The following is a 268362-nucleotide window of genomic DNA, read 5'->3' as shown; positions in this document are numbered from 1 at the left end:
CCTCAAAGCTGCAGAAAGAAAGAGAATTAAGATGGAAAAAAGTCTTCAAGATGGATTTAGAAAATATGAAGGCCCCTCTGGTTTAAAAGGCCCCTTTGATTTGAGGTTATTAGAAAATATAATGACTTATATGTAGACTTACATCAGACTTATGTAGCCAACGAGATCTCTTAAACATATATGCTTATATTTAAATGTATCTAAAAGAAATGCACTTACATGTGACATTATAGGTCCATGGATGGTCAAAAACCACCCATGGCATGGAAGGAAATGATGCAGAGTGCTATAAATGCAATAAGCTGTTTTCCATAATTGGCCAGAAATGGATCAGTTGTAATGGATGTGCAAAATGGGCTCATATTAACAGCTTCGATCAGAAGGGAGCTTCATTTGTGAAGAAAAATAGATTATGAACTGCTACAAAGTCATTCAATAATCAGAAAATTGGTGAACCATTTGCTGAAGTGGTTATTTAAAAAAAAAAGGGAATAAAAACTCTTTTGCTTCATATTCTATTGAGTCAGATTTTATTATTTTTATTCCTAAAAGAATCCTAGGGGGGAAATCATGGTTTCCATTAAAGTATAAAGCAGTATAACAGCACCTCTGATGAGCAAAAGAGACTTCCAGTAAAAACCAACCCCAAACTTTGAAGTTACATTGGTAACAAATAAATTCTGTGATTTTTGAGCATCTGAGCAATGAACTCCACAAACCGAACAGCAACTGAATCTTCATAGTAACTTGACAAACTGAAGAGTAATCAGACTTGTGAGATGCTTTGAATCACAGGTGTTACACAGTCCCAGAGCATGAGCATAGTCAGAACAGAGTTGATTCATGGTTGACTTCTTGGAGCATTAACCTTTGAAACAGATGGAAGAAATACCTGGAGGACTTTGAGGTGAGGTGAGATGAAGTAGAGAATGTTCTCCTGATCTGAGAACGACCCTGCAAGACTTCATCAGGTCCCTCGATATTTCACACAGTAGGAAGGCAGAGCACAAGTGTGAAAAAAATAAAGGATTTCAGGAAAGACATGTTAAGTATTTATGATCTTTTTCATTGTTTTCCTCCATTGTTGTTGCATTCATTAAGGGGAAAAAACTATTTACTGTGTTGTTTTTCTCTGAACCATAAATATCCAGCTAGTGTCATTCGTTCTAAAGAAAAATTATCATGAAAAAGTATTTAGACGCATCAGTCACACTGTTATTGCAATAAAATGTCAAACCCAGTGTCATTTATTTTAAAGAAATATTAAAACACTTTTTAAATAATACGTTATACAAAACATTTGTTAGGTTTAAAAACAATAAATGCTGAAAAGTAAAATTGCATTGTTATACATTCTGGCTGTCAAATGTCAGTGGAGCACATTAATGTGATGGGCCTGTGGTTATTCTGTTATGAGCACTTCTTCTTCTTTCGGCTTTTCCCTTCAGGGGTCACCACAGCGAATCATCTCTCTCCACCTATCCCTATCTTCTGCATCCTCAACACTTGCACCCACTAGCTTCATATCCTCATTAATTTCATCTATATTTGGTTTTCCTCTTTGCCTCCTGCCTGGCAGCTCCATGTCCAACATTCTCCTACCAATATACTCACTCTCCATCCATTCCAACCTGCCTGCACTCGCTTCTTTACCTCTTTTGCACACTCTCCATTACTCTGGACTGTTGACCCCAAGTACTTAAATTCCTGTACCTTCTTCACCTCTTCACCCTGTAACCTTACTGTTCCACTTCCCTTCCTTTCATTCACACACATGCACAGTACTCAGTCTTACTACGACTGACTTTCATTCCTCTTCTCTCCAGCGCAAACCTCCACCTCTCCAGGTTTTCCTCCACCTGCTCCCTGCTCTCCCTACAGATCACAATGTCATTGTCCAAGGAAACTCCTGTCTGACCTATTCTGTTATGCCGTCATCTTTACATATACACTAATCACTTCAAAACCATGCAAGGTAAAAGTCATAGCTAAATAAACAAATACATTTCTATATTTTTAAGCGTCCAAATATTTTGGGGCCACTGTACATCCTGAGCACTGAGAGCACAGGGTCTCAGCAGAACAGTACTTGTGGACAGGATGAGGTCAAAAGATTTGCCCGTGGCAATTCACAGGACAGGCTGTTTAAATTACACAACACACCTCTTTAACCTCAATGCGACTTCCCCCCACAAACATTAGAAACAATTACATATTCAGTTTTTCAAAAATGATTCATTCATTTATTTACTTCCCTCTTATGATTAGTGTTTTTCAAAGATAAGGCAAAATAGTCCTGAGGTACAGCAGTGGTGCATGAGGAATGATCTGCATTTGTAGAGCCGGCAGCTCTTTTCATTCCTGAAGGGGGAAAAACGCCTCACTGACAGCATGCAATTACTCTGAATATAGTGTGTCATTGTGTAAACGGTTTTAGATGCATGGATGGATTCTCGTGCATACTTCTGAAAAGATTATCGCTTATTTAAGTTCGTCTTCGGGGTTGTTCGTTCCCCTCTTTTCAGTCCATCTCCTCCCCGTTTTCCCTTTGTCCACCGTTGCTGTTTTTTAATCTGCTGTCCCTGCTTCTGACATCATATGCCACTTTTATATTCACTTAATAATAATAATATTAATAAACATATTAATAAATGAAGTACATATCAGTTATATACATATGTGTGTGTGTGTGTGTGTGTGCTATTGTATTAAATATTGTTACATATAATTTATTTGTATTATTCTGTTTTAATTATTCACAGACTTTGGATTGAGTGCACACAAAAGCATACACAATCCTTTACAAAGCATAAACAAGTTTAACAATGATGCAAGCAACTCTCACGGTTGAGCAAATACAGTTGATTTTATCTTGAATTAATTCAATTTGTTAATTCAATTTTAAGCCTTTCATGCCCTATTCATACTCATATATGTCTACTGAATAAAATCAAGCAATGAAAAAGTAAATGAAAGTAAACTTCCCTTTGGCTCTAGATGTATTTTCATGCTTCACCAATCGATTGGGTTCGCAGGGAGGCTGAGCGGCTGGAAATTCAGCACATAAATCAGTGCAGTTGTGTGCATGAGTGTGAGTGTTATTAAGACCAAACTCTCTCATTGATGTCTTCACCTCTGTTGGAGACGTTAGGGGCTCAGATGCCAACCACACTGTCAGCCACAGTGCATGCTAAAGGATGCATTTTCCAAACTGTTTCTCCCATGCACAAATATATAATATATCCACAATATCTGAAATTATGTATTGAGTTTAATAATATTCTGTGCAATTTTTTATGTCTTTGGAATGATTTGGCTGACTCACGTCTTGCCCTGTTCCAAATATGCCTACTTCTGCATTATAAAGTAGGTGAAAAACACTATGTGAGATGACTAATATGTCCAATTTCATAGTACTTAAAGGGTGACTTGAAATGTGCATCTGATGGACACTTTTCGGTAGCACTTTATTTTACAGCCCTGTTCCCCATGTACATACTATGTACTTATTATAGTAATTACAATAACTATGTAATAACTAGGTAATAACCCTAGCCCATGTAGTTACCTTGTATTACCAGAACTTATAAGTACACTATAAGTACATGGAAGTACACGTACTGTAAAATAAAGTGCAACCCACTTTTCTATCCCATGAGGCCATGGGAAAGGATTTGTCAATGGCAGTAAAGCAATTCCACTGGCACCCATGGGTCACTTGACCGTGATCACATGGCGGATGTTGAACATTTACATTTTATTCATGCTACACAAATTCATACTCCCATACTTTTTAATAGTCTCAAATCAAGCTTCAAGCCAAACGTAGTACTATTTGATTTCAGACACAGTGTTGCTAAAGCTAATTTCACAGCTATTTGTGTATCTTTAATACACACAAGTATTATTCTCACAATAAATAGGCTATCGAAATGGTTGTTTTTAATTGACACCGTTTTAGGTTATAACAATTTTAATAATAATAATGGAATATTCTCTTAATGGATTTTAAATGTAAAAGTCAGTTTTTGGGGCAAGGGTAAAATTTATGTAACACTTCTCATGATAATAAAAAAAAATCTACATCTTGGACTTAAAAAGGTTTCTGTCACTGAAACATTTAAAATCCATTTTATAAAACCCAATTTATGTTCAAAATATTCAACCACGCTGACAATCACTATAATTCATACACTGCACATATTCAGAACTGCAAGTGCTTGGCTAAATTCCTCAACACTGCTAAACCCATTTCACTCCTGCTCTTCATCTGATTTGTATTAGTTCCACATAGTTTGGATCCCCTATGGCAGCCCAGAGCTAAGACTGCAATTACACAATTATGGAAGGAGTCTTCTCAAAATCTTATAATTTGAGTTAAAACCAGAGGTGGGTAGAGTACCCAAAAACTTTACTCAAGTAAAAGTAAAAGTAATTCTAGAAATATTTACTCAAGTAAAAGTAAAAGTACTAGTCTTGAATAGTTACTTGAGTAAGAGTAAAAGAGTATCGGATAAAAAATCTACTGAAGTAGTTAGTTACTAGTTACTTTGGGTCATATATACGGAGTAGGGCTGGGCGATATGGAGCAAAAAATATATCTCGATATATTTTGCTATATCTTGATATACGATATATATCTCGATATCTTTACAGGAAAAATAACCCCCAAAAAACTACTGCAAAAACAAATATGGCAAATATTACATGTTATCGGGCCTATGAAACATTTTATTTTTTTCTTCACCATATGTTTTATTGTTACCTAATTCTGTGTTTTAGCATGTGCAATTATTTAAATGCATAAAAACAACTTAATTAGTTAAAAACAATTCTTAAAATAGCCTTATGTGAAATGTTTTTTCCCCTTCAGAAATTCTGTGTATTTACATTTTTTCTGATTATCAAATGAAGGCATAAAACATTCATTTAATTTATCTTTTAATTATTGAAAATTAAGCAAACTTTATTTTTTGGTAAACAAAGGGGATTTACTATTAAAAATAAAACATGGGAGAAATGTTGTGTGATTATTCCTTATAAAATTATGTTCGTTTCATTTTAATAGTAGTAGTAGTGGGCTATCTACATTCTGCTGTACAATAGTAATAGATTTCTGTCAAATACTTTTATTTTGATGGGTTTACCTTTACAGTTCTGTGTATGTGATACTACAGTCTATGCTGTGATATGAGCTAGTCTTACTCAAATCAAACGGTCAGATGCTCATGAAGTGACTCTCAGTGCAGTTCTGGAGATGTTCCTCATGTGTTCACGTCTTTATTTAGAGAGAGGAAAGACAATGAAATCAGCGCGAGCGTTGTGCGAGCTTCCGTGTTTAATGAATGAAGACGCGCTTCTGCTCCATTCGTTGACACAGACACGCAGAACATGCAGGATTCATATTTAAATAGACTTTTCCGGGTTAATATTTGCAGATATTAGTCCATTTCGCGATTTGATGTAAGTGCATGACCGACTTTTTTTTAATTCATTTAAAATTTGTCCAATTCCGTGACATTCCGCGTTAAACTGTAAATTCCATTTTTATGACTGGATTCCGCGATTCCGTCCGCGTTTCATTGGGCCCTACAGTAGACATCTGCCTGCCGTTCGCCCTACGCCTTAAAACTGAAGTATCTCCATATAATGGAGCCAGTTGTCTTTTTTTTTTTTTTTGACTAGTTCTCTACACGCGAGGTGAGAGGGGACAAAAGCAAGGAGGCGGGGGGCGAGCGAGCGGGGGCGAGCACAGCACAGGGAAGGCAAACAAGCAAAGTGGCGGAATCAGAATATAAACAATATATCGATATATACGATATGTCAAAATCCATATCGTGTTTAAAAAATATCTCGATATATTTTAAATATCGAGATATCGCCCACCCCTAATACGGAGCCTTTTTTTATATAGATATATAGACAAAAAATGTATGTAATGTATGTGTGTGTGTATAAATGTATATATTTCATCAGCCTTTAATCCAATTTATGTAATTTATTATAAAACCCTGTCTGTTTATTTAAGTAACAAATATAGGTGTCATGCCATAACATATTTTTAATATGACTGACTTTATTTTAAATGTGAATTTAACATTGAAAGTTAATGTGATATAAATATTGCTACTAATCTTTCATTGTTCAGAAAGAGAGCAAATAACATTTACATTATTAAACATAATTTTCACTGACAGTCTAGATTTCATTCACTCTCAGAAACTACCATTAAAATCACTGAAACTGTTAACACTGTGAAATCAATATCTTAATTATAGATTCGTACACACATCTGCACTTTGTTGTTTCTGACGAGAGAATTCGGCAGAAAGAGGTATTCAGTAAGTGAGCGAGTGAAGGAAGCACCGGCATTTCAGCGATGACTCATCGGAACACCTCTGATTGGCCATTGCATTCAAAAGCTCAACAGAACCGTGTGTGATTGGTTAATGCGCAGCGCTGTAAAAACGCGTCTGTCTCTGGCTCAGCGCCAGCAAGCGATCACAGATCTGAATTTAGCAGCTGATGATATGACTTGCTGAACGTACTCGCACTGGTGTGATTGTATTAAAATTAATAAAATCTTAATCGGCTATTCTTTGTCTTTTGGAAGCTGAATTCAACCTGTTATAAGCCACACACGTACAACAAACTAATGTCACAGTGGTATCGTGTACTGTAATCGAATGTAGCCCAAGTTATTACCTGTTAAACAGTAGACAGCACACGCGTTCATCTAATAAGGATCTCCATCGCAAGCAAAGAATAGCCTTTGCAGATTAGCTTTCAATTCAGTGTAGTTCCATAGCCCCGTTTTCAACGCTGCTAATATTCTTAAACGTTACAACTCTGAGTGAACCGCTTCAGAGCTCAGCGCGTGCAGCATGGAACTGAACGACTCAATCAAACTGATTCATGAACCAATTCACTCGTTTGCCAATTGGTTTGATCAAGCCTTTGAACAGAGTTGACTCAAAAGAATGAATCATTCGCGAATGGGCATCGCTCATTGTCCAGAGAAAAGTAGACGGCGCGTTTGGAATAAACTGAAGCATTTATTGCATTAAGATAAAGTAACGAGAGGGGCGTCGCCCACAGTAACGAAGTAAAAGTACAGATTTTTCCCAAAAAATGTACTCAAGTAAGAGTATAAAGTACCCATCTTTAAATATACTCCGAAAAGTATTCGTTACCCCGAAAAATTACTCAAGTAAATGTAACGAAGTAAATGTAACTCGTTACTACCCACCTCTGGTTAAAACAGAACAGAGGCAGCCATGAGCTCCTTCATCCCGCTAATGAGAAGTTGATTTCACAGTGCAGTTTTTGCAAAAGGTGGTTTAAGAGCTAGATTGCATTATAATCTCCAATTATCTATTACTATAATCACAGTCCAACCTATGATGCATAGGAAAATTTTTCCTGTAAAAGGTCATCATATTTAGCCTTTCATGCATTAATTATTAAATCACAATAATATTTTTTATTTATTTTTTAAACAACTGAAAAACCATGGCAATAATTTTTTTCAATATATTTTATTTTAAAGGAGTTGCATTTCTGTCCACTGCAGTGGACACCATGCAACAACAGTTTGAACTCATTTGGTCTTTCAGACTTTGGTCTGAAAAAAACAAACAAAAAACAATTGTGTAGGTTTCTAAGTACTGTACTTCTGAATGGGTTGAGACTGGGATTTAGCTGGTTTGAAGTTAACGTATTTGATGATCGTACACTATGTGTAGACAACATTCACTCAATATTATCTTATTTTTGACAGATGTGGCCTTCGCATATGAAGTCTTGGAACATTAAATAACAAAAACAATAAAAAGGACATTTGAAAAACATAACATTATATGTCTGAAAACTTAAGTTAATTTAATTAAAAATGGCCAGTTTCATACATGTGTACACACACACAAACAAGCACAGACACCCTCCCACCACACACTCGAATGCAATCATGCACACACATGTCCCTGCCCTTGTTTATGCCTGTAAAGTGAAAGTGACATTCAGCCAAGTATGGTGACCCATACTCAGAATTTGTGCTCTGCATTTAAACCATCCGAAATGCTGAAAACCGAAATGCCGAAAACACTGGAGCGGACAGACATATTTTCTATTAAAAAAAAAAATAGAAAACCAGAACAATATAGTTCAATCTAGATAAAAGTATTTCTGACATCATATTTAGCTGAAAAATATTTTTGACATATCTGGTTTTCTAAAATAATATGATTAAACACTTATTCCTGAGGCACTCGGTGCATTGCCTCTTCCCTCCGCCTTTTTAAATATATTATGCAATTCACAAAACTAAAAATAGATACTAAGACAATAATTAAATTGAATCCTAGACAGCACTTTGTGGGTTCACCACTTGCTGGCTGGGACATGGTACTACAACATCAATGGTTCAAAACAGCTTCCAAATATCTGTCTACTGTAGGGGACACTATGCGTGAAAAGGTTAACAATGGATGACTCCAGCTTCACACTTTCACACTTTGGTGACTCATTCCTATGATTAGTTTAGTAAATGGAAAAAAGAAGCCAATTCTGCTTGTTTTGTAAAATGGTAATATAACATTTTGTTTTAGATGTTCTCATTTAATCTGGCACACAAGTTCTTTCCACTGTGACACGGTCGATTTCTGCTTTTTGAGATGAGGTGAGGCGTAGGAAACCTGCAGAGGGCAGATTTAAATCGTTTAAATATGACCCTATGCCCTATTTTCCAGATTCCCTCCATCTATTGCGCCTCTATTTCCCCCCAGGCCCCACGTTAAGGAGACATTAATGTTTCAGTGTTAACTAACCTGTTGGAATAGCTGTGTAAATATTTAATTTTTTTCAGTTCACTGCAGACTGTCGAGGAAGGAAGACAGAAAAGAAGAAGAGTGCACTCAGCTCTGACTGTAACATGTTTAAAATATAATCCTGCTTCCTCTCTCACACACATGCACTCATACATTGGTTGTAAAACTGTACCACTTCATACCAGGACTGGACATAAAGGGATGGCCTTGAGCACTGTTACCTGTTTTACTCTGAATAGTAAACCAGGATCATGCAGAAAACGTCATATTTTCTGGTACATTCTCGTATCACATGCTCAGCCCAATTCTAATAGGGACTGAAACTGGCCTGGTCCACACATCACTCCTCTCTCAGTCCTTCTTTCCTGTCTGCACTTCATTGCCCTATAAATAAAACCCCAAAATTTAATGAATTAATGAATTAATGAATTAATGAATTAATGAATTAATGAATTAATGAACAAATGAACGTTCAAAGGTTTGTGATCGGTACGATTTTTTAAATGAAAAGATATGACAGTAAAGGCTTTTATCATATTAAAAAAGATTTTTATTTCAAATAAATGCTATTCTTCTGAACTTCTAATCATTAAAGAATCCTGAAATAATTGTCAAAATGTCATGGTGTCCACAAAAATATTAATCAAATATTAACTGTTTTCAACAATGCTAAAACTAATGTAATGATGCTAAATTCACAGCAATAAATTAAATTTTTAAACATATTCAAATAGAAAACTGTTATTGTAATTTGTCATAATATTTCACAATATTACTGTTTTTGCCACGTTTGATCAAATAAATGCAACTTTGTGAGACTTCAGCATACGAGACTTCTTTCAAAAAGATTTCAAAATCTTACCCAACACAAAATTATGAACAGTACATTATAAAGTGAATTGATGTGAAAAGACTTGTTTATAAATGCTATTCCTTAACCTGTTAACTGTCACTCACGTTTTTGAAGATAGACTTCAATATGCATGATACAAACCTATTTTTTTAATACATGACTGAAAACATTTTGTAACATGATTTTGATGTATCATTTACATGGTAATACAATGTCTGATTTTAAAATGGGTTTTGAAGGATGAATTTTGAAATTTTATGTTTTCAAGTGATATATAACTTCTGATGATTTCTAAAATGTGATAGAGAAAAAGACAACTAGGAACAAAAAATATTGGTAAAATATATATTTGGGAGTCTTAGACCTTTCCAACGATATATAGTTTGTCAAGATTAGATTCGATTTGATTGTAATATAGTATAGTCAATGTAGGCGTCCCGTATACGGGACGGGGTGACAGTTAGCAGGTTAAATATAACTTTGGGGGGTTACTTTTAAGGCAAACACATTCACAATATTCTGCATGAGCAGTTTATATAAAAATGCATCAAATTCAGGTCGAAATTTACCACGCTCCTACCTTAATTTTAACTTTACAACAGCCATTTAAGCACATCATGTTATTGAGCAGAATTACAGTTAAGAGAAACGATATTACTGAGATCAAATATTAAAAAAGAGATGAAAATAGGGATTAGGAAGAACAGAAATAAAAGATATAAGACAAACACTAAAAGATAATGGAATAAACGAGAACTTAGATGACAGAAATACTGGGTAATGGGCACAGATTGATATACAGTACATTCAAGGGGCACAGAATTCCCTGCTACATCCTGCTCTGCTGTCTTTCTCTCTTCCAGCACCACTCTGAAGGAAAGGAATGAGATCTCCAGTGGGAGCCCCGTTTCTTCCACAACCAGGCCTATGTTTAGATCCCAGGAGAAAAGAGAGGATGAGGATAATGAGTTAATATCAAAACAGAATGATTTTATTTAAAAAGATCAAACAGACAACTAACAAAGCTGCTTGATTCATCTGGGATCAGGGATCAAATGGAATTTCTGTGTTCCTTGCATGAACTTGGTCTCTTTCTGAGTCTGTTTGAAGTGAAAACGTGCCAAATGAATCCCTAGGAGTTGAACATGGTTAATCTAATAAACAATCAAACAAACTGGCTGTCGGTTGTGAAATGAACCATGAAAATGGGGCCTCTGATCAACTTCAGAAGTGTCTATGTCAATCCACCTCAAGATATGAACACCTTTAGTTCTGCGGTATTAGAAATCAGACAGCATGATTTACTAATTTCACTGTGAAAACATTTCTCTCAAAGGACTTCAAAAGGAACCAGTGCTGATCATTTTATATAGTTTACATGTTGCCAAGGTGCAAGTCCAACTGTAAGTTGACAGTAGACAGGAACCATGAACTAATCAAAAATAAAAGACTTGAACAATACTCAAAACAGACATGACACAAGTTATAAGAGACACTCAGAATAAACATAGTTTGCAAATTAAAGTAATTATATCCAAAATAATTATAACTTATAATTATAATAATTCTATACATGCTTATGGAAATCAGTGAAGTTCAGGGAAAAACTTAAAGAAAATATAAACACTGGTGTATTTTACACTCTTTAAAAAAAAAATGCCATGAAGAACCAAAAACAGTGTTTTTGGTGATGCCATAGAAGAATTTTTTTTTTTTTTTTTTGGTTTGCTGAAAAACCATTGTGCAAAAGGTTTTTTTATGAACCATTTTATTCTTGTGCCATGAAGAACCTTTTCTGGTACAAAGAAACCTTTTCTTCCAGATCAATATCCCAACATTTATCAAACTATAAATCTTCTTTAATAGGTTTGTTCATAAAATAATTTCAAAAAGATAAAGAAAATCAAGAATACAAAACTTGACAGCATCAGTGCTAGAGTACTCAGACTTGACAGCAATGATCAATCATACTTTTTAAAGTCACTGCAATCATCATTTTAATGATTGATCGTCACTGTCACGTCCGAATACTTTAAAATATGTAAATATATTTCTCTTTTTCTGATTGGTCATTGCGCCATTTTGGGAGGTACTTGAGCTCTGACTGGTTAGTGTTAGGACAGCATGCCATCTAGACGGTCAAAATAAAGACCTATAAAAATTGCCCATCCATTACAGTGGATATAGCAGGGTAATGTCAGTCAGTACCCCTATCATCCACTGCTACAGTATGTTCTTTTCATCCTGTGGTAACTGATACTGGTGCTGCGAATAGTTCCCACTTTCACAGTCTTTCTGATGAATGGTTGAGGCTTTGTACTTTGTACATCCTGCAACGAAAAAATAAAAAAAATAAAAATAAGACAATTTCATTAGTTTCTCAGTTTTCATAGTTTTAGCTCAGGTATAATGATGCAAAATGACAAACAAAGATAATGGAAAGGTACTTTCTGCTGAACAGCAGTAAGAAAAAAAATTCAAAGCAAGTAAAAGTTTTATCTTGCAATTTCATCCATCCATCTATTCACTCTCCTAAGCACGTATCCTCTGTAGGGTCATGGGAGCTGAAGCCTATCCCAGCACCTTGGGCCATAAATCCATCTAATTAATGTTTCTAATCAATGGCAATGTTATACAGTACCTGTCTGGAAACATTACAACCTTTTAATCTATTCTGCTTAACAAGTCTGCATTTATATCATCAATAGTACAGAGAAAACTAGAACACTGCATTTAGAAACTATTTAAAATCTCATTCAGTTATTATTAAACAGAAAATTTGAAACTCATTTTGTAGCTCTACGACCCATTCATATAAGTGCAAAATCCCACATGACCGTGGGACACTTTATGTTTTAAGATTTTGTAAGGTTTTTTAGAAACACTCAGCCTTTTTTATTTCATTTTAAATCATGATTGAACTATTTTTTAGTTAAATAAATAACTAATACATCAATCAGCGTTAGCCTAATAAGTGACATAAGTTACATTCATGTGAAATTAATATTTGTAAGGATTTTCAGAGATTTTTTAGTCATGGAAAACAACATTCAAATATATATAATATTAATAGATCTAACATAATTCAATACAGGGCTGATCTACTGTTTTTTCATCTCTGATGATGCTGTTTGTATTCAGGTCCTGCCAGCGTTCATTAGGTGAGCAGTGTGTGAGGAAGAGTAGGTTCTTCCCCCTAACCTGGACGCTGAAGGCAGAGGTCATCTCTAGAGCTGTCCGTTCCTCAGAGTAAACACAGGCCAGTGTTCACACAGAGCCACTGGAGAGAAGATGAGCTTAAATAAGAGCAAGAAGACTCACTGGACATGTTTAGGTGAGGAGACCTTTACTTAAAAGAAGCCTTTTTGCAAACAGAAAAAAACATTAGTCTAATGACAAAAGATTGGTGACAAAAAGGAAGAGAGGAAAGAAACAGAGACTAAGAGTTACATAATAAAGTTGGTAAGGTGTATACGGTTTTGAAAGAAGTCGCTTCTTTCCACTAAGACAGCAATATTGTGAAATACTATTCAAATTTTAAATATCTGACTTCTATTTTAACTATTTTGACATTTTTATTTAATTTTCAAATGTCATTACTCCAGTCTTGAGTACACTGATTGACACATTAAGATCACACATGGATTTTTACAGGGTGACAGAGAAGAAAACACACATATGAACCAACCCTCAGGAACTAGAAACAAACCAGATAACAGTAAATTCAATAACCAACCCTCATCTACATTCAACAGCCATCTCCCCATTCAGACCAGAGAGTGGGATGATGGGATGCGTATGTAGATTTTAAAATAAAGAGATAATACGAGTTCCTCAGGGAAGAGAGGGAAAGCAGAAGATGAGATGAAAAAGGGGATGAAAGATGTGACCATGGATCATGACAGAAGAGACTGAAGATAGAAAATGATGAAAGTGTTTCAGCGATGAGCTCTGCTGTCTGTGTCACTCTCTCCCAGCATCAATAACAACACTATGAACAGAATCTATTATTCAGAATTACTCTTAATTACACGTTCCAGAGGGACTTACAATGTTACTTTGCCATTCCCTCTGTTTCTTTATGCACTTCATTATCTGCACACACTACCCAGGACAGATGGAACAGATCTAAAAGCTTCAAGACCTCTTTGGCGCCACTGGAACCAAATGATGAAATTTTTAATATCACTGTCTGAAAGCCTTACTATGTTCAGAAACACAAATTCAAGTATAGAGATGTAAAGTTGACTTCAAATTGTGTCTGTTCAAGGCATGGGGAAGTTCTCAAGAGGTCAGATTAATTCTTGATGCCAGTTACATGATTATTTCAGTATTTAGATTAATGACAAAAAACATGTAGGTACTAAAACAATATACAACAGTTAGTTCTGTTCTTATCCCTGTAGGTGTCCTTATGAGTGAATCAATGAATCATTCACTCAACCGATTCGTTCAAACACACGGATTCATACAAATATAAATCTCATTTACTCAACTGATTTGTTTAATAATACTGATTCATTCAGGAATGAAACACCTCTACTGGGTTGTTTGAATAACGTGTCTGGCAATATATTACATCTAACACTGACTGAATATCAAAAATAATGATTTACCCAAAACATTTGGTTAAGCTACAGGTGTGACAATGCAATAGTGACATAATTGTTGTTTAATGTACAGAAATTAAATTCTCCTTTGATAAGTAATGGGCTTACTACAATTGATCCTGAAATATTTCAAGACTCAATAAGTGAACATATGGAAATATGTGCTGTGGAAAAGATTTTAATAAGAAGATTCGTGGGCCTGAAAGTTACTTGTTATCTCACACTTTGCCCGAAAATTGTTACACAGAAACATTTACATAAACCCTTCACTATCCATCTGCATAGACAAAAAAAAAAAAAAAACCTTGCTCAGACCTTAAGGTGGTTCAGCTGTTTAATAACTCATGTGCTACTGTACAAGCTTGTTTTCCCGGCAAAAAAGATCCTAAATTCATAATGCTTCTGAGATAGCCCTGTTTATTACTTTCCCTCTATCATCCTTTTGTTAGAGGTTGTATAAATTGGTCCTTTTGTGTTGCCTTCGGGCAAACAGGATTGTGCTCGAACTGCTAAGTGTTCAGCTGTCAAAGCTGGCAGAGAAGGGGTAGCATGAATATTCCTGCCCCACATTATTGCAGTCTACAAGATATGTCTCTGTGTGTAGCATACTTAAATCAAGCAACAGCTACTCCCTGCAATGATGCTCCCTGTAATGAGATTAATAATACTGTCCCAACAGTACTCATAATATTGCATAAATTATTTAATGATCTAATTACTGTTTCCCTAGGACAACTAAATATTTATGTATTTTGTGTGTGTGTGTGTGTATGTTTCAGAACAGAGACTTAAAATTATACAGTGCTATGAATTTTCATGTTAGTATTTTGTTTGCAGTGCATGATGATGAGGCACGCGTACAGTTGCTCATCCCTAAGTTTGTTCAAACATCTAACCATGATTGAATGTACATTAACCGTAAAGTGACCTTGAGCTCTTGGACACTTGTATATAAATAAAAAACAGTACAAGTAATATTAGTGTCACATTGGTTATCAGCAAAAATTAGATATTAGTTTCATAATGTTCATTTGCCATGCTATCACATACAGATTACATTTGCCATCATCTTATACTCACTGAAATGTAATCTATAAAAAAATACTAATAATTTATTGCTTAACAATTGTTAAAAGTAATCTTTAGCTCCATTTTACATGCAGTACATTAACATACAGTTTTGGAATTTAACAACTGATTCTAGTTTTCAATTTTAGTTAATTAGTATTATTATTATTATTTAAATCTCTCATCTGCCAATATGAAACTTTGTTTTCCTCTTTTGACTGTGCCAACCTTGAGTCAGTTCATTTAACAGGAGTTTTAATACTTGATATATGGCAGTCTTTCAAACAGAGACAGGATGTTTCTCTCCTTTATTTTTTTCAAGATTTTCTGAATTAAATAGAAGCCCTGGTCTAGAACTGAAGTGCTTACATTCACCACATGCAGCTTACCCTCTGATTTCTGCAGCTCGTAGAGGTCTTGAATATGTTCTTTGTATTCTGTGTTGTTTTGTGTTCTCTCAGAGAAAAAGACAGACAGAAGGTGAACGTGTTCCTCTAACAGACAGATTGAGATGAATATAGATCACTTGAAATACATTCACAGTTTTAAAGCAGTGTATTTATGAAGGAACTGATGCAGCATATGGTTGTTAAACGCTGCCTGGGAAGAAAGGCCCCTTAATCACTTGCGGATCACAAAGAGTGCTCATTATGGGTATAATTCACTCTAATGTCTTGAGGAAAAAGAGGTCACCGTCCTTTATGACTGTGCCAAGCTTCGGGATGATCATTTCAAAGATTTGAATAAGACTTCAAAGTGAGTGCCAGAGCCATTAATGTCATTTTTATAGCACTTACTGTGGCTGTGATATAGACATGACATGAGTGCTATACATTTAGAAGATTATATTTCAAAACAGACAAGACTTTCAGAAATTTGGCTTCATTAAAACAATAAAATTAAATCATTATTAGATTAAACTGTTTAATCATGAAATAGCTAGTGTCTTTTATAGTTGAGGATTCTGTAGCCATATATATCAACTTTTTAGCAACTTTTTAAAAACAACATGTCTTCTTTAGTATTCACATTTAAGGTATGACTGAATGTTTCCCTTTACAGTATGTTGAACAAAACATGTCTCCTCTGAAGCAATGTTAAACACAGACCAGATAAGATAATAAACAGCTGTAAAATCCCATAGTCACACAGACACTATCGGAAAAAAAACTGTCACTGGAGAGGTATCCTTGTACTGATTTGTACACTTTACATACTAATATGTACTTTGAAAGTACTAATATGATATGATACATATGATCCATATGTACCTTTTAGGGATAAATAATGTGTAAAGATGTACCTTTTAGCTTTTGTACCTTACGTTACTACCCCAGGGACAGCTTTGTACCCTTTACCTATTTGCCAACAAATTGATGTCACAACTGAAGACCTCTGTCAAAGAAAACAAGAATATTGAAGTAGAATATGTGCTAGGCTATGCTAAGTTACTTCTCATTTTAATGAAGATTCAAAAGATATTAAGGATGATGATTGGGAAGATGTTGGTTTGGACAGTCCATTTCAAAGGGGACAGCATTACAATCCAGACCTGATGTGTTTTATTGATATTTATATACAAATGCAGGAATGACAAACACCGGGTAGATGCAGACTCTTTAATGTGCACATGCTTTAAGGAGTAAATGTTGTATGTAGAATGTATTAAAAATGCATGTGATGAGAAGGTAACATCTTCAGATGCATATTAAGTGTGAAGAACTCTCTGGAGGCAGGAAGCCTTACTTCATGAACAGCAGCCACCTTATTATCAGTGGGAGTGTATGCTGAAAGAAGAAACTGAGATAATCAGAAAACAGGGTTTGCAAGAGGCATTAAACTTTTTTCAGAATATCTTCTGTATGTTCCACATAAGAAAAAAGTTAAAGAGGTTTGGGATGACATGAGGATGAGTAAATAATTGCAGTTTCTATTTTTGAGTAAACCTTCACTTTAAGGGCAGATGGAGAAAAAATAAAAACAGAAAAGACCTTGGGAGAAATTTTAAAACTGGAGCAATCATTTGCACGGGCTGAAGAGAGAGAGAGAGAGAGAGAGAGAGAGAGAGACATCAGTTGACAAGCCAAGAATTAAACTTTCTCCCAAGCATCAAGAGGAACCATTTAAAAAGTAAATCTCTGCAAAATGGTGCATGGATCTACCAGGTTGAACAAGGGAGTAATTGTTATGATATTGTGTGATTTCCTAAGAATTTTTATGAAAGCACTAGGAATAACTAAATGAATTGACACAAGTGTGCATCACTTCACTATTGCAAAAGCTTCCTACCTGAAGAATTCTGTTTCTAGGAAGCACTGACGACTGGTTTGTTGGTATTTCTGTCTTTATGGCCTTTTGGAGAATTCTGATTGTTTAATCAAATGATTAAATAAAAAAAAATAAAAAAAAAATAATAATAACTAGAATTAAAAGTTAGTGAACTAACTTTGATGTTGGCTTGGCCATCTTGGCCATGGAGCAAAAGAGCCAAAGTACTTGTGTGCCCAACATTGAGTTGCCCCGCTGCAAAATTAATACACATAATAATGCCATAAAAAAATACACCTGCAACAGTCTTTTTCCATGCTCCCTTGCTGTTTTCTTTTTTTAATAAAAAGCCTGGGCTATGATAACAGCTATGACAGGGTTGTCTAGCTGGATGTGAAATAAGTCATGCCTATTTTTCTCGTGTATGTATTTCACAGTCCTGCCACCGTCGCGTTGTGGGCAACGACACACAAGATTACTGAAACAATGCATTTTAAATCAAGGAGATCATAAGGGGTCCAAGCACAATGGTTTGTATAGATGATGCAGTTACACACTGTTTAAAATTGTTTAATTTGTACTGTATGTTCATTCTATTTATTTATTTGTGCTATTTACATAACATGTTTACTTTTTTTAAGTTTGTTTTTGTTAATGTAAAATAGCACTGCATAGTCTTCACTGTAAGATAAAATACACAATCAAACCAAAATGTATTCAGACACCTTCAACATTTCTCACATAATCACAGTTTATTTGCTGTAGTTTAGAAAGTGGTAATAATATATGACAATAACTCAGAACAAATTCATCTTGATAATTTCGGATAACTTTGATAAAAAGAATGGAATCAACCAAAACTTCAGACTGTCAGTATGACAATATTTACACAACTATCAATACTTTGTTGAACAGTTACCAAGCAAGAAATGCTTCATTTGGTTCAGTCTGTGGTGTGAAAAGGTTGCATTAACAATTAAAGAAAGAAACACTTAAGCAAAACATGGGCAGGTCCTTAATTATTATTTTTTTAAATAAATTTCACTGGTAGCCTACTGTATGAAGAATTAGTGGGTATAATATTTCACAGATCAATATTTTGCCATACTCACTTACATAAATGAACTAGTGGCCTGCACCCACTAGTAAAACAATTCTATCTGATTTTTGGATTGACTTTGGATAAATTCTTGTACTACAAGGTAATTAGTCAAGAGCAGTGAGTGATTTACTTTCATTTTCATACATTAAAGACTCTGACAGCAGAGCTAGTAAATTAGGCGCGGTCCCTTTAAGAGACAAACGCATCCATTATGATGATACACATCCGATTTTTTTTTTGCAAATCTTTACTTTCACTTAAGACATAACCACATATTTATTCGAACACACTTTCCAACACGGGTATTTCGACATATTTTGTATGTATTTGTTGTCGGTACAAAAGCAAGAAGACTTTGAGACGCGTCTCTGCTTGCTCCCTGAACACCAGAACACCGCGCTGCTGAATTGAGCTCTTTTGCTTTTCGCTCTTTTTTCTGTTTATTTAAACTGCGATTTGAATTTGTTCGTTCAGGTCCAGGAGGAAGTGAACGTCCTGAACGGCAGCTCTGTTCAGTGTTGCTGTCCCTGTCCGCGATACGCGCGGCTCTCTCTCGTGCACACGCGCCATCAGCTGCTCAGTTGTTTCCCGCAGCGCGGGGCTGAAGCGCGAGCTCACTGTGACGTTCCGCCTGATGATTCAGTTAGAAACCAGCTAAGACCAGCGTGACAGTGGCCAAAACTACTTTAAAACCATTTAATATATTATTCAAATTGTTTTGTGCCGTTTCGCTGCAGTGTTTTAATGTGAAAGGCTGTAAATGTGTACTTCAAGTGTTCAGAGAAATACATGGCGAGCTCGCTGTGATGTTCAGCCTGATGATTCAGTTAGAAACCAGCTAAGACCAGCGTGACAGTGGCCAAAACTACTTTAAAACCATTTAATATATTATTCTAATTGTTTTGTGCCGTTTCGCTGCAGTGTTTTAATGTGAAAGGCTGTAAATTCTCTGTGGACTTCAAGTGTTCAGAGAAATACATTGCCAGCTCGCGAGCAGTTGGCTGCCGCGAATATATAATGTTATTACTTTAAACAGTTCAGAAACATCTGAATTTAGCTCTTGGTGTGTTCTAACGTGTGGATTGCGTGTAATCGCGTTTTTAAAAGGTCTTAAATAAGAATGAATTCGCTAGGTCTCGGCTCCGTGTAGACAGCCTGGGCTGAGCAGCAGTATTTTTAACCAGTTTAAAAGTGAAACGAAACCCGACTCCGCCCCTAAATGTCATTGCAACTGTAGGGGCGCAATTTTTTTATTTTTTTTTTACATTTAAAAATTAATAAAAAAAAAACTTTAAGTCTGATCACTCTGAAAAGATATAGCACACACCACCCCTCTATCCCGCAGGTGTCTGCCGAGTTTGGGGCTTGTGGCTTTAAAGCCCTAGGAGGAGTAGCGTTCAGAATTTTTTTCTCAGAAGAATAATAATAACTAGAATTAAAAGTTAGTGAACTAACTTTGATGTTGGCTTGGCCATCTTGGCCATGGAGCAAAAGAGCCAAAGTACTTGTGTGCCCAACATTGAGTTGCCCCGCTGCAAAATTAATACAAATAATAATGCCATAAAAAAATACACCTGCAACAGTCTTTTTCCATGCTCCCTTGCTGTTTTATTTTTTTTATAAAAAGCCTGGGCTATGATAACAGCTATGACAGGGTTGTCTAGCTGGATGTGAAATAAGTCATGCCTATTTTTCTCGTGTATGTATTTCACAGTCCTGCCACCGTCGCGTTGTGGGCAACGACACACAAGATTACTGAAACAATGCATTTTAAATCAAGGAGATCATAAGGGGTCCAAGCACAATGGTTTGTATAGATGATGCAGTTACACACTGTTTAAAATTGTTTAATTTGTACTGTATGTTCATTCTATTTATTTATTTGTGCTATTTACATAATGTTTACTTTTTTAAGTTTGTTTTTGTTAATGTAAAATAGCACTGCATAGTCTTCACTGTAAGATAAAATACACAATCAAACCAAAATGTATTCAGACACCTTCAACATTTCTCACATAATCACAGTTTATTTGCTGTAGTTTAGAAAGTGGTAATAATATATGACAATAACTCAGAACAAATTCATCTTGATAATTTCGGATAACTTTGATAAAAAGATATGTAATGGAATCAACCAAAACTTCAGACTGTCAGTATGACAATATTTACACAACTATCAATACTTTGTTGAACAGTTACCAAGCAAGAAATGCTTCATTTGGTTCAGTCTGTGGTGTGAAAAGGTTGCATTAACAAGTAAAGAAAGAAACACTTAAGCAAAACATGGGCAGGTCCTTAATTATTATTTTTTTAAATAAATTTCACTGGTAGCCTACTGTATGAAGAATTAGTGGGTATAATATTTCACAGATCACTATTTTGCCATACTCACTTACATAAATGAACTAGTGGCCTGCACCCACTAGTAAAACAATTCTATCTGATTTTTGGATTGACTTTGGATAAATTCTTGTACTACAAGGTAATTCAGTCAAGAGCAGTGAGTGATTTACTTTCATTTTCATACATTAAAGACTCTGACAGCAGAGCTAGTAAATTAGGCGCGGTCCCTTTAAGAGACTAACGCATCCATTATGATGATACACATCCGATTTTTTTTTTTGCAAATCTTTACTTTCACTTAAGACATAACCACATATTTATTCGAACACACTTTCCAACACGGGTATTTCGACATATTTTGTATGTATTTGTTGTCGGTACAAAAGCAAGAAGACTTTGAGACGCGTCTCTGCTTGCTCCCTGAACACCAGAACACCGCGCTGCTGAATTGAGCTCTTTTGCTTTTCGCTCTTTTTTCTGTTTATTTAAACTGCGATTTGAATTTGTTCGTTCAGGTCCAGGAGGAAGTGAACGTCCTGAACGGCAGCTCTGTTCAGTGTTGCTGTCCCTGTCCGCGATACGCGCGGCTCTCTCTCGTGCACACGCGCCATCAGCTGCTCAGTTGTTTCCCGCAGCGCGGGGCTGAAGCGCGAGCTCACTGTGACGTTCCGCCTGATGATTCAGTTAGAAACCAGCTAAGACCAGCGTGACAGTGGCCAAAACTACTTTAAAACCATTTAATATATTATTCAAATTGTTTTGTGCCGTTTCGCTGCAGTGTTTTAATGTGAAAGGCTGTAAATTTGTACTTCAAGTGTTCAGAGAAATACATGGCGAGCTCGCTGTGATGTTCAGCCTGATGATTCAGTTAGAAACCAGCTAAGACCAGCGTGACAGTGGCCAAAACTACTTTAAAACCATTTAATATATTATTCTAATTGTTTTGTGCCGTTTCGCTGCAGTGTTTTAATGTGAAAGGCTGTAAATTCTCTGTGGACTTCAAGTGTTCAGAGAAATACATTGCCAGCTCGCGAGCAGTTGGCTGCCGCGAATATATAATGTTATTACTTTAAACAGTTCAGAAACATCTGAATTTAGCTCTTGGTGTGTTCTAACGTGTGGATTGCGTGTAATCGCGTTTTTAAAAGGTCTTAAATAAGAATGAATTCGCTAGTTCTCGGCTCCGTGTAGACAGCCTGGGCTGAGCAGCAGTATTTTTAACCAGTTTAAAAGTGAAACGAAACCCGACTCCGCCCCTAAATGTCATTGCAACTGTAGGGGCGCAATTTTTTTTATTTTTTTTTACATTTAAAAATTAATAAAAAAAAAACTTTAAGTCTGATCACTCTGAAAAGATATAGCACACACCACCCCTCTATCCCGCAGGTGTCTGCCGAGTTTGGGGCTTGTGGCTTTAAAGCCCTAGGAGGAGTAGCGTTCAGAATTTTTTTCTCAGAAGAATAATAATAATAAAAATAAAAACTAGAATTAAAAGTTAGTGAACTAACTTTGATGTTGGCTTGGCCATCTTGGCCATGGAGCAAAAGAGCCAAAGTACTTGTGTGCCCAACATTGAGTTGCCCCGCTGCAAAATTAATACAAATAATAATGCCATAAAAAAATACACCTGCAACAGTCTTTTCCATGCTCCCTTGCTGTTTTATTTTTTTTATAAAAAGCCTGGGCTATGATAACAGCTATGACAGGGTTGTCTAGCTGGATGTGAAATAAGTCATGCCTATTTTTCTCGTGTATGTATTTCACAGTCCTGCCACCGTCGCGTTGTGGGCAACGACACACAAGATTACTGAAACAATGCATTTTAAATCAAGGAGATCATAAGGGGTCCAAGCACAATGGTTTGTATAGATGATGCAGTTACACACTGTTTAAAATTGTTTAATTTGTACTGTATGTTCATTCTATTTATTTATTTGTGCTATTTACATAATGTTTACTTTTTTTAAGTTTGTTTTTGTTAATGTAAAATAGCACTGCATAGTCTTCACTGTAAGATAAAATACACAATCAAACCAAAATGTATTCAGACACCTTCAACATTTCTCACATAATCACAGTTTATTTGCTGTAGTTTAGAAACTGGTAATAATATATGACAATAACTCAGAACAAATTCATATTGATAATTTCGGATAACTTTGATAAAAAGATATGTAATGGAATCAACCAAAACTTCAGACTGTCAGTATGACAATATTTACACAACTATCAATACTTTGTTGAACAGTTACCAAGCAAGAAATGCTTAATTTGGTTCAGTCTGTGGTGTGAAAAGGTTGCATTAACAAGTAAAGAAAGAAACACTTAAGCAAAACATGGGCAGGTCCTTAATTATTATTTTTTTTAAATAAATTTCACTGGTAGCCTACTGTATGAAGAATTAGTGGGTATAATATTTCACAGATCACTATTTTGCCATACTCACTTACATAAATGAACTAGTGGCCTGCACCCACTAGTAAAACAATTCTATCTGATTTTTGGATTGACTTTGGATAAATTCTTGTACTACAAGGTAATTCAGTCAAGAGCAGTGAGTGATTTACTTTCATTTTCATACATTAAAGACTCTGACAGCAGAGCTAGTAAATTAGGCGCGGTCCCTTTAAGAGACAAACGCATCCATTATGATCATACACATCCGATTTTTTTTTTTTGCAAATCTTTACTTTCACTTAAGACATAACCACATATTTATTCGAACACACTTTCCAACACGGGTATTTCGACATATTTTGTATGTATTTGTTGTCGGTACAAAAGCAAGAAGACTTTGAGACGCGTCTCTGCTTGCTCCCTGAACACCAGAACACCGCGCTGCTGAATTGAGCTCTTTTGCTTTTCGCTCTTTTTTCTGTTTATTTAAACTGCGATTTGAATTTGTTCGTTCAGGTCCAGGAGGAAGTGAACGTCCTGAACGGCAGCTCTGTTCAGTGTTGCTGTCCCTGTCCGCGATACGCGCGGCTCTCTCTCGTGCACACGCGCCATCAGCTGCTCAGTTGTTTCCCGGAGCGCGGGGCTGACGCGCGAGCTCACTGTGACGTTCCGCCTGATGATTCAGTTAGAAACCAGCTAAGACCAGCGTGACAGTGGCCAAAACTACTTTAAAACCATTTAATATATTATTCAAATTGTTTTGTGCCGTTTCGCTGCAGTGTTTTAATGTGAAAGGCTGTAAATGTGTACTTCAAGTGTTCAGAGAAATACATGGCGAGCTCGCTGTGATGTTCAGCCTGATGATTCAGTTAGAAACCAGCTAAGACCAGCGTGACAGTGGCCAAAACTACTTTAAAACCATTTAATATATTATTCTAATTGTTTTGTGCCGTTTCGCTGCAGTGTTTTAATGTGAAAGGCTGTAAATTCTCTGTGGACTTCAAGTGTTCAGAGAAATACATTGCCAGCTCGCGAGCAGTTGGCTGCCGCGAATATATAATGTTATTACTTTAAACAGTTCAGAAACATCTGAATTTAGCTCTTGGTGTGTTCTAACGTGTGGATTGCGTGTAATCGCGTTTTTAAAAGGTCTTAAATAAGAATGAATTCGCTAGTTCTCGGCTCCGTGTAGACAGCCTGGGCTGAGCAGCAGTATTTTTAACCAGTTTAAAAGTGAAACGAAACCCGACTCCGCCCCTAAATGTCATTGCAACTGTAGGGGCGCAATTTTTTTTATTTTTTTTTACATTTAAAAATTAATTAAAAAAAAACTTTAAGTCTGATCACTCTGAAAAGATATAGCACACACCACCCCTCTATCCCGCAGGTGTCTGCCGAGTTTGGGGCTTGTGGCTTTAAAGCCCTAGGAGGAGTAGCGTTCAGAATTTTTTTCTCAGAAGAATAATAATAATAAAAATAAAAATAAGTTTAAATAGCATAACAGTATGTTGGCTTGTTGCCAAGCCAACATAATAAGTTTAAATAGCATAACAGTATGTTGGCTTGTTGCCAAGCCAACATAACTAGAATTAAAAGTTAGTGAACTAACTTTGATGTTGGCTTGGCCATCTTGGCCATGGGGCAAAAGAGCCACAGTACTTGTGTGCCCAACATTCTTGAGTTGCCCCGCTGCAAAAAAAAAAATAAAATAATAATACCATAAAAAATACACCTGCAACAGTCTTTTTCCATGGTCCCTTGCTGTTTTCTTTTGTAATAAAAAGCCTAGGCTATGATAACAGCTACGACAGGGTTGTCTAGCTGAATGCGAAATAAGTCATGCAAAAACCATAATCTCCTAAATACCATTCAATTTAATGTTATTTTAATAGTACTGACAACATATTTTAAGTTATCACACTACTGAAAAATTAAAGAAGGGACAGTATATATAGTATACTTCGGTGAGTCAAGAGCTAAACAAAAAGTCCTGTTTCATTACAAAATACTGTAACTTTTATAAACGTTATGCTATCACCACAAAATTTTAATTAATATTTATTAAAAAATAAATATTTCATAAAACTGAAACTTAAATATATTATTTCTATAGGCTATACAAAACAGAAAAGAAAAAAGACTAAATAATAAGGCTGAATAAGCTGATCTATAGCATGTTAAATGGTGGTTGCCTGTCTATGAATGGTACACCCCTCTAAGCACACAGAAGTGGTTTGACCCAAGTCCTCAGCAGCCAATGACACTGACCTGTTCAAACTGATTTTTAAGGCATACTTCACGTGTATTTCACGTGTATTTAACGTGTATTTAAAACGTGAAATATAGCTGATTTTTCATGAGTAAACAACGCGTATTTAACGTGTATTTGACCCTCTTGGCCTTCCATACACATTAGAAGGGAGACGTGAAAAAAGGACATCGCGTACTTTATCACAGAATATTTGTTCGGCAGCACTTGTTTAGTTTAAAAGTAGACATGTCAAACTTTCTATAGATATATCTCTCATGTCTCTTCGTTGAGTATTCATGGAGTTACAGTTCATTTTAATGACGTGTTTGTAAATGAAGATCAGCGCAGACAAGGTTGAAGACAGCACACCTTGTTTGTTATCTTTATTTTATAAGTGCACAAAGTTTTGTTGTTATTGTGTTTGTATCCAAAAAAAAGTAGACCCTTTACAGATTCGATTGATGTATTGCTCTTATCTGTACGTTTAAAACTGAAAATGTAATTTAAGTAATTGTCAGGGTTATCAGCAGAAAATGACTCAAAACGCGTATATGCGTTAATCGACTCCAGAGTTAAAAGGCTGTCGTGACTTTTTTCCTTCCAGTATTCATAAGCTGTATCGCGCTGTCAAATTATATGTCATTTTGCACACATAAACATCTCAAAAACACCTGAATTCTGCTCTTGTTGTGTTCTAATGGGTGGAATAGTGCTGTGATATTATTTTTGGAATCTCTTAAAAAATGCTGATGAAGTGCTCATTTCTCTCTCGTCTTTCTCTCTGTTCTTTGGTCAGAGACATAATTTATTAATGAGATATCTGACCCGGTAATAATAACATATGTTGATTTGGCTTGTCAGAGTGAATGAAATGTGTAGCCTATTTATTTGTCTGATCTCTCCCCAAACGCGGCTGTCATGTGACTTTTTTTTCCCTTCGCGATGTCAAATATTGCATTTTGCACACATACACGGCTCAAAAACCCCTGGATTTTTCTCTTAGTGTGTTCTAATTGGTGGATTGTGTGCATTCGCAGGAATATTTATTTTAAGAAGCTCTTAAAAAATATATATAAATGACTTTACCATGTTGTGACGATGGATAACAATTGATGTGAGGTTCAGCCTGACAGATAAAATCTCACAATCACATATAAACACTCATTTTCATGTGTATAATATATTGTTCTAATTGTTTTCTGCCGTTTCGCTGCAGTGTTTTAATGTGACAGGCTGTAAATTCTCTTCAAGTGTTCAGAGAAATACATGGCGAGCTCGCGGGCAGTCGCGCTGCTGCGAATATATCATGTTATTACTTTAAACAGTTCAGAAACATCTGAATTTAGCTCTTGGTGTGTTCTAACGTGTGGATTGCGTGCAGTCGCCGTTTTAAAAGGTCTTAAATAAGAATGAATTCGCTCGTTGTGAGCTCCGTGGAGACAGCAGCATTGATTCTTCTCTCGTCTTTCTAACTGCTCTCTGCCCAGAAATAAATTATTAATGAGCCCTGACCCCTGTAATAATCAGATATGTTGGTTTAGCTTGTCAGTTTGAGGGAAATTGTATTATTTCCTTGGTATTTTTAACCGGTTTAAAAGTGAAACGAAACCTGACTCCTCCCTTTAATCTCGGTTATTGCAACTAGGGGCGCAATTTTTCTCAGATAATGTAAGTCTATGGGTAATGTAATTTGACATTTAAAAATTAATAAAAAAAAAACTTTAAGTCTGATCAGTCTGAAAAGATATAGCAACCAGCACCGCTCTATCCCACAGGTTTCTGCCAAGTTTGGGGCTTGTGGCTTTAAAGCCCTAGGAGGAGTAGCGTTCAGAATTTCTGTCAGAAAAATAATAATAAGAAAAAAAAGAAGAAGTTTAAATAGCATAACAGTATGTTGGCTTGTTGCCAAGCCAACATAATAAAAATAAAAATAAGTTTAAATAGCATAACAGTATGTTGGCTTGTTGCCAAGCCAACATAATAATAAAAATATATATATATATATTAAAAAAAAAAAAAAAATATATATATATATATATATATATATATATATATATATATATATATATATATACATCTTACTCTGACCAGAATGTAGTTCTTCAGAACTCGTGTATAATCAGATTTAACTACCAAAAGCAAAAGAGAATTATACAGACTGCATCTACTTTTTTTTTCTTGTATGGTATATCTTATTAATCTAACCATGTATCTCTGAAATCAAATTGAATCTGACATGATGGAAATTTGGTTTTACATAAAAATACAGCTGAAGTTAAACCATACCTCCTCGGGTAGAGAGCTGAATTTTAGAGTCCTACCCGTCATCCACCTCAGACATCACGCATACTGCAGACTGACGAAAAGCCGCTTTCTTTCCGCTTCCTTTCTTTTTTGTGATATTACATAATTGAAGGGCGTGAATAATTTATAATTCCCAGATTATCTTTTGAATAGTGTCAGCCTCTGGAAGACAGAGAGGAAACTTTAATGACGTCCCAGGCTCAGCAAAGCCATCTTTCACAGTTTCGCCGCCTGAAAAACTCCATGCAGAATGTCACCCTCCAAGTCACCGGTCTTTGATAGACAACACGGCGAGGCACATGTGTCTGCATGAGGGGACAGAATCTACACAGAAAAGAGTCATAATCATGTATGTGGAGTTTGTGTACCCTACATGTTCGTTTCAGTTTTGACAGCAGCAATTACATAAAAATGTTTAATATCAATTTGAAAAAAAAATTGTTTCAAGACAAGCCTGTTTAATTAATGCTAGCTTTTAGACAATGATGTCACCTATGACAGAGACTGACAAAGCAGCACAGTGGAGTCCTGCGGTCAATTAAATATTTATAAAATTGCAAAATACAGTAAATATCTACAGTGAATAAATGTGGCTAGTTTTACTTTCCCTCGGTTTTCTCCACACTGAATGTTCAGAACCTTTCAGCTTCAAGTGAAGAAGGACAGAAAGAGTTAATGGTTTTGCTCTTGCCCTACTTGGCCTATCATAGTCTCAGTGTGCTCAGATGTGTCACTTCAAAGAGTTTCTATGACTTCCTGTGACATCTGGTCTCAGCAGTCATCCAGTCTGCTTTACTGAGCATTTTGTGTGAAGGTTACAATATATAAATTCTGTCTGTCTGTCTGTCTATCTATCCATCTATCCATAGTTCATAGATACTTCTTTTATGTTGACTTTTAGTTTGTAGTCTTGTGATTTCATTTCCTGTTCCGCTTTGTTTAATCTGATTGCTTTTAGCAGTGTTCCTGGCTGCATCCAAAATCATAAACTCTCTAAGTAGGTACTTTAATTGAATAAGTAATTACTTAGTGACCATTAACAAGTATGTTTTGCATATATGTGGCTATTGTGAATGTAATCCAGATGTACTACATTAATCATGTTGTCACTGTCATGTGATCTACCACAGATCCACTCCCGTGGTCTCATGGAATTGTTAACTGTCCATCTTATGAGCAAAAATAGTAAGTAATCCGGGGACTGTTTCCCTACTGTTTTATGAACACTGTGAATTCTGACTACTCTGTTCACACCCTTTTTCGCCAACTATATGTGACACTAGACCACAAAGTCATAAGTAATCATAGCACGGGTAAATTTGTAGCAATAGCCAAAAATACATTGTATGGGTCAAAATTATTGATTTTTTTTTTAATGCCACAAATCACTGGGATATTAAGTAAAGATCATGTTCCGTGAATATATTTTGTAAAGTTCCTACCACTAATATATCAAAAATGTATTTTCATTAGTAATATACATTGCTAAGGACATTCATTTGGACAACTTCAAAGGCGATTTTCTCAATATCTTGATTTTTTTGCTCCCTCAGATTCCAGATATTGAAATAGTTGTATCTAGAACAATATTGTCATGTCATAAAAAACCATACATCAATGGAAAGCTTTTTTATACAGCTTTCAGATTGTGTATAAATCTCAATTTAAAAAAAATTGACCCCTATGCCTGGTTTTGTGGTCCAGGGTCACATAAAGTATAAAGTATGCAAATTTGGATCTTTTTAAGCTCTGTGTATATAAGCCCATGTGTCTCCTGTGTTCATTTTTTCATGTTGTTAATTTATGGATGGTTCATTGACGTTTTCAGTTATGTTCCCTGTGCTCCTCGTTTTCTAGGTTTTGACTTGATTTGAATCTGTCTAAATAAGTCATATGTTCTGTCATATTTCTATTACAGCTTGTGAATATGAATTAAATAATCCATAATGCATATATTTATCTTTATCTAAACAATTTGATAACATTGTATACATTTCAGCAGTGCTATCTCCCCAAACATACTAAAATCTATTACCTTTTCTAAAGGTCATTAGTGTAACAGCATCATGATTAGATATGAGGTGCATAATTACAGTCCTCTCTCTAGTAACTATGAAATTCTATTAATATCTATCTTATCAATCAGTCTCTTATATGGTGTACAGGTTTTTATTATAACTCTCCTTTTTATTATTCAGTGCTGAGATATTTTTTCGGCCTGGACAAGGCACACATAGGCCACCGTGCAGGCAAGTTTAGGAAATATTGTGAGAAAATGTTAAATAATCCTCTTCTCTTAGAAGAGCCTGAAATTTTATAGCAAAAACAGGTCCGCAGTACTTCTCTATAATCCTAGAGATATTCTAGAGAGAGATCAGAGAAATATTTAATCAACAAATGCGTATTTATTTCAGTTCTCAAAAAGGAATTCCTCTTTAAATGTGTGTCCTCAGTTGATAAGAAAAAAAGAAGAGAGTCTCAAGAGAGAGGTTTATATGCAACTCAAACCTTCTCCAGAGCACCCGTTTCCAAAACATGAAGCCATGTGTGCTAATGCTGTTCCACTGATCCAGTATAAACATACAATTAAAATATAAAACCCAACTGGGGTGGTGATACAACCTCAATTTAAAGAGTCAGTAATACTTTAGGAATCACTGTATCATGAAATGATCCAGAACTAGTGTATAAACAATTAGAAATATTTTTCTTTAGTTTCGAATGTGATCATTCATATTTGATTTTGTAATTCTTAAGACCCTTATCATTCAATTTCCTGTTACAAGTTTTTTGTATTGCAATTGAATTAAACTGTGCGATCAAGAAGCACATTTTTTTTACCATGTCTCTGTGCATTGGTGTTTATGGAGCATTGTGTAATTGGATATTGGAGGACTGTGCTATGTGAACAGTGCTGTAACAATGTCACATTCAACACTGAATAAAATGATCACTCTCAAGTGTTTACAGACAGATTATTAGTTTTCCTTTTATTCCAATTAGAATATTACCGTAAATGGATTTATCTGTGCACTCAAGGTCTGTCTTTTCCCAGATAACTATAGCTACCCAGCGATCCATTCATTCAATTACTTTATATCCATATCGGTCAATCTCTACTGAGTTGGCATGAGTCCAACAGTAACTACATTGCAGCAGAGCAGCAAATGTCTGTCTCTTTCCTTATTATGAAACTATTTACAATGTTATGTTTCAGTATCTCTCATTCACAGAAAATACTCTACCTAGAGACATCTTCAAATGTCTAATGCATCATTCACCATCATTCATATAAACTTCATTTGTTACTAGCTATTGATTTGCTGTTCTGACATACACTGTTTACTTAATGTCCTTGATGACTCACTTGTCTCAAACGGGTCCTCTATTATTTTGTGAGAGGTTGTGAAAAAATTATCCATGTAAGCCAGGTGATTTAATGAAAGTCTCTGGGGGTTCTTGCATGTTACCAATGAGACTCAGTGTTATTGATGTATTAGCGATTTGATAGTGAATATTGCAGAAAACTTGATTCAAACTTGTTTTATGTCTATGCTATATTTTTGCATGTCCTTTTTGGATTTTGAAACTACCCCACTGAATTTCATTGTATGGACAAAACAGCTGAAAGATTCCTCAAATATTATCTTTCACGTTTCACAGGAGAGAGAAACTCATACAGGTAAGGAATGACATGAGGGTGAGTAAATTATGACATTTCCCTTTTTTTGGTGTAATAATCCATCAACAAGACTTTTAAATCATTGTCTTTTTCTACAGAGCTTCAGTTAACATATTATTCATGCTTTCTGGAATGCTTTCTAGAAACTCAAGGGTACATCTGCAAATGCCGTGCTTCTTTCTCATTGTCAGATTTCTGCTGTCATATTTGACCCAGCAAAGAATAACCAGTATTGTCATTTCAAGGCTGATTCACAGAGAATGAAATGGTGACATCAGCCTCTGTTTTATTTGGATAGTACGAAGGCGGCACAGACGCTGAACTCTTGACTTGCTCCTTAAGGAATAGAAATCCAGCTTTGCCTGCAGGACCCCAACAGATTTTTTTTAATTTGAATTCTTTGCATGTCATAATCAAACAGATGGAGTAGGGAAGAATGTAATCTGTTGAAGGATGACGGATTAAGGCTTGTCAAAGCCTTTCATATTTCTTCATTTGATGGTCAAGTACAAAGAACACCCACAGCCTCTGGGATTTTATTTACTGTTGTAATCCCGCACACTGTATACCTAAAGAGTATGACCAGTGCTTGGGTCTTACATCTTTAAACACACAAATAAACACACACACAAACACAAAGACAGCAGGGGCAGATTGCAAGGCTATAATGCAATCAACATGTTTCAGAGTATTAATCACTCACTCAAGCACACACTTAACATAGACAAAAACATAGTGATTTTCATAGGTATAAAAAAAGAGTTCATGGCAAGAGGTCATTGTATGCGCTGTCGATTCTATGGCATTGTTTTTTTCTTTCAAGCCCTTTAAATGCCTGAGCCCGACTGTCAGAGTGAATAGCAATGATTAGCATATGTGCAGAGACATACATACAGATCACTGAGCATATCAGCGCAGCTCTTTTATAGCATCCTTGCGATGTGACCTGAATTTGAAGAGATAGAGACAGCCTCAAAGTCTTAAAAATTGAAGGCTATGCATTATTGCTCATACTATATACTGCTCATAATTTATTTAAATGGTGTGTGTGTGTGTGCTCTTGTTTTTGTGACATATCTGGACACAACTCTGTTTAATGACATGGGTATGACACAGGTATTGGAAGGAGAGAGTGACTTATGAGGACATAACCCATATCCCCATTTTTCAAAACACTTATAAATGATAAAGAATGTTTAGAAGAAAGATTTTTTTTTTTTTTTTTTTTTTTTTTTGAGAAAGTAAAAATGCACAAAGTTTCCTGTGAGGGTTAGGGTTAGGTTTAGGGTTGGTGTAGGGCCATAGAATATACAGTTTGTACAGTATAAAAACCAAAACACCTATGGGATGTCCCCACTTTACACAAAAACAAACGTGTGTGTGTGTGTATGTGTGTGTTTCATAAAAATGTAAAATGAAAGATATTTTTTTCTATTTCTAAAACTGACAAATTAAACTGATCAAAATTTAACTTAATAGTCATCATATGAAACAAGTATAATGGTTTCCACAAAAATATTAAGCAGCTCAACTGTTTTTAACATAATTAGAAATGTTTCTTGAGCATGACTGGAATAATGACATGAAAATTCAGCATTCCCTCTCTTTTTTTTTTTTTTTTGCCAACACTTATTAAAAATGTTAATGATATTGTGCATTATTACTTTATATTTGATTAAATGTTAAATAAACACAGCTCTGTAAGTATAAGAGACTTCTTTAAAAAACATGAAAAAATCTTCCTAATTGTAAAAATAGATATAATAATATTTAAAATATTATTTTTTTAAATCCTTTAAAATATATATGTATATATAACATTGCTTGTGGTTTATTTATCCGTGCCGTTGGTCATGAAATTTTAATGCTTTGCATTGAGAGATAAAATATTCCATGCAGTCGGTTCTGGCTGTGCATTTTGATTAATTTAGCAGGTCATCTGTAAAGCTGAATTATGGACTAGGACAGTGCTTCGGGCCTCGGTCTGCCAGTGTCCTCCAAAGCCCCCGGGCCCCTTGGCACATACACTGTGAGGTGATGAGTAGGGCCACTGGACTCCTCAGAACATGCAGAATGGGTTGACCGCTAATGTCCCTTGGGCACTCGGCACATACAGTTCAAGCAGACCAATAAGGCCACTAAGCCCAGCAGCATATACACCATGAGCACAAGGGCCCCCAGGCCCATCGGCACACACAGCACAAGCGTAACACATTAGGGTCCCTGGCCCCATCAACATGTACAGCTAAGCCCCTATAGTTTGCAAATGATTTTGCACGTCCCCTCAACTCTTTTCAAATATTTTCCATTTCCACATATTATCATGCAAAAAGATCAATGTACACTTTAGTAAGGCAGTGGTTATTTTATTCAAAAAATATTTTAAAGCACGGCACCTAAAGTCTGCTTCTGTGGATTCTGTTTGCAGCAAACTGTTTACCTGGCGAATCATTGACATCATTGACAGATGTTAGTCATTACATTGACACATTGAAACAATGGCACATCTAATTAGAACTGTACATCCTTAAAATAAGTTTGGATGAATTAGAGGATTTTTTAAGGAAAGCAATTAAAAACAAAAACAGGGGCAGATCAGTTTTCAACTTTTACTAGTTTAATGAGACTTTACGGTTCCTGTCAAAACACTGCATTTAAAGATATGTGCCCAAGGAACCTCAGGAGACTATAATCTGGCCCAAGAACTCCACGTATTTAGAAGTGAGTATAAACAACTGAAAAGGAGTAGAAGGTTTGATACTCTGAAAATACCAATAGACAAGTGAGAATCACACGTGAGCCAATCAGTGTGACACAACCCCATGTGAGAGAAGTGCATCTGTGATTCTGCTGAAAGACACACATTCAGCCCAAGAGACTGCAAACTCACAAGCCAGATGATGCAATGGCAGCACTCATGTATCCTAGGTAATAACTTGTCTCCTGACACTCTCACGGTGACTAGTTTATGATGTTTAAGTGTCCCTAGAGCATAAATCTTCAGCCTAAAAGAGAAGCTGTTGACAGCACTGTGTCTGAAATGGACATTTAATCACACTTCCACACATCAGTGAAACTTCCACACAGAAAACATATATTTCCTTCAAGTAGATTATAGTAACATAAAAAAAATCTTAAAACGTAACATGTAATTCACAGTTCGCCTGTGCACAGAATATACTAATGTATATATTATTAATTGGCTGCTTGGCAAGTACACGTGTATACATTATACTTGCATTCCGCCTGTGTAGACATATGCAGAGTTATTGTGGAATGCAACAGCGCCATCTGTTGATCTGCATGAGTAGCTACAGTACTGCAGTGCATAGGGTGGGCAAATGAGGACCAGGATTTATTGAGGATCCAAAAATCCCTCTCCTTCTCAGCCAGCCCTTTCTTCCTCTCCTTCCATCTCCCTTAACGAGGCCTGCTGAGTCACACCCCATAAATATTAACACCATCGGCTGGGTCAATATTGCATGCTGATCCTGTAGCCACCTCACGTCCACATGGCCTAATACCATCGATTCAACAGGCACATGGAAGAAAGAAAAATGTGTGGAATCGGTCTTTAAATCACTTGCCATCTCTCTCTCTCTCTCTCTCTCTCTCTAACTCTTCCATTGACGTCACAGAGACTGCAGCTGTCTCAGCCACTAGTGCATATCCGACACACTGATGAGCCAGGAGCAGTGGGGATCAGGCAGAGATAAGAGAAACAGAATTTAAGACTGACAGAGAGAATGAAAAGAGATAGGCTGAGAGAGAGAGAGAGGAGGCAGAAGGAAAAGCTAACAACAAAACTGTTGAAGCAACAGGGTCAATGGAGGAACATGAGAAGGATAAGAATGAAAGGGGCACAAAGGGCACACAGATGGAGAAGAGAGAGAAAAGAGAGGGAGATGGATCGGGCTTTGTCCATCATACGCAGCAAAAGAAAAATACCTACTACATGCAGAATAAAACACAAGACTATATAATGAGTACATTGTCTATAATTATATACAGCTAGTTTCAGTCCTTCAATATGATTTGTCAAGTGTTGTTCCAAGAGTGCTTATATAAGTCAAACAGCACTAGGACTTTTCACTTGCTAAATTCAGAACAATGTACTACTCTTACTACTTAGTACATCTATTTCTATGGTAGAAATAGTAAGAGTAGTGTGCTAGTATGTGGTTCAAAATTCAGCAGCTGTTTCAATGACTCTTCTGCAGGTTACATTGTTTCACCAGTAGGCCACAAGTGAGTGTCTTACTGATTCAACTGATACATTCAGAACACTGATTCATTAGCAAGTAAATTCAAAATTCTGTCACAAAACTCTAGATCCGGCCTATAGATTCCAGTTCAATCTTATATAATCACGTCATTATTCACGTGGTGCAGATGATTTGTTTCTTTCACAACAGCAGCCGATGAGCTAGTGCTGGCTGTTGCAGTTGCACCATGCTTCAGAAACCCGCCACCTTCCCCAGCTCCACCTTGATAGACCTGCTACAGGGTTATTTCATTTATATGTGCAGCAGAAGTATTTCCCACATGTTCGCAGCAGCATGTTTGTATGCTGTGTATCCTGTGGCTCAGTGGTAGAGCATTGCAACAGTCCAAAAGGTTGTAGGTGTTCCCAGGGAACACACATATTGGTGTAAAAAAAACATAGAAATAAATATTGTCTGAATGTACTGTTAGTCACTTTGGATAAAAGTGTCTCCTAAATACATAAATGTATCCTCAAATGATTCATTCAAAACCCCATGCACAGCAATTAATTCAGGAATGCAACAAGTAAATGTTTTTATGAATACATCCTTAAATCATTAACCTAAATGATTTTTTTTTTTTTCAAAGATACTAATTCATTCATGAAGTAAACACTGCTGTGTTTGGCTCAGAAATGCAACAGATCATTTTGCTTAGAACTATTGGCAGAGCCAAAATAGACAAAGTAAATGTGCTGTCACATATGTGATCAAAAAATGTAGTGTAAGAAACATGTGGCATGAAATTTACAGCACACTTTTATAGAATCCAGTTCAAAATATTCTGCATTGCTTGTGTGCCTGCATTACGCATCATACCAAAACAAAAGGTATAAAATCAATATCACACACGCTGTGCTGTTGGTCAGAATATCAGCTGATAATCAAAAGAATAGCATCCATTGCTTGAGTGATATTGCTTAATACAGAGATTGGATTGATGTATAATACAGGCACAAACAGCAAGTTTATCAAGATTCTGTGACGTCTGCTACTGCTGCTGAATCACTGGTCTGAATAATACTGCTGCCTTCTTGATGAATAGCTACATCTAAAAGAGTTTTAGCTTGGGAATACATACAAGAACAATATACACATAACACACATGCACATTAAACAAAAATATTTCACTAACAAAGACTCATTACCATGCCTACCGGTCTCTGACCTGCAAAGAATACACACTATAAAACTGAAAGTCACTGCTGATGAAAAACCTCTTTGACGTCTTTACACACTGTACCTTTGCATACAGAAAACTATTTTGACTGGAGAGAACAATGTTCTAGAAATAATAATATCTGGAAATTAATTATATTTAATAGAAATTAAAATAAATAAATAAATAAATAAATTGTGGACATCAGTGACCAGCAATTTTCCTCAATATAGGAACTGACCATCTTCCATGTAGTCCAGATCACTCAGTAGTGTTTTTCTCTCTCTATGTTGCTCTGCACTCACTGATACACTATTTAAATCATATGTTCTATATGTTATTCTTATTTAAAAGGCATGAGCTATTATGAAATAACATGATCAGTTGTATTTTTATTAGCTAGTAGCTTTAGTAAGTCATGTTAAAAAAGATTAATAAATACTGTAACAAATGCATTGATCATTGTTAGTTTCGCATTAATGTTAAATAATTTTACCTTTTGGTAAAGTGTTACCGATAAATATTTTATTAGGCTACTGGTAAGAGTCTCATTATATCTTTATTTTAAACATACTTTTCCAAAATAATAATCATTTATTATTATTATTATTATTTTTACTTTTAAAAAAGAATAAACTACTAAGCAAACCATACCTTTAGTAAAAAAAACTTCTAAGTTTATCCAGAACCTTGGTTGATGATGGTGTTAACTGAGTGTTGAGCTATATTTGTCTCCACTTTTTAGAAAAGAAAAAAAAAAAAGCTAAAATTTAATCTCATCAGACTCCAATTTTCCTTCACAACATTTCAGGTCATCACATGGCTTAGAGGAAATTCCAGGAATGAATTATGCTGGCTCTTCTCATAAGTGGTTTCCTTCTAGCCGCTCTCCCAAAGAGGCTTGAATCTATATGAAGTGCTAAACAGATTGGTTATGTCTGAACAGTTTCTCATATTTCAGTCAAAGCTCTCAGCAGTGTTGTAGTCTTCCCTTTGGTTACTTCTCTGCTCTTCAAGTCCATTCGCTCAGTTTGGTTGGTCTTCACTGCTCTTCTAAAGGTTCCAAGGATTGTCTAATGTGTGTAAACATACAGCACAACTTTACTCACCTAACATCTTGCAGTTTTGTTATATTTATTGCAATTTAATAAGTAGGCTATTTTAGTAAATACTTGTGCAAGGATAGGATAATGTAAGTTAATTCAGAAGTGATGCAATAGTTTTTTCTCACTATTCATATCTTAACACATCATAGGAAAGACAGCTGATTTTCTTTGAGAAATGTATAGTAACATTGTGTGCCAAAAACTGTACAGGCTGTATTACATGACCAGTTTCTTAGCATGTACATCTAACTTTACTCCTGACTTTAGTGTTCTGCCCCTATGCACGTCCCTATTTCTTCTCTGTGTTTGGGTGAAGTAAGCCATAAATAAGATAGGCCTGAATCCAGTAATGAAATGTCAGAGCCGTGGGCTTGTTTGCCATCCACAAATATTGCAATATCCTGACACTATGTGGTCAAGATTGGTAGTGGCTCTTTTCATGTTATTTATATTATAGCTGAAGTGAGTAATGACAACCTTTATTTGTATTTATGTAAAAAATCATGTTTTCAATAGCCTACAGCAATTTATACTTTCAATTAATATTTGTATTTTAAAACTGTCTATACATTTGTTATTTAAAATATAAATAACAACATATACAGTACACTATGTAAGGTATACTGAATTTACAACACTTTCTTTTTAGTAAAAACTTATTTTTACCGTACTTTTCTTTATGACATTTTTTTTTTTAAAGATGAGGACATAAAATATTCAAACATAATACAAAAATAAGTAACTCTGTACCAAAACTAATTGTTCATGAATTTGTTCATGTTTGTCAGCATGTAAGCACACAGAATCGCTAAATATTGCATAAGCAGCAAAGAATAAGCTTTAAACCTTTTAAACCAAGCATCTGGAGATCGAGAGACTTTAGAAATTAATGAACTGATTAAAGAAAAAACACTTTAGAAAACTGAGTCGTTCTCAGTACCAAAACAAACTTGTAGCCAATCAGCAGTAAGGTGTAGGATAGGGGCTATACCACTTATATCAGGGAAAGGCAACTCCGGTCCTGGAGGGCCACTATCCTGCAGAGTTTAGCTTCAGTCCTCATAAAAACTCACCTGCCTGTATCTATCTAAGCCGCGTTTCCACCGCAGGAACTTTACCCAGGAACTAGGGACTTGGTCCGGTACTTGGTGTGTTTCCACCGCAGGAACCAGGAACTAAATAAAAGTTCCGGGAAAAAAAATGCCCCCCAGAAAGTCCCTGCTGGCGAAGTGGTACTTTTTTAAAGTTCCGGAACTTTCGGGGGCGGGACTTTGGCGCTAAACATGCTGATTGGTTGAGTTCACGCAGCATTGGTTGAGTTCAACCACCATTTATTCGGATCAACATTTTCAAAATATTACTGTTATTGTGTCATGAAATGAAATTTTAAAAGTATTTCAGGCGAGAATGTAGTTGTTTGAAACTCAAATATGTTGTTTATTTATAAAGACAGCGCCTATTTAAAAATGTGTTTCGCCGATCTCGTAGAGGACGAGCTCCACTCGATCAGCGGGAGCTCAGTCCTCATGTATCCGCAGAGAGCAGCCTCTCCTGGGATAGACCTTCTGATATGCCCCGCTGGCTCTGATGTGTCTTTAGTGGTTAAACATAACATATAATTCAGCTGCGGGGTAAATCTAACAGGTTTTCTTTGGTCTGTATTCAATTTATCTATATGTAAAAATGAAAATAAAAAGGCAAGTCTATATAATATTTCTTTCATTGTAATGGCTGTATATAACGTTACACTTATCCCTGAATTAAGTACATTTCTGCAGCTGTTATTATGTTTAAATGAAAATGAAAGGAGGCAGTGGTATTTTATATCCTATTTCGTTTTATTGTAAATATACTGAGGGGAAAATTGCAGTAGCCAAAGCGATCTGAGTTCATGCAGCATTGGTTGAGTTCAACCACCATTTATTCGGATAATTTTCAAATATTACTGTTATTGTGTCATGAAATGTAATTTTAAAAGTATTTCAGGCGAGAATGTAGTTGTCTAAAACTCAAATCTATGGTTTATTTATAAAGACAGCGCCTATTTAAAAATGTGTTTCGCCGATCTCGTAGACGGTGAGCTCCACTCAATCAGCGGGAGCTCAGTCCTCATGTATCCGCAGAGAACAGCCTCTCCTGGGATAGACCTTCTGATATGCCCCGCTGGCTCTGATGTGTCTTTAGTGGTTAAACATAAAATATAATTCAGCTGCGGGGTAAATCTAACAGGTTTTCTTTGGTCTGTATTCAATTTATCTATATGTTAAAATGAAAATAAAAAAGGCAAATTTATATAATATTTCGTTTCATTGTAATGGCTGCATATACACATTTCCCTGAACTAAGTACATTTCTGCAGTTGTTATTATGCTTAAATGAAAACGAAAGGAGGCAGTGGTATTTGATATCATATTTCGTTTTATTGTAAATATACAGTAGGGAAAATTGCAGTAGCCAAGACCAGCTGACTGAAGTTATCATATATATATATATATATATATATATATAGTATATAGTTACGCTGCTGTTTATAGATTTACCGGACTTGCGTCGTCGCGGACATCACACTCCCGAGAGGAATGCACAAAGTCTGAACCAACTACTGAGGATGCACGTCCAAAATCAGCGTACTTTTTTTTTTTTTTAATCAGTGGTACTTTGTATTGAGAAACGCGCGCAGACCTACGTCACCAGTCTATTTGCCTAATCTACCCGGTACTTTACACCGCGGTGGAAACGCAGAAAGCAACAGGTCTGGGGGGAAAAAAGTTCCTGGGAAAAAAAGTTCCTGGTACAAATGTTCCGGGTAATTTCGGTGGAAACGCGGCACTAGTAATCCCTAAAACACTGATTGCCTGGTTCAGGTGTGTTTAATTAGGGTTGGAGCTAAACTCTGCAGGATAGTGGCCCGTCAGGACTGGAGTTGCCTATCCCTGACTTATACTGTTTTCAATACAATACCGATATTTTTCAAGGCAGTATGGTCGATATTGATATCGATACGATACTTCTAAACTAAAATTTTAAATTATGAAATTTATAAGATTATTAAAATACTCAGAGTAAAATTGGTAATGATAACCACTTAACTTTCAATATGCCTTAATTGTACCTTATTAGGTTATATTTTTGTGTACACGTGAATCAAATATGTTTTTTTTTATTTACACATGATTGTAATCTACAAATAGGCTACTATGGTTGAACTACGGTCACTTTAGTAAAAACATGGTTCATTTTCATAAGGGACTGCCACTGACAGTCTGAAGCCTGAAGCGTCTAAACTTCCTCTACTGTCTGTTTCAAGCGTCAGTTCCCAAAGTATGTCCGAAAAGTAAGATAATATATTTAATACAGCAGATTCCGCCATAATCCTTGCCTGGGTTTCGTATGCGAGATCCTTTTGGTATAGGTGTGTTTGTTTTGGTGATTTTAAAGATAAGCATTGGCTACCAGAAATCACACCCCCTCTCAGAAATCACGTACCCCACCTTTAATCAACGCTATAAGGCTACGTCATGATGTTGGGTCAAGACGGCGGATGGATATGATGTTGTGCTGGCAGTCCGCTAGTTCCTGCTCTGCTACATGACTTCTCAGCATTGAGAAGTGTGCCACTGTTACAGAATTAATTTATTATACTATAATGGGCTACAAAGCGCAGTTGATGTAAAAAAAAAAAAAGACTCTCTTCAATAAAAACACGTTGGTTTAAATTGAAATCTCATATAAAGCGCAGTTAGGAGAAAATATGGTCTTATGCAGAGGTTGTTCAAAATACGGTTAACTTGCCTCCTGCATATATTCTATAAAGTATTTTGTTTCCAAAAGACAAAATACAAACAAAAACAGAAAAAAATAAATAAAAATAAAAAAACAGGATGGGAACTATTTCTTCAGGAAATCTCTTTAAGCGGAAGGATACCATCCTTCAATGAGAAAACACGAACAGGTGTATGAAGCAAAACAGTCGGTCAATGCATCCGTCCACCATCATCACAAAACGCCAGTTACAAGTAAACATCCCATACTAACACTGTATCTGTAAAACATATGTGTAATTTTACCACGAAGTACAGCTGTTCAGAAAGGAGATTCAACATGACGTAAGGTAAGAAGACAACATTTGTTGGCTCGCTAGCTCGGTGGCTAAACGTAGCGGCAAGTGCTTTGATAACTGACGCTCGAATGGTATTACCCAATAACTGTTAGTATCTCGGAACGCTTTTAGATATATTTAGCGTAACGGTACTGTGTTTATGTCAGATGTATTTTACTCAGTAAAGATATCGACATGAAAATGGCACACATATTTGAATGTCCTCTCAGCATTAGTTGTCACGTATTATTGTTCGTATTTAGAGAGCTTCGATGTCATTATTTGCATTTTAACGTTAGGTGTTATAATACTGTTTCAGCACGAAATAAGTACGTTAACGGATATGAACATTTCCTCTTCTGAGGTGTTCAGAAGTTTGCGTAGCTGGCAGCAGTATTTACTTGAAGCGCACTCTTGTTACGTCTAAATGCGGGTCTTATTATGCCGCGGTGATGATGAATGTCATGTTTTATTAGGTTCGGTAACTGTTTCGTACATCTCTGTTATTTTGATTCATTGTTAACTGCTCTAGTTCATTTCAGCTCATTTCAGCTGCCATATGGTAAATGACTCGCCCTGTCATTGATTATTTATTTAAAGATCTCAATCGACTGTAAATGAAGAATGCTGTCATTGTTTATTTTTTCCTGTAAGACACAAAATATGATGTACTGCCGGATTCAGTCACCATTCGCTTTCATTACACTTTTTTTTCCAGACAATGAAAGTGAATGGTGAACTGATTGGGGAACTGATTTTTAACTTATAAACCTCTAAAAAGAAACCTGCTGTAAACTGAGGTTTTTAAACAATGTTCAACTTAAGTTGTTTAGCAGCAGAATTCCAGGTGAAAAACAGCAGTTTCAGGAAGTTCAAAGGGAAAATAGGTTTTTAACAATTAACTTATAAACCTTTAAATACAGACTTCTCATGAGCTCTGAGATGAATAGATTTCATATGCTTTTGATGAACCCATCTCTTTACATTAATTCAACTTATTTTTTAGAATAATCGTGTTTAATAGTGGAATTCGTGGTGAAAAACTACGTTACCCATAATGCTGTTCAGAAGATTCCCCCAATTAGAGTGGTACAGTGAACAAAATATTCCAAAAGAGATCTTTAGGCCTGCCCACATCCCATGAATCAGCGCAAATAAGGTAATTTAGACAGTCTTTGAATAAAATAAATTAAAATTCTGGACCGAAACTTAAAATTAATACTTTTATTGAAAGTAACACAATAAAATTGGACAGAAAATATATTCATATTAAATATATAATTTGTATTTTGTTCTATGCAACAGAATCAGATATAACTCTTTTTTTTGTCTTTTTTTTGTCTTTTCTTTTTTATAATTATCCAAATAATGTATAGTCCTTCGAAGATATTATTATCAGAGTATTGGTGAGCACATCAGTGAACGAGAGGGTAGATACTATGGAATATGTTTTTCTGTGTAAGAAGCCACATCATCTCACTCAACTGTAATATAAAGAGAGTTTGGAGTAAAAACATGTTATTAAATGTGGTATTTTTACACGATTTCAGATGGAGCAGCATTTACTACACAGAGCCGTAGTTCACAGAAAAGCTACGCAATCACATTCGATTAATTGTTCAGCCCTAAATTTACGTCATTTTGAAATTTCATCCAGTTACCAAAATAGTGTGGTTGGGCCTCATTAGGGGACAGTCATGACAACACGGCAGACTGCCGTCCATCAGCTGCTGGCTGTCTGTGGGAGTTTCTATCATAAACAAGCACTTACTAACAATGACACTTTTCCTCACGCTGCGAACACCACTGCTAGCATCATCCCTATGGCAACAGACCCCACAGCAACCAAAAAGACAGAGGCATGCAGCCGAAGGCACCACATTAGCAATCAGTGAGTAAGAGGAGTCAGTGTTCCCCAAAGACACTCTTAAGAAATGCTGAAATCTTAGAATATCCTCTAATAGTAGGTTACAAATCCCAATACTCTCAGGAAATAGAGTCTTGACTGCTAGCTGCTAATGAAAGTAGACTGGATCACGTCAAGCTAGGTAGAATAATCACTGAAACATGTCATGTGAACTACACAAGGGTAAGGGTGATTTTGAGTCAGTTACTCCCTTTTTTATGACCGAATTGGCGTAGCAGGTGTATTTGTGTATGTCAGCTTATTATATTATATTAAAGGTTAAGCAAAAACAAAATATACAACATAATAATAATAAAAAAAAATCAAAAATCACTTAATTCGAAGCTAGTTGCAACTCAACGATATTAAAATAACATTTGTGTGTGTCAGACTGTGATTGAGAGAGACGCCTGCCAACTGAAGGCCATTCATGCCATGAGTTGGGTGAGGAGCACGTGGCAGCTCTTGACGACAGTGGGACGGGGAGAACAGAGGGAGGGATGGGGGCAGTGTGCTACATGACTCATTGTGTTGTGACTAGAAGAAGCTGGAGGAAGGAAAGACAGAGGTGGGCCTGATGACAGACAGTGGGAGCGTTATCGTTGAGGTCAGCAGTGCTCATTTTAGGGTACCTTTGTTTTCCATCACAGCTCAAAACATAATGCATTTCGAGGTCAATCCAGAGTCTTGGCACTGGGTGTCATAAGCTGGGGCTCTCTGTAGGATCTCCTGTCCTGCCCTCTGCTTGAGGAGGGCATGAACCACATTAAGGCTGGTTCACACGGCAGGATAATTGGGCCGATTTTAGCCCCGATTCAGCCCTTCCGACAATCTTAGGATGCTCCGATTATCGTAAAATAATCTGATCAAATATTCCTGCCGTGTGTGGTGTGTTAAGACTAATCTCCTCTGCTCGGAAGAATGTCGGGGATATCAAATCGGGGATATCCAACATGTTGGATTTATTTTGCCCGATTTCTTCTCGTGTGTGGTGTCCCCCGAGGACAAACAATCACGCAGCCTGTGGACTGTGGCGTGTAGCCAATCAGAAAGCGAGGTGACGAGGCAGTGATAGTACCGGGAAACAAAATCAAAACAGCCGGCGTATATAATATAACAAATACAAATAAAGTCGATGGGCATAACTACATCCACAACTGCAGTCCACCAGAGTACACGGAAACGAATATATGAACGTTTATTTCAACGGTTATTAATCTGTGTAGTACGTAACAACATTTATATGAGATAAAACAACAACTTATCTCCATATTATGATATAGCAAGTATAGTCCATGCTCGCGTTGTCTCCACCTCTTTGACCATCGCCTTTTCTTGTTTTTCTTATGTTTTTTTTCAGTTAAAAACCAAGAACAAACTATGGCCACTGCATCCTCTTCGTCCGCCATGATTGTTTACTCTAAAGTCACGTTTGATCTCGAGGGATTTTGCGAGATTTCCCGTCTGACCTGGGAATGCTCGGGAGTCAAATCGGTTCGTGTGTGATGTGTTGATATTGCCGTGTGGCTGCACACCACACACGGAACGACCAAAACTGTTAGACCCGTGATTTTTTATCGCTGTGTGTGGGGTCTCTCATATTTGGAAAATCGGCCGACAATTTTAAAATCGTCCCGTGTGAACCAGGCCTTAGATGAACAGAGCGGAACCTTACAGCCGCACTATACACATGTCAAGGGAGTGACCGATGTAAAGACGAATGTAAAACTTTAAACAGACGAAGGAATCTTTGTTAGCAAAGTTGTTGAAAGTCACGTGACATACAGCCAAGTATGGTGACCCATACTCTGAATTCGTGCTCTGCTTTTAACCCACCAAAGTGCACACACACAGCAGTGAAGACACACACACTGTGAACACACACCCGGAGCAGTGGGCAGCCATTTATGCTGCGGCGCCCGGGGAGCAGTTAGGGGTTCAGTGCCTTTCTCAAGGGCACCTCATTCGTGGTATTAAGGGTGGAGAGAGCACTGTACATGTACTCCCCCCACCTAAAATTCCTGCCGGCCCGAGACTCGAACTCACAACCCTTCGATTGCGAGTACGACTCTCTAACCATTAGGCCAAGACTTCCCTTTGACTACAAAAATGCATCATGCATTTTTCACTCTCCCTCTGGCAGTCGGAACTTTGCGTTGTGTTGCTCCACTCAATATTCTGCTCTCTGAATGTGCTTTCCATTAGGTTGTTCATGGCTAATGTGAATGCTCCACTCATGTGCCGCTCATGCTCTCCGCAAAGTATGCTAAATTAATTAAAATAAGCTAAAACAACAAAAAATCTAGATATTTCTTATTTTTAATTTACCCTCTCAACAACCAAAGATTCCCAACAGTTTGGGAAAACTGGGATGTATTAAACTTTATCATGTCATGAGATGTAAAATTCTTTCATTTTGAAAGAGTGTGATTTATAGACATGGAAATTCAAGTAATTTAATACAATTACATAACTCCATGGCCATATTTTATAATGCATGTACATTTTTCTAGTTATTCCAAGCTGTAAAATATTTAATGGGTAAAAATACTTCCTTATCCTTAATCGCCATTTACACCATGAAACAACTGGAAATGTCATGGGGTCTTTGAATGTTGTTGTAGGCAGTAGGGCGACTTGTCAAAAAGGTTGAGAATCACAGCAAACCTAGTGTTTAAGTTTGCAGGGAAAGGATGTACAAGATCAGTGTATGTTGCATTTTTGATGGCAGGGCTTTCTATTTGTTGAGCTCTATTCAAGGCTAGATTTTGCACCATTCATCAAGGCCCACATAAATCAATACACAACCACAGGAAGTTGGTGTCCAGCTCTTTTTCCTTTAGTGTGACTATGAGCCTCAGTTACTACAAGCTCAGTCCTTTAGGCCAAGTAATAATACCTGGCAGTGAAATCAGTGAAATGGAGCTCCCAGGAGGTCCTGTACTTGCATTAAGCATGTGCAGATAACATCTCAGTTTTTCCATCGCACTCTTACTGACGTGATGTTAAACACACACACACACACACACACTCACACAGGCAGAGAAGGAAGATCAGCTCTGGTGCATTTATAGAGCAGTCCTACACTCAAAGTTGGCATTCATTCAACAAGGAAGTGATTTATTTTAAGTAAATGAGGAAATTGAATGGTGCATTAGCATACCCTCTAAAAAGCCTCTAGCTGGTTCAGCAGCCATAAACTGTTGAGTTTCTTAAAACACTGGAGCAGAGACTTGGGGTAAACCGATATTGTTTTTGTTTTTTTGATGGCAGATTCTTTTGATTTCTTAGAGAGCAGGTTGTCTGATGGCCAATATAAAGCCAATTTATAGTATTTATGAAAGTATATAGTTTATCCTTATTTGAATAAACTAGAAATAGTTTGAAAATTCATGGAAAAATAAATCTTAAAATTTAACAAACTTACATTAGATGGCAACTCCTTGACTGTAATCGTTTTACTAGTTTTACACACAGCACACAGTGAATATGATGATGAGCAACTAAATACAGTGCAGCATAATTTAAAATCAAGGGTTTAAAGTTTGTCGATCGTGCATCTCCAGTAACAGCTAAACTGTCCTGTACACATTCAACTCACACGGACTGACCGTCACGCACAAAACACATTCAAGCTGGTTACTATTACTAATGTGCACTTCAGAATTTCTGACAGCTGGTTTCGATTAAGTCTGCAACGTTTGTGAAATTTAAAAGTTTATTAGATTTTTTTTTTTCATGGAAATTGTTTAAATATAAATATAAAAGCGTAGTTGCTGAATGCTGACGTTAAATGAGAACGTATTATAGTGTTTGTTTTTCTGTTACTAATAATATAAAAGCAAATGCTGTAATACTTTTTCGTATACGGTTTTCTTTAACAGTTCTCTCTAGTCAAGTCACCTTTATTTATATAGCACTTTTAACAATACAGATTGTGTCAAGGCAACTGAACAGAATTAAATAGGTGGCTACGGGTGACCTTGAAAAAAAAAGATAGAAACAGACTTATATTAGCATAGATGCCATTCTTCTTATGGTGTAGCAAGTACATCGGGTCTTATGAGAAGTGTTCCAGGTTCTGGTTTTCCTACTCAATGCAGCCTAAAAATCCTTTAATGAATTTTAATATTAGAAATGTGTTAGTGTGTAATGTGTAAGCCAGGTTAAAAAGATGGGTCTTTAACCTGACACAAGAGCCAGTGCAGTGTTGACAGAACCAGGCTAATATAACCAAACTTCCTGGTTCTAGTAAGAACTCTAGCTGCTGCATTTTGGACTAGCTGTTTGGACTATTAGTTTGTATATTAAGCATGCAAAACAACCACCCTATAAAGCATTACAAAATCTAACCTTGAGGTCATGAACACATGAATTAACGTTTCTGCATTTGACATAGTAATAATAGGTCATAATGTAGATATTTTTTGAGATGGAAAAAAGCCGTTTTACAACTGCTAGAAGTGTGGCTTTTAAAGGAAAGATTGTGATCAAATAGCACACCCAGGTTCCTAACTGATGACGAAGAATTGACAGAGCAGCCATCAAGTCTCAGACAGTGTTCTAGGTTACTACAAGCAGAGTTTTAGGTCCTATAATTAAGACCTGCTTTTTCATAATTTAGCAGTAAGAAATTACTCCTCATCCAGGTTTTTATATAGACTATGCATTCCGTAAATGTTTCAAACGTATTAGACAAAACTCTTAGCAACGTATTAGACAAAACTGTCAAACAGAGACTAATGAACTAATGAAGATACATAGATACTGTTCTCAGTGCAATCAAAATCAAAGTGTGGCACACTGTCAAAATAAAAGACCTGCTTCCAACGCATCGCCAAAACAAAAACAATTTTGCAGATGCTGATTTTTATAAAAATGTACAATATTACAGAAAGAACTTATAGGTTATCAGTTTTGCTCTCCTTCCTTTTGATGTGGGTGGGTCTAGTCTATAATCACATATCCCCCTCTCTCTCACATCCCTAATGGGTTTGTCATGAGTTTAGTGGAGAAACAAAGACTGCCTTATCCTGGGCTGTAAAAACAGCTGATGTTAGTGTCATGAAGAGAGAAGTCGTGTAAGGGACCCACTGGCATTATTCATTTATCTGAACATGCCGTGCTGCTGAAGATTTAGCTTGCCATCGTGTGTTTCTTTGATGATTTAGAGAACTGGAGCATGAAGGAGGACAGCATTAAGATGCATAAAGCTCAAGTTTAGCTTTAAAAAGCTTGTAGACGCTTCACTTCCTCATAGCAGACTTTTTTTTTTCTTTTAATTGCACTAAAGTAATGTTGTTATATGATATTCTGCCTTGTTCACTCTTTTAAATGCCTACTTTGAGGTGATTGTTTTCAGTGAATTGCAGAGATCACGCTCTCTATTTGGATTTATATTGTCTTAGGGGAATGTTTTTGGTTTGTTTTGGTCCCCTTATCTAGGGCCTGTGAACCTTCACCTGACCTGCTCTAGACGGACTCCTCTCTTTAGACGCTAAAGAAGCACTCTTCAGACTCCAGGACCATGTCAAGTAAGCTTACTGAATGAATACACAAAAATAATAATAAAAATATATGGAAGCATATTTGTATGTGTCTATTGTCAAACACAGTTCATCCCTTCATAAGGTCTTCTGACCTCTTTAGCAGGTAAATACACTCCAGCCCCAGGGGGCCCTTTTTCGGCCCTCACACCCAGCATGTGGCCCCAGGACATCCTGGCCAAGTACTGTCAGGTAGTTTACTTGTGTAATTTTATTGTTAGGGGCTTGTTTTATAATGCTCGAAGTGCCTGATAAAAGTTATGTTATTGTAACATCTTCATGGGAAGTGGCTCATCTGTCAGAGACGTTGTTCTGACTGTTGCAGAAAGACTCCAGTATGGAAGCAGAAGTGCAGTATGATGAATTCGGGTTCCGGATCGATAGTGAAGGTTAGTGTGGGAACATCAGCACTCATTAAAAGTTGAGCAGGGCCCAACTCTAACATTTATCTAGGACAACCACAGAGAGAGAAGAAAAAAAAAACTGGATTTGTCTTTACACTGCAATGAATCTATTCACTAGGCTGAATTTTGCATAATCTATTATTCTGCACCATCTCAGGCAGTTTTCATAATGCTCTATATACTGTACCATTCTAAACTTTGAGCTCAGAAAGTGTTTGTTTGCATACAAACAATATTTAATTGTTTTTTAATTTATCCAAAGCAACAGTGAGGACATTTATAATGTTACAAAAGATTTCTGTTTTAAATGCAGGCTGTTTTTTTTTACTTTGTCAACCAAAGAAGCCTGGAAAAAATGTATCATGGTTTCAACAACTGTTTTCTGCTGGTATTATAAAAAACAATCCTTCAATACACAATCAGCATATTTAGAATTATTTCAGAAGGATGGTGTGACACTGAAGACTGGAGTAATGGCTGCTATATATAGAGTTATTTAAAATTATTATAATATTTTACAATATTACAGTTTTTCTGTTTTTGTTCAAATAGATGCAGCCTTGGTGCGAAAAAGTAAATAAATAAATAAATAGTGGTAGAGAATGCTAGCATGTATAATTATTGCCAATAATATTTTATGTAGGAGCTTTGTTGTAGAAATGTTGTTTGTCACAAGTTAATTTTTGGAAAAGCAAGTGATCCGGTTTAAAAAGAAGGGTATCCCCCTGGAATTTTTATGTCAAGTGAAAAAGCAAGCCTCATCTAGTACTGTCTTTGACAAGTGTTAAGACTTTTTTTTATATCTCAGATGGGGTTGAGACAAGAAAATGTCAGCGTGGTGAGGGAGCCCCTCAGAGAGAAGACCCTCAGCAAAGACTTCGCTGGCAAGCCCACCTGGAGTTCACGCACAATCACACTGTAGGAGACCTGACATGGGACAAGATCTCCCCCACACTGGCTCGCTCTGATCGCCTTCGGACCCTGGTGCTGGGGGGCATACCGCACAGCATGAGACCACAGGTCAGCACTCAGAACCTGCACTTGTTTGTGTTTTTACCTCACAGCATATTACAGGCTGTCCTTGTGTTGTTACACACCATCAGGCGGCTAATCTGCTGATGTAATGTTCTCATGGCAACCGTGTTAATGCTTGAGGGATTCTTATTGTCACTGAAATAGGACATGATGTTTTGGTAATATCTTGTTTATGCTGTATTGCTACTTTCAGAGATTCCCATGAGAACAGCGGTGCGATTCAAATTTAAGATCTTCCAACCGCATCTCTACTGGATCTCGTGTGTTTATCTGTCTTGTTCCTCATTGTCTCTTTCATGCATTCCCTTAGTTGTGGATGCGTTTGTCAGGGGCCCTGCAGAAAAAGAGAACATCAGAAATCTGCTACAAGGAAATAGTCAAAAACAGCTCTAATGATGACACCACAGCAGCCAAACAGGTACATGTCATCTCTGCCACGGATCTGATGGAGTCAGAGCTTTATTTAAAATGGAAACTATTGAGCTGTCAGAGAAATTTGAAAAGATGCATCACGGTTTTCAAAAAAATATTAGACTACTCAACTGCTTTACACAGTAATAGCAATAAGAAATGTTTCTTGAAAACACCAAATCAGCATATTAAAAAAATCTCACTAAGGCTCACTGTAATGCCCATTAAGTTTAAATGATCTTAAAATAAATAAACACATAAAAAGGCATATATATATATATATATTTTTTAATTTGATACATCTGCTTGAATAACAGTTTTGAATTATTTTAATTTGGTAGTTTTTGCAGGTAACACTGATATGCATTTTATGTGTGATTCATTTGATTGCCGCCTTTTCAATTGAAAGCTCGAATTCATTCATGTATACACACTTACCCTCAGACTGTTCATAGTCATCTTCCAGTACTGATTTTATTATGGTTATCTCTCTGTCTGTGCTGCAGATAGAAAAGGATCTTTTGCGGACCATGCCCACTAATGCGTGCTTCAGCACCATGTCGAGTGTGGGGGTGCCCAAACTCAGGCGGGTCCTGAGAGGGCTGGCGTGGCTGTATCCAGACATCGGTTACTGTCAGGGCACAGGCATGGTGGGAAGCAACCTGATCACACTCTTTGTCTCTCTGTCACCTAACATTTGGGTCACCGGGGGTCAAACTCAGAGGTGTGTGTTTGTCTTTGATACAGGTGGTGTCCTGCCTGCTGCTGTTTCTGGAGGAGGAGGATGCACTGTGGATGATGTGTGCACTGATAGAGGACCTGCTGCCTCCCTCATACTTCTCCTCCACGCTGCTGGGAGTTCAGACTGACCAGCGTGTGCTCAGACAGCTCATAGTGCAGTATCTGCCGAGTCTAGACCAGCTGCTACAGGAGCATGACATTGGTGGGTCAACAGCCTCAAAAATATTTAATGCACGTTACTTTTTTAATTTGTTTTGCTCCAAAGAGTGTAGAAAATGTAAAAAAGCAATTCTAATGTTCATGTTTTCCCTCTAAGAGCTTTCTTTAATCACGCTGCACTGGTTCCTCACTGCCTTTGCCAGTGTGGTGGACATCCGCATCCTGGTGCGAATCTGGGACCTGCTCTTCTATGAGAGCTCAGTGGTGCTCTTCCAGGTTACACTGGGCATGCTGAAGATCAAGGTTGTTTAAGTTTTTTAATAAAAAATCATTCTATGAACTAAGTTTTCGTATGTTAAACAAGTGTTGAGATTTTGGTTTGCCACACAGTCAGTAACAATGGTTTGTTCTTGTATTGTAAAGGAGGAAGAACTGGTATCATCTGAGAACTCGGCATCCATCTTCAACACCCTCTCAGATCTGCCCAGTCAACTAGAGGACGGGGCGGCTGTGCTGGGCGAGGCTGTGCGTCTGGCTGGGTCTCTGTCTCAGGAAAACCTTGATGCACACAGACACAAGCATCTTGCCTACATCCTGGCAGAGCAGGCCCAGCTCAACTCCGGCAACTCCCATTCCCTCCACACCAACCTCAGCAAGGTTGAGAACATGAACAGCATCTCGGATCATCATCTGTGATGCCCACGTTTTGACACATTGTATTTGCAATATACAAAATGTGAAATCAGGCTCACTCATAGGTGTGTGTCATTGTGCAGGTGGTCCGCAGACAGAGCCTGCATAGGAAATCCACTCTGAGCTCGCTTCTCTGGGGGGAGGACGAGGTGGAGGCGCTGAAGGCCAAAAACATTAAACAGACGGAGCTGGTGGCAGCACTGAGAGAAGCCATCAGTCGGACCGCAGAGCACTTTCACTGCCTGGACCCCCGCAACGGCAGCACTGTAAGAGCCACACCATCACATGAATCACATTTTAGAATCTGTCGGGAATAATTCAATTCGAAACAGAACTCTGACTCATGTACCTGATGAGTCCAGCCAAGTCGTCTTTATTTATATAGCGCTTTATACACTGCAGATTGTGTCCAACAGGAAAATTGTTTTGTCAGTAATGCAAGAGGACAATAACAAAGAGATATTAATTGGTAATAATAATTGTAATTGTTTAAATATCTGCAAAAATAATAATTACAGTAAAATATTGTAATTATTAGAATAATGACTATTATTATTACCAAGAAATATATATCTGTCCAGCTTATTTGTCTCATTATTATTATTATTATTATTATTATTATTGTGTGTTCAAAATAGTACTAATATTTAGTATTAGCAATATTTTTGTTATTATAGCCCATACTGTTTTTAGATTTTGTTAACATAAGTTTGCACATTTGTCCTCTCTCTCGTTCTAGGATTTGACTCCGGACTATTCTATGGAGAGCCATCAAAGGGATCACGAGAACTTCCTGGTTGTGTCTCGGAATCGTCGGAGACGAGCCAAAGCCTTGCTGGACTTCGAGCGACACGACGATGATGAACTGGGTTTTCGAAAGAATGACATCATCACAGTGAGCCCCTGCTGTTCCTGTCATCTAAACATGTTCACTGATGCCTTGGCTTTGTTCCTTAACTGCGTTTATTCTTAGATCATCTCACAGAAAGATGAGCACTGCTGGGTTGGGGAGCTGAACGGCTTGAGAGGTGAGCTGAGATCTGCTTACATTACACATTGAGCTTGTCTTTGATTTTCAGAAATGGTTCCAAATACACTTAAAATCTACTTACAACTCATTAGAACAGTCAGTTACTTCCCATAAACCTTTTGTTCCGTTAGGCTGGTTTCCTGCTAAATTTGTGGATGTCTTGGATGAACGAAGTAAAGAGGTAATAGCTTTGCTTTTGAATTTGCATTGTGCCTGAATTCCTGTTTGTAAGGGAAAAACGTCCTAACCGTCTCATGCACATATGTTCTTGTCTTTCAGTACTCTCTGGCTGGAGATGACACCGTAACTGAGGCAGTGAATGACTTGGTCAGGGGCACACTGTGTCCTGCTCTCAAGGCCCTCTTTCAGCATGGCCTGAAGAAGCCCTCCATACTGGGAGGACCCTGTCACCCATGGCTCTTCATCGAGGAGGTAAGAGCAGGTTGTGTTTCCTTGATAAAGTATAGAACAATCTATAAATACTTAATAAAAAAACAATGCATTAATTTTGTGGAAAACACAGTGATCATCATGAAAGGTGATTACAACTAAAAGGCTTGTCAGTTGTCAGAAGTTAGAAGCTGATTGGGATATGCTTGCAGGGAAGGCACCACATGTTGCTGAAGGAGGTTCTGATAAATCTTTATAAATAATATCCGACTTCTCTTATACATGCCGAGACAGAATTGGCGAACAATTACAGCTGCAGTGTTGAACCGATTCCCCATTGAGAGTCTCCACATGATCCTGTCCTCTAGTGCATTTGTCTTATGTGGATGACCAGCCTTCATGAGGGACTTCAATATTCGAGCTGCAATATTCCAGAAATCAGAGATTTGGACTGACCAACTTCTCTTGCGATGGCTGAAAGGATCGTTTATTTGGCCTTCATCTGGACCGCCTCCTTTTGCAGGGTTTAGACACCTTAAACAGTGCTGCCAGTTAGAAGGAAATTAGCACTAGGTGCCAGATTAACACCAATAACTGGTTCTCATTTAGTGCTTCATAATACAATTAATTTATAAAATATGGTTTAAAACTGCCTTTTTACTCCTGTTAGTTTAACTTCAATAGGACTTAAGCAGTGACCTTGAACTTTTGATCTCCACTGTATTTGAAGTGAGTGAAAGAGGTTTGGTTGTGTGTGTGTTGATCACAGGCAGCCAGCAGAGAAGTGGAGAGAGACTTCAACTCTGTCTACTCCAGACTGGTGCTCTGCAAGACCTACAGGTGAGACATGTAGTTACATAAGATCCATCCTTCTCGAAATCATCATGATGTTTGCTGATGTGACGGCCGCTTCGTCTCTTTAGGTTAGATGAAGATGGGAAGGTGCTCACACCTGAGGAGCTTCTTTACAGGGTGAGTTTTACAAAAGAGATGTTGAGCACTGGTTTTACGTTTGTATATTGAGCGCTCTCTGTTTGTCATCTCAGGCAGTGCAGTCTGTCAACATGAGCCACGACGCTGCACACGTTCAGATGGACGTCAAGTTCCGCTCACTCATCTGTGTGGGCTTAAAGTAAGTCACCCTGCTGTTATGTTTTCTCTTCCCACAATGCATGTGCGCGGCCTATACTCTCTTTATCTGCATGTGTGTTATGTCAGCGAGCAGGTGCTGCACCTCTGGCTGGAGGTATTGTGTTCCAGTATGAGTGCCGTGGAGAAATGGTACCATCCCTGCTCTTTCCTGCGCAGCCCTGGCTGGGTTCAGATAAAGTGTGAACTCAGGTAAGACTGAGCCTCTGGCCTGAAAGTGAGCTCATAAATGGTTCAGAAAGAAGTGGAAACTGAAACATAATTGTACAATTTAAATCAGAAATTTTCAAATTTGTTTTTTTTTTTTTTAATTGTCAAGTCTAGTAATGGAAATAAAATTGATTGAATTAGTGAATTATTGGTTAATCTACATTTTTTATTTTATTATTATTTAAAAAAAAAAAAAAAAAAAACATTATATGTTCTGATAAGCCATAGTAATATTCTTTTTTAGCAAATTTAGTTTGCAGATTGGTCGAAATGATTCCTTTAGTTACATTTTTACCAGCGTTCCATTTTAATCATATGAATAGTAGATGATTTCGAGAATTAGGGGTTCGAGCGCATACCGCTGAAACCCTATTCCAGTTGTTAGAATGGCCAAGGATCAGCAATCTCCACCTAAAACTGATCAGGCAGACCAAACCGTAAGTCATAGACTCGTATAGAGCTAGAATTTTCCCCTTTGGACAGCTATAACAGGGTCATTTAGAAAAGGAGCGTGACCAGATATACCTAAAAGTCTATAAATACTGAACACGAACAGAAACTGGTGAGCACATGTGACACGTGATTCTAAACAAGCATCCAATGTTTCACGGAGATCAGACAAAAGGTGGCTATGACAGACATAAATGTTTCTAAATATAGCATTTCTAGGGTAAATAACCTGGAATAGCCAAAAAAGCTCTTTTTTTAAATCATTGAATGAGCTGCTTACAGGCGTTAAATAATACAGTGCATTTTTGCTTGTGCTTAAATGTCTTAGTGTTTACACCCCAGTAATCGCTACTTGCAGCTATATTTTTTTTTATATTTTTTAAAGTAATCTCTTACCAAGGCTGTATATATTTGATGAAAAATACCATTCAATAGTAAAATTGTGAATTATAAAATCTCACGTATTAGAATCTAAAAATGACTTTGAATTTTCCGGTTAATATATTTTCTGTGTAAACATTTTATCATAAGCCATTGTGATTATTTTTTGAGCAAATTAAGTCTTTAGTAATCTGTAATTTAAATTAATTGTAATATAATTCGTTAAAACCCCATCTGTGCACTAGAAATGACTGCCATAAATGTTATTTTGGTTTATTTTGAGTGCATTACTGACATGGGTTTGTCTGTGTTGCTTTCAGAGTTCTCTCAAAGTTTGCCTTCAGTCTCTCCCAAGACTGTGAGCTGCCTACCAAAAAAGAGGTGAGAGACTGGCACTTCCTCCACTCACATTCACTCAATGTCTCACATGTCCTCCCACACTCACACACACACACACAGACTAACATGCATCTGAGTATTTATCTGCCATTCCAGAAGTCTCCCGTTCTCAAATCAGAAGTGGTGGATGTCTTGGTCCAACATCACCTCTTTAGTTGGGACCTCTAGGTAATGCTGGCAACTAGTTACTAGCCTGCTGCTTGATGATTAGCTGCAGAAGCAGTCAGTGTTAGTAGTAGTAGTGTGTCACTGCTGTTAACATAGTGGCTTCACAGAATGTGAACTAAACCTTTAAAAACCAGTTCAGCAGCTTTTGTGTGGATTGCTAATGAAACTTTATAGCAAATACTGCTCTACACCATGTTTAGTTCAGACAGACGCTCGTAGATGGAGGCCTGCTCACACCAAGTCCTATGCAACTAAATGGCAAAAACTTTTTTTTAACTATACACGATGAAACTAATATATATTAATATATAATTTATAATATATATAAATTATAATATAATAAATAATAATAATATATAATTTTTTTTGTCTCTTAGCAAGGCTGCATGTATTTGATCAAATACAGTAAAACAATACTATTGTGAAATATTATTAAACGCTTTTTAAGAATTGTTTTTTATTTTAAAATATATTTATTCCTGTGACGCAAAGCTGAATTCTCAGCAATATTACTCCAGTCTTAAGTGTTACATGATTCTTCGGAAATCATTATAATGTGACTATTTAATGCACAGGGAAACATTTATTATCATAATCAATGCTGAAAACTGTTGTTTCTTTGATGAATAGAGTTCAAAAGAGCAATTATTTTCAAATGTCTTCAGTGTTGCTTTTGATCAATTGAAAGTGTCCTTGCTGAATAAAATTGTTTCTTTTCAAGTTGTCTGATTCTACTCTCAATTTTATTTATTTATTGTCATCTTATCATTTGAAAAGTCCTTTTGGCATGGGAATGTATTGTTTAATTTAAAATCTTGTCATGTGTAAGTTCAGACTGTGTTGAAAAAATTTAGGGGTGAGTATTCTGGGTGTCTTATATTGTGATTATGAATTATGCAATCCTGTTTTCAGTCTGGATTTAGACTTGATGCTGATAGGAGTCTTTCATGTTGTCTGTAAGTAGCATTGGGAGGCATTACCTGGTGTCAAGAGTTCCTCAGTGACTCCATGTTCACCTGAAACCTGAGGCCATTAGTGCTAATGTTAGCTTGTTGAGGAATGTACACTTTGACCTTTAGCTGTCATTAGTGTATCGTGGTTCTCGTGTCACCCATGACCTCATCTTGACTCGAGCTCTCAAGCACTTTAATTACAGTAAGATAGTCATGAAAATCAGCAGGAGTGCTGAGCACAGCCATTTCTTTTAATTAGTTCAGCCATTCAAGGCAATGGAGCGTTGTTTAATCAGTGCAGTGCATTACCGAATGACTCACATTACCCCACTCTTTTTTCAGGAGAAGGAGCAGAGGCCCCTGAAGGAGGGAGTTCAGGACATGTTGGTGAAACATCACCTCTTCAGCTGGGACATTGATGGCTAAACCATCACACACTTCCTGTGAGCTGCACACACAGACCAAATCACGCTCCATCTGCAGGAAAACAGGGATCACACCTGAAATTCATCTTCATTCGTTGTCCAGCTTTGTCACATGGTTGAAATGGTCAGTGTTTGTGTGTCTTGGCACAATAGTTACACTTTTTGTGACTCTTAAGAGTCTGTACAAAGGAGGAGTCCTTTGCCAAGACTTGACACGGAAGCAGACTATGGACTGCCTGCAAACACTTCCTCTCCTCCAAAGCTAAATAACTATTGCACCCTTTGGTCCATTTACTCTTAAGTATTCTTGACTGCCAGTGATCTCAGCATAAGATTGTCGGCCCAGCTGTTATACTCCTGAAGGATTGCTTTGAAAAGCTAATTCAGTCTGAATGATCAGGTTTGTGTGTATCAGGCTTGTACAATTAGAGATTAAATGCATTTTCAAAATCTTTGCAATGTCAAATAGCTGAATCAGATCTCTTAAAAAATGTCCTGTGGTGACCACCTCACATCCGCAACATCCAATTACATCTACAGCAAGCTACTGATGACTGATGACAGAACTTTTTTTGAGATGTGAAATAGATGAAGGTCCAGTGCAGCATTACAGTCCACATGGAGTCATGATGTACTGCTCTGAATTCTAGACAACTGTCAGTGTCTTCTCTGGAAGAGCCTGCAGTGGCACTATTCGATGTCCCTGTAAATGAAAGAAAAAGGGTCCATTTTATAGTTCTTGAAATTGGTAGACATGGTTGTTTTGAACCATACACTAGTCTGTACTGGTTGAGCATGGCCAAACACACAGGGCTTTAGATCATATCCACTATCACGGATCATGTGTACGTAAATAAAAATAAAATAAAAAAATCTCTATCTGTTAAGAGCTCTCTATCTGTTAAGAAAAATAAAGAAAGAAATAATCATTTGTATTGAAGTCACAAGGTCTTCAGTATTTTAGGGGTCTTCTGTATTGTGACGTATATTCAGTTAGTGAAATAATCAGGGAAACTGTTTATTGCAAACTAGTCCAAAAATACCCCAAATGATCAAAGGCACATAAAAAAAAAAAAAAAAAAAACAATTAAAGTCATTATTGAACTGGCTATTTCATACTATTTTATATATATCAGTTGCAAACCAAAGTTTCGGGCATAGATGCCTTCCTTCAACCTACAAACACATCTCAAGGAAAAAAGTTTTTTTCTACAAAGCAGCATAATTATACTGCTTATTGAATGAACTCCAAGAAGATGATGGTCAACAAAAACATTAGGTGAATTATCTCCTGGGCTGAACTGAAGAAAGACACCACTAGATGACGTAACATTAAATAAAATAAATAAAAAAGTTTATTGTAAGGATTTAAAATGCTAGACATAAGCCATGGAATATAACAGAGGTCCCTGCTCCATATTTAATCCTACAAAGGTGCATTTGTTCTGATCAAATTGGAAGACCCCTGGACTAGATAACCAAACTCTTGACCAGCAAAAAGAGAATCACACACACTGCTCAAATTGTCAACATCAGTTTATTTGTATATTGGTTGTGGAAAATGAGTTTCACAAAACGCAGAGAATGGTCCAGGTATCATATTGCCTAAAGGGTTTAAATACTAAAGCTCAGTAAACAATAAAATAATCTGAAAGAATTTACAGCAAGTGTTGTAGAGACCTGTCGATCACATCTGAGAAAAAAAATAATATTAAATCAACTTTTCTTAAGAACAACTGGCACTGGTTTGTAAAGTTTCCCAATGAGGAACTATTTGACACATTATAGAACCTTAAGATCTACATTCTGTTGTTCCGCTGACTACTCTGAAGTATCTTATTTGAAAATTGAAAAAGTTTCCGGAACCTGAGCTAAGCTAGTCAGGCCTGATAATGCTAGTGATTTGGGGAAGTGTAAACAGACTGTAATATGAGGTAATTAGCAATGAGTGTGATTAGATTTTAAAACTCACATTTCACACTAAACAAGCTGCCAGCAAACTCTGCAGTCACAATGTCTTCAGCCCCCAACACTGCCCGAAAGCATTCTAATCATCATGGTCCACAATAACAATGCCAATTCAAATTAAATGCAACTGTGTGACAGGTCTTGTTAATACTTCGCTACATAATGGAGAGGTCAGCCAGAGCGTTACATAATTTCCAATGGGATTATCCTAAAAACATGTTAAGAATGACAGCCATAGAGCAAGAACATGATGTCATGTTCCGCAAGAAGAAATGGATTTCAAATTTAGCTTTAAGTTGACATTTATAGTATGTGTCTCAGTATCTACGATCTGTACAGTCTACAAACACACGCATGTCTTATAATAAATTAAAGTTCACAAAACAATCTGGATGTTGGTTCTGTGAACTCTTAAGCCTGGTCATCAAAGTGGTCCGGTCCATGTGGGCAGGTAAAAGGTGTGACTCTTGGACTCTTGAAAGGAGGAGTTTAGCAGCCCCCGACCGCACCGGCGAGGGTCACTGTGGAGTTACTCTGAGGTTTGCCTTTGTGCCGCTGACCTCCTCGTCTTCTGCCTCCAGACTTTGGCTTCAAGAAGGAAGGAGAAGGAAGTTAGAAGATGACTGCTGACTTCAAAAACTTTACACTTGATCCTGCTGTGGCAACATTTACCACTTTATACCACAGCAGAATCACATGTAAAATAGTAATAATAAGCAGCTCCACTGAATAATTACACGGTAAGTACATGTAGTTTACAGGGTTAATATTAGTTAATGAAACCATTTACTGAAAACTTTTTTTCTTCAGTTAGTTGCCAAGACTTGTTGCCAATAACTTTATATTTTTATTTCAGCTTAACTTGTACTAAACGAACTTAAACTAAAATAAAAATTCTAAAAACTATATAGGCATATTATTAAACCCCCACCACCAATATTAATAAATGTTTGATTTGCAAATGTAACTACACACGTTTCAGTTTCAGAAAAAATTAAGAAAGATCTGAATTTTGTTCATTTGAATTCTAGATGGTTATTAATTGAAATGTTTCAACTGTTGAGAATGGTATTCAGAAATTCATTTAAAATCATACAGATAGACGAAATTTAAAATATGAAAAACATTAAAATAATTTTGGCTCTTCCAGAAAAAAAAAAAAAAAAAAAAATTTTTTTTTATTAATGAAACTCCTTAAAATACAACCCAAAATTTCAAAAGGTCACATGCAGAATTCAAATTCAAAAATATCAAATAAGCCCCCCCCATCCCCCCCCCCCCCAAATATTTTGGTTAAAGTCTAAAATTCAAATTGCAACAATTCTAATAAAAATTCACCTAACAAAATAGTAGGCACAATAACAGGAACAATAGGGTGTTCATTATCTTGTGTACAGAGACGACACCCTCTCGGTCACAAGCTTCACTCATTTCCAGGGCCACAGTATAATTTGGGTAAAAGATGCATCATGCACTGTTCTTTCAGGATGTTGAGACTCTATAAAGAGCACAGTTCCTGTGAGGGGAAAGAGTGAGTCACTCGCTGTCCCTCGTTTTACCTTGTTCTCTCTGTTTTGAGGGTCTTCCTCCATTTCTGTCTGAAGCAGTACGAAGTGTGAAACAAGGTGAGTGTAACGGAGAGTTTATGGGAAATGAGGGATGAAATGAACGCACAGGTGAAGAAAACAACAGAAGAGTGTGATGTAGGTGAAGAAATGTAAATGTTTCGTGTGAATCGAAAGGAAATTGAAAACAGGTGGAGTGAAGGGAAAAAGTGATAGAAAGCTATTAGATTGGACATATCAGACAAAACAGCAGGAAGACAAATTGCCTTTTAAATCCAAGCAGAACACAACTTCCATTTAGTATTCTTCCCCTCATCTGTTGTTATTACCTGCTGTGGTACACTTTGCTGAGCGGCTGGCGATCCTGTGCTAGCGTTCTCCTCACTGGACGGGGCCACTCCATCCTCTCTTCTAGTCGGGGCTTTCTTTGTTGACTGCATCTTGATTTGGGGAGGTTTAGAGTTTGGCGGCTGATTAGTTGTTGAAAGAAGCAACTACAAGCCAAAAGAACAAGTGATCATCTAAGTTTAAACTGTTTGGAAAAATTCTATTACATTACATTACATGCATGCGTGATTTACATAGTAAAAAATAATGTAAAATAAATAATAGCCAATACATTATGCAATAAATAAATGCATGTATAAATAAAAAAAATAGATAAGAATATTTACAAAATAAAAAAATTATTATGCCAATTTCCATTTCATGATCCTCATCTGCTAGACAAAAACGATTTTCGTATTCATATTTCTTCTGAGTCTTATGCTTCATGAAGCTGACCTTTGTGATGGTTCCCACAGCTTTAGTTCTTCCCTCTCTGAAGACGAGCCTCTGGTCTAGGTGAAGGTATTCTGGGGTTTTAATGAAGCGGAAGTGGACGGTAGCTTTGTCTCCTGTGCGTAAGCAGTCGCTGGTCATAGAGAGGATCGTGGCTGTTTGCCTGATGCTACCGCAGTGCACTGTGGGAAGGAAGAGACAGGTGAGAGAACTGGTACAAGATCAATCTCATATTTATATTTTAGAGCGAGCAAGGGCATGTATCTCACCCATTGCTTGATATCTAGGTGAGATGGTGGTTGGGTGATGTAAAACTAGTATCTCCGCCTCAAACTCCCAGTATGCCTGCGGGTTTAATCGTGGGGACACCATGACCATGCCCTTCCTTATTGATGAGCGCTTGATCTGAAGGAGAGAGAAATGAGAAGGAATATTGCAATGAACAGCAAGATGTATGCGAAGCGATTTTTAATGTGTCAGTGAAAAAGATTTACTGAAACTGATTCAGTGAGTGAATCTGATTCAGAGTAAATCGCCTGCAACTGATTCTCTTTCGGAATTGATTATTTGGTTATGTCTGATAATAATCAGTAAAATAATTAATAAAATAATTAATAAAAATAATCAGGAACTATTAGTTGGAATTAGTTGGCAGTGAGCCTTTAATTGTAATTCAAACCATATATTTAACTTTTTTGTTCTAAACGGGTAGAAATATTCTTATAAAACAGTTACATACATATACACACTAAAGAGACAACGTCAACTGGGAACTCCTGAAAAAACATTTTACGGAGCATTTCTGTAATTTATCAACTAAAATTATTTGGCTCCTCAATATTCAAAAGTTACTGTATGTACATTTTTGACTCTACTAAAGCATAAACATACCACGATATGTTTGCAGATATTTAAGAAACAGGCGAAGATAAAATACTTGTTTATCTGAAAAACAATGCTACAGTCAGTAATTCCTCTTTGAAAATGTGCGTTCCTGGCCGGAACTTTGTTTTGGTTTGTGAAACCCACCCACTGTCAGTTTACCCAATTGTATTTTGACACCCCGGGTTGCCAGTTGGTGGAAAATACAGCGAATTTAATTTCATTCATCATCAAGGGCCCTCGTTCCTGTTTGTGTCATCAATCTGGCAACCTGTGTGTGCAGTCAAGTCTGAGGAGGAGGAGGAGTCGGGTGAAAAAAAGCCCTCTCCAATATTTATAATCCTGACTGCAATACCTAGTTTAACCACTCGTTGTCAATCCTACACACAGCATCTTTAATGCCATTTAGTTTGGAAATCACACCACATACCTTTTTCAGAGCAAAAGAGGCCGTCTGTCCACCACGGACCTCTTTCACAGGCATCCTCTTGCGGTGAATGGATTTGACGGTGATGGGTAGAAAAGCACCCAAAGGGTCTGGTCCAAGAAGCAAAGTGTCATTGAGTCGGATCAGCCCTCGTAACGTGGTCCCAGACACCACTGTTCCTACACCCTGCCCAAAAATGATTGGACTGATGAGAGAGGGGAGACATATAAACATAGAAATGGCGACAGACATCGTGCTTACAGGCACTGAATAGGTGTCATCTATCTGGAACTCAGCAGGCTCGTGGTCTTTAAATGAGCTTCTGGAGGAGAGCAGGTTCAGGAACATCTTCAGCAGGTCCATGTTCTCCCCTGAGACGTTCGATATCTGGAAGATGGGACATATTCTACAAAACAAAACAAAAAATGTGGGAGTCTGGAGAATAACTGGAGCGACAAGTCAGCGATAAGCAAAAATGTGTATTGTGGGGCAGCATCACCTCTCAGAGCTGAAATTGGATGCAGTGACAATGACATCATCTTTGTTCTGGACTAGGACAGGGATCTTTCTGCAGCCTGGAGACTTTAAGATCTTCTGCAGGAGCTTCAAGGTCTCTGAAAAGACAATGTTCATTAGTATGGCCGTTCATGCAATATTCCACCATTTAGTTCATAGTAAGCGAATGGCATTATTTGTGGACTCATGGGTCACCTTGAAGAATATTTGCTGGACACATGTCAATCTTAGTAACCACCACAAAGACGGGAACATTGAGAGCTAATGCCAAACCCAGGTGCTCTTTGGTCATGCCAACAATTCCTGCATTACTTCCAATCTGTGCAAGAGAGACGGAGTCAATTTAGGGATATCAACAATCATCAACGCATTCTGTTCCAAACCCTAGTAAGCTGCTCACTTTGGCACCACTTTAAATGTACTCCCAAACATGAAGTTGGTCCAAAACATTCCTTACAAAAATATGCCACATTTTAGCACTAATTTTGAATGGCCAATACAGCTGAAATTTATTTTGGATTTTAAAGTCAAGTAAATTCAATTAAAATGCACTATTTTAACCAATATTTGTTGTGCTGGTTATAACATGCTAATGTCAGACTACTAAAAATGAGCAACAGTGAGTCTAGTCTTTTCTCATGTGCCTCACACATACAACAGAGAATGACTGTTTATGAAGTTTCATTTGGTTAGAATGCTGCCAATCAAAGGAATCAAAGCTTCATATGAAGAAATCAAGGTAGCTCACTGGGTTATGAAACAGAGCTTTATCCCCCTCCTTACCATCAGCATGCAGAAATCCGGCAGATGGCCAGTCATTCCAAACACAGTTGTCTTCAGGTACTTCTCATGGCCAGCAAGGTCAATAAAGGTAATGACTTTAGAAGACTTCTCACAGATCTTGGTCCAATCTAGACTGCCTCCGTGACTGTCAGGTTTGTTGACTACCTGGCCTTCTTGATCAAATCCCAGGATGTCGTTGCCCACGCTGCTGGTGCGGCCACTCTCCATTTCATGCTTGTGCCTGAAGAGCTTCTGTCGTGCAAAACCACGTCCATTATCCAACTCTCCATGAGTCAGCACACCCAGCAGAGTGCTCTTACCGGCGTCCACATTCCCCACTACAGCCACCCTGAGAAAAACACCATCATGACTTAGAGTTAAGCCCAAGCGACAACCTCCCGCTCGCTCTCATGAAGCCCATGCGGAAGTGACTTAAACTGTAATTCTTCAACTGGCCACTGGAGGCTGGCTGCAAAAGGGAGTCAATCCCGAAGACTCCCCATGTTAAATGCCCAACTTTACAGCAGAAAAAAAAAAACGTTTACAGCCTGGTTCAAAACATGATTTTGGTCTATATAGCTAATTTTGCCTTCATGACAACTGTTAGGGGGTAAATTTTTTTAATAGCTCATACATTTAAATTATATTAAGCCTTAAAGTTCTGCATAATTAAGGGGAGCAGCCAATTGAGTGATTGTGATTGTCGTCGCTGTCATCGCGATCGAGCTAGGTGCGGGTGCCCATTTGTGATTATCCGGGAGTGACGTGCTGCCAAGATTTTGGCTTCAAAAGCGCTCTCCGAAAACGGGTGATGTCACAGACACTAGGTCCATGTCTTTATACGGTCTATGGTTAAGCCTGGAATACACTACATTTTTTTTCCCCACCGATTTAAAGTCTGGAGATGTTGACGTCATTTCCCGAAAGTCAGAGCCAGTCTGCAGATTTGAGTTGACAGATTTCATAGAAAGTTGTGTAGTGCATAATGGTCACAGACATCAGATTATGATTCCATCCAGTAAGAGGAAATCAAACATGTTTGATATTTTCAGTCGATTTTAGAACACGTGTTGGATTCATTTGTCATGCATCTCCTAGCAACAATTTTTTTTTGTTATCTGAATAACTTCTGGTAGTGTGTGACCCACATTTGTCTAGCGCATGATGGACAGTTTTCCTTATTCACCATTTACAAAGTTATTAAGTGTATGATGCCTATTGCTTGTAAAATCGGTTCAGAGCCTACAATCAATAAGGAAAACGCTTCTTGGAACTAGGAAAACATATTAAAGATGCCCCTTAATAGAGCATGATTCATATGGATCTTTGACATGCCACACTATTGTTCAAAAGTTTGGTGATTTTAACATGTTTTTGAAAGAGGTCTCTTATTCTTACCAGTGTTTATTCCAACTGTAAAAATGTGAAATATCATTTACAATTTAAAATAAATGTGAATATATTTGAATATATCTCTGAATTAAATGTATTCTTGTCATGGCAAAGCAGTCATTACATTAATCATTCTAATGTTCAAGAAACATTTCTCATTATTATCAGTGCTGAAAACAGTTGTGCTGCTTAATATTGTGAAAACCGTGATAAAATTCCTTGATGAATAGAAAGTCAAAAGAACAGTTTATTTGAAATGGAAATCTTTAGTAACATTATAAATGTCTTTACGGTCACGTTCTAACAATTTAATGTCCCCTTCCTAAAAACAAGTTTTCATTAACTTTTGAAAGGTTATATGTACATTCTTGCTCTTTTGGATTAACTTTTCTTGCTCTTTTGCATTGTCAAAATTCATTGTATGGAAAATAGCAGCCTGGATATTCTCCATTAAACATTGGTCCACTAAAAAAAAAAAAAAAAGTATATGATGTTTGAGCAACCATAAGTGCATTAGACCAAGTGTTTATTTTTGGTTAAACTGAACTGTGACTTTAATTGCAGAAAACACCCATGTTCTCATCACTCACCTAACCTCCAGGAAGTCAGCTTCTCCCACCCGACGTCGAATAAGGTAATCTCTGACCTGGCCGCCAGCTTCAGCACGCTCTCTCAACAGGATGAGGTCTGCCTCGATCTGCTCACACATGGACCTTACTGTGGCCACAGACGCCTGCATATCACTCTCATTCAAACCATAGTCTCCTCCATCTGAAAGAGTGAGAGAAGAGCACTCTTGTGGGTACTCATTTAAAAATAATAATACATTTTAAAAAAACTAAAATCGAATCTTACTGCTCTCATCTCAGTTACTCACCTGAACCCACCCCCAAGACATAGATGGTCTCCCCGCAGCCTTCGTCCATCCTCTCACGCAGATGCCGTAGTAACAAGTCATACTGTTCTCCATTGGGACTGACCAGGGCTATCTAAGATACACAACAGAAAAGAATCTCATTAAGCACGGAATGACTGTGGAACAACATTCCTTTCTTTTGTTTTGTTAGCTCAGTCTGACTCAACCCCAGTGTAAAGTCATCAGTGGCATTGGAAAACAGAGTTGCCTGACTTTACTGCATGTTACATCAGTTCTTATGTGGAGTAATGTTACACAAGCCACGGTGATGAAGCTTCATGCAAAACACGTTTCAGCAAAACAGTGCTCATCTCCAACCATACAAAAACAGGCAGCTGCCACAACAGAAAACATGAGCAGTCATCTGCCCTGGTTCCCACATCCATCGAGGATGAGTGCTGGTGATTATATGTAGACCTAAATCACTTCATGAATTGCTGACGTGTCAAGTCAGGCCGTGCGATGACATGCTATACACCTTTTATTCAAGACAACATTTTTCTAATTCTTGTTTAATTATAATGCATTTACTTCTAGTACCTCATCATAATTGAAAGACTACATGGAATGTTTTAGTTTTTACTTTCGGTATTAGTGCTTTAGGTGCCAAAAAACAATCAAATTCATACTATTTGGAATAAATGGTGGATGTGTGAAATACAGAACCTAAATTTGTCGTTTATAACGTGATTATGTAGTAGTTACTTGAAATAATAATTAGCTACTAGTGATATTGAAATGGATGCTATATACAACTGTATTACTTTCTAGAAGGCTTATTAAAAAAAATGTAGACATTAAGATCGCTACTAGCATATTATACTTGGTGTTCATATTCATATTTATTATTATATTTCCAGTTTCTTTTTTATCTTAGTCACTTTTTTGTCATTTGTATTGGTCTTGTATTATTATTATTTTTTCATGTAGATTTAGTTAAGTTTTAGCTTTAGATATTTTAGCACATTAAGTCAAACCTAATGAATATGAGAAATGATGCCTTGGCAACTAGCTGATATAATAGGATATTTTATGTAATTTATCAAAAATTATCAGTTTATAAAATGAACTTCCTCATTCCCTGATCTATTGATCTCCCCTCTCCCTCCTTCTGAAGGGAAATCCCTCTGTGTTGAGCTGATGTTGTTGTGAGGCTGTCATTTCTTCACTAACCGTCCGTGTTTCATTCATTGGAAGTAATGCAGAGTTGCAGTCTATAATCAGCTTGCTTTATACAGTAAACCCCACACAGATGGATAAATCAGAAAACATTATTTTAATACTGTGCTACGACAGGTGCATATGATACAGACGTTAAGAAATATGTTTAAAATATCGCTAAGCAGCCGGGCTAGCTTAGGTTAGGTGTACAGTTTTAAACACTCAGTGGACAGCACGTAAAACAGTGGAAATCTCAAACAGAAATGAAAGTCAGACAACCTGATTAAAACCGTCAGTTCAAAAGTCCAAAGTGTAGTCATGTTACTAATAATATAATTTTTGTAAACGCATTAACACGTACTACAACTAGGCTAAGTTAACTCTGTTTGAGGCCTACCTTGCTGGAGAAGTCAATGCCGAGATCCACGGTCTCGCCGTTGAACATCTCCCCGTCTTCGAAGCACTCTGCCCCGTCATCATCGCCGCATCCCCGGCCTGGAGCAAACATGCTAGCGGGGACTAGAGACTCTTGTAACCCTATGGCTCCGGGATTAAAAACCGGATCAGTCGTCGTTGCTGATGCCATCTCTCGGGCAGCAGATTTTAAAATCAAGCTAAAACAACTTTAAAACGATTTGGGGGGAACAACTGTAAGCTGATGCAGCACAAACACATTCACTGCAACGCCGCTCACCACTAGGCTAAAACCTGCTGCGTCGAGAAGAGATAAACAAGTATCGCTACATGTTACCGGTATCACAACCACATTTTAAACTGCTAATAAAGTACACTAAAATCTGACTATTCCTTAATGGTTAAGTGTGTTTAAGTTTACAATTGTTTAAAAAAAAAATGAGAGACGTGTGTTTTTCTTCTCCTTATGAATTATTCATGAGACGTTCTGGCCAATTATTTTCTCCGGAACCCAAATCACGTGTGTTGTCTTCCAATGAAAGTTCACGGGAGGTACATGTCATTACTGATAAAATATAATTACATTACAAATGATGCAATATGTAGATAAAAAGTTGTAAGGTTCGTTTCGGTACACACATAGGTTGACATAACTAAATAATAATAATAATAATAAAATAATAATAAATAATTATTATAATAATTTTAAAAATAAGAGTCAGAGATTTCAAAACGAGCGAAAAGAACAACATTGTAATTACCCGTCTAACTTTGAAACCACGTTTAGAACAAAACGTGTGACAAGTATATTATATATAATATTAAACACTGAGTCACCAGATTATCTGGCTTGTGAAATCTAATTGAACTAAATTACTAACTGCATCAGCAAGAATCTGAGTGACGCTAACTTTGTAGAAACCAGAGCCATATAGAGATATGGCTCTGGTAGAAACGAAAGCAGGGCGACGCTATTTCACCCCTTTCAGGTAGTATTTAATTATCATTTGTTTATCTGATATAATTAGGTCTAAGTAGGCAAGATTGTTAAAATCACTTTGGCAAAAATAAATAATCTAACTACCTTTCTAATCTTTTTGAATTCAACTTTCTTTTAATTTATTATACAACTCTTTTAATTTTTTATACAACTATACATATATATATATATATATATATATATATATATATATATATATATAAGTATGTTTAATGATTAGATCTTGGCTTCATTGTAGGTCAGAAATGTGACACAAGTAAATTGAACAAAAGTAAAAATATAAAAATGTATTGAGCCTGAATTTAAAGTCAAGAATAGCAGCAATTGGACTGTAATCGAGAGGGTTCCGCTGAACCCATTTAAGCTAAAAAATGTTTGAAGCACCCCCTTATATTTAAAGTTATTACTAAGTGTTAGTCTTGGGATGTATTTTTTTATTATTGTTGTTTTTATTTTAATAAATTATTTATTCATTTTATTTTTACTGTTTTATATAATTTCATCATCTTTTCATAAACTCACAAACCCCCCTCTGTGAAAATGTATGGTGGCTCTCAAAAAAAGCAAGCAAGCAGACCAATGGACAGAACAATGTCACGACTGACACAGATAGTAAAGAGTGCTCTGTCAGCGTAGTTATTGGCCGTTACAGTGTAACTTTTTGATGGAGTTACTTTCCACTGTGAGCCAAGCAAGACATGGTTGTTTAAAATAATTCGATTCATTTCAGAAGTCAATAGCTCTCAGAATCAATGTAATTTCAGGTATAGATCACTAAATTGTGTGGTTGTAACTTGCAAGTCTTGGATAGTTTGTTTATTTTACATGTCTTAAAATACAAGCATGCCAAAGCTACATAAAATGTACAGATATGGAAATTGGATCATTATGATCCTTCAACTGTGCTGCATTTCAGTCATTTGACCAGCAGATGGCGAAAAAGGAGTAAAAGTTGTCTAATTTATTGATGAAAACAATCTTTCCTGGTAGATCTGCACGTTTCTGTGCAGCTCTACACTTATGTATCTCAGGCTAGGTGCATCCATGCTCCACTTCCATATTATTTTAAGGGAAAAGTCATTAGGAGTAGTTTTGAAAACGTTAAAAACATGTTAAAATATTTTTTAAAAGATTAGAATTGTTCTAAAAGTTTAACACAAGAACATGCTATTCCTAATGTAACAAGTAAATGCGAAGAAAACGTTTTCTTATTAAAGTCATTAACATAATACAGTTTGTTTGTACAGTACTGATGGTGACATTCAGAGGAGGGTCATTTTCTCTTGTCTATGTCATTGGGCAACATGGACATATGTTCATGCACTGCCCCACGCGCATGATGACAATCCAGACCACAACAAACTGCCGGTAAGGATGCGATCTCTCGTCCTTTGCATCTCATTTGCACTCCAGTGCTTCGTTCTGCAAAGCGCATCAGAGTATTCTTCAAAATCCGAGCTGGAATACGAATTCGGAGACTATCGTGGCAAGTTCTGTATCGACGATCAAGGTTTTGTCTATAGCATCGGAGAGGTTTATTATCCGAGCTCCACAGCGTGTCCCTGCACCTGCACAGAGGATGGACCCGTGTGTATCAGACCCAAATGCCCGCGTATACACCCGAGATGCACGCGCATCACATACAAGTCCTGCTGTCCCGTGTGTGAAGCGGTCAGTAAAGTTTGTGTGTACGGGGGCAAAACGTACAGAATGCTGGAGGAATTTAGGGTGAGTCTTCTGAAGTTCTTAGGCAAAAAAATAATATATTGGTCTGCATGGATATTAATGATGATAATAATGTTTCGTTTTGATTTGTTTTCCACTAACGTTAAGGTTTATTACGGAGATTCTAATAGGTAGGCCTAATGATGACCTTTTGCATTGTTTTCTTTTGTTTTACACAACACTGCTCACTTTTCAGGGAATGAAAGGTTTCAAATTGGGACATCATAAAATATGCATGATAAGTATCTAATATCTGTGTTTTGTTTAGCATTAGTCAATTAACTAATGTTTGTGGGATAACAATACAGAGTATGGCACAAAACAGGCTGCACTCTTCAGACACTAGAGAAATACCCTTTTTTTAAAAAAAAAAAATCTAAAAGGTCATTTTATTTACCCCTAAATAAGTACTTAATTTGTAACATATTAGTACTTTAAAAGTACATATTAGTACCTTTTGAAAGGATGCTGCCCCAGCTTTTTTCTGTACACAACCGGAAAAATATTTACACGGTATGAAGAAATTATTTCAGATTAATTTATTCAGAGTAGTTGATATGTTTGGGTGCAATTTCCTGTTACTATTATCTGACAGTATAGTAGTTTTCCCTGGACTATCAATCATCAATATGTCAGTAATAAATTGTATAATGAGTGATTCTTTGTTCCTGTTTTAAACAGTTGTCACCCTGTGAGCGTTGCCGGTGTGAAGTCAACCGAGAAGTTTACTGCACCATATCCGGCTGCCCTGCATTGCATTGTGTGAATCCTGTATACGAACCCAACCATTGCTGTCCTGTGTGCAAAAGTGGTGAGAGTTTTTACACATGCAACACTTCACATTCATGTCTGTCCCGTTCAATGTCATTACTACTGTATACGTAATGTTTTAACAAACACTTGCATCTGCATCACATGCATCTGTCAAGACCTATTTGTGTTTTGAGAGGCATGCATGTAAGGTTCTGTTTTGAGGATCAATGAGGAAGTTACATTCATGATGTGGACCTCTTGTTTTTGATTGATTTTTTTCTTGATTACTCCATGGTTCATGGTGATGTCATGGAAAAAGAATGATGCAATGGAATTGTTCGATGGATTGCTTACTACCATGCCGTCTATAAATAGGAACTAGTTCATGGCATGCTGAGATGGCACAGGCACCATGGGGCAATGGGCCATCCCTGACAACAGAAGGCTGGAGGTGGACAGATTGTGTGTGATAGTTTATGTATGTAATGTTTATATAAAAATTGGTAATCAATGTGTATAGATTTCAAAAAAAAAAATTAATATATATATATATATATATATATATATATATATATATATATATATATATATATATATATATATATATATATATATATATATATATATATATATATATATATATATATATATATATATATATATATAACAGTGAGTAGAGGCTTAATTCACCCAAAATAATGAATGTCATAATTTACTCACCCTTGTGTTGTTCCAAACCTGCATGACTTCATTTATTCTGGAGAACACAAAAGAAGATATTTGTAAAAAGTAATATTTTTTGGACCGCACTGACTTTTAATACATGAACAAAAACTTATTTTGTTTTCCTCAGAACATAGAAAGTCATACAGGTTTGGAATATCATTAGGGTGAGTAAATGATGACAGAATTTTCTTTTTTGGGAGGGCTAGAAGCTATGATTTTAACCAAATACTGAGCTTCGTGCTCTTGTTTCTTTTTCATAGGGCCCAACTGCTTTGCTGGCAATCGCGTGATCTCAGCTGGAGAACGTGTTGAGATTGATGAGCGGACGGTGTGTTTCTGCACCTACCAGGATGGAACGTGGCAGACGCACCCTCATGCTACCTGTGAGGAAAACCAACGAGCAGACAATGAAGCCACTGACTCCGACAACACATCCAAACAGATGGAGGAGCAGGAGAAAGAGAAGGAGAAGAGAGAGAGAGTGTTCTCGCCCAGGCTGGATGCCATCCCATGAAGGGAAGTATGCCTGGCACCAGCTCTCCTGACAGGCAGGAGGGGATGCAGAGCACCATGCAGGTGTCTGTTCCCAGGGTAAACACAACCTGCGCTGGGATAACTGCCAATGCTAACCTCTTTAGCCAACCTCACCAGCCCCTCCCTTCCTGACCCAGATCGGAAACCCACTGAGAAGCAACATGCACTACTGAAATCTTCCACTATTATACATGGTATACATGGTCAGAAATTAGGGGGCAGTAAGATATAAAATAAATACTTCTATGCAGTAAGGTCGCATTAAATTGACCAAAAGTGACATAAAAGACGTACTATGTAATAAAAAATAAAAAAAATCAAATAAAAAAAAATCAAATAGGCTAAACGTATCAGGATTTATTGAGCACCAAATCAGCAAAGAACAATTTCCAAAGTGACACTGAAGACTGGAGTAATGGCTGCTGAAAATTCAGCTTTGTGTCACAGGAATAAACTACTTTTTAAAATATGTTAAAATATAAAGCTAACTATTTTAAACTCACATTATTACTGCTTTGTGATCAAATGAATTCAGCCTAAAAAAATCTTACTGACCCCAAACTTTTGAATGGTATTGTAAATATGTGTATATTTCTGTATTACATGTTGTTTACTTCTTACTAAGATGCAGTTATACTGCATATTTAAATATGAAACATTGTATTTAAACAAAATGATTTCCCATTTTTCCATCTCATTCTTGTAGCATGTTGTTAATGGGCACATTGCATTTTTTGCAAGTATTGAATATTGTTTGATGTTTAAATTATTTATTCCATGTCCAATATTATGTGTTAATTAACAAGTTCAGTGTTAATTCCAACAAATAAATGTACACACTGTCATATTGTATTAGACATCAACAGTAAAATGTTGTTCCCCATAATGATGATTACATATTTGATTGTTTAGATGGGAAGTGGAGCATGCAATAAGAAACACTCATTTTCAAAGGGCTGGTCAAATGGAAACATATAACTGTATAGTATTAAAATCATCTCAGGTTTGAGTATTTTGTGCTTGTTTTATTATTTTATTATTTCAACAAGTGTTTCTTTGCATATGTTTTGTTGATTTTAACAATTACAAATTTTAACACAGCTCATTTACGAAATGCATGTAAATATTGCACACACACACACACACACACACACACACACACACACACACATATATATATATATATATATATATATGTACAAGATCCCGGGCCCTATGCATAGGCAGTCCTAATGGCCCCAGTTAAATTGCAGTATTTTGCAATTTAATACACCTTTTATGCGCAGATTAATCGTTGAATGAGCTGCACAAGTAGCAAAATCTGATGAACCTTCTCAATGTGTCAGACTCACACGTCACAGTATATCTGCAATGTATTTTCTACATTCTGGACGTTACATTTTAAACCTATAATTCTATTATTAGCGGTTATAATTCCCCACACGTGATTAAAATACATTAGCGAGGCATAAATATGCCGCACTGAGTGTAGGTGCCCGGATGATGGCGTTGAAGTATGCGCCGGATACTGCGAGAGCTGTGGTGCGCGCACGATTATTTCCCAGCATTCCTTTCGCTCTCGTCCTCTTTCCCTTTCGGTGACAATGTCTAAGAGAGGTAAGAGACCCATGTGAAAATCCTTAATCATCTTTAAAATGAGATCCACTGAAGCTCCGTAAAGGAATGCATGGGTTTAATTGATCATGGAGAACTTATATTATCAATATATTGACGCCAGTTGTCAAGAATATCTTGGATATTATTAGTTATTTGCCCCTAGCGAGAGAAGCCATGTTTACAAAGTCCGCAGACTCGGGCTCCTGGAGCCAGTAGTATGATGATTTAACACTGGATACTCAAAATGTGTTGTGCGGAAGCAGGTTTTGGAACACAGAATGGCTTTAACTGGCATGTATAACAAGCAATGTAACTTTTATAAGCGTTAGACGTGCGAGTTTTGGACTGACAACATGCAACGAAGCAGGTAAGTTAGACTGCTGGATTGTCGCGAGTAGTGATTTACCGGTGTAATGCACATATTTGAGTTTAATTTAGCTGGTATAGACCAGGCAAACAAACTGTTGGCCTAATAGATTCTGATGTATTATTTTCATCAGAAATACTGTAATCCCTGTATCGAGTGGAATCGGAGTGGTGGCGAGAAGCAAATGTCAGTTCACTAATTTACTGTAACTCTGAGGCAAATCGTTAGCGAGTAGACATTAGCCGACCTAAAGTAACCGTTCACCCTAAAATGAGCACTTTATTTATTTTTGTGGAAAATACTGGCTTTTATGCAGAATAACGACCTTGGCCACTACTATTGTTGGGTCTTTTTGATGGCAGTGAACGTGAACCGTAACTAATGTCTCTATCACTGAAGAAATATTTACCAAATATTTTCTTTGTGATATAATTTTTAAAATCGATTTAATGTAAGTGACTTGAGACTTTGCAGTGTTAATGACACAACGGTTGTTTGCTTATGTAACGTTAGACCGCTTGTCTTTTATTTTATTTAATTTATTTTATAGGTGGTATTTAAAGGGTTCATCTGATGCTAAATTCACTTTTACGTGTTTGAACAAATGTGTGTACAAATCTACCCTATGATAAAACTCCACCCAGCTGATTTAGACGAGGTAAAAAGGGTGTTTTTACACTACCACTGAGAAATTAACCAAAGTATGTTATATACTCTTCATGAAGACCTTAAAAGTATCATATGAACTTGTGGGAAATGGGCATCTGATGACAACTTGAAAGTCTCTGTTGTAGCCAGAGTCAATCAGTTACAAATGAATGGAGTCACTTACTGTCTAGCTAAGCAAACCGAAAATGTGACCAGTATCTTTTGGTTGTTTTACCCTACCATTATAAAAGCTTAATGCATTTGTCCTCCTGTTTAGGACGTGGTGGGTCATCGGGAGCCAAGTTCCGTATTTCCCTGGGTCTCCCAGTGGGAGCGGTCATCAACTGCGCTGACAACACAGGTATGAGATCTGCCAGTATTTGAGCTTGTTATCCTTCTAAAAAGCACTTGCTTTGTCTGCTCAGTGGCTGGGTGAGTCGTCAATGAAGGAATAATAAATCCCATTGCTTATGGGTGAGATGGCAGTCGCCATGTGCTGTTAAATCTCAATCAGTGATGGAACAAACTTAAGCTTGTTTTGATGACCCAGCTGAGGGTTAGCAGACTTGTATGTCAGTTGATCTAATTTTAAGCATACTTGGGACTTGACCAGAATATTCGTTCGGTGGGTTGGCATTAGGGACGCAACAACTAATCGATAAAATTGTATATTATCGAAAATGAAAATCATTGATGACAGTGAACGATGCCCAAAGTGAACTCAAACTGCTGGTTGCATCAAATTACAGCACTGAATAATGCATTCCTATGGACAAAATCTACAAATATTGGCAGAAACCGAATGTGCTCATGCAGGAAGTGTAATCCAAGCTGCCCAAAACATAAAACGTAATTTTAAGTTTCAAGCAGATGCATTGGCGTAATGGCTTGTCTTTCGGGCGCTTTTACAGATGTGTGTTTCCTCCATGCAAAAAATCTTTTAGTTGACACTTTTTTTTTTTTTTAAGCTTTCTGTATTGGTTAGACCTCCCAGTTTATGTAAGTGTTTAAGTAACTTTAAGCTATTTTTAATGCTGTAATATAATTGCGGTTATCTGTGAAAGGCAGAAAGAAAAATGGTCGTGCTTTATAGTGTGTTTTTTTTTTTTTTTTTTTTTTTTTTTTTTTTTAATTCAGATATCCAATTAGTCAAAGCAAAAATGCAACCTGCTGGAGATTGTGTGGCTCAAATCAAGCCAACCATAGCCATATATTCTGGGAATGCCCTAAAGTTCAGAAATATTGGCAGGAAATCCATAAGAGTATAGAGTATTTTCATGGAACCCATCCAATTTAGTTAATTTAACTCTATACTTTGGTCTTAAATCAGAAGACAAATCTGATGAATACTTAATGAGAATTATGTTGGTAGCTTGCAAAAAGGTTATAACCAGAAAATGGTTGCAACCTGAAACACCAGAAATTAATGATTGGCTGGGAACTGTGAAACGAAATTTTCACAATGGAGCGATTAACAATGAATCTTCAGCTACAGTCTGAGAAAATTCGTACACCAGCGGCTGTTTGCTTCCTGCTATCTGTAGCTCCGACATGTAGCTCTGCACTTCCAGTGCTGCCCGTGTCCTGTGCACAGATTTCACACAATGACATGATAGCAAATGATTACTATGTAGTCCCCAATTCTGGAAAAACCATGGCCGGTCAACCAGTGTGTCCCTAAAAAAAAACAAGCTGCTATCCACCATGTTAATCTGTAATTTTACACAAGATAAAAGTGCACTTAATTTGTCTATATTAAAAGGGTTTTTCTTACAGGCTCTTTTTTTTTTTTTTTTTTGTATCACTAGGGCAGTGTCCGTTCTTGGAGCATATAAGCCCTGCCCGCGTGAGGCACGCTGCTTCTGACTCGCACTTTTCTGTAGTTTATTCATTCTGAACATGTTGCGTGTCCATATTGCACCAAAATGAGACGCTGCACTCTTTTAGGTCCGCAGCAACACACCCGCCACTTGATGAACTGTTCTCGACAATAAAAATGCAAGCAGACAGACCGAGGTTCCTGCCTTTATTACATGGTGTCTACACCGGACACAACAGTTTTCATGTCATGCCACAACAGCTAAAGTCTGTCTACACTAGACGCGACAGAGCAACCGTTGATCATTTACAATTTGTCAGTATGTTGTAAATGGCATGCAGCAGCAGTTTACTGTGGGGAATTTGTCACCGCATCCAGTGTAGACCGCGTGATGGGTTATATTTTGTAGCGGCGCAGCGTCCGGTTTAGACGTGGTATTACAATATGTTCAGCCCCCTCCCTCCGAAGCTTTGAATATTCTGTGTTGATTACTACCAAAGCTTCGAAGCTCAAAAAATGGTATTTGGACCAGCCTTAAATGTACGGAGTTGGTCTTCGCTCAGTTATTGACTTCAACTGTGACACTTCTCTCACTTAGGTGCCAAGAACCTGTACATCATATCAGTCAAAGGCATCAAGGGTCGACTGAACAGGCTCCCTGCCGCTGGTGTGGGCGACATGGTCATGGCCACAGTGAAGAAAGGGAAGCCAGAGCTCAGGAAAAAGGGTAAGTGTTCGCAGAGCCTCAGTTATTCTTTCATCTTTACCCTGAGCTTTAAGCTGGTTTTGAATGCAAATAACAGGCTTTAGCATAGAGATGTCGGAGTATTGCTGATCCGACCTCAAGGTCAAGTGTATATATGCTTATACAACTTTTCCTTTTTAATCTAGTGCATCCTGCAGTGGTGATACGACAGCGGAAGTCGTATCGACGAAAAGATGGTGTTTTTCTATACTTTGAAGACAATGCTGGGGTCATAGTGAATAACAAAGGAGAAATGAAAGGTGAGTTATAAATCGAAGATCATCTTTGGTATCCTTCTTTAAGCACTTGCTTTGTCTGCTCAGTGGCTGGGTAAGTCGTCAATGAAGGAATAATAAATCCCATTGCTTATGGGTGAGATGGCAGTCGCCATGTGCTGTTAAGTCTCAATCAGTGATGGAACATTTTGCATCTCTTCTTGAAATTTGTCACTAACTTAATGATCTGAATTTTGCTCCGGCGCAGTGCTGAATTGTTTTTGTTTCCTTTCATAGGCTCAGGTATCACAGGCCCCGTCGCTAAGGAATGCGCAGACCTGTGGCCCAGGATAGCTTCCAATGCTGGTAGTATTGCCTGAGCTCAAATGTGGCTTGTTTTTCAATAAAATCCAGGAAAAAGTTTACATGCGTCACTGTCTGTTGATTTCCAGGGGATTTTGTCTTGACACTGGAAAGTTAAAACTGCAAAATTTTGAATGTGTATTCACATTTTAGAAGCAGTTTAAAGGGATACTCCACCCCAAAATGAAAATTGTCATTAATCCCATACCCCCATGTCATTCCAAACATCTTAAAGCTTCATTCATCATTGGAACACTGATATTTTGGATGACTTTTTTTTTTTTGAGAATTTTTTTTAAAGTTATTTTTGTTTTATGTGCATGCAAAGTATTGTCATCACTTCATAACGTTATGGTTGAATCACTGAGGGCAGACGGACTATTCTGATTATGCTTTTCATGCTTTTCTGGACCATGACTGTGTATTTTACTTGGCAGTCTTTGGGACGGTCACAAGCCCCTCGGTTTTCATCCAAAATATCTTTACTGTGTTCCAGAGTCAAAGCTTTTACGGGTTTGGAACGACGTGGGGGAGAAGTGATTCATGTGATTTTTAAGTTGCAGTAGGTGATTCTTCTGACACTTCAATGGGTTGTGAGGCCAGTCTGACACATGTGGAGGAGGATGAGACTGACATAACCGCAAAACTGAAAGCATTAATGGGAAAATATGGCATCCAAAAATAGTTCATATTAAAATAAAAGTAAAAATTCTATTGTTCTGGCCATTTTTGGGGGGGCCATCTGCCTGTTACCTTCATCCAATGAGAATCCAGAAGGTAAGGAGGACATCTTTGCTATGGCCTGTCCTACATTTCTTTAGACACTGCTATGACCATTGAACTCCCTTGTCACTGTAAACCAGAGCAGACTCTTTCAGTAATGTGGTACTATAAAAAGTAATTTGACTCCTTAAACCCCAAAGTTCTCACTAACTTTGAAGGCACTAAGGTGGAGGAATCATACAAAGTTGGGAGATGGTCGGATATGTGCAGTCGCTTTTTCCTCCGTTTATTTAGTCTTCTCATCTTCAGGGTGCAAAAAGTTGACTCTTGGCACTATATTTGTGGCAGAGCCTGTGGTGAATTCTTCTATGGCTATGATGTTGATGTCCAGGAGGTCCGTCAAGTTTTATTTCCCTGGAACATCAAACAGAGAACTCGTGTACAAGAAGCAGAACCCACCAGTATAAAAACTGAAAAGTTTCAGGTTTTCACCAGCTACAGTCTAAATGTGACCACTGTGATGCCCAGGAGGACGAGATGCATGGAGGATTTTGTTACGTCAAAAGCATTTCAGACACAGTGGCTCCCTGTGGTTCCTCAGCATTTCCCCAACAGTTTGTTCTTTCAGGTGGTAGCTATGGAGCCAAACTTGTGGTGAGGAAATGTCACAACCATTGTCCTCCAAAACTGACAACATCTCCAGAGAGACGAGCTTTGTTGAAGTTCCTTGAGTCTGATGATTGATCTTCAGGTGACACCATCCACTTCCACAATCACCCCACAGACTCTGATCTAGTCTTGACCTGTCCTTGCGCCAAACCGCAGTACACTGTGACCAGAGATGAAGGCTTAGTGCCGCCTTACCATTCTCCGTTTATGGAGGGTCCGGATAAGACGTCTTGTCTTCATTGACACTGGTCCCCACCAACACTTCAGACCTGTACGGCTGGAAGACAAAGGCTCCCATTTCTATTTCTCCTCTATTTTTTTTTTATTCCTATGAGGCGTTTGTGTCAAATTTTGGCACAGAGTGTCTATGAGCTGCAAATGATGCTTGCTATGCTGGCATTTATGCCATGTTCTCCTCCCTGTGGTAGTCAGATTTATTTGGCAGATAAGCAAGGAAGATGCATCTGCAGACATTCACAGAACTTGAATTTGCTGTACTTGTACTGATGCACATTTACTGTGAAGTGCAAGGTGAAATCGAATAAATATTCTGCTTAATTTTCTGAATTATAATTTTTTTAATCTTTAAAATGTTTTTGTTCTTTAACAGATAGAATGACAGTGGTAATCACAGTATTTTTCTTTTGTGAAAACATTTAAATGATCATGATGAAATACATTTTGAAGAAAAAAGAGAAGCATATAATATATTGTACAGTGAAGGTAAAGTATGCAATAAGCATTACAATAGAATAAGCATTACATATTATACAGTTTTTTTTTTATTGTATATGTTATGACATATATATATATATATATATATATAAATAACTGAACGAAATTATAAACGCGACACTTGTTTTTGCCCCCATTTTTCATGAGTTTAACTCAAAGATCTAAGACTTTCTAAGCACATTTTTTGAGTGGTCTTTTATTGTGGCCAGCCTAAGGCACAACTGTGCAATAATCCTGCTGTCTAATCAGCATCTTGATATGCCACAACTGTGAGATGGATGGATTATGCTGGCAAAAGAGAAGTGATCACTAACACAGATTTAGGCAGATTTGTGAAAAATATTTGAGAGAGGTAGACCTTTTGTGTACATAGATCTTTGTGTTCAGCTCATGAAAAATGGGGACAAAACAAAAGTGGTACGTTTATCATTTTGTTCATATAAAATGTATAGTCAGCACACCTACTTGAATAGGAATATTATTTTGCCCATTATTGTTTCCACAATAATGCTCTCTTCATTTTAATCTATGAGCATTCATCATTCATAGTTTCTGTATATTTAATGTTAGAATTCAAGAAGACTTAAAACCTGAATGTTATATTTTTAATAAAATCTTTTTGAATATTTTGAAATATTTTATAGAGCTTGGAATAACTAGAAACTTAATTATTTAAAGATTTAAATGTATTTGTTTGAAGATTTTATTCATTTATATAATTTTTTCCAAATGTAGAAATCACTCTTTTAAAATGTCATATATCCTGGGGAATCCTGGTTCTTCAAAGAAAAAAAAGTATTGTAATTGAAATAATAAACATCTTGATTTTTTTTTGTTGTTTTAGCTCATTTAATTGCTTGCTTCTGTTTATTTTCTGCCCTAAATAAAAGTCGCTTCACGTTTATAGACACTCGTTCACAATCGATCCAATCGCTAGAGGGCGTGGTTTCACCGCTTATCGGGACCAAGTGTTTTTAAAACAATTTAAGTATTATGTCTATTATTCTTTCATGTTTTAAAACTATTCAGTCTGGCTTCTTATTTAATGCAGGTTTAAATGTAAATGGGAATATGTTCTCGATTCCACATGATCAGATATGTGCTTGCAGCATCAAAACAGAACTTCAGTCTGCTGACAGAGGAAGGCAGTGGCGGATGGGATCTGAATCTGACTGACAGATATCAGTAGTCTGCTGTCGCACGGAGCTCTCCGGAGTTGATCTTGAACGGTCTGTCATTCCAGCGCGCAATGAAGGATCAAAACTACTCCGAAGAAGTTACTAAAATACTGGAGGAGGCTCCTTCTGCTCGCAACGTACTTTTAGAAAACTACAGCAATTTATACAAAGTAGCGGACTACTGCGAGAGCAACTACCTGCAGGTAAGACACTTACCACACGAGCTCGCGCAGCTTCACATCCCACACACAGATCCAGTCTGAGACCGGTAGGGCAATTATGAGACGTGTAATTTACTAAACAAAAACTGAGTTATGTAGTAGTATACTTGAGTGGTACGTCTGTGAATTGTAAAAAAAAATAAAAAAAAAATGCCTTTTTTGCATTTGCACTGCGCTGCTTTTCTATAGTTTTTCCACGTAAACAGGTCTATGCAGAAATCAGTTTTTACAGTCATTATGCAAACAGTAGCATACTCGTATATGTGTTATTAAAGGCACATGCCACACGGTTTAGGGGGTTTATTGTCCTTAGGGGTGTTTGGAGTCCCAGTAGCTGCACTCTTACTGACTTTGTAAAACTACAGATTAAACCGACTGTAACAGCGGAACTCACAGTTTAATCTCACCTCACACTCGTGCTGCTATGTTCAATACAGCATTCAGGAAGAAAGACACACAAGTGAGAAGATAAAGCAAGACTGTCTTCGTTACATTAAAGACAGTGTGTGACCCGAGCCTTGTGTGAGGTGAAGGTTTTTTTTTTTCTTTCTAACGTTGCATGCTCCCCAGAAAAACCGCTAAACCAGAAATCACCTGTCACCAGACTAAACAACAGAAATTGCTTAGTAAAGTTAATTGATGTCTTAATGAAAATTCTAAAAGGTTTGCTTGAGGAATAAATTTAAGCCTTAAAGTAGTTAATATCACTGGCACAGTATAAAAACAATAGAAGACGAATAACAAATGAAGATGACTGTCTGTAGCAACAAAAACGCTTGTGTACTTGTACACAAACAGTTTGTTCCCTTTTCCTCTTGCTGCAGGAAGTTAAGGGCATATATTAGGCCTACATGCAACACCATGACGGCTATTATTAATGTACATTACGATGAAGTTGGTTGAAACATGCTTTCATATGTCATCTGTGTTTAACGGTTTAATTAAAGAATTTTTTTAATTCTGCAGTCTGGAAATGACACCACCAAAGCCCTGGAGGAGACCAAGGCCTTCACTACTCAGTCTTTGGCTAGCGTGGCCTATCAGATTAGTTCTATGGCCACCAATGTGCTCAAGCTTCTGGATGCACAGACCCTGCAGCTCCACAAGATAGAGTCCTCCATCAACCAAATCGGACAGGTAACAGCCCCAATCCTCTTTGTCTTGAAGGGAAACTGGAATATGCAGTCAGATTTTTTTAGATACTTAAAATATCTTTGTTATTTCGATCATATAACCACAACACAGCCATTTTAATTAAAGTAGTTCAGTCTTATCATGTAGACTTGTGAAACTTTGCCGGCTCCACAATGTCGTCTTTCATTTCATGAAAAATGGGTGTTGCCCTTCAGATAAACTGAATTTAGCAGGTTTTTAATGTGCTGGTTCCTTATTTCCATTAGTAATTGAAGCAAAATTAATTAAAATTTTACTGTACATCACCACCAAATAAAAAAAAAGATTTCTTAAAGAAAAAAAAGAAAAAAACCTTAAACTTAACCCTTAAAAAACTTTTTTTTTAATTAATTCAAAAAAGCAAACTCTCTTATATTATAGATTCATTGCACACAAACTAAAGTATTACAATAGTTTCTTTTGCTATTGTTTTAATTCTGATGGTTATGACTTACAGCTAAGGCAAATAAAAAATTTACTATCTCAAAAAAATTAGAATATTCCATTTTGAGCTTGATTAGTTTGATTCATTTAGCGTATACATACTGGGTTCCTCCTGGGCTAGTTTAGAACATGCAACCACAATTATAAGAAAGACTACTGACTTAACAGTTGTCCAGAAGACAATCATCAACACCCTCCACAAGCCACAGAAGGTCATTGCTGAGTGCTGTATCAAAATATATTCATAGAAAGTTGACTGGAAGAATTAAGTGTTGTAGGATAAGTTGCACAAGCAACAGGGATGAGCACAGCCTTGAGAAGATTGTCAGGAAAAGCCGATTTAAGAACTTGGGAGAGCTTCACAAGAAGTGGACTGTAGCCAGAGTCAGGGCATCAAGAGTCACCACACTTTTCACGTCACACGTCTTCAGGAAAAGGGCTACAGCTGTCACATTCCTAGAACCAAACCACTCCTGAACCAGAAAGAAATGTCAGAATCATTTCACCTGGGGTAATGAGAAAAAGAACTGGACTGTTGCTCATTGGTCCACACATTACTCTTTTCAGATGAAAGTACATTTAGCATTTCATTTGAAAATCAAGGTCTGGAGTCTGGAGGAAGACTGAAGAGGCTGACCATGATATTACTGTGCTTGATTGGTCCGCAAACTCACCTGACCTGAACCTCACAGAGAAGAAGAGGAAGATAAGTAACATCTGACAAACAATGCAGAGGAGCTGAAGGCCACTATCAAAGCAACCTGGGCTTCAATAATGCCTCGGCAGTGCCACAGGCTGATCGACTCCATGCCACGCCACACTGAAGCAGTAATTCATACAAAAAGAGCCCCAACTAAGTATTGAGTGCATAATTAAACCTCCTGCATGCTCCGTGCCCAGCCTGCCTATAACCAGGTCACCTGAGGCAGGGCAAAAGCAGATCCCAAGAAGAACTGTAACAAGCAGGCTTGAAATAATAGTGATCCTTCTCACTGTATTGGAGGGCTCACAGAGGAACACCATACTGGCGTTTCAGGAAGTGTCTAATGTCTTAGCAAGGCTGAACAGCATCAGTTCCTCCTACATGACATACTCAACTTTTACAGAGGAAGTTGATTCCATTGGAACAACATAAACGGCTATGAGCTTTGTGTTGTGGTGGATTTAAATACCAGATTATGCTTGTGGTTGCTTTATAGCACTCTTGTTTTTAGAATGCATATTATTAGCTAACTTCATTGTGAACTAAAACATGGTTAATAAAATACATGTAAGCATTTTACATTTAATATTAGTTCAATTCAATTTTAAATATGTTTAATGTTAATCATTTATTAAAAACAATAACTTTTCAGTCATTGTTAAAAAAATAAATGACTACGTAGAACTACTTTAGCTCTGTGTTACCTGAAAAACAAATACAGCCCTGCAATATAATAAAACAAATATTTTACTATAGAATGTTGCAAAGACAGGAAGCAGGTTTATCATCTCTCTTTTATGAGTGCTGACAGTGTGGCATGTAGATTGGGAATATTTATAAATTTTAATATCAAAAATTGCTTTAGAGATTTGCAGGAGGCATTTTCCTCCCAATATCTGTACTTTTCTACAGACAGTGGACATGCACAGGGAGAAGGTGGCCCGCAGAGAGATCGGCGCTTTAACCATTGTCAAGAGGATTCCACGCAGTCATAAGATTGTCTTCCCAACAAAAAATAAAGAAGCCCCGCTCAAGTACTCCCGCACACCCATCTCTTTCTCTAGCCTGGACTCAGTTGGCCATGGCATGAAGGTGAGCACACATATAATTTCATGAAGTCGGTACAAAGCATGGTCCGTTCTCCAGATTGTGGTGCCAAAGGTATACAGTGAGGCGCTAGTCAACAGTGCTTTCCCAATTAAATACTCGTGCATTTTTGTATTATTCAAACATTCAGTCCAACTAGATTGGATTTATTTGCCATTGTTTTCACAGAAATTGCATGCCTGCTATACCTCTGGATTAACAATTCAAATTTTACAATTTTAAGAAATAACTTTTTAGCTTTCATCGTGTAACTTTTAATTTCTTCACTTCACAAAAAGTTTGAAATAAAAGGCAGAATGGTAAAAAGTATCATTCAATGTTTGTTTCTTTTGTTAGATCAATATCTTACTTGGCCGCATTATGTTATATAGCAGTTAGTCTGATATCAGTTAACAGTGCGCACACATTCAGATCACTGTCTTTTCCTGCCTCCTCTACACTCCTTTTCCCTCAAATACACACACACACACACACACACACACACACACACACACACACAAGCGCACACATTTGGCTGGCTACCAGCCACTAAGTAGTGTGGGAAAAGCAGCTACTCATTAAATGGTGTTACCCAAGTTTAGCAAGTTCATTGACACTCTGCTAGGTTCATATAGCAGTAAGCAGACAAATAAACACAAATCTTGAAGAATTTCACAGGAATGCACTTGCGGACAGATCAGCACAAAGCCACAGAAGACTGTTCAAGCACACATTTTATATTAAGTCTATCACGTAGCACACACACACCAAGACTTAACACATTGCACTTTATTTCCAGCGATATCGTCGACTTGACTGCACAGATCCTATTTAAACTGAACTGAGCTGGATGATGACATCATTGAATTCAATGATGAACTGCTTTGCATTATTTTGCCTTTTAATGCTTTTCAGTTTCTTTGTCACAATCTGTATTGTTAAAAGCGCGATATAAATAAAGGTGACTCGACTTGGCATTGCGTGTACTCGCAAGCGAACACATTTTTGATTGATATACTTGTAGAAGGTAGATTTTCATGTAAAATGTTGATTATATACACTACGCCAGTGTACGTTTTTAAGAAATGTATACTCTACACTCTTTTTAATTGATAATCTCTCACATAACTGATAATAGCTTTGATAATAATGAGGGATGTTTCTTGCATATCAGAATGATTTCTGAAGATCATGTGACACTGAAGACTGGAGTAATGATGCTGAAAATGCAGCTTTGCATCACGGGAATGAATTACATTTGAAAATATCTTAAAATAGAAAACAGTGATTTTAAATGTTAATAATATTTCACAATATTACAGTTTTTACTGTATTTTGCCCAAATAAATGCAGCCTTGATGAGCATAAAAGACTTCCTGCAAAAACATTAGAAAAATTCTGGTAATGTAAATATAAATTCATTCACTTTATGTTTGACTGTAAAGTGTGATTTCTGTGCTACCAGTTTCATTAAAAAGTATTAAAAATTAATGATGGAAAATGTTTTCAGACAGGTTACCCCACTCAGGGAGGTTACTCTTTAGTTTGTCTGTGGATTGTGTTGTTGTTTTTTTTTTTTGATATTATAATTTAGTTACTTGTATTTGGGAAACACTAACCTGCAATTGTGTGATGTTTTCAGGATTCTGACCAGGTGCAGTCAAAAACAGCTACCATGACACGGAGCGCCAGCATCCGGAGGTACGTCTAGAGCTGTTCACACAGGACCAGTGTTCTTTTCTATCATGATCAGATAATAAAGTATTTTTCATATTTTCAGTTTTTATTTCAGTCATTGTGAGTTTTTACAAATATTTTCATTGAGCTTTTATTTCTATTTCATTTTCATTTTTTTAGTTTTAGTCATTTTAGTACTATATGACTATAGTCATTTGGAGTTAGTTGTGAAGGCAACATTTTTAATATTTGTATTTTATTTCAGTTAATGAAAATGATTCTCAGTAGTTTTAGTTAAGAATAAAACAACATGTTTGATCTGTTTTAATGTGTGCTAATTTGTGAGCATTACACAGATTAGTGTCTAGCTATTTTTTTCAGCATCTTGTGCCATGAGTGCTGTGATGCTGATTACATTTAAAAACATATCTCGAGACATTTGCATGTTTTCATTCTGTTATGCAGTATCTAACTGTTTTTGATCACAAGTGTGCATCCTTTGTTTATTCATCACCTGCCACCCACATGACCACTGCCACCCTTTGATTCACTTTAATGAAGTCATCACATCTCTTTTTATCCTGGATTAGATCCTCCACCAAAAATGCCATGTTTGTTAAAAAAAAGCACGAATGAAATCAGATATAACTCATATAAGCCCCATGTCTCAGGCTTCTGTTCCTCTTCCCTCTGAACTAGAAGCCCTTTCTCCAGGAAGTGATTTTAGTTTGGTCCACCCACTTCCTCTTTACACTGTCTGAAAGCAACACAGTCTGCATTGAGATAACTTTAGTTAGTCTTTTTAGAGCAAAGTGTCCTAAGTGGCTTTCTGCATGAAATTCAGAAACCTCAGTATGTGTTTCTGTGTCTGTATGTTGATTAAGTCGAGGCAGCCGCCCACCTGAGCCTGTCCAGTGTCCTGTGGCACCCACTCTCTCTCATGGAGCGTCCCTTACCTCACTCAATGACAAGTCCATTGCGTAAGAGCACAGAAAGTGTTTTATCATTTCTGATCAGGATTCTAACATAACATGATATTTCTATCACTTGTCCTAACTGGATTTCTCCTGTGGCTGCAGTAAAGCCGTGCCGCCTCCTGTAGTGCCCAGCTGGCCCACCAGCCCTGATGTTGATATCTTCAGCTCGCTGCTGGAGGAAGGACCACCCCCTCCAATCCCACTGATGGAGGCAGAGGGCGAACAGGATCATGGACAGGAGACTGGTCTACCCCCACCTCCACCATCTCCTCCCCTTGATTGTATTAACCTCCCCCCGCCTCCTCCTATGGTGAATACACCTGAGCCCAGCAGCCCGATGACAACACCACCTCCATCACCACCTCCTCCTCTTGATTGTAGCAACCTCCCCCCGCCTCCTCCTATGGTGAATACACATGAGCTTAGCAGCCTGATGACAGAAGCACCTCCATCACCACCTCCTCCTTTCGAAACAGGTTAGTTTGTGCCGAATGACATTTCAGCATCATCCTATAACATGGCAAGTTATTGATTTGCAGCTCAAGAAACATTCGCTAGTATTATCAATATTAACAGTAGTGCATCTTAATATTTTTAATTTTTGTAGAAACCATGCTACGTTTTTTTTCTTCCCGGGATTCCTTGATTAATATAAAAAGAACAGCATTTATTTGAAATAAAAATCTTTTATAATATTATAGATGTCTTTACAGTCTTTTGTGATCAATTGAATACATCCTTGCTGAATAAAAGTATTAATTTATATACCGTATTTTTTAGACTATAAGTCGCATCAGTCCAAAAATACGTCATGACGAGGAAAAAAACATATATAAGTCGCACTGGACTATAAGTCGCATTTATTTAGAACCAAGAGAAAACATTACCGTCTACAGCCGCGAGAGGGCGCTCTATGTTTATTAGTGGTAGACTACAGGAGCACTGAGCAGCATAGAGCGCCCGCTCGCGGCTGTAGACGGTAATGTTTTCTCTTGATTCATTTTTAGTTAATTTCTCTTGGTTCATGTCAAATTAATTTTGATAAATAAGTCGCACCTTACTATAAGTCGCAGGACCAGCCAAACTATGAAAAAAAGTGCGACTTATAGTCCGGAAAATACGGTATATAGACCCCATACCCCAACTTGAATGCATTAAACAACTAAAAAAAGTTATGATGTATGAGACTAAAACAAGAAAATATTATAAACTATCCACAAAAATAAATATGTAATCAAATATATATGTTCTGTAGTATACATGCTTGTTGTAAGAATACAATCTAGTCAGTAAGCATATTTGTACTCTGAAGTGAAGTCAGAGAAAAAGAATCCACTGACAGTATAGTTTAAAATAGAAAATTCTACAGAGTAATAAAATTGAATAAGTATATATTTTTGTGTCTAGTGGCCGAGGAGAATGGGTTTCCTCTGCCAGAAGACATGCCTCCTCCACCAGTCCCTGATGGCCTTGATCTTCCAACCCCACCACCTCCGCCGTGTGATGAGAAGGTACAAGGTACAAAAATGCCAAAACAAAAGCACGTTTAAAGGTGGTATTTTGTTTTGTAGAATGCTTTGTGTCTTGTTTGAATGATTACATGTTTGCTTTGTTTTACAGCCAGTTTATCTATGCTCTTTATCTTGGTGATGCTGTAGATTATTTCTGTGAGCTTTTTTACTCTTTGCACTACATGTCACACTTGTCTTTCTCTTCTCACTCAGCCTCACACTCTCGCCGGTCACAAGTGCGATGTCATCCTCCAAGCTCTCGCTCGCTGTCTCTGAGGGTCCGCATGGGCCCCAGCGCTCGCTTGCGGTACATGCGCTCGCTTTTTCTGCCTTCTGCTCAATCACACAAGGCCCCACTCCTTCCTGAGACCTGATTGGTTAATGCCACCTTATCAAATATATTGATACCATTTACCAAAAATAGGTTCTTATTTAGCCATGCATACCGTTCCAAAGACCATTTAGTTTAGCAGTTGCATTTTTATTGTTTGGCCCTTAAAAAAAACTTAAATTGGTTCTCTCACACTTCTCTTGATAAACACCTGTCAGTCCGCCCCCTCCATACCCGCCCCCTCTGGCTCGGCCTGTTTCAGCCCATTGTGCAGGATCCCTGCTCGCCTGGAGCACCTGGGGAAGTGAGGCCTCTCTGTGAATTGCTGTCTGACGTTCTTCTCTTCCTTTATATTTGTCACTTCCCCATCAGCACATCACTTCTCATATCACGGCATCCTACACACAACAGGACACTCCATCTACATCCTCCACAAGTTCGATCTCTCTTTTGAAAACTCAAATGAGTCGAGTGATTTTAAAAGGACAGTTCTGCCAAAAAAGTCATGACTGTCATCATGACTCACCATCATGCCCATAAAAACATGTAAGCTGCAAAAAGGACAAAGAACAACCAAATAGGCATCATAAAAATAATCCTTGCAATTTATGCACTACAGCGTTGTTGTTGTAATTAACCAAAACTATTACCAAAATTGTAGAGCAGGTGCTCAACCAACTATAGAAAAGATTCAGCAAAAAAACAAACAAAAAACAAACAAATTTAAGACTGACCTATAAAATAGATCTAAAACAAGGAAAAATTATATACTGTACAAAAAAAAATTAAAATAGACATGTTTGGACGCTGTAGTGGAGTAGAGGAACATAAAATAGTTTTGATGCGTTATATTCCAAGTCTTCTGAAGCCATAATGATAAACTTTTGTTGACTTTGGTGAATCATCACTGTAAAGGTGAAGTGTGTCATTTCTAGTGTCAAAAAATGGAATCTCGAAATAACTGCAATAATAATTATTATTACTATTTTATAAAATGAGAAATATGTTGGTATAGTTTTTATTGTTTGATGATCAGTGTGGGCTTCCATATGTTTGAAATGGGGGGAAAAAAAATCACAATTTTATTTGATGTGGCACGGAAATTACCCACATTTCCTTCAAACACACTTATGATCATAATGGTGCATTTGAACTTTGCCAGTTTTGTCATTTATGTTAACTTTGTGTGTCAATGCACATTTAGACCTTGAGCTTCCAGCTCCGCCCCCATCGCCACCACTAGAAAGTTATGACAACTTTGAGGAATTGCCCCCTCTACCTCCCCCCATTGATTACGACATAACTGCACCAGCCGACTATTTGGAGAAAGGTAGGCTCATTTGTTAACTCATTCAGGTAAAGAATTTGCATTGTGAAAATTACTGTATTGACATTTTATTTATTTATTTATTCATAAAGGGACCATGCACAATTTTTAACATAAAATTTCTATTTCATGTATTGTACCGGATATAGCCAATTGTCATCCGTAGTCCCCCGCATCTAAGACTGATCATTTTGTAATGACACATTCAGAAAATGAGATATCAAAAATACCTTTGGGTACTGATTTTCCGTTGTAATTCTTTTTCCTACCAAGTGGTGGCACTATATAGCTACAACACAGGCAAGCCAGGTGACCTGGTGTTTCTGGAGGGCGATATCATCTACCTCACCAGCAGGAATGAGGATGGCTGGTGTGAGGGCTTTCTCAATGGAGTAAAGGGACATTTTCCTGGCAGCTATGTGGAATCCACTGCTTAACTTGCCATAAGAAGCCAGAACGTCAGTAAATAAATTATTGAGACTTAAGTTCAAATTCAAGTTTAGCTTTATTGTCGTTCCGCTGGACGTGGGGGCATACAGTGGAACGAAATGTCGTGCCTCACAGGACCACGTTGCTACATGAATATAGAGATACAACAATGAAGTTAAACAGTATAAACCTAAACACAACTACTAAGGCACCTTGTATTCGCATTTCTAAAGTGAAATCAACTGTATGATTGGAGCTGCTGAAATGCTTTTACACTATGTTTAAGTTTTAAAACATACCAAATATAATTAACATGACGACTGATTTCAGCCAAAATGAGTTTGTATTTGGGTTTAAATAACGATGGTGATAATTGATATCTCAGGACTTTAAGTTATCTTAAGTACAACATATTAATGTTTTTTTTTTCTTTTTTGTACATTTAGCGGTATTAGATAAGTTAAGTTCACAAAGTCATGGGTAGTCGATGGTTATTTGTTAATTCTGCAAACATTTTCAGTGTTTGTCTGAATAGGCAATTGTGTCGAGCAAATAATGAAATAATATACAGGTATAATATATTATAATGCAGTTTCCTAATTATAAACCTTTATTACTCATGGTACGTTACATTTAATCGATAACATTTAATTGATTCCCTTACAAATACTGTATTTCCAAAACATTTTATCCTTTAGTTTGTGAATTCAATGTTAATGTACACCACACTGGCACAATTTAGTCCAAGTTAGCATTTTTAATAAATAAACCGTTGACACTTTTATGTCACTTATAAACATCCACTCTTTGTGAACTTTATACAAAGCAAATTGACCTGTTTATTTGGCATTTTTGCATTTAGCAGACACTTGTATCCAAAGTGATTTACAAAAGAGAAAACAAAAGCAGTTTGTAAAGGAGCCAAGCAAACGTATAATATACAATGGCAGGTTTATTTGACTAGATTAGTTCATTCATTCATGTGGAACTGGCTCATCAGCGTCAGCAGCCTTATTTACTTTATATTTTTTTCTCCTTTAGACTGTTGTTTGCTTATTTCATGTTGATAAAATATATTAAACTTTACATTATTCTTAAACTTAAATGTGTTTCTCTTTATTTCACATAAATAAAAGGGAAACGTCTTGGGAGATATAATGTGTATTTGGAGTCAGCACAGTTGTTAAATAATAGTAAGACTTCCTTGATTAGCTGTCTTGGCCAGAAAGGTCATGTTGGTCCACCAAAAACAAAGCAACACAAACCAGCCTGGACTTTGCATCATGGAGAGGCAATATAATGATATAGGCAATACAATGCCTGTTCTTTAATTATAAGGCAACTGAGGAAAATAAAAAACAAATAATGAAGCACATCGTTGCTGGTGCACTCTTTTAGAAAAAAAAAAAAGCTGTGACTGGTTGGTACCTTTTTATACATTTTTTCCTAATTAACCCCCCCAACCCCTCCCCCCCAAAAGGTACATATTGCCTAATGTGAACATATCTGTACTTAAATCATACATATTACCGTAGTACCTTTTATAATACTACTGGCCCAGTGACAGCTTTTGTACCTTTTTCTGAGAGTGTGTAATAGCTGAAATTAATGAAGTGCTGCAAAAACAAAATGTCCTGGTACAGGAAACTCCTGGGATATAGGTACTATGTCTTTAAATAACCAGTCAGTCACCATAAAAGTGTTCAAACTTCACTATCAGCACTTTAAACCCTTCCTCAGATAAGGCTGAGTCTCAAATCAGAGCAGTGCAGTGCACCCAGCGTTTCTACTTTACTGCCGTAATCACCTGTGTTCTTCTGAGGTAAGACTTCTATTTGTTTTTCAGAGATGTGCTTGAATACTCGCTGGTTTTAAGAAATAATTTCACTGGCTACATAAAATGTGTTCGATGTTGATTTATGCTAGTAGAATATTACCAGCATGTGACTGGGCTTGTATAAATATACTGATCTGTAGGCTTTGTAATAGTGTTAAAGGCATGATTTGCTGATCTGCTCTAACATATAGGCCTACAGCAAGGTGTTCACTAAACTTTATAGAGCCTGGGACAACATTTTTAGCCCACTTGGGCCCATTGAGTAAGAACTCAAAAGGAAAACTTGGAAATATATATTTTGTTTCATAACTGTGATTTGTTGTCTTTTACATCTGTCCTCAATACAGCATTAGGACATTTCCTTTTTGAATCACTGTCTTGACTCATTAGGTTACAAAAGTTTAATATGGGGGTTAAATATGGTTAAATATCTACACACTGATTTTCAAAGGTCTATGAAAGGTCCATGTATGTTTTAGCATAAAGTCGGATTTGAACAAAGTACTGCCTCTTAAATGTTTCATGTATGAAGAGTTGGATGGACCTACTGAAAACCTAACAATAAATTCAATATCATATGTACATTAATAATAGACTAATTAAATATAATTTATTTATTTCCTGACAGAGTTGCTGCTGATTTGGGAATTTCTTCATTGCCATGGAGAGGAGTGATGATTCATATATTACAGTATTTAGGTATGTATACCTGCTCTCAGTGCTCTTTTGTGAAATTGAACACACACGAGCACAGTTCCCAAACCATCTGTTAGTATACTAAATGTATCTTATGTATCTGTAGTTTATTATTTATAACAATAAATAAATGATCAGTTTCTATCTTCTGTTTAGCTGTACGATATATGAATGATTGATGCTCTTTATCATCACTAACAACTAAAACTCACATCATCACACGTGCTCACACTCATGCAGTATCTTAACACTGCCCAACTGTTGTTCTTTCAGGATCATCGTACCTATTGTAACCTTTGGGTTTTTGACAATCTGCTGTGCTGGCTTCTGTAAAATATTCCAGCGGTTTCGTAAGGAGCGCGTGGAGCGTCTGCAGGCACAAGCTCGAGCCGTGGATCAGCGCTCTGTCTTCGTCATTCCAATCTCTCTGTCTGAGGATGAGCTTCACAGACCACCGCGCTACAGCACTGTACAGTTCTACGAGCCACCTCCTGCTTATCACGAGGTAACCCTGACGAAATTGTGCAACTCACTCTAAAAACATTTCAATGGCTTTGTAAATATCACGGTGATAACTTAATTCATTATTATTAATAAGTTCACCCCAGAAAATGTACAGTCTGTCATCATTTACTCACTCCAAACACCCCAAACCTTGAGCCTGATGATAAAGGGAAGTCGTGGGTTAGTGGTTAGAGAGTTTGACTCCTAATCCTAAGGTTGTGGGTTCGAGTCTCTGGCCGGAAAATACCACGACTGATGTGTCCTTGAGCAAGGCACTGAGCCCCCAACTGCTCCCAGGGTGCCACAGCATGAATGGCTGGCCACTGCTCCAGGTGTGTGTTCACGGTGTGTGTGCGTTCACTGCTCTGTGTGTGTGCACTTTGGATGGGTTAAATGCAGAGCACAAATTCTGAGTATGGGTCATCATACTTGCACGTCCTGATTTTGCCAAGTTCGATGTGTTCCTAGGTCAACATATTTTGTTGACCCTGGAACAACATTTTACTCCAAAAATATATTCTTAACCATATCCCTACACCTAAACCTAACCTTAACCATGAGTAATCCCTAAAATCAGAGGAAATGATAGATGAATGACACTGATGTACAAGCACCAAACACTGATTTTAAGCATAAACTTCACAAAATCTATAAACTGGTTCTTCAAATCTGATTGGATAATCACAATGTTGTTCCAGGGTCAACAACGATGTTGTCCCAGGAACATGTCGCACTTGGTAAAATCAGGTTAGGCCATCATACTTGGCTGTATGTCACATCGTCACTTTGTAGTGTCATTCTTCTGTTGAACACACACACAAAAGATGTTATGAAGAATATCTGTCTGACTTTCATAGTATGGAAAAAATACTATGAAAATCAGTTGGGACCATTTACAAAATATCTTCTTTTGTGCTCAACAGAATAAAGAAACTCTCAGGTCTGGAAGAGCTTGAGGGCGAGTAAATGATTACACAACTTTAGATCCTTGATTGTTTGAGTTGGAAATACCAAATACCAGTGCCTAAAATTTGTTTTTGACCAATTTTATATAAACAACTAAACTAACTAACTATACAACTAACTACAATATACAACTAAGTATATTTTTTAACTTTACAACATACTGATGTATTTGTGCAATTGCTTGCTAATAATTGCTACATTTTTGAACAGCTGTATTTTTAATGCATTCAAATTAAATAACTTTGCTTTACTCGTAAATATTGGTTTTAACTTGGCTTTCTCAAATGTGTGATTCAAATGTACTTTTTGGGTAAATTTTATCATCATTTATTGCATCCTGAAATGTTTAAATGAGCTTTTTGTCATCACTGTTAATGATCATTAATTCCTGCTTTTGCAGTTAAATCTGAAGCCAGAGGCCTGTCCTGTGGAACCCCCTCCTGCATATTCAGAATCTGTCTCTCCTTCACCCTCACATTCATGATCACACCAAACATAAGCGCATCTCAAGCACATGGACTGGTTAAAGGAAAAAATAGAAGGTAACGTCATATTTTCATGACTTTTCAAAGGACCACTACTCCTGCTACCAATGCAAAGGTTTAAAAGATGAGAAAGAAAATGTGACAGTTATAGTAATCTGTAATGCTGTTGGGATTCTGAACATGTCCTACAGGGTCACAAAGAAAGACCGTTTTGCACAATGAGCAGCAGAACTTTAAAGTATATATTTTTTTTTGTTTTGTGAATATTTATACATTTTGTACATGCTATAGCTTTTTTGTTAACTTGTGAAATGTGTCATTTACAATAAATGTTTTAGGTTGACCTGTTGTAAATCGTATGGCTGAAAATGTATGATTGAAAGAATGTATAAATCATGCCTTTTATTAATATCCTCAGCATATACCTGAGAGTATGTTAAAAGTTAATGAGAGATAATAAATGATATGTAGTATAAGACATCTTTGTTACTTTCTGGAAGTTCTCTTCATGGTCAACATGCCCCTGAGCTGCACCCTCAGAAGCCAAAGTCCAGCACTGCTACAACCTCCTGCTCCGCCTCCTGCATTACTGCTGCCACTGTCCTCGTGGTCCTACACACATATGAGCCAATGCATTTATTATTACTCATGAAATGTGATCCATATAGTTAATACATCACATTTAGAATTCACAGCCTTGGCTATTCAGAAGGTCCATTGACAGTTACACACAGTCACATAAGTGTGATTTTGTTAGTAAACACAATATGTAAAAAACAAAGTAAAAATAAAATCTACCTCTTCAAATGTTTTTATGTCAGCCAAGGTTACAGAATTGCATACAGTCACATTGCTAACAGTTTCTCTCTTTGTCTGTCCATTTATTGATTTGTTATTAATTTAATATTAAACATTTGTTCAATTGATTTATTATTAAACATTACCCACCAAATTAAATAATGTCAATTCATTCATTTACATTAGCTACTTTTAATTCAGAAAGATTGTCTTATGATTTAAAGAAAGACAGGATGATGAAAATCATTTCAGAACATTTCAGATTCTGACATGTTTTATGTCCAAGTTCAAGAGGCTTGAGAGTTCTAGATCAAAAAACATACTTAACCCATTTTTACTATCATCTTCATTTCTCATGCTTCATAATCTATGGAAAGACAGTGTAAAAAGTGTAAAAAAATAAGCTTTTACTGTATCTGGGTTGTAAGTGAAATGGAATTATGGTTGCAATGGAATGTTTACCGGTACAAAGGTCTACATTAGTATTGTCCTTGTACATCATGTCTTATGTGAAAAAAACCCATCCCCATGTCATCATATCATCACATGACTAAAATATTCTCAGAAATGACACCAATGGCCTGTCATAAAGTATGGAATCATCCACTTTCACTACATGACCTACAGAAAAATCAGAAGCTTCCCATTTACTTGTAGTCTACTGGACTCTCAACTATATTCTCAGAGCCACTGGGTTAATAAAAGTAAATGCCTGAAAATATCAAGGTCAACTCGACCTGCTGCAGAGAATGACTTGCTTTCAGAATATAAATTATTTCCTTTTAATAAATAGTTTGGCCATTTCTACAGATTACCTTCGAAGTTCCTTTACCATCCTGTATCCATAAATAACTGCTGGTAGCAGATAAGGAGGTGCACATATAATTTTCATAAGCAAGTTCAAGGGAGAATTTTTTTTTGTACAGGTTAGTTCACCCCAACTGTTTGAATACCAGCATTCTTCACAATATCTTATTTTGTGCTCAAGAGAAGAAAGAAACACATACAGGTTTTAAATGACATGAGAGTGATTAAATAATGACATTTCATTGTCCCTTTAGGTGAGAAGATTTAAAGGTGTTGTTTTTGTTTTAAATGTAATGCACATAACATGCAGTTTTGCAAAACAAATCCCTCAGAAAATCTCTAGAACCATCCCCAAAAGTCTAAATTTTTTACAAAAAGTCACACACACACACACACGCATACACGCATACACACACACAAACACTTTACAAATGATGACAGTATAAAAATATAACAAAATGGAAATGATGGAAAGACAAAAAAAAATTATGTTGGGAATTTGTTTTAGGTGTCACCAAAATGCATCCCTGTCCTGCTCAAATACAATAGATAAAAGATATTATGATTCTCCAAAAACTTCATTCATACAAACTTATTTCAGGCAACACAACTACTCAAAAAACACTGTTACAAAGTAAGTGCAAAATACTGCATCCCAGCACATGACAAGATGATGCACTGTGTATCTCAGTATCTGGTTGACATGAATTGTGGAAGAACTTTTGTGTCCGTGGTTAAAACAAAATGTTCATGCACTGAGTAGTTGGTCCCCTGACGTAAGTGTAATTTGGGTGTGCGTCACGGCAGATATGTGTCCAAATTCAGGGTCTACCCTTCAGAGGACGCATTTGAAGGATGTTACGTCACAGCGCCGCGACGAAGGCTGTCCAAATTCGTAGGATCCTTCCATAGACAGTAAAAGAAATGGACACAGCGACCCCATTGGAACTCAATTGAGACAAATGAAGCCCAGTTTTAGCGTTTTTTTAGCACTTCCGTTTCTGACGCGCAGACTTAAACGAAGCTTGACGACGTCAGCAACCTGTCTGACAGATGTAAATCGTCTAAGTGGCTGTGAGTGCAAACTGCCATCGTTAATTTTGCAGAGACGGCAAGCTTGAGCGGGGAGTTCTTTGTCGTGAGTGAGCAGGAGTAAGTATTCTGATTAATTATTTTGTATAGTATTTTAAAATGTAATGCCAGCACGTCATATTAAGTTAATTGCCTGCGAGCTTCTCCTCCTGTCTGTACGGTAATGCGACAGAGAGCCGAGTGGTTATGACGCAATCGTTAGCCTATTTTTTACAAAAACTATTTATACGGGGCCATAATGTAACATAGAAGGTAATGGAGCCCTTTATACATTGTCGTGTATCTTTAGAAATAAATAATGGACAAACAGAGTCTTTAAACGCCTCAGATGTAAAGTTATTCGCTGTCAAAGTGACGCCAAAATGAATGGGAGTCAATGGGAATGCTAACGCAAGTGAAGTTCTGCTAAAAGATGGCAGCCCCCACCCGACTTCAACTTTCGGTCGACTTCCTTGCCCCTTGGATCCTTCAAATGCGGCCCACAAATGCGTCCTCCTTTTCCCCGAATTGGAAGGATGGGTGTGGTGGATCCTTTCGCGTCCTACCTATCCCATAATTCTTTTCGGAAGGACGAAGCGAGCAGTAGCGGAGTGGGGGAGGAGTATTATTTTCGATGTTTTTTAAAAACTGGCTTTTCAAAAATATATATTTTCAGTGGTTTTCTAGTTAGGCATTTTGTTTTAGCAATAAGCATTTTTTTTTTACATTTGTACGTGTATATGTAAAAAAAAAAGTTTACTTTCGTAAACTAGCTTCTTCCTTACTGCCTGTGTGAATATCCCCTTACACACAGCTTATTTGTTAGTGATTGAAGCTGTTTTTAACGCTTCTAAGGACGAAAGAGCAGACAGAAGTGTTTATAAAGCTCCGGGGAGAGAACGATGAGCTCTTCACCCGCGTCTTGCATAGCGCTGTCACGGTTGCTAGGCGACAGGATATGAGCAACGGTTAAGGGAGGGAACTGAAAGAAGGGTAGGCCAAAGAGTATAGAAGTAACATCGCAGCTACAATGAGAAAGTAGCTAAATTTTATGACAAAATCCCTAAATTGACAACACTGATAACATACGGATTGCTCTGGTCCCGGTATCTGATTGGACAAGAAACACCTGTTTATCATATCACTGCGTATGTTGAGTATCATAGTGGCATGGCAACGCATTATATTTTAGCGGATGTAATTGAAATAATTTGGCTATTAAAATACGTTTAGATGAAAACTTGTGTACTTCGTATTTATTAATATTTAGTTTTAAAATGTTTTTAAAATGTTTAAAATTGCACTCTGCTGTATTATTACTATTATATTCATGGTTAAAGAAGTTGCAGCTACTTGGTCTCTCGTAACTTGTTTCTTTAATCAAATAGTAAAACATTCCGTTTCCTCCAAATAGACAAGCCTTTACTAAAGATCTCTACCTACCACACTCTCGACGACGGTCTGCAGTCTCTGAAGTTATGTATTATTATACATTTGGGACAAACTCTGCCCTCTAATGGTGAAACCGGTTGAACAATGTGCCCAGGAGAGAAGTAGACTGGATGACGTGACTGTTTGGACAATTTGTGAGCTCACCCGAATTGAAGCTGATAAATCAGTGCATATCTTTATGTTTCCCTTTCACAGACAGAAAAACACAACATATCATTGAACAATAGCACTTAATTATATGTTTACTTTATAATTTACTTCAGAAATTTCATATTAATATCTTAAATCTTAAAAATGACAGATTCATATGGATGTGTATGTGCTACTTTAGTTACATTCATAGTTAACAAAATTAGCAACCAGTGAAAACAACACAAATGTCACAATGTCACTAATTGAAAACAAAGCATTCTATATTCCTTGAATAGGTCACATTTAGGTTTTAAATAAATGATTTCCTCTGTAATTTGCTTAAGATATTGATCCCATTCAATGAGATTGAAATCTGGTTCTTTTCTGTGTGGATTCATTGTAAATCTGGACAGTAATTCATCATCCATACAGACACTGAAGCCAAAAGGTGTACAAAAGGCTGTCAGTATTTTTTCTGACTTTGATTATTACAGTCTTTCAATTAATGATTCATTTACTTCCCCAAACATTTTATTTCAGAAATCAGGCACTTTACAGGTTGTTCTTGTAAGCACACACTGATTTTGCACATGAAACATGACTACTATACAGTATCTGCCTCTAGCCGATTCCATTATCTGATACATAGGAAATGTAATACCAATATCAAAACTGAAATCATAACACCTTACACATAGATATAAATTATAAAAAAACAAAACAAATAAATAAACAATAGCTGCCATGAAAGATAATCAGTGACTATAAATTGGCACTTGAAGAATGTTTGAATAAAAAAGTAGAGAGGATTTGTCTTTAAGAAAAATAGATATTTTCATCCAATAAGCATTGCAGCATTAGAATAAATACATCATGATGTCTGCTGCAAATAAGATCAGATACACAACATTTTACACCAACAGCATCTTCATGGATATTTATATAAAGATCTTAATGTCATGCTCTAGCACTTCAATTTACAGGCTCTTTTCCAATTAAAAATGATGTTTGGGGCTTTAAAACTTGTTAAAAAAATGAATACATATTGGCACATGTTTGCATGTAGGATATGTAAATACAGTTCACAATGTTTGATATAGTGATCTTTCAAAAAGAACCATGTGAAATCAATATATAGTATATGCTGTATATATAGTATAGTGACAGCTTCTGCACAGTATATTGTGTGCAAAATATTATCTGCCTGCTGTTTCCGTTACTCATATGTCTTTCAGTTTGCTTTCTGTTTTAATATGATCAAGTTTCAATATGTTCTTGCGACACATGAATTAAAAAAAAAAAATAGTGATGTAATGTGGATGAAAAAAACTGAACAAAAGTCATGTGCCTGACACAACAACAGGAGCTGAGCAAAATAGAACCTCATAATAAAAATATAATTCAACGATGAAACACTGTCCAATCATATACCACCCATGAAAAACTGAATTAATGTAGGCCTGTACTAAACTGTGAATTCTAAATCAAAAATATATATTAAAAAAAACATAACTTAAATGCAAATCTGGATAAGAATTCATACTATAATTCAAAAGTTTGATGTCGATAGATCTTTGAAGACACTTATGTACATCAAGGCCGCCATTTTGTTTTTTTTTGATAAACAATACAGTAAAAGTTAGGAAATATTATTAGATTGCAAAATGTTTTTTAAAATGTTATTTTAAAATGTAAATTATTAATGTGATATTAAGGTTGAATTTTCAGCAATGTCACATGATCCTTAAGAAACATTTCTTATTATCATCAGTGTTGAAAACAGTTGTGCTGCTTAAATGTTTTTGTGGAAATTGTGATATATTTTTTTCAGAATTTAAAATTTATATTAAGAATTCTATTAAACGCTTTTAAAAATATTATATTCAAAGCATTTAATTAAAAAAGAACTATTTTGTAACATTATAAATATCCTGTATACTATCACTTTTTCAAGTATTACAATATTACTGATCCCAAACTTTTGAACAGTTAAGTATAGGCTATATTGACATTTAACTTTGGTAAATTGTTTTTCCGTTTGTTTTTAACCCTAAATATAACAACAGTTTGAAAAGCTTACATTTAAATAAACAACTACAAAAAACAATTTTCCAAAAGTCATTATTAATTCAAGATATATTCTACAAAATATAGTTTTGTTTTACAGTTTTGTAACTGAAATAAATGTATCTTTTTATTTTTATTATTATTTTTAACTTAAGGATGAGGTTCAGATTTTTCGCTAAATAAAAAAATAAAAAATAAATCTCAAATGTCAAAAATGCATCTAAACTGAAACTTGCCTACTTTAAACATATGCTTCCTGTAAATAAAAAGATGAGACTGTAGCTAAACTCTGACACAGGAGTTAGCCATAAGCTTGGTTCTGAAGTTTTTGAAAAGGATAGATGATGATTTCACACACACACATGCACACACATGCCCTCATATAAGCTCTCTTAACACTGGTATAAAGTGTAGCATGAAACATCCATTACTTGCCACACTGAGCTCTAAAAGACCCACCCAACGGGAACCCACTGCTGAGCTCCCTTTAACTTCTCTAGGGAGGATTTGAGGTTCCTGTACGCCTGTTCCAAATCGTCGTTTACTATGGTGAGGTCGAAGTAGTGTCCGTACACTCTCTGAATCTTGGCGCTCTCATCCACTGTCCTCTTCAGCTCTGTGTCCTGTCAAGAAGAGGCAGACTCAGATTTTTAGAATGGTCAAAACTAGAGTATCCTAGTACCGTATTTTTCGGACTATAAGTCGCACCTGAGTATAAGTCGCATCAGTCCAAAAATACGTCATGATGAAGAAGAAAAACATATATAAGTCGCACTTGCCTATAAGTCGCATTTATTAAGAACCAAGAACCAAGAGAAAACATTACCATCTACAGCCGCGAGAGGGCGCTCTATGTCTTCTGTGTAGACTACAGGAGCACTGAGCAGCATAGAGCGCCCTCTGGCGGCTGGAGACGGTAATGTTTTATCTTGGTTCATTTCTCTTGGTTCATGTCAAATTAATTTTGATAAATAAGTCGCACCTGACTATAAGTCGCAGGACCAGCCAAACTATGAAAAAAAGTCCTAATAGTCCAGAAAATACGGTATATAGCTACTGAGTGGGACTTAAACGTACTGTCTGCTGTGTGGTCACTCCTGCCTCCATCCCAGATCTGTTCATGGCCTTCAGCACCTCAAACTCAGGGGCTTTGATGAACACCACATTAGGCAAAAACTCTGATGTCCTGAGGACTTTTAGGGCCTATGGCAAAAAAAATCGGAATCAAATTGTTTTTATTTTATTTTTATGGAATACTAAAAAACAGCATCATATGATTATGAAATCTCATGGATGTTGATGTTATCCTCAGTTGTCCCAGTCCTTTACCTGTGGTTTGACGTCCAGGATACAGATGCGTCCAGCTTCCACTACTTCATGGATGGAGTCAATCTTGGTGCCATAGAGGTTACCGTCATATTCACCGTGTTCAAGATAGCAGCCAGCTTTTATATCAGCCTCCATCTTACTCCGGGATGTGAAGACATACGTCATATTCTCTCTATCTGCTGGTTTGGGTTTCCTAGAGGTGTCTGTGGACCATTACATAAGAACAGCTCAGCACTACATTTTTATTATGTCCTAAAAAATCTCTTACACTTAATGGAAGAAATATTTACATTAGGTCATGATCATGAATGAGTCTCGAGCTCTCGTAAGAGTGAAAACTGTGCTTGAAACAGCTAGAGAGGACTCACAGGGGATGGTGGTGCCGTAGTGCTGAGGGTCTGACACTAGCAACTTATTCTTCAGACTTCGTTTGCCTACTCCAGGTGCACCGATCAGAACAAGCGTCTTCCTGAGAAACGGTGGGAATTTTGCCACCTCCTCATAGATAAGTAATTCATGCCTGTCAAAATCTGACAAGGGAAAGAGAACGAAGATTGGAAAACAGAAAAGACATGACGTTTCAAAAGACAAGAACTGAATGGAAAAGAAAAACAAACCTGCATTTTTTGTAGTTAAATACATCATTTTCTTCTTCTTCTTGTCAGCCATTCCAGTGCAGAGATTGGCTGTAATACACAGTGATATTTTTTGACATATTAACATCATTACTGAACTTTTAACAAAGTATGCACCTTAACTGTTTGCGCTGCTTTATGATTAGACATAGTTCATGTTCATATTATATCCACCAGGGCGCGGTATGCACAAATTAACCATTCTATATGGGGCGGTCAAAAAAAAAAAATAATTGACAAAATAAAGGGGAATATTTTTATACATCAAGGATATGTTAAATTGATCAAAAATGATAGTAAAGACACTTATAATGTAAAAAAAAAAAATCTAATAAATGCTGTTAAACAAGCCCTGGAAAGATCAAATAAAACCGTTTCCACAATAATATTAGGCAGCACAACTGTTTTCATCATTAACAATGATTTCTTTCTTTGAATGAAATGTTTCTTGAGCAGGAAATCAATACAGAATGATTTCTGGAAGATCATGTGACACTGAAGACTGGATTAATGACACTGAACGTTCTTCTTTGGCGTCATAGGAATAAATTACATTTGAATATATTTAACATATATACATTTAAAACTGTAATAATAATAATAAGTACCTGCTGGTAAAAGGTCAACATCTTTCTTCACAAAAGCTTTCCTCTTCTCCTCCAGAAGTTGACTGGGAATCAGGCCCGCACTGCCTCCCTCTACATGATGTGCCTTCGGAGATATCATGTACAAACAAGTCCTTGAGCATATTTTTAGTTTTGTTATACAGTAATTTTACAAGCCAAAACAACTTTTATAAAGAGATCTTTACACTTTAACTAAAGAGCAAACGTGACTTCACATCCTCAAAAAAGGTAAATGAACAAGTCATTTTAGCACAAAGGCACTGTAGTGCTCCTGTGTTGACTGACTAACCTGCCACCAGTTCACATCGTCCTGGTTAACAATCTGCAGAATGTCTCCATTTGAGACCTTTAGTCCCGCCTCCTTGCAAGGGATGAGGTTGTCATTGGCCGGGTCGTAATCGAAATGGCACTTCACAAAAACCTGTAGAGCCAAGGATAATCGTGATCCTGACTGAAATACAGTTTAGGGTAAAGTTATTGATCTGAACTGTTTCCTGCGCTGGGTAGATTACTTAACAGATTGTAGTCTGTTTCTGATTACAAATTACATGACAGAAATTGCTAGAGTGTGCAGCTCAATAAAAAATTGAAGACTTTCCAAATGTATAGAAGCTGTAAAATGTTTTAAAAAGGGAAATTTAAGGGAGAAAAAAATGAATTAGGGAGAATCAATAAATGATGTATAATTTACTTCCATTATGTGAATAAGTAATCCAGATTAGATGTAATCGCTTACTACCCAGCACTGACTGTTTTCAATCATTCAAAATCTGAAAACGATTGAAAACAAATGTGAGAAATGAGTTAGAAGTTAATATTTTAACAGTCCATCTGATACACCACATCAAACAAATATATATATTTGTAGTCTGAAATAGTAAAATGCTAACAGTGTCTACTGAAACTGAAACAGTGTCTCACAGTGAACACATCTGGCTTTAACTGAGAGTGAGACTTCTGCGCTCACTCCTTACTCTGGTATCCATGACAACCAGGAAAGAGCAGCAGAGAAGAACCAGAGGAAAGTAGTGATGTGCATATGTGGAGCCACAAAACCTCTGGTTGCCTGAGACATAATACCAGGTGTAAACGGGGTCACTGATGCCCTGGGCATGCAAGTAACATGTCCCACTGTGTCTTTAGGGGGTGGAGATGGTACCTGTCTCGGGGGATGTGGCTCTTGGTAGCTGGGAAGGATTTTGAGCACCACATTGACACTGGCCTCCTGCAGCATCTCCTGCAGCACATGAGGGTCGTCCCCCACCTCTCGCCCGTTCACCTCTTTGATGATGTCACCCACGTGGAGCAGACCCTGCTGGTCGATCATCCCCCCGTGGAGAATGCGGGCGATCACCAGCTCTCCCTTCTCAATACGGAACGTCACACCCTGACAAAACAACAGGACAACGAGTCAGAAACAAGAAGTCCAAACACAAAACAATTCATGAATTAACTTTTTCCATGACATTTATATATTAATTGACTATTTTAGAGTAGAGCATACAAAAAATGTGTACTCTGTAAAATAAAATAATTATAGAATTTACTTGATATACAATGTATATGAACATTTTCATATTTTAGAGCAAAGCATAAATATAAAATGTATATTCTCTATACCGCCCCACCCCACCCCTTATTTCTATGAGTTATGCCAGGCATGAAAACATTTTTTTACATCTAGAGTATGAGAGATGAGCAAAACTGAAAGCCTGATCTGCACACAGAAACACTGTGAATGCCATCTTACCAAATGCTCTCCAGCCACTTTGCGGATGCCCACCATGCGGATGGCATCGGCTGGCACCCGTACACTGATGGGTGGCTCCATGAAAGCACAGGGGCTCGAGGGCGGAGTCTCACACGTCTGTGTGGCCACAGAGTCATGTGTCTCCAACAGAGACTGATCATCAAAAGCACAGCATGTCAGTTCTTAATCAGACTGTCTATTATTCCCATTTCATTTGACAGGTTTGTTGATCTACAGCTGTGTACCTGAAAGTGCGGCTGGTTGAGTATGCTTGACAGCTCTGCGGCGGTGTTGCTGCGGTGTGTAAAGGGGCTCAGCTCTCTCAGGATGTCCTGCACCAGCTCCACATTATTGTCCCTCACGGCCTTCAGTCGTGTCTCCTCCAGACTCTGAGCACTCTAAGAGATCAGGTTTGAAGCACCATATTCATCACCAGTTATTGGTTTGTCATGAGAGAATGCTTATTTTGCTACTGTTGCTAAGAACCATTATTAGAAGTTGATCATCAAAAATAATTGATTATAATCGAGTACAAAATTAGAATGATTTCTGAAGGATCATGTGACAATGAAGACTCAAGTAATGGCTGCTTTAAATTCAGCTTTGCGATCACAGGAATAAATTAAATTTCAAAACATATTCAAATAGAAAACTTTTAAATTACGTTTAAATTACAAAAACAATAACTGTTTTTACTGTATTTGTAGTTAAATAAATGAAGTCTTGGTGAGGAGAAGTGACTGAATTGTGAACTTAATTGACTTATTTTAAATTTATTTTAAATCAGAATTTCATAAATGTATTTAGCAATAGGTGGGGTAATCTGCAGTCATATACAGTAATGTACAGTCAAAAAAAGTTTTTTTCTTTTCTTTTTTTCTTTGGCAATAATGGCTTCAGTATGTTTGGGGCTGAAAACTGACCACTGGGCTCTCCATGATGCCCTTGAGGAAGATAAGATCCAGGTCATTGGCGGTGGCGGAGCTGGTGCTGTCACTCAGCGTGTCCAACACCTGCAGCACTGCTGGAGGGAAACGACAGAGACCTGATTATGCATCTTCTCTATTGTTTCTTCTGTGGATTTATGAAAGAACTGTTATTTGGGATTCTCTGTCATCTTGCTTTCCTTAGAGCACCAATACGTTACATGGACATTGTTATTGGATACATAAACATAGAGTGCAAAAAGTTGTTTTATGCATTAATTTCATAAAGTCTGCAGGGCCAAAAACTCTCTTATATATGATAATACTTACAATGCTCTGTGCTGGTGGCTGCCACAGGCATGATGTTTGAAATCTGCAACCAAAGCATTAAAGAGAGAGATCTAGCATTAATATTTAACATTGTCATTAGACTAGAGGATAAGTAAGAATAAGCAAAGGAAAGATGGGGAATGAGAGGGCATTGACTAGTAAGCTGTGGTTTCTATGACTATATGCAATAAAATGAGATATGCAGTCTATGTGTGTTAAAAGGTGGGAGGGAGGGAGGGAGACAATGAATGGTTTCCAGGGGGTTGCTTAGATTCAGCCCTGTCCTCCAAATGAAACCATGACAGGGAGCAGGTGCACTAGAGACACTAGTCGTAAGAAGAGGAAAGCGAGGGGAGATGGAGGGTGGGAGTGAAAGAAGTGCTAAGAGTAAGACAAAGGTTTTTATTATGTATTTATTACAGACATTCTGCAATATTTGATTCAGATTGGTCAACCACTTTATACTACAAAAGTATAGATAGATTTTGCTATCACTCCACAATCTCTTTATTCCAATGTAATAAGATAATTTCTAACAACTAAATCAGTGATTCGCGTCATAAGGTTATCATGTTCCATGTTATAATGTTCCATTTGTCGGTCAATATGATGAAATAATGCTGATACAGGATCCTGATTAGCTGCCATACTGATCACTGACTCTACAGTACATCATATAACAGACTGGCGGGCAGATGGACAGACAGACAGACATGGATAGGTGGATAAGATTCCAATTCATACCACACACAGTCCATAAGGTTTTCATTGCCATAAGTTCCTGCTCTGATGGTGTAAACAGTGTCCCAGTAAGCAGTAATCACTCAAAGACCTGAAGGATCAGAGGAGGTACCTGACACAACTTCTCTCTCTCTCATTTGTGTACGCGCACACACACACACACACACACAGAGAGAAATGGCTAATCCAACTATTAGGCAAACAATTATTTTCTAAGTCTGGACTTCTGTTGTGTTTTTGCGGTTTTTGCACTTTCTCACAAACAGGAGCTGCACTGTCAATCATATTACAAAACAAAATGTATTATGTAAGATACGTACAGATACAGCCCACATTGAGCAGTCAATTAGCCCTGTTTATGCTAGAGAAGATTACACTGCCTTCATTACTTAAGTTGAATGAGGAATCGTCCCATGGGAGCATTGAAAAAAAAAAAAAAAAAAAAAAAACATTCTACTGACATTATGAGGCTTTCAACACAAATAATAGGAACAACGTATTCTCAATAATCCTATGCAAGAATGAACCATTTTCAAATACACTGTATGACAGAGGTGGTTGCTATAGTGATTCTTTTTCTCCCACATGTTACGTAGGTTATGATCTAAGTGACTAGTAGCCTGCTTCCCTAAAGGGGAAAGTAGCTGCTATACATTCCAGCTGCCCGGATTTTAAGATGAATTCAAGAAACTTGGAATGTCTTACTTAAGAAACTGGAATATCACATATCTTTCCAAACGTATGACTTACTTTCTTTTTTTTTTTAAATCAAAAACATGTCACAGTGTGTCTGGTCTGTGTATCCCTGGGTGTTCACTAGAGGTCTCACTTCCCCTTCTCGTCACTGTTCATTGTATTCAGCTGTTCCCACTTACATCGTTTGCACCTGTCTATAAATACCTGGTTTGTTTCTGTCTTTGTTACGGAGTCCTTGTTTAATGTCAGAGTTATTTCATGTCCGTCATTCTTGCCTTGCCTTGCCTTGCCTTGCCTTGCCTTGCCTTGCCTTGCCTTGTGTTCGTGTCTTGTTTATGTTTTGTTTGGATTATCCCTTAATAAACGACTTACCTGCAATTGGTTCCTTCTCCTGTGTTTCCCATAACACTGAACGTGACAGAAGGACTCCGTCACACAAGGAACCAGCGGTATGTTGTTTTTCTGTTCCCCAGCCAAGATGGCGGAGAGGCGAGCCAAGTATCTGAGGTTAACCGCCCTCCGCCAAGAGGGCAATGAAGTGGGTGCCCTGGCTCAGGTGTTCTGGTCCATGGCAGAGGGCATGGGCTACAACGATACGGCCCTTAAGGATTATTTTAATGACGGTCTGGATGATCCAGTGTCTCTGGAAGAGATGGCGCAGTTAGAGACACTGGAATTCTGGGAATTTGTGCGCTACCTGCAGCATCGGTGTCGGTGGGATGCCCCAGCCACTCCTGTCTCTTCCGGCGGGGTGGTCGTCAGCCCAGCACCACTGCCCAGGATGGCCACCAGCCCAGGGCCACAGCACAAGATGGCCGCCAGCCCAGCGCCACAACACAAGATGGCCGCCAGCTTAGATCCACAGCACAAGATGGCCGACTCAACGTCTGAGTCGCCAGTCAAGGTGCCCGCGACTCCCCATCGTAGAGGGCGGAGGACGAGGAGACAGGCTTTTACCGTTCCTCAAAGCCTGGAGAACGTTCCTGAGCGGGCTACTGCCGTCCAGGGGGACGTTCCCGAGCGGGCCGCTGCCGTCCAGGAGGACATTCCCGAGCGGGCCGCTGCCATCCAGGAGGACGTTCCCGAGTGGGCCGCCACCGTCCCCGAGGGGGTGCCCGAGGCCGTGGTCGTTCCCGATGCGGTGCCCGATGCTGTTCCGGAGGTCGAAGTGGTGCCCGATGCCAAGGCGGTGCCCGATGCCGTTTCGGGGGCTGAGGCGGTGCTCAATGATGTTCCGAAGACCGAGGTGGTGGCCGATGCCGAGGCTTTGCCCAATGCTGTTCCGGAGGCCGAGGTGGTGCCCGATGCTGTTCCGGACGCCGAGGTGGTGCCAGATGCCGAGGCGGTGCCCGAGGTCGTTCCCGATGCGGTGCCCGATGCTGTTCCAGAGGCCGAGTTGGTGCCCGGTGCTGTTCCGGAGGTCGAGGTGGTGCCCAATGCCGAGGCGGTGCCCAATACTGTTCTGGAGGTCAAGGCGGTGCCCGATGCTGTTCCAGAGGCCGAGGCAGTGACTGATGCTGTTCCGGAGGCCGAGGCGGTGCCGATGCCAAGGCGATGCCCGAGGCCGAGGCGCCTCAGGTCCCCACAGACAGTTCAGAGTCAAGTCATGTTCCTGTGAACTCTCCAGAGTCGAGGCAGATTCACGTGGACTCTCCGGAGTTGAGTCAGGTTCCGGTGAACTCTCCAGAGTTGAGTCATGTTCCCGTGAACTCTCCGGAGTCGAGTCAGATTTCCGGTGGACTCTCCGGAGTTGAGTCAGGTTCCGGTGAACTCTCCAGAGTTGAGTCATGTTCCCGTGAACTCTCCGGAGTCGAGTCAGATTGCCGTGGACTCTCCGGAGTCGAGTCAGGTTCCGCTGGACTCTCTGGAGTTGAGTCAGGTTCCGGTGGACTATCCGGAGTCGAGTCAGGTTCCGGTGGACTCTCAGGAGTCGAGTCAGGTTACGGTGGACTCTCCGGAGTCGAGTCAGGTTCCGGTGGACTCTCCGGAGTCGAGTCAGGTTCCGGTGGACTCTCTGGAGTCGAGTCAGTTTCCGGTGGACTCTCCGGAGTCGAGTCAGGTTCCGGTGGACTCTCAGAAGTCGAGTCAGGTTCCAGTGGACCCTCCAGAGTCGAGTCAGGTGTTTGTGGACCCTCCAGAGCCAGGGCCAGTCACCGATTACCCTCCAGAGCCAAGTCAAGTCACTGGGTGGTCTGCTGCTCCGTTCTGGGGGACTCCAGCCTCAACCACGGGGACGTGTTGGTCATCTGCTCCGCCCTGGGGGACTCCGACGTCGACCACGAGGACGTGGTGGTCATCCGCTCCACCCTGGGGGACTCTGGCGGCAACCACGAGGACGTGGTGGTCATCCGATCAGCCCTGGGGGACTCGAGCGGCGACCTCGAGAACGTGGTGGTCTTCTGCTCCGCCCTGGGGGGCTTCCGCCCTGACCACACAGTTGTGGTGGTCTTCCGCTCCGCCCTGGAGGGCTCTGGCTTTGACCACATGGCTGTGGGGGTCGTCTGCTCCGTCCTGGGGAGCTTCCGCCCTGACCACACGGCTGTGGTGGTCCTCTGCTCCGCCCTGGTGGGCGCCTCAACATGCCCTTCATGGACTTCTGTTTGATGTTTATGTTTCTGTCTGTTCCCCTCAGTTAGTCTGGCCCTCCATCCCTCCCCCTGAACCTCCTCCGGTCCTCCTCCCTCCTGGTCTTCCTGTTTTGTGTTTCCACTTCTGGTGTCTTTTCCCCTAGTTTTCTTTTCCGGCCCTCCGTCCCTCCCCCTGAGCCTCCACCTGTCCGCCGCCCTCCTGGTCTTTTTGGTTTGTTGTTGTGTGTCTGAGGAGCACCTGGAAGCTGCTCCTTAGAGGGGGGGTAATGTCACAGTGTGTCTGGTCTGTGTATCCCTGGGTGTGAACTAGAGGTCTCACTTCCCCTTCTCGTCACTGTTCATTGTATTCAGCTGTTCCCACTTACATCGTTTGCACCTGTCTATAACTACCTGGTTTGTTTCTGTCTTTGTTACAGAGTCCTTGTTTAATGTCAGAGTTATTTCATGTCCGTCATTCTTGCCTTGCCTTGCCTTGCCTTGTGTTCGTGTCTTGTTTATGTTTTGTTTTGGATCTTCTGGTTTTGACCCTGCCTGGCTTGTTTACCCGTTTGGATTATCCCTTAATAAATGACTTACCTGCAATTGGTTCCTTCTCCTGTGTTTCCCATAACACTGAACGTGACAAAACATATGTTGAGAAGTGTCTCAGTGTTTGTTTTTGTTTTTGTTTTTTGTTTTCTTGTCCATACAATGTTAGTTTATGTGCACCAAAACTGTGACCAACATTCTTCAAAATATCTTCTTTTGTGTAATGCAGATTTGGAATGACATGAGGGTGAGTAAATTAAACATGAGCCAGTACTCAAAATATTTGAGGTAAAAGGGTTAAATAAGGTCAAATAAGCCTACTTTAGAGATATAATCTGCTTTTCGCGGGAAAAAATAGTAATAATAATAATTCTCTGTTAGCAATTCACCTTTGCTCTAGCTTTATAGCGTACCTTTCTAATAACTATGAATATTGTTATCTCTAGGAAAAATGACTTAGTGGCTTTGGGTGAAAGGATCTGCTAAATGCATAAATGTAAATTCCTGGAGTGCTAGTATGAATCACACACTCCTTATTCACAAGCATGACAGGGTTCAGAGTGATGCTGCTACACTGGGATGAAGTGTCAGTTTAGTTCAGCCAAAGATTTAAATGGAGTCTCATCTAGCTAAATGTCTCATCTAGCTCATTTCCAGCAACTCCTTTCCTACAGGTCTTTTATTAACGGGTGTTGGCTGTGCTTTCTTTGAATATATAGGTGTCGTGAATCCCTTAAGCATCTCAGATTTTTTTGTTGTTGCTCCATTCCACAATCTTTAATCACAGACCCCTAAAAGGCTCCATCTCCTTTGCTTTTATTAACCCACACAAAACAAGCAGACTGTATTGTTAACCTACAGGCACAATAACAGGACATAAATTGCTTCTCTGATCAAGGTGTTTGATTAAAACTTAAAAAATTAAACATCCCAGTTAGCACAATATTGGCATATTGATAATAATATTAGCAATGTCCCAGAAGAAAAAAAAAAGAAGAAATTCAAATTATAGTGTTACAATTTAAATTAAATACCAAATAAACATGGATCCCAAAAAGTAATTGAACCCCTAAAAATCAATTAAAATATCCAAATAATCTGCAGTTATGCTAATTATTTTAAAGTGTTCAAATCAGTGTTATTTTAGTATCGCTGAGATACAATTGTAGTTTGTGTTCATAATTTTATTTTAGATGAATTATTACGTTTTAATATTTTTTTATTATGGTTTTAGTTATTTTAGCACATATAAGAATTATAATTTTTTCCATGGCAACTGGCTGAAATAAATAAATAAATATTGGGGTGGAGATAGACCGATAGTTTGAGATATATATATATATATATATATAAGTTTAGTTAATAATTATTTTATTTCATTCAACTACATTTTTTATATAATAACTCTGGTCCAATTTTGGAGCCACTGTATTTACTATGTGTTGTTTCAAATAAATAAATAAATTTAAAACAGAATACACAAGAAAATTATTTTTCTTATTGCCTAGTTGAGCCAGGTAACATAATTTTTTAAATATATTTAAATGTTACAATTTTATATAAAATGTACATACTATAAATACATACTATACTATACAATAATTTGTTAACATAGCATTCTTTTATTATATTAGAAATAATGTATAGAATTTACAAATGATTAAAAATTATTATTTCATATTGGTGTCATATTCAACCCATTCTCACTAAAATTACTGTCAAGTTTATCAACTGCCTGAAACTCCAAAAAGAGTCCGGCTCTATCTGAAAGGATTACTAATGCTTGATCTCAGTTGACTTTGTAAGCTGTCAGCAAAGATATGAGAGATGCTCAAGCTCACATTTCAATCTCATTACCAACTTGCTCCATTGTTTTTTGGCCAGGTATAAATGCAAACTCAGCATCTGAGTGAGATCCCGAGAGAAAGTGTGAGGGGCGTCTTCCTCCAGCCTTTTAAAAAAGGAGGGATAGTGAATTTTTCATAGTTTAGCCACTCCTGAACCCCCTCTGCAGACCCCAGTGCTAATGACACCCTGGTCTGGCCCAGCCCACATCACAAGCATCCATACTCTTCATCTGCTCCCTCGAGCCAGAAAAAGGTATGTCCCATCTGTCACCAGCACACACAAATAGGTCTACGTCCCCTTTAAGGAACCATAATGAGAAGCTGAGACAATGCCAGATTATTCTTTGCATTTAATCACTTGGTTTTGACAGCACATAAATATTTATATGTATTAATGCTATAATCTCATATCATGAATGTGTTTTTATTGCACTCACCAAACACTCAACTAAAGCACAACCAACTATCATCTGTCGGATATTATTATTATTTAATTTTTTTTCTTTGTGCTTTTGTTGTTGTTGTTATTTAATGAGTACACTAAACAAACCACTTCACTGTGGTATTGAACACAGTTACAAAATGTCTAACACCTAAAATCAGGGAATAGAGGTAATTTCAGGCACAGCTAGAAAAGTGTCCCATTCCAGAGCTGTTATGGTAAAAATCAAACCTCTTGCAACTGAGCAATTTAAAGGACCAGAACTAACTGCTGTATAATAATGTCCCATAATCTTCATATTGATGCTTCAGCTTTGTAACATCCCAAAAATAGTATAGCTAAACTCACATACAAAAGCAGCACAATTACATTATATTTCTAAATTCTGATTAATGATTTTTTTATATATATATATATATAATCCTGAAGTGCTGATGTTAGAGATTTACCAGGAGGTTCACGCACCACCAAAAATATGGACGGAAGCGATGCCATGTGATGCAGCCTTTTTTCACACAAAATCAGCATTCGCATCTGACATCTGAACTTAAATATGATGAAATGAAAGCATTCGGATGAAAAAAATCAATAACCTCCAGACTCATTAAACAATGGATGAATTCATAATTTCACTTATTTCCTAACCACATAACAACAATATACTATATTATATCACAGCAGATGATATTTTATGGTTCGCATTGCTGAATGGAACACACGTTCAGAGGGATGCTTCCACACATAACATACATAACATAAAAAAATGTGTGTATCGTAAAAAGAGATACTAACCTTTCCCGTATCGTAGACGTTTCGTAACGTTGTTTTGATTACGTGAGACGTGTCTGAACCGCTATAAAAGCATCAAATCAGAGTCTAGCCATTGCGTAGACATAAAGGGGCAACGCTCACACGTCTCAGTAGGTGGGACCCACCAGCTGATGTTTGGCTACAGGGGCGTGTTAACAACAGAATGTTCTCGAGAGCCCTCTTTAAATGTTCTCTGCTAATTTACATAACGGTGCAAGGTATGCAATGAAAAGATGCAGTTGCAGGTTCAGCAGCAAAAATGAATATTACTTGTTTAATGTGTTATATAAATGTATAAAGAAACAATCGAAGCATTTAATAAATATTAGCTAATAATACAAGCGTTATGTGTTAACTGTTATTCCTATAAATTGCTGTTAAAAATTTAACAGTTTTTTGTAGAATGAGACGTTAGCTCTGACTTGTGGTAATAAAATAAAATAAAATAAAAATTGTACAAATAAATAAAATTTAAGTATTTTGCCGTTCATGCTATGCTCTTGACTTGTCTAACAGGGCTCTTTTTAATTTCACAGGAGGGACATCTGCTGGTCATTTAGAAATCTGCTTATTAAAAAGAAAACCAATTAAGTATTGAAAATGTACTAAGATATCATTTTTTAATGACTTGTTCTTTTTCTTTATGGCATACGGTAAAGCTTGTTCAAAAACCACCAGAGCAAAATCAATCTCCAGATTCAACCAATAAACTTTTAATCACATAATTGACATGGTACAAACAAAACTCATCATTTCTGCATGACACAATGAAGTTTACACACAGCCTATACATTTCCACTGATAGATCCTATTATAATATATTATGTACAGTTGTTAATGAGATTTGTTCTGTGCAGATGAAAGAAAATAGAGGATGTATTTAATAAAGAGGTGGATGAGGTTGATAGTAACTGGTTCACATATAGTTGTCTGGAGGTTTTCTGTGGGAGGCACAGGTGGGCTTATATCAAGACAGGTGACACGGGGGTCACTGGACTTCACCACATATAAGAGTCATCATATCTGAAAGAGATAAATATAATCAATAAGCAATCAATATTGCTTTTTTACTGACATCAATAAGACATTTTCCCTATTCACTGTTTTCACAGATACTATTTTCTTGGTGTAATGTCTGGTTCTTGTGAAACTACTATTTAACGGTGTAATGTCTGTCAGGGATTTACAGTTTTCAATTAGTAAGCACAGTGCGATTTCTTCCTTTTTAAGGCCTAATTAGGGCTGTTAAATGTCAAGGCCTTTCAAATATTCATTGTGCGTCATGTTCCCGAACCCACTCCCTTCCTGACGGACAGAGAGAAAAGAAGCCAGGGATCCCATCTGTCCCCTGATTCCTCAACAGGTGTGAAAAATTCATGAGTTGTTCCTCCTTGCTATTAACACACAACCCATCACCTTTCATGAGTGTGTTCCTCGAGGATTTAAAAAACTGCATTTGCCAAAATACTTTAAGAAGACCATTTAAATCAGGAAACAATCTTATAGTTGTAAAACAAGTCTGTTATTAGTTAACATTAAAATAGCAGTTAAAGTTAAAAGAAAGACTCTCACCTTGATCTCTGTTTGTGCTCTGTGTCATCTCCGAACAGCAACTCAGCCATCACATCCTCCGAGGTGGCCCGTTTTCCATACCTGGATGTAAGGAATATGACATTTTATTTCCTCATTACTTCATTCCATCCGTGTAGCTTCGCTGGGAACATTTCAGTATTGAAATAATGATCTCAAATTGCTCACAGAGTGTGCTCATTGTGGTGTGTGAAAGTGTCTGGAAGTGAAAAGAACTAGTCAGCCCACTTTATCTGTCAGACACCAATCACTGAATACAAACTGTCTTTTCACCCCAGATGTTATGAATCTAATTTAGCTGTTAAATGTTTTTTGACCACTTGACAGCTCAATGTGCTTGAGACACGTCACCTAGAAGATCTGACACTGATCACACAGACGAAAGGTACAAAGCCTCTATATCTTCAGACAAAACATGACTGTCAGTTCTGAAGAACATTCAGTAGTATTGGAGAAAAAAGTTTAAGTAGGGAGCTGAGACAAAATTACTAGTTCTTTTCTCTCAGAACAGCATCTTCAAGACGAATAGGCCTACACTGAAAAACATCTAAAGTGCTCCGGTTTTGGCACTCAAATCCACAAAGCAATTTCATGCTCAGATCCCTCTTCGATAGATGCCTACAAGCAACATAAATGAGTTTGAGACCAAGCTAATGTTTTAGCTATTTCTGAAACATGAGCTAAACAGACTCTCACTTGCTCTCCATTATGGATGTCAGCAATACTTTGTGAAGAGACCAACATTCATTAAACTCAGTCGTGACAGTCTTGAACCATCATGTCTGTTGGTTTTATCTTAGATATTCATCAGAGATTTTCATTTGGACTCTTACTGGTAAGATTTAAGGTTCTTTGGTGGACTTGCAGGGTATTGGAAAGAGACGATGCTGACATTAGGTACTCTCTTGGAATAGACTGGAATTAAAGTATATTGTGGGGTGAAAAAAATATTTACTGTTTTTTTTTTTTTTATATTGGAATGTCTCACTCATTGTATGAGTCCTAAATGTCAAAGGCCTGTTTAGAAGACTATAAATATGTAAATAAATGTAATCCTCTATAGAGCAGGGCTGAGAGAAACATATGACAGATGAGTAGCCTATTCAATCTCAGAGGTTTCTCTGAGGTGCATCTGTTTGGGTTTTATCACTCAAGATTGGTCATGCAAAGAGCCTCTAGCCACTAAAAAGTGGATCATAATGCAATTTCAGCAACCTACTACAGAACTTGGACATTTTTCTTGACATATTACTGAGAGATGGTGCAAAGAGGAAAATTGTTATCATGGTCACCTGTTCGAGGTCCGAAGTGTGGGGTGGTAAGAATAATTTAAGCAAACAGATGCATTTGTATGATACATAGCTTGACGTTCTCACCGTTGTCTCGTGATGAGGTTGATGTAGTGTCTCAGCGCGGTGTAATATTTGGCGAGTTCCTCCGGAGGAGCGTCATCTCCGGGATTCTCTGGTTTGGGCGGATAGGCGTCCACAAATGTCCCGAGACACAGGAGCACGCAGAAGAGGACAGTAGCGATTACGGTCCAGGGTTTCAGCATGATGGCCATCTGAAAAATAAAAATCGCATTTTTCCCCCTTCCATTAACTAATGTACATGAAGACTTATTGTGGTAGCTTTAAATTAAACGGCCTTTTATAAGAAGTCTGAGCAGATCAGAAAAGTGCTAGCGCAACAACAGGTTGAAGAGAAGTCACGACAAATACAGTTTTGTAATAGTTTTGCAAATGTAGCTGTGCACATTCACCTCGACGGCAAAAACTCAATCGAGATTCAAAAACACTAGATCAAGACTGAACTGCATTAAGGAACGAATCAGTTTAATTTGTCTTTAAAACCTTGATTTAAAAAAAAAACTTTTTATGAAATAGAATAATTATGGATTAATCAAATATATTTTTAATGTTAATCTAGACTCTCGAACTTCCTCCTCCTAGCAGCTAATTAAAAGTAGTATGCGCGTCTAAGTGATTGCTGTCCATGGTGCTGAACGTGTTCGTACTAATACAAACGACACACTGAAAACATCTTTTGTATCCGACTTATATTTTACAGCAATGACAAAGCCTAGATTTTCCAATAAAAGCCAAATTTAGCATCTTTCAAATGTTAAACACAATTTTCATTTTGCACCTCCACATGCAGAACGATAACCACAAGACAACTTACTTTCAGCAGCCAAAGAGTTTAGGAACAGTTATTTCTCTGGAGCGGAACCTTGAAGTTTCTTGTTTCAGTGTTCTTTTTTTCTTTTCTTTTTTTTTTGCGTCTCCCGATTCTTAGCGAGGTCTTTCAGAAATAAGAAGTTGTCCACTCACGGATCTTTCTATCTCGTCCGCTCCTCAAGCGGTTTATATACGGCGCTGCGCCTTGCGTAAACACGAGACGGGCGGTGGAAGTGACAGGAGCTCTGCCCCCAGCATCACATCCAACGTCAACCATGAACACATTCGTAATACACCTCACGAGACATTTTCATTAAGATCATTAGTGATGTTCAGCTGCAGATCAATTACCTGAAAGTGAGACGTAATTTGAAATGAATATCAAACATTCTTTAAGCTTACACTAGGCTACATTATTTTGCACATAGCATTATCAATAAAGTTTCTTATTATTAAAACCCCTGTCTTTATAAACAGATAGCAACAAGTGTCTGTCAAGTAGAACTTTCATCAAGTTCAGAGTGTCTTGTGTCAGAACGAAGTTTCTGATGAAAGGAATTGAGTTTGATTGGACTTCAATAGAAATAGTAGATGACGCTCCAGAGATTGATTGCAGCGGCTAATCAAAACTCAGACACTAATCGAGCAATCAAATATAATTCTTGCTTTTTCTACTTGACCCTTCATCAAATTAACAACTGATTCTGAGCGAACTGAACAATAAATATCTGTTTTAGGCTTAAAATCAAAGTTAGGTGCTTCTACAGTCTTGTTAATCAGCGATCATTTCCCAATGATTTTAAGAATAAATTATGGGTAGGGCTAGTTTCAGGGGTAGGAACTGTGTTAAGTCTATATTTTTGGGAAATATTGTTTATCCAGGATCATCAATGTTGATCCAGGAACATGTCTTACTTGGCATAATCACTGCGACCTCCATAAGATATTAATCTCAGTGTGGGAATTATACAATGACTTTTCTCATACAATGAGAAGGTGATGATGTTCATTGTCTCATACAATAATTTGACTTGTAAAACAAAACATTAAAGTTTTATATGAACAGAATTAAGTGACATATATTGACAGTAGTAGGCTACTTCATGATAGACTATGTGTCATCTTACCGACCTAAACTGATCGTGATTTAAAGCTCGACACGCTGTTGTTATGGTTACCACCTCTTCTGAACATTTGCGTCTATTTCACTACAAATGGAAATCCTCGCTTTGTAACCTAACTTTTAATCTTTTAGCATTTACACACACGTTTGACAATCCTGTTGAAATCTATAGGTATTTGTATGAAAACGTTCTTTAATCTTCCAGTTCAACAAGATACAAGATTATTTGCAGTGGCTGGAAGCCTGGATAAATGAAAACCGACTTCGGAAAAACTTAAATTAAATATGATCTTGCATAATGGCATGCTCATTTTACACAGGTGTCACTTTGCGTCATATTTGCATTTAGCTGCTTCTTATGTTCCATGCAGAAAATACACGTGCCAACATCATTTGTTACCGGAAATGAAGAATCTGTAATTTTCTAAAAGATACAGTGACATGTTTGCCTATGTTCAAAATTAAATCACTAAGAGCATATTGGTTAAAAGAAATGAAAGAGTTTCTGTGGCTCCTGGATCTATAATAATGCATCTGATTTCTTCTGGTCCCTTGAGGCATAAATAATAAAACTTGTTCCCAACAGACTGATTATGTTGCAGGAAGTTAATACTCCCAAGAAAGCTTTGTGAGAAATCAATTATGTCTTAACTTGATGTGTGGTTTAGTCACATTGCATGAGAAAAGAATGAAAAAACAAAGGAATGATTCATAAAATGAGACTCAAATGACTTTTAAATGACTTGAAGAGATGCAGGACAACAGCAACTAATGACTGAAATCATATGGTTTATTACTGTTATCTGGTACTTATTATGAATTGGGAAAAAAAGAAAAAGAAATTGCAATCATTAATCCTGGGTATTACGCTTTTTAAACAATTTTATATGACTATTTCTTATTAACTGAGCCTATACGTTTTTTGCTTAATTAATCTTGTATAAACTAATTGCTGTAATTATAAAACTTATAGCCTATTTTATGTCATTATATACCAATGAATCATTGCTTTAAACAGAGACAGTTAGTAAAGTTTAATAGTTGGCAATGGTGAATACATTTTAGTAGTGCTCCACACAGTCAGATAATTAACAATACGATACCAAAAAAAAAAAAGAATATTTGTATGCTACAGACTTTAACATGTTCTTGGTTTAAAACTTGTGAAATGTGGTTCTGAAACAGCCTTTGCAAAGTCCGGCTGTAGTTTCTCACTAAGAGTATCATTTATTTCATGCAATGAAACTGATATCATCATCCAAATAGTTCAGCTCTACATGTGTCATCATCTTTATTATCCAGAAGTACTAAAAAGGTCAACTAATATCTTACTCATTGTCACAACAGGCAGTGATGACTTCTTTCAGTCCTTTCAAGTTGTTGTTGGTTCATGTGCACAACGTCATGATACTGGATTTAGTCTTGGGGCGGCTGACGTGGGCTGCTGTCTTGTACATGAGCCCTTACAGGGAGGCCCACACCCATAAGCATCCAAATCACCCTATCACAGCGCAGGAGACGTCAATGGGGCTTGCTCATGCTATCTGCTCTTCCTCAGCTAGGTGATGCTGTTCATAAGCTCCTCATCAATCGTGGTTTGGAGGCATGTTCAACCCCCTCGAGGTGTTATCTAGTCACTCGAACTGATGTACCAACTCCGAGACCCCCCCCCCCCCTCCAAAAACTCACACTGACTCAAGAGGAGTCACCCACACAAAAGACTGAGTATATGCTGAATAGCAAAGGTTGTGTGTCATGAGAAGATATTTTTCAGATACACATATGTGGTGGTTTCTGTATAGTCCTAGCTTTTTTAATGCAGCTTTTGGATGTATTTGTTGCAGAGAGGTCCTTAATAATGATTTTTTATTATAAAATTTGCACTTTTTGTCAAAGCAAGTGCTTCGAAACATTTAGCTGCGGTGCTCATGTGGAAAGTACGATTCGAGTCTAGCTTATGACATTTTCTGATCAGCCTCCCCATTATTAGCTATGTTTTCTTCTGTTAAAATGTAGCAAAAAGTAAAATAAATGTATGCTTTTTATGTCTTACAGCCTACTACCAAGAAAAAAATAAACATAAACAATAAATAACTATAAAGATATCACATATATAATTAACAAGTATGGTCAAACGTCCCGACATTACCTTTACAAATTCAGAATTAGTATCTTAACAGTCTAACATTTTAAAATGTCACCCAGTATTTGAATGAATGTGACAGTATTTCATTTGCAAGTGCAAGAGACAATCAAATTGCTAACCTATTTCTTGCCTTGTGAGAAGAAAAAATGTCATCCTTCAACATTTAAAGCTTCCAGTTGTTAATCAAAAGATACTGCCAAACCTGCAATATCAAGCAATCTGACTGAAACATCCAGGTACAAATTGTATTTAATAGCATTCACATGTTGCGATGCCAGGATGTCACATATCCCATCTGGCTCTGAATCAGTTATACAGTACATATTGTATGTCAAAGCAGGAAGACATATTCCTTATAGGCAGTAAGAGATTAAAAAGGATATTAAAGTGTTAGTATTTTATTCATCCAGATGCTTTATTAACATTTAAGGATGGTTTGATATGCTGATAGGGCAATATAAATTTTTTCACTTCATTCATTATTCAGACTTTTGTGTTTCCAGAAGTTGATTTTTCTAAACACTTTTTCTAACCACAAGTGGCTACAAAATATGCATGAAAGAAAAGGTCACAAGCTAAATGAATGAATTATAACCTTGTTAACATTCTAGTAAACCAGTGTTCCCCTGGTTAAGGTCGATTATACTCTCTTAAAGTATAAAAGCTTCTTTTGGCAGCTCTTCTACCATAAAACTGTGCTTCATTTGGGGCCATCTCAATTCATTTAATTAAGTCTTTACAGTACATTAAGCATGTCACACGTTAGGTTACACATCTACATTTGCATTTCTTACAGTTAAGAGCTCTACTTTTTACAATGTGAGTGGCTCTAAAAATAACCTGAATAACATTTTGGAAAATTCTTGGAAAAGCCTATTTGGAAAGATACACACACAATCACGTCATAAATTCCTTTGACATGGCAATATAATGTTAAATCTAACCGGCTGAAAGAAAGACTTAGATAAACCCATGGCTCATGCGTCTAAAAGAAAACTCACTCTGCACTTGATGTATGATGTATTTGTCATTGAATGACATTGGAAATATTATAACAGCATTAAAGGAGGGTGAAGGAAATATAAAAGCATTAGTAATATACCTTACTATAGATTTGCATGTTTCGACAATAGCACATGACTCACAGATGACAGATATGACCATGAATTGTAAATAAATCCTTTCTTCGGTGCACTCATTTGCCAAATACAAACAAATCAGGCACCGCGACATCCCATGTATTACTGTATCATCTGGCTTTAGTATCAAGCTGTGGCTTATATAACTTCCTGGACAACTCGAAAAAGCGTGATTTCCCTCCCTGACAAAGAGACTCATCAGTTTGTTATCTAAAAGTAATCAGCGCTCTGACTGAATGCCACATACAAATATCTTTGTATGTTAAAACTGACAAAAGTGTTACAGAATGGGCTGCGGTGACTCAGTCTGTGCCTGTTTATTTCACTGTCCGCCTCTCAGGTTTGTGTCACATAATCGACTAGCCTTTTATTAGCGCAACAAAAACTTTGACGAACTGCCTACTAGCTATCTACACAAATCCCAAATGTCCTTTTGATTTGTTGAGGAATTGTCGGCGGGATTCAAACCCCTAAAAACTGCAGGTAAGAACCCTCTCAGACAGCTTACCCTCTTAAAAATGATCTTCTGCAACAGGAAGCATCGCTATGGAAGTATATGGTGGGTAAATATGTTATTTTATTTCTCAAAAGCATATTTTCACAGTAATAGATTTCAATCGGCCATAAATATTGCTTAACATTAATTGTGATTCACATGAAATGACAAATTAAATCAGTACTTATTAATATCATCATGATATAGAATCGTTCAATAGGTTCATACGCAGCAGTTGAGTCCCTTTTTGAAGGGGAAAAGGAAAAGAACTTGGAAGAAGCTGCTTTTCTGTGCTGGATGGAGCCGTCACACCTGCGGTTGAGGGAGTAGGAGAACATGTGTAGGGGTTAGCCGGCTCTGCGTCATAACACACCCTGCAGACGCACACTGTCAGTCACGCAGCCTTCTGTCTTGGCAACTGTGGCTTTCCTGCAAAGATCTCAGGTGAGCAAAAACTGCATAGACATCTGGTTTGAAGAAAAGAATAATCAATTCTAATCTGATCCATTGAAATGACAGTACAAAAAGAGGTTAAGACAAGAATGCAAATAACTGATGACTTTGGTGTCTTCAAATAGCTTGTGAACTGTGTCACTTTTACAGGCAATGAAAGTGTTTGTTTTCCTGCATTACTTTCTGTTCTAGTCCTCGTTCAACTCTTTGATTATTCATAGTAGGAGCCAGTTTGAATCTGTGAAGTCTGTTATTGTCATTCTTTGCAAGAAATCTTCTGATACAGTTTGTCATGTGGCAGGAAGTGGAGGGAGAAGTGGCGTCATTAGAAAAAATCTTTCTGATAAATCCTTATGTGTCAATGGGATTGACGTGTGCCGACCTGAGAATCATTTTCTCTGATAATATTTCAGCAGTGAAGTCATGTGCGTTTCTTATCAGCTGTTTGAATATGAATCACTCATTTGATCTAATTTAGTTTGGAAAAAGGTCTGAAACTGTTTGTGATTCAGACTGATTCATTCAGACAGTTCACTCACATTCTGAATCATTTGCAATGGTTTCTCACACTGTAATAGTAACAGGATATTTTGTAAGACAGTAAAAAAAAATGTAGACGGGGTGGATATTTACCTGCAAAACCATTATAGGAAATAAAACTTGCAAATGTCTTCACTGCTTGCATGTGCAGTTTGTAAATGAGTGTGCTTTAGGCAAAGATAATTTATATCCATTTATATCCAAAACAGTAACTATTAAAAAAAGTGCATCAAAATATGGGTGCTTTTTTATTTTTATTTTTTTTTTTTATGGGGGGCCTGTATCCAGTATTGAAGAAACTCTGGAAAAACCCATGGGTGACGGCAATGAGTTTTTATTGGTAAATGCTTGTGCTTTACTGCAAAGGCAACTGGTATAAGTGCATTTCTATGAGAACAATTATCTGGCAGCAGACCACTGGTGAAATCTAAGCAACGGCAGGATGAGTGAACAGTCACTCCGAGCGCCGATGGCAGAACAAGTTATGAAGAGAAAGTGAGACCTCAATAACACTGACTGACCCCATATGAACAGTGGTTCATCATCATTCACCTGCAGCCCAAGTGACTCAAACTATATGATAATATGGCACTGACTCTGTGGATACAAAGCAGGTAATGTTTTGATTTGTGGCACAGATTTCCTTAGACTTGCTTTATTGTGTTAGGTTGACAAATTGGGCCGTGAAAGGTATTGTATTGGTATTGGAGCTCTTGCAGCCACTTTAAAAAACGCTAGCAACACTGACCAGCGAGTCATAGGAATCAACATAACTGCAGTATATCGGGTCTATGAAGCAAACGCAGCTCAGTGAACTGAAGGATGTAAGGACACCAATGGCATCTGAACTCTCTGTGAGGTGACCACAACTGAGGTAACTACAGTTTTTATCTCAGCTCTCTGGTGTGGTGGTTGCAGCATATCTTGATTAGAGAACTTGATCAAAGCTGACAGCTCCAACCGAAGCCCTGAAGGCCTCATGCAACCTTAACACCTGTGGCCTGTTCAATAGCACACTCATGAGTTCATAAGCATCCCCCAGCCTCAAAGAACCATCCCTGCAAACAGTGCACTGAACCATGAACTCAAGTTCAGCACTTCACTCACTGGCCACTACGACACTACTGAGATTTTATGTGTGTCAATGAGTTCCAGAATACCAAAACATAGAATATATGAAAAAAGGAAAAAAAATAAAAAAAATAACAACAATAGAAATACAAACACTGTGACACACTGGAGTTATATAGGGACCCATTAAACTATTTGGACACCTAAGCCACAGATATGAAAGAATGATTCATTTCTTAAAAAAGAAAGAAACAAACCATACTTTAAAGACATCTGACAAAAAGTTACTTCTAATTATGAAACAATACATATTGTTTAATATAAAACACTTCATGGTCAACATTAGTAAAACCTGTTAGTAGTAAATTAGATTGTCACAAGTCCTGGACCTGATACTGGGTAGTTGGTGTTATTTATATTTTTTTTTTCTTACCGATTCTTCTAGCACTGTAAAGCAACAAATATTGGAAACAAAAACTGCAATTTCATTGCCAAAAGAAGAGGAAAAAGAGAGGCCTTTTTTTGATGGCATGTTAAACTAATGATGCTTAAGGAGCTCTCAGTGGACGCACTAGTAAGCACAGTGTATACAAGAAACAACCGCTCAGAAGCAAAATCAGCAAAGCATCAGCAGTGAAGCAGACCTCGGCATTGTGACATTGGTGGCAAGGCCGTCGCTAGGCTTTTTAGGGGACTTTAGCCCCCCCAAAAAAATGTATGCTCAGCCCCCCTAAAAATTTTGCGATTAGCTCCGTAAACTGTACATGAACCTGTGATTGCCACAGTCCCCTTTAAATTTCATACGAAAAAGGCAGCAGATTTTGGCTCAGCATAGAAAGAGGTTGGTATACAGAGGTATGTAGGCCTACGAGAAATGCAAACAGTAAAATGTTGTGTTTGTACAGTAAACCGGTGTGTGTGTGTGTGTGTGTGTGTGTGTGTGTGTGTGATCGAGAAGACTATAATTCAGGATTAGTTTAAGAATATAGCTTATTCATTACTCAAATGTTATAGCCATCTACGCAAGTAGCCTACAGTGGAATACCACAATAAGCTTAGTAGGCTATATTACCCTACCCTATTAGTCAAACCTTGTATATATATATATATATATATATATATATACATATTATTATTATTATTATTTTATTATTATTATTATACCCTCATTGGGGAATGAGACCCCCAAAAATGAAAACCCTACAATCACTGCTGATTGTTGGCAATGGTTAGATGATCTATAGGCCTGCGATGCTTTTAGGAAACGCAGCCCTCATCTGTTAGATCATTGCTAAAGAGGTATTATGGTTAAGGTCACTGCAGAAGCAGGAATTATTGGGAATATAATGAAAGGATGGCAAGAAAAAAATGGCAGAAGAGCTGAACCCATTTCATACAGGCAGGTTTGATTAAATAAGCTTAATCCAAATTCTTTTATAATGTAATCATCTTTTCTGCATCTCTGCTTGACATCACTGCAGTAGCAAATCTTACATCAACAGCAAATCGTGACAGGGGAAATCAGACTCATTGTTCATCATTTCTAGAGTGCAATTGGTACATGTAAAAGGAAAAGGTTAACACAGAAGATTGACAGCGATCTTTCCCACATATGAGAATAAAATAAATATTGGTCATGTCTTAATTTTCCAATCTGTTATCTCTGATGAGGAGGAGAAGATAAGCATATGGAAATGTTTGTCAAGCCATGTGTTCTGAAGATACAAATGTGATAAAAAAATATATATAAATCAAGATTAACTCTGAATATAAAGCTGGGGGAGAACACAAATGAAATACAGGAGTCTTAATTTCATGCATAATTAAGAAACATCTGTTGAGCACAAGTAGACTATTCACAACAGTACATCAAGAAAACAGTATTAACTTCTTGAAACTGGTGGGAATTGAAAGATTCTTCTGTCACATGTATTGGTAAAAAGGCATATGCCAACAATAAGCAGGCCGATATCATATAGTAGAATATTTACAGTTATAATTATGAGAGATAATAATCAGAAAATAATATTATTATTTGAAATCAAAAAGTCTTTGTGTAGAGTCTATAGAGACTGCACTGAAATCAGCTTCTTGTCACAATAAACTGGCAAAACACAAGAGAAGACTCAAAGCAACTCTAGATGTGATGGATGATGGGCTTGCAGGCCTACCACCCAGATGCTGTGTCTGTCCACGGAAGAAAACATATGGCTTGAGTCTACTGCCAAGAGATGAAAGCTTGGTCCTATACCCAACAGAAAAAACTAAAACAGACACTATTATTATTTGTTTTACACAAATGTAAGTGCTCAAGTGTGTTGTGCTTCTATCAAATCTAATTATTAACACAATAAGTAACGTGTCCCTTTGTGTCTTTGAAATATCTTGAGTTTTACAGCAGATGTACTGTAGAAAACGGACACAGTATCCAAGGCTTGACTTGACAGATCAAACCGCAGAACTTGGTTTGACAGTCAAATAGTGTTTATTAAGGACAAAATATGAGACTTGTTTGTAAGGGGCTTTGCCATTATTACAGAGATACAGAATTGGGGCATTTGCCACAGCCAGACCAAACATTAAACTCTCTTGATCCTAGACTGTCAGTTTTTATTGCCTTGTTTTTGTTCAGGTGAGAGGGAATTAGACGGTTTCCATATTAGAGGCCCTTTGAAAGGATTCCTGCTTGGTCTGCCAGTAAATCACTAACTATTGACTTCGGCCAACATTTCAGACAAGCAGATTATGACTACTAAAATAAGATGTTGTTCAAGTGTTGTAGTGCAAAGATGGTTTATGGGAGATTTCTTAATTTAAGGGCACTTTTGATGCCTAGGTTCATCTATGTTAAAACAACAGATCTGATCCGCTAAAAACCAAGAGGATCATCTTGATTAAGTAAAGTCTAATGTTATGATGTGAATTTTTAACATGTGATTTTAATAGTATTTTTCACTTATGAAGATTAATTGTATAAGACCTGATGACACAACAAGTGATAAAAATGACAGCTATTTAAAATTAAGAAGTGTTTACTGAACACATAAATACTAAATTAACTCAAATGTTGATTTTACCTGTATATACAGGTCCCTGTTTATATATATATATTTGATATTAGAAATGTTTATAATGATGTATTGTGCACATTAGGTTATTTATTTATTATATATTGCATTATTTTAGTGTCATCTGTGTTTCTCAGATGGTGGTTTGTGTTTGTGTGTATGACCCTGTATACATCTATACACAAGTATTTGCCATTTTTTATGGCTAGCTCACTTATGATTCATTATGAGAGTATATATTTATCTCTTCTTATTCAATACATGTCATAAGGGGATTCATCTATAATGAAAACTCCCTTTGGCATCTTTAGAGAACGATTGCACATCTGTATTAAAATGCTTCAGTAAAAATGATTTTAAAACACATTATGGTAGGTGTCAGTCACACAGGACATGTCATCTTTAAATTAGAATTCTCTTTAACATACAGTGGGCAGAGTGGATGCTTAACAGTACAATAATACTGTTCCAGTCTAATATCAATAGTAGTTTTTGCTCTTTTTTTGATATATTGATACAATTGTGCCAGTATTCCCTGCAGGAGGGAGTAAATGATGACACCTGCGACAACAACTTCTATTTAACTTCTATTGAGCCAAAACTATCCTGCCCCTGGCATAAACAGGCCTGCAGCAACATTTTAATTACTGCTATTTATCTTGGCAAGATGACAAGGCCAGGCCTTAAGTTAGACGAAACACATTACTTTGTGTAAGCCAACTAAAAAAAACATTATTCAGTCCAGGGATATTATTTTGATCTATTACACAAAGCTTTAAAAGAGACACAGACGTTCTTGGAGGAAAATATTTTCTTCAGCTGAAAAGAACAGCTTGCCACTTAAAGAACTGCATGCTTTTGACATACTCAGTGAAAGTGTGATGTTGCACGTCAACCATGATTATAGTCACGAATCATCTACCACACCAGCCTCAAATTCCATGTGATCTACCATTGTTGTTGAGTTCATATTTTTCTATCCTCTCAATGTTTTTTATTCTATTAGAACGATTGCTGAAAAAAATGTGAGGCAGAACAGATCTATCTGGACTGCTGTGGTTTTATGTTGATTGGAGCTGTTTTTGAGTTCAGCATGTTTTCTGTGAATTAATTTAGTCTTTTACAGGGTTTAGTGAACCAAAAAGAGGATGTTTAGCTATATTTGATTATACAGTAATCAGAGTGAGTATCTTAATTTAAAAAAAACATCTTTAAGCAATAACAAGACCTTTTTTTTAAGGTATGATGAAGTAGGACTGTTATAGTTATAGTCTTTGTCCCCCTTAACCTCTGGAAGGGGTTATCAACTTCTTAGATTAGGTTGTGCTATTTGATTACCCTATTTGGGGGCTCCTGAGTACACATGTCTGTTGTTGAGGAGTGTTTCTGGTGTTCTTGATTGCTCTCAATGCTGCCCAAGAATGTCAATTAAGTAAACTAGCAAATACTCACATTAACATTTACTCTGTAAACGGTGGTGTGTTGATCTCTAGAGAGGAGATCAATTGGATTTTTACACATTTATATTTAAAGGGCAAGTGCAATTAAAAGTTTTTGAAAATTTGCATTTGTTTAAAAAAAAAAAAAAACTCACAGCATATTTAGAAGAACAAGGTTAGTTTTCACACTTTTGAGCCAAAAGTCCAATTACACAAATGCTTGTTGGTTTCAAATATCCAGTTCATTTTTTTTTTTTTTTTTTTTGGAATTCAATCATCAAAAGATTTTATTTCAAATAAATGCTGTTCTTTTGAACTTTCTATTCATTAAAGAATCCTAGTAAAAAGTATCACAGTCCTTACAAAATATTTTAACCTAATAATAAGAAATGTTTCTTGAGCAACAAATCAGCATATCAGAATGATTTCTAAAGGTCAAGTGACACTGAAGACAGGACGGAGGATGCTGAAAATTCTGCTTTGCCATCACAGGAATAAATTACATTTCAAAATATATGAAAATACGACATGGGAGATCATAAGCAAATGTTAAAACAAAGAATAATGTACCACTTCCTTTATGTTCATATAGTTTCAGTTTGGACATCTGATGCCTAATCTATAAAGTTGATATAATTCAGGTGGCGTATTAAGCATCTATCAGGTAATGCCAGAGCAAAATATCATCCGGGTTGAAACAAATGTTTGCTATTTATCAGGAGCACACTCAAGCAGGGTAATGCGAGCGCTCAGAGCAGTGGGTGTCCTTGTGTTGAGATATCATAATCATCACAGATGTGCCGTGAGGGTCAAGACCTGGGCAGACGCTTCACTGAACCACCGGACAAATCAAATCAGTGCACCCACTGCCAGGGGAATATATCTTTATTACTAGTTTATATCAATCGCAGAGGAGACCTTTCGGGTTTAGACACGATGGACCACATTTTATACTGTCGCCCCATGACACCTATTGCTTCAGACTGTCACGGACCCTCATAAAGGCGAAACTGCAAAATGATCTAATTCAAACCTACATGACTCTTCACCACAGCCGATTGCCCCAATTATTTTTTCCCCATCCCAAAATGTGAAACACTCCGGGGGGGATCTGAACAATTTACTAACCTGCTACTGATGCTGCCATTAGTTTTTGATGTTTAAGCCGCCGATAAATCGAAAGAACAGAGCACATTTTCTTAGCTTCATCCTCTTAGTTGTCCAAGCTGGCAGTTGGAACATCTAATACGTTTAGAGTCATTAATATTAAAATGAGCCTTGACCACTGATCCTTTAATGAGTTCAATCTTTTTAGGATTAGGTCTTTCTGTTGCTCTCTGATAAAATGAACAAACTTTCCAATGTACTGAACATTACCCTGTTGGGAAAAAAAAGATTAAGAGAATAAATACATAAATAAAAATAGCTTAAGCTAGTTCGCTGGGCTTAATGGTCTCCCAAACTTGTCAGACTTGTCTGTTGGCTGGTTTTATGGTTTTTTTGGGCTAAAACCATCTTAAATATTACTTATTTTATCATGCATTTCAAGAACATGTTAATTTCAGTGTTGATTGTGTCCGTTTTACATTACATATCACATTATATTACTCATATTGTCATATTAAACATTCCCTTTCTTTTCCTTTTTTTTTTTAGCACACTACTGCAAGCTACTTTGAGGTTGGCTTAAAACCGAGATTGTGACCGTGTCTTTTCTTCTCTGTTGTGACATACATTCAAGTGAAATGGCTTTGTAGATCTGGAATCGGATCGTTGATTGCTAAATGTTGCGATCTCATGTGATTGACAGGTTGCTGAAAGAGAGAGGTTATTGTCCCGCCCTTACGTCATTAGAGGGTAATCCAGAATCAGTGTCCAGAATGGACAAATGATCAAATCACAGGTAAACAGCCCAAACAGGCAACAAAGCAGGGGAAACAGGCAAGGGATATTCAGGGATCATTCAAGGATTCAAAACCCAGAGACACAGGGAACAAGGGGACTACTCAGAAATGCAGCAGACACTAACAAGACTTGGCAAAGACACCGGAGAATACACAGGGTATAAAAAGGGAGATACAAACAGGGAAGCAAGGGGGAGGAGCTTATTAAACACCATGGAAACTAACAAGGGGAACCATGGAGGCCAAAAAGGCAGAGGGGCCAACCGCTGATGAGAGCTCGCAGTGGTGAGAGAGTTGTGGGAAATGGAGTTCAGGACAGAATGGCACTGGAGTAGAGAGCAGTGCCCACTAGTGGATGTCCAGGACACTACAGCTGGTGATGGTGAAAATACCAAAACCCCTCGTTTTTTTTTTTTTTTTATCAAGCACTGAAAAAGGGGGAAAGGATTATGCACAAAATTAGGATAGCATTCCCTGCGACAGCCCTGGGTTGGACCGTTGGGTAGAAGAAATATATGAAAACCTGTGAAAGCCTGTGTGGTATTGACATGGGTGTAGTTCAACAGGATATACAATTTTACTCTCATATTAATTGTTAAATGTATGCAAAATAGTGGTTATGCGTTGATGCGTTCTGAGTTTAACTTCTGGTTTAAGCAGTTGTAAGCACGTTCTCCAACAAGCAGAAGCAATGGGACCTGTTTTCCGGCTTTGACGTTCGACATATACCCAATTGTCTTTTCAAAATAGTTCCTAGTGACAATTAAAAAAAAAAAAGAAAAAAAAAAAAACTTAAACCTTATATTATAAAAATGGCACAATAGGACAATACTGAACATTACAGTACTACCCATAAAACAGACTATACATCTTTTTCTCACAGCCTTGGTTTTTTTTTTTCATTATGTTTGCCTTAATTAAGGTCTATTTAGGTCTATTTACTTAATATCTTGACGTATACACTGTTTTGTACATTTATTATTAAATCTACAATTTTTTCCATTAATTCCATCAGATTCCAATCTGGTGAGAAATAGCACACAGAAAGAAAGAAAGAAAGAAAGAAAGAAAGAAAGAAAGAAAGAAAGAAAGAAAGAAAGAAAGAAAGAAAGAAAGAAAGAAAAAAAGAAAGAAAGAAAGAAAGAAAGAAAAAGTACCGCAGAACATAAAAGATATTTTGAAAACACAAAAAAACACTGTCAAACACATATTATCAAAAACAACTCATTTTAATATGTTGCATGTAAATTATTGTATAGTCGTAGTATCTTGTGTTGTCATATACTCCATTATAAATGGCTGCTTGTTCACAGGTAATCCTGAACCTGCTTTCAAGGAACAAACGACTCAAATCACCCGCACCCTTTCTTTACTGAGCAACTCACTTTTCTGTCAATGCATTAGCCATGGATCACAGGAACCCAGTTTCAACATCTGGTGTACCAGTGCTCACCAAGGTTAAACAGTCTGGGATTAAATGTCAGATCTTCAGACCATCAAGAAGAAATGACTGAGAGGAGGAAAGAAAGCATGTTTTGAAAAAGATTGATGCCAAGGCACGGGGGAGTAGCTCTATCGGTGCATTGGTGCAGATGACACCGGCTGCCGAGGGAACAGGTCTCCTCTCCCAGAGGCATTGAACTGCTCGACAAGACACTGGACTATCATTAGCGCTGGGTGGAAACGGGATCAATATTTACCCGCTGGTGTGGGTCTCCTTACACAAGTGATTGCCCACAAGGACTGCTTGTCACTGTTTGAGTCATCTATTGTGCTGGAGGCCACACAAGACCATTAACGTTTGTGAAGAGGATTGGACAGAGATGTGCCTCAGCTGAAAGCACCCATTAAAAAGTTGTGTTTAAGTGTAGCTGTAGACACCCCGTCAATGATATCAGTGATATTGTTGACACACTGTAATAAGGAGGCAACATCATAAACAGGTTATTTGGTGAAAAATGTTTAGGGGCCATGTGCAAAAATATTTTCTAAATCTGCTGTATTTAGAAAATATTTTTGCACAATATTTTTTCAAGAATACCACATGGCCCTAAACATTTGTTGTATATTCATGTATTGACTTCTTTTTTATTATTATAATAAAAGATTAATATTCAATTGTTTATATTTTATATTAAGACAATTATATTTAAATATTTAAATATAAAAATGTTTGAAAAATACTTAAAATTTGATTAAAATATTTAGTGTTTTATATGATGACTTACTGAACTTATTTAGAATGACAAGCTACAATGACACAATTAGTTTGTATTTATTTTTTAGTGCAGGACATATTATGCTAGTTGTTAGTGAAGATGGGAAATCCAGTTCCATTTTACCTCAGTATCACTTTTGCCCACCCAAAGACAATTATGTGCTATTTTATCCTCTTGCCAAAAGTCTGGTAAAAGCAGTGATCAATGTCAGACAATGGCAGGTGCTGAGAGAGGACATGAGCAATTGCCTTTATTTTGTAACTCTCTTTCTCTCAGACCGAGACATTATTTAATGGGAACCAGATCAAACATCTCTATGCCGCTGACATTTAAATTAGTCCGGAGACATTTGTGGTTTCCCTTGTGCGCTTCCTCCATCTTGTTGCCTGAGGTTGCACACATCAAATATTAACCACTGTGTTTTGTACCTGTGCTGAAGCCACAACAAATGATCTCCCTTAGGCTGAAAATGTCAGAGAAACCTTTACAGGCTTTTATTTAGCTCCTCCTGGGAACTGAATGTAATGGCAGCATTTGGCCTCTTCATCTCATGATTTTCTGGTATCAAATTCCCCTGCTGTCCATTTCAAGAATACCATTTATAAGCTAGCTGACTGTTTCATCCGGAAGCCTTTCATCTCTTGAACTTTTGCCCTCCTGCATCTCGGATGCCCTGCGTTTTTCGTTTGATAGAAAAGATTCCTGTGTCCGGTATAATGTGAAGAAATCAATTACTATAATTGTAATGTGTTATGAGTAGGTTACTATGGCTGGTGGTCACAATGGGGGTCAAGAAATTAACATTAAGGCGTGTAACAGACAAACTGGCCTATCAGTCTCGTCTTCCAAACATTTAACTCAAGGGAAGGTTTGCATTCCTAATCCACAAAATCTGTAGGCTACTCCTTCCAGATAGCTCTGCATTTAGCTATTCCTCAACGCTGCGTCTCACGTTTTAAAACGGAACGGGTTCTGTGTAAATCAGATTTTAAAACCATAATATATAATAAATAAAAAAGAAAAGAACTGACCCAGAGAACCTTTAACAGGTGATCACTTCAGTTGGGCAAGAAACATCACAACATAGCTACAATAAGAAAATAAAAACAACAACAACAAACAAACAAACACTGACTAATCTTAAAATTAATCGGTACGATTCGGTAGGTTTATCAATAATAGGCTACTAGCTTTGGAATGAATAATAAATAAATAAAGTTTAAATAATGTGTCTAAATAATGTGTAATTATATTGGATGGTTGATATTGTACTTCTCTGGAAATAGGCTAAATTCTGTTTCACAGACATTTTAAGTCACTTAAAATTCTGCTAGACGAAATACTTCCAGAGATTGCATGTCCTGATGGATCTTAATTGCACACCTTTATGGAAGCTGCTTTATTATTTTTTTTTTCTTAGGGTATACTTTAAGCCTCTCTCAAGTTTAATCAGTGATAACTGAGAGAGAAAAGTCTATTGTATTACTAAAATGATCTACATTACAGCACAAACCACCACCACATTCACTAAACATAGAACATGAACAAATAAGTGATGTCCTATTCTAGAAACATACCTGCATATCAGTGATTATGTACATCAATTAACATACCATAAGAAAACTGAAAATCGGTAAATTAGCACTCCACATCGACAATAATGATAATGCCTAGGGACTGTAAATCCACTTTCAAAATCTAAGGCTGATGATATGGGGCAAAGTTTTGAGCAATGTTGCTGGGTCACTTTCAATTTTACCCTCACCAGGAAACTAGGTGAGAGACGGGGCTCATGGCTGATCTAAAACTATCCAGACAGACATTTGTTACCCATTTTCAATGATGAAGTGCCCAAGCAACATTGCTCAAAAAGTTGCCCAATGTATCACCAGCCTTAATCTTTCATATCTCAAGAAGACATGAATAGATCTGTGCATGAAGTCTTATTTAAATTAATCTTTATTAAAACCTTTTTAGAACCAATAATTTACAGTCACTTGAAGCACATCCACGATTCATGAGAAATAATTGTAATAATTGTAGAGTGTATAATAGGACATCAGTTAGTTTGATTTCTCAGCTTTATCCTGCATTTTGTTTGTTCTGTCCTTGTTGATGGGGAAATCCAGGGATGTCCTGAAGCGGATGGGAATGATCTGCTCTTCTGAGGACTTGTCTCTGGATTCTGGTGACTCAATATGTAGAAGTCCATCTTCTCCGAGTGAGCAGGTCAAGGAGGTTGGATCCAGGTGGTCGGGAAGCTGCACAGCTTGAACAAATCCTTGTCCCTGGGCTTCTGCGCCATGTGTGGTGCTGGTAGATGATGAAGAAGTGTCTATCTGGGCATGCTTGCCAGCCATCACCTCCAGGCGCCTTCCAGATAGTGTCACAGTGACATCTTCTGGAGAGAAGCCTCGAGTGTCCAGAGTTAGAGACATGTCTCGCTGTTTGTTCTGATCTGTGTTGATCAGGCTGAAGAGCCTGGAGAAGGAGCTCTGACCATCTAGACTCATCAGTGAGTTCATTCAGCAAGCTTTCTCTGATCTCATTCCTCAGGTTCTGCATTATTTGGGCTTTATGGGTGAGGAAATCTTCTTTAAAGCTGGAAAAAGTCATACTGCATCTGGGCCACAAAAAGTGGGAGTTTGCAAAGAAAAGGTCATCCATGAAGAGGCTCTTGGTAGAAGACATTGCTCTCATCTGTTGGTCTGGGTGGTGTTGTCTTGAGGGCTTATCTGTGCTCTCAGAAGTGTGATCTGCTTTCTTCAGGTCCCTTCAGTTTATATATTTCTCCAACAGGTGTCTAGAACCTCCCTCCACTCCCTTTTTACATCAGTGAGATCATGAATAAAAATTTGAAGCTTCAAGTAAACAGGAAATCCAACATGCTCATAAGGCTAATTTATGGTTGTAATTTGATTGGGCAATCCCAAATTGCTGTCCAATTTGGGATTGCCCACCGCCTCCTTTGTCATGCACAGAGAATGAAGTCACACGATAAATTTACACCCTATGTGTGTGTGCATGTCAGTGTTTATTCTGTTCTTACAGTATAAGAAGCTGCTTACCGTATGCAGGAACTATGCTGACTGCAGTCATGATTTCATTTCCTAAATGCCGGATATATGTATATATATTGTATATATTTATATTTTTTTATTGTAAAATTGTAAAAAAAAAAAAAAAAAAAAAAAAAATACAGTATATAGGAAAATAATATAAAGACGAATACAATAAACCTATTATTATTTTTAAAAAAAGCTTATTTGCTGGGTGCTTAGATCAAAACATTAAGTTGTAGGCCTATTCATTAACATTTAAATCTATAAATATTGTAATTAGTTAGTCTATTTTTAATGGTCTTTGAAAATCATTTTTATTATACTGAATATCTGTAATGGTATTTGAATGGGAATGTATAAAACTGACATAACATTTTCTGTTCACATAAAAGTAAATCATGTGAAACAAATCATATGCTGTCTAATGCTCCAAATGTCAAACAAAGGGCAAACTTAAACAAATTTGTTCAAATAAATTAACTTCTAGGAGTATTTAGAACTTCCTTTTTCTTTTGAGTTCACAAAACTGACACATTTTAAGTACCGTAACATAAATTATTTCATTGTTTTGACTTTAATGAACTTGTTTATTTGAATTTAAAAGAACTTAAAGTCTTGCTATACTAATTTAGATGAGTTTCTTTTGTTTTCAAAGCTTTGTTTGTCTTTGGAACACAATTTAAGATATTTTAAGATATAGTTTTCTTTCTAATCAAAGCATAAATACACATAGAAACAGCGCATTATTGTGCCGTGACTGACAAAGAAAAGCGTAGGCAGTTGATGTGGAGAGACACAGAGGAGACTGTTGAATAAAGTTGTTATTTTTGTTTTATTTGCGTAAAAAAAAAAGAAGCATTGTCACTTTATATCGTTACTGTTGAACCACTGATGGCAGATGGACTATTCTGATGATGCTTTTCAGATTTTTCTGGACCTTGACAGTGTATTTTACTTGGCAGTCAATGGGACAGTTATAAGCCTCCCGGTTTTATACAAAATATCTTCAACTGTGTTCTGAAGACAAACAAAGCTTTTACAGGTTTGGAATGACATGGGGAAAGTGATTAATGACAAAATTTTCATTTTAGGGTGGAGTATCCCTTTAAATGATCTTTAATGCATTACTCATTCAGCAAATGCTATGCTATTAACAAGTTGGCATTTACTGAATTAGCTAGATATAGTTAAGTCTAGTTAAGTTTTAACCCCCCAAAAAAAAAAAAAAAAATTATATATATATTTATAATTATATATATATATATATATATATATATATATATATATATATATATATATATATATATATATATATATATATATATATATATATATGAGATGACATTGCTCTTACACAAAAAATTCAAAGTGAAGAGCAATTAATGTATAAATACAAAATAATCGTCTGCTTGTAAACTTAGAATTTCTTTAAAAAATGGATTTAACTGATTAACTTAACTTTTATAACTTTTTTTCTAACTGAGGTTTACAGGTTTACAACATGGACCTTGTTTGTCTTTTCCATATAAGTCAATTTTCCCCCTCACATTCCCCATGAATGAGGGGTTACCCTGTGAGCTAATCCAAGCTTCTTAGGAGAAGAAGGAAGAGCAAACAGCTATCTATATTTAAAACAGATATATTTACCTATGACACAATTCAGGCTTATGACACATTTATTCAAGGAAATACCATTTAACCCTGAAATCGAAATGACTAAATCTAAAACAATTAAAGCAAAAACTATTTCATATATATATATATATATAATATATAAACATAATATATAAATATATTATTATATATAACTTTTTAGAATAATTCTTCTCAGTGTCCATATGACTTACTTTTTTTAAAGTACAAACATGTCTGCTTATTATTTAGTTATTTTATGTAAACTCAGCGAATATCAAATATCTATTGTGAAAATATTAAGCTTTCAAAAAAAAAAAAAACGGCATCGAAAAATTAGTACTGTATGTTTGATATGTATCAAAATAGACATTAGGCGGCGCTGTTAACCAAGTATAAAAGCACGACCACGCTTCAAGTCTGCTTACTTTGGAGTGCTGTGCAGCTTTTGCCTCTAGAGGGCGGTTGAGGATTGTCTTAATGTATTTCTTGCATTCACTCCAGAAATCACTGTGAAATTATTTTTAAATAAAAGCTCTTGCTGGCATATTCATGATATATAACCATACAAGATAAAAGGAAAACATAAAATGAATCATAAATTCTTCACGTAAACTTTTGCATGACATATTTTGGAGAATGCACACAACAACACAGAAGCAAACTATGACATGCACACACACATATTAAAATGCATTCTGTAAATATCAGTGCTCAAAACATTCAGACCTATCAGACAAATATCATATGGGCCATCCACCTGCCCTGTAAATCTTTGCTTTTAGTATGTCCCAGCAGGGAAGGTTTTTCCCTCTGTTCAGATAAGAGCGAAAGAGGAAATCTATTAGTCTGACAGCTCTCCCAAAAAGCCTGGCCACAGCTTCTCCCCTGAGACCTTCCAACTGACGGCTTGCAGGAGGAAAGAGCGTAGTGATGGGGGACCGAAAAGGAGAGCGAGAGAACGAAGCGGAAGTGGGAGTGAGTTGCGGGAAGAAGACGATATGAATTAGACTGCAATTAGCTTTGAAGATTAGATTTTGAATGAGCTTTTTTTTTTTTTTCTGAACACGTTCAGATTATAGCTTACCGAATTGAAACAAGTCAGCAAGTGTTTCATCGTGACAGTCAATGTAATAGTGCTGAGACAGAGCAATGAACTAATGCTGCTCATTGTAAGGCAAGGTCAGAACTGTAGGGATTCGGCGCTTAACCTTCAAGGCCTACGGGCAAGGGCTTACCATACTAAAAGAGCAAAAAGAGACAAAGGAGGGAGACGGAGGAAAAATGGGGGAGATTTTTTTGTCATTTTCAAGCAATCTCTGAAATATGACTGCAGCAGTAACGCTGTCTCAACAAACGCATAAGTCATATGTCACACTAGACTGTTAGTACAAGCATACAAAGCAGCTTAGCGTCAACTCACTGTCAGGAACACCACAGTATGATGATCATGAACACAGCAGCCAGTGGATTTTGAGCACAACTGAATAAATATCATTTGCCAGTAAGTATTGGTTTAAAATGTGTCTAAATAACTTGTGTTTTGTTTGTATATTTTATTTCAAATTGTGTTTTTATTTAATTGCTATTATTTTAATAAATAAAAAAAATATATATGAAAATCAAGTGTAGACAGAAACGAGGGGTTATATTGGAACTGGATTGGGACATGATCTTTTAAAAAATAAAGCTATTGAAATGGTTTCGCAGCGATGCCACAGAAGAAGCAACACCCTGATTCTTAGAAGAACCTGCTCATTTCAGCAACGGTATCTTTTCTGCACACTGTGTTTTGAAGTTGTAAGTGACACGACATACAATCTTTAAAGAAGCCAGGAAGTGAGAGGGGTGAAGACAGGAGCAATGGGTTTGAGAGTGAGGGTGGTGAGTGTTCTGAGATGAGACTGCGGTGACTGCCATTCTCATACGTTTCACTTCCTCTCGTGGCCAGCCTTGTCACGCAAACCTCACTCTCAGCTCATGAGATAAGACAGTCAGCTCTTTTCTCCAAGACCTTCACAGTTTTTCATTTGACTTTGAGGTTCAGCAGTGTGTTGTGTGAACCAGGAATCAGAGCAGAAACAGCTGCCTCTAATTTACTCTTCATCTGTACTCAAATTTTTTTGTGATGTCTGCTTTTTTTTTGGATTTATATTCATAGCATGTTTCTATTTCTAGGTCTTTTGGGTTGTTCCTTGAATCTGACTCACAATCATGTTCTGCAGTTTTGAGAAGTTACTAGGGTGTAACAGGTGAAAAAGAGGAAACCTTTTTTTTTGTAGCACTGTACAATAATTTGAGTATAATAAATGACATGTAAAACGATCCAACAAGATGATTATGTTTTCTAAGAATTCAAGTTAAAATAATGACCTGCAAAACAGAACCTTGACATTTTAAACCCTCATTTACTATTATTTATTTTATATATACCTTATCATATTTATCTCACAGTTTTGGCCTCAAACTATAGCCACAGTAAGTATGTACACATACACATACAGAGTAAGATCTGGTCTGGTGGCTGAAGTGGTCTCAAATAAACCAGCTGCTGTCTAGAGCGGACCCTCTACCTCTTTCACTTTTAGAAATATAGCTTAGACACTCCCCTGGATCCCTAAACTATTGTGTGCATGTAAATGTGTATGACTGAAAGAGTCAAGACAGCAAGAAAGAAAGAGAGAGAGAGAGATGAATAGAGGAGAAGAGAAAATAGTAGAGTGAAAAGAAGTTATTACGGTCATTAGCAGTGGAAGCCAAGCTATAAGCTACTTTGTTAAACTACAGTCAAGCTACTGAAAAAGTAGTTAGCAACAAGTACAGGTACTATGCGAACATTTTATTATTTTGCAAACATTTTGAGACCACTATTAAAGATCAGACTTTAAACAAACAATCTATAAACATTACCAGAAGAACATTTGTTCGTAACTTTGAGATGACTTCAATATTAGCTACAGTTGTGAGAATGTTTCCTGTTTGCTGGGTGTATAGCAACAATAATAATCCAAAAATATAATTTCTGATTTAATTGTTAAGATAGATCCTTCAGTAAGGTAGAAAATGCATAACTGATTCGGCAATGCATGGCCTATTCGACAATGCATAAACGCATAATCGATTTAAAAACAGTGTGCCTAGTCCAGAGATTTAAACTGTTGAATAGTTTTAATCAGTTCATTTGCATGAACCACAGAAAAAGAATTAATTCATTACAATGCATCTGACTTTCCAAAGCTACATATTATTGAGAGGATCATTTTGAGAAATAAATAAATTATTCACCTGAATGAACTCGAATGCTTCAGACTTTGCCATGTGTACGTGTGTGAAAGAAGCCCGTTTAGTTCTGTGCATTTGATTACTCTGTCAGTTCAGACTGGAAAATAAACACTGTTAAAAGATTTGCTCAGCTACTGTCCTTCTGTTTTAGGTAGGCTAGTAACTCTCTGTCACTTGTCAAATGGTCTATAAATATGACAGACTGATTCACACAGAGTTCCACAGTTACATTATCACTAATAACAATTAGCTTGAAACAAATTCAATATAAAGTAACTTTATACTGAAAAGTGAAGATTATTGTATTTCATATCACATCCTCAAAGCCAGTCAGAGTTCAGAGGTGTATTCATGCCAGACATTTCTCATGACCTTGAATACTGACACGCTCATCAAGACTGAAACTTCTGATGCCTGCCACTTCCTGTCTCAGTATCTACATCCTGTATTTTCACACCATGACCCTGAGTTACCACACCTCAGTGGGTGGCACATTAACTTTTGTAATCTGCTCTCATGCTGTTTTGTTGATATTTATCTTCAAAGTAAGTGTACCAGGGCCTTTTTTTCACCCCTTGCAATGGAAATTTCATCTTTCGATTGAGCATTAAAAACATAATGACATTCAGTACAGAAACAATATCAGTGTGTGCACAAGCAGAATGCAAGGCATGAAATCGTTAAATTAAACTCCCAACAAAATTGTATGTGCCATCAACCTTTATACACAGAGAGTTTTGACCGCCATTTTTCATAGCTGAAAACTTACATTTAGAACATTCTTTCAGCTAATGTGCAGCCTACAGCTTTTTAGGATTCAAACAAGCAGTTGCAGTTCAATGATACTAGAAAATCAACTGAAGAAGATGCATAATAACATTTGCACCAGCCATTACATCCCTTCAGGTTTAATAGCGAAACCTAGACATAACTAAAAACTTTTCTAATTGAATACAAACCTAACAATCTACCGTCTACCCCCATTCCCATATTTACATCCTCTCTCTCTCTCCTCCTCTCTCTGATCCCCCATACTTCCTGTTTTGCTGGCTAGACTTCACTGGCAGATTTACAACTGTGGGGTCAAAGTTTTACAGCAGCGTCCTATAAATCGTGTTCCACCCTCTCCCCATGTGCCCCTCGCTCTTCCTCACAGCACATACCTGTGTGTGGTACTGAGAGAGGCACACAATGCAGTTGGAAGTTATTAGCATTAACTCTTGCAATGTTTCAGTAACATTCACAACTTCATTTTATTATTCAGGAGGGGAGAGCAGGGATAATGGCAACACTCAATAAATGTAACTTTGGGAATAAGATGAGACACAAAGCACTCGGAGAACCCATATCAGGTATGTTAAAGCACAAGTCAAACACTTTTGTTAACTAAACTTGACCTAAAATTACAATAATTTGAGAATGTTCGCATGTTTATGGATCTCTGACATCAGGTAAAGGTCGCATGACATGGAGGTAAACAACAAAAATATAATAGTAGTATATTATATTAGAATTATTATTATTATAGATTTTTCCCCCATTTCCATAACCATAACTATTTCATGATTTAATTAATTGATAATGTTTCATCAATTCGCAAACCCCAGTTTTGGAAACCTTGCTCTACCTCCTTACAAAAAATAACTAAAAATTTAGTTTTTCATTAATAACACACATATTTAAAACAAATAAAAAGTTTTGAGTAAGGTTAGCATGTAAAAATGTCTTATCACAGTAGCTTTTGACTTTATGGTTATAATTTATTAGGAATATTTAATCTTATATGTTGTGGTGTTGTTTTTGGGCCTGATTTAGTGGAAATATTTCAAAACATAAAAATAAACCAGAAACAAAACCAAATCTGTGTTCCTCACTTTAAGTAACGTTTATTAATGTAGGCTCTTACAGCAATCAAAACGAGGGTCTGGCTCATGTACACATGCAGTACAAACAAATATAATACGTTATAAATATATATAGTATATAGAATATTATTAATAGTTAAAATATATTTGTAATACAATATACAAATATCATTATTACATTCATATTTAAAACATATTTAATCTGCCTTGATTAATTTATACAGTTAAAAGACACAGGAAGTAGCCGCTAATGTGTCAAAGATGCTGTAGGATATAAACTACATGTTGTCTGCATAAACGAGCAAAACAACCTAGCCATATTTCACTAGCCCACTTTAAAACTCGATTTGCCTTCGCAAGTTACTCCGTTACAAGGCAGACGGTGGGAGACTAAGCCTCGAACCCCCACTTTTTTTTTTTTTTTTGATATCGTGCCCACAAGCACACACTGAGCACAAATCCGAAACAGATGCAGCGTGATCCCTCACATCTGCACGCTGACACACAGACTCTCACCGCGTGTAGGATCGATAAGGTGCATTGATTATGCCTGGTGCTGACAGGCCTGCTGCAACTCTGCCTGTTCTGATCAATTCAGAGCTGCACTGGGATGGCTTGAGGTTAATTATATTTATCAAGGGGATCTACTCAAGGGTGTGTGTGTTGAAACTCAGGCTTAGATAGCACAGTATCAGTTTGAATGGGAGGCTGGGGCTTATTTGAGTTATTTCGTATGTATGTGTTAGTCCAAAGGGTGTAGGTGTAATATTTCATAACTGCAATAGTGTGGATGTATTTGAGTATGTTTGCTAAGGACTGTGGGTCATTGTCGGTTTCCTTTCTATTGAGCTTCATCATTGTCTAAAGGTTGTTTCCATTATATTTTCAGCAGTTAAAGAATTACACTTTGACGTTCAGTTCCTCATGCAGTTGTGCAGTATGTCATGTGACGTTTACATCAGTGGTCAAAAATGGTGCAACACATAAATATAAACACACTGGGAGCTTTTCATTTAAATTTATTTATTTATTTAGTTAGCTTTGTTCTTACAATGTGGAGATTGGTGACCAGTACGGGTTTTACTATATATATACACGACTGTTCAAAAGTTTTAGATTTAAAAGGATGCAATGAATTGATCAAAAGTGACAGGAAAGAGATGTATAATCTTACTGAAGATTCTATTTCAAATAGTAAAATCTATTGTTTTGAACTTTCTGTTCATGAAAGAATCCTGACAAACAAATCATAGCTTCCACAAAAATATTAGGCAGCACAACGGTCTTCAATATTGATAATAATATGCTAAAATGCACATTAGAATGACTACTGAAAGATCCTGAGACACTGAAGTCCGGAGTGTTGACTGCTGAAAATTTACTTTGGCTATCATTACATTTTTAAATATATTCAAATTGAAATTTAAATTGTAATACTATTTCAAAATATTACTGTTTTAATGCATTTTTGATCAAATATGCAGCCTTTCAAAAACATTAAAATATCTTATAGACGCCAACTTGAACTTGAACAGTAGTGTTCTGAATGTTATTGTTTTAATATGAACATAAAGTTTGGCTGCAGTAATTGCTGCTCTCTAGTTAATGAAAAAAGGGAGCTTTGTGACTAATATCTTTGTTAACACCTAAACCCTGACACATATACACATTAAAAGCAGTCTTTCGCTTCTGGGAAAACTAAAAATATTGATGACTCATCCAGATTTGTCCAATCAAATGCTCTCTGGAATGATAAGGTCCCGCCCCATATTATTACCTAGCAACGAGCAAATCATGGCGCCACTTTATAAACAAAGTTGACAAGCCCTTCAATTTGTCTCACCAAAACTTCCTGTTTCAACAGGAAGTACATCAACACAGGAAGGAAAGATTTGTCAAGTGATTTCAATAGGTCTTTAAGACACATTTGTATCTCAGGAGACATAATACTAATGCTTGCTCATGCTAAATGTACATGCTAGCTCTGATAACACTATATTTGTGTTACATAATTCAACTTTATGTTATTGCAGAAATCTAAAACTTTGAATCAGATTCATCCATTGTTCAAACAAAGATTTTTTGTGTGTGTGTGTGGGCATGTCTGTGCACCCAGAATGCCCTGAAGTGACCCCGGTTTCACTTCTCTTTTCAGAGGGTGTTGATGATAGTGCTTGGGCACCAAATAAACAGCAAGAGGAACAGGAAGCCCTTGGTGAGGAGCATTGCGTGAGAGACAGTGAGAAGTGGGCTGAGGTTTTGAGCGTATGTGTGTGTACGTGTGCGCTTCTGTTCTTCACTTTAGTTTTGCAGTGGCATGTACTGACGGGTGAATGTTACCCAGTGACCTGACTTTTCATATATAAAATCTGCATATGAAGTATTCTGGATATATGAATCTTTAAGAAGACTTAACAGTGTCACTCTCTCTTCAGGTAAGAAGATCAACTCTAGAATTAATATTACAGCAGTCTCTGTGGCGCTCGTAAGTGGCTATTTTAAGAAAAAAATCTAGAGTGTTACAGTTTCCTCTCACATAGATAGATTTTCAGGACCTCTGGAGGAGAGGATGTATGTTTTGTGAGGGGCTCCTGCTCGCGAGGGCTGACTGCCCGATGCCTGCTCACTGTAATGTGAAGCGACAGCTAGCCTTCACGCACCAGTGGGCTCCGTGTCCTAAAATGGACACAGGAGGACTCTTTCATGAAAGAAAAAAAAGGGGTAGAGGCAGGAGTATGTGGGAACATCTTTTTGTAGAAAGTGAAAGACATAAAAAACAACCTGATTGTTTGTTGTGCAAGCATTTATTTATTTATTGTGAAGTTTGGACTTGTGTAGAATTTTTTTTTTTTTTTGCGCAATTTGGACCAATGTGAAAAATAAACAACATCTCTATTTTATCTTAATCCAAAATGCTTCATATCTGAAAAATAACTGTTTTTCAGTCTGTTTTGAACACACACACACACACACACACACACACACACACACACACACACACACACACACACACACACACAAGAAAGCACAAATGTAGGTGAGTTGATTGAGTTCAGAAACAAATGGGAGGAATCGAGAAAGACAAGGTAGGAAGCAGCATGTATACATAATTCACCCCGACACCCACAGTACCATGCGGCTTATATAGTGAAGTTGATGTTTATTTGTGTTACTTTTTACAGAACTAATGTATTCTTACGATGGTAATATCATGGTTCTAGATGATAGCTATATTTACATGCTAGTCCATGGTACCACAAATGATGTCATGTTACTATCATAGTACATTAAACAACATGGTATTAGTCTGGCAGATGTCATAAAAACAGTATTTTGTTATGGTATTGTAACATGTCAGTAGAGCATGGTGCAATGCAATGGAAGTCAATTTGGATAAAAGCATCTGGCAAATGCAATTTTGAAAAAAAAAACAACAACAATACTGTGGTACTTTTTGTTGGAGTACTATATTGTTCCATGTCATGTATTTGTACATTTGCCATCAACTGAACCCATGTAAACCAAAACAATAAAAATGGGCAGCAGAGTGATCTCTCTCTGGATTGTAATTGAGGCAGCAAAGATCCTTTTCCTGGTCCTTCTCTAAGGCTTAATGATGTGATCAATAACTAATTAAAAAAACGGACCAACAGATTATCTATGTTAGACTCAAGCTTTCAAACAAGACAAGCAGTAAAAACAGGAACGTCTGCCCGTCAAGTGTCTGAATGCATGTTGTCATGTTTGTAAAGCGTAGCAGTTAGTGCATAAAGAAAACCTGTGTACACTTCCTAAACTTGCGGTCTTTTAACAAGCATCAATTTCCACCTAATTAGTGCCTAGGGTTTTAATTGCAGTTTACAGAGTTGTTCGGTTTTATTGAGCTTGTGAATGTGTGTTTGTGTACAGTCAGAAAGGGCTCGGCATGCATCAATTGGAGCAGGCAGCTTCTATTTATGCAACTGTTTTGACTGGTTATATATTAGTGGCACTGACATGTATCTGTGATCTTGCTACCAATGAAAAATTAACTAGAAGAGGTTTGATTTTTTTAGTGATGACAAAAGGTTACGAATATGATTCAGATAAATAACACCACCACATTGATCCAGTAGTCTTGGGCAACTTTTTGATCTTGTTGTGAATTTGGGTCAGTGGATGTTCAGAGAGCACATGAAGAAGACAAGGTAGGATGTGGTAAGTGAGGTGAATAATTCATTTGTCTGTCTTCCATGTGTGCCCTGTCTGCACTTTCATCACCCTCATTATCCCTGTCATCGCTGGGCTCTGTCCTCTCCACGGGCTCCTGGTGCCATTCACTCACTGCCTCTGAGAAGGCAGCACTGTGCCTAATGCGGATCTATTTCAACAGATTAGTTTCCCTGAGAAGAGAGGATGGATTGAGAGTCTTTTGTCCATCAAACTGTACCTACAGTAGCCTAGCTGGAAACATTTACAAATTATCATACAAAATTTATTTCATGCACTACTATTTAAAAGTCTAGGGTTAGTAAAATGACATTTGAAGAAATTAATGCTTTTATTGAGCAAGGATACACTAAATCTATTTAAGAGTGAAAATAAAGACTTGTAAGAATAAGAACCCCATTCCATTCTGAGGTTCATAATCATTACTTGTATTCAGCCTCAGCCAACCATTATTCCAACAATATCAGCTCTTTGAGGGCCATACTGTCAGTCCTGATCTGATCCTACCTTCCTGTTTTGATAAGAAATATGTCAACCAGTCTAGGGGTAAGAAGATGAACATTATGCACTTTGAAAAACAAATAAAACTGAACTAGTGATTGTACAAGAAACTAAAGAAACTCATTGAAGACCAACCCCACTTCTTTCTGCTCTCCTCAAAGTACATCTCAGTAATTCTACTAGCCTCATCTTATGGCAGTACCTCCGACCTACATTCTGCCTTTTTTCCCCTCTACTTTCTCCCCACTCATTTAGTTCTGTCTATTGTTATCAGTCTGTGTAACAGGCTTCATTCCATGGCTTTGTTCTGGCAGGCGAATGAGCACAGAAAGGGAGGTGGAGGGTTGGCAAGAGAAAGGGCAATCGAGTTTGTTTCTTTAAAGGATATCAGTCACTTCGATACGATCGGCCTCCCAAGCAGCAGATTCACAAACACGAGACTTCCTCTCCCTGAACCAAAGGCACCAACAATCATACTTCAGCTCTAGCACTCACATATGAAGGGTGTTGATACGCCAATAAAACAACTCTAGACATGTTTGAAAGCTAATAAATGGCACAAATAGTCAAATAACAGAGGGATAATCAGTCATAAAATCAATAATGTGCTACTACAACTGTTAAGTATTATGGTGACTAAACAGTCTTTATGTCTGGCGCAACTTACTTTTGATGGATAAATGAAAAATCCAGCGTATTTTCTTTTGCACTATAGACTATAATGACTACAGTGTTAACATTGATATAAGGTTATCAAAGAGAGCCGACAAAGATTTGAAACAGCCCATTACGATCTCTGACGGTTGGCAAGGAAAATAAAGGAGACATAAACGTGCGCTAACACATGCACTTTAAATAAAAGTAAACCTGACTGCTCTGCCTATAGATGCTAAAGGGTTAAGTACGTTCACTGCCCGCATCTGGGAGTCATTTAAAACATTCCACAAGGCTTACCACATGCTTTCATACAGGCTAAACCCCATGAAGCAGATTTTTCTATCCAGAGCTGGAAGTTTTCAAAGAGTAAATATCAGAAAATGAAACTGTTATAACATTTTAAAGGCTCTAGATGAGATGGTGCGAGGATGGCAAAGAAGAATGTACTCGTCTGGAGATCTGTGACGATCTTTGCCTGTCTTTGTGTACCAGTGCATGTGTGGATCAGTAGTAAGGCTGTCCTCTTTGAAGTGGTGGGATGCTAAACGGCGCTAGCTCTTTCCCACCATCTGATAGGATCTTCACAGGCTTGCGTTCCCAGCTCATTTCCTCTGGTCAAGTCTTGTGACCCGTCAAGACACAGAGGAGTTTTAGGTGTGTGCTCTAGCTGCAATACAAAGGCCATACAAATTAAACCTTGTGCAATTAAACAATGACAAAATGACAAGCACACGTAACCCAAGTAGGCCTAGTAAATTTCCTTCCAGAACTGCAGTAGAGAATCATCTACGAAAAAATTAGAAATCTAATACAGTCCAACATCCAAATAACTCCATTCCTATAGCATGGAGGTAGTAACATCATGTTGTGGGGGTGTTTCTCTGCAGCAGGGACTGAAGCACTTCTCAGGATAGAAGGAAAAATGGATGGGGCAAAATGCCATTAAATACTTGAGGAAAATCTGCTGCCCAGAAAGTTGTCAAAGGGAAGAAGGTTTAACTTCCAACATGACAATGACTCAAAAGCAAACAGCAAAACAGATCACAGAGTGGTTGAAGAAGAAGAAATGTCCTTGCATGGCCTGATCAGAGCCCAAATATAAAGCCCACTGAAAATCTGTGGAATGACTTAAAGACTGCAGTCCACAAACGCTCCCCATCGAATTTACCTGAACTTGAGCAGTTCTGCAAAGAAGAGTGGGTAAATATGAGGTATTATGAAGTGACCATTTAAAACAGGGATCTTCAGATTTTTCTGGCCAAAGACCCAAAGTCAAAAACTAAAACAAAAGATCCCTGTTTTAAATCATCATATTATAGGCTTCACTAATTTAGTTCCATTATACCTCTGAAGAATTCATAACATGAAGTAACACAACTAAAGACTTTGCCAAAACTGGGTGAAATCCATTTTTCCTCAGAGAGAGTGTCCTGTCTGATTAGGAGTACTCTAAAAACTCCATATAACCTTACACATGGGATATGTTTCTAAATATATAACAGAGAACATTTTGATTTCCCCCCAAATGTCTTGCATTTCATTTCTTTATAGGTTGAAGAAGGGGATTATGGGTCATTAGAACAGCCACTGAAGCCCATCAGCCAAGCAAACCACATGTGACATGACTCCATCTAAAGGATAGTTTCTTTTTCTCTTCTATTAATGTTACGTTCCCTCATTTGCAAGGTGATGGGCCATTTAGTCAAAAGGTCTTGGCATTCTTTCAGCAGTTGTACTATTTGCAAACACACTCAGTAGGGAAACCAAGAGGGGTCACTCAGAGTGGGCAGTAATATTGTACACGATGAGCAGCAAACAAGTAGAGGCAAAGGCGGCTCCTAGAAATAGCTCTTGTAAACAAGATGAGAAGAGACAAACTGACAACACTTCCCTGTTGTGGGGGGAAAAAACATATTAAACCAGTGTTTGCTGGTCTCTCAACGTATTTACTCTAGTCCAGTCTGGCTTGAGATTTCTTCTTTAGTGGCTTAATGACTTTAGTCAGCCTGTTTAATTGTTGTTTCACTGTGGATGGCTTCTCTTCTGTTTGAAGTTCTTTGTTGCAAAAGAAGACCTTTTGCCACATTGATACGGTGTCCTTGTTGTCACAGTAAAGTGAAGAAAGGTCATATACTGAGTGTGGATGAGCTTGTGTAAATTCAAGGCATCATCACAAGATCAATGGTGCTTGCAGTTATTTTTCACACAGTGCACATCACCATGTTGACACAAGTGTTCTGAGACCACAAAGGACAGCAATGCAAATGTTGCTTAAAGCCTTTTGGAGCGCTCTACTACCATATTATACACTAATGAAATGAAAAGATACTTGAGGCACCATTGAAAGTTTTTCAGATTTACACACTGGTGGAACTTCTAGGCACCTGAAGATGGCTCAAATATTTGACTTTGCACTCTAAGAACTTCATTAATTTCTTTAATTTCTTTCAAAAGCCTTTCCCGTATGATTTAGGGTTACTGGAGGTACTGGTGATTGTGTTAAAAGAGTTCTTGTTGAAATGTATGGATTCCATTTGGTTCCTCATATCCCTATTCAATCAAAATGGTGCTGTTTTTTTTCACATATATGATATTTGTCAATTCTAAACAATACACTTTAATTTTAGATAGACAAACCTCTTTAATCCATTAACATGCTTATTCTTATTACTTTGATAATCACATCGTTTGATCAGGTTATAATTTGCTAACTTCAAAAGCAAAATGTGTAGTGGTTCTATGGTACCCCTTCATTTTGTCAGGAACATGCCTCATATGTCTCCTTTACAGTGTTTCCAACCAACCTAGAATTTGGGTTCTGTCAGTCTTAGGGACCTTAAATGGTTCATCCAATCTCTTTTCATTTTTTTTTACAGTGTAATTGTGCAAGAGCTTCCAGATGATGTCTGCAACTGTTTTTTCTAAACAGCAGTGACCTGAAACATAGCCTTGCCCTAATGCAAAAGCACTAAACTTCCTGCATAACGCGCTGTGGTTACATAAAGACAGGCACCAGCTGAGCTTACGTTCAGTGGTATCGTGCCCTGAAGTGACACCGTGCTCAAGGGGAGGATGGGAGGAGACGGCGGCGTGGGCTGGCCGGTGTTCGGTTTCACCAGCTCACACGTGACCGCAATGGCTGCTTGTCTGTTCCTTGCGGTGCATCATTCCTCTACCGCCCAGCGAATGTAGGCTACAGTAGTTTGCTCGCTTCGCTGAACTGTCAGTGCGGCCACTTACCACCCACCGAAGCGAAATTCCTCTACAGGTTCAGCCGAGCAGCTTACCGGCTGAGAAGAACCGCATTCGGGAGAGAAATTAAACCGTCTTGAGGTTCAACGTCCACCAACCAACACAGCAGTAGGAGGAGTCAACAGGTATTGGCGCTCTCTATTTACGTGACAATGCGAACGCTAGGCTGACAGGTATTCATACTGACAGCGTCTTGACAGATGTGGAGCGGTGAATAGGCGCCTCTTTCGGCGCTCAGGTGCGGTGTGATACTTAACTGTAGCCTTACGTTGAGTTTGATCGAAACCGCATACCGGGGGTAATAATGACCGGTCCGCGGCAGCAGCGTAATAAAATGCGCTGTATTGTTCCCTCACTTGAATGGCAAACGTGTCTTTGAAAGCGTTTGCAGCAGGTCTTTCGTAAAAAGCGTCGCTGCGCTGCACTAGCTGAGCCTGTATCGACTTTATTCAAGCTATTTGTTTTTGTTGCTGGTCTTTTAAAATCTTAACCATGTTATGCATCTGATAATATAGGCACATATAACACGCTAAGCGCGATTTAAGTGTGCAGTGTCATGTTAGATCACAATGAATTGAAATAGGTCACAAACAAAAGCTACAAATGCCTCTATATAAGTAATTTCCTGCGTGGATTAACTAAAAATAGTTTAAGAGCATTTGGTTCAACATGCAATATTAATACTGAGCATACTGAGACACAACGTCAGGGTTAACTTGTCTTAAGCTGCAATTTAAAGTGATAGTACACCCGAAATTCAAATTATTAGTAATACAGGAGTGGAAAATGTAATCCTTGTCTGGTTGTTTAAACCCTGTATGACTTTCTTTCCTCTGTTGGGAGTCCCTTATGTTCTGTTTAATAACAGTTTACTTTCCTTACAGTGAAAGTGAATCGGGACTGAGACTGTCATGCTGTCTAATATATCTTATTATTTCTTCAGGAAAAAAAAGGTCAACATGAATGAGTAAATGACTATCCGTTTAACTGCAGCAGTATAGGGATGAAATGAGTCATGCTTGAGATGCACTGAAACTGTACAGCATAATTTTGTAAGAAGCGAGGTGTTTTGGGTAAGTTCTGTTTTCGCAGTCAAATGGGAAGTTCCTCAACCATCTGTCTGCAATAGAAAGAGGAATGGGTATGATATTTGCTTCCTCTATGCGCTGTTACTTTTATGCCTGTCGTCTGCAGAGACATCTGTCACAAAGCTTGACATTTAGATTTTTTTTTTCTACTCGTGCATGCTCACTGTATCACCTCCTGTGGTGTTTGTCTCAAACCTTCCATCAGGGCTCTCTAATGTTCTTCGTTGTTCCAAAATAGCAGGAAGGGGAACACAAATCAGGGTGCTGTCCAAGTCCTTGCCATTTTTTCTGAAATCTGATATTTAACAGACCATGTTTTCACACTGCTGGATATTACTAGGTGACACGCCTCTATTTATTTTTCTATACCTGCCCCCCCCTCCCTCCAGTGCATGGATTTTAGCGTAATCTGTCATTAATCATTTCAAATTGTCCACAGTATTGTTGATTGATGGAAGTGATGATTAAATATGCTGGATCCCGGTCTTTAAAAGCTTAGTTCACCCAAGAATTCTGTCATCATTTACTCACCCTCATGTCTTTCCAAACGCGTAAGACTTTTGTTCATTTTTGGAACACAAATGAAGATTGTTCATCCATTTGAAGTCTTCGTAGTCATCATTTACAAACTACGTATGGACATTATAAAAGTAATCTAAATGAATTGAGCAATTCAGTTCAGGCTTTCTGAAAAGACATGATTGCTTTATATAGTGAACAGATTTTATTCTAGACTTTTATTCACTTACATTTTAAGAAAAGTTAGTAAAGTATAGGCCCCAAAAAATTTCTGCATAAATTTTTCACAGGTGTTTTTTCCATAATTTGAATTATGCGTTGCATTGTGCTGTGTTGTAAAGTTAAAAGAAATATCCATAAACTTCAAATAATAGCGCTTCCATTTACCATATTTGATGTTCTCTATTATGTGCATTTATCATTACTTTCTGTTCTTTCTTTCTTTCTTAGACCAGGTTTTTCATTTAATTAAAGATTCTGAATTGCCGGTCAAACTTCTTTATAATGATCCATGTCGGCAAATAAACAATGCGAGATGTTGTTGGGTGTCAGATATGCACAGACAAACATTGATTTTGATGTTTACAATGAAAGAGAGCTATTAATATAATTAACCAGAGCAAACCCATAAAACTACATTTCTTGAGGCTCAAACCCGTCTTGAAATGTGATGTTTCAGTGTTAATATTACTCATTACATACACATAATGTGTGTGAGTTACTGATACTGATCTTTTCCCATTGTTTTTTTATTTTTATCAGAAAACATGCAGCTGCAAATAAATGACTTTGACCTCCATAATTGTAAAGAAAATAAGTAGGTCATATGAGAAAAGAAACAGAAATCTTGCCGTGAACTCTGCATAGACAGCACTGAGTAAGAAGGTTCAAAGCTGCAACAACATGTAAAAGCTGACATTAGTTTACTGGAGTTTTTTTTTTTTTTTTAATTTTAGCTGTAGTTTTTTTTTTTTTTTTTAAATACACAGTACTTAAAAGTAGTCCAGATTATGTTTATTTTGGCATCTTTCTCATTTTGTCTTACATTTTTTTCTGTATATGGGACTCATTCAGTTAGCTCATCCAGCTCAGAGCCCTTGCAGACCTGCTTCATTACACCTGCTTCTCTTGTTCCCCAGTTTATGTTGTAGTGGAACAGGTGAGAATGGGATTTGTTTTATTAGGGTTTCAGGGATTGTCAGATAAGGACAATAAAAATTGCTGACCTTTCTTGAAATGGGATATTTTCATCTTTCTTTTTTCATAGTCTACCTGACTTGCTCTGTCAGTTTGGTAAACGGACAACCTGTCCATTAGCACCCTGTTATTGGCATTGTCTCTATTTTTACTCCTGTGTATTCTTTACATGTCTTATTTTTGTTGGTGTGGACTCAGACTACATTCAGCATTTTTGCCTTAAAGGGATAATTCACCCATGAAGGAAATTTCTGTCATCGTTAACTCACATCATTTGTCGTTCCAAACCTGTATGAGTTGCTTTCTTATGTTGAATATAAAATAAGATATTTTAAAGATTGCTGGTAATCAAACAGTTGGTGGTTGCTATAGACTTCCATAGTATTTTTTCCTACTATGGAAGTCCATAGCAACCACCAACTGTTTGATTACCAGCAATCTTTAAAATATCTTCTTGTATGTTCAACATAAGAAAGCAGCTATGTAAATGTGCCCAAGAGAAGCAGGTGATCCTAGTCCTAGATCCTAGAATTATTATTCAAGCTCACTTAAAACAGATTAATCAATAAATAATTTGGTCAACCCACCCCAGAATACACGATTTCGATTTTCTTCCCCCACATGCACTTCTTTTTTACAAGATTATATCCTGGTAAATATATAAAAGATGTTATGTCTGCCTTCCCATTTGTATATTTGAAAAAGAAAAGGCCACCCAGGCTTTGTTCACATGTCTGCAATGTTACTAAAACATCCCCAGATGAAGACAAGACATTAATGACTAAACCTTTAGAAAGAGAAGCAGGAAGTAGGTGTGTTTATTTCCCGTCAGTCACAATTTCCTTTTGTAAAACTTGCTATTCAGCTAGGCAACATATCTTTGTTTTGAACACATTGCCTGATGAGTGGCATCACATGCAGCCTTGGGCAATGCAATCTGAGGACAGACTCGGTTCTAATGACCGGAATGATTTCACGAGAAACATGCGCTCAGTCCGTGACACAGTCGCTTTGTGTTTTTACTTGATATATATTTACCAAAACCTGGCATTTATGACATGTAATTGGAATAGGATTTGATGTTTTCCTTTTAGGCATGTCTCTGTTGTAGGAGTAGTGAGTGTGTCAGGACGGGGAAGCTCATGGGCTGTACAGCAGGAGACAGATGGGTGGAGGGAACTTAAACAAGCTGCTCTGGCCTTCTCTCCTCACTTTGACAGTGTGCCAGCCACGGCGCCGGGTCTCTGTCATTATTTAACGGCCGGCGTTAATGGGCTCTGTCTGCCTGGCTGCCCCCCTGGCTGCCGGGAGAAAGAGAATTAAATTTGAAGGGAAAGGGTTGTGTACTTCCTTGGCCATGCAGTGTGTGTGAATGAGACAGAGTTTTCTTGTTTCCTCGCAGAACATAATGGTTTCTATGCTAGTAGCTGGTGGTAATTTAGGTTCTTCTCAAGTCTTGCATGGACCACTGTGACATAAAGTCACAACAGCTTTTCTGCACCAATTGTTTCTTGCCATCAGTGGTGTATTTATCTCAGTCACCCTTGAGCAGTTTTGGTGCAAGGAATGGAAAAACATCTGGATTAGCTCTGTAAACCCCAATAGCACGAAGGGGGAAAGTCATATTCACATCTAGTGCACAGTTGAATGGTGCTTTGTTAGGGCACATTTCAGTTGAAAGTGCTCACTCTGAAGCCCTGAGCACTGTTTGTGAGGTTCTCAGTCTGAAGGGAATTACTTTTATGTTCATATTTGTCACTTCTTTTTTAATAGCAATGTTATGTTCGTACATAGCAGCAAAATTGATCCAAATTGTTGATCCAAATACATTTTTGTATCAAATGTCGAGTTTGTTACAAAACTTGCTGATGGTCTCGCTTTGTCTGTTTTGTAAAACGCACATGGAAAAAATGTAAATATATTTCAGATTCTTCAAGAAGAGGGATTTTATCTTACGAATAAGGCAATTAAATTGCCATTTTATGTGTACATACATACTATTAAAATGTTAACTTAACTTCCTAGGACAAAAGAAGATCTTTACAGAAAGGTGAAACCAACCTGATCCAGATATGACTTTCAGGGTTTTGCATACTTTGTAGTTTCAGAGAACAATGGCTCTCATTCACTAGGCATGCGCATGCACAAATTTGCATATGAAACCTGCATACGAATGTCTTCACGTACAAATCATTATTCGCTAATACTTTCCTACAATCTTTTTTTCATAAATGTAAGAAAAAATATAAAAACAACTGAAAGCACAAGTATCTTAATCAGTCTAGTTAAAACAAAATGTATATTATGTATAATTTTATATAATTACAATAAAATTTATATTTAATCTTACAATTATTTAATCAGTAAAGGAGTAAGAAAATCTGCATAGCTCGAGCTGCAAGGTTTCTCTTGATAACAGCACATGTACAGCCGGCTATTGGGAGCTCTGTAAACTGGATCTACATAAAAGGTGTTTTATTGTGAATGAACTGGTTTTGAGGGCTGCGCATGGCATTGCTCAAAGATATGGTGAGATCGTGTCTGTAGAAAGTGTCACAAAGGGTTGCGTGGAGTATTTTTGAGAGAGTGCTGAAAGGCTGTAAAGGAAAGTTTGTGTGGAAAGCACTTATATGGAGATAGTATGGGCGTGTTTTGGAAATGTCTAACCTTGTGCACGCAGCTGCTCATTTAGAATAATTAAAATTCACTAACATTTGGATGAGGTTCAGAACAAATTCAAATGTGTACACACATGTTGTGAATTAGGCTGAGAGTTTTCGTGAGAAGTTCAAATATAAATAAAAATAATCTACGCAATTATTAGTGACCCAGTGATTTCCTAATCCAAACTGGATTTCCTTTTATTCGCAGCAGGCCTTTAGTAATGGAAAGAGACTTGGAGTAATAGATAAAATGAGATGAGATGAGATGATATGATGAACTTGACAGGTCCAATAAATGGAAACAATTAATGTAAAGTGAACACACTTATGAATTGTTTATGTGATTTTCTAAGTGTCATGTCTGTCTGTGTGCATGACCGAATGAGGGTAAATTAAAAATTTCATGCTGGAGGTGGGCCATCAGTATACAATTACTCAAAGACCCACCACACTTAAAATTTACTAAATGATTTCACAGCTAATATGTATTCCAGACATCGGGAGCTGCAAGCACCTTTTCCAGGCTTAAAATCCTCTAGTTGAAAGAAAAATGAGAGAAAAGGTTTATTTATTTATTTATTTTTTGCAAATACAATAGTAGTATCGATTTATATATATGAAAACGTTTATTGGTGTTTTACCACATGCAATTTACAATTTAAAGCTGCAGTTTTGTAAAGTTTTGTAAAAATATATTTTTTACATATTTGTTAAACCTGTCATTATGTCCTGACAGTAGAATATGAGACAGATAATCTGTGAAAAAATCAAGCTCCTCTGGCTCCTCCCAGTGGTCCTATAGCCATTTGCAGAAAGTCATCCGCTCCCGGTAAAAAACAACCAATCAGAGCTGCGGTCTGTAACTTTTTGTTCTGAAACTTTGTTTCAAAATTAAGAAAAATGAACATAATAAGCAAGTACACCATGAATCCATTTTCCAAACCGTGTTTTTAGCTTGTCCTGAATCACTAGGGTACACCTATAATAAGTGTTTATATTCAGACTATTTTAGATTGCTTCGGGGGTACCGCGGCGGAGTAACCCAGTACCTTTGTGATTCTTCATAGACATAAACAGAGAGAAGTAGTTCCGGCTACGATGTTCTTCCGCAAGACGCAAGCAGTTCTGTTTATTAACCGCTAGAGCGTCAAAAGTTCCCTACTGCAGCTTTAAGTCAATGAATGAAACTTATAATGTATTTTGGAATACATTTTTAGACCCAGACAAACAAATGAGCATCATGACAATAATTCATAAAACAGTTTTTCGATTTACTAGAACTCTGACCAAGAAATCTTAGATACAAAGCAAATATGCTTTAGAAAATGTAATTCATTGTTGTGTTAGGAAATGTCAGTGTTATTGTATTCTTGCACAGTGCAAACCGACTGTGTGGCCTGCAGTCAGAGGTGGGAAAGGTGGAAAATCTGTTGGGACATGTTAGACCGAGCCACTGATCTTTGGAGGTGCATGACAGTGGGCCTCTTCATGTCTCCCCTGTGAGTCTTTGAACCTCCTTGTGCCATGACACAACAGTTCAAAGGCTCCTCTCTTAACTCAATGCCCTCGTAAAAAACCCAGATAGCATGTGTGAATATGAAACAGAAGTGTCGCAGCGCTAGTCCCCTCATTTTTGATTTATGGCCCCCAGTGCACCATGGACACTAGTTCTCTAAGTTGTAGCCCAGCCATGGCAGAATGCCCCCATAATGGTGAGCATGTAAAATGCTCTTAGCTTTGTTCATCCTTTGCATTCCTCTCTTGCAGTTCTTCAAACTTCATAGGGGCTTGTTTTTTAATGCTTCATATTGCCATTAGAAACTACAGAATCTAAAAGATCCATGAGTGGTGAGGCACAGGAATATAGCTTTTCTGCACCAGAGTTCAGTCATGAAACTCAATGAAACGCTAATGATATTCAGAGTTAAATGACTTGGCACAAGTTGATTGGTTCATGCTGCATATACAGCCAATTAGCTTACTGCCTTGCATTTAAATGGCTGGCTAGCATTCACTTGAGATTCCTGCAGCGTGCTTTCAGAGTTTTCTGAAACCCTCCACCTTCCCCAGCTCCACCTATATAGATCTGCTACAGGTTATTTTATATGCTATTTGTTCAGCAGCAGTATGTCTTAAATACTCATTGCACTGTATTGTCATATGCATATATTATATATATTGGTATAACCAACAACAGCAGCAATTTAGCAGCAGCGTAGCAGATCTGTTCTGCCAAGACCAAAGACATTAACATTGCCATATTCATCACCATGTTAAAATGTTCCGAGAGCTGTCATGATTGAAATACAGTTTAGCTAGACAAGGGACTACATGTGACACACTCGCTTAAAAACACACGATCATGCTACAGTTATTCTGGCTTTGCTAATACAGTATGATGACTAAAATGGTACTTTGGAAGATTTTATTGAGATTATGCACTGAATCCATATGATGTATTCTTGGATACTAAAGGAGACTCTGACTTATTGCAACTAGCGTTGACTAATCCAAAATGCATATCGGGAAAATCAGGGCAAAAATCTTGTAGTGTATTCCAGCCTTTATTGAAGTGAAATAGATCCGTAAAGAGACTTCTTCAGGTCCATTTTCCATAAACTCAGTCTGATTTGTGGCATCATGTCTACATCTGATAGTCTGTTTAATGAAATGACTATAAAACAGTTTAAACGGATAGTTCACCCAAAAATGAAAATTCTGTCATTGCAAATTTGTATGACTTCCTTTCTACTGTGGAATATAAAAGGAGACTGAATGAGTGTAATGTACTCACACCCAAAAAAACATTGGGCAGGTGCACGATCATATGAAACCCTTCACAGTCAATAAACAGAAATCAGCACACTGCCGCTACTGCTTTCAAATATTTATTAAAAGACATTTTTGATCACATTCAAGCCCATATGATCCTCGGGGTTACTAATCCCGTGAGGATGTTACTTTGTATAGTTAGCCAGACTTGATAAACCTCTTTAAATAATGCTAGACTCCCCATACAATCGATTCAGCTTTGTATGATTCTTTTAAAAGGGATAAGTATGGTTGATCTGAAGGTGGCGTTCTCTTGAGGATGAGACTTGACCGGTGGCTGATATCCTACTGTATGATGTGATGTATGATACCTCTATTCTCCCCTACACTAGTGTGGCCTCAGCCACTCTGTAGACCTTGAAAAGAGAGGCCATTTGGTGGATTATCATGACAATGGAGCAGATCTTCCTAATGGGGATGACAATGAAGCCCAGATGAGCTATGAGAGCAATTCTCCTATCTTGGGCTGTTTCTGTGCTCTCAAGGTTGGGATCATTATGTCCTGTAGTCTGGTCTTGATGTCTTGGAAACTGTATTAAATAAAGCAAAAGGAAGTGCGTTGCTTGATTGTGTGCTGTAAGGACATCCTCATGGTTTAAAAAAAGTAATAGGTTGTTTGCTATTCAGTCATGCTGGAGCTGATGGATTCAGTGAAGAAAACACTGTGATGTTGATCAGTGAAGCGAAGGCTGAACTAGACTATTTCAGTCCACAGTTTAAAGACAGCAGCCGCTTTAAAGGAATGCTCCTGGTTCACTACAAGTTAAGCTGTCTTGGCAACATCTGTGGCATGCTGTCGTTTACCTCAGAAAATAACTTGGACCCGTCCATCAGTTTGTACAAACAAACAGTACTGTGCTTACAATGGAAATCTCTGGGGAAATATATCCTATTTAAACAAAAATGCGCAGCTCATTGTTTGTAAAAAAAACTTTTGACTTTTCTGGGTTATTTTTCATGTATTGTTTTTATTTATTTATTTTATTTTTTATAGTTTTTTTTTATTCCATAATTTTTTTCTTTGTCTTCATTTAAATAATCTGTTGGCAGCCATATGCATCAAATGCATCTTAAACGGCTTTCTGGCTTTGTACGGTCATGACAGGAGTAGGAAAAATATGATATCATTTTGCACAGATAAAGTTAATTTCATATTAATGCATGTAGTGTTTTTTTTTTTTTTTTTTTTTTTTTTTTTTTTTTTTTGATGCAGTGCCTTGTATGGAGTATAACAGAGTCCATTATGTTTTTCTCTAAAACACAAATCCGTTTGCAAAAACTGAGAAACCCGTCAAAACTGTTTTCTGTGGTCAACAACAGCATGTTACAGATTTTTAGAACAGTTCTGCACTTATTAAACCAGGAAAATGTCAGTTGTAATACAAAACAGTTTAAGCATGTCCATATTCAAAATGTAAACAATGGTCAGGGATTAACCTTCTCATTTGGAAATTAATTTAGATGAAGAATGAATGCAGCCTGAAGTAGTCACTTAAATTCAGGAAGACCAGTCATTATAGACTGACCATTAGTTTCCAGACATGGTAAAAAAAGAATAGACTCAAAGGAACAAAGTTCCTCTATGAGTGGAGTTGAGGTTGGACGGGGTCCTCACATGAGGTTTGCTGATACCAGAGACACAGGATATCCTGTGGAGCTGGCTCTGGAATAGGAAGTGCCGCCACGCCACTGGCACCAGTGTAGGAAGCAGCTCTGAGGAGACGCCTGGCATATTGGCAACCATTTTCGAAGTGTTAAGTGCGCCGATGACTTCTGTTTTAACAGAGACTTCCCCTTTTTGGTGACAGTGAGTCGCCTTTCCTCTGGATGATCCTTTTATCGCCATCTGCTCCTTAGTAATGCTAGATGCCAAAAAGGAATTTTAAAGCTGGGAATGGAGGCTTGAGCCGTTGATTGATTTCTAATGCAGTTATTAGTGAAGTTATTAGAAAGAGAGCAAGAGAGACGGAGACACACAGAGAAAAGAGAAAGAAAGTGAGATGGAGAGAGCTCGTGTGAATTAGGCTAACGTTCCTTTGTGCTGACTGTGCTTCCCTCAACAGTGTTCTGCAGCAGCTTCTCTAAACAGCGCTGTTATTACCTCGCTAGTGAGAAATGTCATGGGTAGCCTTTAAGGTGCTACACTATATATAGGCTAACTGATAAAATCATCAAGGCAGTCTTGTCAACACCTTTTTGTGCAAACTGCATGACCGTTATTACTGTTAACTACGTGAAGTGATATGAAACTGAAATGTGGTCAAGAGAGCTGCCTACAGCTTTGTTTGCCATGCATTTCCCTGAAAAATAATTGCACACCTCAGAACATATATATATATGTGTGTGTGTGTATATATATATATATATATATATATATATATATATATATATATATATATGTATGTATGTATGTATGTATGTATGTATGTATGTATGTATATATATATATGTATATATGTATATGTATAACAATGAATGGGGAAAAGTGCAATACATAGAATAAGAAATCCAGGCTTTTAATAAGAGCCAGTCACTAATTGGTAATAAGTGCTTGTATTTGTACTTGATATTGGCTATATCAAGATGTGTTTTTATTTTATATTTTAGAAAAAAAAAGCAACTGAGTATGTTATTTAAATGGGAGTTTTGTTGGTGTTTCTTTTTTAATTTGAGTATTTCTCAATTCAGATAGTAGTTAATATTTCATGCCTGAAATAGCTGTCCAGAACACGTTGCAAAAATGGTTGCAGAGTGAACTGACTTTATGAAAGGCACTGTTACTCAACAGTGTTCTGCATTACTTCCACAAAATATAGGCTCGAAGGAGGACCGCAAGGGCTTAGGGTGGCACTTGGGACAGGACCCATGTCTGTATCTGCTCATAATCTCCCAAATTACTCTGGGACACGCATAAAACATAAGTAGGGAACACATGAATCAGTTGGTAAGTCCAGCAAATTGCTAGGTACAGTACAACTTAAAGCTAAAACCAAAGATTGGCAGAGATGGATCTGGATCAAATTAGACTAGTAATTAGCATTATATTCTCAGATAATTAATGATAATCTTTACTTATAGACTCAAGGCACATTGGTCCCCTAAAACTGATGCTAATTGTTACGAACAAAGTGAATTCCCGTAAAGTTACAGTACAAGGGTTTCCTCCTTTTGCAGAAAGCGCTCTCACCGCAGCATGGAAAATCCTTCGCTCTTCCCTTTAGTTTGGGAAGAGGGCCCTAATTTGGCTGCTTACCTTGGCATACCGACTCTAATGAAGTAAGTTCAGCTTGGAGTGTGTGGTCTGCAAAAGCACCTGTGTGTGTGTTCAGGCGTTTGTGTGTGTTTGCGTAAAGGATCGAAGATGTAGATGTCATTGTTGTCTTTTTCTGCAAGCACTGCATTGTCTCCGCTCGTCAGTATTGTTGGCTGAGTTAAGCATGTGTTTGACTGCATGTCTGTGATTTGTGAGTGTATAACTGAATGATTTAGGAGGGTGTGCTAGAAAGAGGGAGTGAGTGAGTGCAGGGTGGAGGAGAGTGGAGTACGTGTGGTCTGGATTGGCTTATGAGTCTCATTCTAGTAAAATAAACACTCTAGTCTGCTAGCCCAAGAGATTATGCTACAATTTTGATAGCCACAAAAAAATAAAAAACCCCAGCTGGAAGGTCTGCATCATTTCCTCGACCTCATTCTGGCATGGTATCGTCAGTGTGAGTGTGTAGCGATCTATTTACTTTTTCTGTGTTGTTGAGAACAGAATCTCATAGGTCTACTTAATGATAATGAAAAGTGCCAATATGTTTTATAGAAAAAGGGAACAAAGAACCTACTCTAAAGCTGTCAGTCTCTTCAGTTCAGTGCTGAAACTCGCAAGTTATGTATATAACAAAATCATATTTACGTTGTACAGTATGTTGGTGGTGATGGGAGCATTCGCAAAAGTGCAGAACCCAGCCAGTGAGTTTGCATTTTATATGACATAGAGTGCTGCTGGAATGAGTACTAAAGCCTGAGGTACAGCAGTTTCAAACTTCTGGTTCCATTGTCCCAAAGTCAGTGGGTTTTTTCGAATGCATTTTTGGTTAAATGCCAGAAGTAAGATCTGTGGTTAATACAAGCTTTTATTATATATCAGATTTTTTTTCAAGCTTATACTATACTTGAAAAAGGCAGTTGTGGCTATACTGGGCTCCAGAGGTTGTGGGGGACTTTAAACGTCATCACACTGAACGGGAAAACTCATCTGCTCGCTAGTACACTTTCACAGCCTTGTTATCCCTGCAGCACTCGATTGAGCTGATTTCTTCTGCTGCTGTTAAATGCCTCTGTTTGGCCATTACATTCACAGGCTCAACTTGAATGTCTGTGATTTGTCTACAGTGCTCAACATAGCAAAAATACAGTTCAGAAACCCTTGACACAATAGGAGTGAATCTAAACAGAACTGCCGTAATCGACACTGTTCACGATTAGTTAACCGTGGCAGTTGTGATCATAATCGCAATTTCCTTCCAGATGAATTGTGCAGCTCTAGATTATTGTGATATTTGCTCCCCAAAGTATTCAATAAAAAGCTATAAGAGAGTTGATTTGCCAGTGCATCTTATTTATGTGTTTTGTGTATTGTGTGTGTGAGATGATAAAATGGGCTTCTTTTCTGCAGATGTTGTGTTGTTGTAAGTCCATCCATTCTTACCCAGTAATTCAGTTTGACACGTCTGCTCTGTGCCTGCCAAATACCTGTATTCCCTACCCTTCTTCTCCATGTTTTTAATGTGTGATTGAAGACAGATGTGGCTCAACATCTGTACAGCCCTGGCAGTACCGCTGTGTTTCTACAGCTGATAAATCGGTGAATCTGCTAGTGCTGAATGTTCCCAGCATTGCACACGCAGTACCTGCAGACGCCTCATGATCCTCTTGCCAGATACTGTTGTCAGAAAGTCCCCCACGGTTATTTGAGAATAGAAATGTGTTTCTGCACAGGATCCTGTTGGGATGATCAAAGGGATCTCCTTCGTCCACATTTAAACACTTTTTAATGATCAACACAATGTTAGCACAGCTATACAATGACCTCTGTTCACAGTTTATTGGGTCAGGTCCATCTGAAGCTGTCCTCTGTTTGTTGGTTCAGATTGTGCAAGATCACGCTACATGCTTCAGAATCCCAGTGGAAACACTTAGACAACCAGGGAAACTGCCCCCCCCCCCCCCCCCCCTTTTGTTCTTTTTGTACCCTGTGGAAATGTCTATTATGAATTTGGACACAAGTAATAAGCATAAAGATTAAACAAATATTAGAAATTATAACGCAGGGAAAGTAAAAAATAAACCCAAAAGGGCATAAAAAGTAGAAGTAGTAGTAAAACAAATCATGCTACCATATCAGCAAATAAAAATTTAAAGAAGAAACTTGGTGAAAACAAGAAGTGTGCTAGAAGATCCTCTGTCATTACCCGATACAGAGAGGCCCCTAGATAAAACTAAACTTCATTCAAGAGAAACAAATCACCGCGAAATGAACAATCTGTCATCATGTACTTTTTCCAAATTCGTTTTCTGTTGATCTGTCTGTGGGACACAACAGGAGAATTCAGGAAAATCTTTACACACCAGTTTTTGATACAACAGCAGTGACCTTCAGCTGTCAAGCACAATAAAAACAACTTTAAAAGGGGTCCATATGACTCATGTGCTTTATTCCAATTCTGCTTGATTGCTTTGCGAGAACAGAACGACATTGAAGTCATTATTTACTCTCAAATCAAATCATTCATGCACATCATTATACAGCTCTCAAAACAAATACAGTGTTTATGGTGCAGGTTATATATTACCCCCATCAAACGTAATTCATTCTTGTGTGTTTTGGGTCCAAGCATAATGGTGTGAAATCTGCACCATATTTAATCTGAGCACTGTATAATAATTGCATGAAATTGCATGATTTGAGAATGAAAAATTACTTTCAGTCTTTTCGTCACACAAAGCTATTATAGATCTTCAGAAGACGAATCCGGTACAAATGGACTATTTTAATGGTCTTTTTTCACTATTGTTGTATGGAAAATCTATTTTTAAATGTACGTTTCAACGACATGAGGGTGAGTATCGAATAACTAGCAATGGAATTTTCCATTTTGAGAGGTGCAACACTTAAAAAGAAACCCAGTAGACCAAAGTATTTTTTATTTGTTTATTTAATTTTTTTAAAGTATTTATGAACAGTTTTGCACCTGGCAACTGGGCAAGATTTAAAATAATACATTCACAATCAAAATGTTGTTTTCAGGCTAAAGTTTTAGTTTCTTGACTGCTTTAAACCACAGGAACCTGTTTTCTTCACGTTTTTATGTGCCATTTATTAGTTAACAAGAGCAATTGGTGTTCCTGTGGTCTCAGAGGTCTTCAAGGCTTCCTTTCAAGACGTTCTTATCAATGAAGACCTGGACTTTAGAATTTAGACTGGATTCTGACTGAGTACTTACAAACAAGTGAACAATGCTTCTGTCAACACCCCCAGCAGGCACAGACTGATCTACAATCTAGGAAATCTGGTTCCCTGGGCAGGGCAAGAGTCCAGGATTTAATCCCACAGTAATCCTTACCTTCACGCAACGATAGTGCAAGTCTGAGAGAAGGATTGATTTTCCTAGAGGGGGATGGAAAGGAGGGGGAACGACTGACGAAGGCCTCTCTATTTATGCTCATGGGCCCGGAGGGGGAAAGTTTCAATTTTTCATGGCACAGCTCGCTGCCCCACTTTCCAGAGTTAAAAAAATAAAAATACAGCTCTGTCTAAAACGATGAGATTAGTCACGCCTCACTCTGAATTGCTCAGGTTTTCTACACTAACAGAGCTCCTAAAATGAAACACAATCTGGCTGTGATTAGCTCTTGCAAAGGAAAGGTTTATGTGCTCTGATGTGTCATTGATCCTCAACAGAGCCAATAGCACTATTCAGGTGGGATTAAATTTCAAAACGTTCAAAAATGTTTGAGGCGGTGATTTCATGTACTGATTCAGACGGGATTGGAATCACTGTAGTTTTTACTGAGATGGGAGTGTCTATGTGGACATTATGGATGGTCATGTGATCTGGATGCAGTTGTCATTAAGCCAGCTGAAATAAACAAGACTTCTTCATATTGTGTGATATAATTGGAACATTATGTTTTTATGGGAAGAAATTAATTAACTCAAGACACTGCTACTGTAGTAGCTGTTCTGAGCAGTTTGTATGTTTCCATCTAAGCTGTGAAATTAATGTATGTAAAAATAAAAAAAAATAAAAAATAGATCACAGTATCGAATAAAGCCTATTTAGTAAAGCTTTTAATATGTAGTTATCATTGCATTGTTGTTATTATTAAAACAGAAATGTTTTAATAATAAACATTTCTGAAAAAAAATGTTATTTTTATTTGGTCAAATGACAATCTGAGATAAAGTAAATGTTTATTTTTATGCATATTTATGCACAAGTCCTCTAACCAAGAATATCCCAGAACTAGCAGAAAATGAATGGAAACCTGGCTCTTTATTGGACTTTCTTTATTTTTGTTATTTTTTTGTGTCACATAGGAAGACGCAAAACAAGAACTATGAAATGTAATTTTACCTGTAAAGTTAGCAAAAAGTCCATAATGAAGGAGCATCAAGCAGCTATAACTAAATTTTTTTTGAGAAGCCTAATTTATTTAGCAAAAATAAGACCACAAATAACAGACAATCTTATTATCTTATTGTTAATACTGTTGGTTGGTAGGTAAATGATAAAAGGAATCAGTAGGTAATATACATCAAAATGTTTGCAGACGTTGTTTGAGGAAAAGCAGACATGTTCAGTTTGGACTGTACATCTGTGGTCGCCATGATTTTGTCAAGTAAGACATGTCCCTGGATCAACATCTTTTGATGATCCTGGATCAACATAATTACCCAAAAATATAGATGTAACCCAATTCCTATCCCTAAACCTAACCCTACCCATCATTTATTCCTAAAATCAGTGGGAAATGATAACTGATTAACAAGACTGTAGAAGCACCTAACCCTGATTGTAAGCCTAAAGCAGATATTTCCTGTGAAGTTCAATTCTGATTGGTTGATTGGGATGTTGATCCAGGAACATGTTGTACTTTGTGAAATCACGCTCACCGTACATCTGTATTACACAGATTTCCCTGACCTCCTCGGGGGAAACTAGTCCTCTCCAAACAGAGCTTATGAGTCCAACATTTATTTTCTTTGCATAAACACAAACATTTGTAATTGTTATGATAAATGAAAAAAAAAGATTGATAAAAGATTTGAATATAAATAATTTGTTATATGGATTCAAGTTCAGCTGCAGCACCAGGCTGTTTACCATTTTTTTCTAAGATGTGTTTCCTCACCACTTGAGACACACAGAACAGAAAGTACAGCCATGGAGCTCAGAAATGCAGTCTAGTACTCAGGCGTACACACAGTACCTCACTGCCTCAGAGCGCAGTCTCCAGAGGCTATTTCTGGGCAGAGAATCGATTTGCATGTAGTGGAGTCTGGCTAGCTGGTCGATAGCAGCCTATTAAAGAGATGTACCTGCTCAGGCTGCAGTGCCACTATGTGCGGTCACTGGCTGGAGCCACACTATCTTCTGCTATGTAGAAGAGTGTGATTTGTGCTTCGTATTAGTAGGAATTCAATATGGCTACTTACACAATTGTCAATTTATTATAGACCACTGAGGCACTTTACTAATGTGTAGGGACCGACTTTCACAGAAGTAAACAAAACGGCTGAATTTAGAGTGTCTTATTAGAATACCTTCTATTTAGAGCAGAGTATCTTAGTTGCAGTATGTTCTGATCTGTTTGGAGTGTACAAACTCTGTTCGACTGTCACGTCATAGTGCTATGAAGGTGGATTGTTTAAGGTTGAGGTGTGGCCATAAGTAAAGTCAAGTTTTTGATGGAACACAAAAGGTGTGTTGACCTAAGCTGCTTAGACACCACCCAAATGGAGAACGAAGTATGCGCACTACCATTCAAATGTTTGGAATCAGTACATGCATGAAATTTATCAAAAGTGACAGTAAAGCAATTTTACTGCTTAACCGTATATTTGATTAAATGACTGCAGACTGAGTGCGCATAAGAGACTTCCTTTAAAAATATTTAAAAAAATCGTACTGATCACAAACATTTGAACAATATACAATGGAAGTTGTTTTGTTAAAATACTTTCTATCCCAGCTTAATATGCAGAGACAACCAGAGGTTAAACTTAAGCAGCCTCATCCTAAAGTGGTTCCAAAACCTCTATGATTTGTTTCTTGTGCAGAACACAAAAGAAGATATTTTAAGATTGATAAGTTCCAAACAGCTTTGGACCCCATTGAGTTCCACTGTATGGACAATCACAGAAACATTTTTAAAAGTATCTTCATCTGTGTTCCAAAGAAACAACGTTGTACAGGTTGTTGGAACAACTTTATGGTGAATAAATGATAACAGAATATTCATTTTTGTATGTACTATCCAATTAAAGCTTTGCTTAGAATATCGATTTTTTTTTGCCCTATTGATACATTTGACAGACAAACAAATTTTTATTTTATCAGCATTCAGAGCACCTACAATATGCTTCCCAATTTCAATCCAGATATTTACATTCCCCCTTCCCTCATGCATTGTGCTGTGAAACACTTTCAGAAACCTTCTGATATCCTGACATGTTCTCTCATTATGTATGACTGTATTGTATTGGTCAGCACCACTCCCTCCCCTCTTTACTGAAACACTTCGCCTGACCTTTAAAAGCAACTTTTCAATCTTACGCCTCATTTCCAAATCCACCTACCTTCCTAATACGGTACATTTTACCACTGATCTTTGGAGTAAGGGTTCAGACAAAAGCCTGGCACAAGCCTATCCTGCACCAGCCCTTGAATCCATTGGGGAAACATGTGGCACACACTTCAGCAAATACGGCTGTGTCTCAGACTCCGGGGACTCAAGGACAGTTTTGTTTTTATCACTCGATTCCCATCAATCCTTAGCACCCAAGGACAGAGTGTCCTGTGTGCAGGGGCTTCCCTCCAGGGATCGCCTGTTCCCGTGATTCATCCCCTCTCTCCTCTCATTTCGGCTAAAGCCAGAACTGTGTTGCGTTTAGTCACCCGCTTTGTCCCTGTTGGCCCGGGTGCTGTTACTCATGGCTTATTTTAGGCTACAATTCTGGCTGCCACAGGAGGTGTGGCTTGGCCTTTAAACACAGATGACACAAGCAATGCTCCCTGTCTTTAGACTTCAGTCTGTCTTCTAGCATGGAGACTTGGAGAAGCATGGAGAATTTGGGTGTCTGGATTGTCTTTCGTGTCCTCTGTCTGTCTAGGTGGCAGATTTATGACTAAAATTGTAATTTTGTAATTTTTAAAATACTTTGTAAAACTGCAGGTCAGCCATTTGTCAGCAAAATGAACAGTTGTAAACATTCTGGTGCTTTCAGATCGTTGTTCCGTTTTTTTCTTTTCTTTTTCTGAGCATTCCAACCAGCCTGCATAGCAACACTGACTCAGCCAATGGCGTGAGTTTGGGGCGGGACTATCTGTTCGACTGACCAGTGACAGATGACATGATTTTTCAGGAAACCTCTTTGTAAACAATCATTAATTTTGCAGTTCTTTTCAGTTATGTTAGTTCATTTCGATGGTAAATTACTTTAGTTTTGTCCCAGTTTTTGCAAAAACTTTTTTAGCTCTTTAAAATGGTTTGATTGAGCTGCTTGACTTATCAGCTTGAGACTGAACCAATGGAATAGTTTAGGGCGGGGCTGCCTGATTGTTGCTGGGCAAAAAAAAAAAAGAAACTGTCGCACATACAATAAACAATAACTAAAAAGAACTGCAAAATTAATGATTGTTTACAAACAGGTTTCCTGAACAATCATGTCGTCTGTCACTGGTCAGTCAAACAGATAGCTCCGCCCCAAACTCACGCCATTGGCTGAACCAGTGCTGCTATGCGGGCTGGTTGGAATGCTCAAACAAACAGAACAATTATCTGAAAGCACCACAGTGTTTACACTGTTCAGGGGGATTTTGCTGACAAATGGAATATATATATATATATATATATATATATATATATATATATATATATATATATATATATATATATATATATATATGTATATGTATAATATTAACTTTAAAAAGTTCATTGGTTTTAGTATTTTTCATTATAGTTATGTAATAAATGGTTTTAAACTTTATATTAACCTTTAGTAAAATAAAAATTTGGAGTATTATATTAAAACTTAATGTTTTAATGAAATCCAGAAACTTTTAAAACTTTTAGCTTAAAGGTAGATTGCATCAATATTGCATTGTTCCACTGTGACACCTTTTCAAGATTTAATTTTGTGCATACTTTTCCTCACAGTTTCCATTCACTGTGTTTCATTGGCCGTCAAATTGTGTGCCTAATGTGGAATATATTATTTAAACATGACATATGACAGTTTTAGAGATTTTACTCTTTCACTATTCAAATATATATTATCTGAGATGTAATCACCAGAATGGCTGCCGAGTGAACTGACTTGCTTTAAAAGGGACATTGACAAAATTAGTGTTTGGAAATCTGTTTGGAAACTTTCTTTTTAGTTCCTTTCATCGGCACTAAAAATTTAGACACCTTTTAATGTGGGTGGATTGTCTGGATGAAAGATATCTCTTGACATTTGAGTTTGGTGGCTGTTTTTCCATTATGCTATAGAGATTGGTGTCGTTTAGTGAAGGAGCCCATCTGCTCAGGATTTTTAGATTGCTATTTTGGACAGGTGTTGACATAAAGAATATACACAACTGAAAGTCACCCTGTTGAAAGATATACACACTTACTCAAGTGACTTTTGTATTACCGGTCTTGTACATATCTGTTTATATCTCTCTTTATTTCTATGTCCGTCTCTGTCTCTCTTTCTCCACCTCCCTCCCTTTCTTTTCTTATGCACACAGAAATACACTTTTTTCCTCCCCAAGACCTCCCAATGTATCTCATTCAGACCCCCATTGTAGAAGATTGTTTTCAGAGTTCAGCGGGTAGAGGTGCTTCATCTTGTGTCACTAGAGGGTGGTCCTATTTAGATAGACCAGGTTGAGGGGGGATGAGGGTGACCTTTAGCCTTTACAGGGTCATCACCCATTAAGATGTGATGGGTGGAAGTCACTAAGCACCCTGCTATAACAATTTGTCTTCTAGAATATTTTCTTTCTGTCTCTCCAACTGCTCTTTTCAAGACTGCCCCCCCCCCCCCACAAAAAAATGGTGATGCCCCTATTTCATTCTTTCAGATTGAAGCCCACATATCTCTGTTGTTTCCCCCGATCTCTTTTGTTCTTTATCTGGTTCTCTCTCTCTCTCTCTCTCTCTCCCGCAACAGACAGCTAATAAATTCCAATGTGTCTGGAAACCTTTGGCATATCAGCTTTAAGAAAGGCAGTTTCTTTCAGTTTGATCAGAATTTGAAAAGCCTGGAGTCAGTCATGGGAACTGTGGTCTCATGACTGCTCTGCGTTCTTGTGTAATTGTTATGTAATGACAGGTGTTCTTTCAAACTGCGTAGCTCCATAGCAGTTAATTCATGGAAAGCAGTTTCTGTTCAGCAACACTGTCATCATGTAATCCTAAAAACACGAGTGATGTGATTAAACGACACCACTGACTAGAAAGCGGATTACCTATGGGTAAAAATAAACCCATTCAACCAAGAGTGACATCTACAGTATACGGTAATGAAACTCACAAGCCTGTCAAGAACAAAATGACCTCAAAAGGTAAAGGAAAGAGTGAGTAATTATTATTACAATACATTTTTATAAGAAAAACAAAGCCTGTATTTAGGAATATAATGTTTGTTTGTTTTTTTCATTATGACATTATATTGAAAATGAAGTAGCCTACTTTTTACTACAATTCTCATTATCTCAATGTGAAAAAAGTCTGAGACCACTAACAAAAATAATACAAGTATTTTATTAAAAGTATGAAATACAGCTAAAAGTATTTCAATATGGTCTTTTGTACCTGACTGTAGAATGTCTATAGTATTTATACCTCATGTCAGTTATTGTGTGTGTGTGTATGTGTGTGTGTATATATTTATATTTATATATATATATATATATATATATATATATATATATATATATATATATATATATATATATATATATATTGTATCCTGTAATCATGCTAATTTTAACCCAGGTGTTATTCCAAAATGTAATGCTATAACACTGAATGTTGTTAAAGCCTCTTTCTGGCTTGTGCTTGATAGAGATGTCAAAAGCCTGGAAGAGCTCCCATCAACGAGAGACACTTGACTTTTAATATAACAGAAATAGAAGGAATCTGGTGGGTTGGGAACATTGTGTTTCACTGCACTAATGCTGTCACCCTTTTAAAATGTCATGCACTCTCACCATCTGAAGGTCAGGATGGGTGACGGGACCACTGTTGATAGCAAGAGCACTCGGACAGGACAGGTGACCTGCTGACAAAGCTTGCTCATGTTTGTCAGGCTGGGTAGATGGCACATGTGGCCTTAGCGCTGTGTGAAACGACATTTCAGTGTCCCTGAGCAAACGGCTCTTGAAGGCGCATCACTGGCACCTTGTTTCAGAGTTTGAGTTGAGAGGGAGTAGACCGGTAACTTTGAACCAATCAGATTCTTGTGGATTGATGAGGTCAGATTTGGCAGACAGTGCTTGATATAGACTGGATTATTTCTGCTATTTCTGTAGCTAAAATACTAGAGCATTTGCAATGCCAAGTTATTGTTGTTAAACCACATACAGGTTGTCAAATAAGAAAATGCAGTAAACTTACACAAATGTACAAAAGGAAGTGTGCATCTATATTTTCACTCCAAGCTTGCTGGATTAAGAGAGCAAGTTTTTGAAGACAATCTTTCAGGTACACACACATTCACATGCACATTTGCACTACCTTTCCTTCACTGTCACATTTTTCTTACGAAGCATTCAAATGCAATAAGCGTGAGCACATGATGAGACAGGAAATGTCAGAGTAAGAAAAATCAGGCTCTTCCATCTCTTGTCTTACTGCTGTCTCCTCCTCCTATTTATCAGATGTGTGGCTGCAGTCCCCCTGATGAGTTTGACCTCTAAAATAAGCTTCAGAGATCCATGAATCAAGACCTTCAATATGTGTGAAACACATGACTGTTTGTTGTCACCTCCTTTATAAATCACTAAGCCGTCACAAGATGACAAGCGATTCTTTTAAGCGAGTTCACCTGAATATTCTTTGACAGGAGAAAGAACCTTTGAAGTCCATGAATGAAATATTCAGTAATGCGTCATATGTTTTACAATAGATCAACACTGAGGATGGTGGGAAAGAGATATGTAATGTTATGTGTGGCCTTTAATTTGATTTGTTTGGGGTTTTTTTTCTTAATAAATATACTCAAGCCAATAATTGATATTTTTTATTACATTTTTCACATTATTATTTTTGAAAATGTTTGATTTACTACAGTGCAAATAAACAAAACTCTGTGATTTCCACCACCGAAATCCAAACTCCGAACAAGCTAAGATCACAACATGTGACCGTTTTGAATAACTTCTCACAAATTTTTACTGTAATATGTGACTGATACTGAATAGATTTGTAAGTTTAGATTTTTAAGTTAAAAATCATTAAGCTTGCAAATTTTATGTGTTATATTCTACTTCCTTTTTCAGTCCAAGCGTCTTCCTTAAAGAATAAATAAAATGAAATATCTATGTCAGTTTCAATTAGTGTGGATGAGTGCTGGAGCAGAGAAAATATACTAAACCGCTAAATCCTGTTCTCTTTTTCTCTTTCAAGTGTTTCTCTCTGGTGTGGTGCTGTTCCTCTGACTGTCTGAAGAGATTTAAGACGGAGAAATCCAGCAGCAGGTAACTCTACTCAGTCATTAAGAGCGGTTTTATTTGGCCCCTTCTTAAAGGCTTCAACAGCCGGAGAAATGGAGAATAAATGAGGTAGGCGTCAAAATGGACTCATGTCATATTTTATTTCCATGTAGCTTCTAATCAGATTGTAGCATCTTAAAGAGCGTTTCGAAAGCCAACCAGGATATGAGCTTCATGTGGAGTCTGTTTCCCTCCGCCAAAACCCATCAAAATAAATCATGTCACTCTAAGTCGCACGGCACCGATCTGTTAGCGCAGATGCAGAATGCTAAAATGGAAACAAGTCTTTCTGAAAATGAACTAAGATGACTTTGGGCATAGATTTGGGTGTGGATGGTTGAGACGTAAATATCGGTTTAAAGACCCATATTTAAAGTGACCACAGATGTATAATACAATTATTGAACATTTATAAAAATGCAGTGTGAGTGTGCACTTTGCTTATGCTTGATGCCCAAAAGCTTTTTTTTATTTTCTTTTTTCTCGTTGGAAATTATTGGTTCAGGGTTTCTGGAAGTCTTAAAAAGTCTTAATTCGGCCTTCCACAGGCCTAAAAAGAGTTGAAATCGGAGCGAAATGACTGAAATTTATAAAGTCATGGCATTAAATGTTGCATGCACTGCAAAAAAATAAGATAAAATGTAAATACGTCCTCGTTATATTTTAATTTTGTTTTCCAGTGCAAATTTCTTAATTGTTTTTTTTAAGCATAATCTTACATCATTTTATTCATCTTCTGTCAGTGGGATGAAAGCTTATTTTCCTTTTGAAATAAGTTGATTATTCTGAGTCCATGGGCAGAGATTTATTCTCGTTTTAATGAAAAACTCACTTAATTTGATCAATGTCTCATTAAACAAGACTTCTTATTTTATGCCATTTCACTTCTCAAGTAAATGCATCTTCATTTGTAAAGAATCCTTAGACAAATCCTTAGACATCTGCACTGGAAGATGAAAAAAACACAGAGAAAGAATGTCACATTTTGACTGTGTGCATCAGAAGGTACAGTAAAGTCAATATCATTATGACACCCTGGACCATAAATCCAGTCTTTAGTATAAAGGGGTGTATTTTTAACAATTGCAGTGTTGTTCTGGTGCCCATTGACTTTCACTGTGTAGATAAAAACTGTTCTGATGAAGAAAAAAAGATGTCATAGATGTTTGAAAAAAAAAAAAAACACGAGGATGAATGAATGATGGAAGACTTTGAGTCAACTATATTGCTTTCATTTTGAATGGCACTTTACTATATATTTGTTTCCATGAAGGATTCAGGAATACATCAAATTTTTAGTTAGCCCTCCCTCAATACATCTCCAGTGCAATTCACAAGCCATTTAGTTAGTTCTTGATAATAAAAAGGAGCATAATGAGCCCACAATGCCTTGTCAGCTCTTAAAAAAAGGTCTCAAATGATCTATTGTCTCATTCGTTCATTAGCATTTAGTTAACATCCTTTATAAGATAAAAACAAGTGGTTTCTCGTCTCAGAGTGGTTCGCCTGCGGATCTGCAGAGCGCGCATCACCCCAAACACTTCAGTGTTATCTTCTCGACTTCCTCCTCGTTCCCACTGGGACTCTCGTCCTCGCTTTGAAGTGGCTGCACTTGAAAAAGACATCTCATGCACGCTGAGAGGAGTAATATAAAAAAACGTCGTGAGGAGATTGGTTTTGGCTGCTCGAGTTAGGGGGATTTGTGGGTCAGACTCAAAAACTGTGCGCAACAGCAAAAGGATGTAATTGTTGCCGTTGCTCAATATCAAGCGTGTGCCATGGTGAGAAAAACTTCTAAGCGATGCCAGGAGAACCCCGCACCATCCGTGCAGTACGGTACTTTGTCTGTCTCTTCCGGCCCACTTAAAATAACGAGACCTCCCTTCTCATTTGGTTGTGAAAGCATCGCTCAGTCTTGCCAGTGTGTGTCCTTTCATGCATACGATTTGGCAAACAAGTGGATCTTTTGACCCTATAGCTTGTTTGCATATATAGTAAATGCTTTAATGTGCTCGCTCTGCTCGGTTGCTGCTTGCTTCTTTAAATCAGGCTATTTTAGTTGATGTCAAGTGAAGCCAAGGGGTAATGACAGCGCTGGCAGGCACACTTGCTCTTCTTTGCGGCGAGAATCAAAAAGCAGGCTGCAGCTTTCTGCCATTTTCAGTATCTGACACAAGCAATCGTTTTCTATCAGACACCAGGGATTTCATCTGGAATAATATGATGATGCTACGGGCTGTCATAATAAAGGATTGTATGATGGAGGCTTGTTTTGGCACATAACAGCTGGCTAACATCTATTTAGGTAGCCTGCTTTTTTTATGCATGTTCTGCGATTTGTAGGGCTTGTTGAATTTATATGGTTTTGGAACTGTATGGTTAATAAGAGGTGATGTGTTGTGATTGCGGTCGATATTAATTGGAGTCAAAATGCTTGGTCAAGCCTTGATGAGTTATGTCTTCATTATGAAAAGCAGGCAAGATATGTTCAGGTTTTAAGAATGTATTTAGTAATATTGTATGGATTAACAGTTTTTTATTTACATAAAGCTACCAATGTGTTTTCTGAAATGTTAGTGTGATTCATGTGATCACACATTTGAAAAATTCACAAATTGTCTCATCCTGTGCCAACAATAACACGTTCACACAGGAGACATAGAGTTTTATTGTCAAAAAAAATTTCAATATTAATTGGCCAGTAAGTTTTCATCACCTATTGACTGGGATAAAAAAAAATCTGTTTTATTAATTCACTTTTAATTTTTGATCATCTTTAAGCTAAGAGTTCCTGTGAGTGACCTGCAGGAAATGGCAACTCTATTTTATGTAAATATTATACATAATTTAATATCCTCATAATAATATCATATGTTTTAAATAATTATATTTCAACCCATTTTTGCATATGTATTTGACATAAGTGCATCAAATAAAAAATAAAAAAAAATGAAGGACAATGTATCTGTGGTCTAATATCATTTTCAGCTATTTGTCCTGTTCTCTGTGTATTTTGCTAGTTCAACCATGCATTATTTTGGAAAGAAAAGTAACAGACCAACTGGCAAGTCAAAGCTCAACCGTACCGTTATTTAGTGTTTGAAAACATGTTACTTTTGGATTCTGAAGACTTTAGGGCACATGGAATATTTTTTCTCTCTCAATGCATCCGTATTTCTCATCCAGATAACTTTTAAGGTGGGAAAGGGTTAAAAGTTGTAGACTTGGTTTATGGGGAGGCATGCAGTTTGCGCCAAAGCCATCTGAGGGGGTTTGGTTATTGCCGGTAATAGCATCATTAGGGGGAGAAGCGTTCCAAACCATATTAAAGCCTTATAGCTGTATCAGTCATGTGAAATGATATGCCTTTGTTACGCCAGAGTCAACCCACCGTTTCATCTACCTAACCCAGAGATATGGCTTTCATTGCTATCGGGCCCTCTGCTGTGATAGATGATGCAGTTTCATGTGCCAGCGGAGGCATATGTCTCTGCTTTTCACTTGTTTTTAATTAGCTTTCTGATCAGTGGCAGCTGGTCAATAGGGGGCGCTGGGGTGCCGCCCTCCTAGAGTTAGCCAGGGAAGAAGCTCACTTCGACATGTGAAAAATAAGTGAAATACATATTGCGAAATAATCACGAAATTGCTTTTTTTACTCATACTATTTCTGTGTATATTTAAGCACCTATTAAAAAAACATAAAAAATAAAAACTCTATTTTGTTTGTTGTGTGTATTCGGTGCGCCGTAAAAATGGGCGTGACCATTTGTAAACTCTGTGTGTGTGTGCACTTTGGATGGGCTAAATGCAGAGCACGAATTCCGAGTATGGGTCACCATACTTAACAGTATGTCACGTCACTTCACTTTTTCACTTCTTCATTAGCAGTGTGAATCAGTTTTTTATTTTTTATTTTTATCACCAGCTGCCACTGTTTCCAGTGCTAATCAGGATGATTTTATTGAGTCCATCCTCACTCATTTTCCCTGGTATCATCTCAAAAACAGATTGATGAAAAGAAGAATGTTTACTCATGCACTTCGGTGCGATGATATATAACTCCCAGTAAGATCTTTCCTGTTTAATTTTGAGATAAGGTGAAACAGTTCGACCCTCCATGCTAAATCTCTGCACGTCGGCTTCGAAACCGGTGCACTTTAGTGTGGTTTCGGCGAAATAGTGTGAGAAGATATTCCTCTATCTCTCTCTCTCTCTCTCTCTCTCTCTCTCTGGAGTGGAAGGAACTGAAGGGAGGTAAGCTATGCATGATGGGGAAAGGTTTCCTCTCTCTTCAGTTAGGGTCATGTGAGCCACTTGACGGATAAGCTTTGGATGCTGCGGGCTGAAAGCGCTAGAGGCACAGTGCTGATTAAAACTCAGACTGCTATCTATCATCTGCTCTCCCCCCTCTGCCCCGGTCTCTTCCACCCTCCTCCAGCGCCGTCTTCCTCGTATTACTCTCTGGTGTGGGCGCCACGTAACAGATGGGTTTCCCAGAATCCAATAACGTTCAGTGGGGTAAAAGCCATTTACATGTGCCCATCACCCTCCTACAGAAGATACCCTTATTCCTTACAGTGTGAGTAGACCTCTGTGTCTCGCTTTCACAGACCAATGTGCTAATTTCCCTCAGCCAGTCCTCTTATCTTTTCATGGTGGTTACTATTATACTATATTTTAAAATAAAAAGTGTTAAATATACAATGCTTCTATTTACATTTTAATTTTACAATTTGTATGATTTTAATCATTTTCCAACCTAAAATCAGCAAGCTTTTATTTTGATGGGTTGCCGGCAAGTAAGAGCGTAAGTGAAGACAAATGTGAAGCATGTCAGTGAACGAAATGTCAGTTTTGCATTTTGCTGTGAAATGGCATCGCTTTCAGTTTGAAGGGAGATCGTAGTTAGTCGAATTAAAATGGTGATTGTGCATTAACTGATGTCAACCATGTTGGTGCGTGAATGAGTGGTCTGAACTTATTTACACAGTGCATTTTTTTTATTTTGGTCACACATGCACGCTAGCGCACCACTTATATGTGCCCCGATCATGACTCTTTTACACTGACAGTGAATCTGAATCTGACCAGGAGCTGTCAAGATCCAGAAATCATAATCCATGAATTTTTTTTGCTGTTCCAAGTCTTCATTTCACAGCTTTTTGTAAGGAACAGACTGACAAACTCATTATTTGCTATAAACTCTCAAATCTTATGAAGTTGTTTAAATTTGACACAATGGAAGAAATGACACTTGGCATCATTGACATCAAACCTGGTATGACATGACTTAACATATACCACTGTTCTAATAAAAAGACATATTTAAAAAAATATTAAAATGTTATTTCAAATTTCTGTTCATCAAAGAATCCTGAAATAAAATGTATCACAATATCCGCAAAAAGCAGCATAGATGTTTTCAGCATTGATAATAATAAGAAATATTTTTTGAGCAGCACATCAACATTATAGAATGTAACACTGAAGACTGGAGCAATGGAAAAGGCACATTTGTCATCACAGGAATAAATTACAGTTTATTAAAATACAAAACTATTGTTTCAAATTGAGACAATATTACATTTTTACTGTATTTTTCAGCAAATAAATGCAGCCTGGGAGATTATAAGAGAGTTCTTTCAAATCTTAAGGATCCCAGACTTTTGAATATTAGTGTACACATATGAATGAGATTTCAAATCTTCCTCAAATAAAACCTCTGCATGATTCAGAAATGCATTTATCGCCATTTTTCACCAGCCTCAACATTCTCTGTTTCAGAAGAAAGTTAAGGCTCTTGGTAAATGTTGACCAAATGTTCACTTTTGGGTGGACTAAGATATTTAGAATTTCAGGATCTTCATTTGTAAATAAATACATTTTGTCAATGTGTGCCAATTTGTAATCTCTGTATGTGCCCTGAAGGTCATGTTCAGCTTGCTCTTGTTTGTTCCACTGGCTCATATAATACAGCATGGTTTGCACTTCCTGGGAATTTATCTAGATCGATGGAGGCACTTCTTTTCTGCTGGTTTGCAAAATGAGAAAGGTGAACATAACTTTTGTAGTTAGGGCATGAGGTCAAGAATTTGGTTTCTGTCTCATTCTGTGTGATAAGAGCTCAGCATGCTTCTTTGTAACCAGTCTCTCTCTCTCTCTCTCTCTCTCTCTTTCTTGCTCTCATTTTCTGAGTCCTGGTGGCCTGTTTTTGAAGCCCCTCAGTAATAGGATTATGTGTGCCATGGCTGACTTTGTGAGAAAGAAAAAAAAAAGATAGAGATGACAACACACAGTGTTCAAGATGGACACAATTGGAAAGACCTTTAAATAAAAAAAATCACCTAGTAACAGAGGTGTCAAGTAACGAAGTACAAATACTTCGTTACTGTACTTAAGTAGAAATTTGGGGTATCTATACTTTACTTGAGTAATTATTTTTCAGCCGACTTTTTACTTCTACTCCTTACATTTTCACGCAAGTATCTGTACTTTCTACTCCTTACATTTAAAAAAATAGCTTCGTTACTGCTATTTCATTCCGGATTGTTATCGTTCAGAGAGAGAAAGAAAAAAACCCTATCCAGATAAATCGCGCCATCAGGATGGAGTGAATTTGATTGTGGTTGGATGAGAAGTATACATATATACCATTCCGACACCCTATTGGTCCATACGCGATCCATCACACCTGCACATGACACAAGTCACATCACACTGCATAGACAGTTTTGGGTTCGTTTATCAAAAAATATATTTCTTAAAAGTAGGTTGGAACCAGTAGTATCCGATCGCCTCAGAGTCCGTCCGCTTAAATTTCAAATGAAACCGGCGTCAGTCCGGTCTCCTCCCGTCTTTCAGTGCGCTCTTCAATCCGCCGACCACGGTGGAGCAGCGCGAGCTCAAACAGAGACAGAAGGTGTGTGTTTACCGATAGATTGTTAGAATATCTGTATCTGTGAAGTTCTTTGTCATAAATACAGTTTACAAAAGGTCACGATCAGTCGGTTTCTCATCTAGTGTAAAGTTTTCGCTTGTCACCGCTAATCACGAAACAGCTGTTTCCTTACACTTATTTAAATATACTTCATTTAATCATACGTACATACACTACTGTGCAAAAGTCTTAGGCAGTATTTTCACTTAAAAGAATGGTGTTCGGCCAGTTATTTATATATTTTGCTGTAGAGTGTCACTGTCAGTATAAAATATCAGTTTACAATTCCAAACATTCATTTTGCCATCGTCAAACTGCTTGTGCATTCAAAATCGCACTAGATTATTATTAAAATTAATGGCAAACTACTGTCCTACTGACACATTGCAGCAAAAGATATAAATAACTGGCTTAAAACAATTTTTTTTAATGGTGAAAACACTATTCTTTCTTTTCCATAAGACTTTTGCACAGTACTGTATTTTAAAAACGAGATTGTTGCTACTTTATAAAGAATGAGCATACAGTCATTCACAGAACTGATTTAAGACAGTGACAGACAGCACTCATCTTAACTAAATATCAGAGTGAGTGACAGAGATACAGTAGAAACATTATGTGTACTTTTGTATTAAATAATGACCCAGATTGTGAAATACATTTATTAGCCTTAGATTAAGGGAAGCACAACTTGGGAAATGAGAGCATCCAAGGTGAAAGCTATGGATTTATTTTAAATATTTGTAATGTTCTTTAATGTTATCCATAGTTTTTTTTGTAGTTCTTTTTTTTTTTTTTTAAGTATCGGTTCAGGCACGTTGAGGCGCCAGTACCATTTTAAAAGTATCGAAAAGGCACTGGACCCTACTTAAAAGTTATTATTTATTTCTCACTACTGGCTCATTTGCCAAATGGGTGCTTTCACTTCGTCCTCCACAAATTAAGCTACTGTAGGTAGTTGGGTAGTGAGACGTTTTAATAAATTATCGTTTGCGATTAATGACGCAAATGACAATGTTGTGATATCTAGGCTATAGAGCATCACAGTCCCACCCACAGCTGGTGCCGGAACTAAAAATTCAATGCAATTTCTGCATTGACATTTGGGGTATAAGCCATTAAAACGTAACCATACATGGTAGACTTAAAACCAGCTACGGCTGTACTAAGCAACAGTATATGCTCATATAAACGTAAAAAGATCATGGGGGCACTAACCTTGTTTTGATCTAAATGCCTTTTATTCGCTATGTCTTGGCTAAGTACTTCATTACCCACAATCCTGAACAATCCCACAATCCCACAGTGATGCATCTGATTGGTGGAGCTCGTATAACCGTCTGGTTAAACCCCTCGAAGGTCCGTGAAGACTGAAGATCATTAATAAAAAAATAAAATAAAATAAAAACCTGTATTGCGTTTTTGCACGGTAGAGTTATCAGTGCAATCATGATCTCCTTGGCTGCCATTGAGAGTTTTGCAGGGAGGTTGGTAACTTTAGTTAGCATCATCGTCCACTTTAGCTAGGCTACTGTAGCCTCCATATGAAATGAGTCATATCAAGCATTTTATAATGCCACTGTCAAAACAATATTTAGCCTAGACATACCTTTTTGTGCATTTACTGAACATTTGTGTAATGGCAACGACATGTGTTGACAACTGAGCAGTGATTGCAGTCAGATACAAAGCACTGCACCATTGCTGACGTTATCGTTAACCACTTTCACACACGCACACAATATAAAATACACGATGATAAAATAAAAATCAATACACAATACATATATAAAACACTATTTATTTACACGATTAATACTGAAAGAACTGCTATTACTGCACATTCACTATATAAAATAAAATTCACTGGAGGAAAAAGTTCGCGCGAGCAGCCGTTATCAGATTTGGATGTCGCTCAAAAGGCTCGTTGCCTCGTTCGCAGTTGTGGCTTCAGTCGAATTCAATGGGGCGCGGTGGTTTATGGGATGAGTAGTTCCTGCGCTCGAAATGAAAATATGTACACAGTCTTGTACCTTTGACTTTTTTTGGATTTTGTCTTAATTTTTTCACTTGAAATGATATGTTATATGCTTATGAGTTCAGCCGTAGCTGGTTATCCTCACACATGCTCTAAAACTCTTTAGATACGGATTTTTCCGAAAGTGAATGGGAGAAATAAATGGGAAATTTACTTCCGGCACCAGAGCTCTCTCGGGCTGTGGGTGGGACTGTGAAGCTCTATATCAACTTTGTAACTCGTTACCCTCCGAACACTGGACATAGCAGACGTATGTACCGAATACAAGAAGCTATCAATCAAGAAGGTATCAGGATTATGAGTTATTTTTCATTTTTAGTTTTTGAATAATCACTTAGATTAATCATTCATTTTGACAGCACTATAATGTTTATTGTAAATAGTCAACCACACAAGAGTAATTGTTTCTTAGCCTGCACCAATGTTCTTGTCCATTGCCCTCACAGAGTCCTGCAGCTAAGCTTGGATGTACATTTACATTCCATTCAAGGTTATTGATGACATGCCTCTGAAGTTTGACTTTTTGCACCATAACAATACTTATTGGCAACTAGTCATCATATCTCTAGCTCTTTAATGTATTTGCATTGTACTAAAATGAGTTCATTTTCAATGGGCATATATGTGGCTGAAACAGGTAGCCTAGTGCCTCCCAAATTTTTCAACATGAACATTTTAATATAACATTATAGTCATTATGGCCTTTAGAAAAATTTTTTTTGAGGAGGTGGGGTAGTGCACAATAGGCCCTTGAGGCACGGCCCAAGCTTTTGTTCTTAATGGCATTTTTTTTCCCTTACATTACTTTTACTTTTATACTTTAAGTAGTTTTTTAAACCAGTACTTTTACACTTTTACTTGAGTAAAAAGCTTGAGTTGATACTTCAACTTCTACAAAAGTCTTTTTAAACCCTAGTATCTATACTTCTTGAGTAATGAATGCCAATACTTTTGACACCACTGCCTAGTAACAAGAGTACACCGTTGGGTTTCAGGGAAATTGTCTAGGTGGGAGATCACAGACAAAAGGGCCCAAAAGACAGAAACAATGCATAAAGACAAAAGTTTACCATACAAACATACTCATACCCAATGGTCTATATACTGTGTATATATTGGTCCATATATGTCTTCATTATAGGATATAGATATTTAATTCATCTGGTAAATATGTACCATAACAATGGGAGCATTGGAATTTGGGACACACTCTTATCTTTGATGGATGCTACTAATCTTACTGGGCACCCACAGATAAAACACACACACACCATCCAGCCAGTAACTTTTCTCAAATACCGTGTGTGTGTGTGTGTGTGTGTGTAATTGGCATCATGGAAGTGTACAAAAATCATAGTAACACATGATCCTTTTTGGAAGGATATAGGGCTGCTTCTGACATGCAGGCTGCAGATGCATGGAGTGAATAGTGATCATGTGTGTATCTATAGATCAAGCCTTTCTTCCTTTCTAATTGAAACGCTCCCTTGGCGCGCTCTATATGCATGACGTATACATGCATTTAGCTCTCTCTCCCTCATAAAGGTGATAGTTCTCATTTAGTGCATAGATTTATTACCTCTGCTCATCTCATACCTATAGTAATGACCTTTGAAACTACCTCCCCTCTCTCGCTCTCCAACACCTCCCTCTGTCCCACTTGTCTCCTTTACCACATGTCTGCAGTCTCAATTCATTTCCCTTCATTTCATTTGGCTGTCTTAATGGACGAGGGGAAGGGGAAATAGAGCCCATTACTGGGCTATGGACTTTCATCATCTCTCTCGTTCTCTGTCTGCCCCACTTCTCCTCCACCTCCCTCTCTCTCTCATGGCTCTCTAATGACTAATGCTAATGAACAGAGACATCTTTAACAAAAAGACATTGAAGCAAAAAACAACCTTCGATTTCAGAGAGGAAATTGTGTTTTACGGTTCTCTCTTTCTTGGTGTGTGTGTGTGTGTGTGTGTGAATGAGTGTGACAGAACACATTTAGGATGTATATCTGATCTGTACATACATGCATGCATATTAAAACATGCTGGTTGGTTGTCATTTGAATCATGGATGATGATAATACAGAATCTGAGTCTGTGTGTGAGAGGACAGAAGGTCTGGCAGATGAGGGAAATGTGCAATAACAAAAGGTCAAGGTTTGTGGCCTAAGATTCAGGAACCTTGACCTTTGCTACAGGCATAACTGAGAGAGACATGTGGACCTACTTTAGGAGCTTACACACACACACACACACACACACACACACACAGTTTGCCTTTCACTTTCCATCGTTGTCTGTTTTCATCGGCCCATGTCTCCTTTAATCTACAGAGGTACAGACTGCAACTGTCAACAGTATTTATTACACATTATCATCCCTAACTACAACCCTGCAACAGAATTGCCCATAAAATATATATCCATAAGTTAACCTAAAACATGTCCAAAATTTTCCATTAACGAGTATTTAACAAAGCACAACTTCAGTACGTATACTGTGGTGATACTGTGGAATATTATTACAACTTAAAGTCTGCTTTAGCAATACTGAAAACAGGTGTGCTGCTTAATATTTTTGTGGAAACTCTGATTTTCTTTTTTTCATTTCTTATTTCATTCAATTTTTTTTTTTTTTTTTTTTTTTGTCATTTATCGGTATAGCTGTAGCTTAAAAATAATTACCAGCTAGAACTTATGATATCTGAACATCCCCAAAAGCACTAATTTGTTGAGCACACTTTAGCACCATGTATTTAAACAGTACATTGTTAGTCATCACTTATCTTTTTATGGTTACAGAATATAACTGATCGCCAAAATTACAAAAATAAAATAAAAATACTCCCACCCACACACATAGTAACATACAAAATCAGGGCCGACTGCTCTCTTGATACCGGGAAATAAACCACCTTTATAAAGCACTCCCTAATCTGACAGACATTCACTCCGCACATACATATAGATATGAAAACTCCCTCAATACACATATGCAGCCAAACTGTACAGTCGGACACAAAATTATGTGTGAGGGGAGGAATATTAGAGTGAAAGTGGCACTCTTTCCATTTGAAAACTCCTCTGGGGACACTTAAGTGTGCTGCAAGAAACTTCAGGCCAAAAGCCCTTGGAATCAGACCACACATTAAAGGGGAGTAAACGTAAGAGTATCTTTCAAAATAAAGAACTGGGTGTGTAAACATACTGCAAGGCAAGTAGAGGGAAAAAATAAGAATTGGCAACCATCCTGACAGATTTTAAGGAGTAAGTGGTTGGATTGAATAAGCCAATGGAAGTTTAGAGTAAAAATAATTCCTAAAGGATCTGGCCGCTGTCTAGACCACAAATGGAGGGGGTTTTGAATGCCGTCCCTAAGGACTTCCTGGACTTGGACTGCTGGACTCATTGATTAGCATTTGTTCAAGGCCAGAAGGGTCAATACATTGTATTTGGCATGGTCGTGTCTACAAGCACCACACTCAGAGTTTGCTCGCTGAACACACACGCACACACACACACACACACACACACACATCATTGTATTAGATTAATGTGAGTGCTGGTTTAAGGCAACCACTAAAACATGTACAAGATGGGACTGAAAGCACACTGCTGAAGAGCAACGCAATGAATGATGTCAGTGCATAACTGTGCCTGCATTGCATGGAACTATGGAAATAGGTTATTGACATAAACCTTTTGTTTAGTGGATCATACATGAAAGCACAAATGTCTGCTAAAATTATCCTTATACTCTAAAAAATTATGGGTTAAAAAAATGCTGGGTTCGTTTTGAAGGGATAGTTCACCCAGAAATGACAATTTGATGTGTATCTGCTTACCCCCAGGGCATTCAAGATGTATGTGACTTTGTTTCTTCAGTAGAACACAAACAGAGATTTTTTAAACAATCCGTTGCAGTCTGTCAATCTTATAATGGTTGTGAATGGAAGTCGCGACTAAAACATACAAAGAAAAAAAAAAAACATACATAGGCAAAACCAAATTAAACTCTGCGGCTTCTGTCAATACACTGATGTGTAAAGACACCAAACAATCAGTCTGTGCAAGGAACTGAACAGTATTTATATTGTTTTTTAACCTCTGATACACTGCAATACCTGAACTGTATGAGCGCCTCCTCAAAACACAGCCTTCAGGTGAGGCGTCTTCATCTTCTTGCTTTATCTCTCAAATGGACCACTGACACTCCTAATTGAGATTGTAGATAGTCACCTGTCTCTCAAATGGACCATTGTCACTCTGTTCCGGAACAGTGTTTTAGATACAACTGAATCACTGATTTCTAGTTGTGTCCTCTTCTGGAAGGCCAAACAAAGTAGTTTCACTTTCACAATGAAACACACAGTGTCTTCACGACATGGCGGCTCACTCACATTAATCTAATACAATGATGTGTGTGTGTGTGTGTGTGTGTGTGTGTGTGCGTGCGTGTGTGTTCAGCGAGCACACTCTGAGTGTGGTCCTTGTAGACACGACCATGCCAAATACAAATTGCTAATCAATTTGCCTTGAACAAATGCTAATCAATGAGAATAAAAGTTATGCCTTCTTTCTTAGGGTGAACATTTGGGTGGTGTTATGCAAATCTTCCCACATCGTGACATAGAGATGTGGGGGCGTGTTAGAACGAGCCGTTTTAGGAGGGTGTGATTTTGACTCTTAAATTTTATAAAGAATATCACTTTAAATTTGAGACTTTAGTCTTAGCAACTTTACAGATATTCTGTATGCACCAAGAGCTTGTAACGCACCAAGTATGCACCAAGAGCTTTCTTCTAAAAAGAAAGTAAAAATTTAAAACGCATCAAATGTCTACTTTAAATCCACTAACGAGATACATAGCTGAGGAAAAACTCTGCATAAACATACAGAATACATTGCATACACCACATTACACGTAATACGTTTAATTTCTATTGTGCAATATGTATATACAGTTTGCATGTGAACATGTGTAAAAAGCAGGCCCTAATAATGTTTTGGTATGAAACATGTGTTTCTCACTCTGAGTGAGAGCTTGTCAGTGATTTTGCTGAGCTGTGCATCACTTTCAAGTCTTGCATGTATGATTTGCATGGGAACTAATTTGCCTTTACCCACGCTTACTTTCAGTGACAGAGTATGTGTATATGATTATGTGTTTTCATGTCCCTTATCCACTATAAAAACCATAAGCACCTAAGATTATGCCCGTGATGTAAGCTGACATTGATTGTAATGTGTGTTGTGTATGTGGTGTAGCCTACATAGTGGAAATGTTAATGTAATTTCATAAAGAGCCAGTGAAATCTCTTTGCAAACTGATTTTCTTCTTACATGTGCTGATGTATTTCCTCTTAAAAAATAAAGTTTGAATAGTTATATTTTAGGCTATGTATTTATTTACGTATGTATGTATGTTTTTATAAAAAATTTGGTAACATTTGGTAGTTGCTTATTAGCATGTCTATTATTAACATATTGGCTGTTTATTAGTGCTTATAAAGTATATAATGCATGACATCCATAATCCTACCCAATACCCTAAACTTAACAACTACCTTATAAACTATTAATAAGCAGCAAATAAGGAGTTAATTGAGGCAAAAGTCATAGTTAATGGTTAGTTAATAGTGAGAATTGGACCCTAAAATAAAGTGTGACCAAAATTTTGACCTATAAATATTTATATAGCCAATTGGCTTTCATTTACCTCACAGGCACATACCATAATTTGTTAATTGCAATGGCATTAGATGGAGGAACAATCTCATTCTAGAAAACTTTGAGTAGACCACAATTTTAGTGTAGGATGAGTCATTTATATTTTTGATCCAGTGCTCGCTAAAGCTTATATCTGCAAAATTTGAATTTGATCAACTGTTAGAAGAATACTAGCTATAGATTAGCCTCAAAACTAACAGACATGGACTAAAAGCAAAATGTACTTGTTCCTTGTTCCATAAATCTAATGTCAAGTGAAGTTATGCTTAAAACAGAGTTAATCATCTTATGGAAACATTTCACACAAATGTATGGCTAGTCTTTTCTCTCTTTTTCCATCTTGGTTTCTTGAGTCCTGTCTCTCTCTCTCTTTCACACACATACAGTCCTATAATCTCTTTTTATCACACGTTCTCACACATTCTCTGGCATTGAATTAGTTTGAATTAGTGAGTCCATTGCTACGGAAAGGAGACCAGTGGGATTTAACCTACTTAGTACGCCTTTTAATAATGTATGAGTGAGATTTGAGAGCCGTGTGCAGCACAATAAGATATCTTCACTTGCTCTTTTTCGGCTTTGATCTCTCCCTCTTGCTGCCTGCTTTTTCTCTCAGTTTCTCATTCCTGCTTTGAGCGGTACCCCCAAGATGCTCAGCACACCTTCAGGGAGAGTCATGATCCATATTCCATATGGGAGGATATTTGAATTAGATTTATATATAGAGTATTTCTATTTCTGTTGTGTAGACTGGAGAATGGATGGGTAGAGTCGAGTAGAAAGACGCAAGATAATACAAATGGACTTGGAAGGATTTGTAAAATTCCTATATATTTTTTTTCCTATATTTCCTATATTTTCCTTGGAAGGACAGATAGACGCTTGGTATGGTGAAGATGCAGACGTACTGATTACAAATGAGCAGATTTTTTTGCTCATCACTGGTTCTCCACCTCAGTCCATGCTCTCACATTTCCAGGTTATGCCCAGATAGATGTGAAGATCCTGCTCTGTGTTCCTGAGAGAACGCTACAGTTAACAAGCTCACTGGGGAAGACCTTGGCAGCATTTTCCCACGCTGTCAAGCCGAGTTCAGTGCTCAAGAACGGGCCCTGGGTGTTAAAATGTCAGGCGTTGCCTATTTCTTTCTCTAATTTCTCAGTTTATTTCCTCTCTGTCTGAAGTATGATGTCAAACTGGATGTATTGTGATGTTCCGGATGTCTGTCAGCGAAACTATAAGAATGAAGAATACATTGCTACAATGATCGGCAATCATTGTATCTAATCTGAGTGCAGACCGTGGTGTATCAGACTGTATTATATGGGTTATTGGTTTTTCATTGGCCAGTACTGATAACGATATTTAGAAGGTTGGCCAATGAGTAGTCAGATTAGTATTATTATTATTATTATTTTTTTTATTTATTTTTTTTGGTGGAGATTTCTTTCTGTGGAGATTTAGGGGAAATTCTGTGGAACATGATATTGTATTGAACAGAGCTGAGGTGGTACCAGTTCGTTCAACATTATGAATGCTGGCCAGAAGAACTGCTCCTTTTTCCTCTTGTTGAAATCAGTTTCCACAATAATATTAAAGGGTCACTCCACCCCGAAATGAAAATTTTGTCATTAATCACCTACCCCTATGTTGTTCCAGACTCGCAAAAGCTTTGTTCGTCTTCGGAACACAATTTAAGATATTTTGGATGAAAACTGGGAGGTTTGAGACTGTCCCATTGACTGCCAAGTAAAATACACTGTCAAGGTCCAGAAAAGTATGAAAGACATCATCAGAATAGTCCATCTGCCATAAGTTTTCCAACTGTAACGTTATGAAGAGACGAGAATGCTGAAGAAACAAAAATAACGACTTTATTCAACAATTCCTTTTGTAAACCGTCTCCTCTGTGTCTCTCCACATCACCGTATCCGGTGTATGCTCTTCTGTATCAGCCACGTCACAAGGATGCACTGTTTTCTTTTAAATCAAAGCTGAATACACGAAGAAACAGTGCAACCTTGGGGATTAAATAGCTGAATTAAGTCATTATTTTAGTTTTCTTAGCTTACAAAAAGTATCCTTATCACTTCATAACGTTACAGTTGGAAAACTTATGGCAGATGGACTATTCTGATGATGTCTTTCATACTTTTCTGGAGCTTGACAGTGTATTTTACTTGGCAGTCTATGGGACAGTCTCAAGCCTCCCAGTTTTCATCCAAAATAATAATATATAATATATATAATAATATGACAGCAAAATTGTAATTTAAATTAATGCATTTAGCAGACACTTTTATCCAAAGCGACTTACACTGCATTCAGGCAAATGAACCCAAAATTAATTGAAATGAAAAACTGTACTCTATTGAAAATATTGGTAAACAGCAAAAGTGCATTACACATTGACTAGACTGTGTATACACTAGGATTTATAAAATTGCATGCATGCAAACATATCTGACAACTTAAAAAAATATCCTCTTCTCTGTTCCTTTCCACTCTTTTTCTGTCTTTCCTAGGTCACTGTGTTGGACTGACTCGTCTGGACAGGTTTGACCCGAGAGCAGTTTGTCACCTCCGGAGCACTGCATCTCATTTCCTTTTGCGTCACATCGTCCTAGTCCGTCCTGCTGAAACCGGGTGGATTGGAGTGAGATCAGAGTAACAATAACCCCGTCAAACAGTGCTGGGATTTACTGCCTCAACACACTTTTATTACCAGAGAACTTTGGGATTGTATCCAGAAAGTTACATAACTCCAAAACAAAGAGCGCTACACCTGTGAGCTGTACACTTTGATCGAATGCCGTCATAACCACTCACAAGCACCCTGGATCACCAGCCATTAACCTGTTTCTGTCTCACAGCCACGAAAGCAAGCGGCCGCACGGACAATCACAGACAAAGCTCTCCTAGTTGGATTACCAAAAGTAGCTCATGATGGGAAAGTAGACATCCGGCAACACGGATAGCCTGCACAGAAGTCTGGGACTCAGTGTTGTTTCTGAGCGTGCCATGTCTGGAAACGGCAACCCCTGCCCCAGCCCCGGAGGTCTGGGCACCCATTTAGGGGGCTTCCCTATGCCGCACTACCCTTACTTCTTTCCTCATATGCTAGGAGGGCTCTCCCCTCCAGCGCTTCCAGGACTTCCTGTCAGTGGATACAGCACTCCATCTCCTGCAAGTGAGTACCCTTTTTTTCGGGTGTGAAGCTTCTGCGTCTTTTTATCAGCCAATGCATTCAGGTGTGACACACTTAAAGATGTATCGCAAGATGACAGTAAACACAAGAAGTGCCCGTTATACAAGGTGTCAGTCATCGTTCAAAATAGTAAAAAAAAACTAGGACGGGAGGATAATAAGAAATAAATAGTTTTTTACAATTATTATTATTATCATTATTGGAGGCAGTTAGATGCTCATGGAAGAGATGACTCTTGAGTTGTTTCTTGAAAATTGTTCTGGATTAGGCTGTTCGGATGGATTTAGGTCATTCCACTAACAGGGATCAGCAGAAAAAGTCCTGGAGAGTGATTTTGTGCTTCTCTGGCGATGGGGCCATGAGCCACTGCTTGTTTGTTGACCTCAGGCTTCTGCAAAGGAGAGAGTGGAGGTACAGTAGGAGGGTGAGGAGCCTGTGCAGTTCTGTAGGCAAGCACCAATGTCTTGAACTTGATGCAAGCCGCGATTGGACGCCAGTGCAGAGAGATGAGAAGCCGTGTGACATAGGATTTCTTGGGCTTATTGAAAACAAGACGTGCTGCTGCATTCTGGATCATTTGCAGAGGTCTGATCACAAGTGTTAGAAGAGCATTGCAATAGTCCAACTTAGAAATGACAAGCACCTGGACGAGAAGCTGTGTTGCACGCTCTGTTAGGAAGGGTGTTGGGAAGGGTCTTTTGGTGAAATTTTTTACATAGCTTTCAAAAAGGCCATATCTCAGTGTTCAGTGATCTGATTGATTTGAAATTATAGGAGGTATATAGTAACAAACATATCAATTGGTCAAGACATCAGATTTGATTTTATATATTTTATCATTTTTTTTTTTTTATAATCTGAGCTCAAATATGGAAGTGTGCTTAATGTAGATGTGAGCTTAATAGGTGCATTTACCCTAGTTTATTTTCTCCATACTGTAGTTCATAGAATGGAGATCAGTTTCTGCCACAGTGACCAGGGACGAAGATGCTCCAGGAAGGATGAAAAAAATAGCACTATATGCATTACTTCTCAAAAGTTCAGAGTCAATGAGATTTTAACAAATCTTTTTGAAATAAGTATTTTATGCTCACCAAGGCTGAATCTTTTTTATTTTTATTTTTATTTTTTTTATACACACATTTTTTAAATGTATGTTATTTCTGTGATGTCAGCTGAATGTTCAGTAGTCATTGCTCCAGTCTTCAGTGTCACATGATCTTCAGAAATCATTCTAATATGATGATTCGCTGTTCAAGAAACATTTCTCATTATTATCATATTTTTTTCCCGGACTTTTTGATGAATAGATGATTACACTGCTATAAAATGAAATCTACTGTATGATAACAGAATTGTATTTTTTGGCTGGAAATTGGAGGGTTGGTAGTAGCTGTGATCGGTCTTTCTACTTGTGTGTTCACTACAGTTTAATTGAGGGATGTAAATCTGTTCTTGACAATATTGTGACTGCTATTTCTGTGTGTACTTTATGAATAACCCAGTGACCATATTAAACCTTAGGAGACCCTTGATTAAATACTGTTAAAGTCCAGCTTTAATTTTTGAACAACCACTATGTGACCATTTTAAAAACCCGTTCTTTGAGATATAGTCTAGCTTTCATAACTTTGGAACTTATCTCTTCATATCTTTTGAAAATCTATTTCAGCATAGCTTGTGTGTGCATAAATGACTGAAATACAGTTTAAATCAATATGTTAGAGTGACTGACTATTTAAAATCCCTCTGAAGTTTTGGTTCATCGGTGCTTGAGATCTGACAGATGTTTTTATGCTCAACTTTATGCTCTTCTCCGCTGACATGCATTGAATTTGATTATAGCCCAAACACATTATCCTGCTGTTCCATAAGACCTTGATGTGTCAGAACTCATCGGTTTATTCAGGTTATCTCTGCTATCTGTTGTTTGGCCTGTTCTGCACTTTGAGCTGAGAAAACCACCTAAATGTTCCTGGGCAAAACTGAGATGCCCGCTGCCCACAGTGCCTGGGGTCATGAACGCCCTTATGTGAACTAGACCTGTATGTGTTAGCTCGGGTATGTTTGCACATGAATATTTGCATGCGAGTACTTGATGATTATTGAATGAAGCATGAAAAAGCATGGTTTCTTCTTCATAGCTTATATGAAGCATGGTCATAGCAATCACAGCATGGTTTCTTCATAGCTTCATAGCTATATTTTTATATTTATTTAATGCTTAAGTAAGCCATTCATATGTCGTTTCCACAGAAAAAAAAAGAAAGAAAAAAAAGAAACTATATTGCTGTGCTTTCAAAACTTTCAAAACAGTTTGTTTGTGTATCCCAAACAGCCCAGAGAAACACTGGCTCAAAAAGTGTGAATTCGGGGGCAGGACTTCATTTGAAAGTAGACAAGACATGCCACAACTTGAGAACAGCCAACTGGAATAATGACGCAAATCACAGAGTTAAAAATGACAGTTTGAACTGATCCACAGAAAAGAACCAAACTCTTACTCTAGTTTTACTACTACTATTAAAGAAAATGGCTTTTTAGAGTAGTGACACAAACCACTGAATCAAATTTCATTAAAAATCGCCAGAATTACAGTATAGATATTAATATATTGTCAAGCAAGACAATATTGATTCAATTATACAGCAGGGCGATTTCTAGTCCAGTCTTCAGTGGTAGTTTCCAGTCAACCCTGGCGAGAGGAAGAGTTGTTGTGTTGTTCTGTAATCTGTGGAGACGTTCCCGTCCACTTTGCTCTCTTGAAATGACAGTACATAATGTTTTGACTCGGTGGGTGGGAGCGCATCTCGAGTCAGCTACTGATGCAGTGGCTGCCGCCAACCGCCGTCGGCAGAGGTTTTGGCAGTCAGTCAGCGGCAGCTCCTGCTGGGCCCGGAGCTAATGTGCCTCCCTGCATCGTGCTCTATGACAAACAACCCTCTGACGCTCTCAGGGGCTAATTATTACACACCCCCTGCTGACTTGCGGAAAGACTCTGCACGCAAAAATGTGGTGCCCATTGTGAGAAAAGGGGGTTGGGGGGTGTTGTGGGAATGTTATTTTGCTTCCAGAGGATGATGCAAAAGTTTGCATGGGATTACCTCCGGTGAACCTATTAGTCAGGGAGGCTGCATCACCGTGAAACCCAAATAAGTTTGCTGTATTGGCTTTGGGCGGTGTATTTGCATGAGGTCCAAATAAGAGAACACGGATCGATGGCGTGCGGAGCATTTATTTATCATCTTGCACAGGAGGTGGGATGGTGAACGTGGAATATGGAATATGGATGGATATGGAGGTGCCTGTTATTGTCAGGCTCTCCTAACTTGACTTAAACAGCCGCTAGAAGGAATCCCCAAGGTGCTTCTTGTCACTTGCTGTGCTGTAATGATGTGTCAACTGCCAGGCACTGAATTCAAGCAGCTGGAAGGTACAGTGATTAGAGCTGGAGCTAGTGGACTTCCACCTCCAATTCGGGCATCTTAGTTAGAAGGATATGCGAGTGTTTCAGTGTGGTTGCTAGAAAGGAAGGTGAAAGGTTCTAATAAAGACCGACAGTGATTCTAAGTCTGATTCTCATGTATGTACAAAGTGTTTTAGTCTCGGTACTGAAGTTATGAATTGCTCAGCTCTCACAAGATGTTTGGTACACTAAAAAAGCAAGTGAGATCTCACAAAGTGTGAGTGAATTATGAGATGAATGACTTGTCTGCTAGACTCACTTGGTTTCCGTTAGTGTCTGGGATGGAAAATGATATATTTTGCAATTCAGCATACTGCTCTGCAAAAACTGTGCTTCCAAAATGCACATGACATTTTCTTGCAGTGTGAAGTTGCTGTACTTCATCTAAAAGCGAACAAAATCTTTCTATGTTATTTATTGCTAATAGTTTGTATGACCTGAAACGTGCAATATTTGTGCAATTGTGTATGTGTAAATGTAACATCAGCAAATTTATTTGTCCCCCATGTAACAAATCTAGAGGTCTGTTTAGTTGTGGGTAGTTGTCAATGAACACATGTATGTATGTATTTATATGTGTATATATGTATTTGTTTGTTTGTTTTATGAAGAACATTTGTTATATATTTGTAAATAACTTTTTTGTTATTCAGAAATAACAAATTAACGTTTACTTGTAAAAACACATTTGGTATTTATGAATAAAACATTTATTCTCATTTATAAATAACTTTTAAATAATTGATCATTTTTCTAAAGAACTATTTATTTGTTAATGTATAATTATACATAGTTAACCCTAACCTGTTATTTCATTAAGCCAGTTAAGTAAGTTAGTAAGTAAAAGGAAGGAGGGAAGGAAGGATTATTTGTCATCTGCCCACATAACTATCGAGCTCCGGAGTAGACAAGTTAATAAAGGAGATTATTCATATACATAATATCATTTGTTCACATCTTACTCCTAATTTGAATCACTCCTTTGCTACCTTCCAGTTCAATTGATTTGAGAGATTTCTTCAAGGAGCTTGGTATCGAGTAATGTTGCTAATCTCCGCATCATGGACTGTATAGGTTCGCTTTTTTTTTTTTGGTCCTGCTCTTGATGCAGTCAGCACAGCTATGTGTCAATTAATGCAACTGATCTCACTCTAACTGACTGCAATTAAGATACTGATACATGTAGATGTCAATAAAATACACTCGATGTTAAGGTATGTCTGCTGGTTTCTGCTGTCACGCTGTGTGCTAAGCTTCTCAGTTTCCAGCAGTGGTAGCGGGGCTAATGCAGTGCTAATGCAGTGTTCAGCTGATCAGAACTGCCAGGTGTTGTGGTCTGCTCGGTCCTCCAGACGTCTTTTCAAAGATCTGGGCTACTGTGTTTTTTTAGTATAACCCTAATCCTTGAAAGCTCAATTTCCTCGGATTCATACCTCTGTTCTGCCACCAGTCTCCCCAAGCTCCACTTGAGTTAAATATAGAAGGCAGTGTAATGCCACAAAGTGGTTCGCATCATCAGCTACCAACAACCCCTGCCTGCTTCCCTCCAGGGGCCCTTCAGAAAGAGAAAGCATAGAAATATTCAAAGCATGGCAACTGTGCTCTATTCTGTGTGGAAATGCAGACGATTCTCCTTGGTTCGGTTTATTAATTTTTGATATGTTGTTGATGCTGTGTTTCACTGGCTTTTCGTATGCAAAAGCAGCAGTAGCGTAAGTTAACTTATGCGACACAAATGTCTTTTTATACTGTTGCACTCAATGTTTAGGTGACCTTTAGCCTTTCTAGCGTGGTTGTGCTGTGTTTAATCATTTTCATGTTTGAGATGCATGTCTAAAGTAGCATAAAATGTTATGTGCCTATCAGCGTTGTATGCACCTCATGTCTGTACTTAAATCTTAGTTTATATTGTATCTTAGTTTATATTGTTACTAAAAGCTTAAGTAGGCACTGTAAGTAGGCTTAACATAGGTTCCCTAAGTAGGACATACTGGATCAATGCCTTTGGTCCTTTTTTTTTTTTTGTAGTGGATATTTTTTGGCCAATACTGGGTGTCTATTTTAGTTTTTTTTTTAAATAGTACTGGATACTTACTGTGTCAAAACATCTATTTATGTTGTTATTGGGTATGTTTTAGTTGTTCTCAATACCAAGTATGCGAAGTTCGGACTTGTGTCCTTGGTAGTTCAAACTAGGGAGGACACAAGTCTGGTAATTCTTCAAATGGAACAGCAGCGAAACCTGATAACGTCACTCAGCTCACCTGGGCTACTCCAGTTATCCTCACTGTGTGTATGTTTACAATAAAATTAATTATGTTATCAAGCACCACTATAGTTAAACATATTAATAGCCACAAAAATGTAGTTCGGTATAAAAATGAAGTATAGTAAAGGCTTGTATAAAAGGAAATAAAAACAAAAGCAAACAATTCAATCAAACATATGCTACAAAGTCAGTATTGTACTACTGTAAAGTTAAATAAATATAAGAAATTATGAAACTTAACTTTGTGCTCAGCCAAAATGATACGACCTGGAACTAATTTAGTTTGAAAATGAGTTTTCTCCTCAGCCATTACATTTCAGACAACTCACACAAATCAAACAAATCATTCGAATCCATTGGTTTCAATTCACTAAGCTCTATTTTTTTAATGCCTAAATTCACATACAGTACAATCTATTTTTTTGAGATTTTAGTTGTAGCTCTTCTTTCTTTTTATTTTTTCAAAGCAGTATTGATTTATAGTAATAGCTATGTATATCGATCATGACCCATAACATGGAAAAGATAATTGGATTATTGGTTTCTTTCAAAATTATAATGCCAATATTGATCATTTTGTAAAGACCAATGCATATTGATTATCAAGGAACTTTTTTTTTTGTCCTATTGGGGAAATCATGTTATGCATGAGTCGTTTGTCCATTATACAGCACATTTCTACGTGACTTTTGACCGAACATATCAAGACTTCTCCCTGATGCTCACCAGACTGATGGTTTGAAGCCAGTTCCCGATACAAGAGCTGCCTGTCCTGCAGAAGCTGTCTGGAACACATTTTGCTACAGTGGTTCACTCACAGTTGTGTGTGTGTGAGGTGATGGGTCTGTCAAAGGGTCCCTGGTTTCTCTCTGGCTCCTGGAAGTGTGAAAATGCTGCCTGTCTGCTCTGGCAGTGGCTGCCCATGTCGTTTAGCTTTAGGATGTCATCAGGATTCCCGTCTCCTCTGGACGAGGAGCAGACCACCATTGTTTGTCAAGCCTGCTGTTTCTTCTCCTCGTCACAGGGGATTTTTTTTTTCTTGATGCTGCAAATGTGGATGATGGATCTGCATCTGGCAGACTCTGCCTGGGACGTGCCAGCATTTGGCTTGTCAGGGTGATATTTATGTCTCCTAACCTTCCAACCAGGGCCACCATGTCACTAGTTCATTCATATGTAGGTTAGGATTTTTAATCACACTTCAGTTGCTTATGGCAGCTATTGCAATTAATTAGTCTTGAGTAGTAATTTGCATTAATTTAGATAAATTGGTCATCTTGAAAATGCGAAATGGAACCATGACGCAGACCCTCTTATCTACAGTGGTCAGTGCTGTGGCGTAGTGGTTAGTTAATGTCAAGCTGTGGAGCTCATGTCAGAAATGCTGGTCCGATACTGCATAACGGTACAAAAAATAGTTGTACTGTATGCTTTAGGAATTGTTGTCAGATGCACATGTTCCCGATGCTTGGATAAGGAAATAGCTGAGAGAGTACCTTTGAAGCCGGGAGAATTGTCACTGCTCAGTCTAACATGGCCATCCTTCTCTAGATGCCCGGAGCAATCGAGCGATCTCATGACAATCACACTGTCACAGTTCGCTCATGTCTGAGACGAGCATGGCTGTCATTTTTGGAGCAGTCTGATTCGATGCGTGCTGATGTTGTTTACTTGCACCAGGCTGAACCGCTCAGCACATTCACTGCATGCATCGGTTAGGCCCAATCAGTAGTTTTATAAATGTGAGTAGATATTGGTAGATATTATTGGTAGCTAGTGGTAGCTAACTGTTTTGCATAATTTCAACCAAAAATGAAAATGCTGTAATTTACTGGCCCTCATGTCGTTCCACACCTTCAGTCGAGCACCAATGAAGGCTTTTCCTTACAACAGGTCATTGTGCTCTTGTCTGTCAAGGTCTACAACGGACAAAAACAACATAGAAGCAGTAAAAAGTAAGTTCCTTCTCTTTTTATGTTGTTAAAAAAAGCTTTGTTTGAAAAAAACAGACCAGAACAGGAACAGACTGTTTTTACTATTTTTACTTATGACACACATAATGACCTCAAACTTGACACATCGGAAGGCAAGACACCATGTTTTATTTTGAACTATTCTATGGCTTCAGAAGGCTGTTCATATATTTCGGGTTGGTAAGGTTTTTTTAATGTTTTTGAAAGTCATTGATGCTGCATATGTTTGATTGAATGCACCCTTGCTGAATAAAAGACTTTTGAAAAGTAGTGATCAGTTTTTTTAAATTTCACTGAATACTAATAAAAAAATATAATAATAATAATAATTGAAATCGATAGTGAATATAATGGAGAAAAATCAGAGAAGTTGTATTTTTGTTGAAGTATTTAATAGCTAAGAAGCTAATGTTACTATTACTCAAAATGTTGAGTATGGAAAAGACAGTGTATGATGGAGAAGAGGGAAGAGTTTTGGGAAATGGGCCTCGACCCTGCATCATGTCTAAGCATGCATAAGCATCCACAGCCCTGACAAGTCTCCTCCTCCTTTTCAACATGCCAATTTACCTTAAACCCAGTCAACATCAACCGCAAATGTATGTCTTTACACGTCAGTCCACCACATACGTTGAGTTTGTGTCAAGGTGTCAAGTTCAACCACAGTTCTCTTTTTACTCAATGTGTTGCAAGCTGATGAGAATGTGTCTTGTTGTATTTCAGTGCTGTTCATCATCAGACAGTAGTTGAGCACTGCAGTGCATCTGACCAGTGGCTATATGCTGCTCGCGTGCAGTGCATCTCATGTTGGCTCAGGCGGCATCAAATGATCCCAGTGTCCACATAATGTGCAACGGGGGGCAAGCAGACAGGGTGGCGACGGTGCAGCCTGCAGGCATCCTAAATCACCCTGGGTCAGGCGGCCTCTCAGAGAAGAATCTCTCCTTTGGGTCTTGAATTTCTTGCTTTTTCTCTCTCTCTCTCACTTGTGCTGCGTCTTCCTGGCTAAATGACAACAGCCTTTCTGACTATCAGGAACTTGACTGTTTATTTGTGTTGGGTGTTTTTCGGCCTTTTTGTGACCGAGAGAGCTGGCAAATGGGTGTTTCTTCAATATTGCGTTATTTTATACCATATATATATATATTTACTTACATTTTAAATGTATTTTGTGGCCTTGATAACGGTAAGATACTTATTTAAAGCTGCAGTCCATAACTTTTTTGGCACTTTAGCAGTTAATAAACAGAACTTTCTTTCAGTAAAATCATTGTTTATTTAAAATTAAATCATAAATGGTAACTATTAGAGATGAAAATTAAAATAAAAGATACAAATTAATGGAAAAGATTCAAATGAATACAACATCAGTACTGTGTATATTCTGCTAAACTTTCTAAGATAACAATCTAATAATCTTCAGAAGACAAATGAATTTATCCATTGTTTCTCTGTCTACATCTTGCCAAGTGTTCTCTCCTATCTTAATTAACCGGAAGTTCAGAGCTAGACCAGGTCACGTTGATATGTCATCGAGGGCCATAGATAAGATCTAATAAAACATTTTTACAACTTTTGAGCAGAACAGCAGATCTTGACAATTTTCATAGGTCAAATAGCAAAGACCAGCTCTTGGAAAAGAGCATGTACCACAAAGAGAGAGGACAAATTTAGCAAATATCCTTGCAGATAAAAAAATATTTTTGCAGAGAGTAAGTTTTCAACATCCTATCCAAATATCAAAACAGGATGTACTTTCTTATGTCAAATGTAGAAAAATACATAACGTCAATGGAGCGTGCGTATTAATGGAAATAAAGAGAATAAATGAATAATACTTGAGTAAATGTGTAACATAAAACAATAATATAAATGTAAAAGAATCACTGAATTATCGTAAAGAATAATTTGCAATAAATATACTGTTTAAATTAATATACAAAATAAGGAAATATTGCAATATTGAAAAAATTGCAGAAACCAAACATGATATTTAATGAGTTTTTAGGATATATAAAATGCTTGCTTGGAAACTATCTTTAGTTCAAAGCAAGGAATTGGTGAAACCATTTTTCTCCCACAATTTGTCAAATGTAATTTCTGTCAGTCATTTTTGCTATAGAAGGTTATAAAACAATTCTTGCATCATTCAATGTTGGAGATCATGGAAATGAAGTACAAATATTTATGGCAGATCAGAAAAGCAAAAAAATGATTTCTTCTGCGTCGAAAACTTGCCATAGTTAATGAAACCCATTTGTAGATAAACTCTTAATAATTGAACTTTAAATAGCAGCAATTATATGTTCAGTGAGATGTGTTCAAGTGCACTGCAAAGGATCGGTTTAACATTGAGGACCCTTTGAACCCTCCATCATGATGGAGCTGGATGGAGAGTGGTTTTAGTATAGGAGGGGAGAACCACAGGGACTCCCTTGAGAGTGGGAGGCTCTTATCATGCTCAGGGTGACACTGTTAAAATACTGCCACTTCCAAGTTGCTAAAAGCCTATTAAAGTAACTGCTTTTTTTGCTCCTATTCTGATTCCTCACTCACAGTCTCGACCTTCATGAGTCCTAGCATTGGAAATGAGGGCAAGCATGAACACTTAGTGCTGAAAGGGAGGTACGTGTGTGGGGGGGTTAAATCTGATTAGTGCAGTATACTGTAGGAGTGTGAAAAGCACAATTTCACTCATATGCTTAGAGAAAAAGTCTTCACACTCTATAGGCTACAGATCCTTTATGAACTTTATGCTCATAATTAGAGTATCAGCTAAGGTGGTTTGGCTTCTGACTCATAAAAAGTATTTTGTGTGCTTGTATATGAACAACATCTTCAGAGTCCAGTTTAAAAAAAATAAAATAAAAATAAAGTTATTGTCTGCTGATCAGAAAACAAAGATTCATTGATTCAGTCTTGTAATTCGCTCCTGACTCATTACACTTCCATGGATTAACTGTACACATTAAGACCAAAAAAGAATATTTAAGTGCAGTAGGTTCTGCCTTTGTTCCAAATCTTAGTGAGCTGCCTATGAAGGCACCATTTTGTGACATCATAAATGTGAACAATGTTCCAAAATTATAATTATGTGGAATGTTAAGAAAACTCTATTTGGTCCTATGGGAGCATTGCATTTCATGGATGCATACTTATAATTGAATACTGAGAAATAGTTTATTAGTAATTCATCTAATCAGTATTATTTTAGTATTTTTTTATTATTTACAATTGTAGTATTTTAAATGTAATTTTTTTTTAAGTTTTAGTCATTCTTATGTTTTTGTCATTTTTATTAGGTTTATTTCATATTTTTATATCTATTTATCTTTTATTTATTTTCATTTTAGTTTTGGTATTTTTAGTGCTCCACTGAAATCAGTTGTGAGTCGAGTCTCTGTTGTGGAGAACTATTTTCGTGGCACACAGACTTGCTGTCTATGTTGTGTGTTCCAGAACATTCCCTAATTAGGTTCCATGTATGCAAGAACGCTGCCATAGAAGCCAAATCTTTATCATCAGTTTCTCATCTCGAACACATTGTCTGGTGAGCTGTCTTGATTTGAGCGATTACACATTTTATTTATCGTGTAAAGGCAGTGTTTGTTTTATTCCTTTTGAAACCGTTTGAAGGTTGACATTTTTATATGATTTGAGGACTCATTTTATTGATGAAATAAAAATGTGTGACAGAATGTGGGTAGTTTTTAGTGTAAAAAGAGGGGCGCTAGTCTGCCATACACCGTATCTATACATACAAACAACCACACACACGTACAGACATGCTCACATTGTCCCGTAAATCAGGGTCCCTCGGGGACGCCTGCTGCCGTTAACTCCTTAAGCGATTTAATAGGTCTATTTGGGGATGTATTTATAGAATGATTTAGCATGTGTTGATTTCCTGCACTTGTTTATTCTGACTTCTTCACACAAAACTTTTGTGGACTTTTAAAGGTTTTCTATAGCCGCCGTTGACAGACGGGGAAGTGAATTCAAGCTTGTATCCTCTGCATGTGCCACAAAAGAGAGTTTGTGGGACTGTGACATCATCAGCGTCTGTCCTCACAAGTGTGGCCAAAACCACTACTTCTGCCTCCAGCTCTTTAGAAGGTGTTTGATAGCTGTTTAATTACCCTTTATGTACCATAAACACACATACTGAAGAGGATCACTATAATTAAATGCCAACATTTGCATTAAGCTGCCTGAAGCCTCCACATCTAATTCTTGCCTGTATAGGCCACAGCATTTCTGTAGGTTATTAGAGAAATGTTTTCATTTCACATTTTGGGGTTTTCTCAGCTGTGATGATTTATTTGACTCAGAAATGAAACTGTAAACTGTTACGCGCGTTATGTTTGCTGTTGACCAGATTCACCAAACGGAAGAAATTATAACCAGGTGTCATTTTCATGCTTCCAGTCCCTCTTTCACTTCTTATTTTCTCTCATAACAGAGCTGGCAGTAGTGACAGAAGCGTACACATGTATGTGTGTGAGAGGTTATTTTTGAGTCTGCGTTGACAGATGTTCCCAATCCAGCTGTGACAGCATCCACCCGCTCTACATTCCAAATCTCTCTCACACACACACACACACACAAAGGGAATGCTGGTATGTAGCAGGCAGGATTTGTGTTGTAACAGATGCACTGATACAGCAGGTTTGACTGTAGTAGTCCCTGTAACAATCATATAATGAAAGGTTTTAAAGCTTCATATTTTACACATATTACACAAGCAGACATGGAGCTGACTGTGCCGGGCACTTCAGTGGAGAGTGGCCCATAAACCCCCTTTCAATCAAAGAAATGGCACAGCAGACAGCTATGCTTAAAACATGCAATTAATGAGATGCGAAGAGGACGGGGGGTTCCTGGGTGTGTTTGGAGCACACCTGTGACCAGCCAGACTTCGAAATCGTCAGCTTCCATCGGATGATGAGAAGAATCTGTTCCATTATTGGCTGGATGTTTATGGGTGCATCTGTAGATCGTCTCTGAGCATGTGGTGTTGCTGGACCTCTGAGAATCTGCTAGACTATTGAAGCTACAGTGTTTGATTTCAGTCAACATTCTTTAGTGTTATAAGCACTTTGCCAACTTATTAGAGCTGTTAGAAGATCGTAGGAAAACAACTTGCCAGATACTGCATCATGGTTCATTCTAGTGGTCGGCAAGTGTTGTTGTTGTTGTTGTTGTTTTTTTTTATGTGGCCAATGCCAGTGCTGAAGATGGCTGTTAGCTCATATAATGCAGATAATACAGTTTCATGATAACAAATGAGAATTGAAATCAAAGAACACAATTTTACTATATATATATATATATATATATATATATATATATATATATATATATATATATATATATATATATATATATAATTTTTTTTTTTTTTTTTTTTTTTTTGAAAATCTGAATTATCTATCCAAAAATCTGTTGGTAGATTCTGCATCTGACACAGGAATGAACTGCTTGTATGAAATGGCTAAATATCAGGTCAACACAAAATCATTGCTATTTGTAAATATTTAGCCTTTTGGTGAATTAGTAGCTAATTCGTATGATTTTGTACGGTCTCATTTTTCTCGTTTTCATACAGTTTGCTCATGTCCCAGTGACGATTATGTTTAGAGTTGGGTTTCATGTTAACTCTTTTCCTTTTGTACAATTAACATGATATGAGTTCATAAGAAATCACGTCTTGTGAAACTGTGTTTTCCTTTGAGGTTGGGTTAGAACAAAAGCCAATGGAAACTTGTCAAATATTAATGGAAATATAACAAACATTTGTAGTATTTCTTTCCATACGAATGTGCACATATATTTACACACATAAACAGTGAGTTTATCCTTCACTATATTTGCTATTTCCTACTCAAACATGTGGTTTCTTTCTGCCTGGTAAGTTTTACTTGTTAACTGTGCAGCAGGTGGTATTGCCTTTACTGGATACATTTGCTTGCCAAATTGTAATCTAACCGCTCATTGTAGTGTTAGCCAGTTGCCTTGAGTAAACCACCATAAGTGGGTGTACTGTGGTTTTAGGTGCTATAAAAATGAGCTGAAGCAGAACAGCAATGTAATTATGGTCAATGAAAAATAAATAAAGACAAATTAAGAAATTAGCTTTTAATTTGTGCCTTTTGTGTATGATTAATAAACATTCATTGTATAGTGAGGCTTTCAGAACACTTGATCATTGGTTTTACATGGACATTCAGTTTCTTTCAAGCAAGTTTTAATCAGACGCTTGCTGATTATTGTTTCTTTGTGCGAGTGTATATGAATGTGTCTCCTGTGTTTGTTCCTTATTTGTGCCTTTGATGTGCATGATGCATGCCACATGTATCTTGTCCCCTTTTAACTTGTTTATCTTTATATTTGTTTATCTTTATGTTTGGGAGTGTGTGTCTGCATTCACTTCCTGTGGGCCTCCAGACCAAAGCCTTCTCGCAGTGAGAGAATAGACTGGTTTATTGGACGCCTGTCAGGCTCAGTCTGAATTTACTGCCCACAGACAATGTTTATCACTCAACAGAGGGTAATGTGAGCAGAAAGCGCTGCAACCAGAGAGGGAGGGATGGAAATAAAAGACGTGAGGGAGGCGACAAAGCAGATCCAGAGCCGGGGAGGGCTTTCTGGCCCACTTCTCTTCTCACAATAGCTCATAAATCTCCAGACCCCATCCTGAGATATGTGTACTTACAGAGAAAGTGAAGAGAGGAAAGCAGGGAACAGAAAGGGGAGGTGGAAAGCGGCATGGCACTTTTCTATGCTATACTTTATTTTTTGCTGAAGCATGGAATATTTTGGTATCTATCTCTATATCTGCAGTGTTTGCACCGTCTTGTGTGTTTGTGTCCGAGTGGGATTGATTTTTCTTTTATTCAGTGTGCATGAATACATTTCATTCCGTTTTAAACACCACTAAGCCTTAAAAGAGGCATCAGTCACGCAAAAGATCCTGTTAAAAGATGGTTCCCTTACATGTGAAAAGCCATATTATATTTGTAGTACTATCATGATTTAGTTGCAAATAAACAATAATTGTATGTAATTTTTTTTTTTACTATTATATGGTCATTTTATGTTATTCCACTCTTCGATGTCACATGATCCTTCAGAAATCACTCTAATCTATCTTCTTTTATTTATTTGCGATAGAAATCTTTTGTAATATTATAAATGTCTTTACTGTCACTTGTCCTTACTGAATAAAAAAAGTATTAAATTAATTTCTTTAAAATAATTTCACTGACGTCAAACATTTGTTATGCAACGCAACGCAACATATAACATATAACATAACACATAACACATAACACATAACACATAACATAGCATAACATAACATGTTTCAAGTAAATTCAGGAATCACAACTTTGCAGTAGGAAAGCATTGAAAACATGTACTAGTTAAATTAGGGCTTCCAATCAATACAAATGAAGACTCTTGCAGATAATTAACAAAATCTGCAAATACTGGCTGATGGTCCCTGTTAATCTGTTACCAGTTCACATACTGTGAAATCGTATTGTTGTGTATTGTCATATTAAAGTTCTCCGAGCTTCTTTGTGGTGTGTGTGAGTGCCTGATGCCTGGTGTGAAACCCTGTGACCCAAACGCCGTCCTCCCTCACACCTCGCATTCACACTTTCACACTCCACGGCTGCTGACATTTTACTGCGGCGTGGACGGTGTGATGGGTCGACGGAGTGTGAGGTGCATCGTGGGTGTTGTTCATGGAACAGCTCTCAATATAACTGAGGTTTTCTGTTAATATAATATTTAACAATCATTTTCTGTGTGATTTTTAAAGTTTAATTTGTGCTTTTTTCAGTGATATTAGTGTTAATTAATTTCTTTATTTTTGCATATTTAACATACGGTTTCATTGCCTCCTTTAACTGCTCAATATCAGTTTGTATATCCTCTCATACGGTACTCTCCCCTCGCCCTGTCTCTCTCACTCTCCTCATCCCTCTTCCCTGGCCGTAGGGCTCCCTATCCACTAAGGTGTTGAATAATTAATGGAGGCAGGCTTGGTTGATTAAAACAACACATCAGTCTGACCTCATTTAGTGAAGGCATGACACAATGACAGGAACCAGCAGTGTCCTCCTAATGACAGATTACTCCTGACAGCGTGTGCTACTGTAAAGGGATTACATTTTCACACACACACACACACACACACACACACACACACACACACACACACACACACACACACACACACACTACAAGGTACACTTATGATGGTACCCGTACTAGTTATACCCATTCAACTGTCCAAATGAAAATATGGAATGTTTAAAAACCTGTTTTTTTTTTTTTTTTGACTAGTTACAACAAGTAAAGAAAAGGAAGTTATACTGTATGTAAACGTTTTTTTATCAATAAATCCACTTTTTTATAGGAAAGTTTCTTAAACAAATTTGAGCTTCAGGAGAACTTCCGCTGACAAAAACATCTAGCACTTCCTGCATTTTGTGTATTTGCTTTTGGCAAGCTTATTTCTCTCTTGAATGTATTACATGACGATTTGCTTTATAAATAGGCCTATGACTGACAGTTTAAAGCCTGGGGTGTCCTCACATTTGTTTGTCAGTATTTTTAGTCTCTGTGGATATCGAGGAGTTAAGGGTGACATTTTTAAAAGGGGGCAAATACAACGTGTGTCTCTGCATGAATTGGAAGTCACTGGCATGAAAGCAGATAGAGATTTGTCAGCAGATGATGACAGCAATGAGCTGTAAATTCCTCACACAGAACATTGTCACATCAAATCCACCACTGATTTCTGCTTGTATTTCTTACACATTCAGGAAATGTCTATTTTGAATATGGAATGAACGCCTGTACCATATTTGTTTGGCAAAAAATAAAAATGTGATGCCTTGATTTAGGAACAATTCCATTTAATAAACAGCTTTGCCAGTATTTCTGTATCAGTCATGCCAGTCCGACCGCTCACTGGAATATACTGGAAAGAACCGATTGAGGGGGTTTGCAGGAAGGAGGGAGGAATAAGCCACCTCTTTCGTCTGCATCAAAAAAAAAAAAAAAAAAACGTTTATTTGTGGCACATGGAGCAAGTTTTTTTTCAATAATTGTGTCCAAGAGTTGCTATTAGTATACCTGCTTTGATTTTGTACTCTGCCCTGTGGAAGCTGACAAAGGCTGCTCTTTTTTTCTTTTTCTTCTTTCAATGAAGACTGACGATTAAAAACTGCTGAAATAAAATGGTATAAATGACTCATTTACATGTACTTTTGGGCCAAAGTCTGAGATTATACATTGTATGCATGAAGCTTAATTGTATGCGTCTAGCTAACATTTCTTTTGTCAGAACAACCAAACCTTACATTTTGATATCCATCATAGAATTAACATATATTTTAGCAGTAGTCAATCATATTTTTGAAAAAAAAATATAATTGCATTCAGCAAAGATGCAAAACATTAATCAAAAGTAATTTCTAAAGGACCATGTTACAATGAAGACCGGATTAATGGATGCTGAAAATTCAATTCAGATTTAAAATATATTAAAATAGAAAACATTGCAATATTTTACTGTATTACAATATACACTGTATGTTATCAAATAAATGCAGCATTAGAGACTTATGCTTACCAACTCCAAACATTTTAACAGTAATATATCTACAAGTGGGAAATGTTCTCAGTAGAGGCCTAATATTTAATTCCTATTGCTAAATCATAGAATGTCCCGAAAACCTTGTAAAAATCAGAGAATCACACAGGAAGCATCACACTGTAGATAAGTATCTATGGATGGCATGTTTTCAAGCACTTCTGAAGAAGTCTTGTATTACACTGTGTCACATCAGTCCCATTGTTGACAGCACACTGAATCATGGCCAACTGATATTGTCATGATTGTGCCAGCTAATAGTTTCGACATGTATTTTTGTTATCAGGTTTCTCTGGGACTTTTATTTCTTTTTCAAAAGCATGCCATCTTTTTTTTTTTTTTTTTTTGCTTAGCAGATATCATAGTCTGAAGAGTTAAGCTTACAGTAAGTTAATAGAGATATCCAATCCTTAAAAACTCAAAGGAAGAGAGGGGGAAAACCCTGTTTAGTGAATCTGCTGAGCTCAGTCCTTTTCAGTCTCGGTGTCCTGGCTTGAAGACAAAGTAAAAATGGTGTATTGACATTTGCAGGAGTGTTTTTCCTCTGGCGTGGAGGGTTTGTATTATTAAATGGTGTGGTTTTGTTTGTACGCTTTCTTCAATTCATAATTAGTTGAGAATTTATGTGCAGTGAGCAGAAAACATTTTCTGACCTCTTTTAATCATCATGCTAAATATTACCTGGACTTTGAATGAATTTGATTAAGAGGTATTGCACTCATTCACAGATCCTAAACAATAATGCTATCATTCAAACATATTATCATAAGAGGCTAAAATATGGATAAAATTGACCTCTCTTCTTGTGTCTGATCTGTGTTCAGGAAGCTAATGTAGAGAACCAAACTGTTACTTGAACTCAAATAAAGCAGGGCAAAGTCTTAATGCTCTGGTTTGCTTTTTAGTTTTAGTGGAATAGAAAAGGTGATGTTTTGAAGAATCCTGGCCACCTTTTTGCATGCAGTAAAAGTAAACAGGGACTGGTTATGTCAAGATCCCTAATGCTGAAAAAAAAAAGATAGCTTGCAAATAAAATATTACACCTTACGATGCACCGTGTTCAGTATAACGTCAATGTCAACCAGCGGTTACTACAACACGCATGACAACGAGTGCCAAAATGGTTTTGATGTATATTTCAGAGACATTAAATAATAACTTAAATTTGTGTATGTTTCTTGCACAAAGTTATTGTATGACTTCAGAAGACATTGAAAGTAAAGTATGAGTCATATAGTCTACTTTTATGATCCTTCTATGGTGCTTTTTTTGTTTTTGTTTTTTCAGTCTTGTTGTCCTCTTTGAAAATCTTATGGTTTGGAATAACATGAGGGTCCGCAAATCATGACTGAATTAAACTGGGAACTGTTCCTTTAAGGTTTTCAACCTTTCTAATTTCCTACCACATTTTCCATTGTTAGAACTATGTCATATGTTAATGTTGGATTAACAGACATTGACAGGTTTTGTTTCTCAAGGTGTCAGCACATATTCTTTAACAAGAGAAATCTTAAATGTATTGCATGTGTTTGCATTTGCATGGGGATTAAAGGGCAAATCTATTTTATTCATCATTTCCTCTACATTTTTAGCAGTATTGGAGACCAAATTAATTTTAAAAGGCAATGCCAATGCCTTGTATAGATGCAGACTATTAAATCACATGTAATGTCAAAATTGAGCTGTAATTATACTGAAGCTATATCCTGTAACCCAGTGCACATTTGCTCCAGTTCAACTTTTGTCCTATCCAAAAGAAATCTGGTCTGCTGAAATATGTGGAAGGGCTTCTAGAGTGGCAGCATGCTTGTTTTCTTAGACTGGAGTTTGGAGACGGGAAGTGCAGTGGCTCTCGGAATGGGGACCAGAATGGCTGGCCAATTGGGCCGGGGGTCAGCGTGTTTGTTCCTGTTCATGTCCACAACGCAGCTGCTCTGGAGAATTAGGGGGAATCCCAACCTAACTAATAGTATAAACTGCAGGCCTCACATTAAGCAAGAAGAAAGGAACTCAAAATAGATCATGTCCTGAAAGTAAATGAAGATTGTAATAGAATTTTTTAGGAATGTGACATCTGCATAAAACATTTTTGAGCATTGTGTGTGAGCACTTTAGATGGTTGACTTAAATAAGTCATCTGCAGTGTCTGGAATCATGTAAGAATTGTTTTGCATGAAGTCATGGGAGTTGAGTGTTGAAATTCTTTCAAAATAATGTAAAAACGGCATTATTCATTTGAAGGCAAATGTTAGGCCCCGTCCACACGGAGACGGCGCTTACCCCAATCCGATCTTTTTTTTCCTCGTCTCAAGAAATATCCGCGTCCACACGAAACCGCAAAATGATGTAGTATACATGCCAGACCAGTATGTGGCGCTGTAATTCTGCCACAGAGATACACTAAAAACAGAGAAGAAGACTTGGACTATGCTCATAAACCTTGCGCGTGGTACACAAACGAACATGGAACAATACATTTATTAATCAGTGTTAATGTTAGTTAATAAAAAGACAATCGTTCAGTGTTTGTTCATGTTTTTGTTGCTGTTACGTGACGTAGAGGTGTCTGACTAGGGGGGAGACGTGGGCTGATGACGTCATCGTTTTAGAAAATATACGGATTAGCCGTCCAGATGAAAACGCAAAGACGGCGTTTTCAAATTTATCCACTCTGGGACCCGGTTTCAAAAAATAGCGTTTTCACCTTGCGAAAACACCGGATACGTGTGTACAAAACGCCTATCCGATAAAAAATTTGTGCGTATTCACAGAAATGCGTCTCCGTGTGGACGGGGCCTTAGTTACTTCTTCAGAGGAGGACCCAGATGCGTGAGCTGGACTGTTGATGAAGGGGGGTGGTTCCAGATGGTCCACCCGGGTCTGGTTAAATATTATCAGTCCATTGGCCTCCCCCATTACCACGCTGAGCCTGTAATCCATCGTAACTACCCAGCCCTCTTTCATCTCCCTTCTCTTCTCTTTTCTCCCTTTGCATTTCCCTCAGAGGAGTGGATTATAGGAGGTACTCATTCTGCATTCAAGAAGCACACTAGAAATGGATAGAGCGAGAGATCTCTTTATATCACACTGTCAGATACAGTGTGGACTGCATGTAGAAATATAATGAGATGTTCATATTATACCTACAATTCATATTATAGCAAAGCTTTTGGCAAACTGAAAAACACATTATATGCTTTGACAAGCACCCACAAATGTGATGTTCACCTTCATAATATAAAATCATATTTACATATAAGATGATAATGCATTTTCTACTGACCATAAGAGCACTGTTAGATGTGTAGATAAGAAAAAATAAAATTATTGTGATTTAATCTCATGAAATTCAATCATTTAAATGTAGAATTAAACATACATTCTATCAAATTTAAAAAATATATATTTATTTATTAGCACCTAATAGTAACAGTAATAAATAAATTGCATACTTTACTCTATTTTTTTTCTGTTTTCATTCATTCATTTTTTACATTTTCCATGGACCTTCCTTGCAGTTTGAAAACCTATGACCTAAAATTAACCCATAGCCAAATAGCCACTCATGCATTGTTTTAGCAAACTCTAATTCGTTCTGCCTTCATTGCAGTATGTAACACCCTCTATTCACAATCAGTCTGCGCTGATTTTTAGAGCATGCATCGTACAACATGAGAATTTGATATCCAAACAGCTTATTAACATTTCCCTCTTCATTTACTTCTCAAGGACAAAACCTTTTATCTCTTCATGTTTGTTCTGAAGCACTCCGCCTCTCTGTGCTCTGTGAGTCCTGATCAACCCATCCCGTTCGTGGCCCCCGTCTGCCCCTCTTCCCCGGCGCAAGTGCATGAGAGCACTTGAAGAATGCTGTGCCTCTATTGTAATTGCATCAAGGGGAGGGGGAAAGATGGGTTAATTACCCTCTCAAAGTGGCCAGTACACTTGGAGAGGAGGGTCAAACAAGTCATAATGGTGCATTTGCCAGGCCATTGTGAGAGTACTGTAGCAGAGCGACTAGCTCTTGTTCCCGCTTCAGAGCATTTTAGGGGGCTTTCGCTGATTAAAGCGGGGATTTGCGTCGGCTGCTTTCACGGGTCCTTGGCCGGGAGAATCGATGTGTCAATAGGCTCAGTATCTATATGCAAAGCGGAGGTTTGGCCAGCACATTCAGAGCTTTTTGATATGCATGGGGCTTAGGCTTAAGCTACTGGCAGTAAAGACCGAGCATTATCACAAAGGCTGCTTGATGTTCTTATGTGTGGTGATATGGGGTCCTCCATGGGGAGCGGGTCTGCTTTGATAAGATAGAGAGCTGGTGGCCTGGGAGGCTGTGGTCTGCCGAGGTGTGTTTTGATGACTCAGAACTCCTTTAAATGAAGAAATCACTGGCTTTTGTTTTGACTGCCCATCTATAGCCCCTTTCACACTGCACGTCGGACCCGCAATATTCCCAGAACATTGCCGGGTCGCCTTCTGTGTGAAAGCAACCTGTGACGAGCGCTGTGTGAACAAAAGCCAGATCTAATTCCGTGTGGAAGTTGCTTTATCGCGCGACTCTTTTACCGGCTGTTTTGAAGGAAGATCAACATTCGCGACGAAAACATATGTGCAAACTGTAATGAAGCAGAGATCAGTTAGTTCCTCACTTTCCGTGCTGACGCCGAGATCGTTCGCTTGCTTCAGTGAAAGTATAACGTGCCTAGCGTTGTCGACTCGTACATTACACATCACGCACTGATGTAACGTGTCGTTACGGGATCTTCAAGGTTTTTTGTGTGTGAAAGCACGCACATATACCGGGTCAACACTGGCAGTGTGAAAGTGCAAAATCTAGCGACCCGGGAACAATTACAGGAACACTTTACCCCTATATTTGCCGGAATGGCAGTGTGAAAGGGGCTTATGTAATGTACCAGATTCTTCCTGCCTGAGGCCCACCTTCACAGCGTAGTCCCATTGGGTCCGTTGTGTGTTTGTCTCCATGTGAAAGAGAGCTGGAATGAGAAATCAAGGGCGAGAGTGTTGGGGGTCAGGGTCTTTCCTCTAGGGGGTGTCAAGGTAATGGGCCTGTTTAGAGAGCAGCCCCTATCTGTCTCTAGTCCTCTCAATATATCTCTGTTGTGCCGGGAGTAGAGATGATGGGGTTTCCTTTCATGCTGTTACCATCTGCAGAAGATGGAGTAGTGCGGGGACACCGGTCGGGGTCAGCGGACCTCCCCCACCCTGTACTCAGCTCCAACTCACTCTTAGGCTCTTTGAAATGGTGATGATGATGGGGTGACCCCATCTGCCCCCTGATGCGACGCCCTCAATGAGTCTTGGGTTTGGTAGATCATTCCACTGCCCCCGCTTTTCCCTCCCCAGAGCTCCACAGCAACCGCTGCCCCAGTCTTGGCCGCATTTGTCATGTCCAGACCCCGCAAGCTGCACCTCTATGGGGCTTTTGTTCCCCAACCTGCTGGCTAAGCAGGGGATTTCAGATGGACCATTAACATCTGAACCAGCTCAGCACATTTCCCTATTGCACTCGATCTGTGCCTGGGCAATATCATATAGGTCCCTATACATCGAAGAAGACCAATGATATCAGTTAAGAACTGTTAATTGTGGAGTTGTTAAGGAGACTATATAGTATGATGTGTTAGATGATAATAAAAATCATACTGTAGTACCGGACAAAAAAATCATTTATTTTGGTGGACACAAACATCATATTCAGACAAATCCTACATATATTGAACATACTCGCTGATATATAAACAGCTGACCTTATTCAAATGTGTCACTGAGCTGTTCATCTGTTGTTTGGGTCAGTAGGGGTCCGTAGGTCAAATAGAGTGTTATGGTGCATAGCCAGGGGGACAGGTGTAATGGACTTGACCAGTCATGCTGCACCCTAATCATAGCAGAACATGTTCAAACTGCCCATAACCAGGTCATCAGAATAAGATGAAATCAAATTTGATGACTATGACAAAATAGAGATTTATTAAAAGGAGAGTTCACCCAAAAATGACAATTAATTTCAATTGTTTTTGTCCATGTAATCAAAGCCAGTGGGTTCCAAAACAATATTAGTCTCCTTTGTATGGAAGCCTATTTCTGTCACATAAGAAAAGAATGCATTGGTAAATCATAATTATGACATACAATATTTTTAATTATATGAAAATGTTTGGATTTTCATGTCATGATTATGAGTTTTTGTCTTATAGTTTAAAGCTTTTGTCTTGATTTTGTCTTGATAATTTCTGAACTCATACCTTATAACTTTTTATCTGGTAATTTAATGACAGTTTTGTCAGTTTGAGCTCATACAAATATTCTGACTTCATGTATCTCATAATGTTAACTCTCTTAGTTCAGTTTTAGTATATAGAATTTTTATGACTTCAAATGATTGACAAATGTGTCACAAATATGAATTTTTGTCATAATTGTATGATTTACCAAAATATGATATGTGTTTCTTAATTGGCAGAAATGGGCTTCCATACCGGACTCTCACTGAATATATTCTGAAACATTTTCCAAAATATAGTCTTTTGTGTTCCACGGAAGAAAAAAGTCATACAGTTGACATAAGGGTGAATAATTGATGACACAATTCTTTTTTTGGGTGAACTAACTTTTGAAAGTCTGATGACTGTAAATCTGTAATGACAATGTAAATGTCTCACATATTCACCCTCAAATACACAAACCCACATTCAAACAATCAAACAACTCACCATAAGGAAGGTAAGAGGCAGGATCTGTTCTCTTCACTTAATCCTTGACCTTGAGCCGAGAGTAATGAGACGGGACTGCTCAAGCAATCAGGATCATAAGTGGCCCTGCAGACTGTCAATAGCCTTCACCTGCTAACATTACACATCTGGCAGAGAGGTTCACGATAGCCAATCTCCACCATATGTTTACCACAGCAGTAAGCATCAGCTGGCATATAGTAACAGCACAAACCTTTCAATGCATTTATATTGTACCATAATTTATAACGCACCATGACATTTGATTATTAATGACTATATAAGAAATAACCCTCTTTTTATGTCACTTACTTTCAGGAAATTGCTTCAGCGAGGTTCACTCAAGAGTTAATGTCCGGAGATTGCGATCAAGGTTATGCCACTCAGATTAAACATATTGTCTGTGTGATCGAATTTTATGGGAAAATGGTTGACTTAGTCATATGCGTTTTTTTATATAGCTGGAGTTCAAAAGCTGTCACCGTTGAGAATGTTGAATGGCATCTTTCTCTTGACCTTTGTCAGTGTTAATAGCATGCGGCACATCCATACTGTGCTTCTATAATGAGTCAGCACAGGCGCTCATTGTAACAGTATTGAATGATGGCCCCTCCCTATCAGACTATTTAAAGGCATTGTGAGTGAATGCAAACACACATCTGTTCATCGGGGCAGGGCATTCTGGGACAAACTGGGTCATGTGACTGACAGAATAATGATAAGCATTTAAAACTGTATGCTGTCAGTATGCTAACACCTCACAAACCCAATCTAACAGCATTGACATTGCGTTACGTGTGCTCTCGAGAATGTGCATTTCTTCTTAGCAACAAATCACATAGCATTGATAAGAAGTCAAGCTTAATAGAAATTAAAGAAGCTTTTTTATGCATATTTCGAGGAAGTGAGGTGGGGGAGCTGGATTGAGGGTAATAAATAGCCTCACACTTCCAATTTGCCAGCAGGTTTTCTCATGCATTTCCTCCTAAAGCCCCATAAAGTCTTTGAATTCCTAACAGCCGCCATACAACCACCTCCTCCCCGATATAGTGATATACATAGATTAGCAATGTATATATAAAGCACCGATCACACAGAAAATTTGCATGACCAGTTGAACCTAATGTGAAATCTGCCGGGGAAAGCTTTTGCAATAACACGAAGTTCCTAATTGTGTGGATCCCTATTGATATGGCTGGATTTAGCCTGCGAAAAATTGCCAAACAATGCTAAATGTTACCGCACCTTAACTGGTGTTTACTGTTTGTATAGTATTACATTCACTTGGCATGTGTTAAGTCTTCTGTCAAACATTTAAACTGGGACAAATGTAAACCAGTATTATTTCAAGCCAGCCATTTCCCTCCTTCCTGAACATTTCATAGAAAGATTTATATGGGTCTGTTTGGATTAAAAGGACTGTCCATTAATAAACGTGTATTTATTGAATGAGTGGTCTTTTGTGTGGAGGCTAATATTTTAGATGGTGAAAAATCAATACAGTACCTCTTACATGTCAAGGACAAAAATGTGAGGGCTGAAGCCGGAAAATAAGGGGAGGCTAATATGTCGTTTCACTGATGGATGGAGCCATCAGCGGATGGCATCAACCTTGGTGCGTTGAACTGACGGATGCTGTTGGGCTGCAGCCCGAGTGTTCATTGCCTTGTTATGAACACTACTCTCCAGACGGAGTCTATGGATTTTGTGGTGGGAAACTAGATAGTGTTGCAATGTGTTGTTTACCTCACTTTGTATTGATAAAGCAGTTCATTGAGTGTCTGCTCTTTACAGCGTGGTGGTTTACTGGAAGAGGTGATCTTTATATATATATATATATATATATATATATATATATATATATATATATATATATATATATATATATATATATATATATATAAGCAAAGCGTTACCTCACCTCTATTAATCTACATAAAAACTTTAAAAATTCTTTATTATGAAACAAAGATTTATAAAAGTATACATATATAAGCTTGTTTGGTTTAGAACGTCTTAATCCAACTGAAACTAATGTCATGATAACTTTCTTTTTAAGAAAGAAAGTCAAATAAATGTAAACGTGTATGTACAAACTTTATACTTCAGTTTGTTATGGCGGCAGATCCTCGTTAGATGTCACATTGATGAGACTGAGATTATGTTTATCAGCAGCCAATCAGAGAGCGGCACAGTCCGAGTGGGGGTTGACGGGGGCGGGGCTTGTGCGCAGCTGCTGACACTCGTCAAGAGCGGTGTGGGATAGCCTGGAAAGTGCATGCAGTCCAGAGTTAACGTTACACTGTCGAAGAGCGCTTTTGTTTTTCAAGGGAGAATTTTTCCACAAGTATGCGAGGGGTTCGACACAAGATGCAAAAGACATTACTTTGAGCTCGGTCTGGAAACACAGGAGCAAGTTCTTCCCGTGTCTGATCGGCAGACCTCCAACGGGATTATTCACGAGACCGAGCGCGCACTCTCTCGCTTTCATCGACGCGGACGACTGCGTGTTTACAGTAAATATGCGTCAATGCCTGTTTTTATAAAGTCTATGGTCAATGCAGGTCTGTTAACTTAATGCAAAGCTTTTAGAAAACGTTTCGTTTGGAGCAAGGAGGCGCTTGGGAGCTTTTCAAGACTGCTTATACTCATGTAGCAGTTTCACATCGATCATTGGGTCTCAGAGCCACAGTTTCAACAGCACAGTTGTGTTGCAACAACTGGCGCAGGATTTTAAAATCTGAAGAATGTAGCTCCTTCCCCGTGGACCGCGCGAGCTTCATCGACACACCGAGATCATCAAGTTATTATTCACGCGATTGTGCGAAATCCCACTTTTTGTTTTGATTAGGGTGTATTTTATCCCGCTATTCTCCAGTTACACATAACATTTCTAGTCTTTTTGCAGCGATAAGAAGGAATCATTTACTTTTGGAGAATATTTGGTTCTGTTTCACGATGTACGAGAGTGTGGACGTCGTTGGGCTGACCCCTAGTCCGAACCCGTTTTTAAGCATGGATTACTACCACCAGAACCGCGGCTGTCTGATCCCAGAGAAAGGCCTGGTGTCGGGAGCGGCCCGCGGGTTCAGGACCCCGCACTGGAGCGGCTCCAATCACTGTAGGTGGCCTTTTGTTTCCTTTATCCTTAACGCAGTCTCTGATCTATCATTATGCGGACAATTTAATTCTGAGTTCCTCCCCCGACTGCTGAATGTTTGGGGGGTGGGGGTCACTGGGGCTCTTAGAGGGGTCAGCTGATGAGTGTAGGTATTTTCCAGCATGTGTACATGTTGGCTGTTTCTCGAACCTAGTGAGCTGACTATCTAGGTGGCTAATGATCCGTGTGCGTGTATCGGCTAATTTTAGTGCTGCAATGATAGAATTATGCTCTGTTTGTTCATTTATTTCCAGCCAGTATGCTATAAATTAATATTAGTCTTGTGTGAATACTGTATTTTTGTTATGGCTTTATGGAATGTTACATTTATGGGTTATCAACATCCTTTTAGGCAACACATTACCAGCTTTCTATTGATATTGTTGTCAGGAATGAGTAACAGACTAATCTAACTAATTGTTTGTTGGTTCAAATTCCTTAGGCTTTGGGGTCAGAGGTCAATTGTGAAGCAGTTTCTCACCGTGACCAATGTGTCTGTTCATTCTTAGAAACCATTAACATGTTTTGTTTTTTTAGTTTGAGTGATTGTGTGCATTTAGTGCAGTAGTTTTTGCATAACATTTTAATGTTGTTAGTTGAAAGCATTATTTTTTTTTATGTCATGGAGATCAGATGGGTTTGAAATTCTATATTCAACTATTATGCACATGAGAATCAGGTATACATTTACATGTGCATTAATCAGTGTTTCCTGTACATTGTGAAACCTACAATATTTTGAACCATTTTCGCCATGTTTTGTTGTTCCTCCCATGTGTTTTGGTGTTCCTCCCATGTGCTTTGTGGTTATCTTCGTGGTTACATGTGGAAAAACATTTTACCTTTATGAATTTTGTAGCTGCATCGTTCATTTTACAAACTTTCATTCTGCGACATTTTACCTTCAATAAATGCAGATTAGTGTGATAAACTGAGAGAAATGCGTGGCGCGATGATTTGTTTCGCTAATGAGCAAGATCTGGAGTTCTATCAGCAGCTGTGTGCAGCCAACTTGAATAGAAGCTACGTTAATGCCATCAGTTCCTGTGTGCTAATTTTACTACTGTCTTAAAGAACATTTGACATGCATTTTGACATTTGCCAAATTAAAGGTATGAAAAAAGTGTTTTTTCCCAGTAGCCATTGTGTCTGCAATGGTTTAGGGCCTAATTAATCGACTGTTTTAATGCTTTACATTGTATGTTAGTTCTTACCAAGCAAAATACTTGGAAATGAAACTAGTTTGAGTATTTTAAATACCAAGTGTTATTGAATATTAGCATTTATATATTGTATCTATTAAATCTTTAGAGCATAATGGAAAATATTCTTCAGAAGAAATAGGCACCGTTTGCAATTCCACATCTTGTAGAAGGCCACTAGACAACGACGATGTCTTCTCACAGTGTATGGTATGTGTTTGCAACACGAACGTGACATTTCAGGGGTCCAGAGTCTGTCTGGTAACATGGTCTCTACTGATTGTTGGGGCATGTCGACATTGCTAATCTTGTGTAAGCCTGTTGGAGGGATGATTTGCTCTGCAGCTCAGCATCCTTTTCTTATGGAGAACAGTCGTAGCAGCCAAAGTATTTATGGTCTTTTGAAAAGGGCACGTAGAGCAAGGAGACTCTGTGGTGCGTCTCAACCTCTGAGCTTTAAGGAGACGAGATTTAAGTGTAGTCTTGTACAAATGATAAGTGACGGTCCTTAGGGCTGGACAATATATCCAACGGTATGATCATGCATGTGCATCTCGTCAGTAAAGCCGGTTCCATGATTAGCTGTAAATCCCCAACACTTTTTCTCAAATGGAACGGCAGTTAATACACAGAGCCGTAGTTCACTATATCGAGTTCATTATTGAAGATGAATCGCCTTCGATAAGGAACTCGATATAGCGTAGCTGAAATTTGTGAACTTAAATCTACATTAGTCATTCAAAGATTTGTTTAAATTATATAAATGCGTATTTGCTTAATGCTGACGGCAAATGAGAAAGTATTATAATGTTTTCCTTTCTATTACTAATATTATATTAGCAATCGTTATAATACTTTCTGTATACATTAATTCCTTTAACCGTTCTATCAGATTATTAGACTTCTATCCGTATATTAGACCGAACTGTTAATGACGACATGAAACGAGAGAATGTGAGCACTGTGTGCCCAGCGACGCCGTTCTCAGCGCTGTCAAAATAAAAGTCAGCCTCGAACACATCGGCCAAACAGAAAAACGTATCGGCCGATGCTGATATTTCCAAATATCAAATTGACCACTAAATGACGTGAATAATCCCACCCACTCTAAAGTGATACTAAACTGCAGTGAAAACGCAAACTGTGTCGTGTCTTATTTAACCGGTGCAAATGAGACCAGTATGTGAGAGATGTTTTTGCCTGAAATCGGAAAGAAGTGAGACTGATTGGCTGGTCACCGATCCAGGCCGACAATGGGGAAAATTGGCTGATTCCGACCCCTGGACGATTGATCTGTGGCATCTCTAGTCAGGAATAACCATGTGCTTGCTTTTTTTAACCCATTGTAGTTTCCACTTTGCAGGGTAAATCACAAAGTGCATGAAACACCCTAGAGGGCCATTGACTGAAGTGCAATGAATTGCTTTGCTCTTTCGGATAATCCTTAGAATAATTAAAGCCAGACAACAGCTTTTAATGACCACATTCCGAGTCTTACATAAGATCATTAGACTCTGAAAACATCTATTATTCAGAGTGTGTTCCTTTAAGTGACACTGAAGTGTGCTGTAGTGTTGCATTTTTTTGGTACTCCTGTCTGTTATTTTGCTTTCTTCTGAAGCGTGCCATGTGAATAGTCCTTAGTGGCCTTCAAACATGAGCACCTTCATGGCCATCAGGAGCGGATTAGGCCCTGCACTTCCCTGACCTCCGAGCCCTGCTACCTCTGTGCAGTGAGAGACTCTGGTGCTCTGTGTCTCAGGGAGGCATCCATCACGGTGTGTTTGAAAAGCTCTCCATCATTCTGAAGGCTGCCTGGGACCCGGCAAAATGAAAGCAGGCAGTCGGATCTCTCTGCTGTTCCTCCCCCACTAAAAGACCGTTAACTTTCTATTCACAAGCCTCCTCTTGACATTCCAGTGTAGCTCTTTTGTTTTAAGAGAGCTTGATGTGTTGTAAACATGCACTGTTGAGGAGTATGCTTAGATTGTGCATCTCATTGCTGTATCACACTTATGTTTGGTTTTATTTCTAGCGTCACAGTATCAATATTTCTATCCAATTTGTGAAATTGGCTTAAATAGAAAATCTAAATATTGCAAAAACATTTCATAAAAAGCCATCCCCACACCCTTGTGGGAAACGTAAAAAATAGAAATGGAAATTGTAGTTACTGGTAGGGGTGTGCGATATATATCCTCTGCGACTTAATATCAAAATTGTTGTTTTAACTGTGTGATTTAAAATGTTTGAGTGGATTACAAAAAAACAAACAAAAACGCACCTTCAGAGTGCACACATACGTGACGTGATGAAGTAGGTTAGACTAGTGCGTTCTTTCACTGAGTGATTCGCTCTGTTTAAATAAATAAGGGGAAAATGCGTGTGTGTGTGTGAATAGATTTTTACATTTACCTCTAGTTTTCTCTTCTTCTCTAAAGCAATGCAGCATGGCCTCGTCCCCTTTGCTGTCTTTTCCTGAGGGTGGGGTTTATCTGTCTTTGTCATGTCACAATCCCGGGAAGTAACTTGTAGTCCCTACTGCCATTTTTGTAGGCACTAAACTGCCAGAATTTTAAAAGACATTTCTATTGAACATTGAGCTCTGTAACCTTGCAGATATTGTTTTTGCTCAAACAGCAACATTGCACACTAACTAATGTTCAAAAAGTGAAATTGCAATGAACCACCCATTAAAGAGATTTTCGAGACATTCATTTTAGACACAATATTGACTGTTTTTGCTCTATTTCTCTGTTTTTGCTCTACATGCCATTTTCCCTGCGATGGGTAGAGCTGAATGTAAAATTTAACACTTCATGCACCATCCTAACCCTCAACAAAGAAGAGCTTAACTTTAGGTTGTTTACAAAAGAATTCTGTCAGTGTTCTTTTCATTTTCTCTCTCCTTCAGCCCTTTTTTGTTCTTGCGGTAGTTAGCGGAAAGCAGTGACTGAGTGACAGAAAATATTGTCTATTTATTGTTATCGGTTAAAATTTGAACCCATTCAGCAGATTTTAAATGCATCCTAAAATTTGCATTACTGCCCTAGAAAAGTTTTTTTTTCTTCGTCAATATCATGCATAACACGAAAATAATGACTGGCTTTTTGTTGCATCCCCAATTTGCATAAAATGCCAATGAAGATCCAGCCAGTTAAGCATTTATGCTGTTTTATAGTTGGCTTGATGAGCCTCGCATGGAGCTGCAGTGTGGAAGCCCTAACTAAGGAAACGCATGTGGTGTTTTATTGTTTCCCATGAACAGTGCTGTGCCGGTGGGAGCAATAGCTCTGCCTGGATGCAGCTGGGAGGGGATGGAAAGTGGGGGGGGGGGATTCCTGCAAAATAAGGGATGAATTAGTAGAGTTTGAGAGGGAAATAACCGCCCTGGTCCATTGGTTAACCGAGACTTGCTAAGGACGGGGGTTTGCCTGAACTCCAGACAGTGTGGCAGGTCTGCTGTTGGACACAGAACGGGAGAGCTGCTCATTTGCATTTTGCCTGCGGCCCTTTTTGGCACGAGTGACGCTTGTGTTGCTGTGGTTTTGGCTGGCTGACCGAGTGTTTACTACTTTTAGCCATGAATACAGAGCAGGACTTGCAATAGATACTGGGCCTACTAGTGCTCTGGCAGCACACATCCAGGCGGATCAACAGCCCCCCAGCCCACCACCCCATATCTGTGCCCTGTGGAGGGGGTGGATGCTGAGCCATACACAAATATAACCAGCTGGTGGTGTACCATGAATGGCTTTGGCCTGGACTCTGGATAGCACAGTAAAAATGCATGCATTTGTTATGCTTATTTAGTGTCTAAAACAATGACTGGAAGAGAACCCGAATGAAAGCATAGTGCTTCAAAGCCCGGTAGTCATGTAACATGGATTTGTTCTGGTTTTAGTTATGGATGCCTAATTTATCTGAATATTTTATGAGTTGTATATTATATTTATTATTTGTTTAATCAAACAAAAATTATATATATTAGTCTGAATTGGATACGTTTAAGTCAGTATTAGAGATTGCATTTTTACATTCTAGATTACCTTTCTAAAATGCTCCTCAAGCATGAACTATTTATTCATTATTTAACACAACATAATGTTAAATGCAATCCTTAACAGATCTCTTGATGTCAATTTTTCTCTAAACATCCAATTTTCATAATGTACATTTATAATGTTGTAATCCCTACATTGGTTTTTTTTTTTTTATTTAGACCAAATAATATAGACTAGGATAACTGGACCATCCTCTCTTAGATTAACTGCAGAATGTCAAGCGTTCGTCTTAGAGATGAAGTGGTTAATGTATCATGAATGACAGTAGGGATCTGTATTAGTTTAGTGCCAAAGAATGGCCTTTGACAGGTTAATAGTCAGATGTGTATGTTTAGGATACGACACTCTAAACATCACTCGTCTGGTGTCTTAAAATTTCAGATCAGAGAGCTGACTTTTACCCCAAGGCTGAACATTACCAGAGCTGTTCTGTAATCATGGCAGGGGAGAACATTGAGGTTTGTACCTGCACCGGGCCATAGGGCAGGATTTTGCAACACATGGCGCCCCTCCAGATCAGATGTGCACCCTCCAGCTGTAATGGCTGTTGCTTCCATTAAAGTGCTGCCATGTGCTGTAGTAGACCGCAAGCACATTTCATACATTAGGTCTCCTCTTAGTCATGTGCTATCAGGTTATGTTGCATTTCTTTATGGCAGCACAATCCATGGGCGAGCTGTGTATGAGAAGGTTTGTGAGGACAATGTTTACGGGTTCTTTTAGTAGTCCACGCTGACAGACTGTACATCTGTTTTATTTCCAAACGGACCAGAAACAGTCCAAAAAGAGTGTCCGAACTCTATTTGAGCACTGTTGTGTCATCAAAAAAGCAGCAATTGATAATATGCATGAGATAGGAGCGATAAGCACCAAAGTTAAGTTGTAGTTGTAGGAGATGAATGTCATCCAGCTGTGCATGATCCATTTCAGAAGGCTGCGCTTGACCCATTGTGGTGTTTCCTGATGGCCAAAGACATCAAGTGAATTAATGAGAGCCGGATTCTGGTGTAGAGAAAAGAATTTGTATACGAGGTACTTCAACTCAGACAGAGGGGGTGGAGGGCGTCTCTTATATTGAACGCCATAAAATGTCAAGCAAAAGAGGGCAGAAAGAGAAACCAAGACCAGATATAAACACAGGCAATAAAAATAAGGGAGGCCTGGGGGCTGAAACCTGCTCTGGTGAGGGCCCGTTAGGAAGGGGTTGGGCAGTGCCTCACAGGGACCATTGGGCTGGGGAAGGTGAAAAGGAAAGAAATCGGCATGTCTGTAATGTCCAGCAGTTTTTTTTTTTTTTTTTTTATCTAGTCCTGAACGTCCCTGGTGGCCTTTCACTTTTTGCTTAGTTTCACATAACCGTGTGATTCATGCCTTAGAATTGTTTTATGGATCACGTCTCAACTTCCCTAACCTGATGGTGAGAAGAAATAATGGCTTTGTGTGCGCAGCTTCATTCTGTCTTTTTTTTTTTTTTTTTTTTCTAGTGAGAGCTCAAAAGTCAAAAGTGTATTGAACACCATCATAGCTGAAATATTCCTCCGGCGAGGGTGCGAAATGGACCACTTTGTCCTGCGGAGCTTGCGTTTTCCTCACTCGCTAGATTGTTAATTATCAGAATGAATTCTGAAGGGTGCTGCAAATGAATTTAGTGGCTTAATGAGGCGCGTACAGTTAATAGAGTTGTGGGAACGACTACTCTTTTCGTCCTGTGATTATCTTACTGATGGGAGAAATAACTCCGGGTGTCTGATAGTCTTTGCCTAGTAGCTTTAAAAAAAAGACAAAGCGCCAAGAAGTGATGAAGCCGCCACTTAGTAATCATTCTTTAACACTAATTAAAACAGCCGTCACCAGAAAAGGACCAGAGAGACTGGTGCGGTACATAGTAATGCACATCAAGCATTTTATACTCCTTTGCGAGATGTTTTTGACGAGATGAAGAGCCATTTGTAGGGTCAAATAGCAATAAAGACGCTGTAAACGGATCCTTGACAACCAGTCAAACTAAACAACTCTCTAATCCCACTTCCACAGCGTCTGACATTTGACCTAGTTTGATTTCCTTTACCTGCTGGTTTGGTCCCCCCCCCCCCCCCTCTCTCTCTCGCTCTAGATACAATAGCTTTCATTCGCAACATTGTGGCATGAACAGAGCAGCTTGGGCTACACAGTTATTCAAAATAAACCTGAAATTGTGATATGCTTGGTGCAATTTATCAAATCGCAAAGACTGATTTAATTAAATGTTGCATCTTTCAGAGTGAAGTGGAGTACTGTTTTTAACATGTGAGCTGTTTGTGATCAGGTTTTTAGGGCTCTCCCTGTGATTTTTTTTTATTTATTTATTTTTTCTAAAAAAAAAAAAGGTTAGTTTAACTGAAAATGAAGAAATTACACCGACTGAGCTAGTGTTGTCAAAAGACCCGGTACTTTGGTACCAAGTCGGTACTAAAAAAAAAAAGACAATGTCACAGTAGCGGGTTTCTTTAAGTACCAGTGGTACCAAGCACTCATAGAGTGCTATAATTTCGGCGAAGCAGAAAACGCGGACGGAATCTCAAAATCCAGTCATGAAAATGAAACTCACATTTTAATCTGGACAGTCACGGAATTTGTGAAAGTTAGCATAAATTAATCAAATCTCCATATTGACCTGTATCTCTAAATGTTAAGCTGCAAAAGTTGGTTGAAATCTGAATCCTGCATGTTCTGCGCGTCTCTGTGTGAATAAATGAATGGCAGAGACGTACAGGTTTGTTTACTACATAGACTGAAGCATGTGATTGTAGTAATTTCAACATCTGTCGTCTCAATGAGGACATAAATACATAAACCGCATCACCAGAATCTTCGAAGTCACTTCACAAGCATTTTACCATTTCATTGGAGTAAAACCAGTGTCAATTTAAAGGTATTCACGGCAACCCGTCAAAATAAGTTCATTTTTACATAAAGGAAATATGCTATAAATATTAGTAGAATGTATGTGATACAGCTATTACTGTCGAAAAACATTATAAAACTTTTTAAAGAAATAAATCACACAATTTCTTCCATGTTTTAATTTTGATAGCAAATATTTTATTTATTTACAAAAAAAGTTTAAATTTCATTAATTAAAATGTACTGTTTTTCACAATTATATTACTTGTAGAAAAACTTTAAACACAACTGTAAATCCGTATTAAGAGCGCCATTGGTTTTATTTTTAGTGATAAAATTTACTTTTTTTATTAGCATTTTTTTTTTTTTTGCTTTGGTACCGAAATTGTTACCGAGAACCATGGACTTTCACTTGTATCGGTACCAAATACTGAAATTTTGGTACCGTGACACCACTGATCACCTATTGTCGTCCCTTTTTTGGACTCAATAAAACGTGTTGTTTTTGCCAAGGTTCAAAAGGCTCTTGGCTTTATAGACTGTGTAAGAAAGGTACTTAACTGGTGCTAACAGTCTCACAGCCCCTCTTTATGTGGAGTCCCTCTCTATGCGCTCACTGAGGCATGGGCTGTTGCGGATGAATGTAGGTCAGCAGCTATTAGTGGCAGATCAGGGGTTCCCTCAGCTATGACTGAGCTGGCCCCCTTTGCTAGGCCTTTTTGTAAGTTCACAATTTGCTAAGCATGCATGTCATCGAATAAACCATTCTTCGAGCTTTGGGGCTCACGTAACAGGCCGTTTTAGGGTTGGTTGAGATGCAGTGCACGGTGGGACATAACTTGATTTTGAGGGCCAACTCTTCCAACTAAACGAAAAGCTAATCACATTACTGGCCTTGATCTGATTAAAGCCCTTTCCTCTGCCTGTCTTTGTGTTTTATATGCATGGTTTAGGAAGAAGTCTTGATGTAGCTGTAATAAGGCTCTTTGGGAAATGCTAATTTTGTCTCCACGTGCTGCACCACACTTATTTGTTTGCGTTCAGGACTTCCTTTTCCCTTTGCTGTCCAAGGAACCCATAAAAATGTGGCTTAATTGGAAAATTGCTACCTCTTGTTCTGGACCACAATGAGCCCTGGCAAGCGTTCACGCTTCACCCTGCTGAGTTCAGCTGCTGTGATGAAACGGACTGCTTCTCTGTGCTGTTACGCACCACTGTGGGCTCGCTAGCAGCGCTGGTCCTCAAATCTGCCATTCGCTGCTGTTTGGGCTGGTATTTATACGCTCAAGACTGAGGCTGTCAATGATTCTTACATCTACACTGTCAAAATGAATGATTATATGGGGCAGTGGATGTTAAACATCCATCTGCTCTGTTTTGTCACATCAAACTTAAACGAGACATGAACAACATGCAATTTGTGAATTTTACTTGTATACATGATGAGGTCACCATTTTGGAAATGGCCTAAATACTAATCCAGGGCACACTATTGATAGTTTTCCCCCCTGCTGGCTCAATTGGGATAGTAGTACAAATTGTATTTGCACTGCCAATGGCCCTATCACACAAAAAACAAAAACTAATTTTTAGCAACATTTTGTGTGTGTGTGTGTTTTAGTATGCATTTTCTGTGCAACATTCCATAGTAGTTCCATTAGGCAGCTAGTCTATAAATATATAAACGTGCCTTAATTAGATTTTTTTTTTTTTTTGCAGACCATATTCATAGAAAACCAAAGTTTGCAAGACCAACAGAGACGCATGAATTTGATCAGTGAAAGGGAGACGTTGTGGTACATTTGTGTCCAAACAGGGCAAGTGACCGTTCAGTCAACTTGAGCTATGAAATTCCATGTCTTTGTTAAAGTTGGCTTATTTCAATCATTTAAATAAGTAGTAGGGATGTTGCGGTGACAGATTTTTTCCACCGGTTAATCGACGTGTAAAAAAGAACGGTAATCCCGGTGTCACCGGGGTTGCGTGTCGGGGATTTCGGGTGGCCGAAAATGCGGTCGTGCAGACGTGCACACGTCTCAATTTACTTTCACTTTAATTAGCTTCAATTCAGTAGCATTTGTTTGAATTAATCATGGGTTAATTTATTTTATTCTTAATAAAAATACTCAAAACAATAAGACACTCGCTTGTATTACACACATCTTTATTGCAAAATGAATAATAACTTAATATCACCATGCAAAAACTAAACAAAAGCACTTATGAAACACCTTTAAAGTGCATTTATTAATAAAACGAACCACTGCACACATCGTGCAGGTATCAAACAAGAAATTATATTAAAAAAAAATCGCTATTCGTTAAATAAAGTGCCTGCCTTTATCTAAAAAAAACACCGCACAACCATCAAATATGAAACGAACGAATATTGGCTGTTGAGTGTGGTTATGAGGTCTCTGAAAGATTGATTTTCAACAGTATTAAAAGACACCATTTCTTTGCATATGTAATTCGTCACTGCGTCAGTGCATGTGTTCCACCTTGCACTGTCCCTTTTATAGTTTGTGCATCGCGCAAATGCACCACTTATCGAAGGCTGTGTTTGTGTGTCAGGCTTTTGTGGTCGATTTTTTTTTTGCCGCTGGACCCATCTTGGCCGCATCATTTTTGTGGTGTGATTGAAGATGTGCATGTAAATTCGAAGTGTTACCTCCGGATGCTGCCACTTTCAACAGGCAAAGTTTACAGGTTGCCTCGTTAACGTTTTCAGGTTCCCTGTTGGCATTTGGTTTGAATCCAAAATATTTCCAAATAGGTTCTTTCGCATTTCGCTTTGAAACCAGATCTTCCGCCATCCTTTGCCAGTTAGCTCGCCTCACTCTCCTCAAATGATACATGAAATCGGACACCTGCTGCTTTACTGCGGCGCTCGTTCTGCTTACGCGAAATTACGAAGGCACGTAGTCACTAACTAAGTGCTTTATTGCTATAGGCTAAAACTTCAACACGATGGGGACGGTGCCGGTGGTCAAGTGATATGACCGGTAGGTGGGTTAAACACTGTGTATCACCGGTAACACCGACTATCGCAACAAGCCTAATAAGTAGCAAGTCATTGTACATTGCTCACATCCTGCCCATTATTGTCTAGTGTGTGTGTGTATGTGTATACATATATATATATATATATATATATATATATATATATATATATATTAGGGCCGGGACTCGATTAAAAAAATTAATCTAATTAATTAGAGGCTTTGTAATTAATTAATCTAAATTAATCGCATTTTAATCGCATATAAATATTTGACCTGACAACAGTGAGAAGTAATTTTTTTTCACATGGATTTATAGTATACCATTGAATAATGACTGAATACATAAGCTTAAGCAACAAAATATTGTTTATTTTTGTTCAACCAAGTCTAGCAGACCAGTGCAATTTTTGCCATGAAGTGTAGCAATAGCATATTTAGAAACAGTTTAGAAATAGTACATTTCAGAAATTCAGGAAGCTTATAGGTGCTGGAACCTTCTGTAAAGTGTGTTTTTTTTTTTTTTTTTTTTTTTTTTAGTAAAACACAATACTGTCAATGACATTCAGAACATTGGAAACACTGACTATTAGAAAACATCTCTCTGTTGCTTCAGAGGCCATAACATACTAAGTCCAACTCTCAATAAACTTGGCCAAAACAATAAAGAGTAGGGATGGGCATTCGATTAAATTTTCTTAGTCGATCGTCGGGAGAATTAACGATCGACTATCGATTAATCATTAATATTTTTATAATTATTTAATTTTTATAATAAAAAAATGCAATGAATACAAAAATACAGCGTGTTTTTCCTCGGTGAGACCTTTATTACAAGATCAACTTGTGGCAGACAGTTAAACTACGTTCAGGCAAACCGAACATATATCCGCGTGCATATGCAGTGCTCTAAAGCAGCGGAACCTGCAGCTGCTAGCAGGCGTTCTTAACCCTTTCGAGTCGATTAACGCATATATGCGTTTTGAGTCTGAATAAAGTGCTTCATTCTTTTTTCTGAGGAAATCCATTTCTCAAATCATCAACCACATCACATCTTTTTGGGGTGAATTATGTCTTAGTCCTCTCATCGCGAAGCAAACAGTAAAATAAAATAAAAACTTGAACAGTCTCGCTGCCTTTTCTTCTGTGTGGGCGTATTCAAGCGCGCGCTTCAGTTTGAACCTGAATAGCGCGTTCAGCGCGGGGGCGTGGTCACATTAAATATAATGAAGGAAGATATGAAAAACAGACATTGCGTTGTTTTCATATGGATTACTTTATCTCAGAATATTTCGGAAGCACTTGTTTAGTTTAAAAGTAGACATTCCAGGCTTTCTATAGATATCTCTCTCATGTCTCTTCGTTGAGTATTCACGGAGTTACGGTTCATTTTAATGAAATGTTTGTACATGACGACCAGCGGAGACAAAGACTGTAGACAGAGCCTCATGAAAATTTGCCAGGATGCACAGGTACATCATTTGAGCCGTGGCCGTGTTGTACTTAAACACGGTATCGCAATGTTTGCAGTTAACTAGTTCGCTTTTTAAATCAAAATGGTCCCACGCCACACTTCGCCGTGACATCTTCATGATTATTCATTGAAATCAAAACGGAAGATCACAGATAACCGAGTAGGGTGTCAAATATTGCCCCATGGTGGTAAAATATTTAATTGCTGCCACACAGTGAAATTCATTTAATTGCTTGAAGACTCGCACTACGCAACGCAACCTGCATTAGATTAAAAAAAATGCTTTAGATTAATCGATAACAAATTAACATGATCGAGGAAAATCTTAACGATCAATTATCGATCGTCGATTAATCATGCCCATCCCTAATAAAGAGTTCAACATAAACTGTTGCACCAACAAAATAATACATAGTTCAACATAAAGTGTAAAGTCCACGCTAGCTGCTATATGTTTTGCGTTGAGGTGATACTTAAGGCTCGATGTGTGCTGCGGTGATATGAGAAGCGAACGCTAGTTGGTGCTCCAGTATAATCGGTCCGCCAAAAATCATCCAGTGAGAAACGTTCCGCAGTGCAAAAATAAGTTATAAAAAATGCGGGATTTTTTTCTGTAATTAATTAATCTTAGTTAACGCGTTATTTTTTGTGTAATTAATCTCAATTAACGCGTTAAAGTCCCGGCCCTAATATATATATATAAATTTTTTTTTTCATCAGACCAGTACCGCTTCACCAGCTGACTGAACATTTTTTTTTAAGCAGTCTGAAAGCATCATAAAATATATTTTAGAAAATACAGATTACAGAAGGCTTTATTGCTTCAACAACGGTACTGGTTTGTGGGCAAATGCTGTTTTCATGACCTGTTGTGTGCTGAGTAAACAACGACTCGAATCAGAGCATGAGATCTTTGCTTTGCATCTGAGAGCTGCTTAGTAGTTTGCTTAAAAGAGCGATCCTGTTCAGAAGAGTGAGCTGGACATCTGCGTTTCCCCTAAGACATTTTGCAGCTGACGTTATTCAAATGTTGCAAGATGGAATTTGACCTGAAAGCATCGTCAAGCCATTTGTGCTGTGCTAGACACTTCTGAGTCACTCAGACTTTCAGTGCTGCTCCTCTGAATCAATTAACAGCTGACGTTCTCCAGACAACTGAGCTGAATGCAGATAAATAGTTTTAAATTCATGTCTTTGCCTTCATGTTTTCATAAAGTGCCCTGTTTGATCATTTGCTTTAGTAATATATCAAATATACATATACAAAAATATATAGATTTCTTATGTGTATAAAGTACTGGGAGGCAGAATACCAGCACAAGTGGTATGAGTTAACAATTATGCAATTTCCCTAACTAAAACAGATGACACTTGGTGGGGGGAAAAAAGCAGTCAATCATGTCCTCATTGACCAATAGGAGAGAAGAGGCGGAGCTTAAAGAGATGAGTCACCAGACTGAGCTACTGATCCAAGCCTGTGACTCACCAGCCACTGTGGTGTAAAGTGACCTACATGGTAGTCTCACATGAGTGTGTGCTTTTCATCCTGCACGCTCCAGCATCTGCGTCTCTCTGTGCCCAGCAGAACTGGCCCATCACTAAATGGTGTTGGAAATGACGCCTTGATTCCAATTGTATCCCTCTCCCGCTCTTACTGGGTTAACTTTTGAATAACCCAAAGAAACGGGACTCATTTTTTATTTAGTGTGTGTCGGGTAAGTATAGGGAGGCTTAATAGTTGTACCAGGATCCACTTTCCCCAAGAGAGCTCCCGCCAACGCTGAGAGGTATGCAGCGTTTTCCTTTCATGGTCTGCCCTATTTTTCCTCTCCCTCTCTCACGCGCTATCGATCTTTCTTTCTCGCTCTCTCGCACATAACTCACAATCTTTCCTCCATTTTTCTCACTTAGACCCACACCCACACGCTCAAAGACTTCACACCATAATATTTTTCTCACTCTATGTACAAGTAACATAATTGTGTCTCCCTATATGTGGTGTCTACTGTAGAGAGCTCACAAAAAGTGCTGACTGTAGCCTGTTTTGACATGCCCTGTGAAATGTCAGAGTATGCTAGTACTGTACGTATGAAATACATATTCATGTGGCAATATGTAATGTACATTGACTTCTCAGTTTAGTTAATTTGTATAGCAGTGTTCATAAACCTGTCGTTTGCCACTATTTTTTGTTTTTGTGAAATGTAGAAATTAATCCTTAGGCAACATTGGGAAGGAAAGTGCCCAAACCACACTTGGCTTATAATGATTTGGTTTGATTTGATTTGATTTTGACACTTTTGTTTTATTATTGTATTAAAATGAATGGAATATAATTGACCTTTATTTGTAAAGTTCAATATAGTTGGATACAGTGCAACTGCTTTCAGCCCATGACCCTCAAATCCAGACAGATTTTTTGCATTAAGATAATTATATATTTAAATTCATACAAATTGGAGCACATACATAGTATTAATGTTTGATTATCATTTATGTTGGTGGTGTCATATACAATTAATATTAAGTAAATGCACAGTGTATTTGCTGTGTGTGATGATTTGTCTTGTTTCATTAATAGACAAGGGTCAGGGCAGTTCATTGAGTTCACTTCACAGTCTCTGGGGGAAACCATCTTTCTGCCCTTCACCCCTCTCGACTTCTCCTGCTTTTGCTGTGACGAGAGATGCGTGCCAGCTGCTTGTGCAGGCTGCCATTAATGCCATTGTTACTTCGGTCTCGTTCTCAAAAATCAAGTCCTAGTGACTGTGCCAAGATGACATTTTTGCCCTGTTGGGATTTCAATCCCTCATAAACTGATAAGAAAGGAATGAGTAAGATTATTGAAAGCTACACCTGTGCACCAAAACCTGGCACGTTGCCTACATAGTTGCAATGCTTTTTGGGATTGCCTCTTTTATTGAGGATACATTAATTGCTGTATTGATTACTAAAAGCATTTAGAGTATTATAGAAGACGGCATATATTTTGATGCCTTTAAATGCTGTTTAGGCAGACTGTGTGTACTATGTTTTGGAGCAGAGCCTACGTGTTGGCAGTTTTAATGTGAGATTTAACCTGCCTGCCAGCTTTGGAAGTGAGTGGAAGTATGTGGTGATGTCAAACAGCTAAAGAACACCTTGGAAAGTGATGTCTTCTGTGTGCACGAGGGGCGTCTCAGACAGGTGGTAGCCTCACAGCAGTTGATGTAAGGTTACCCTGGGTCGAACCTCTGGGCATAATTAAAGTTTTCAGCATGAGGTTGTTCCTTCTAGAGCTACAGACCAACTCAACAGCCATGACTAAAACGCGTCTCCTCAGAGATGCAACAGAGTGCGTAATTAGAGCGTGCCACGTGATCACAGCTTCACAGGAAGCTGCTTGTGCCGCCAGTTCTGCGGTTATTCAGGGTTATTCGGGTTCAGGAAAGCAGTTTCTAACCCTCAAACTTTCACTTATATAAGAGCGAGGGATTTCTCTGTTCAGTTCAGCCGTTCAATTTTTAATATGCACTATTAATTATAGATCAGATCGAGGAAGTTTGAAGCATTGTGGTATGGGCGAGAGTAGATGAAGGCATGATTTTGCCCATCGCCCCAGTGTCTGCTGTCAGAAGAGCAGTTCCCATAATGTCCTGGATCTGTGTCGAGCTCTGTCCCTGTTATAGAAAATGTGCCACTCGGATTGGAGCTGAGGTCAGATGGCGCTCTAGGGAACAAGTGAGTGGCATAGTAAGAGAGAGCGAGATTTGGTGAAAGGGAATGAGTGCAACAGTGAGGAGAATTGTGGGAGAGGAACGAACAGTTTGACATCTAAAAACAGTCTTCGTCTTGAAGCTTCATGTTCGTGAGAGCAGGATGTGTGATGCCAGCCCGTAGTTTTTCTCACTTCCTGTTCTCTCTGTGTGTGAAAATAAAAGCTAAAATACCATCTGCAAATGTATCTGTGTTGAGATACCAGTTTGTTTCGTTTATCCAGGGCTGTTGTTTTAATATATATATTTTTTAAATGGTGCAAATTTATATACAGTTGATTTTAAATTGACACATTGTTTGAAGGCATTAGGGCCTTTCACACCTCTAAAGTACTGGGACAATTTTGTGCGAACTATTTCCCAGTACCATTAAAAGGGTTGCATTCGCACCGACAGTGTGTAATAGGAAGTGACATAAGCCGGTCGACATCGATGTCATTTGTGTGTGGCATTCAACAATGTTAACAACAGGAGGATGGAGGATGCTATGATCGGAGCGGTGTTTGTTGTCTTGCGGGTTTCACAATAATGGACATGGAATGTCGAAGTGTACGTAAAGCGATTTGAAAGAACGGAAAGGAGGACTAATGAGATTCTGCTCCGGAGTAGGAGCTAATTTGGTTCTCGAAAAAGCAGTCTGGTACTAAAATCACACCCAGTTCAGGCGGTGCGAAAATGCCTAAAAGTGGGAACTTCCACAATTAGTTCTGGTCCTATGAAAAGATTCCTGTGGTGTGAAAGGCCCTATTGACACGGCCTTTGGAGGGTAGAACAGTTCCATTAAAGGACAAAGTATGAAATATTTTTTGACAACACTCTCTAAAGATATCTGAAGTATAAATCATTTTTTATTTAGTCATATTGTCAATTTGTCATTGATTAATTGTAAAATTTCTTCACATTATTTACACCTATTTTATTTTTTTTCCAGTTAAATCTGCCTGCTTTATATTGGTAATCTGCCATTCCTAAAATGTCAGTATCTGCCATAATAAAATCTATATATATTGGTCGACCTCTAATTACCATAGTCATTAAAAAGCTTGGAATTATTAGGGACTCATAGGGAATAATACAATACAATAATACAATAAGCTTCTAGGCCTGGAAGGTTCATGCAAAAAAAATTTCTCAATTGCTCAGCTCTTTTTGAGTGTCATTTCTGTAAAATGTTTTTGTTTTATACAGTGATTGACTGGAAATGCATTGGTCAGAAGATGTATTCTGTATATTTGGGAAAACCCTGAGTTTTCCTAAGTTATTGCTCTTAGTTCTCCATAACTAGTCCATAACTAGCTGGGAATCGCGTTTGTGTTTGTGGGGAGGTCTGCTGTGTGTGTGTGGAAAGAGATAAAAGCTCGACATCCTCGTATGACACTGTGCTGGTGCCAGGATAGGTATTTTTAGCTTTGACTCTGCTTTTTCTGAACACAGGAAATAGACTCCTATGGTTGCCCACTGGCTCCGTCTCGTAATAGACAAAGCTTTGTGAGATCTACCAAACTCACCGTTTAACATTTCACTAATGTTCTTCTACTTAAAGAGGGCATTGACTCGCCATTCAGGCGTTTGTTTGGCGGTCCCAGTGTTTGCATTTGTGAGTTGGGGACTCTGCTGTGGGTAGATTGTCTCTCTGAACAGAGACACGGAGACGAGATATCGAATCAAAACGTAAACCGAAACACAAGCTCACCTCACTGCCTGTCTCTACCACACAGCCACAGAAGTGACCGTAAAGGCTTTTATGTTACAAAATATTTGTTTTGAGTAAATGCTGTATTTTTCATCAAATGGATGCAGCTGTGGTGAGCATTAGAGATGACTTTTAAACACACAGTAAAATTTTACCATCTCCAAACATTTGAACATGAATGTAAAGGCTAGTGTGTTCCTAAATGCTGGCAGAATTCACATTCGGCATGTTTATAATAATATAAAATAGTAAAAAAAATATATAAATATAATTAATGGTACTGCAGTAGCAAAAACATTTAAAGGGTCAGAGAGAAAGGCTAAATAATGAAACCATTTCTGATACCCATTGACTTCCATAGAATTTTTCCCCATGCTATGTGGTCTTCCAGTAACTGTTTGGTTCTCCACATATTTCAAAATATCATCTTTTATGTTCAGCAGAAGAAAGAAATGTGTACAAGTTGGAACAACTTGGGCTGAGTAAAATGTTCTCTTTTGAGAAGAGATGAGCTGTCCCTTTAATGCTGCAGTTACCTCTTTTCACCATCTATTAGGGGTTATTGAAACAACATCTGAGTCTCTGCATTACTGACACATGCTAACTGCACCCACATAACAGCATGTTCTCCTTCACTAGCAACCTGTGTCTTCCTCATGTTTCTCCACGCCATGGCATTTGTGAGAGACGCAGCGGGAAAGGAGAGGATGGCAGCGGGGGAGACACATGAGGGTTGCGGAGAGGAATGTCTGTGCGTACATATGTTTGAAAATATATACGGGTGCCGTCATTGCCACCATGCAGACAGTCATTTATATGTGGGCATATTCATACAGGGAATCTTCAGTGACGTAGAGAATTTCAGCTACTCAAAATGCAGAGCCATTGTTGTTTTGTGCCCTTGACGTGTGGAGAGGGCAGGGTGTACTCTGGCGTGGGCTTCCCTCATGGTCTATTTAAAGTTGTTTCATAAGCTCTCGGTCATGGCAACTCTTTGACGGAGCAGTGCAGCTTGTGCGCCCCCTCCGCTCAAGCACAGCGTGCGGTTTCTCCCTCTGCACCCTGGCTGACTGTCATGACTTTATTAATTAAAGCTGGCACTCGTCCCAGTCGGTAGCAGCTGAAACTGTGAGGAAAGCAAGAGTGAATGTGTAAGAAGAGCGTGGTACCAGCCTATCTGTCTGCTCGCTCCAGCAATGGAGACGTTCTCCTGAGAAGCTTGACTTTAGCTGCTCATCGGGATGTGCAAGCACTCCCTCTCTGAGCCTTCCTGGGGAGCCGAGGCATCTTTTCAGGTTGAAGTTCACTGCAGACTGTTGCTAAACACAGAAGGCTGTTTTCTCAAAGGAAACTAATAATCCTTGTGAGGGAATTATGGCACATTGAGTCAAACTAAAGGCTGTTTCTGTTCTCTTGTAGCTGTTGAGACCCAGAGCACAAGCTCAGAGGAGATTGTACCCAGCCCACCGTCTCCACCTCCACCACCACGGGTCTACAAGCCCTGTTTCGTCTGCCAGGACAAGTCCTCGGGCTACCACTATGGAGTTAGCGCATGTGAAGGGTGCAAGGTAAGGATTTATCCCGTCTCAATTTGCAGAAGGATTGAGGTCTTACATTTTTTGGTCTCTTTAGTTACACTTGTCTGCATCTGTAAAGAAATATACAAACTAATGGCCATTTTGGGCCAGCCAGTTTACATATGTATAGTCAGATATGAGCGTTGTTTTGACACTTGTTTTTGGTATTTTGTTGATGCAAATTAGGGTAAATATCAAGTATGTTCAACTTTTTGGGGCCCACTGTTTTTATCTTTTGAAACCTGAATCTCTGAATTTTGGGGTTCAGGATGTATTGAAAACATATTACCATATCAGATTCATTTTAGTTATATACTTGCCATTTATTATCACTAAATGAGTTAGATAAGGTAATATTGTACCAATACATGTATGTGTGTGTATATATGTGTGTGTGTGTGTGTGTGTGTGTGTGTGTGTGTATATATAGATGGATGGATGGATAGATTGATAATATGATATGAAAATGTATAGGGCTGCAACTAACGATTATTTTGATAATCGATTAATCTGTCGATTATTTTTACGATTAATCGATTAATCGGTTTATGTACTTATATTTTAGTTTTTTCAATTTTTTCCCCAAGTAAATTATTAATAAAGGGTCTTTATCATTCAGCATAGATTTTTAAGAGATTTTAACCATTTTGCATTGTCATATCCTCATCAAAAATATACCTGGAGTTGTTTTATTATGTTAGTAATCCTTTGTCGAACTCTTCTGCAATCAAAACACTGATCCATACTCTAGCAAAATTCACAAGGAGATTTCAAATATTGTTTTCACCATGGCAGTCCTTAGAGCTCCTAAAGTAGTTTAACATCCCAAACAAAGCTTAAGGAATCTTTGAGAACATATTTTCACGAAGTATAAGGATAAAACAGAATAAAATTGCAGTGCATTGTATTTTATTATTTACTGGGAAAAAGCTTTATAGCTTATGCTGTGAAATTGTAAACAATCCTTCGAAAAAAAGTGCCAATGGCATGAAACCTGAATGGAACTCAGAATTTAAAGTAAAATCCATCAGAAGGTTGTCCAGAAAAAAAAAATGGGACACACACAAAAAACCTGCTGTGTGAAAAAGAGCAGTGAATACTTAGTAAAGAAGTGCATTTTAAATATACTCAAACATTTACCTCTCTCATTCAGTCATAATTAGGCTGCAAGTCTGAATTATGAACTGGTAAACGACAAACTGATCACATAACATGTTTGTAAAGCTTTAAATGTTAACTGTTAAAAAGCAATGTTATCAGCTTTTACGACTAAACATATGCAAACAACCTTGTACTGGAGAATCTGCACAAATAAAATTCTTAGGGGCCGTTCACATATCGCACCTAAAAACGCGTGGAAAACGCTAGTCGCGCCGCTTTCTCCTTCTTTCCAAAGCGCTCGGGCAGAAGCGCCTGCCTTTGCTAAGCAACCATGACGTGCTCTCTCCATGACGTGCCCTCTCCATGAAGACCCGGAAATTTCAGCAAAGGATAAATGGATGCGGTGTGGACGCGCCTGGAAAAACGGGCGCATCGCACCGCGTGCGTGTCGCGACCGCGTCGCTTCCATTATGAGAGTGCATACTGCGCGCCTACATAGGAAATAACAAACTTGAGCACGCAAAAGACACGATTATGTGAACGGCCCCTTAAACAGTTCAGTAGTGCAGAGTTTACAGGTTACTCTTCATTTTAAAGGCTCAAAGTAAAGTACTCCCACTTCCCGCTGAATGCTGCAGAGACGCTGTTCGGGAAGCACGTGACATAAAACGAGGCCAGCTATTGGCTATTCGCTTCTTCACCTGCTGTACTGGCTGAGTAAAACCTCCGGTGGCTCATTACTGCCACACTTTGGTCACCGCAGATTTGAAGTATGCACGAAATGAGCCGCTTATGGCAAATAAAATTTATTTAGCGACGAATCGATTACTAAATTAGTTGACAACTATTTTAATAATCGATTTTAATCGATTAAATCGATTCGTTGTTTCAGCTCTAAAAATGTACTGCTTTTGATATCCTTTTACTTGAAATATCTTTTGGGGTTCAGTCTAGGGGTGCTCCGATCACGATCATCGGCTTTACTGACGAGATGAGATGCCCATTAACGATCGGCCGATCGTGATCGGAGCACCCCTAGTTCAGTCATCCCATCTGTGTTTTCTAGCAATGCCACTGGTGAAAACCTCCTGTACTGACTTTTACTGCAAGGGGAAAAAAGGGCCCTATTTGCACAATGGTAAACTCCTAGGCTTTTAATTCATTGCTACTTAATAATTGAAGACTGGTAGTGTATACAATGTATTAGGGATGCACGATATTGGATTTTGGCCGATATTCGATATGCCGATATTTTCTAAATAATTTTGGCCGATGCCGATACCGATATCGATATATATACAAATATATACTGATATATTTACAAATATATACTGATATATTTAAACTTTAATTTTACTGAAGAGAAATCCATGTATCTCTTCTGTACTGATTCTACCATAAATTTATTATTTTACAAATGTAGACAGACATTCACATCTGAAAAACAGGTCAATTATTTCACTTGGAGAATATCGGTTTGGCTCATCGGCAGAAATATTCATATCGGCCGATACCGATAATGGTCATTTTAAGCTTTTATCGGCCGATACCGATGTTGTGCCGATATTATCGTGCATCCCTACAATGTATCTACATCGTGTCTCCCTGAGAAAGTTCATCTCCAAACTGCTGTGTTTCTCCATGAAGGCTACAGAGCCCCCTTATCAGAGCTCAGCCGCAGGGAAGCGTGGGTGGAGAGCACACACGTGTACACGCGCGCACACACACACACATGGTGCTGCTTGCTGAGAAATAAACATGACTTCATTAAATTTGCATGGGCTATCTTCTCCCATCTCGCTGCCTTTGAATGGTGGGAGGACAAATCTGCACTCGTCTCTTCTTTCAAAATCCACCCATCACTCTTCATCAACCCTACTGCCTTGTCTTCTTTGAGATAAAAAAAAAAAGAGGAGTCAGCATTTGGGCTGTATGTCATTACGTCAAAAATGTGTTTGAGTGCATTTTGTTTTTTGCAAAGCTGTTGTAGTCAACATCGAAGGCAAGCTTCCATGTAGCTACTATTTTAAGAAAGGTTGTTGAAATTGACTTATGAAGGACTGATTTGACAATTCGTGAACAATTCAATTTTTGATTAAAAAACTAGGGATGCACGATAATATCGGCACAACATCGGTATCGGCCGATAAAAGCTTAAAATGACCATTATCGGTATCGGCCGATATGAATATTTCTGCCGATGAGCCAAACCGATATTCTCCAAGTGAAATAATTGACCTGTTTTTCAGATGTGAATGTTTGTCTACATTTGTAAAATAATAAATTTATGGTAGAATCAGTACAGAAGAGATACATGGATTTCTCTTCAGTAAAATTAAAGTTTAAATTTATCAGTATATATTTGTATATATATCGATATCGGTATCGGCATCGGCCAAAATTATTTAGAAAATATCGGCATATCGAATATCGGCCAAAATCCAATATCGTGCATCCCTATAAAAAACAAATGAATCCCAATGTTTCAGCAACACCAAATCCTACATATAGGATCTTCTCTGATCCATCGATAGAATTGGATTAACCAGGTTAAATTAAACGGTATTAGGTGCAACACTGTCACTTTTGTTTGGAAAAGATTTGAAAATAAGAGAAATATTGGCATGGTCAATCATTGTTGTGTTTTCTGTGGCTATATGTGAGAATGGTCAGCCTTTGAGAGCATGTTACATAAGCTGTGCTCCACACCCTAGTAAGATGCCTGCTGCTTAGCACACTAATTATGCCCAAAGTTTACTTCAGTTTTTATGCAAATGTTTGCTGTATGCATACAGCCGAACACAAACTTTCAAAGTATACTCCCTGTGATAGCATGCTGCATAAATTAGCTGTTTACCATTTGGGACAAGCGTAACATCTGAAGCACATCTAAATATTCCCTAGATAGGCAGCTCTCACTAGGTTTAGTAACAGCTGCTGGTCTAAATCCTTCATGGCTACTAAACACAAATAACTATCATGTGCACAACCACTTAGTCACACTAAAGAGACAGACAGCCTTATTTTGATCTCATGGTCTCTACACGCTTCATACAAACACACGAGGGCTCCTTCGTTGTCACGGTGCGCCTGGGGGTTTGTACTCATGTCCAGGATTAGTGGAGACACTAAAGAGGCTTAGCGCTCCTGCAGACCTCAAATTGTTTCCTTGCTGCCCTCTTCTGCTACCTTCCACTCACAGGATCTGCCCGGCAGGTCAACACTGGGTCAGTCCAGGGTTCGCAAAGGTCAGGTGATGCCTAGTGAGAGATTAGGATCACAGATCAGCCCTGCATCCATTATGTCCTCTACCTCATCCATGTCTAGTCTCTTAGACAACACTTTTAATTCTTGATTTGAATCTGAATGAAATGCTTTTCTTCGTATTAGATTGTTTAAGTCCAATAAAGTAACGAGGCTTCCTTATTCCAAGAAGGCTCCATTTATTTGATCAAAGAAACAGTAGAAACACTATTGTGAAATATTTTTACAGTTTTAAATGATTATTTTCTATTTAAATATATTTTAAAATGTAGTTTATTCTTGCTATGGCAAAGCTGGCTGGGCCACTGCTGGAGCCCGTAATCTAGTGGAATTACCCAGCTGCCCCTCTGTTGCCAGAGCATTCTTCACACCTTGTGATGATATTGAGCTTCATTCCTGTGGCTTTCAGGCCCGACCAACAGCGGCACAGAGCAAAGCGAATGAAGCAAGATGAGGAAAAGAGGCCTTGTGATTGTGGACTGGTGTGACTTTTGTCAGGGGTTTGTTATCAGTCAGTCAGCTCTCCAGGTGAGACCGCAGTCGGTTGAACAAAGGCTACCTTCGCTCAGGATTCGTGGAATTCGGCTGCTGACGTAAGCACATTTTGTTGGGCAGTGTATAGAACTAATGCTTTATTTTTAGCTGAACTGTGCTACATTTTTATGAAGCCTGTGCCAAGTCAATTTAAATAAATTACTTTTATCATACAAGTGGTCAACTTTTGAAACCGTGCAAACTCATTTTAGTGTGCAGCGAAATTGCTGCCCACAGCAGCGTGCAACTTCATGTCGTGCATCTGCAGCAGTCACTGACCTGCTGAAACTGGTCCAGGAAGAAACATTTTTATCTGCATCTACCACAATGACCTCCAGAAGATCAGAGCTGGCATGAATAAAACCCATCCGATGAATGAGAGCTCCACTGTAGGCAGTTCAAACCTCTGGGCAGTGCATTAGAAAACCATTTCGGCTGGGCGAGGCAAGCACACATTCTGTCATGCGTCTGCCATGCTCACCTTTACTTTACTTTTTCATAGCCAAGACCGTTTGTGAGAGGGACATGTCCTTTCCAGCATGCCGGACATGTCCTTGGAGACGATCTTTCAGTGAAATAACATGAGTGTTTTTAGATGGCAGCCACTGGACAGACCTGTCAAAAGCACACACATACTAAAAGCTTCCGTCGGTGTCCTGACTGATAAGGTGAAGGCTTTTCCACTAAAAGCCTGGGGGGTTATGGTTTCCAAACCATAGAGGAAGAATGTTGCTTTTTACTTTAGGCTTGCTTTGAAAACTGTAGCATGACTAGGATGCATATTTAGATGCAGTTCATGTGTAGGGAGATGATCACATCAACACTGATTCTCGGAGTTATGGATATTTAATTCTGTATGTATGGTTTTCCCATATTTTTATATTTAGATTACAATTTATTACCCATCATTGAATGCTTATTTAATTTTGATCTTAAAAAAGGGATGTAGAATAAGGCATTAATATGTTCTTAATTAGTACTAATACATGGCTTATATTCTAGTAATATGCATGCTAATAAGCAACTAATAGGTGTTACCTATTCTAAAGTGTTACCAAGCTTTATTAATGACAGTGAGACTGGACCGAACAGAACACAATGCTTTGACTTGACATGAACATCTAGCTGCAGAACATGTGACTTCAGCTTAATAAATACTGTCCCAGTCGAAGTTTGTACGATTTTAAACCTTGCCATCTTCTTCGACAGCACAGTCACTTTGCTGGCCTTTGTTTCCCTCTCGTGGTTTACACCAATGAATTACCTAAAATGTAATAATAGAGAAATATGGGATGTGAGGTGTGTCAAGTAAAGATTAATTAGGATCCTACTGCGTTCAAGAAAAATAAAGAAAAAGAGATGTAAAAAGAGCGCACAAATGTATATATAAAAAAAAACTAAACAAAAACAAAATCTACCTATTTACCTTTTGAACAAACTCCAATGTTCCTGTAGCTTTCTCTTGGTTTTGTAAGTAGAAGACAAGTTCTGTGATGAAGCTTTGCTGGATGCGTCACATGATGTGGTTTTCCATATTGATCATCCAACCTCCAGTTGTGTCTTCTTCACCAGCAACTGATGCAGACAACAGTTATAGTTAATGTTCAGAAACTACACACTGTAACACCAAAATAATCTGCCAGACCAACACAGGCTATCTTTAAGGTTCTCTCTGACAGAATAATAAAGTGATTATGCTATAATTATAACTGTTAACATTACTTAAGCACACATTTCAATAAACCCCACAACAAATGGTCAAATAAAGCCCAGTCTATCACATAGATTTTACCAAAAAACAATAGAGGATGACATGTACCACAGACATTTGATTAGACTGCAAAAGAACAGAAGTTAAACTCCAATGAACAAGCTAGCTAACTTGGTTTGGATATGAAAATAATAATAACAATAATAATAAACTTCATTCAATAAGATAAGTTTGCTTTTTTTTTTTTACTTTGGATAATAGTATGGAAGGCCAAAAGTTCTCATGAGCTCTTGACATAACAGGTTTTTTTTATTATTATTCTTTTTAATCTGAAAGATAATGGAATGGGAGTCTACCGTTGTCATGTATGGTATTGACATAATGACATAAGCTTTCAAGGAAAGTAATTATATTGATTCAAGGATAGACCAATTAGAAGTTAACAAATTGTTGGTAACGAACAATGCTGCACAGTAGGGATCACAAACAAGTAAGGTCTTTGCTTTGTCCCAAAAGTGTGCAATCAGGGCCAATATGAACACAGCTCTCTACTGCCACCTGATGGCACAGTTGTGTAACTTGGAGAAAAACTTATGTCGGGATCCCAAAAAAATGAAGATGTGAGAACGAGAAAACAAGCAAAATAATAATCCTTGGCCTCTTTGAACTATTTAAAGTCATGTCCAGAAGAATCAATTTTATAAAATGTTTTCACCCAGTTTGTCAGGTATAAGTCTGCAATATTAAGTAGTATCTCCAGATCTTTTTTTCTTAAATGTATTCACACAGAACCATTGAACCCACACATATTGTGTTCCTGCCTGCACCAGTCAGTGAATCCAGCTCAATACCCACGCGCCCAGCGGCAGTCACGAGTGAAGCTCTCATGGTTTAGTCCTCAGCCAGAGAGCTCTGGTTGCAGCCCAGCAGCTGAAATCCCTTCCACAAGTCTAAGCAATCACTGTTTGACATCTGCTCTCGGACCATATGTGGCTTCTGCTGTGTACGTTTGTGACCTCAGACTGACTCTCTGGCTGCATCCGAAAACTTGGCCAGCTGACTTATTGCCTCACTGTCCATCAGGCAATGACTTCCAGGCAGCGCTTGCGCACGTAGGCACCCCATGAAACTGATTTCGGACAGGCTTCTGTGGCAGAGTGACAGTTTAATGATCTACAGCAAGAGAGCTTTGGCGATAACTAAGTGGATATTTCATAACTGCAATATTAATTTCTCGCTTGAAATGACATCAAAAGTGCAAAACGTTGATCCAAACGTACATCTACACACAAACTGACCACCGACTGCAACTTTCAGATGCCATCTTTTATTTTTTAGCTTAACTGTCATCGAATGGAATGCACAGGATTGTGGGATATCAAAGGCAGCGAAGCATACATCTATGCTGCCTTCAAAAATCAGCCAGATGAAGGCATCTCAGGAGATAGGAACTGAAGCTAACACTGAATTCGGACGTGCCTAGATCCCTTCCTACCTTTTTTTTTTTTTTTTTTTTTTTTTTTTGCCAGTAGGAACCTCTGGGCACTTGAACTGGGAGATTATACCCAGCAGCCATAATACAGCTGAATCTAAACCGAGCTGAGTCTCCCATTATGCCAAGAAATAATGTGTGACTAGGTGTGAGAGAGCTGTATCTATGCCATGGTTGTCTATTCGCATTTTCGCGTGTTTGTGTATCGTGGCGATGCACATGATGTGAATATAAGATTGACTGGTGAATCATTAGTGGCTTTATATAACCGTTCCGCCTCAGTCTTGCTCGCTTCTGGGGGCTGGTGTTAATTTGCTTATGCGTGTCATCTATAAACCTTCCAGCTATAGTAAAACCTCTGTGCTTGCTTTTCTTCTCAGGGCTTTTTCCGAAGGAGCATTCAGAAGAACATGGTGTACACCTGTCACCGAGAGAAGAGCTGTATCATCAACAAGGTCACCCGAAACCGCTGCCAGTACTGCCGACTGCAGAAGTGCCTGGAAGTAGGCATGTCTAAAGAATGTAAGTTGCATAATATTGACATTTTGTAATAGTATTACTGTTTTCACTGTATTTTGGATCAGATAAATGCAGCTTTGGTAAGCATAAGAGACTGTAATTGCTACTATACCACAATTTATTTATTTATTTTTACTAGAAATGCATACTGCAACATACATTTAGTACACTATGCTAGGAAGGCCTCTTGTTAGTCATTAGTCTCTCTGATCCTGCTGTCACCACCTACTGGACGGAGTGCAGAAGTGCTCTGCATGGTTCACCAGTGAAATGACATTTTCCAGCATTATCTAAAGCACACCAGAGATTGTCTGTCATTTCATAGTGATGTTCTAGCATGTTTGTATAGCAGGCATGTGTGCAAGCTGTCTTGTGAGCAATGTTCCCTGTAATATTGTTTTCTTGCTGATCAAATCTTTTCTCTGTTGGGTGGACTTTTCAGCCACCTGAGCAAAAACATTCTTTATATACCAGGCCTGTACAACGCAAACACAAAAAAAGTGTGTAAATGAATGTGCAATTTATATTTGATTTGACCCTTGATGCAGATAAATTATGCACATTCTAGGTTACCTGAGAAATTTTAATTAAATTTTAATTTTTTTAATAGTGCTGTTACTTAAAAAATAATTTTTAAAAAATCTATTAAATTCTTTATAATAATAAACTATAAAAATAGATTAGAGTAAATATATTTTTTTTAAGTGTAGACGTGAATTTATCTAAACATCCCCATGTAGTAGAGTTTGTACACTTAACCTGTGTGTAGCTGTAAATGTCTCGGGAGTTTTTGTTACCGTTTTGTTACCTACTTTACAGCTTGATAACGTTTTATTTCACATGCCATTGCATTTGCGATCCCTCTCATTAAGCCATTTTTTCTGCAACCTTTAAAGTATTGGTTTAAAGTACACATCACCATTCTCTTTCTATGAAACCTGTAAACCACATTCACCATTTCTTACTCTGTAGCCGTTTGCCCGAGCACTTCAGACATTTAACATTCATTAGAATTCAATCAAATGGCTTTCCATTTTTTTTGTCTCTCTTGTGTGTGGCATATTATTCTTCTGCACGATCGCTAGATAAGTGTGCAGCTGCGAATGAGGGAACATTGTTTGTGAGATGTCTGTGTGTATTTGTGCCAAGACAATAATTGAATATCATAATGAATATCAGCTAAAAAAAAATGAGGAATAGCAATAATAAAGTGCTACTGTATGACAGAAAGCTTTATCTGATGTATCTGTTGTAGTAGGACCTAATTTAGTTGCTATATGGGTTTCCATGTACTTTTGTTCTGTTAGTAGCATGAAAGCATGTTCGCTTTTCTTTCTGTGCTGTGCTGAACTGAAGTTAGCTTTTTCTGCCAGAGCAAGATAAAATCTCTGCCCCAGATTTATTTTCTACATTTCATTCTCTCTGCTCTGATATGATGGCTCGCTCCTCATCATAAAGTTGTTTGCAAGCAGGTTTCGTCTTTTCGCACATGTCATATTGTGAAAGATTACCTCCCTGTGTTAATAGTTCTTTAATGGCTCCATTAGATTGTGTTTTCTGAGCCCACGCTGGCACCCAGCTCCCTCTGGAGAAATGAATATGTGGCTGTGGGGAGAAGTGAGGGAGAATCATCCTTTACCACCCCTCTCGCTCGCTCCCCCAGTGTGTGTGTGTGTGTGTGTGTGTGGAGGAGGGAGAAGAGCCATTGAGTTATCTTTAGACAAAGGAAGGAGTCCTTACCAAAAGAAGGAAAAAAACATGAGATAAAGGAGTGATTGAGGCTGTGAGAAGTAGAAAAGAGAGAGATTGTGAAGTTCCAGGACAACAGAGCGGGAAGAAACGGAGGAGGGAGGAATGCAGGCGCAGAGGGAGAGCCTGTTTAAAGCGGCCTGATATTTGTCATGTGACGTGATTAGATTAGGTTGGATTTTAGTGAAAGCAGAGGTCGTTTGTCACGGTTATTAACAACAACCAACATTCATTTCTCATCTCTGCACACTGCACACACCATCAGCACATCTGTGTGTGTGTGTGTGTGTGATGAAACACAATGAGTGCGTTTACATGCACTATCTTGCATTGATTATTTTCACCAGTGAAGATTGCAATTCTTCAGTGTCATTAATATATTCTCATCCCAGTTTAATGTGCAGAAACAGATACAAGTAAACCACTTACATCTCACAGATTTCCCTGAAGAGTAAATACTTTGATCCTATCAAAAGATTGATTGTTTCAGCAATGTGGATTCATCTGATGGCATGAGATTGACAGGAATATATTTGTGGCCTATTGTCCTGAATTTGGTTGTGAGTGGTGCTGAACTGACACGTGTTTTAAAACATGGTTGTACAATTTTCTTTCTCTTATGCTCACCATGGCTGCATTTAATCAAAAATACAGTAAAAGCAATAAAACTACAGAATAGTTTTACATTCTAAAATAAGCCTTAAAGGTTTAGTTCACCCCAAAATGAAAAGTAGTCTGTGTTTTACTCCTCAAGTCATCCTAGGTGGATATGACTTTCTTCTTTCAGACAAATTCGATCAGAGTTATATAAAAAAATCTCCTGGCACTTTTAAGCTCCATCATTGTATTGGGTGGGTGTTTCTGTTCAACGGTCCAAAACACGTTAAATAAAGCACACACATCTGTTGATTGCGCGATTAGTGATGAACACGGAGAGAGCAAAACAAAAAAAGCAAGCCATGAATCAGAAGCACAAAACAAGGATTTGTAAAGCAAAATGTCAGAGGATTTTGATATAAGCCAAGAGGAGACTGGTTTTCCTTTGCTAAAGTAAGGAAACTTTGCATGCTTAAACTCGTGACACTAGCATATCTCAGAGGCAGAGTGCCGGGAAAATCTTTAATATAATTCTGATTGGATTTGTCTGAAAGAAGAAAGTCATTAACGCCAACGAAATCTGAAGTGTGACTAAAAAAACGGGCAAATTTTCATTTTTGGGTGAACTAAACCTATATTGTAAAATTATTTCTGTGATGGAAAGGTTGATTTTTCAACATCATTACTCCAGTCTTCAGTGTCACATGATCCTTCAGAAATCACTTTAAAATGCTCATTTCCTGCTTAAAAACATTTCTCAATATTATTAATATTGGAAACAGGGTTTTTTGGAAATGTGATAAATAATTTCTCAGGATTCTTTGAAAAGGAAGTTCAAAGGCATTTATTTGAATTTAAAACGTTGGGGGGGGGGGTGATAAATGACATAACTGTTAATTTTATCAATTTATTGTGTTCTTGCTGAATGAGTGTTAATTGTTTAAACTCTTGCTGACTTTTGAATAGTACTGAATGTCTAAAACTGTCTTTTTCAGGTGAAGGTCATTATTGGTTTTATGCAAAACCTCTTTTTTCCTATTATCCTGATTTCACTTTGCATTTAAACAGTTATTGGTGTTGTGGTGTACTGTTCAGATTTGTGTTTACATTAACGTCAAAGCCAAAAGGAAAAAGGCATTTTCAAAATCTTCTTGTAAACTCTTTTCTTGCATTGGTGTTTTGTATAATGAGCTCGTCTGTGAGTTACCAGTGTGTTGTATATTGTATCCATGTATAATGCCTCTATAAATATTCAGTGTTTTTTTATAATTTTTAATGACTTTTCTATTATTGTGTAGATTACTCTGTATTTTTAAGGCAGGTATATCACTGTATACACGTTTCCATTGTCAAAGAAAGAAGGGAAGACCTCAGAGAATCACTTCCTTGGACGACATCTGTGCTTATTTAACATCTGAGACACTTTTACCTAAAGATCTTTTTGAACTGCCACATCAAAGTTTTTATTCAGCTCTTTTCTCTCTGGAAATATAGCAAGAAATGAATTTCCTTGTTCCTTCTCTCTCTCTCTGTCTCTCTCTCTCTCTCTCTCTCTCTCTCTCTCTCTCTCAATATACATGCATGCATAAACACACACATATATATATGTATAATATATATGTGTGTGTGTGTGTGTGTGTTTTCTGGGTCTTTCACTTAATCTGCGGCCTCTTTCATTCATTATGTATTAGCTGCCAAAATGATTGAATTGGTTTAACTGTATGATCTGCTGTTTTCATCAGGCATCCAAAAAAAACACTGGACGTTTACTGCCATCTTGTGGCTTGTGTATATTATTAGTTTTATATTTATTATTATTATTTAGATATTTCTTTCTTTCTTATTGCTACTTTTGGTAAAATATCAGTGGTGTGTATATCGATGGTTGGACCTTTTTTTTTCTCTTTCTTTTCTCCCTGTCCTTGCAGCTGTTCGGAATGACCGGAACAAGAGGAAGAAGGAAGAGAAGAAGCAGGAGTGTTCAGAGAGTTACGTGTTAAGTCCTGATACGGAGCAGATGATCGAGCGGGTTAGGAAGGCCCATCAGGAAACCTTCCCCTCCCTGTGCCAGCTGGGCAAATACACCACAGTAAGTCGGAGGCAAAGCTCTTAACACCAGGCGACATCTTTGTGCTATTGTGATGAAATAATTCACAAACTATGCAAACGTTGTATCTGTCCTGTCCTCAAACAGAATAACAGTGCAGACCAAAGGGTTTCTCTGGATGTTGACCTGTGGGACAAGTTCAGTGAACTCTCCACCAAATGCATTATTAAAACGGTGGAGTTCGCCAAGCAGCTGCCGGGCTTCACCACGCTCACTATCGCAGATCAGATCACGCTGTTAAAGGCCGCCTGTCTCGACATCCTGGTAAGAGCACCACACGCAAGTGTGTTTTTGTCTGAATAGTGCATGAATAGATGCATCACTTTTGTAAGTGTGTAGGTTGAGAATTGACCTGTCTTTAATTTTCTTTAACAGATTCTGCGAATATGTACGCGTTACACACCGGATCAGGACACCATGACGTTTTCAGACGGTCTGACACTGAACCGCACGCAGATGCACAACGCCGGCTTTGGTCCACTGACAGATCTGGTTTTCGCCTTTGCCAACCAGCTCCTTCCTCTGGAGATGGATGATGCAGAGACGGGGCTCCTCAGCGCCATCTGTTTGCTGTGTGGAGGTACTGCAGCTGTTTGACTCTAATTGAGTCAGAGACACTTTTGGCCATATTTTAGTTTGTGAATGTTGTCTTCATGAATTTTTCATTTTTAGTAACCACATAAAACTGACTTTTCTTGGTTTATTAATTGGATGTTATCTTTCAGACCATCACTTATACTAATACATCATTTGTATACCAAACTATGTTCATTCAGTATTGTCTGCAATTTCCTTTTTTAGGGTTTACTGTATGGATATGCAATATATATATTTTTTTAATGTCAGACTATTTGTCTACAGACTGGTTTGTTTTTAGTTTTTATTTTTAATTTTGTAATTAATCTGCTATTTATAATTTACCAGCTGGAAATTATAATTAATTATAATTTTAAAATACAGTTTTCTTCCATTTAGTCAATGTTTAAATAATGTAAACGTTTCTAGAACTCATGAAATTGTTCTTTTTTTTGTGCTTGTGGGACTGTTTGTTAGCTGATGTTATAAAACCCTGTGCACTTGTGCTCAGATCGGCAGGATCTGGAGCAGTCAGATAAAGTGGATGTGCTTCAGGAGCCGCTGCTGGAGGCACTAAAGATCTACGTGAGAAAGAGGAGGCCTCATAAACCACACATGTTCCCCAAGATGCTAATGAAGATCACAGACCTGAGGAGCATCAGCGCTAAAGGTCAGATTCACAATGAGTCTTTGAACATCAAGCTTGAATCAACCAGGGTCCATTCTAACACTTTGATTCCTTCTCAATCAGGAGCCGAGCGAGTAATAACTCTGAAAATGGAGATTCCTGGCTCCATGCCTCCACTCATTCAGGAGATGCTGGAGAATTCGGAGGGTCTGGAGGGTGGCGGCGGGGCGAGAGGAGGAAAAGGAGCGCCGCCAGGAAGCTGCAGCCCCAGTTTGTCTCCCAGCTCAACACACAGCAGTCCCTCAGCTCACTCCCCCTGAGTCTCACCTCCAGACAGGGCTCCGTACAGAATGAAAACTGGTTTGAAACCAGAAATAAGCCACAGCCGACCAGCGCCAGAAAGCAGAATTTGGGTAGACTTTGATCCGGGCTGAATGGACCCGAATCAAACAGTAAATCCGGCTGGCTTTCATTAGCTGAAGACCAATTGAGTTGCACACAGACCGATTCTGCTCAAAACTCACACTGTCATTAAAACCACCAGTGACTCAGTGACTGCCAGAGCCCTGCAGCTTTTAACGTGGCGGTAGTTTGTAAAGATGGCAGAACGAATGCCCTGTGTGTGCAGAAGTGTCTTCCCAGCTCTGCTCCCATCACACAAACTGTGACGGCCCAGACAAGATCTCTTCCTCATCTGATGGACACATTCTCTTGGGCCTGTGATTATTAGTTTATAAATTTCAATCCCTTAAAGCAAGCTAAAGGATGTTAGGACGTCAGATGTCCAGAAGTCAGGGACATTTTGAACTTTCCAGCTGTTTTGGTTCGGTTTCTTTGTTTTCTTACAAAAAGATATATGAAATCTATATTGACAGAAATATAAGATTTGAATCTTGTGTCTTAGGTGGAATGCAGAACAATACTTATCTTTTCTCTCAGAAGTTAAACACGATCAAGGTTGACCCACAGTTATGTTCACGTCATGCACAAGGGCACGCCACGCTAGCACTGAAAACCATGGGGTTAACATGCAGTTTTGTCCAGTGAGGAAATGATTCGGAGATGTATTCACAAAGATCAACTTGGCCGCTTGGGCAAAGAAATGAAGGATCTCATGGAAAAAAGCAGCTTGTAATTTATGATGTGAATGAGATCTCCGAATTTAAGGAGCGCTAAATGCCTTTGTGTAGCTTTTTAATATTGTTTCTTAATTTACTTTTAATTTTGTAATTAACTTTCAAAAGACCCCCCCCCACACACACACACACAATGAGATTTCCAAACATAATGACTCACAAACATGTATTTTTGGCTAAATGCCCACGAGAACTTGTCATTTCAGAAATATTGAGAATGTTGTAATTGAGCATTTCACACAGAACGTCATGCCTTTTTTTTTTTTTTTTTTTTTTGCCTGCACCGGAGTGGTGAAGCTCTGTTATTGGTAGACTTGTTTCTAATCATCTGTCATGTTTTAGCTGTCGCGTGTGCTGAGATGCTTCTCCTCTGTACCTTACAACATCACTGCCTCTGCTCTCCTGCAACAATCATTGAACACATGTCAACAACAACACTGCCTCTGTATGACAATCACTTTAAAGCTCACAAACAACTTTGCCTCTGTAACACACACTGATCCATGCCAGACATCTGGATTCATGAGACCGCACGCTTTGTTTGTTTTTTTTGTAGGTCTAGAAACATCAAACAAGTATTGAATTCACAATTGTGGTTGCGTAGAAATGCTTGATTAAAGTAAGACCTTGTTTCGACATTTCTAAGAATATAGCATTCTTTTAGTAATCATTTACTCATCCTCATTTAATTCCAAATCTGTATGAGATTTATTTTTGGATGCGTGTGTGTGTTCTGCAAAAAAAAAAAAAAGTCAGTCATGCAGGTTTGCAATAACAGGAGGGTGAGTAAATGACAGATTTTCCTTTTTAAAAACATTAGCTCAATAAAGTAAGAATACAAGTACATTTGGGAGGCTCCATACAATTCAGCTCTGGTGGATCAGTGTCAGCATATCATTATTGTACCAGTTTACAACAGCTCTGCTAGACCCGTCTCTATGAACCCTGAACTGTGCAGTAGGCCGAAACCGTTTCCTCTAACACACTCTTCTGAGAGTGATGGGTGAACCGTTTCACTGCAACTATGCACAACATGCACAGAGCTCACTTCTATTTACCTGTTGTGAAAATCACAAGCCTCTTCCAGTAGCTCAGTACTGTTTGTTTCCTCTGATTCTGCATTCAGTCACTGCCCGATGGTTCATTGCTTTGAGCCGTACTGCATCACAGACCTCGACGGGCCTCTTCTCTCACTCAAAGGATGACAGAGATCTACACGACGTACAGCACAAATCCTGTACTGCTTTAACAGTTGTTATACAGTCAAACGCACAAAAAATGTTTCTGTTGTGTCAGGTCCCTGAATAATGAGAGTAATGTTTAATAAAGACTTCTGTTTTGTGTTTCTGACCATGCTGGGTTTTTTTCCCCTCTCGCACTTTCTCAGTGTAGAGATACTTAAGCTGTGGTTTCTTTAAAACGTTCTCTGTCCGACCACATCAAGATTGTGTTCAGATGACTGTGTGACTTTTTTTTCATAAAATATATATATGTATCTGTGGATTGCTATAATGATATAATATCATTTTCCTGCACAATTTCAACCGCACTAAGTACAGTTATAACTCCTATTGCGATAAACTTTATTTATTTTAGTTTTATTGCAATCAATACCCAAACTCTGAATTGCTAAAACATTTATTGAAACCATAACTATTTTTTTAAACCTTAAACACAAATCCAAACCTTTAAACTGAATCCCAGAACCCCTGACTCTTCTGACAAAGTCGGGCAATCGCTTCAAAACCATTTCACCTGTATTCAAAATCAAACAAAGCTTTAAAATCATACATTAGAGTAACACTTTCCAATGTGAGTGCACAAATATGCATTAAATAATGCTTAAATGTTGCACAGTTAATCTTGAGTTAATGTAGAACTCATGAAGAACTAAACCATTTATTAGTGCTTACTGTATTAATAACTAATGAACATTCTATGATTCATAGACCAAGCAATCAAAAAACTGTTATTAGTTAAATGTGTCCTAATGTATTAATTCCCTAATAACATATAACTAATGAATTAAATTCATATGGTAATTACCACAATGGATTGAAGCATGCATTTCAACTTCTCTCTCTTTGTCCTCCTCTGACTCTCATTGCCTCCATGCTTGCAACATTTTCAAAATGGCTTCCCTGAGGCCTATTTGTAGTGCTAAGTCTCAGACCGATTGGGATTGTGTTTTCTGTGCAAGTGTTTTCAGGTGTGTATGTAAGTGCCTATAATTGCCAGATGAGTTTTGCATTTTGAACAGGGTGTTTCCCAATGATAACAGGTGAATTAGTTTTTGAACAAAGTGTCTAAAGTAAGAAAACGTGTTTAGTGTTTGCAATAGTTGTGTTACAGGATTGCAAACAAAGTGCAAAGGTGACAATGTGTTTAGGGTATACTACAAGAGCGAATAACTGAAGTGTGAATAATTTTGAATTCTTGTGTGTAAACACTGACAGGCGTGTTGCAGTTGTGCTTAAGTTTTGCTTTCTTGTTTCAAGGGCTTTGCGTCACAAGTTTTATCAAAGTGCAAATTGCATTTTAGTGAGTGAGAATGTGTTTTGCAAAAAAAAAAAGTGCATGAGATTGCAAACAGTGTCTAAACTGCCTGAACTTGTTCAAGTTTTTGCTGAAAGTGATTTATTTATTGGACAAATTGGTTTAGGATATTGGAATTTTGGTTCAGATAATGGGGTTTAGGGTCTTAAAACTATAACAAATAGTCACAAATGTGTTTGACTACAACCACACAAGGTACTGTACTTCTCACAGTGGGTATTATATGCACTGTGTGAAGTATGCTAATTTGTGTGGTCGTATTCTGGTACAAACACATTTATTGCACGATTGTAAATACATGAAAGTAAGTGACTTGCTGCCATACATGAAAAAGTTGCCATGAAACATGTCTTGGTTCACAAAAATCATTGGTCTTCCCAATGATGACATCCCTTCATTCTTCCTCTCTGACACCTAAGGGTGCTATCTCCCACACTCCAATGTTGTTCAGCACTGATGTCACGGTTATCCATTTTAAGGAGTAAAGAACAAACAGTTTCATTGGTAAATATGACTACAGCACAAATTTCACATGTGCACACCATAATAATGGCAATACTGTGAAAGTGTCAATTTGCATACTTTTTGTCATTTTTTTGGTGAGTCAGTGGATAACTGCTGTCTCCATGAGTCTCCTTTGATACTGAAAGCATTTCTCCAATCTCAATCCACAGGTGAATTTAACATTTCAGAGGACAGAATGCTGAAAGAATAAACTGAAAACAAGTGCTGCATGTTTAGTGCAGGCAGGCATGGTTCTGGGGATGGGGGTGGCCAGTGCCCCCCTGTCGACAAGCTTGACCCCCTCTAAATTTGAAATCATATCACACCAAACAATTTTGGGTGAAATGCGCAGTTTGTCCTGTAAACTTTAACATTCAATATGCCTTAACTGCAACTTATTGTGTTATACTTAGTTTGCACATGTGTAGTGGTAATCATGGAAATCTACAAATACTGTAGTTGAGGTCACTTTGCTAAAACCAAGGGACTGCCAATGAAAGGCTGTTGCACACATAAGATGCAACCTTTTCTGACCGTGTATGATTTATATTAACATTACAGAATAGAACATGATCAAAAAGAACTTTTAACATTCAATTTAAATAATGTAATTGCACAAACTGTAGGCTACAATTTACTTTTTTTTTATTCATAAAACATATATCTGTTCTCTGGTAAGCTTTGATGATAAACAGGGCTGCGTTTCCCAAAAGTATAAGAATTGATGCTTTTCGGAAATGCAATCCTGTTTGTCATCTGTGATGGAACAGGGAAATAGTTCTATCATACACTATTATTTGCTAACATAGGTATAACATATTCGTCCAATTCAATACATTTGATTCAGTTCAGTTTATTTCAAGTGTATTTGTATAAAGCTTTTAACAATGCAAAAAGCAGCTTTACAGAAAATGTAAGTTTCTACATTAGATTTGGTAATAGCTTATCATTGGTGACTATCTCAAGTTGATGTCCATATGGCAGAAATGTACGGTAAAAATCAAGTAGTTACTTAATGTCATGTAATCAAGCAGATGGTGAGTGCTTTAATAAAGACTTGATTCGCGTGTTTCTGATCATGCTGGGTTTTAATTTGTGAACTTTTTTTAGTGGTGGGTTACAAAGCTGCAGTTTCTTAGTTTCTTTGATCATTTGATATATTAATAACATTCTCAGAGTGTGAGAACACAACATCCTTCTGTTCAGTAACGCCTTCTTCCTCTTTGACACCCAAGGGTGCCATCACCCATACTGCAATGTTGTTAAAAACAAGTCAATTTTAGGGAATAAAGAACAAACCTATGTTTCCTTAGTAAATGTGTCTACAGTGCAGTTTTCACTTCTCTGTGAACACCATAATACTGGAAAGACTGTATTATACTTTTCACATTGCCTGTATGGGTGAAATGATAACTAACTCTATGTGTCCAGTGTTGGGAAGGTTACTTTGGAAATGTAATAGGTTACAGATTATAAGTTAGCTTATTTTTTAGCCTAGTATTTGTTCATAAAATATACAAATGTTCTCCCAACTTTTAAAATTGAGACATCAGAATAAACAGTTTTACTCTGAACAATACTGCAGCATAGTTCCCAGCATGCAAGCAGCTTGAAAACATTGTTAATTATTAAAATATTATAATTGTTTTAAATTTTACTAGCTTAATCTATGCTGCTGCTGTTGTCAGTGTCAGTTAGCTGTCGTGGATCAGAGTTGATTTTTTTTTTTTTTACTGATTTAAAATTTGTTGAGAATCATGTTCTGAGGAATATGTGCATCTCATTGTAAAAATGTTTTATACACATTGGTCAATTAGCATAAACATTGTTGTAAGTTATAGTTGTAAGAGACAAATACTACCCAAGTTATATAGAAAGCTTTGAAAATAATCTAAAAGAAATAAGAGTAATAAAAAAAAGTTAGCATTGAGAAAATAATCTTTTGCTGCCCTGACAGATCTTTTAACACTTAGAAGACTGGCGTTTATACATTAGATGAACTAAAGTTTTTAAGCTGTCAGTTGCTAGTTGAGTTAACAAGTTGATTGTGATAAGTTGCCTTATTTTTTGAGTTAGGCTAATTATTTATTTATTTATTTTTACAGTGTGTTAATAATTCTCAAACATTTAAAGCAGGCAGGGTTCACCTTATAGTAGGCCTACTCAACACTGATTACTGTCAGACCTTTTTTCCAATTCCTCAAAAATCCACTTGAATTAAGATTATAATAATTCAATTTTAAAATACAGCCACGTAATCAGATTTTAGCACCTCTTTTTACTTAAAGATCATCCTGAGGTTAAATACAGATTTAAAATCATAACCAATATGTCAGGAAGCACTGGCATCTAACAATGCCTTGGGGGAAAATCTTAAAATTTAAGACTATACATACTCCTGAACCATTGGTGTCTCATATTTTATAGCAGTCAATAAATTTTGTGAGCTTAGATCCTCCTGCACAATTCACACATTAGGCAACAAGCGATCTCCATCGTGCTCGATCGGCTGTGGTAGTTGCGGCTTCGACCCAAGAGAGGTTGACGGCTCTGAGGTCCTCAATGAATGCCCTTTGTTACGTGATCTTTGGGCGTCCTTGTTTCCTTCTTTCTTACTTCAATTATCAAAGCATGGCCATTCGTGGGAGCCTGGCTGGTAGCTGTCGGAGGACGCGTCTGGCAATTGGCATTTGACACTTGACCACGATTTGCGATAGCGGGCGAGTTGACGTCCGGCGATGCACTTCCTAGTTGGTCACATTTTGGGAACGAAATTAATTAAATCTCTGTTTGTGTGTGTGTGTACTGGTTTAATCTAATTTCCTAACTTAAATTGTCAAAGATCATGACAACCCATGAGTGAGGACATTTTACTAGTTGGTCCTGACTAGTTAAAAAGGCTTATAAATCAGCTAAAATATGTTTTGATTATACTGTTTTGCACGTTTCTCTGAGGAGTAGGTTTAGCTTATAGATAGAATATTATTAACCTTAAAATAAGAACAGCATTAGCACGACGGTCACACCATGCACACACACCCATTTGAAAACAACACCCTAAGCAGAAGACTAGTGGATAGTAAAAACTATGCTTGGTCATAGCCTGGCTCAGCAGCCATATAAACCACATGAAATGAACAACAGTGATGACGAGGCAACCATGTAGTAGGAAAATGCAGATTGGCTTACTTTTGACAGTAGACCAGTGTTTCTGCTTTTTTCCAGCGGCTAGTGCTCTGCTGGCTCCAAGCTAGGAAGAACAGGAGATGGTAGATGAGGATGAAGAAGTTGACACCGATTCCTCTCATTACTCCTGCCCTGTGTACGCTTGAGTTGCTTGAGATCATGTGTTTGGGCAAGAACTCCGCAAGACCTTTAGTCAAGCTTACTTAATTTATGTATTAGAGAAATCTAATATGTTGGCAAGAAACCCAAAACCACTGTTCAGCCAAATACAGCAAAATCTACCAGTGTGCTATCTGCCTTCTATCACGACCCCACACCAGTTTATAGCCTAAAGTGCCACAGTACCTAAATAATTAATTTCAAGATAAAACAAAATGCTCAACATCTGCTTTTACTCCGCACAATTGTGAGATGTTTTATCTGTGCTTGTACAAAATGACATTTCTTTCAAACTTTCTGACATATTTATCAGTTCGTTTTTTTCTTTTGAAAAGTGCAATTCTCAGAATCAATATTGCAAATTTTGCATTTCACACTGAACTTCATTTCTGAGTACTGTATATGGTTTCACTGTCTCACAGTTACACAGTTTCACTTCTGTTGTGTTAGTTTTTTGTAATTTCCCTTGTTATAGATTAAAATAAAAGACAACATTTTGTGTATGGAATTAAGGCCCCTTTAGTTTTATCGCATTTTCCATCAGTGAAGAAACATTCATTTTACCACAAGAATGGTTTAGCTGCAGCATCTGGAAGGAGCTGATTAATGACAATTAGACTAGCAGTGCCCAACAGTGCTTTCTTCTTGAAGACTCAAGTTTCTTCTGCAACACACATACCTGTTAGCTGTTATTTTCATGTAATCTATTTCATTCTCCAACATCTAGATTACCTGATTTGATTAGACTTGGAGCTAAACAGCAGGATAGGAGTCCTCCAGGAGCAGTGTTGGCTACACCTCAACCAGACAATTCCTGACCTCCAGATAAAAACAGCAGAGGGTCACATCCACTTATCTTTATAAGCACATAGCAGACAGGTGAACAGTAACAAAGTACATTTACTTGAGTACTGTACTGAATTAAACTTTTTGAATATTTTACTTGAGTAAACCTTTTACTCACTCCATTTTTATCAAGGTCCTTGAAAGTCGTTACTATGCAGCATCTTTGAAAGTCAGTGGGTGATTTTTTGCTTTTTCTTTTTTTAGACAGCCTATCAGTAATCACTCTTGTTACGTGAAGTGATTTCCCAGCATTTTTTGAATACTGACACTGACCAGTTGCAAATTTGATATTTATTTACAACAAATAAATAAGAAGTTGTTAATATTGTGGAATGAATTAGAAACCATATTGTCTGATTTTGCAAAGTTGTGTAAACATAAATATTACCTATTAATCCACAGAAGAACTGTTGTGCATCTCCTAGGCATTTGACTTAAACAGACCATTCTGTGTATGGCATCAAAAATACCACAATAGCAAATAATTATTCAAATTTACAGTTGCAATCAAAATTATTCAACCATCTTGACTTGCAAGACAATTTGCTGTGGAGGATAACATTTTATGAAATCAATTTAACAATGGCATCAGTAAATATTAGAGAAAGTTTGTTAATACACTTTTGAGTGATTCTGAGAATGGAACATCGATGAATCATGATAAAATTTGAATTGGCTCTAAACATTCATGTTCAAAATTATTCAACCCCCTTTGTGCAGAATCTTTTATTCTTTAAAATCTCCAATAAAAGCTGTCTGTAAGTGTTTAGAAGCTTCTGTCACCTCTCTACTGCAGTTTTGGCCCATTCCACACCTGAAAAAGCTTTCAGATCACTGATAATCTTTGGGTTTCACATTGCCACTGCTTTCTTCAAATTCAACCAGATATTTGCAATGAGAATTAAGCCTGGAGACTGAACAGGTCACTCAAGTACATTCTGTGACTGATCCCTGAACCAAGCAGTAGTAGATTTGGATGTGTACTTTGGGATGACTGGCCTGCAGGCAAGTCCATTGATCATCAGCTTCAGTTTTTGCACCAAAGGCATCTCAGTTCTTTTCAAAATGGCCTGATACCTCAAAGAATCCATGATGTCCTTCATACAGTCATGATTTCCACTTCCTGCTACAGTAAAGCAACCCCATAAAAGGACTCATCCACCTCCAAGTTTGAGGATGGAGATGATGTTCTTCTGCTTATGAGCTTTGCCTTTTTTGCAGCAGACATACCGCTGATCCATGGGTCCAAAAAGTTCCAGTTTGGTCACATCACTCCATATAACATTCCTCCAGAGCTCCACAAGTCTACACAAATGTATTTTATCAAGTTCAAGTTGGCCTGTTGTTCTTCTTGATCAAGAGTGGTATTCTACAAGATGTCTCAACATGAAGGCCATACTTGTCTAGTATTCTTCTTACTGCACTGCTTTGAAATGGTTTTCCTCCTTTCATCGGGTCATCTTGCAAGTCTTTGGCTTAACATTGCAGATTTTTCTCAGTTGCTCTGAATAAACATTTTATAATATTGTGCTTTTTCTTCCACAACCTCAAAGATTTTCTGGTAAATCACACTTTAAGCTAAGGAATTAGACTGAGAGCTGTGTATGTAGGAACTTTCAATGTCTTGGAAATCTTCATATAGCCTTAGCCTTTCTAAAGTGCTACGATATTTATTCTCTTTAGCTTTTGTGACATCTCTGTTGACATTTTTGCTACTCAACTTCAACACATGCATGGGCTTGTGTTATTTGCCTTATCATTCTACCTTGAGCAAAACTATGTAGCCTAGTATCAAATCTAAATTAGCATGAAAACAGTCAAAAATGGAACTGGCTACATAAAGCAGAACAAATTTGGCTATTTTTTATTAAATACATCTACAGTAGGGCTGTACAATGAATCAAATATCGATATGGACTAGTGTATATGAACATTAAAGTTAAAAGAGACTAAAATTGTTCTACTCTGGGAATGAGCGCTCAATATGTGCGTTTCTGTCATTCAAATACACATGATGTCCGCTGTTTTCCTCCACCCCGATTCCACCCTCGCCACGCCCCCAACAATGACTAGATGCCGACTGTATGTATATCTGTGGTAAGACAACAAACCCTTTAAAAAAAAATGACGTTTTTGAAAAGTTAGGAAAATAACACCTACGTAATGTAATAATAATGTAATAATAATAATTTGTTACATTTATATGTTTACATTTCAAAACGTGGCACGGGTGTTTTTATATCACTATTTCTGAAGGAAGATGGTATAAACTGTAAACCTATATTTGCAAAATTAACATTTAATGGTTGTAAGAAGTTGTCTATGAACTTAAAATTAACTTACAGATTTACATTAACAGCATGCTGTAAACTAGTAGTGCACGTGAACATATAGAT

The 268362-nt window shown here is 37.7% G+C and overlaps 8 protein-coding genes, 1 long non-coding RNA gene and 2 pseudogenes across 21 annotated transcripts; 7 read left to right on the top strand and 4 right to left on the bottom strand.

Moving 5' to 3' along the window:
* The first annotated feature begins 42156 nt into the window (after positions 1-42156).
* Positions 42157-59248, top strand: LOC127950491 (small G protein signaling modulator 3-like). 4 transcript variants are annotated; one of them, XM_052547618.1, is made up of 22 exons: positions 42163-42344; positions 49684-49772; positions 49888-49976; positions 50110-50173; positions 50997-51208; positions 51534-51641; positions 52141-52284; positions 52382-52577; positions 52692-52837; positions 52958-53191; positions 53311-53493; positions 53967-54122; positions 54201-54255; positions 54389-54438; positions 54537-54689; positions 55417-55487; positions 55571-55619; positions 55694-55779; positions 55866-55988; positions 57158-57218; positions 57333-57404; positions 58700-59248. In XM_052547618.1, the coding sequence occupies exons 2-21, from the start codon at positions 49766-49768 to the stop codon at positions 57402-57404; spliced, it is 2259 nt and encodes a 752-aa protein (XP_052403578.1). In that variant the 5' UTR covers positions 42163-42344; positions 49684-49765; the 3' UTR covers positions 58700-59248. The 4 variants fall into 4 exon arrangements, with proteins under 4 accessions (XP_052403551.1, XP_052403578.1, XP_052403569.1 ...); XM_052547591.1 differs by lacking the exon at positions 57333-57404 and having other exon boundaries at positions 42157-42344; XM_052547609.1 differs by lacking the exon at positions 57333-57404 and having other exon boundaries at positions 49891-49976.
* Positions 59249-60300: 1052 nt separating this feature from the next.
* Positions 60301-70056, bottom strand: LOC127950510 (GTP-binding protein 1). 4 transcript variants are annotated; one of them, XM_052547645.1, is made up of 12 exons: positions 69570-70054; positions 67973-68084; positions 67686-67866; positions 65704-66052; positions 65116-65239; positions 64904-65018; positions 64666-64810; positions 64408-64590; positions 63365-63500; positions 63099-63277; positions 62645-62809; positions 60301-61338 (listed from the first exon to the last, which is right to left on the bottom strand). In XM_052547645.1, the coding sequence occupies exons 1-12, from the start codon at positions 69756-69758 to the stop codon at positions 61240-61242; spliced, it is 1977 nt and encodes a 658-aa protein (XP_052403605.1). In that variant the 5' UTR covers positions 69759-70054; the 3' UTR covers positions 60301-61239. The 4 variants fall into 4 exon arrangements, with proteins under 4 accessions (XP_052403605.1, XP_052403612.1, XP_052403591.1 ...); XM_052547652.1 differs by having other exon boundaries at positions 62645-62755; XM_052547631.1 differs by lacking the exon at positions 60301-61338 and adding an exon at positions 62049-62348 and having other exon boundaries at positions 69570-70056.
* Positions 70057-71089: 1033 nt separating this feature from the next.
* LOC127950485 (brorin-like) lies at positions 71090-75331 on the top strand. Its single transcript, XM_052547576.1, has 3 exons — positions 71090-72314; positions 72993-73122; positions 74051-75331. Exons 1-3 carry the CDS (start codon positions 71961-71963, stop codon positions 74302-74304), a joined length of 738 nt encoding a protein of 245 aa, XP_052403536.1. The 5' UTR covers positions 71090-71960; the 3' UTR covers positions 74305-75331.
* Positions 75332-75829: 498 nt separating this feature from the next.
* LOC127950480 (60S ribosomal protein L23) lies at positions 75830-80158 on the top strand. Its single transcript, XM_052547564.1, has 5 exons — positions 75830-75941; positions 77234-77317; positions 79374-79502; positions 79667-79780; positions 80033-80158. The coding sequence occupies exons 1-5, from the start codon at positions 75929-75931 to the stop codon at positions 80113-80115; spliced, it is 423 nt and encodes a 140-aa protein (XP_052403524.1). The 5' UTR covers positions 75830-75928; the 3' UTR covers positions 80116-80158.
* Positions 80159-80295: 137 nt separating this feature from the next.
* LOC127950471 (Ig-like V-type domain-containing protein FAM187A) lies at positions 80296-82287 on the top strand (annotated as a pseudogene).
* A 1062-nt stretch (positions 82288-83349) lies between these two features.
* Positions 83350-94381, top strand: LOC127950452 (abl interactor 2-like). The gene is made up of 9 exons (XM_052547520.1): positions 83350-83606; positions 84591-84761; positions 86857-87036; positions 88673-88731; positions 89592-89687; positions 89787-90160; positions 91092-91202; positions 92731-92856; positions 93127-94381. Exons 1-9 carry the CDS (start codon positions 83475-83477, stop codon positions 93288-93290), a joined length of 1413 nt encoding a protein of 470 aa, XP_052403480.1. The 5' UTR covers positions 83350-83474; the 3' UTR covers positions 93291-94381.
* Positions 94382-100091: 5710 nt separating this feature from the next.
* On the top strand, positions 100092-109713 carry LOC127950464 (uncharacterized). The gene is made up of 3 exons (XR_008152469.1): positions 100092-100527; positions 108659-108847; positions 109338-109713. It is a non-coding gene; the product is annotated as an uncharacterized LOC127950464 (long non-coding RNA).
* LOC127950435 (MAGUK p55 subfamily member 2-like) lies at positions 102544-117455 on the bottom strand. Of its 4 annotated transcripts, none has more exons than XM_052547499.1 (13): positions 117328-117455; positions 109694-109736; positions 109361-109461; positions 108683-108835; positions 108438-108590; positions 107847-108074; positions 106977-107108; positions 106670-106772; positions 106044-106112; positions 105795-105956; positions 105427-105629; positions 105175-105300; positions 102544-104720 (listed from the first exon to the last, which is right to left on the bottom strand). In XM_052547499.1, the coding sequence occupies exons 2-13, from the start codon at positions 109722-109724 to the stop codon at positions 104544-104546; spliced, it is 1638 nt and encodes a 545-aa protein (XP_052403459.1). In that variant the 5' UTR covers positions 109725-109736; positions 117328-117455; the 3' UTR covers positions 102544-104543. The 4 variants fall into 4 exon arrangements, with proteins under 4 accessions (XP_052403459.1, XP_052403468.1, XP_052403445.1 ...); XM_052547508.1 differs by having other exon boundaries at positions 109361-109458; XM_052547485.1 differs by lacking the exon at positions 117328-117455 and having other exon boundaries at positions 109694-109790.
* Positions 117456-118042: 587 nt separating this feature from the next.
* On the bottom strand, positions 118043-121312 carry LOC127942955 (peptide YY-A). Its single transcript, XM_052539028.1, has 4 exons — positions 121120-121312; positions 120312-120499; positions 118918-118998; positions 118043-118368 (listed from the first exon to the last, which is right to left on the bottom strand). Exons 2-4 carry the CDS (start codon positions 120497-120499, stop codon positions 118344-118346), a joined length of 294 nt encoding a protein of 97 aa, XP_052394988.1. The 5' UTR covers positions 121120-121312; the 3' UTR covers positions 118043-118343.
* A 16785-nt stretch (positions 121313-138097) lies between these two features.
* LOC127942951 (heat shock protein beta-11-like) lies at positions 138098-139449 on the bottom strand (annotated as a pseudogene).
* Positions 139450-148812: 9363 nt separating this feature from the next.
* Positions 148813-260066, top strand: LOC127950414 (retinoic acid receptor alpha-B-like). Of its 4 annotated transcripts, none has more exons than XM_052547462.1 (10): positions 148813-148989; positions 178368-178438; positions 195679-196343; positions 243144-243292; positions 251784-251925; positions 256197-256357; positions 256463-256639; positions 256751-256955; positions 257463-257621; positions 257703-260066. In XM_052547462.1, exons 3-10 carry the CDS (start codon positions 196175-196177, stop codon positions 257897-257899), a joined length of 1359 nt encoding a protein of 452 aa, XP_052403422.1. In that variant the 5' UTR covers positions 148813-148989; positions 178368-178438; positions 195679-196174; the 3' UTR covers positions 257900-260066. The 4 variants fall into 4 exon arrangements, with proteins under 4 accessions (XP_052403422.1, XP_052403429.1, XP_052403414.1 ...); XM_052547469.1 differs by having other exon boundaries at positions 178368-178522; XM_052547454.1 differs by lacking the exon at positions 148813-148989 and adding an exon at positions 154963-155298.
* The last annotated feature ends 8296 nt before the right edge of the window (positions 260067-268362 follow it).

The sequence above is a fragment of the Carassius gibelio genome, chromosome A3 (assembly GCF_023724105.1).
Source record: "Carassius gibelio isolate Cgi1373 ecotype wild population from Czech Republic chromosome A3, carGib1.2-hapl.c, whole genome shotgun sequence".
NCBI lineage: Eukaryota > Metazoa > Chordata > Actinopteri > Cypriniformes > Cyprinidae > Carassius > Carassius gibelio.
The sequence above is the reverse complement of the archived record's forward strand: the minus strand, read 5'-3'. Positions and strand labels throughout refer to the sequence as shown.

What these genes read in the sequence shown, in the direction of transcription:
- LOC127950485 (XM_052547576.1), top strand. Translation starts at nt 71,961, where the DNA reads ATGCGATCTCTCGTCCTTTGCATCTCATTTGCACTCCAGTGCTTCGTT. An exon ending in GAATGCTGGAGGAATTTAGG is followed by an intron (nt 72,315 to 72,992) that starts GTGAGTCTTCTG and finishes TGTTTTAAACAG; the next exon opens with TTGTCACCCTGTGAGCGTTG. An exon ending in CTGTCCTGTGTGCAAAAGTG is followed by an intron (nt 73,123 to 74,050) that starts GTGAGAGTTTTT and finishes TCTTTTTCATAG; the next exon opens with GGCCCAACTGCTTTGCTGGC.
- LOC127950510 (XM_052547631.1), bottom strand. Translation starts at nt 69,758, where the DNA reads ATGGCATCAGCAACGACGACTGATCCGGTTTTTAATCCCGGAGCCATA. An exon ending in TGTCTTGGGGGTGGGTTCAG is followed by an intron (nt 67,867 to 67,972) that starts GTGAGTAACTGA and finishes TCACTCTTTCAG; the next exon opens with ATGGAGGAGACTATGGTTTG. An exon ending in AGCAAAGTGTACCACAGCAG is followed by an intron (nt 62,349 to 62,644) that starts GTAATAACAACA and finishes GTACTGCTTCAG; the next exon opens with ACAGAAATGGAGGAAGACCC.
- LOC127942955 (XM_052539028.1), bottom strand. Translation starts at nt 120,499, where the DNA reads ATGGCCATCATGCTGAAACCCTGGACCGTAATCGCTACTGTCCTCTTC. An exon ending in AACCTCATCACGAGACAACG is followed by an intron (nt 118,999 to 120,311) that starts GTGAGAACGTCA and finishes CCTTACATCCAG; the next exon opens with GTATGGAAAACGGGCCACCT. An exon ending in GAGCACAAACAGAGATCAAG is followed by an intron (nt 118,369 to 118,917) that starts GTGAGAGTCTTT and finishes TATCTCTTTCAG; the next exon opens with ATATGATGACTCTTATATGT.
- LOC127950435 (XM_052547485.1), bottom strand. Translation starts at nt 109,790, where the DNA reads ATGACAATGTTAAATATTAATGCTAGATCTCTCTCTTTAATGCTTTGG. An exon ending in GCATCATGGAGAGCCCAGTG is followed by an intron (nt 108,836 to 109,360) that starts GTCAGTTTTCAG and finishes CTGATCTCTTAG; the next exon opens with AGTGCTCAGAGTCTGGAGGA. An exon ending in CTACGGCACCACCATCCCCT is followed by an intron (nt 105,630 to 105,794) that starts GTGAGTCCTCTC and finishes AATGGTCCACAG; the next exon opens with ACACCTCTAGGAAACCCAAA.
- LOC127950480 (XM_052547564.1), top strand. An exon ending in CAACTGCGCTGACAACACAG is followed by an intron (nt 77,318 to 79,373) that starts GTATGAGATCTG and finishes TCTCTCACTTAG; the next exon opens with GTGCCAAGAACCTGTACATC. An exon ending in GCCAGAGCTCAGGAAAAAGG is followed by an intron (nt 79,503 to 79,666) that starts GTAAGTGTTCGC and finishes TTTTTAATCTAG; the next exon opens with TGCATCCTGCAGTGGTGATA.
- LOC127950491 (XM_052547591.1), top strand. An exon ending in TCCTGGCCAAGTACTGTCAG is followed by an intron (nt 49,977 to 50,109) that starts GTAGTTTACTTG and finishes TGACTGTTGCAG; the next exon opens with AAAGACTCCAGTATGGAAGC. An exon ending in CAGATAAAGTGTGAACTCAG is followed by an intron (nt 55,989 to 57,157) that starts GTAAGACTGAGC and finishes TGTTGCTTTCAG; the next exon opens with AGTTCTCTCAAAGTTTGCCT.
- LOC127950452 (XM_052547520.1), top strand. Translation starts at nt 83,475, where the DNA reads ATGAAGGATCAAAACTACTCCGAAGAAGTTACTAAAATACTGGAGGAG. An exon ending in CCATCAACCAAATCGGACAG is followed by an intron (nt 84,762 to 86,856) that starts GTAACAGCCCCA and finishes ACTTTTCTACAG; the next exon opens with ACAGTGGACATGCACAGGGA. An exon ending in CTCAATGACAAGTCCATTGC is followed by an intron (nt 89,688 to 89,786) that starts GTAAGAGCACAG and finishes CTGTGGCTGCAG; the next exon opens with TAAAGCCGTGCCGCCTCCTG.
- LOC127950414 (XM_052547462.1), top strand. Translation starts at nt 196,175, where the DNA reads ATGTCTGGAAACGGCAACCCCTGCCCCAGCCCCGGAGGTCTGGGCACC. An exon ending in CAGCACTCCATCTCCTGCAA is followed by an intron (nt 196,344 to 243,143) that starts GTGAGTACCCTT and finishes GTTCTCTTGTAG; the next exon opens with CTGTTGAGACCCAGAGCACA. An exon ending in CCGCCTGTCTCGACATCCTG is followed by an intron (nt 256,640 to 256,750) that starts GTAAGAGCACCA and finishes TTTCTTTAACAG; the next exon opens with ATTCTGCGAATATGTACGCG.